Source organism: Zalophus californianus, chromosome 16, assembly GCF_009762305.2.
Source record: "Zalophus californianus isolate mZalCal1 chromosome 16, mZalCal1.pri.v2, whole genome shotgun sequence".
Lineage (NCBI taxonomy): Eukaryota > Metazoa > Chordata > Mammalia > Carnivora > Otariidae > Zalophus > Zalophus californianus.
The window spans coordinates 39,403,662-39,664,923 of NC_045610.1; the positions used below are offsets into that span (position 1 = coordinate 39,403,662).

General features: G+C 48.4%; 9 protein-coding genes, 1 long non-coding RNA gene and 1 pseudogene across 24 annotated transcripts; 7 read left to right on the plus strand and 4 right to left on the minus strand.

Moving 5' to 3' along the window:
• The first annotated feature begins 4,625 nt into the window (after positions 1–4,625).
• On the plus strand, positions 4,626–16,969 carry MSL1 (MSL complex subunit 1). 2 transcript variants are annotated; one of them, XM_027626255.2, is made up of 9 exons: positions 4,626–5,745; positions 8,176–8,399; positions 9,442–9,824; positions 11,737–11,784; positions 12,242–12,306; positions 13,147–13,214; positions 13,644–13,768; positions 13,937–14,009; positions 14,399–16,969. In XM_027626255.2, the coding sequence occupies exons 1-9, from the start codon at positions 4,978–4,980 to the stop codon at positions 14,487–14,489; spliced, it is 1,845 nt and encodes a 614-aa protein (XP_027482056.1). In that variant the 5' UTR covers positions 4,626–4,977; the 3' UTR covers positions 14,490–16,969. The 2 variants fall into 2 exon arrangements, with proteins under 2 accessions (XP_027482056.1, XP_027482057.1); XM_027626256.2 differs by lacking the exon at positions 11,737–11,784.
• A 1,903-nt stretch (positions 16,970–18,872) lies between these two features.
• On the plus strand, positions 18,873–37,244 carry CASC3 (CASC3 exon junction complex subunit). The gene is made up of 14 exons (XM_027567615.1): positions 18,873–19,171; positions 19,538–19,565; positions 19,903–19,940; positions 28,585–28,743; positions 28,834–28,985; positions 29,490–29,666; positions 29,852–30,537; positions 31,860–31,924; positions 32,631–32,745; positions 33,177–33,275; positions 33,529–33,743; positions 34,530–34,652; positions 35,009–35,069; positions 35,558–37,244. Exons 1-13 carry the CDS (start codon positions 18,941–18,943, stop codon positions 35,030–35,032), a joined length of 2,112 nt encoding a protein of 703 aa, XP_027423416.1. The 5' UTR covers positions 18,873–18,940; the 3' UTR covers positions 35,033–35,069; positions 35,558–37,244.
• A 1,358-nt stretch (positions 37,245–38,602) lies between these two features.
• Positions 38,603–38,699, minus strand: LOC113908436 (annotated as a pseudogene).
• A 1,832-nt stretch (positions 38,700–40,531) lies between these two features.
• Positions 40,532–54,054, plus strand: RAPGEFL1 (Rap guanine nucleotide exchange factor like 1). Of its 2 annotated transcripts, none has more exons than XM_027626172.2 (15): positions 40,532–41,427; positions 44,301–44,379; positions 45,302–45,437; positions 45,669–45,766; positions 47,412–47,524; positions 47,781–47,948; positions 48,678–48,775; positions 48,888–49,010; positions 49,549–49,727; positions 49,815–49,905; positions 50,470–50,520; positions 50,861–50,948; positions 51,135–51,199; positions 51,564–51,642; positions 51,889–54,054. In XM_027626172.2, the coding sequence occupies exons 1-15, from the start codon at positions 40,908–40,910 to the stop codon at positions 52,011–52,013; spliced, it is 2,013 nt and encodes a 670-aa protein (XP_027481973.1). In that variant the 5' UTR covers positions 40,532–40,907; the 3' UTR covers positions 52,014–54,054. The 2 variants fall into 2 exon arrangements, with proteins under 2 accessions (XP_027481973.1, XP_027481974.1); XM_027626173.2 differs by having other exon boundaries at positions 51,588–51,642.
• A 10,416-nt stretch (positions 54,055–64,470) lies between these two features.
• Positions 64,471–114,885, plus strand: WIPF2 (WAS/WASL interacting protein family member 2). 2 transcript variants are annotated; one of them, XM_027626151.2, is made up of 8 exons: positions 64,471–65,057; positions 91,549–91,680; positions 98,421–98,553; positions 99,322–99,438; positions 99,796–100,452; positions 108,129–108,338; positions 109,647–109,748; positions 109,987–114,885. In XM_027626151.2, exons 2-8 carry the CDS (start codon positions 91,618–91,620, stop codon positions 110,025–110,027), a joined length of 1,323 nt encoding a protein of 440 aa, XP_027481952.1. In that variant the 5' UTR covers positions 64,471–65,057; positions 91,549–91,617; the 3' UTR covers positions 110,028–114,885. The 2 variants fall into 2 exon arrangements, with proteins under 2 accessions (XP_027481952.1, XP_027481953.1); XM_027626152.2 differs by lacking the exon at positions 64,471–65,057 and adding an exon at positions 65,151–65,357.
• Positions 114,886–117,431: 2,546 nt separating this feature from the next.
• CDC6 (cell division cycle 6) lies at positions 117,432–129,454 on the plus strand. 4 transcript variants are annotated; one of them, XM_027625530.1, is made up of 13 exons: positions 117,432–117,456; positions 117,814–117,873; positions 118,770–118,957; positions 120,168–120,449; positions 120,574–120,773; positions 121,024–121,199; positions 121,607–121,713; positions 122,171–122,310; positions 123,514–123,614; positions 124,746–124,810; positions 127,346–127,548; positions 128,202–128,342; positions 128,651–129,454. In XM_027625530.1, the coding sequence occupies exons 3-13, from the start codon at positions 118,783–118,785 to the stop codon at positions 128,738–128,740; spliced, it is 1,680 nt and encodes a 559-aa protein (XP_027481331.1). In that variant the 5' UTR covers positions 117,432–117,456; positions 117,814–117,873; positions 118,770–118,782; the 3' UTR covers positions 128,741–129,454. The 4 variants fall into 4 exon arrangements, 3 of the variants coding, with proteins under 3 accessions (XP_027481331.1, XP_027481330.1, XP_027481333.1); XR_003525235.2 differs by lacking the exons at positions 117,432–117,456; positions 117,814–117,873 and adding an exon at positions 117,891–118,029 and having other exon boundaries at positions 128,651–128,833; positions 129,131–129,454; XM_027625529.2 differs by lacking the exons at positions 117,432–117,456; positions 117,814–117,873 and adding an exon at positions 117,891–118,029.
• A 5,220-nt stretch (positions 129,455–134,674) lies between these two features.
• On the plus strand, positions 134,675–179,429 carry RARA (retinoic acid receptor alpha). Of its 8 annotated transcripts, none has more exons than XM_027625534.2 (9): positions 134,675–134,821; positions 156,141–156,682; positions 170,593–170,741; positions 172,010–172,151; positions 174,131–174,291; positions 174,532–174,708; positions 176,054–176,258; positions 177,090–177,248; positions 177,852–179,429. In XM_027625534.2, the coding sequence occupies exons 2-9, from the start codon at positions 156,505–156,507 to the stop codon at positions 178,067–178,069; spliced, it is 1,389 nt and encodes a 462-aa protein (XP_027481335.1). In that variant the 5' UTR covers positions 134,675–134,821; positions 156,141–156,504; the 3' UTR covers positions 178,070–179,429. The 8 variants fall into 8 exon arrangements, with proteins under 8 accessions (XP_027481335.1, XP_027481336.1, XP_027481334.1 ...); XM_027625535.2 differs by lacking the exon at positions 134,675–134,821 and adding an exon at positions 136,980–137,139; XM_027625533.2 differs by lacking the exon at positions 134,675–134,821 and adding an exon at positions 143,867–144,069 and having other exon boundaries at positions 177,852–178,617.
• A 5,918-nt stretch (positions 179,430–185,347) lies between these two features.
• On the minus strand, positions 185,348–187,746 carry GJD3 (gap junction protein delta 3). The gene is made up of 2 exons (XM_027567556.1): positions 187,071–187,746; positions 185,348–186,188 (listed from the first exon to the last, which is right to left on the minus strand). The coding sequence occupies exon 2, from the start codon at positions 186,182–186,184 to the stop codon at positions 185,348–185,350; it is 837 nt and encodes a 278-aa protein (XP_027423357.1). The 5' UTR covers positions 186,185–186,188; positions 187,071–187,746.
• Positions 187,747–194,933: 7,187 nt separating this feature from the next.
• On the minus strand, positions 194,934–223,839 carry TOP2A (DNA topoisomerase II alpha). Of its 2 annotated transcripts, none has more exons than XM_027568403.1 (35): positions 223,706–223,839; positions 222,707–222,862; positions 222,399–222,489; positions 222,066–222,129; positions 220,298–220,443; positions 220,051–220,148; positions 219,614–219,826; positions 219,093–219,266; positions 218,804–218,905; positions 218,564–218,701; positions 216,162–216,300; positions 214,381–214,538; positions 213,972–214,097; positions 213,563–213,673; positions 213,319–213,424; positions 213,118–213,227; positions 212,782–212,874; positions 212,141–212,255; positions 211,917–212,038; positions 210,389–210,537; positions 208,471–208,702; positions 208,141–208,275; positions 207,811–208,011; positions 207,435–207,630; positions 204,729–204,820; positions 204,461–204,625; positions 204,250–204,333; positions 202,674–202,856; positions 202,251–202,341; positions 198,610–198,762; positions 198,251–198,377; positions 198,085–198,128; positions 197,544–197,684; positions 196,900–197,099; positions 194,934–196,029 (listed from the first exon to the last, which is right to left on the minus strand). In XM_027568403.1, the coding sequence occupies exons 1-35, from the start codon at positions 223,724–223,726 to the stop codon at positions 195,901–195,903; spliced, it is 4,605 nt and encodes a 1,534-aa protein (XP_027424204.1). In that variant the 5' UTR covers positions 223,727–223,839; the 3' UTR covers positions 194,934–195,900. The 2 variants fall into 2 exon arrangements, with proteins under 2 accessions (XP_027424204.1, XP_035580696.1); XM_035724803.1 differs by lacking the exon at positions 223,706–223,839 and adding an exon at positions 223,524–223,676.
• A 15,649-nt stretch (positions 223,840–239,488) lies between these two features.
• LOC118356363 lies at positions 239,489–245,498 on the minus strand. The gene is made up of 3 exons (XR_004819676.1): positions 244,118–245,498; positions 240,456–242,745; positions 239,489–239,644 (listed from the first exon to the last, which is right to left on the minus strand). It is a non-coding gene; the product is annotated as an uncharacterized LOC118356363 (long non-coding RNA).
• On the plus strand, positions 242,741–254,881 carry IGFBP4 (insulin like growth factor binding protein 4). Its single transcript, XM_027624794.2, has 4 exons — positions 242,741–243,545; positions 250,808–250,965; positions 251,748–251,882; positions 253,645–254,881. The coding sequence occupies exons 1-4, from the start codon at positions 243,197–243,199 to the stop codon at positions 253,777–253,779; spliced, it is 777 nt and encodes a 258-aa protein (XP_027480595.1). The 5' UTR covers positions 242,741–243,196; the 3' UTR covers positions 253,780–254,881.
• Positions 254,882–261,262: the final 6,381 nt, after the last annotated feature.

A 261,262-nucleotide genomic window follows, 5' to 3' on the forward strand; every position in this document is an offset into this window, starting at 1 on the left:
AAGCATATAATCTCAGAATAAATAAATATTCTAAGCCACACCCTGTATTGATTTACATGGGTACCATATAGTGTTCTTTGTTGTTGTTGTAGATTGGTTCTAGTTTGATCTATTGGTCAGACCAGTGGGAGTAGCGAACTGCAGCCTGAGTGCCAAATCCAGCCCAATGCCTCTTTTTGTATTTGCCACAAGCTAAGAATAAGCTAAATTTAAAAAAAAAAAAAAAATTCTTTTTTTATCTTTTTAAGTAAGCTCTATGTCCAAGGCGGGGTTTGAACTCATGACCCCGAGATCAAGAGTCACACGCTCTACTGACTGAGCCGGCCAGGTGCCCCTAAACTAAGAATATTTAAATAGTTGAAAAATGTAGGGGTGCCTGGGTGGCTCAGCCATTGAGCGTCTGCCTTTGGCTCAGGTCATGGTCCCAGAGTCCCGGGATCGAGCCCCACATCGGGCTCCCTGCTCGGGAGGAAGCCTGCTTCTTCCTCTCCCACTCCCCCTGCTTGTGTTCCCTCTCTCGCTGTGTCTCTCTCTGTCAAATAAATAAATAAAATCTTAAAAAAATAGTTGAAAAATCTAAAACATATCATGACACATGAAAATTTTATGAAATTCAAATTTCAGTATCTCTAAATAAAATTCTATGGAATGGTGGAACTATGATTGCTGCTTGCAATCTCATGCTAGAGCCCTTGTTTCGAACCATTGTGTCTCCGTCTTTCCCTCTAGATCTCCACAGCCCTGGCACCTTAGATTAACACTCATCAAGGAACACCTGGGTGGCTCAGTCAGTTAAGCGTCTCTTGCTCTCAGCTCAGGTCTTGATCTCAGAGTCGTGAGTTCAAGCCCCAAGTTGGGCTCCACGCTGGGTATGGAGCCTACTTAAAAAACAAAACAAAACACTCATCATAAGCCACTTTCATTTATATATTGTCTTTTTTTTACCTTTTTTAAAAAGATTTTATTTATTTGAGAGAGAGAGTGGGAGAGGGAGAGCACATGAGGGGGGGAGGGTCAGAGGGAGAAGCAGAGTCCCCGCCGAGCAGGGAGCCCGATGCGGGACTTGATCCTGGGACTCCAGGATCATGACCTGAGCCGAAGGCAGTCGCCTAACTGACTGAGCCACCCAGGCGCCCCTATTTATATATTGTCTTGCACTACAATAGCAGCGTTTAATAATGCAAGAGACACAATGGCTGTCAAAGCCTAAAATATTTACTGTCTGGCCCTTTAAGAATAGATTGGCCAAAGGGCACCTGGCTGGCCCAGGAGATGGAGCAAGGAACTCTGGACTTCTCAGGGTTGTGAGTTCAAGTCCCATGTTGGGTGTAGAGATTACTTAAAATAAAAATCAAGGGGCACTTGGATGGCACAGTTGGTTTGAGTGTCCCAACTCTTCGTTTTGGCTCATGTCGTGATCTTGCGGTTGTGAAATGGAGCCCCATGTTGGGCTCCATGCTCAGCATGGAAGTATGCTTGAGATTCTCTCTCCCTCTGCCCCCCCCCATAAATAAATGAATCTTTAAAAAAAAAAAAGTCTAAAAAAATAGGTTGGCCAACTCTGGAAACTTTTCAAACTCAGCGGTATCAGAATCACCTGGAGGGCTTGTTAAAACACAGACTGCTGGGGCACCTGGGTGGCTCAGTCGGTTAAGTGTCTGCCTTTGGCTCAGGTCATGTTCCCGGGGTCCTGGGATCAAGCCCTGCATTAGGCTCCCTGCTGAGCAGGTGCACCAATAAATCAAAATCTTTAAAAAAAAAAAAGATGATATTCAGTAAAGAACTGAATTATCAGGGGCACCTGGGTGGCTCAGTCATTAAGCGTCTGCCTTTGGCCCGGGTCATGATCTCAGAGTTCTGTGATGGAGCCCCGCATTGGGCTCCCCGCTCAGTGGGAAGCCTGCTTCTCCCTCTCCTACTCCGCCTGCTTGTGTTCCCTCTCTTGCTGTCTCTCTCTGTCAAATAAATAAAATCTTTAAAAGAAAGAACTGAATATCACTAGAGAGGAGGGCATGTGAATATTGCAAAGAGTGATCCAAGTAAAGGGAATAGCAAGTGAAAGGACCTGAGCAGACACACACCAGGTGTGTTTGAAGGACAGCAAAGAGGCAAGTGCGGCAGGAGGGTAGTGAATAAGGGGGAGAATAGCAAAGTCAGAGAGCAGTACCAGGGGGCCAGATCCTATAGGCTATAATGATGATTTTGTTTTTCCTCCAGGTAAGATGGGAAGCCAGGAGAGGGTTTTGAGCAGATAAAGAACATGATCTCACTCATATCTTATCAGTATCACCAAGGCTGCTATGTTGAGAACAGACTTAAGTGGGGGAAGGCAAAGGTTGAAACTGAGAGACTAATTACAAGGTTACAGCAATAAAAAAGTGCAATAGGACTATATGACTTAGACCAAGGTGGAAGTTGTGGAGGTGTGTGAAGGTGTGGGATTCTGGATATATAATTTGAAGGGCAATGGGATTGGAAATTGACTGGATATGGGGTGGGGGGGGAGGCTGTAGAAGTAGAATTTGGGTGAGGGAAATTCAGGAGTGCAATTTTAAAGATTTATTTATTTGAGAGAGCGAGAATGAGAGAGAGTACATGAGAGGGGGCAGGGTCAGCGGGAGAAGCAGGCTCCTTGCTGAGCAAGGAGCCCGATGTGGGACTCGATCCCGGGACTCCAGGATCATGACCTGAGCCGAAGGCAGTCGCTTAACCAACTGAGCCACCCAGGTGCCCCACAGGAGTGCAATTTTAGATCTAAGTTTGAAATACCGATTAGACATCCAGGTGGTATGTCTCCTAGGCAAGTGGCTATACAATTTTGGAATTAGGGGATGACTCCAGGAAGAAAATGTAAATTTGGAAGTTGTCAGTGTAGAGATGGTATTGAAAGTCTTGACACTGAAAGAGACCACCATATTCCATGTGCCTCCCACTTCCCCATTTTATTGGTATCCCTAACCCCAATACTTCCCTTGCAGATCTTAGGCCATACAGTCTGGTAGAAGAGGGCTGGGGTACTCTTGGCTTCTTAACACATTCACACCCACTAGTTTAAAATTTCCAGGGGGCTATGCTTTGGGCCCACAAGGCCAAGACACAGTTTTAGTCAGAGGTTTTCACATTAGGCCAAAGAATGTTAGTCATCTCCATCTTCATATGGATTGAAAAAAATACACTTCAACAGAAAAGAAAAACAATTAAAACTTTAAAAGTTTTTCCAGGAGGAACTGAGGACTTGTTGGCTGAAGTTGCATGGAAATCGAGACACACACACACATACAATGAACATTGAGAGATTGGAAGAAGTGCTCCGCATAAGAGAATACCCCAAAGTATTCCTATTCCCAATAAAGATAAAAATCTCTGGGGCGCCTGGCTGAATATGGCAGAGGCGCAGGTGACTCTTGATCTCGGGGTCGTGAGTTCGAGCCCCACGGTGGATGTAGATTATTAAAAACTAAATAAACTTTTTAAATAAATGATAAAAATCTCTTCCGAGGTTTTCTTTTTGCTGCGACCCTTCCTGAACCTCCAGGAGATGCTAGAAGTGACTTAAGAAGGCTGGGGAGATAGCCGTTGGGAAATAACTGTTGGTAGTTGGCAATACTTCATTCCAGGGAGGTTGTGGCAAGAACTCCCTAGGCAGCAGACATCATGGATTTTCCTCCCTCTGGGAACCAGAGGTCCCTCCGTTTCTGGTCTGGATCCCTCAGAGACAAAGAACTTCATTCTCTCCCAGACCAGAGTGGGGCTGCTGGGGAGGGGAGCGGGTGGAGGGGTTAGAATTCTACCCCCAGGAAACACCCACAGGCTCAGACAGGAGCCCGAATCCTGACTCTGGTCCAGGAGGCTTGCGGGGCTGCGGGGGCAGCGGGGCCCCTCCGGCGAGGGCCGGGCGGGCTGCCAAGGTGCCGGGGGAAGGGGCCGCCCAGCGCAGGCCGGGTACGTGGAGCGCTCGGTCCACTGCCCCGAAGGGAGCGTCTGCCTCCTGAAGCCCCCGGTCCTCCTCTCCGCTCCATTCTCTCGCGCTCCTTTTTCCCGGCGAGCCTCCGCATTCCCCATCTGCCCGTCGCCGCCCTCGCCCTTTCTTCCCTCCTCCTGACCCTCCCCCGGCTCGCCCCTCCCTCGGCAGCCCACCTTCGCCCCGCTCCTCCGCGGGCTTCTCGGTCCTTGCCCCTCATCCCCGGCCTCCCCTCGCCGGCCCCCAGTGCCCAGGGCCCCCCGCGGCCCCCTCCCTGCCCCCCTCGAGGCGGCGGCGGCCCCTTTCACAATAGCGCGGCCCGCCTCCCTCCTCTCGGCTCCCGGTTCGCTCCCGCCCGCTCCCCGCCCGGCGCATGCGCCCTCCGGTCAGCGGCGGCTGCGGCGGTGGCGGCTGCGAGCGGCTCCGTTTTTTTAAAGGGAAACGCTGAGGCGCCGGGGGTGACTGTGGGGGAGGGGGACCCCGAGCCGCGGAGACCCCCAGGGGAGGCGACAGACCCCCCTCCCGGAGTAGGAGGGCTTTGGGCGGACCCATCCCTCCCACCCCCTCCTGAGGAGGAGCGGGGGGAAAATGGAGGCTCGGGGCGGCTGAGGCGAGCTCCGGGGCGGGGGGCCGGGGCGGGGAAGGGGGGGTGTGGGGTGGGGAGACGAGGCGGGCCCGGCCGGGCCAGGGGGGGCCGAAGCGAGCTCCGGGGATGAGCTCGGGGGCGGCTGGGTGCGAGCTCCTGCCTCTGAGGCGAAGGCGGCGGCGGCGGCAGCAGAGGCGGCGGCGAGGCCCCCATGGGCCGGCGGCGGGCCTCAGCCGCGGCCTCCACTTCTCCGCACGCCGGCGGGATGGCGCCCGGGCCCCGGAGGAGCCGCGCTAGCCGAGGCCTGCTGCCGCGCTGCTGAGGCGAGCCCGCCAAACTCCCCTCCCCCTCCTCCGTCCTCGACCCCCCACACCTCGCCCCTTCCCCACCCCCTCCTCCGTCTCGGTCCCCGGCGCTGCTCCGGACCACTATGACCATGAGATCCGCAGTGTTCAAGGCGGCCGCGGCCCCTGCCGGCGGCAACCCTGAGCAGCGACTGGACTACGAGCGGGCTGCGGCGCTGGGCGGGCCCGAGGACGAGCCCGGGGCGGCCGAAGCCCACTTCCTCCCCCGGCACCGTAAGCTCAAGGAGCCGGGGCCCCCGCTGGCCTCCTCCCAGGGCGGGAGCCCCGCGCCCTCCCCGGCCGGCTGTGGCGGCAAGGGCCGGGGCTTGTTACTCCCGGCCGGGGCGGCCCCCGGGCAGCAGGAAGAGAGCTGGGGCGGCTCGGTGCCCTTGCCCTGTCCGCCCCCGGCCACCAAACAAGCCGGCATTGGGGGGGAGCCAGCGGCCGCGGGAGCCGGCTGCAGTCCCCGACCCAAGTATCAGGCGGTGCTGCCCATTCAGACGGGCTCTCTCGTGGCGGCGGCCAAAGAGCCTACGCCCTGGGCTGGGGACAAGGGTGGGGCGGCTCCCCCAGCTGCCACCGCCTCGGACCCGGCGGGACCCCCACCACTACCTCTGCCGGGGCCGCCACCCCTCGCGCCCACCGCCGCCGCCGGGACCCTGGCGGCCAGCGAGGGCAGATGGAAGAGTATGAGGAAGAGCCCTCTCGGGGGTGGCGGCGGCTCGGGAGCCTCCAGTCAGGCCGCCTGCCTCAAACAGATCCTTCTGCTGCAATTGGACCTCATCGAACAGCAGCAGCAGCAGCTGCAGGCCAAGGAAAAGGAGATCGAGGAGCTGAAGTCAGAGAGAGACACGGTACGGGAGGGGTTAATCTGCGTTCGGGACGACGAGCGAGTTGTGCGCATGCTCGGGGGAAGGGGGCTGTAGGAGGTTAAGGTATCCCTTGGTTAGGGGTAAGGAGGTTGGCCACCAGCGAAGGAGTATCTTAAGTGTCGGGTCCTTGGGAACCAGGCTCACAGACACGTTGGGTCGGAGGGAAGGGTTAAAGGGCAACCTCCCAGTGGGAGGGGGAGGGGAGGCTTCAGGTGCCAAAGGGTTAATTTAAAATGACAGCCTCAGACTTGTGGGAAAGACGTGGAGAGTGGGAAAAGACCTCATTTGTGAAGGGTTGAAAATGCAAAGGTGGGATGCATATGTGGTGGCTTTCTGGAAGGGGTTAAATGAAGGAGATTGTGCGTTAGAAATGCATTCTTAGAGGAGAGGGACAGAGCAGCTGTTGCACTGCTGTAGCATCTTTAGATGGGAGGGCAGTAGGCCTTTTAATTGGCAGAGAGGTAGAGGTGATTCACAGTGGGATCCTGTTTTAGTTTTCTTAAATGATATGAAGAGAATCACTGCCTTTGATTTCAGACAGTTTTGAATAAGAATCTTAGTTATAAAACATGACCCACTGACCAGCTCCCTTGCATAAGCATAGTGTGGAGGGGCTGGTAGATTTTAAGGCGTCAGGGGAAAGGAAGTTTGTTAAATGTATTAAGTAGACCCCCTCCCCAGAAAATCCCAATTTTTAGAATCTTAAGATAGTAGGGCAGTAATTTATTATTTATTTTTACTCCTGAGGAGCGTGACTATATAGGCTTGTTTTCACTGCAGCAGTAGTCAAGAGCACCTTATGCGTTAAAACATATTCTTTCAGATATCAGGAAAGCTGTATGTGTGTGTGGTGGGGGGGGGTATTACTGTGCTAGCATACCTTACAGCTGCCTAAAAATAAACATGGTTTCTACAATTGTGTTCAGGCTGCAGCAGCCTCTCTCTCTCTCTGGCGTTGTGTGCGCCAAGGGCTGAGCAAGGGAGCAGAGGGCTATTCATTTTGTTTGCTTTACAAATGAATCGCATCAGGCATCGGCTGTTTTATTGGAGAATGCATTCTGCAAGGTGGAATGGGAGCTGGGGCAGGTCTCATCAGAATATCTCATGGTGTTGATTTGTGGAAGTTACTCAACATGGAGGTGGCACTGCTCAGCTACTGTACTGCAGTCTAGGGGTGTGATGGTACTGTAATTACAACACATCATATCCTTACATGGCGGGAGGGCGGGAAGAGAAGGACCAGTGAAGGAGAAGAAATCAAGGAAATGTCACCCACAAACCATGGTTAAGTAATGTTAAGGCTGTGAATCAAAACAGAAGATGAGAGTATGGCTGACAGGGGGGCTCTCTGCTGATTTGGAGGTTTCTGCTCATTTCCTGAGGTAATGGCCCCTTTGCAGACTTTCCTAGGCAGGAAAAGTGGGGTGAGTTAAGGATAGAGTATCAGTCTGAACTTGGCATTCACTGTTTTTGTTGTGTATTGCAGTCTTAGCATTGCTTAAGCTTGTTTCTCTTATTCCAGTTTGGCCTCTACTGAAATCTCTGCGGCTAAGTAGATATACTAAAGACAACATTAATATTGCTGTCTACCCAAATAAAGTTCTTACTATAGTGTTTTAAGTAGCATAGTTGGCACCTTTTTTCAGACCATTCTAATGTGAAGTTTTCAATGATAATAGACGTCCATTTTTTGTTTGATTATGTAGTTCTCCTTTAATTAAAGTTAAAAGACTTTGGTTTAATTAATATTTAGATAAATGGGTAGATTTTTTTCCCTGTAATCTCAAATGCAAAGAAATGTGCATATTTCATGATCAGTGGGATTATGGGTACTGGTTACTATTAAAATTCTTCCAGATTGAGTGTTCATTGTTTAAATGCCCTGCACACCCCTTTCAAATAACACTGCAATCCCTCGTGGCACTGTGACTGTGAGCGTTTAATTCCTTCTCAATATACCGTTTGGACTTTGCCCTTGTGTATAGCATTTTGGAGTGAAAGTAGAGAGAACAGGATTTGGAGAAACTTAGGGCCTCCTAAAAGAACCTAAGGTTAATTCTGGAAACTCCCAAACTGACTTGGAGCCACATGGTTAGCAGTAGAGAGACCATGCCATTTGAAAGGCATGCTGTGGCCCCTCCCAGAGAAGAGGATCTTCTTTCAAAAGAATGGACTACAAATTCCCCCATACCCCTCCTCAACTAGGTTAGCCCTAAAATTAAGCAGAGTACCTTGTCTTCTCTATTGCATTTAAGGAAAACTATTCCAATTCATGCCTATCTATTAAAAATAAGTTGAATTGCTATGACCCATGGAAAGAGGCAGAAGACCATACTGATGCCTAAAGGGGGCTTAGTACCTGGGTGTAATTTTTTGTGTTTTAAGTCTGCATTTTGGCACTCTCTCTTTTAGCTCCTTGCTCGGATTGAACGTATGGAAAGGCGGATGCAGCTGGTAAAGAAGGATAACGAGAAAGAAAGGCACAAGCTGTTTCAGGGCTATGAAACTGAAGAGAGAGAGGAAACGGAGCTATCCGAGAAAATTAAACTGGAGTGCCAGCCGGAGCTTTCCGAGACATCCCAGACTCTGCCTCCCAAGCCTTTCTCTTGTGGGCGGAGTGGAAAGGGACACAAAAGGTGTGCTGATAACTTTGTTACACTGTCTGGACATGATGAGGATATGTGTTTCCAGTGACTGAGAGTAGGGGATTGGGATTTATGAATTGGTTTTAATACAACCATATCCTGAATTATGAGGTCTTCCATGCTGAGAAACTATCTTGAAACATTCTTGCAGGCTATAAAAATCTGTTAGGAACATTTTGGTCACAGTAGTAATTACAGAATGTGGAGTACATCATAAAGAGAATGGGCAACAAATGTGACAGCTGAGTTTCTTAAAACTATAGCAGTTCACTTCAAGTTAGGAAGTGTTAAATTCCTTCATTGCGTTAGGTAGTAGTGGACAAAGAAGTAAGGTCTGACTATCCTTGGACCCAAAGAGATGTCAGTCTAGCTGTGAAGGTGGCATACATTTTGCAAACTTGGAATTCAGTGGCAATAAAATATGAGGGTAGACAACAGTGATATAAACTAAATTTTGTAAGATTCAGAGACATTAAAGATTATTCTGAGGTAGAATAGTGAAACTTTAAGGAGGAGATGGATCTTGAAAAAGAAGTATAGAATTTAGGTTGGTAAAACGGAAGAGAAGTGGCATTCTAGGAATAGTGGGGGGGGGGGGGAGGAGATTGGTGGGAGAAAGCCAGCAGATAGCAAGAAAAAAGAAATAGAGATTGTAATTAACATGGTATAGTATTGGGGGAAAAAATAAGAGACTGGTCTCTGGTTGACAGGAATGAAATAGGCCACAGATTGGCACCTAATGTTGGCTAAAGGGTCTTGAATAAAATAGGAACCTTTTTAGATTTAGTGGGCAATAAGATGCAATTAGAGGTTCTTAAGCATGGAAACTCATTTGTTCAACAAACACTTACCTGAGGGCCTGTTCTAAATACTGGTAAGCATGAGGCTGTTCCTGCTCATGACTGCCAACTGAATCAGATGTTTAGATCTTTAGATCCCTGAACTTGTTTGTTCTCTTGCCCCCAAATGTAATCAAATCAGATTTTATTCAAGAGTCAATACATTTTATAATGTTTTCTTCCCTATCTAATAGGAAATCCCCATTTGGAAGTACAGAAAGAAAGATTCCTGTTAAAAAGCTGGCTCCTGAATTTTCAAAAGTCAAAACAAAAACTCCTAAGCACTCTCCCATTAAAGAGGAACCCTGTGGTTCCTTATCTGAAACTGTTTGTAAACGTGAATTGAGGAGCCAAGAAACTCCAGAAAAGCCCCGGTCTTCAGTGGACACCCCGCCAAGACTCTCCACTCCCCAGAAGGGACCCAGCACCCATCCCAAGGAGAAAGCCTTCTCAAGTGAGATAGAAGATTTGCCGTACCTTTCCACCACAGAAATGTATTTGTGTCGTTGGCACCAGCCTCCCCCATCACCGTTACCATTACGGGAATCCTCTCCAAAGAAGGAGGAGACTGTAGCAAGTAAGGCATAGAGAACACTTGCTCTTATACCCTAGTGGTGGCGGTCAAGCTAACAAGTGTGAAAATGCCTTTGGCATTTTTAAAAAAGTGCAATCAATAAAGCAGAGTTCTGTCAAGAATGAGTAAGTTAACAGCCAGAGACAGACACTGTGCAGGCATTGCAAATAGATGGAATTACAGCAAAATGTGCTCAATGTATTTGCCTGCTTACAACACTGGGAGATGTGTTTGCCAGTAAGTTGCTCATCACAAGAGCACCAGACTCGGGGGTGTAATCTCCGGCAACTTGCATGCCCTCTGAAAGAAGGGTTTTCTGTGCTGTGAAATGCATAGAACTTATACTTTGCCATGCACGACTGTTCCTGCAATTGATATTGTGTGAAACCTGGGAGGGTGGTCTTTGGGTGTTCTCAGGGGCCAATGGTAATTTTTGGGTTGGGGAGCCAGCTTGGGGTGGGGAATTTCACCTGGGCCTCCGCTCTTTAACTATATAAACATTTATCTGTATCTCTATGTCCCGGTCTGGGGGGCAGGAGGAATCTGCCAAAGACCAACAGTCTTACTTTATCTTACTATACTTCACAAAGGTTCTAAATGTGAAGAGTTTACTTGGATTGCAGTAGCCCATTGGTTGTTCATATATTTAAATAAAATGGTCTACAAACTATTTTTCAAACAATAAGGACTATCTTGGGATATCTGAGCTGCTTGGGGAGGGTGTGGGGTGCGGGACCTTGGTCTTCATTCCCTTTTTTTTCTTTATGGCTTCCACACAGAAATGCTACCCTATCTCCTACATCAACCAGTAACTGCAATGTGCCTTCAATTGTGTAATGTTAGTCTGTGACAGTCACTGCGGGCGCTCCGGGGTGATGGTGGGGGAAGTCTTCTTGAAGAGAGCCACAGCCCCAAGTTTCTACCACTGTGTCTTGCTGTAGCAGGGATGGGGATGGGAATCCATTCCAATAAGACAAGAGCATTCTCCAGGCTTTGTTTGGCTGTTCTGGTGACAAAATTAAGTGGGGAAGATAGATTACTCTTCTTAACTATCTAAAATTCATTAGGCCTCACACTTGAGTACATGAGCTAGACCAGGATCCTGATCTAGGTTCAGGTTTTTTTGTTGGTTCAGTCAGTTGAACAGGTTCATCCTTAATGGTTAACCTTCTTGCTGCCATGGCAATGCTGTGTAACAACTTAAGAGAAACTGTGAAGCAACTTCCCATCCGGGATTGGGAAATGGCTTGGTCCAGAGCTGTTCTGTTTGACTGGCTGTTTTGAAAACCCTCTCTACCCTAGTACAGAAAATTCCAAACACCTCTGAGATTGTGGGCATAGCAGTACAGAAAGAGTCCGACTGGGGGGAATCCCAGCCCTTTGAGGAGCCTGAGTTGTGAATAAACGTGTGAATCCTTATTCTTGATGCCCCTATCTCAAGAGGAAGCTCAATGGCTTGTTCTAAGGAAGCCAAAGTCTTTGTGCATGTTGTTCAGGCTGGACCAGCAAGGTAGTTTGTTTGGAGGGAGGAGGGAGCTGTTTTAAGAAGACTACATATGTAAGTTTTGAGAACACTGATCTTTTATTTGAAAAATAGGGTCAACTTTTACTCACCTGCCATGTTCTGAGTTTAAGGTTTGATATCCTTGGCCATCAACTGTTGCAGGGAAACCACCCTAAATAATGAAGAAAAGAAGTCGTCTCAGTGTAAAAAAAAAAGTGGTGGGCTTATTTTCTTTTCTTTTGTCTGTTGTTCCCTCTTCCCCTCCCCCAGAGAGAAATTCTCAAAAGAACAACTCAAAAAAACCAAAATGGCTTCCTAGTGAGAACTTCAGTGATGATCCTTTCCTCCATTTTGGGTATGGGCTTTTTTTCTTTTTACACTGAGATGATTCTTCTTTCCTGCATTATTTAGGGTGTCTGATGCCATCAAGTGTTGCAGGAGAAACTTCAGTCTTGGCTGGTGAGTAGAATAGGAATTGTGCTGGCTGGGCCTGGGGTGGGGGGTCGGTGGGATGGTGGATGGTTGGGGAGCTACATTCCCCATCAGCTGGATGTGGGAGAGTGAGATTCCTTGGTGTATGATTACACTATAGACTTCAAAATGACTACACATTTCAGTTGTTTTTCAGGAACTGCAATAGCATCAATTATATGAATTGTCAGGTATTGGCTTAGGGTTTTTTGTGATCCTGTGTTTGGCAGACTGCAATGGCATTTTAGGTTCTTTTATACCATAGCGAGGACACTGAATATGGCTTCAGGTGAGGCCATAGAATGGATTCCTATCACTTGGTAACTTTGTCCTATCTGGGGAGAGACCTCTTGTCCTAGTGAATAGTAGGAGGGTTGTGTGACTTTGGATTTAAGGGTGGTTCCACCCCTCCTCCCTTTCTTTTTCTTTCTTTTTTTTTTTTCAGTTCCTTCTTGGAGGGACCACTCAGTAGAGCCTCTAAGGGACCCAAATCCTTCAGACCTTTTGGAGGTAGGTACCCAAGACCTGTCAGCAGAGGGGAGTGGAGGTTTAACTTCAATGTGTCCTAGTAACAGGATGGATAGGTTAAGTAACCCTTAAAGCCAGAAGGAAACTTTTTTTTTTAAAGATTTTATTTATTTATTTGAGAGAGAGAGAGAGAGAATGAGAGATAGAGAGCACGAGAGGGAAGAGGGTCAGAGGGAGAAGCAGACTCCCTGCTGAGCAGGGAGCCCGACGCGGGACTCGATCCCGGGACCCCAGGATCATGACCCGAGCCGAAGGCCGTCGCTTAACCGACTGAGCCACCCAGGCGCCCCAAGCCAGAAGGAAACTTGAGCAATTCTCTAGCCCAGCTCTTTTGTTTATATAGAAGAGAAGACTGAGGTTCAGAGTGACTAAATGGTTTATTAAAAAATAAATAGCTAGGGAGTGTTCGAAACAAAATGAAATTTCATGCTAAGTAGAAAAGTTAGAATGTGCCACTCAGCAACAAAATTACATATTCCAAACTTATTTGACTCTTAAAACTCAGACCCTTGCAAAGCATGGAGGGTAGTAGGGAGGGTTTATGGCGGTCTCAAGGGTTGTTTCAGTTTGACATGATTTTCACCTTGGAAAGTTGAGGAAATAATTTCAAAGTTTGTACAGTCTACAAGGGTGGGTGTGGGGAGAAGAATATGTGTTTTGTTGATTCTGTTACTGGGAGGTTCCCATGACATCCATAGAACTCACAGACTCAGGTGGGACCTGCAGGGAAAAGATTTCACATTCCTGGAAGCTGGAAATGAGTTCGCATATACATGTGTCACGTGGTGATAAATAGTTTATCAGCTGCTGTTCTTTACACAGAACCTGGATGACAGTGTGTTTTCAAAGCGGCATGCAAAACTGGAGCTCGATGAGAAGAGAAGGAAAAGGTGAGGCGAGAGATACACATCCTGGAACAGCTGAGCCCTAGGACCCTAACCTCTCTCATTCATGCTGTGAAAAGCTCTGGAGTCCTTAACACTCTTAAATTACTGCCATCCCAATTGGTTGAGTATCTTAGTTTGAAGTGGTAGTTGTTATAAGTAAAGATGTTTGGCTTCTTTTTCTTTGTGTATGCCTTTCCTCAGTTCCACTCTCTGTGGAACATCAACACGTGATTTGGACTGCTAGACCTAAAGAGCTCTTTCCTGACCAGGCAGACAGTTCACTTTACCACCCCCCACCCTCCCCACCCCATTAAGAAGAGTCAGCACAGGTCTCCCTAGTGTCTGGACTGTGTTAGCTGCTTTTATAGAGCAGGTTTTCAGTAATATTGGGTTTGTTTCTTTGTTTTGTTTTGTCTGGTTTGTTTTTCCCAGATGGGATATTCAGAGGATCAGGGAACAAAGAATTTTACAACGATTGCAGCTCAGAATGTATAAAAAGAAAGGAATTCAGGAATCTGAGCCTGAGGTTACCTCATTTTTCCCTGAGCCAGATGACGGTAAGTTTTGTCTATCTAAGAAAGTAGATTTTTCAAAGAAGGAAAAGGGTGCAAGGCTCCAGGGTACAACTTGCTCTGAATGAATGAACAGCATTTTGGAGCAGGTGTAGTTGCTAGACATTTCTCCTCTATGTCACTAACAAGGTCCCATTTGGCTTTCTCCCATAGTTGAAAGTTTGATGATTACCCCCTTCTTGCCTGTTGTAGCATTTGGACGACCATTACCCAAATTAACTCCACAGTAAGTATAAAGGTTCCCCCCGCCCCCTTCTCAGGTAGCCTGCACTTTACCTCCTTTTTAGACTTCATGAAGGCCTAGATAATAAGGTGGAACAGGTGGCTTAGGGATAGCCATGGCTTTTTGACAGAAGTGAGGCTATCTGGGCAACTAGCATTGGAGTGATAAAATAATTAGAAGGATTGCTTTTTGAGTTAGAAAGAGATTATTTAGTCACTTTAATAGCACACTGTTTCTCTGGCTTTGAGACAGGAAAGACATTCTAAATTTGGAACTTGAGAATCAGGGTTAGGAGTGGTGAGGGGCATAGTATCTCTTTTAGAGTTAATCTTTTGTCCACACTGAATCCCTTCTAGTCTTCCAAGTTGATTTCCTTACCTTTTTTTTGCCAGGAATTTTGAGCTGCCCTGGTTGGATGAGCGTAGCCGATGCAGGTTGGAGATCCAGAAGAAGCAAACACCTCACCGGACGTGTAGGAAATAGCTGAGCTGGCAAGAACCTTCTGTCTTCAGATAGTTGTAGCACGCCATTTTCCAGAGAATGGCAGAGACCTGTATGTGTGACCTATGTCCTCATGTATGTTATCATTCGCTGATAATGCCCTTCCATACTCCCTTGATCTTGTTTTGTTTTCATCACTCTGATTTCGCAAAAACTCTCATTGGCCTAATTGTGAATTATGGAGGGTGGTTGGGATTTCTTTTCCCTTTTTGGGGAAATGAGCTCTCAAGCTAAATCTATAGGATGGCAGATCCAGAAGCCTCAGGGGTCTGCTTCTCTACATTTGCCTACGTTAAAGGGGTAAAAGGGCTCTCTTCGTTAGACTTGTGGAAGATGAAGCAACCCCTGCCTGTAGAACCGTGCCTGCATGGCACGCTTCTCGCCCTGGTATACCCTTTCCTTAGAGTTTGAGTATAGTGGCGTTTACCCTAAAACAAAACAAACAAAAAAACCTCACCATGAGCTTAAGGACCAGATGAGGAATAAAAAGTGAAGTGATGAAGCAAGTCATCTTCACAGGGTAGAAAAGAGATTGAAAAGTTGGCAGATAAATGTCTGAAAAGACAGTTGTTCTCTTAAAACTATTCTGTGATACAGCCATGTGGGAAGGAATTTGTGCTGTGATTATTTTCTTAGTTAATGGATAACTGAATTTCTTCCTCCATTCCTCAAGAAATAAAATCCTTAGAAAAGAGAATGGGGATGGTTAGTTTTGGACGAGTTATGACTCTAAACAAAAGCAATTGACATTTGAGAATGGCATGCCAGAACCTGTATAGATGTCCTTGTGTCACATCACTTCTCAAGTATTCCTTAGTTGGGCTTTATTCTTTTAGCTGAGCTCTCGGTGGTGGGATAGGTTTAGGGAGGGTGGGGGGTATATGTGGAAATATGTGCTTCCTTTGGTTGGCAAATGTCTACATCTTGAAACAAACAGGTGTACCTAATGAGCTTCTCCATTCACTTTGTAAAAAATAGATTTGTATGTGTATCATCTTGGTCCCCCTTTCCCCCCATTTTGTTAAAAAATTTCAGGACAGCACTCCAGGCCACTTTGGTCTCAGTGTAAGATCCCTGTAACTATCTGGAAGGAAAATAGAGCCAAGACCTCTGGTCTTAAATATATAGGAATTGCCTTTCTTTAGTCTTCATGACTATTGTGTGAAAACAAGTAGGGGTCTAATCTCCTAGAAGGTAGGGGCTTTTATCCTTGAAGAGAATATGTCCCCAGATTATTAGCACTTTTAGAGGAGAAGCCAAGGTATGTAGGGTGTGTGGCCGGCCCATCAATGGAGCATGAGAGAATGGGGATACATCCATTGTGGGAAGAAAAGAAAAGTTCCTCAGGGGCCTCCCACTGCTAAAGATTTTTGTGACATGTTGATCTGTGCTCCCTGGGTTTGACTTTTAAAGGAATTATTCCGGCAGCACATGTAGTATTCTTGGATGATCTTGCTGCTTTTATTTCTCCGTGTGTGTGTGTGTGTGTGTGTGTGTGTGTGTGTGTGTGTGTGTGGCTATGGGTTTTCATTTGTAACTCCCATCTGCTTAGGAGAGTGGGCTCTCCACAAGGGAACCTGCTGTGAACTTCATTGCAGCAAGAGTGTAGAGAGAAATAGGACTTATTCCACTAGGGGCTCTCATCTCACACCTTAAGGGGAGGAAGGAGATTTCTAGAAAAACTGGGCCAGATTTTCTTTGTTCTCCATCATTTTAATATGACAAGCTGTTTGGCTTTCCTACTCTGACCTGTGTTATGTTCCTTTATAATGTGCCCAAGAAGAAAAAAGACCGATCAGTGTCTTTTTACGTTGTTCCTTGATTCCTCTGTTTCTTTTTGATTTTCAGCATTTGTCGGATTCCTAATTTGGATATGGGTTAGCAAATATAACCTCTGTGTTTGTGCCCTGCCCAGGGGACTCCCCAGATTCTGAACTTGAGCTAGACTAAGAGGAATCCATGAGGTGCTATCTGGCCAGACTTTAAGTGGATTCTATTTCCTTGGTTCTCCCTCTTACCTAGGACTGCTCATTTTATTGTCCCGTCTTCTAGATCAGTTCTCCTTTGATTTGGATGTGTTGAGGTTTGTTGAGGAGGTTGGAGAGTAGATTAGCAAAATTCCAAGAGCGAAATTACAGTGTGTTAGAGTGTGGGGGGAAAATTAAGTCTTATTTTTTCCCTACATGGGATACAACACTGTGAAATTCAATCTTCAACAAAGGCCCTGCAATTCTCCTAAAACATAGTTCTTTGTTTCTTTCTTTAACAAAGTTTAAGCTAGTGTTAATAAATTAAAAAGAGAAATTGCTTGTCTGTCCACTTCAGCTTTGTTTTATGCCCATTTCATATTGTTGTCTGTGTTGTAATTCATACTTTTGATACCATTTCTGATGTGTAAAATTGGTTGTCTTGTAAATATCTTATAAAGAGTTCAATTGTAAATAAACTATTGTGGCTGTTAATTTTTGAACTTCTGCTTCAATTTATTAGACTTATTGGGAAGCATGAAACAGTTCTGCTGTAGATGTTAAAAGATTAGAAAAAGAAATCCATTTTCACAAAATAGAGAAATATACCATTTTCTCAATTTTGTGTATGAGCACAACGTATGTTTTTCATCCCTCTTTGTTCTGTGTTCTCCCTTACACATGAGGTAAGTGGCAACTTTAAAAACAAAATCCTAGGATAGGATACTTGGTGCCTGCTGTCTAGATGAGTAAAACCTCATAGCTGAAAAGACCTTAGAGGTCATCTGGTCTGACCCCTAATACATGATTTCCCCTTGACAACATTCCAGACAAATGAAGTCCAGCTTCTGCTTCAACGCTTCATTTTTTTCTATGCATTTTCCCCTAAATGTTAGAAAATCCTTCTTCACTGATAAAATCTAACTTCTTGTAACTCCAACCCATTGGTTCTTGGTTTGCCTTCCCGGGTGATGAAAAAAGATCAAGTCTTCCTGTTTCTCACTGTCTCTTGAATAGTTAGATTGCTGTGGCTATCTCAAATCTTCTCTTCATGGTAAACATTCAGAGAGCTTACACTTGTTCCTCAAAAGCGAGGATTTTGAGTTTTTCAGTTCCTTCCGAGTGAACAAGTTGCTCACGTTCATTTAAAAATTGAACCCAGACCAAACAGCTGAAAGGTAGAGTGGCAGATTATCACTTTCCTTATTTAGACACTTAAGTTGGCAGCTTCATTTGCATCAATTTACCTTCTGATAGAAAAGATCCTCCAGATCTTTCTAACACTTATTAAATCATACATCCTCCATTTTGAACTCAGGCATCTGGATTTTGGAAATGGATTTACCAAAGTTGTCAAATTTGGCCACTTGTTTAACCAGGTGAGATCTTTTTGGATCCTGAATCTATCTATGAAGGCATTCAGAATGCCTTCTAGTTTCGTGTTGTCTATAAATTTGGTCAACATCAGATCTTTAGCCATATAACTTGTAAAAATACTACACAGGACAGAATCCTGTGCAATCCTGTCCTGTGCCATGCAATAGTGCCCTTTCTCTGTTTGATATATATTATTAATGTGCACTCCTGTGGGTACACTAAAAGCTTATGCATTTTGAATGTACATATTATGGTCCAAAGAGAATATACTTTTTTTTTAATAGCTGACAAGGCTTTTGACAAAGTCTTGCCAAAATCAAAGCATTCCCCTAATCTACCTGTCTGGTAACCCTTAAGAAGGAAATCATGGTCAGGCTATTGAACCGCTAGTTCCTATGATCATCTTTTTTAAAATCGGTTCCAAAATCTTGGTTAAGTCTATAGCTTCATACCACCCTGCGCTTTGGGAGAAGTGATAGCTGGAGTGGGAAGATACAAGAAGAGGACATGAGAAAACAGAAAACATGGTAGTGCTGCAACACTTAAGTCCTCGAGCTTCACTGCAGACAACTGATTGCTCCTTCATCTTTAGTTTCAAATGGGCTGCTGTGGCAAATCTGATGCAGCACAACAGCTTTAGAGGTTTACCTTGACTCGTGATTTTACCAAGCAAACGAACGCAGTAAAATGATCGGCTTCAAACGTAGGTAGAAACGGAAATAGAAAACTATGAAACAGCCCCAATGCCGCAGTGAAGCTGTGACAGGTGGGCGCCTTCCACTCGGAAGGCCCAAGATGGCTGGGCGAGGAACCGGAGGCGGCAGCCTGAGCTCAGCTCCCCTCGCCGGGGGCCCACCCCAGGGAAGACAGGGGTCGCGGCACGCCCCCCGCACGTCACCGATTACGTAATCCCGCTCGCCGGCAGACGTGCCGCAGGGCGGCCGCCCCACCCCTAACCCCTCCCCCTGAAAAGCGCGGCGGCCAGTGTCGCACGTGAAGCATGCTGGGACTAGCTCTCGAGACTCCCGGCAGCCCCTGCGACGGGCGCGGTACGTAAGGAGCTGGCCGTTGGCGGCCGTTCTCCGTAAGATGGCGGATCGGCGGCGGCAGCGCGCTTCGCAGGACACGGAGGACGAAGAGTCTGGTGCTTCGGGCTCAGACAGCGGCGGCTCCCCGGCGCGGGGCGGCGGGAGCTGCAGCGGTAGCGCTGGAGGCGGTGGCAGTGGCTCTCTGCCTTCCCAGCGCGGAGGCCGAGCTGGGGCCCTTCATCTGCGGCGGGTGGAGAGCGGGGGGGCTAAGAGCGCTGAGGAGTCGGAATGTGTGAGTGCGCGCGGGTGGGGCGGGCCCGGGGGCGGGGTGTAGGTGGTGAGGGGAGGCTGGGAGTTGATGGTAGCTGCTGGGGCATAGCGTGTTAGAGAAGAGAGCCATCACGGTGCAGTGTGCATCCGGAACGCCAAGGGAGGAGGAGGTGTTAGGGGTTTCTGGGAGAAGGGCAGAGGCGCTGCACGTGAAAAGCGGATGTTTATTCAGAAATTGGGGCTGGAAGTGAAGAGACCGGACCTCCCTTGGTCACTACTTGTTAAAGATGTACCTTTCCTCATCTTCCTGTTCACCCATTTCGTGTTGAGTCTTTAACTCCCCGCCCTTTGGAAATCACGGAACTAACCCATGTCCTCTTTCCTTCAGGAGAGTGAAGATGGCATCGAGGGCGATGGTGAGTAGCATCGTGACAAGTTTTTTGACTGTAAACTCAGATCACCTATTTCCACCAATTGACATTCTCTCAGACTGTTCAGGATTTGGGAGAGGGTGCCACAAAGTGGCTCTTTGTAGCAGAGTGCCTACAAGCTTACGTTTTAGCAGTATGATCTTGGGCAGATCACTCTTTGATCCTGTTTCTCATTTGTAAATGCGGACTATAATTTTACCTCTCTGATAGGTTGATGTCAGAATTGAATGAGAGTCTTAGTTTGACTTAAAAAGCAATCAGGAAATATATTTATAATAATTTATGTTGATTTTTTTCTTTACATATTTCTGTTTTCTTTCAGCTGTTCTGTCGGATTATGAAAGTGCAGAAGACTCTGAAGTGAGTGTGATAGGTTCTTTTTTTCTATGGCTATAGGTTGGAAATTTTTAAATGTATTTTAAAAACATGGACACACCTGTGGTTCAAAAGTACTATGACCTCCTTGTTATTTCTCTTGTGCATTCTTCATTTATGCTTTTCAGAAACTGTTATAAAAGGTCTTGTTTACTTAGAGTGAGGGAAGTTTGGTGCATGCCTTTTCAGGTTTCATATGTTAACGCGGTTAGTAGTTGGCTTTTCACCCTGTCCGAAGAAAATAAGGTTCTAAATAGGAGAATGAGAACATCCTGAAGCCCTTCACAGGATGACAGTTCTTTTCATGCTGCCTAGGGAATGAAACCAGCTAGTTGGATATTTTTTTCAAGTGTATTTGAAAACCTTAAAAAGGCAGGATTTCGAGTGGTTTATATCAGAAACATCCCTCAGTTTATAGGAAGTTTTCTCCCTCTTAAATTCAGGAGAAAATTTGCATAAGCCAAGCTTTTGTGACCTTACTTGTTTTGATTGGATGAACTACTAGAGATGCTGTGTGAATGGCTGTTTGTTTCCTGGGGTTGTTGAATATTAAGTCCTGAGTTCTGGAATTTGGGTCATGGGGTTATGGACAGGAGGAATTGGATTATGGATCAAAGGTTCATTCTATAAATTTTATAGAACTGTTGCTACATAATTAGATTTCTATTAAGTCCTAGAGATGTAATAGCGAACACTACTAAAATTTCTGTTTTTAGGAATGATTTAGGAAGTCAGATAAACATGCAGACAGTCATAGGACATGGTGACAACTGCTAGGGATAGGGTTAAGTAGGATATTAATGGCTGAGTACTAAATCCATCCTAGGCAATCAGGAAAGAATAAGTTGGTGTTAGGCCATGTTTTAGGCAGAGGGAACAACTGCTGCGAAAGTCCAGACACAGGAGAGAAGACTGATTATTTGGAAACTTGCAAGTAGTTTGGTGTGGCTGGAACATTGTTGGGACAGGATGGGTATCAGAAATAAAGGCAAATCGGGGCGCCTGGGTGGCTCAATTGGTTAAGCAACTGCCTTCGGCTCAGGTCATGATCCTGGAGTCCCAGGATCGAGTCCCACATCGGGCTCCCTGCTCGGCAAGGAGTCTGCTTCTCCCTCTGACCCTCTTCCCTCTTGTGCTCTCTATCTCTCATTCTCTCTCTCTCAAATAAATAAATAAAATCTTTAAAAAAAAAAAAAAAAGAAAGAAAGAAAGGCAAATCAATGAACAGGGGCCAGATCATGAAGGGCTTTACTTGTTCCTTGTCTTCATTATGTACCTGCTGTGTGCCAGGAGTTGTACTAGGCACTGGAATAAAAGACAGACATGGTTCTGCCCTCCTGGAATTTACATTTTGGGGGAAAACAGACAAGTAATTACGGTACTGTTTGGTAAGTGTCACACTATCAGAAGCATAGGGTGTTTCGGGAGCACATGGCAGGGGCAGCCAACTAACTGTTTGGAAATGCTTAGAGGATGAGATGTTAAAATAGAGACTTCAAGGGTGAGTGGGAGTGAGCCAGGCAGAGTATTCTAAGCAGAGGAAACACTGTCTGGGAAGAAGGTCTTGAAGGGATGGACTGTATGACAGGTTGGAGGATATGAAAAGTTTAGTGTGACTCTTGCTAAGTGATGAGTCTGAGTCCAAATCTTAAAATACCTTGTGAACCCTATTAAAATGCATTTGGATTTTATTCTAAGAAAGTGAGAAAGCGTAACAGGGTTTTAAACAAGTGTATGATATGGATTAGACTTAAATTTTAAAGATTTGTCAGATCCAAAGAACACCTGCATCAGAAAATCCATTTGGCCAGTTCTGTTGAAATAAGATCTTGCAGAGGGAGGGAAGACTCAGACATTTATATGTTAACAAGATCCCAGATTGATGTTTATGCACAGTAAAATTTGAGAATTATTATTTTATAACAGTTACTTTGTCTGCAATGATAGTTGATCTGAGGGGAGCAAGACTGGAGGCAGGAAAGCTAGTTAAAGCTATTATGGAAGCCGAGGCAAGCAGTAAGTGTGGCCTGGAGTGGAGTAGTAGCAGTGAAAGTAGAAGTGGACAAAATTGAAAGTTATTTAGGTTATGGAATTCACAGAATGTGGTGATTAATGAGATGCCTTATTTTCTCTGAAGTCAGTGATGAACTTATCTACAAAAAGCAAAAGGGAGGTAAGTTGGGGGGTGAGGAATGTTTGCAGTCGTCACTAGAGAATGGAAACCCTGGAAAGACTGTCAGGCAGTATGGAGTGTTCAGTGAGGTTTGGTGATTGTGAATTTATACTAAGATGCTTCTGTATATAAATGAATTTGGATGTTATCCTAATAACGAAAGAAGGCTACTGAAGGCTTAAGTATGGAAGATGAAGCAAGACTTGGGACAGGGAGAGCTGTTAAGAGGTTGTTAGGATAAGCCAAGGAACATGATGGTGTCCTAAAGAAGAGACCCGGCAGTGGGACTCTGATTTGAGAGATGTTTAGGTGGTACTACCAGAACTTCTTGATTGATTGAATCTGGAATGTGAATTAAGGAGTCAAAAGGATGCCCAAGTTGATGAATGATGTTATTCACCAAGAACGGGACACAGGAGATTTCAGGAAGGACACTGGTGGGTTAAGTTTTGGTTGTTTTGAAATTGAGGGACTTGTGGGACTTTGAAATGGCAATATATAGTATATATTGTCTGAAAATTAAGAAGGTCTGGTTCTGCTCTGTCCAATACAGTGGTCATCAGCTAGATGTGGCTATTTAGTTAAACTTAAAACTTGAGTTCTTTCAATTGCAAAGCCACATTTTAAGTACTCAGTAGCCATGTTTGGCTAGTGGTTGCTGTATGGGACAGCAGTAGTCCAGATTAGAGAAAAAGGCCTGATGTCCTGACTTTCATAGTAATGCATTACTTGCTTGCATTTTTCTTGGTTACTAACTATATACCTATACACTACAGTTCAGTCTTGCCTGTTAAAATTTGATCTGTCTCTTAGTCTGCAGGTTAGTGTTTTATCCCTTTCTTTTCCATACAGTTTATCTTTTGAAAAGATTTTGATGATTGCTCGCTCACTCATGGTACAACTCAACCTGCTCCCTCTGTCCTTTGTATTTCCTGCAAATAATTGGTATTTCCAGATCCATGGAAAGACAACATGAACCAAAGATTTTACCTTGAACAAAACTGATAATCACTTAGTTTCTTTCCCTTTTGGTCACTTGCTGTTTTTGTCTAGATATTCCCAGTATATATTTTTTTAGGTCCAGGGGAGGAAACTGCTGTTCTCTTTTTCATTTTGTTTTCCTTATGAAATAGGAGGAAAGACACTGAGTAGGGAGGTTAGTGGAGGGAGGATCAGGGGAGGAATTGTCAGACTAAAGGAGGTTTAAGTAGTTGAGGTTGGAGGTGGCACCAATGCGTGAAGTTGTGTGATTTTTTTTTTTTTTTAAACCCCTTCATTGATGATTAATAGTCTGGTTGTACACCTAGAAAAAGCAGACATTTGAGTTGATCTAGTCCTGGGCACAGGGGAGTGGCAAGGGACTTGGTGATTGGAATCTAGTAGTGATCGAAATAATGGGCCATGGAGACTAAAGAGAGGAAAGTCTGGAAAAAGACTGATAGGGAGAAGGTGAAGGGTCAAAGCAGTGGATATCTTAAGTTGGAGATGAGAGGAGGAGAGGGTAAGTGAATAAGTAAGAATAGGAGTAAAAGGCAGGGGTTTTTTTGTTTTGTTTTTTTGTCTGTTTTAAAGTAAACTCTAGGGGCGCGCCTGGGTGGCTCAGGTCATGATCCCAGGGTCCTGGGATCGAGTTCTGCATCAGGCCCCCTGCTTCTTGGGAGGCTGCTTTTCCCTCTGCCTCTATCTCTGTCTCTCATGAATAAATAAATAAAATCTTTAAAAAAAAAAATACTTTAAAGTAAACTCTAGGGACACCTGGTGGTTCAGTTGGTTAAACGTCTGCCTGTGGCTCAGGTCATGATCTCTGGGCTCCTGAGTTGGTCCCTGCTCAGTAGGGAGCCTGCTTCTCCCTCTCCCTCTGCTCCTCCCCCTACTTGTGCTCTCTTGCTCTCTCTTTGTCAAATAAATAAATGAAATCTTTGAAAAATAATAAAAAAATAAATTCTACTCTCCCAATGTGGGCCTCAGACTCAGTGACCCCAAGATCAGTCAAGAGTCGCATGCTCTACGGGCTGAGGCAGCCAGGTGCCCCTAGGTAGGTTTTTTATTTTTTTTTATTTTTATTTTTTTAATATTTTATTTATTTATTTATTTGAGAGAGAGAATGAGATAGAGAGAGCACATGAGAGGGGGGAGGGTCAGAGGGAGAAGCAGACTCCCTGCCGAGCAGGGAACCCGATGCGGGACTCGATCCCGGGACTCCAGGATCACGACCGGAGCCGAAGGCAGTCGCCCAACCAACTGAGCCACCCAGGCGCCCTAGGTAGGTTTTTTAGAAAACAGCTTTATTGAGGGGGCACCTGGGTGGCTCAGTCATTAAGCGTCTGCCTTCGGCTCAAGTCATGATCCCAGGGTCCTGGGATTGAGCCCCGCATTGGGCTCCCTGCTCAGCCGGGAGCCTGCTTCTCCCTCTCTCACTCCCCCTGCTTGTGCTCTCTCTCTCTCGCTGTGTCTCTCTTTGTCAAATAAATAAAAATCTTAAAAAAAAAACAAAAAACAGCTTTTTTGAGACATGATTTACAAACCATACAATTTATTTAGAATGTACAATTCTGTGGTTTTTGCAACTATTACCACGATTAGTTTCAGAACATTTTCATCACCTTGAAAAGAAACCTTGTACCCTTTAGCTGTTACTCCCCCTGCCCCCCAGTTCCTCCATTCTTATACCCTGGTCCCTAAGCAATCACACATCTACTTTTTGTGTCTAAGAATTTTCCTATCCTGGCCTTTCATATGAATGGAATCATATATGGACTTTTGTGACTGGCTTCTTTCACTTAGCATTACGTTTCCACAGTTTTCATCCCTGTTGTACCATGTATCAGTACTTGATTCCTTTTTATGGCTGAGTAACATTCCATTATATGGGTATACCACATTTTGTTTATCTGTTCATTCACTGATGGATATTTGGGTTTCTGTTTTTTGTATTATGAATAATGTTACTATAAACATTAGTGTACAACTTTTTGTGTGGATGTATGTTTTCGTTTCTCTTGGCTGTGTACCTAGGAATGGAGTTGCTAAGTCATATGGTAACTGTGTTTTTTTCTTCTTAATCTTTTTTTCCCCCCAAAGATTACTTTTTATTTATTTATTTGGGAGAGTGAGCGAGCAAGCATGAGCAGGGGAGGGGCAGAGGGAGAAGGACAAGCAGACTTCCCACCAAGCGGGGAGCCTGAAGTGGGACCTGATCCCAGGATCACTATCTGAGCTGAAGTGGGATGCCTAATCCACTGCGCTACCCAGGTGCCCCATGGTAACTATGTTTAATCCTCTGAGGAACTGCCCAACTGTTTTCCAAAGCAGCTGCACCATTTTACATTCCCAACAGCAATATATGGAATTTCTTTATGTACTTGCCAGCATGTAATTGTCTTGCCTTGACTTTTTGATTCTAGCCATCCTAGTAGGTGTGAAATGGTGCCTCATTTTGAATTTGCATTTCCCTGACGGCTAATGATGTTGAGCATTTTTCCTTGTACTTTTTGGCCATTTGTGTATCTTCCTTGGAAAAAATGCCTAGTCAGATACTTTGTCCATTTTTTAATTGGGTTGTCTTTTTATTGAGTTGTAAGAATTCTTTATAAAATATTGAAGATACAAGTTCCTTATCGGATATGATTTGCAAATCTTTTTTTCCCCATTCTGTGGGTTTTCTTTTTACTTTCTTGATGGTGTCAGGTTTCAATTTTGATAAAGTCCAGTATATCTGGTTTTTCTTTTTGCTCCTGCTTTTGATATCCTATCTAAGAAGGCTTTGCTGAGTGTGTGCCAAAACCAGAGTCTTGAAGATTAACTCCTGTGTTTTCTTACAAGAGTTCTATAGTTTTCGGGTGCCTGGGTAGCTCAGTTGGTTAAGTGGTTAAGTGGCAGGGCCCTGGGATCGAGCCCCGTGTCGGGGAGCCTGCTTCTCCCTCTCCCTCCGCCTGCTGCTCCCCCTGCTTGTGCTCTCTGTCAGGTAAATAAATAAAGTCTTTAAAAAAGAGAGAGTCCTATAGTTTTAACTCTTGAATTTAGGTTTTTGATCCATTTTGAGTTAAAAAAATTTTTTAAGAATTTATTCATTTGAGGGGCGCCTGGGTGGCTCAGTCGTTAAGCATCTGCCTTCAGCTCAGGTCATGATCCCAGGGTCCTGGGATGGAGCCCTGCATCAGGCTCCCTGCTCAGTGGGAAGCCTACTTCTCCCCCTCCCCCTGCCCCTCATCCCTGCTTGTGTTCTCTCTCTTGCTCGCTCTCCTCTCTTTTAAATAAATAAATAAAATCTTAAAAAAAAAAAAAAAAGGCTATGGGTAAAGGCTTAATCCTTACAGTGTGGGTGTGGTCTCCCTCAAATTGAAAGTTTCACAACAGTATTGCCTCTCCGGGAATCCTCACCCAGAACACAGAGGCTGAAACACCTGGATGCTGAGCAGGGAAGAGGAGTTAATTGGCTTGTCTGGGCGGGTTGGGTAGACCTCACTCTGTTTGAAGAAAGGACAGAAACTTAGAGCTCAGGAGCTTCTTGTTGCATCAGGAATCTCACAGTGGGACTCTTTGATCACATTCCTGACATTAGCCTGGGGCTGGAGTTATGAGAGGTCAAGTGTCAGACTCAGGAGAATAAGACCAGTGTGCACAGTATCTACCAGGTGGCAGAGGGGTATCGGCACCCTGACCTGTTAACCCGACAATGGGAACTAACCCAACTTTCTTTGAACCCATTTCTTGGTCTTCAGGTGTCTGAACCTACTACCCTCCCCTAGCCTATAGCTCTGCCCCCTGAGGTCCAAATCCTGAGAGAATTGTGAGAGAATATTCTAAAGCCAGCCCAGCATGAGCTTTAGTTACTCCTTTTCCCTGCCTAGAACTAGCCACACTTCTGTTACCTGACCCTTTCTGGTGGCCCCTACTCAGAAGATAGCCTAAGGACGGTCCTCTGTAAGAATAGACCCAGCAGTTTGTCACAAGCAGGATTATCTAATCTTGATGCGGCCGAGAGGGAAGACATAGTAGAGAGGCAAGAGAGCACGTGGGCTTGGTTTTCATTTCTTTTTTTTTTGAAGATTTTATTTATTTGACAGAGACACAGCGAGAGCAGGAACACAAGCAGGGGGAGTGGGAGAGGGAGAAGCAGGCTTCCCGCGAAGCAGGGAGCCCGATGCGGGGCTCGATCCCAGGGCCCTGGGATCATGACCCGAGCTGAAGGCAGACGCCCAACGACTGAGCCACCCAGGTGCCCCTTGGTTTTCATTTCTAAATTATATAATTCTGGAAAGAGTTGTTGGCTAAGGGGATCTCATGCTACAGAAAATTGAGTATTTGTATCATAGATATAAAAGATGTAAGCCACTACTTCCCAGTTTGAGGGTTGAGAAATCATAGTGTTGGGGTGCCCGGGTGGCTCAGTCATTAAGCGTCTGCCTTCGGCTCAGGTCATGATCCCAGGGTCCTGGGATCGAGCCCCACATCGGGCTCTCTGCTCAGCCTGCTTCTCCCTCTCCCACTCCCCCTGCTTATGTTCCCTCTCTCTCTGTGTCTCTCTCTCTGTCAAATAAATAAATAAAATCTTAAAAAAAAGTGTTATTACAAAGAGTTTGCAAGTTCGCTAGTTCAGCTCTTATTATTTATGAACTAAATCTACATCTCCCATCTTTATGCAGTACTGTTTTTGAAAATAAAAATTAATACAATGTAAATTCATTTTGAAGTATTATTGAACATATAGTAGTTGTTGGTCATACATTTTTTTTAAGATTTTATTTATTTGAGAGAGAGAGAATGAGAGATAGCACGAGAGGGAAGAGGGTCAGAGGGAGAAACAGACTCCCTGCTGAGCAGGGAGCCCGATGTGAGACTCGATCCCGGGACTCCAGGATCATGACCTGAGCCGAAGGCAGTCGCTTAACCAACTGAGCCACCCAGGCGCCCGGTCATACATTTTTTCAGTCAGTGGATATTATACTGAGCTGTTGTCTAATGGAGATCCATGAAAATTTTAGAGCCTAAAAGAGATCCACATAATTAATCTAAAAAGTTAAAAATCTGCTCTAAGCCATTTTGAGATGAGAGAATTCATAACTTGAGTTAGAGTGTAGTTTTTAGGCCCTGCATGTTTAGGAAACAATCCATGAAGATGGAGAGAAATTATCAACAAAGATTAGTCGTTTTCTGTATGCTAGGCAGTTTCAAGCCTCCCTTTCATATCTCCTGGGCTCCTTCCCTAGAGGCTACCACCGTTAACATTTCCTTGCATGTCTTCCTGGAAAACTTACATGGATCTATATAAATGTATGTATGTATATTTGTTTTATTATGGGTTTTTTTAAGTGCCCCATCCTCTAGAGATTTTAATAAGAGTATTGATATGTTTGCTTTTAATTCTTACATTATAGTAAAAGTTCATTAGAAAATGTTTACCTAAAGAATGGGAAAAAATGCACCATTTCCAACTGATAGAGTAACTTTTTTCAGGGTGAGGAAGGGGAATACAGTGAAGAGGAAAACTCCAAAGTAGAGCTGAAATCAGAAGCCAATGATGCTGCTAATTCTTCAGCAAAAGAAGAGAAGGGAGAAGAAAAGCCTGACACCAAAGGCACTGTGACTGGAGAGAGGCAGAGTGGAGATGGACAGGTCAGTGTCCACCAAAGGCCTCCATTTTGGGGGTCAGATTAAGGGCTCTTAACCTTGGAGAGAATAAGGAGCCTTTTATCTGTCCTCTAGGAGAGCACAGAACCTGTGGAGAACAAAGTGGGGAAAAAGGGCCCTAAGCATTTGGATGATGATGAAGATCGGAAGAACCCAGCCTACATACCCCGGAAAGGGCTCTTCTTTGAGCATGATCTTCGAGGGCAGACACAGGAGGAGGAAGTCAGGTAACAGCCTCTTGTTGCTGCTATTTAGAACGTATTTAGTGCTTACTAAAGGCTAGGAGCTTTGCTGATTTACTGCTCACAGTACTTTAAGGTTATTATGATTATCCCTTTTGTACAAATGAGGAAAGTGAAGCTTAGAATATTTGGTAACTCTTGGTGGAGGAGCTGGGATTCGGACGCATACTTCCATTGCCTTCCTTAGTCTGAGGCTCAAGCCTCTGGGACATGAAGTACTTGTGTAAACTGCCTTACAGGCGAGAGATGTTTCCAAGGTGCCGGGTAGTTTGAAGTAAAGTCTTTTCCTCATTTCTGTGCCTGTTCTGTTTGAGCCCAGCAGGCCCTGAGATGCTGTGATTCACTCTTGGTTTTGTATGATCTGTCTGGGAAGATGGGGAGACCAGTGAAGTTCCTACTGTTTCTCTGCCCATCCCTCTTTTTTTTTCGTGAACATCTTTACTTGGCAGAGTCTTCCAATCTAAGACACTTTTCCCTGGTTTTATCCAGACCCAAGGGGCGTCAGCGAAAGCTATGGAAGGATGAGGGTCGCTGGGAGCATGACAAGTTCCGGGAAGATGAACAAGCTCCAAAGTCCCGACAGGAGCTCATTGCTCTTTATGGCTATGACATCCGCTCAGCTCACAATCCTGATGACATCAAACCCCGAAGAATCCGGAAACCCAGGTGAGAAAATTTTGGAGTTGACACTGTTATATTTGTAGAAAGAACTCTGCTTTTTAAAAATGCCATTCCAGCCTGTAATTCAGTGGATGAGGTATATGGGAAGTCTCCCTGACCCTCAGTTTATATCTCTAGTGGTCTCCTTTGTTATTTCTTTTCTTAAGACTTTTGCCATTCCATTTATTCAGGTTTGGGAGTCCTCCACAAAGAGATCCAAACTGGATTATTGAGCGGCCAAACAAGTCCCATCGCCACCAGGGTCCTGGGGGCACCGTACCACCACGGACATTTATCAACAGGAATGCTGCAGGGACTGGCCGAATGTCTGCTCCCAGGAATTATTCTCGATCTGGGGGCTTCAAGGAAGGTCGTGCTGGTTTTAGGCCTGTGGAGGCTGGTGGGCAGCACGGTGGCCGTTGTGGTGAGACTGTTAAACATGAAAGCAGTTACCGATCACGGCGCCTAGAGCAGACTCCTGTGAGGGACCCATCTCCAGAAGCTGATGCTCAAGTGCTCGGCAGTCCTGAGAAGGAGGAGGCGGCCTCAGAGATACCAGCTGCTGCTCCCGACACTGCACCACCGGCCCCTGACAGGCCTGTTGAGAAGAAATCCTACTCCCGGGCAAGAAGAACCAGAATCAAAGCTGGAGATGCAGTCAAGGTTGCAGAGGAGGTGCCCCCTCCACCTGAAGGGCTGAACCCAGCACCTCAAGTCCCAGAAACGACCCCTCCTCCACCTGCTAAGACTGGAAACTGGGAGGCTCCAGTGGATTCTACTACAAGTGGACTTGAGCAAGATGTGGCACAACTAAATATAGCAGAACAGAATTGGAGTCCAGGGCAGCCTTCGTTCCTGCAACCACGTGAGCTTCGGGGTAGGTACCTTAGGGTTAGTGACTAGCTTTTTTCCCTGTGCATCATTGGGTTTGTGGGCATGGGATTTAGGTCTCAGGGATATGGGATGTGACAAATATCTTTGTTTTCATTAACTGAAAGAAGTGGATGGATTCATAGGTATATTCATCCGGAGACCTCAGAGAAGTTTTATGTTACCCAAGACTACCCCTACTACTTTGCCTACTATTACCTGACTAGTCATCAGTATGGAGCTCCTGCATGCATAATCTTTTACCCATTCTCTGTAGGAAAAGTTGAAAGCAGGTGGGCAGTGTTCTTATTATATGAGCTAATGGTTAAATGTTTGAAGGCGGAAACTTACTCACTTGAATTTGGATGAGAATTGTCTAGTCTATTTGAAAGGAAAGCCTAATTTCCTTAATGTGGAGGTAGGCTGCCCAGTAGAACTTTCTATAGTATAAGCTTTTGAATACTTGTAATGTGGCCAGAGTGACTGAGGGACTGAACTTTTAATTTTAATTAATTGAAATTTAAATAACCACTTGTGGCTACTGGATATCATGTTGGACAGCATAGTTCTAGAAACTAGGACCTGTCTACCACCGCTCTTGCCCATCTGTCTTTGTCTCCCTCCAGTTAGGTAAATCAAAGGATCTTTTCCTTAGTTTCCGAAATCTGTTTTGAACTTAAAGATTGGAAATCCTCATTTGGACTGGGAGTTTCAGCATCCTTCTTTGGTGTGCATGATTTTTGAATACCAAAAACCAGTGTAGCCTAAACTGGACTTGGAGTTGATCTTTGGATGGAGGAGTATACCCTTCTACTGGTATCTTATTACCATTGGAAGACAGTCTCTAAAATATCCTTTTTTTTTTTTTTTTTTTTTTGTCCTGAGACATTTTCAGCCAGAGGGGAGTATCTTCCCAAACTTCAGCCTAGAACTCTGTGGCCAGGAATAATCAGGCAGATTCACAGAATGTCCAGTTGTCCAGAAACTTTAAGGCTGAGATTTTTCAGTATGTTTTATAATGCTGATTATAACCTCCCATGGATTCTGTACAGAAAGTATTTGGCGGGAAAATTGCATTTTCTCATTGAAGTCTTTTTTTTTTTCTTCATATTCAAAGACTTTTGTGTTAAGGTTGCAGAAAATGGGGGCAAATTTCCAAATGCTGGTATTGACAGGAAACAGAGATAGTTTAAAAGGAATTTTGTCAGTTTAAAAGAAGGCGGCAATTTCCTGTGTTGGATTCTTAAACTTGTCATTTTCTTGATGTTCTCTTTAGTCCCACTCATATCTATCTGCTATGTAGCCGTGACTTTTTTTGCTGTATCACAGGTATGCCCAACCACATACACATGGGAGCAGGACCTCCACCTCAGTTTAACCGGATGGAAGAAATGGTACAGAAAGGGAAAGGGAGTAGTGGGGGAGGGGCCTGCATGCAACAGCTGTTCATTGCTTAAACTAAGATAAGGTCTTGGGAGTCAGTGTTCCATTGATTTACCCATATTTCTTTTAATTTCGCTCTCCAGAAAGGGTAGCAAGGCCTAGGTTCAGATCTTGATGTTTCTCATTGGTTTTTCTAATTCATTTTGCAAATACTCTTTTCTTTCTTTCTTTTTCTTTTCTTTTTTCTTTTCTTTCTTTCTTTCTTTCTGTTTGTCTTTCTGTCTGTCTTTGAGAAAGAGTGCAGGGCAGGGAGGGCAGTGGCTCAGAGGGGGAGGGAGAAAGAGAACCTAAGCAGTTCTCCACGCTCAGCTCAGCGGGGAGCCGGACACGGGACTCTAATCTCATGACCTTGAGATCATGACCTGAGCCAAAATCAAGAGTTGGATGCTTAACTGAGTCCAGGCGCCCCTACTCTTTTTTTTTTTCCTCACTTTTTTTTAAGTAATCTCTACACCCATGTGGGGCTCAAACTCACAACCCCAAGATGAAGAGTTGCATGCTTTTATGACTGAGCCAGTCAGGCACCCCTCATTTTGCAAATACTGTTTAACATGTGCCATGTACCAAGTGTGTGTTTTGCAGCACCTAAAGTAGGGTGGGACTTGATATGAGAGTCAGCCCTCTGGCAGTCTTTTTGCTCAGACCTCTTTATTTCAGGGTGTCCAGGGTGGGCGAGCCAAACGCTATTCATCTCAGCGGCAAAGACCTGTGCCAGAGCCCCCTGCTCCTCCTGTGCACATCAGTATCATGGAGGGACATTACTATGATCCACGTGAGTTTTCTCTTATTATTGGGGCACCTTTCTCGGCAGCGTGAAGTGAACTAAGAGACCAGCCTCTTGCCTCCTGGATTTCCCTTCCTACTTCTCACAGTGGTTATCAAACATTGTCTGGTTGCTGTTTTCTTCACATGGAAAATTGAGAGCATCTTTTTTTTTTTTTTTTTAAGATTTTATTTATTTATTTGACAGAGACACAGCGAGAGCAGGAACACAGGCAGGGGGAGTGGGGGAGGGAGAAGCAGGCCTCCCGCTGAGCAGGGAGCCCGATGCGGGGCTCGACCCCAGGACCCTGGGATCATGACCTGAGCCGAAGGCAGACGCTTAGCGACTGAGCTACCCAGGCGCCCCGAGAGCATCTTTTAAAGGGTTTGGGGGACAATAAGAGTGAGGGTTTATGAGAGTCCCAATGTGATATCTTACAGTGCAGTTCCAGGGACCAATCTATACCCATGGTGACAGCCCTGCCCCACTGCCTCCTCAGGGCATGATTGTGCAGCCAGAAATGCACCTTCCCCACCCAGGTAAGCCTTGCACCTCTGCTTATATGCTTCCAGTACGTGATGATATGTGTTGGGGGCTTCACAGACTCCATCCTCCTGAGCTCTGTGCTGCTTGCTCACAAGGCTAGCCACTCTGGCAGCTTGGGCAACAAACTCCTCTTGGGTCCATCCTGAGGACTTCCATCTTGAGTCTGTGCTGAGCAGGGCAGCCAGGCCATCCCATGGAAATGGTGCCATCCTCTATTTCAGTTTTTGTTTTCCTCTTCCTGTCCAGGTTTACATCCCCACCAGACACCGGCACCTCTGCCCAATCCGGGCCTCTATCCCCCACCAGTGTCCATGTCTCCAGGCCAGCCACCACCTCAGCAGTTGCTTGCCCCTACTTACTTTTCTGCTCCAGGCGTCATGAACTTTGGTAATCCCAGTTACCCTTATGCTCCAGGGGCACTGCCTCCCCCACCGCCGCCTCATCTGTATCCTAATACGCAGGTGAGATGGCTAATGAGCAGATTTTTCTAGGTACGCATCCTTTAAATCAGACAAGGATGTGGTATGGGGAGAATGCTTAAGGAATTTGAGAGAACATTTCAATGCCACTGATTTTGCATGTGGCACCAGGATGCCTCTTGGTGGTCAGGAGCTGGAAATGCAGCTTATGTAATGCCCATCATCTATTTATTCTCTTCTGTTTCTTTTTTCTTTTTTAAAGATTTTATTTATTTGAGGGAGAGAGAGAGCGTGCAAGTGTAAGCAGGGGGGAGGGGCAGAGGGAGAAGCAGGCTCACAGGACTTGATCCCAGGCCCCCGGGATCATGACCTGAGCCAAAAGCACATGCTTAACAGACTGAGCCATTCAGGCGCCCTCTTCTGTTTCCTTAATGATGTTTCATTCGGGTGTTTTGGTATGTCTTAGGGGGCAGTCTCTGCCGTTGGTTCAGTTGAATAAAGAAGCTGTATTATCCTTACCCCTCCCTGTACTGCTTAACTCCCAACAGGTTGAAACTATCTTGTATGTGAAGTGTCACCACTGAGCTCAGCCTCTTTCATTTTTCAGTTGATGGTAGGAATTAAAGCTAAGTAGTACTTTGAAGAAGTAGAAACCAGAACATAATCAGGATATAGTAAGGCAGAAATGAATAATCACTTATTTTAAAGGGGGGCAGCTTAGAGATTTATAAAATTCCTCACTACTTTTATTTTTGTGCCCGAATAATGTTCATCATAGTTTAGGTGAATGTATCCCTAACTTTTTCTTCTGCCTTATTGGGGTCCCAGGCCCCATCACAGGTATATGGAGGAGTGACCTACTATAACCCCGCCCAGCAGCAGGTGCAGCCAAAGCCCTCCCCACCCCGGAGGACTCCCCAGCCAGTCACCATCAAGCCCCCACCACCTGAGGTATGAGAGCTGCTTCCAACATCACTGGGCTTTCCTTTCCCCTAGAAGATTTCTCTCCTTTTCTGGGTGTGTCTCCATGGTTGGTTGGTTGGTTGGTTGTTTTTGTTTTTGTTTTAAATATTTTTTATTTATTTATTTGAGAGAGAGAGAATGAGACAGAGAGCATGAGAGGGAGGAGGGTCAGAGGGAGAAGCAGACTCCCTGCTGAGCAGGGAGCCCGATGCGGGACTCGATCCTGGAACTCCAGGATCATGACCTGAGCCGAAGGCAGTCTCTTAACCAACTGAGCCACCCAGGTGCCCCTGTTGGTTGGTTGTTTTAATGACTGGTAACAAATTCTAACTTTGTTATTTCAGGTTGTAAGCAGGGGTTCCAGTTAATAGGAGTTTCTAAAAAATTTAAATCAAACATATAAAAGTAAGTATATAATGTACTACGATTCTTATAAATTCTTAAAACTAATGCTCATGCTTACTTGCTTAACAATCCCCTAATTAGTGCTTTAAGCTGTAATCATGAGGTATCTTATGGAGAGGCTTACAGGAGTCTCAAAATTTGCCAGATGCTTTGTTTTGGGAATGCACTGAGCAGGGTTGAAGCAGAAACCATTGTTAACTTGGCAGAATTTCATTTGGGAAGCTGCAAGGAAAAAATGCAGGACGGTCTTGTTTTTGTTTTGTTTTGTTTTGTTTTTAAGGAAAGGAGAAATCTAAATTTGAGGTATTTGCAGCAGAGCCAATTTTAAAGGTCATGGACAAAGACCATGGGGGTTTTGTTGTTGTTTTGTTAGGGACTTTATTTTAAAACACATTATTTAGAAATGTGGCTTTTTGAAAACAGCTTGTAAATGCCCAGAAGGTCCACTAATGCTTTGCTGATTCTTCCCTTTTCCCCACCACTGTCAGAGAACCCAGGAAAGAAGAGAAATACAACTGGCTGTTTACTACCAGGAAGGCTTCAAAGATACAGGGTGGCTCCTACCGGCAAGCAGCTGAATGAGAAGGACCCCTGCCTTCCTCTGAGGACAGGCTCTGTTGGAGAAAGGGACAAACAAGTGGACTCCTCCCATCTCCACTCTTTACTTGAGTTGGCTTTGCTCAGAAGAGCAGAGATCCAGTCAGCTCAGGCTTCTGGGTCTGCATCCAGAAGCCCCTGTCTTTTACTCTTCTTCACTTTTTCCTGGGAAATTCAAATGTCTTCTCCCAGGGAAGCTCCTTCCTGTTTGTTTTGTTTCCTAAGATGTTCGTTTTTAAAGCCTGGCTTGCTATTCTTAAATTAATATTCTTTTAGTTTCTTTCTTTGTCTAGGCAGAGAGAGAAATCATTCTTCTGATTTTCTAGCTCCTCTGGTTTCCCTTGTGGATTTTCCCTGCATCCCAGATAATTGAAATTTTACCAGCCAGTTTTCCCCCACCAAGCCTGCAAAGAGGTGGCCTTTCATTTTTGGCTGGCCTTTGTTATTATATACTTGGATTCTCTTAATTCCTCTAACCCTGTGGAAGCAGAGCTGTCCACAGAGTGTCTCATTGCGGAGAAAAACTCAAAGTGTGTGGTAGGAGCCCTTCTTGACTTCGGTTTTCAGGAATCTGAGCCTCCATCAGTCCCTGTACTGTGGTAGGCATCAGTCCTCTACTTGAGGGCAAAGTCTTTTACAGTGGGGAGAGGTGGCAAACCAGATGCTTTTGTGAGAAAGGGAAAGTGGAGTAAGCCTTTGCACCTTAGGGGTCTGTATTCACATAGTCCTCAGGGCTCAGTCTTTGAGGTAAGTGGAATTAGAGGGCCCTGCTTATCTGCTTTCCATCCTCCCTACCACGCCCCCTTCCCAGTTGCTGTGGACCAATGCATCTCTCTAGAGGCAGATACTGTCCAGCAAGCGGTCTGTCTTGTACTTTGCAGTTGCTCTTCTCCATGTCTTTCCTGCTACAAGTGTTTTAGATGTTACTATCCGATTTTCCCCAAGTTCTGCTCCTGTCCCTGCAAACTGAAGAAACCACATCTGGGCTTCTGGCCTAAGGAAATCAGTCACTTTCGGGGCAAGGGCTCCTCCCTCTTTTCCTCCCTATCCACAGCGCTGAACCACTCCCCTGCTGCCTCTGCAGAAGAGATTCCTATTGCTGCAGCACTTGTGTCTGCCAGGAGTAACTTGGCCACTGTCCCTGTCCTACAGAACCTAAGGGAGATGGTGGTGGCTGTGTCTCCCCAAATAATGTCACTGTTTCCTACCTTCTCTCTAGCAGCTGATCTAACCACTCTTGAGTCACAGGTGTAGGGTGGGGAGTGGGGAGAGGCACTCAAGCTGTAAACTCCAAGGAGGAAATAACTAAGAGATTCTTCCAGGGGTGGCTGGTGGTTGTGCCTTTGTAGGCTGTCCCCTTTGCCTTAAACCTGAAGATGTCTCCTCAAGCCTGTGGGCAGCATGCCCAGATTCCCAGACCTTAAGACACTGTGACAGTTGTCTCTGTTGGTCCACTGTGTTTCTTTGCAAGAATTTCTCCATGTGTGTTGTTGTTGTTGTTTGTTACTATTTTAAAGGGTGCACATTTGTGATCAGCATTGTGACTTGGAGATAATAAAATTTAGGCTGTAAACTTGGCTCCTTTGCCAGTGTTTTGCATGAGTCTTGATTGGGTGGGATAGGAGAGGACTTGCTCATTCCCCAGAGCCACAGTCACAACTCAAGCCAACTCAAGACTTGTGAAATGGAAGCCCTGAGAGGTGAGGAGCCCACAGGTGTGTGTGTGTACTCCCCATTGGTTATCTCATCCTAATGCCATTGCCACATAGACCCAGGATACCATGCAGTCCCTTGGATTGGAAGTGTCAGGGACAGAAAAACTAATGAAATGGAGCTATCCTTGTCGCCTTTGTTAGTGTTTGGCAAGTGAGTTTTCCAGTGTAATGTGCCCCATGTCAGTACAACTGTACCAGGTCCTAGAAGAGGGGGAGGCACAGGTGGTTAGCTTTCTTCTTGAAAAGTAAAGACACGCTGGCACTAAAGTACCGAGAACACAGCCTAAGAGGAAGGCTTCTCTCAATCTTCGTCAAGGTTAAGAGGAGCAATTGAGACCATCAGCTGTGGCTTATGCTGCCAGTTACCAAGGCCACTGGGCCCTTGATGTGCACAGGTCATTTCCTAGCTTTGTTTTCTTCCAGATCCTGAGTGGGGTGGAAGTTTACTACAGAGGTTGATCTGGTGTGGGGGAACAATTGAACTGAATGTGGAGCTGGTGGCATCTGTTCTTGGGTACCACAAATCCTTGTATACTGGGGGCATGGACATCTTAGTATACCTTAAAATAGTTGGGACTCCCCCTACATCCCTTGCTGCGGCTTGAGCTTGCAGACCATGACTCTTTTAACCCCTATCCCTAATTCCTCTTCATGTCCATTTGCTTTCCTCCTCCCCCACAGGGTGATGGGTAACTATGAGCCTGATCTCCTGGGGTCATGCAAAGAATGCCAGCCAGTCTTGGGGGTAGGTTACTGGCAGGAGGAATGGCTGTTAAGATGCTTCCCCCTTACCCCTGCCTCTTGCTTCCCTGGTCCTGCAGTTAGATCCCATTGCTCTCTGTTGCCCTGGTAACGAGCTCTGCAAGAAGAAACTCAAGCTCAGCAAAGCTCCCAGGTTGTCTGCCCTACCAGTCCACCTCTTGGTGGGCAGAAAGGGAGTACAAAGGGCAGACAGATCAGCCTTAGGTAGCCTTGCCCCATCCCCTTCTAGGGGCTGGGCTCAAAGTTGTTTTACCACCATCTCACAGTTGTTACTGATACCACTCTTGATAATTCTTACATGCCGCCCCTCCTCCTCTGTGGGGTCAATGCACAGGCCTACTACCTTGTGGGTGATCCAGAACAGTAAGAACTTCAAATCCTGAAGTTGTCTGCCAGCATTGGCAGCCCACTTGGGTTGGGTTGTCCCTCTGGGGCAGTGATCTCAACCCTGGCTATTTGAATCACTTGGGGACCTTTTACGTGTCATCCTTGTGCAGGGACCAAGCTAATCTCTATATAGTTCCAATTTTAGTATATGTGCTGCTGAAGTGAGCACCACTTGGGGATCTTTTAAAAAATACCAGAAACCTTGGCCTTGCCTCCAAAGATTTAATTGGTTTAGAGTATGGCCTAGGCATCAGTATTTTTGAGAAGTTCCCCTGGATTCCAGTGTGCACTTGGGGCAAGAACCACTGTTCTAGGAGGGCCATGACTCAGTGCTAGCTTTCCTTCCTGATTCAAGTCCTTGAACTTAGTCTCTGTCCAGTATCCTTGAGTAGTTGCAGGGGTGCTGGGGTCTTACTCCCCAGGTTTTCAGTTTCCAGAAGTGTCCCTGCCTCTTTTATTTCCAGCCCCCACACCCTCCACACTCCCCAGTTCTTCCCCCTTCGTAACCGTAACCGACAATCCCAAATCCTGCCCAGAGAGGAGGTTACCAAGGCAACCAGCTTAATCTGGTAACTGTGGCATGTGCTGGGAGTGGAGCCCTCTCCTCTTATTTGGTTCACAAAATGCCTGGGGAGCTCCTAGCCACTCCAGCCAGTTTCTCCTCTTAACCCCAGGAATAGTGGGGTGTCCAATAAAGGGAGCCCAGCAAGCTGATACTTGGATCTCTATTCCAGCTTCTTAGCCAAAACTCTCTCCCTTTTACTGTTCCCTTTCCAAATCCACAGATGGGTGTGCAAAGCTTTATTTCTGTGAACACATGCTCTAGCACACAGGACCAGATATGCACACACAGTGACGTGTGTAGTACACACCCTGTTCAATTCAACCACTACTCCCAGCCTTTAGCATTCTTGTCCCTGCCTGGTCCCTGCACAGTAAACAGGGGTGGGGCATTGTCCAAGGAGCTTCAATCCCTCTGGGACCTGGTGGCACTCCCCCACCTTGTTACTTTAACCTTGATGTGTTTACACTGAGTGTGTCTCTACACCCACCTCCTCCTTCTGGGGCAGTGTATCCTTAGGGACAGAATGCAAATTGGCACCACTTTCCCTACTTCATGGCCATGTCAGCTCCGGAGGAGCTCTCCATGCTTAATGATGTTGGATGGCAGTTCTAGAGCTTGTTACTCATCTCCGTGGCCCTGCTGTCTCCTGCTGCCAGCTGGGCTCAGGTGCCCTTATACTCCTCATCTCCACCCCCCCCCCCCCCCGGGCCTCCTCTCTCTTCTCCTCACCCCAGCTAGACCTGCCACAACCTGCTGCTCCCTGCCTGGATCCTACCTGCCTGCCGGTACCTGCCTCTCACAAGCCAGGCCCTTACCACCTATTGTGCCCTACCAGAAAGGGCAGATGGGCACCGCCCCCAGTGCCAATGCCAATCCACCCCAGGCCTTTCCAGCTTTTCTTATGGAAGGAAAGTAAAGGCCACAAATATGGCAACAGACCATACTGTCGGGGTTGAGAATAATGGACACCCAATCAGCAATCTTTGTAGGCCTCACCTGAGTACAGGTAAGCCCAAGTTGTGCAGGCCACACACCTGCTCTACTTCTTTGAAATGACACTTAAGAGCCCCCAAACCAGGAATCACTCTCCATTGGTAAATCAGCCCATCACCTTTGCCCTTAATTTCTGCATCTGCCCTGACGCCAATCCCATTCAGCCGCTTACTATTCTCCCCTCCCCAGGCCAGCCCCAGCGCCCAAGTTCAAGCCTCGCGCGGCCCAGGGGGCGTGTCCAGAAAGGGCAGGGGCGGGGACTGGGCGGAGACTGGAGGAGGGGGCGCGGTCTCAGTTCTGCCACCTTCCCCCGGGCCAGGAGCGCCGCCGCCGCCGCCGCCGCCGCCGCCGCCGCCGCCGCCGCCGCCGCCGCCGCCGCCGCCGCCGCCGCCGCCGCCGCCGCCGCCGCCGCCGCCGCCGCGTCCTCTCTCAGCCTTGCGCTCCGCCCGCTGTCTCTGCCGCCGCGTCCTCTCTCAGCCTTGCGCTCCGCCCGCTGTCTCTGCCGCCGCAGCCCGGCCCAGGAGCGCAGAGCCCGGGGCACTGGCCCCGCAGCCTACCCGCCCTCCGGGCCGCGTGCCGGCTGCAGCCGACATGGGGGGTCACTAAGAGCGAGCACTCTTTCCCTCTGGCACCTCCCCAGGCCACTGGCCACTGGACTCCGGCCAGCGAGCCTCGGGCACCTCTGGCCCCCAGTCGGGCGCCTGGCACAGCCCTCCGCTCTGCCTCTCAGGCTCTGAGCATCGTGTCCCCGCCCCCCCCGCCCGCGCCTGGGACACCTGGGTCCCCCGGCGGCCCCGAGGAGAGGGGCGGGGGGGGGGCATGAAGCCGTTGGAGAAATTTTTGAAGAAGCAGACGTCGCAGCTGGCGGGGCGAACGGTGGCGGGAGGTCCCGGCGGGGGTCCGGGAAGCTGCGGCGGGCCTGGCGGGGGCGGGGGACCTGGCGGGGGCGGCGGTCCAACCGGAGGACTGCGGCCGCTGCAGCGGCGTCAGAGCGTGTCTCGCCTGCTGCTCCCCGCTTTCCTCCGGGAGCCCCCCGCCGAGCCGGGGCTGGAGCCACCCCCTGAAGAGGAAGGGGGAGAGCCGGCGGGGGTCGCGGAGGAGCTCGGCAGCGGGGGGCCCTGTTGGCTACAGCTCGAGGAGGTGCCGGGGCCCGGGCCGCTCGGGGGAGGGGGACCCCTGCGCTCCCCTTCCTCGTACTCCTCTGACGAGCTGTCCCCGGGCGAGCCCCTGACCTCCCCGCCCTGGGCCCCCCTGGGCGCCCCCGAGCGGCCGGAGCATCTTCTGAACCGGGTGCTGGAGCGGCTCGCCGGAGGGGCCACCAGGGACAGCGCCGCCTCAGGTATGGCTCATCCATCCCGGAGTAGGGGGTTGCTACCTGGTTCCTCTTCCTTGCCCTTGGACAGTGGGGGTGGCGCTATGCCGGGAGCCTCCGTGTGGGGTTGAGCGGTCAGCTGAAGTGGGGCAGCGGCCTAGGAGAGGAACAGACCCTTATGCGGAAGGGAAGCGGCAGTGCCACCTTCCTCCCTGTAGCAGCCTCACCCACAGAGAAGCCGAACCTCTTTCCTTAAGCCACCCTTCCTTTCTCCTGGACATTTTACCCACAGATTCTCATGGGTCCCTGATGTTGACTACCTCCTTCTGTGGCCCCAAATTAAGGCCTGACACACTAAGATGCGCTCCACCCCCCACCCCCACCCCAAGAGGTGCTTTCTAAGACCTGAAAGACCTTCTAGGAGTCCCTGATTCTGTCTAGAAGCCCCACAGCACAGGGCTGGCTGGCCCACTCAGTGGGGCAGTGCCAGACAGGCTCAGGGCCCAAGCTGCCTTTTGGGCTCAGGCAAAGGGATGCATTGTCCTTAGCAGCTTGGGGGGAAGGAGGTGTCCTAATTGGGGGTTGGCTCAGAAGGTGTTTGTTGGGGGAGAGGTGGCTGGGCAGACAGACATCAGGACCCTGCAGCATCCTGGGGGGGGGTGGTTCTGAGCCTCTCCGACTCCTGCCCTTCCCAAGACAGGCCTCAACACACGGTCTCTTTAAAAAATAATAGCCACACCCTGAGAAGCTTATTCCCTAAATGATGATGCTATTTCACCACTCCCCACCAGCACCCCTACTAAGAGGACTTTGAGGAAACTGAGGCCCCAAACTGCTGGTTGGTGGTGGAGGTAGAAGACCGATGGGTCTTTAGGTCTGCCTCTCAGCATTTCACTAAGCCCAGCAGGGTCTGAGGATGGGAGCCCTGGCTGAGGGTCTAAAGATGAGGGTTTCACACTTTGCTCTTAGACCTCTGCGGGGAGCCTGGACCTAGGCTTGTGGAATAGGACACTGCTCCACTAGATTTTTCTCAAGACCTGGGTCCTCTCCTTGGCTCAGTTGTCGTTGCCCTGGGGAGCTGACACCTTTTGGATTTAATTAGAAAAATATCAGACACACACAGCTCTCCTAACCATAACTTCCCGCCTACACCACACACCCTGTGTCTCTATGACACATTCCCTGGGGAGGCTGTGCATTGGACCAGAGCCTGGTTTGGAAGAGACAGACGCCAAACTGTAGCCCCCATAGCAGCATCTCCCCCACTCTGCCCCATGTTCCTCTTCCTTTGCTCTGGCTTGGCTCTCCCATGAGATAGATAGGAAGAACGTTGGGCATCCCTATTCCTTGTCGCCATCTTTGGAGCCAGGGGTCACGGTTGGGGTTCTCAGACTCACTTTATGAACATAGCAGGGTAGAGAGGCAAAGAGGAAAAGGGAGAATCTGTCTTTCCCCTTCCACAGGGACCTGGTGCCACACACTCTGCCTGGTCTCTCGTGGGGAAGGACTCTTAAATTTGTTGTCACCCTAGTACCTGGGCTGACAAGCTAGATGTCCAGAGTAACTGCTTTGGGGAACCTCAAACTAGTCCCAGGGTAAATGAGAATCACCTTAACCTGCCACTCTGATATTCTCCAACATAACCAATGTTCTCAAGCCATCTTGGCTTCCTCCCACAGTGTGTAGGAGGGGGACTTACAGAAGTTATCCTCAAACCAGTCAAAGGCTCGCAAACACCTAAGCAGCCCTATCTAACCTCTGTGCTCAACCCTGACACGCAGCTTGCCTCAGGCATATTGAGAAAAGAACAAAGACTCAGCAGTCTGGGTTTCTACTCCAGCTCCAGGCAAGTCCCTCCTGACTCTGGGCCTCAGTTTCTCATTTGTGAAATGCAACAGTTGAAGTAGAGGATCTGGTGTTGGTTCTCCTCCTCTACCTTCATGACTAGAAACAGAGGCTAGGGGATGGTGAGCCAAGGGACGTCAGAAGCCTTGGTTTTGTCCTGGGGCAGTGCCTGGGGACCTGGCCCTAACCTGTCCTGGTGAGGACACCTGGCTCCCTCCCTGCGCCCTGCCTGTCTCTGTGTGCCAGGCTGCCCTGCCCCACCCCAGGGCTGGCTGCAAGTCAGGGCGACCTTGTACCTGGCTGACTGGCTGAGCCAGGCCCAGATGGGGGAGTGGAGGGGAAAAGGGTGGTGAGAGCCACTCCCCTCCACCCTTCCCTCATTAACCCTTCCATCTCTGGGCATCCAGAGGACACAGGGCTTCTATTTAAAGGCTTTTGGGATCAAAGAGATGGTAGTCACTCCCTCTCCTTTTTAATGGGGCTGGTTCTCACCTGCCCAGTTGGAACTCAGAGCTGTTAGGTAGGGAGTAGGGAGGGGAGGAGGGATACAGAGACAGACAGACAGACACACACACACACACACACACACACACACACACACACACACACACACCACTGACCCTAACCTTTGTGTTTACAAGTTCTTTGTCTAGAGACACTTCTGTGGTTGACCTCTTTTTTGGGGCAGATCTCAAGCTTGGTGTATTATCTGACCAGCTTCCCACATGCATTGAAGAGTAGTGGGCGTGGCCATCAAAGGGCGCCCCCTCCTTCCCTCCAGCTGCTTTGGCAGCTGCCAACCCCACCCCCGCAGCGGCTGCCCAGAACCTTCACACGTGTGTGTGTGTGTGTGTGTGTGTGTGTGTGTGTGTGTGTGTGTGCGCGCGCGCGCGCGCACGCGCGTGCTGCTGTGCAAGCATGACGGGGCAGGTGGCTGGGGCTCCAGCCTGGCTAAGGAAAACTCACTCTAGGAGGCAAGGGCGGGTGGTAGTGAGTGTCCAGTCGGGTCCTGGGAGTGCCCGCCTGACATCAGTGGCGCCAATTGATCTCTACAGATATCCTGCTGGATGACATCGTCCTCACCCATTCTCTCTTCCTCCCCACGGAGAAATTTCTGCAGGAGCTACACCAGTAATATCCTTTTATGGAGCTTGCAATAGGGGAGGTCAGGAGGAGGCCACTCCCCCTACCCCACATGTGATATCAGGGCCTGGGCGCTTCCCTAGGAAACACACCTGGGTTTCAATTCCAGGGGTTTTACTCACCAGCTGTGTGACCTTGGGCAGACCACCTAACCTCCTGGGGCCTCAGTTTCCTCTTCTGTAAAAAGGGGGTAAATATCACCTGCGCTGCCTACCTATGGGGCTGCTGTGGAGATCCATCTGATAGTTGATGGGGAAGTGCTCTGGAGACTGCAGAGCCCTGTACAAATGTAAGGTGTTATTATTCTATTAAGAGAGCCTCTCTCCCCACTGAATTGTTGCTCTAAACATCTGGTTGCCCAGTGGGTTATTATAGGGTCTGATGTAAACATCAGGTCACGGCTCTGCTTCGGTGGGGTCTGCTAGAGACAGGCCACTGGCCGGGCTATTCGTAGGGTCTCATGTAAGCAGAGGGCCTCACACTGAGTTATTTTAGGATCTAATTGTACATGTCAGGCCACTGAGTAGAATACCGTAGGCTCTCTTAGAAACACCAGGCCTTACACTGAGGTATGGTCAGGTTTGTGGTAAGCATCATTGGCCTTTATCAGCTCCAGGTTATGAGCTGGTCAGAGGTCGGGTGGGTCCAGGCAGGCTCTCTCCAGGTGAAATTCAAACAGGCAGGATGTGGTCAGATGGACGTGGTCAAGTGGGTGCCATCCCTACCTACTCTGAGCAAAAGCCCAGGCTGGGGCATGAAGGGGTCTTGGCTCCAGGGACCCCTCGACCTCTCTTCTCCCTGGCCCCAGACCTAGAGAATATTTGGGAGGGTTTAGCTACCCACTGCTTCTCATCTCCCTTCCCAGTTTCCTCAGGTCTGCCCGCCCAGGGCTTTTTCTTAACTAAGGGGTCAGTTTTGTTTGGGCAGGAGGCATGGAGGGCCCTGAGGGGCTGGGCCGGAAGCAGGCCTGTCTAGCCATGCTCCTTCATTTCCTGGACACCTACCAGGGGCTGCTGCAGGAGGAAGAGGGGGCCGGCCACATCATCAAGGTGGGCCTGGGAAGAGAAGGCGGGTGAGCAGGCTATTAGCTCTGGAAGGGGGCTCCTTTGAAGGAGCCATACTCCTCAAGCTGGGTACCTGCAAGAGAAGATGCCAGTGGACCTCTCAGTTTATATGGTTCCTCTATGTTCAAAGACACGGAGACCCTGCCCCAGCCCTTGCCGATAGCAAAGTTTGGGATGAGACCCCTGCCTTTATCTTCTCTCTCCTCTGCTCCCCAGGATCTGTACCTGCTGATCATGAAGGATGAGTCCCTTTACCAGGACCTCCGAGAGGACACATTGAGGCTGCACCAGCTTGTGGAAACAGTGGAGCTAAAGTGAGGGGAATGGGCTGGGGGAAGGATGGACAGAAGTCCCCCGTGTTCCTCTATCACGGGAACTGCCTCTGGCCTTTTGACTCCAATGTGGTTTTATTTCAGCCCCGTCCTCTTGCTAGAGGGTAGCACAGAGCATGGCCTCCAGTCACTTTCTTGTCCATTCTCTCATCCATTTCTTTGTTAATCCAGTGGTGTACTGGTACATATTTAACAACCAGCATTTTGGGGGGAAAAAGAAAAGCCCCTATTTGTAGCTTTTGCTGATTCCCATGGTGTGAATTCTCTCACTGGCTGATTTCCAGCTACCGACATGACATCACTGAATGTGAAGTTGCGAAGAAATGTGCAGTAGCAGGCCATTATGTAGTATTTTCACCCCACAAATCCAAGAGAGGTAAATAACATCAAGAGCATAGATAATAGCAAAATATGGTAAAACAGGATACTACCTTTTGTGGTAATAATTTGGCTAGAAGTTTATAAAACATTTTTTTTTATTAATGGCTGTATAAAAACCCATAGGCAGAATCGCACCAAATTTCACAATCTGCTCTCATGAGCCAATGTGAGCCAGCTTCAGGACTCCACTGCATCTGTCCATCCGTCCATCCATCCCTCTGACCATTTCAGTCTCTCTCCACTCCATTCCCACCACACGACCCTCGTTTAGGCCTCATTAGCTCTCACCTGGATTATTGCCACAGCCTCCTGCCCAGGGCTTCAGCTCATGGTCTTGCGTCCTCTCCCTTCTTATGCTGACACCAGAGAGATCTTTCCAGTTTGACGACATCATGCTCCCATTTCAAAAACATCCAGGGCTCCTTACTGCCCACAAGACAAAATTGTAACACCCTTGCACAGCATTCAGTGCCCCTGCCTTTCTGCTGATGCTTCCCGCCTCATCTCCCACATCCCCCAGCCCCCACGACACTCCCTATACACCCCACCATTCCCTGAACTCCTGGGCATTCCCAACCCCAAATTCCTGCCGTCCTTTACATGGTTCACCCAAGAGGGACCACTCTGTACCGCTTCTCTTTCTGTTGTCCTTCAGTGCTCCAGTCAAATACCATCTTCCCAATGAAAGATCCCCCTCCCTCATGCCAACAGAACTCTCCTTGTACCTTTGTTAGATCACCTAACACCTCCTGTCTCGTGTTAGAAGTAGCTGTATACACGTCTTTCTCCCTCCCAGGCTGTGAAGTCCTTGTTGGCAAAATTAAGGAAACAGCGGATGACCTACACCTACCATGTGCCAAGTAGTGTGCTAGGTCTGGAGGGTGGAAAAAAAAATCCAGGAAGAACTAAGCCTAGCCCTCAAAAGCTCTCAGTCTTGCAGAAGAGATAAGATATGCACATAAACAAATATTAGGCCGGTGTCCTACAGCAGTTGATGCCCAAAAGTGACCTTTCCTGGTGTGTGGGGTGGATCAGAGAATTCATGGAAGATGTAGCATATGATCTGGGTCACTCGAACAGTTGTCCCATGCTGGTCATTGTCTCCCTTCTGACCTCCTTCACCACTTTCTGAACCTGGTGCTGGTGCATCCTTGACTCGGTTCTGATAATCCCTTGCTTGATGTTGCCTGCTTGGCACTCCATATGCATGACAGAACTTCCTGACGCCCAGCTCTGTCCATGCCAGGATCCCAGAGGAAAGCCAGCCACCCAGCAAGCAAGTGAAGCCACTCTTCCGTCACTTCCGCCGCATCGACTCCTGTCTGCAGACCCGAGTGGCCTTCCGGGGCTCTGATGAGAGTGAGTATGGGCATCAAGATGGGCAGAGCTTCCAGAGCGGCTCAGAGGGCCCTTGGGGGCCTCTGGGTTTTAGGGCACCTTAGGTGGAGTCTCCTGGTGTAGTAGAACCTGTCCTTTCGACAGCCTGTTTCTCAGAAGCCAGCCGATTGAAGGTTAGGGGTGAGATGGGCTGGGAAACAGACGTGAGCTGGAGGGGTCTGTGTCAGTGCTGTCATTCTGCCTTCTAATTCAAAGCCACCTTCCTGTCTCTGCCCAGTCTTCTGCCGGGTCTACATGCCTGACCACTCTTACGTGACCATCCGCAGCCGCCTCTCGGCGTCTGTGCAGGACATCCTGGGCTCTGTGACAGAGAAATTGCAGTACTCGGAGGAGCCTGCAGGGCGTGAGGACTCCCTCATCCTGGTAGCTGTGGCTTCCTCCGGAGGTGAGGCTCGGGAAGAGCTGGGCAGGGGGGTGGGCAGGAGAGGAGAAACTCACAAGCCCAGTGCTCTGGAGCAGGGGTAAAGACGAATTGTAGGCCCCGGCTACCCGAAGTGTGGTCCTGGGACCAGCCACATGAGCATCACCTACCTGGGAGCTTATTAAAACTGCAGTACCTCACACCCTACTCCAGACCCACCGATTCAGAATGAGCATTTTAACAAGATTCCCAGGCAATTCTTATGCATATTAAAGTTTGGAAAGCACTGGTCCAAGACACTTGGATTCGGATCCAGGTGATTGTCTCTTCCTTACCTTGGGATCTGGTTCTTTAACCTCCCAGAGCATCTGAGGATGCTACGTTTTTGAGGCTAAAAAAACACAGGGTGGGCCTCCAACCCCTGTGGGAAGGCAGAAATCCTGCCATGTGGCCAGAGCTCTATCTTCCTCTGAGGCAAGAAAAAAAGTTCCAGTGCCATCGGGATGATAGAATGAGAGAAGAGCTGTGGAAGAATGTTGGGGGTAAAAAGGAGGTTATGAATGCAAGAAAAATCGTGATCTGAAAAATTTCAGATAAATATGGCATAAATTGGTGATAACATAACACAAGTCCCATTAGTCTAGAACATGTCTGTGCAGGGGTAGGAGTTTCCAGACGGGATGGCGACAGTGGCTGGGGGTTGTGAGGGTGCAGGTGGCTGGGGCTGAGGCAGAGCAGCTCATTCTCCTGCAGAGAAGGTCCTTCTCCAGCCCACTGAAGACTGTGTCTTCACCACGCTGGGCATCAACAGCCACCTGTTTGCCTGCACGCGGGACAGCTTAGAGGCCCTGGTAAGAACCCCGTGGCAAGGCCTTGGCTGGGAGCCAGGGCCCAGAGGGGTTGTGGGCAGAACCTGACAATCCCAGAGTGGAGTCCAGCCCCTATGCCCCTGCCTGCCACCAGATGCCCCTCCCTGAGGAGATCCAGGTCTCCCCTGGAGACACAGAGATCCACCGAGTGGAGCCCGAGGACGTTGCCAACCACCTTACTGCCTTCCACTGGGAGCTCTTCCGATGTGTGCACGAGGTGGGGATTGTGGCTGGTGCTGGGCCGGGGGCCTGGAGGGAGAATTGTGCCAACGTGGGGGGCCTGGAGACGGGCACCGCATGCAGCTGAACTTGGGGTTAGAAGGCTGGCTGGCAGGGTGCCCTTGGGCAATTCCCTAACTCACCCCAGACCCTCTGAGCCTTAGGTCCCCCATCTGAAAAAAAAAAAGAGCAAAGAGAGAGACCCCCTTAGTAAGGTGGGTCTTACATAGGACCTGATTCATGGTTAGTACTTTCAAACCATTCTCTATTAAAGAAAGAAAATAAGGCAGTCACAATAATGTCTATCAGGTGGTTCAAGGACCTGGCACCTAGTAAGTGCTCTGTAAATAGTAGAGTATGATTAATGTTGCTCCCCTCCCCCCAATCTCTGTTGCAACCTGTCTTGGCCCCGTTTTTTTCCTATTTGCCCCTCCTCCCGCGCCCGCCCTCCGGCCCTTCCCTCCACCGCTGGCGCCGCCACCTACCCACCTCTGATGTCCCCACGCGCCCGCGCCGCCACGCCACCGTGGGTGCAGCTGGAATTCGTGGACTACGTGTTCCACGGGGAGCGCGGCCGCCGGGAGACGGCCAACCTGGAGCTGCTGCTGCAGCGGTGCAGCGAGGTCACGCACTGGGTGGCCACCGAGGTGCTGCTCTGCGAGGCCCCGGGCAAGCGCGCGCAGCTGCTCAAGAAGTTCCTCAAGATCGCGGCCATGTGAGTGCGGCCGGGCGGCGAAGGGGGAGTGCGGAGCCTCCCCCCCATCCCCGGGCGCTCACTGACCCTACCTCGCACCCCCCGCAGCTGCAAGCAGAACCAAGACCTGCTGTCCTTCTACGCCGTGGTCATGGGGCTGGACAACGCCGCCGTCAGCCGCCTGCGCCTCACCTGGGAGGTGATGACACGGCTGCCCTTTCCTCTCCTCCCGCCTGTGCTGGCCCGGCTGTGGAGCGCGGGGCGGGGGTCTTGGCCTCCCGGGTGCACCCCAGTGCGGTCTCCGGCGGCCGCTGCGGGCCGGTCGGCCACCTTTGTGCCGGGCGGAAGGAGGCGCCCTCTTCTGGCAGATCCAGCCCCCGGGGCACGCAGCTTGGCTAATGGACCCTGTGTCTGTGCAAAATCGTAAAGAGCCTGAATCCCCGCTGGAGTGGGGGCAGGCAGCCCAGACCAGGTCGCAGACTTGGATACTGGATTTCAGCCAGCACTCAGTGAGGCCCCTCGTGCATGGCGTAAGCCTAAGCAGAAGCTCGAATTCCCCAGAATAATTCGTTCCCCTGGGCTGCTTCCAGCTCCCCAGACCGCACCAAGGGCTGACTCTATTTCCCCACCCACCAGCTTGCCAGCCCCCTGCAAGACAGTCAGGCCCCTTCCCCCTCTGACACGTGGGGATTAGCCAGAGCTGCCGTGAAACCCAAGGAGCTCCACTTTGACATTCCTTCTCCTTCCTTCAAACTCTCTGCAGAAGCTGCCAGGGAAATTCAAGAACTTGTTCCGCAAATTTGAGAACCTGACAGTGAGTGGGTTCAGCTCTTTATCTGCCCCTGGACTTGTACCCCAGAGGCCCTCTGTTCCCATTAGCCTGCTTCCTCAAGCTTCCCTGCAAGGTTTTTAGTGCCTGAGACTGTCCCCAGCCCATGCTGGGAGGGGAGGGGTGGGAGGATTGTTGCCCTCTTTTTCCTTGGAGAAGGGAGAACAGTCAAGCCCCTCCCCACCTCACCCCCAGCCGGACACCCATACATGTCCCTCTCTGATCAGAGATGGATCTCGGGCAGGGGGATGAGGGAAGAGTAGGGGACATCTTTAAGGTGCACTGGGACTATCTGCCCCTTTACCTCTCTTCCGTGGAATGCCAGGACCCCTGCAGGAACCACAAAAGCTACCGAGAAGTGATCTCCAAGATGAAACCTCCTGTGATTCCCTTCGTGCCTCTGATCCTCAAAGGTGAGAGTCACTCCTGTGCCCTTCTAACCACACTCTCTGTGTCGCAGTTCTGGCTCTCAACCCCTGGCACTCAGCTCTGAGTGCCCACCTGGACAGGAGCCCCCTAGTGAGGGGCTGTGGGGGAGGGGAAGGGCCCATTGGACCTCCTCTCTTCTTCCTCACATGGGCTTCTCCTCTATCCCCTAGACTTGACTTTCCTGCACGAGGGGAGTAAGACCCTTGTCGATGGTTTGGTGAACATTGAGAAGCTGGTGAGTACCACTGCCGACCCTGGCCTGGGCACGGGGGCTGGCATTCTTCCCCTCTCCTGGCAGTGCCCTAAAGACAGCAGCCTTCCTCCTTGGTGCCCAGCTTGCCTGACAGACTCCTGACTGCCCCTGGTGGCATTGCTGTGGCAACCCGCCCACGGAGAGGCAAAGCTGACAGGCAGCTGGGGGGGGGGGGGGCGGCGGGGGGCACAACTCCACCTCTCCTCATGCCCATTACACCCCTCCTTTGGTTCTTCAGACACCCTCCAGAATTAGACCCTGGAGGGAGCAGGGTCAAACCAGCAGAGTTGGAGAACGGAGCAAGGGGAGCATTAGAGGGGGGAGCATCTTTCTGTACCCTTTTTAGGGCTCATTCCTTGTCATCTCCCAGCATTCAGTGGCTGAAAAAGTGAGGACAATCCGCAAATACCGGAGCCGGCCCCTTTGTGAGTACCCGGGATTCTGAGAGTTTCACAGGTAGAACTCTGCCTGAGTGAGAGGCTTCTGGGAGGAGTCCCTGCTCGGTTCTTCGTTTTCTTAAACTTGTCAGCTCTCCACCCTCTCCTTGGCCTCCCCGGGGGCCCTCCTGCCCAGCACCTGTCCCAATCCACACCCCTCTCCTCTGGCTGGTATGCACGGTAGAGCGAGAAGGGATGCTGGGAGCCTGAATGCTTCTCTCGTCACACCCCCAGGCCTGGATATGGAGGCATCCCCCCATCACCTGCAGACCAAGGCCTATGTGCGCCAGTTCCAGGTCATCGACAACCAGAACCTCCTCTTTGAGCTCTCCTACAAGCTGGAGGCTAATAGTCAGTGAGAACAGAGGTTCTGGTCAGTGCCCCACCACGGTCCTCGGGCACCTGGCACTCAAGCACTTTGCACGATGTCCCAACTCACCCCTGACATCTTTCCGCTGGAGCAACTTCCTGCCCCTCAGGAAAGAGTCAGATGGACTTACCCCTGGACCCATAAGCCTGTTCATCCTGCTGAAGTCCTGTCCGCCTTGCTCTTTCCAGCCGAAACCGTACTCTGCTGGTTCCTGCCCTTGCAGGGAAGGGGGGCAGAATGCTCCTTCCTCTGTCCCCTCCTATCAAGGTCCAGTCCAGAGATGGAGTTTCCAACCTCCTCCCGAGCAGGCAGGAAAGCTGCCCACCCTCCTGTCTCACAGAGCGGAATCGTGGGAGGGATTGGCGGCCTTCCTTTCCGCCCCTGTCCAGCCTCTCCCTGGTCAGGGCTGGGACCCCTGGATGTACTGCCCTGGAACATTATATCGCCCCTGTGTCTGTGTGCGTGTGTGTGCACCTGTCCCCTTCAAGAAGCAGGAGTGCATCCGGTAATTGAGGGAGGGTGTTTTGTGTAGAGGGGTCCATCTGTTTGGTGCTACCCCGGTCTACTCTGCCCTGCGGTGGTGTGGAGTGCTTTCACCACCCCCATCACTCCCTGCTCAGCTCCTTTTGCTGCCCTGCATGCCCAAGCCTGTGGGTGAAGCTCTTCGTGGGGCAGGGGGCAACCTATCAGCCCTTGGGAGCCCCCACGCAGGCCTCCCCAAGGTCTCTGGGTGGGCTCCAATGAGAGGGTAAAAGATGCTCAGGGAAACACAGGCCTAAGCTCCCTACAGGACGCTCCCTCTGCGTTGCGGGGTGGGATGTGGCGGTACCAGGAGTTGGAGGTGTCTGGGGCCCACCCTCCTGCTTTGGGGGTGTCTCCTGCTAGGAATGGAGCTGTCATCCCCCTTCTGGCTCCTCTGTGGGACACCAACCACATGGTCTCTAGCCTTCCCGCCTGTCTTGACTGCCCCTCGGTCCTCCCCATCAGAGCTGGGGTGGGGCGGATCCCTGTACCCAGAAGTGAGAGGGGAGGCAATGGCCAAACCTGTCAAGGCGGAACTGGACGGTGGTGATGCCTTTAATACCTCTCTGTCTCCCCACCGTCTCCCACACGGGCCTCCAGGGTCGAGGGGCGCAGGGCTCCTGGCAGCTACCGGGTGAGGTTTCCTGGCACAGCCTCACCCACCTTTCTGGCACCCCCTCTTTCCCTTCTGAAGAGGAAGCGGCGGCAACAGTGAAAGCCCCTGCTGTTCCTGTTCCGAGGGTGTACATATTTTTTACCAAAAGCTCTGGAATTGTACATTTATTTTTTAAAACTCCAAGAGGGGAAGAGCCTTGTATCATATGTAAACATTGTATCATAGGTTATGTTGTACAGTCCCTTTTCTACAGTGGTCCTTCTGGTTCCTGCCACAGAAAAGATGTGTATGGGCTCCCCACCCCCAGCCGCACATACACAGGCACCATGTCGCCTCCTCCATCCCCCCTACAGACAGTGACCAGAGCCCGCGCCCCTCCCCCCGCCCCTCTTCCTCCCTGCCCCGGCCCACGTGCACTCCTCTCCCTGTGGCCACCCTTCCTCCCTCCCCGCTCAGCAGCCTGCTCACGCAGCTCCCACAGCCCTTCTCAAGCCCTGGGGTCCGCCGCCGCCCGCCCCTAGCCTTGATGCCGGCCCCGCCGCTCCCCAGCTTTGCCAGAGTGAACCGCGTGTCCCGGACAGGCTCGGGTGTCTGCAGAAACCCCTGGGGGTGAGAAAAAGCTGATAAAGTCTATGAATCAAGCTGCTTGCTGTTCTCCATTCTGTTCCTCTGAGGTTGGGGGCAGGGGGTGAGGGAGGGAAGAGGGGACCCCCCCTCAGTGCACTGGGCCCCTCAGCAGGGCTGTTCTGGAATAACTGAGAATGTGGATGAGAGGGAAAGGTGCCAACCTCATGAGACTTGTCACACAGTGTCTGGCCTGGGTGGCTCAGTCGGTTAAGTGTCTGCCTTCAGCTCAGGTCATGATCCCAGGGTCCTGGGATTGAGCCCCGCATTGGGCTCCCTGCTCAGCAGGAAGCCGGCTTCTCCCTCTGCCCCTCCCCCCACTCTTGCTCTCTGTCTCTCTGTCTCTCTCTCTCTGACAAATAAGTAAATAAAATCTTTTTTAAAAAATAAAAAAATAAAAACAGTGGCAATACCAGTATCAGTGAGGAAGTGAAGCAACTGGAACCTTTATATGCCATTGGCGGGAGCATACATTGGTACAGCCACTTTGGAAACCTGCTTGGCAGTGTCTACCAAAACTAAATGTACACCTGACCTATGACCCAGAATTTCCATTCCCAAGAGTAATCAGTGCTGTGTCTACTGAAAGACATGGACAGCAGTGATCACAACAGTTTCATTAACGACAATGAACTGGAGAAAGCTCAGCTGTCCTTCAACAGGTGAATGGATAAATCAAGTGTGCTATCTTCTTGTAATGGAATACTACATAGCAAAAACAAAGAACAAACAACTACCCGCACGAATGAATCTCAGACATAATATTGAGTAAAAAAAACCACAAAAAACAAAAACCCAGACACACAAAGACTACAAATTGTAGGATTCTGTTTAAGAGAAGTTCAAGAGCAGGCAAAATTAATCTATGGGGATAAAGTAAAAATAGGGGTTTCTTGATGGGCAGGGGAGAGTATTGACTGGGAAGGGGCATGAAGAAGCCCTCTGTAGTGATAAAAATGTTCTATATCTTGACCTGAGTGTGTGTGTGTGTGTGTGTGTGTGTGTGTGTGTGTGTGTGTGTGTGGTGTGCTCACTGAATTGTGAGATTATACATTTCACTGTAGGTATATCTCAACTAGAACAATTCAGATCATAACACTTCTGTTTCCAATAACACATTAAAAATCAAAGTCCTCCCTCTCTGACCCCCTCTCCTACCCCATCTCCTCTCACTCACCCCTCCAACAGTCACATTGACTGCTTTACCGTTCCCAAACTCCTCTAACACCCATTCCTGTCTCAGGGAATCACCTTTGCTCTCTCCTGAGCCTTCCCTGACCACGCTGACCCCATCTCACCCACCCCTCCCTCTCTGTCCCCTACCCCCCTGTATTGTCTTCAAGGTACTCATCACCCCCGACATCATATATACTTCTCTGTTTTTTCTTCGTGCCTCTGTTCCTACAAGAATGTTAGGTCTCAGCTCCATGGATGTCTTGTTCTCTATCCAGAGCCTAGAACAGTACCTGGCACAGAGAAGGCATTCAATACATACTTGCTGAATGAATAAATTAGGTTGGTTGAAATAGGAGCTGTAAGTCCAGACAAGACACAAGCTGACAAGCCCTCTAGGAATTGAGCCAAAGAGATTCACTACTGGTCTGGGGATAGGAGGTGGGGGACAGTAAAAGAAAGCTTCTTGAAAGAGATGACCCAGGACTTAAAGCAGGTTTGATGGCCAAAGTGTGGAAGTGGGAAGTCAGGGATGAGGCACTGGGAGACACTGCTCAGCACTGGGAGCCGCCCCTGCCCTGTGGACTGTTCATGAGGGGAGCCAGATGTGGGGGGGCTGGACAGGTTCTGCCCTCCTCAAAGGGTGCTGGTCCCACTCTGGAGGACTCCATGCCCTGGGGCAGGATCATAGCGGTCGTTCCTTTCTGTCCCTGCTCCTCTACCCCTGGGAGGGCAGGGAAAGTGGTATGGGTTATTCCCCTTAGCCCCATCTTGGCCATCTTCAGACCCATCAGTCCTCTGCTCCCTTTCAGGGGTGATGATGAGAATTGACATTTGGAAGGGTGTCCTTTACCACCCACTATGCTTGGCTTTACGTGCGTTCTCTCGTTTAGTCCTCTCAACAAAGAGGTTGACTCTATCAGTCTCACTTTCCAGATGAGAACTGAGGTCACGAGGAATTTCTCATCAGATGCACAGAGAGGCCAAGTCTCATAGCTAGCAAGAATTTGAACCCAGTTATTCTGACTTAAACCCAGTTTAAGGTCTGCACAATCCCCACAAGCTTGAATAACTAAGAAATGTCCAGCTTGCACTCACCAGACTGCAGTGGTCACCTGACTATAGTTGGGGGGGCGTGGGGAGACTATCCTTTCTTGTCCCTTCCTGCATTCCGCCTGAGTTCTGCCTCCCTGTGTGGAGAGTGGCCAAGACATGAGACGTGGTCAAAGGCTCTGTGGGCTGTGTGGGGAGAGGACGAACTTACTTGGTACCATTGCACATCCTAGGCTGCTCTAGCAATGAACAAAAGGGTGCAAATGATTTGGAGTGGTCAGAGGACAAGCATAGTAAAATGCCCTCCTGATAAGGCGGATAGAGAGCAGAGGGGAGAATTTAAGCAGTGCCCTTTGAATCCACTAGGTGTCACCACTAAGATTACTTGCTTTCTCTTCACACTTGGGGATAGAGGAGGGTAGAGTATTTCTTGGGGGAATACTGAATCTCTCTTATTGAATCCCCACGGCATGAGTCAGAAGGTTGACCATCCCTGACTTGCCATTTGTATCTTTCACTCTCCTCTTTCTTTTTTTTTAATTTTATTTATTTATTTGACACGGAGAGAGAGTGCACAAGTAGGCAGAGCCATAGACAGAGGGCGAGGGAGGAAGCTCCCCAGCTGAGCAGGGAGCCCGATGCGGGGCTCCATCCCAGGACTCCGAGATCATGACCTGAGCCGAAGGCAGACGCTTAACGACTGAGCCACCCAGGCGCCCCTCAACTCCCCATTTTAAAAAAACACTTTCCTTGATCCTACATGCCTGTTCCAGCTACTGTCCCCTCTCTCACTTCCAGTTCAGGGCCAACTTCTGGATTGTCTCCACGTCGTCTCCCATTCATTCTTTTTTTATTTTGTCTTGTTTCCCCAACTTTTTCATCATAAATCAACTCAAACACAGAAAAATTTAAAGATTAGTACAGTGAATATCCTTAAAGCCTTCTAGATTCTATAATTACCATTTTGCTAAATTTGGTTTTGTTGACTCTTTCCCTCTTTTACTCCCCTTTCTCTCTTTACACACACACACACTTTTTCTTTTGTTAAGCTATTCGAAAGTAAGTTGCAAACTATCATTTCACTCCTAAAAACCTCAGCGAGAATATCCTAAGAGTAAGAACAATTTCCTGCATATCCACCACAGCATTATCACACCTAAGAAAGCCAGTAATAATTCTACAATATCACGTCTCTATTTGATTTTCCCAGGTTGTCTCAAAAATATCTTTTTATTTATTTTTTAAAGATTTTATTTATTTGACAGAGAGAGACACAGCCAGAGAGGGAACACAAGCAGGGGGAGTCGGGGAGGGAGAAGCAGGCTGCCGAGCAGGGAGCCCGATGTGGGGCTCGATCCCAGGACCCTGGGATCATGACCCAAGCCTAAGGCAGATGCTTAACGACTGAGCCACCCAGGTGCCCCTCAAAAATATCTTTTTTAAAACTTAAAAGAAGAGGGGCACCTGGCTGGCTTAGTCAGTAGAGCATATGACTCTTGCTCTTGATCTTGAGGTCTTGAGTTCAAGCCCTACATCGGGGCTAGAGATTACTTTTAAAAAATTACACCTTAAAAAAGAAAGAAAGAAAGAAAAGAAATCCTGATCCAATCAGGGCCTATGCACTACATTGGGTTCTTCTATCTCTTTTGTCTCTTTTAATCTAGAATAGCTCCTTTGCTTTTCTTTTTTTCCAACAACATTGACTTATCGAAGTCTAGGAGAAATGTCTTGTAAAATTGTCCCAAATTCTTGACTTGTCTGATTGTTTCCCCATGTTCTTGTTCACTTGTACTTTCATCCCCTCAAATGTAATTTACATTTTTCTAATAGTCACACTTAAAAAGCAAGAAGAAACAGACGAATTAATTTCAATAATACATTCTATTTAACTCAACATATACAAAACAATATTATTTCAACATATAATCGATAATAAAAACACTAATGAGATCTTTTACTTTTTTTGTGGTAAGTCTGAAACCTGGCGTTCATTTTATACTTGCAGCAGATGTCAATTTGGACTAGTCACATTGTAATTGTTCAATAGCTACATGTGGTTAGTGGCTCCCTAATTGGACCGCATAGTTCATCCTAAGGGTTTTCTGGACCTTAAATATTTTAGAGGAGAATATAGGTGATGCTGTTAATAACATTATACCAGGCTGTAAATAATGCCAGTTTGGATCACATTAGTTATGGCTGAGTTTGTCAAGGAGGGATTAACAGATCTCACCATGAACAAGATACATTTTTTTTTCTCTCTTTGTTGTTAGTATGTGGTGATTTTTGCATGTTGCAAATATCCTGTTTATTCCAATCATTCATTCCTGTATTTTAAATGTATGTGTAACTTCTCAATCGTGCAAAAAATTTAAAGACTAATATAATGAACACCCATATCTCCACCATCTAGCTTAAGAGATAAAGCCGTACCCTGCCGCTGAGGCCCCTGATGCCTGTCCCCAATCACATCCCCTTCCTTTCTCCCCAGAGACAACCGCTTTCCTGAGTGTGGTATCATTTCCATGTGTTTCCATAAACGTTTACTGTGTACATAGACATCTCAAAACAATATAGTTTTTGCGTTCTGGGGAGTCACAATTTTATTGAGAGATACTTCATAAACACTATTTAAAGTGTACAGTTCAATGGCTTTGAGCATAACCACAGAGTTGTGTGACCATCGCCACAGTCAAATTTAGAACATGTTCATCACCTCAAAAAGAAATTGTACAAGAGTGTTCATAGCAGCATTATTTGTAATAGCCAAAAAGAGGAAACAACTCAGTGTCCACCAACTGATGACTGGATAAACTGGAATGTGGTATATCCATAAAATGAAGTGTTATTTGGCCAGAAAAAAGGAATGAAGTGCTGATCCATGCTCCAACATGGACGCACCTTGAAAACATTATGCTAAGTAGAAGAAGACAGGCACAAAGGTCCACATGTTGTATGAGTCCTATTTATAGGAAATGTCCAGCATGGGCAAAGCCACAGAGATGGACAGTGGATTAGTGGTTGCAAGGGGACAGAGAGTGGATTAGTGATTACCAGGAGATGGGAGGAAGACAGAATTGGGAGAGGCTATTAATGGGTATAGGGTTTCTTTTTGGGGTGATGAAAATGTGCTGGAATTAGTGGTGATGGTTGCACAAAACACTAAAACCTGCTCAACTGTCCACTTTAAAGTGAGTAACATGGTTTCCAGTTATGTGAACTTTATCTGCTTGACTTGTACACACATCCTTGCGATCTCTGCCTCTGTCTTCACATGGTGTTCTCCCCTGTGTGTGTCTGAGTCCTCTCCTCTACTTGTAAGGACACCAGTCATTGGATTTAGGGCCCACCCTAATCCACTTCACCTCATTTTGATCCACTTGATTTCAATTTAACTAATTTTATCTGCAAAGACCTATTTCCAAATAAGGTCAACTTCTGAGGCTCCAGGTGAGCGTGAATTTGTTGGGGGCGGGGGGACACTGTTCAATCCACTTCAAGATCCTTTACCCATGGCTTAATTGGGTTATTTGTCTTTTTATTATTGAGTTTTAAGAGTTTTTAATAATCACATGTTTTAAAACTTTATATAAATACTGTCCTCCCAGGTATAATGTTCAGCAACTTTCCCCTTTCAACATTATGCCTGTGAGATTCACCCAGGTCAATAGGTGTAGTTCTCTCTTTTTAAAAAATATTTTATTATTTATTTATTTATTTATTTATTTATTTATTTATTTATTTATTTATTTAAGAGAGACAGAGATAGCCAGAGAGAGCACGAGTGGGAAGGAGGGGGAGAAGCAGACTCCCCACTGAGCAGGGAGCCCGATGCGGGGCTTGATCCCAGGGCCCTGGAATCATGACCTGAGCCAAAGGCAGACGCTTAACGGACTGAGCCACCCAAGTGCCCCCAATAGGCGTAATTCTGAAAAAACAAAAACCAAAACCGTAACTCCAGTCTGTTTGGTTTTGTTGCTTTTTCATTCTTCAACCAACTGCATCTGGTGTCCGCCCTCAGGACTCACTGAAACTGTTCTTGTCAAGGTCACTGATTCCCATGTTACCATACTTATCTAACTGTTCTTTCGCTGGCATTTGACATTTTTGACCACTCTTCCTTCCCGAGCACTTATCACCACTTCCAAGACACCATGCTCTCAGGATTTCCCTCCGTCCTGTTTATCTCCGTCTCCCTTGTAAGCCTTCTCCCTCAGCTTGGTCCTTGCATGTGGGGTGCCTTGGCTCTTCTCTTCTCACTCTACAACTGGGCTTAGAGTTCATCCATTTCATTCTGTTTAGGGAACTACCGCTGCCTAACCAACTATTCTAAACTTAGTGGCTTATAACTTCTCATGATCCTCCAGGTTGATGGGGGCTCGGCTGGACAGTTCTGCTGTCTTACTTGGGGTGTCTCATGTGGCTGCAGTCAGAAGGTCACCGGAGCTGGAACATCCAAGATGGCTGGTTTGCTTGTCTCACACTCTGGTGGCAATGACTGGAATGCTGGGATGGCTAGACCTCTCTTTCTCCATGTCAAAGTTTCTCTCTCCAGATGATATCTGCAGCAGAGTAGCTGATTTCTCACATGAGAGATTAGGGGGTCCCAAAAGCAAGAGTAGAAGCTGCTGCATCTTCTTAAAGCTTAGTCCTGGACCTGGTACAGCATGACTTCTGCTGCATTAGAGGTTGTCACAGGTCAGCCCAGATTCAATGAATACAAGGAGTCCTGGGTTGGTAGGGGCCATCTTTGGAGAGGAGCTACCACAGTTTAGGAGTCCTAAATTGCTAGGATTGCTCTTCTAAGTTCCAGACCCAAACATGTGGTGACCTACTGGACCTCTCCTTCCTCCCTCCTCACCAGCCTCCTCAGGCTCATTCACAGCCCTGGCCTCTCTAAGCTAAGCAGCTAAGTGTTAGTACCACATGCACACAGGAGTTTAGCCAGAAACTTGGGAGTCATCTTTGGCTCCTCCCTGTCCTTGGCCCTCACATTCCATTTCTTAAATATCTCTGGAATTACTTCTCTCCATCTCTACTGCTCAGACCTAATAATGATCATGACTAAGATTCGTGGGTGCTTTCCAAGTGTGTACACACTTTGGGCACATTCCATCCAGTCTTCTCTCCATTTCATAGATGAGAAGCCTGAGGGTGATAGAGGTTGCATAACTTGCTCAAAGTCTGACCCATTTTGTAGTGGGGAGAACTGAAACTTGAGCCTTTTGGCTCTGGAGACAGGCAGCCTTGCCTCCAAAGCCTTTGTGTCCAGCTGGTGCCCAGCTGCCACTCAGCACAGGCAACCATCATCTTTCACTTAGGTGTCCACAGCAGCCCCCCAACAGGTGTTTCTGCCTTAAGTCTGGCCCCATCTAATCTATCCTCCATCCTGCAGTCAGAAGGATTTTTCTAGAAGGCAAAAGGTGTCATGGCACTTCTCTGCTTCAACCTTTCAATGATTTCCCTCTCACCCAGAAGATAAAATCTAACTTTTCACAACAGATAATAAAGTGCTTCATAAATTGGCTCCTGTCAACTTGATAGTGTGCCTTGGGGCAGTGATTTTCCACAGGGGCATTTTGGAAATTTGTGGAGGCTTTTTTGTTTATCACGATAAGGATGTGCTATAGGTATTTGGTAAGCAGGGGTCAGGGATGTTAGAGTGCTGCAATGCAAGGAACGGATCCACACAACCAAGAATTATCTGGGGTTCCACGTGGCTTTCAATGTCCGATTGGACATTCCATGTGAAAAATCCATGTATTAAAAAAACCTATCTAATGGGGCGCCTGGGTGGCTCAGTCATTAAGCCTCTGCCTTTGGCTCAGGTCATGATCCTGGGGTCCTGGGATCGAGCCCTGCATCGGGCTCCCTGCTCAGCGGGAAGCCTGCTTCTCCCTCTCCCACTCCCCCTGCTTATGTTCCTGCTCTCGCTGAGTCTCTCTCTGTCAAATAAATAAAATCTTATTTTAAAAAACCTATCTAAGCCTATAATCTATTTCTCCATTAACCCTATACCCAAGGGAGGAGGAGACAGGCTTATTTCTGGTTCACCCTTACCAGAAATAGACCCTTGTATTTCTTTGGGGGGTCCCATCTTTATGAAGGAGAATCTTTTGTTAAAATTCCCCTGTTGAGGAGGATCTGAGGTGTTTCCTTTTCCATGAGACACTGACAAAAGCTCAGGTTCACCTAGTCAGGCAAATGTCCTCGGAGCAAAAACCTGCCTCAGTGTTCTACTCACCTCTTTCTAGAAACCCTGCCTTTGTTTACTTCGTTTTGCCAATATTCCTCACTTTTTCATCATTATTCTTTTGTTGTTTTTTGGGAGGTCTCCCAGGTACTTGGCCTGTCATATTATCAAGAAGGGAAAGTACAAGCATGGAATATTTTTGCACAAACTTAATATAACATCTCTTTTTTATGACTACACTACTGTGTTGTTTTGTGTTGTTCAGAACTTTACCAAGAGTCTTTCACCATTTTGGGAAATCACATCACAAATGACAATGCAGGATCACTTGGTATGGGCATTAACAGCAGACTCTGGAGACAGGTCTGCTATTTTACAGGTATGTGATTTTGGGCAGGATGGTTAACCATACTGTGTCTCAATTTCTTCATTTGTAAAATGGGGGTATTAAAGCTACCTCAGAAAGTCATTGTGAAGATTAAATGAGTTATGACATGTGAAGTTATGCCAATGTTACATGGTAACATGATGTTAATTAAATGTCAGATGTTATGATGACTTCTTTGACCTAATTTCTCATAAGTTTGCCTTTCTCATAAGCTCTAGCTCGAGCTCCAGCACATCAAAATGCTTTCAGTTTTTGGAATGTGCCATGATTCTTCTTGTTTTGCACATACCTTCCCTCTACTCTGGAATGCTTTTCTTTCTCTTCTGCCCCTGCCCAATTCTTATTATCCCATCAGGCCTCACTTAGATGTCACTTTCTTCATGAAGCCCACACCTAGTTCTCCAGGTGAGATGTCCCTGTATTCCACCCCAGTGGCTGCTTTTATCATAGAGTGATGTTACAGAGAATGGGGGAAGCTTACGTTAGCTACAGTGGGCAGGGAATGCCTCTGAGGAGGGACATTTGAATGAAGACTTGAAAAATGAGGAAGGGGCAGAGTAGAGCCAGTACAAAGGCCTTGAGGAGCCACTTGGTGCACTGTAGTGATAGAAAGCAGATCCACACAGTATATGGTGAGCAAGGAGGAGACAGAATGGACATGAAGTTGAAGAACTGGGAGTTTGGGTCTACCATCTCCCTGACCCAATCACCCCACCTTTAGACATGCAGAACTACATACCTGAAAATCTTTACCTTTGCACCCACTGATCCCTATGCCTGGAATGTGTTCCCTGCCTTCTCTGATCGGTAATAAAATTCTACTCATCCCTCAAGTTCAAAACCACTTACAAAACCTTCTCCCATTCTTCAGCAGGAGTTAATCACTCCCTGTCTGACCTCTCACAGCACATATGTCCCCATGGCCCTAATTACATGGTGACTTGTATCTCAGCTAGCTGTTTACATGCCAGTCTGCCCACCACACAGTGAGTGCCCTGAGAAGGGAGGCTCTTAGTCACCTCTGTAACCATCTGATGGTGCCTAGCCCTCAGCAAATTCTCAATGAACGCTGTGACACTGACTAGTGGGTGCTGCCCAGCACTATTCATGGCAGAACAGAAGGAAAACAAAAATTAAACAACTTATGGTTTATCGCGTATTCCCATTCGTTGATTTGAGCCCTCCAACAACCCTATGAAACAGTCGAGACAGGCACTATTAGCCCCATTTTACAGATAGGGTAGCTGAAACCCAAGGGCACACAGCTAGTGAGTAGTGAGAACTAAATCCCAATCCTGTCCCCTTACTTTGGATTCAACTCAAGGAAGGGTGAAAGACGCAAAGAGCATTTTGAGGATATAGGCAATGGGATTAGCTATAGTGGAAAAGAACTCTTTTGAGTGGACTAGGGAGAGATCCTTACTCAGCTGGGAAGGAGTCAATAGCAGCCCCACCAGGGAGGGCACAGGATTCCTCTCCCGAACCCAAGCAGCTGGAGGAATCCGTAGCACCATCCTCCAGCCTTGGAAACTAGGGAACCCCCACGGCCCGCGAAAGAGACGGGTGTTTGGGTCAGGTAGCTAAGATGATGTTAAGAATGACATGTTAGCAAGGGCCTGCCTCTCTGTTGCCATGACAACAGGAGCTTGACTACTGGGCCTTGCAAGGTTGACTGAGGCATGTCCTTCGCTGACTCGAAATTAGAGAAGGACATTTATAGGGTGGATGTGTGCGCGCGCGCGGCAAAATGAAGACGGAAAAGGTATATTCAAGACTCTAGCTCAATCATTTTCCGCCTCGGCAACACGTTATGTACACCTGCGCAATTTTATTTTTTTTTAAAGATTTTATTCATTTATTTGACAGAGAGAGTGGGAGAACACAAGCAGGAGGAGCGGCAGAGGGAGAGGGAGAAGCAGGCTCCCCGCTGAGCAGGGAGCCCGACGCGGGGCGAAGGCAGACGCTTAACGACTGAGCCCCTCAGGTGCCCCTCACCGGCGCAATTTTAAAAGCCTCGATGCCTAGGCCATACCCCAGACCAATTAAATCAGAATCTCTAGGCTTCGCTATCTACTTAAGTCTTCGCGGACGACTCCAATTGCAGCCAAAGTTGCAAACCCTGCTTTCAAAGGAAGGCGGAAGTCTCGCGACCTTCCCAAGATGGCAGCTACCCTACGGCTTCCGCCTTTATGTGCGCCGGCAGGGGGCGGGCTTTCCAGGAGCGCATGCGTGTAGTTCTCTTCGCTCCCTGTTCCCTCCTCCTCTTTCCCCCGCCTCCATTTTGTTCGCGGACGCTGGGGACGGTGGGAGCAGATCCATTTCCGGGTTGGCAAAAGGGGCGGCGGCGGCGAGAAAGGGCGCTTGCCGGGGAGCGAGCAGGACGGGACGAAGCCAGAGCGGAGGTGGGGGAGGATTCGCTCCCGGGGCTGCTGCGGCCAGGTCGGAAAGAGGCAGAAGAGGCTGGGTACGTCGCTGAGATGATCTGCAGACCTGAGTGGGAGAGCCGGGGGAGGGGGGAATTGGGGCGGGGCTTGAAGAGAGAGAGGGGGGATATGGGGGGAGGGGCCTGAGGGAGAGAGGGGTCCTGGGGGCGGGGTTTGGGGGGGAATGGAACGGGGGCTGGATCTGAAGAGCCTGGAGTGGGGCGATGGGAATCTAAGTGGGGAGGAGTGGTCGGGAATTGGTGTAGGGCGAGCACTGACTGAAAATGGGAAGGAAGGTTATTGAGAGACAGGAAATAAGGGATCCTGAAGGGTTGGGTAAGGTGAGTAAGACGGTAACTCGGAGTGAGGGACAAGTAACCGTGCGCAAAAAGGGAGGTGGGGAGGGAGGACCTGTTGTGAACAGGTAATTAACAGGATGCTCTGAGTGAGGAGGCCACTGTTGACGTTTTGGGGATTGAGTTGAGTGAAAACCAATGGCTCAGAGGATGATTCGGGAAATTGCTTACACTTGAGGGAATCAGAATTGAGGTGCTCATGGGAGCAACCTAGAGTTGAGGGTTCAGTTTGGAGTGGTGTAAAGTGAGGGAAGATGGAAATCTTAAAGTCGTAGACGTGGGCAGTGTGTGGTGTTGAGTTACTGATCAAGAAAGAAAATTCTTGGCCACCTGGGTGGCTCAGTTGGTCAAGCGACTGCCTTCAGCTCCGGTCATGATCCTGGAGTCCCGGGATCGAGTCCCACATCGGGGTCCCTGCTCAGCAGGGAGTCTGCTTCTCCCTCTGACCCTACCCTCTTTCATGCTCTCTCTCTCTCTCATTCTCTCTCTCTCTCTCTCAAATAAATAAATAAAAATCTTAAAAAAGAAAAAATTCTTAGAACACTGGGTGAGGAGCTGGAAGAAGCTGGTGTGTACTGGAATTCATATTTTTAAAGGGATTTGAATAATCTGCTTTGGACTCCCCCCCCCTCCCCAGGATCCACCTCCTTTTTCATGGTGTTTTTGCCTTACTCTTTTCTCGATGACTTCCTGAATGTTTTTACTGACTTTTTTCTCCTCTTACAAACCAAAAGAGAACCTCAGGGAATAAGGACTCTTCTAGCATACCTATGGATTTACTAAGTAACTTTGAGGCAAGTCATTAAAGTGTCTCATTTTTTTTTTTCCCCTTTGAAGGACAGGTTTGGTTCCTCTCTGCTTCTAAAAGATTGTGTTAACTAAATGGGACCTTTAAAGTGGTTGCAAAGAAGCCATCTCTGAGAACATGATTGAGGTATTGATATTTAGAAGATGTGTGTTTCTTAGTTTCTTCTCAGTCTTGCTGCATATGTTCTGCCAGGGAATAGTTGATTTTGATTTGATACATGTCCAGTTTTTTAACTTTTCTCAAAGCCAACTTTTAGTAGCCCCAAATTTCATATTATTGTGTTACATTGTATTGACTACCATCCAGATGGAGATAGGGAAGTTAGAGCTGGGGCTGAATGAGGTTGATTGATGAAGAATGTGAGAGAATTCACTGTTATTTTACTTTTGACAAACACTGACTTTCCTCATGAGCTCTGAGAATTCGCTGAAAAATAGTATGCTAGACAGTTGAGTCTTTTGCTTTGGCCCAGGCACGTTGGCCTCATTGCCAGGTGGTGGGGAAGCAGTGTGCTTGTGGACAGTTTTAGTTGCTTTATTGTTAATATATTGAAATCTTGACTATTCCAACTTTTTCTTTGGGCATAATATTCTAAACACTTTGCCCATAGGTGAACTTACTTAATTTAGCTTAGAAGAAGTGTTCCTGAAAGTTTTGGCATTTCTCAGTTCTGACGTGGATTTGCTTAGGAGGGGGCAGTTTCCAATTCTGCCTCATACTTGATATCAGAATAGTGTTTACTTCAGTTGGTACTGATTAGTTATGTGATGTCAGCACAAAGGTGAAATGCAGGGGAAGGTGGAAGGTGGTAAGAACAGTGGAATTTTCAGGTTTCATTAATGGCTTTTAAGAAGGGAAGAGTGAAGTCCTGTTCCTATGGAGAAATTTGTCAGATGTTCTTTCTTGACCTCTTTGGGAGCATAACCTAGTGTACTTGAGTCTGTTTTTCTGTTGCTCTGAAGTGATTCTGAAAATCATGGGCCGCTGGTTCAGGCTGTTTCAACACACCCTAGTCTTCCTCCTAGCCCCAGTAAGAGCAGGAGGAGCTTCAGGCTATAAAGTATATACCATACACTTACTTGGGCATAAAAACCTGCGTAATATTTTGCTGTTATTTCAATCACAGGATCTCTTTTTGGTTTGTTTTTCAGAGGGTTTGGAAATAAGTTATGGGGGCTCAGAGGTCTGGGCAGGCTTTTGGTATAGCCTGCTTTAACATATGATTTTCCATTTTTCCTATCCTGTCACGTTTTTCCAGTGCTTTATTTGAGCCAGTCCTAGGTGGAAAATGGCAAATTACACATTTCCCCCTCCTTTTTAGTCTCTGGTGGACCTGTTGTCTGTGTCACAGTTTGATATCCCCAGAGTGAAAGGATTCTTTACTGCTTCAAATGGGGAGGGTGACAGAAGCTGAGCCGCGTTTTCTGGGCCAGAGAATGGATTCTGTCAGAGCAAAGAATAGTTGCAGAGACACAAACTGGGACCTTAAGCTGTGACTAACATTTTGGCAACATGCTTCCCTTTGCCAAATAACTTCTTTTCTTCTCGAGTGTGATTGTTGATCTCCTTCCCAAAGTAGGCTCTTGTTGCTACTGTTCTCCACACAACTCCCGAGCAGAAGTTGGCAGAGTTCCGGTTGATGGACTGTCTCTTGAGGGATATGCCCCGGATTAGAGTAAATGGGGTGTTCCATGTCAAAATGAGGTTCATTGGCAGATCCTGAGAGCTGCTCTGCAAGGAAATAGAGGCAGTACTCTTTTCTGAATGTTCTTGCACTCCTTTATGCTTTTTCTAAATTCAAACCTGTTTCTTATTCATCTGCTGATTAAATGCAGAATCATTGCCTCTGCCTAGCTTTCAAAGTCCAGGGCACTGAGGAAAAGAGAGAGAAAGAATTTCCCACATTTTTTTGTTCCACTCTCACTCCCAAGTCTTTTAGCCTAGGGAGCCACAGGCTAAACTCACGAGCACTTCTTGGTATTATTATAGAGGGGTATTTTATTTTATTTTTTATTTTTAGAGTGCACGAGTGGGGAGGGGCAGAGGGAGAGAGAATGTTAAACAGCCTCCACACTGAGCACCGAGCCCGATGTGGGGGGCTCAATCTCATAACCTTGAGATTATGACCTGAGCCAAAATCAAGAGTCGAACACTTAACTGGCTGAGCCGTCCAGGTGCCCTATAGAGAGTGGTATTTTAAAATGCTGAATAGAACTTACGGAGAGGGGTGCCTGGGTGGCTCAGTGGGGTTGAGTGTCCAACTCTTGATCTCAGGGTTGTGAGTTTGAGCCTTGCGTTGGGGTCTGCGCTGGGTGTGGAGCCTACTTTAAAAAAAAACTTTATGGAGAAAAACAGTACTAGTAGGGAAAACAGGTGATTAATTTGCTAGGGTCTGTGTCAGTCTTAGATCTCTTAAGATTTTGGCTTAACATGCAGAAAGAGCATTTGGAGGCAAGTAAGTTATCAAGTTTGAGAGCCAGGAATTGGCTTCTAACTTGCCGTATAACATGGCAAAGTTATAACAATTTAGAATGGCTATACTGAGTACTTGGTTCTACTTAGTAAGTGCCTTTTCAGTGTGTTCTACTTAGTAAATACCCTTTTGTTTTTTAGGGGATACTTGGTTGAAGATAACTTTGTCTCCAGTAGGTCTTGGGATGGATTATGAAGATCATTTCTTGCAGTCAATGGCAGTGGCCCTTGTAACATTGGAGATAACTCCAAAACAAATTGTCTGTCTCGTGGCCCTGGATATAGCTTCTTCCTGCCATCGTTAGCCCACACTATTCTGTTCCCCATATGCAGGTTTGGGAAACTAACAGGTTCAGATTTAGAGGTTTTGACTCTGATCCAGGGCTTTGATTGTGGTAACAAACAGGATTATTTGGAGTTGTGTTTAATCTTGTCTCAGATATTTCTTTACTGAAGAATGTCTTGAAGTTTGGCAGATCTGTATATCTAAGGAATGTATATTGATTTCCGTGTCACCTTTCTTATTGGTTTTCAAAAAAATTTTTTCGTTTTTTGAACTTTGTGGATTCAGATTAAGCTCCATTTAGATTTTGAGGCTCTCTGGTGAAAATAATTTGTTCTTAGTCAGTATTTATAATATTTCTTCAGTACAAATTCGTTGACCTACTTTCTAAGCATATAAAAATGCTGAATTCAGTAATCTCTTTTTTCTCCCAATAATCACTTCTTTTTTTTAAGATTTTACTTATTTGACAGAGAGACACAGTGAGAGAAGGAACACAAGCAGGGGGAGTGGGAGAGGGAGAAGCAGCCTTCCCGCTGAGCAGGGAGCCTGATGCAGGGCTCAATCCCAGGACCCTGGGATCATGACCCGAGCCGAAGGCAGATGCTGAACGACTGAGCCCCCCAGATGCCCCCCCCAATAATCCCTTCTGACCATGAAAACATTCTCCATATGTCCAAATTGGGACCGTTAGTTGCAAAAAAAGGTGGAAATTTTCTTCTAAAGAAGTATAATCTAGTATGGGACAGGCTATCTGAGATTTGTGGATAAGTGAGTTTTCCTTCCGTCCACTTCTGCCTCCCAGTGCTCAGCTAGCAGTCAGGATCACAAAGTCGTTTAACCTCCATCACTGTCTTAGAAATAAGGATAGGACTGTCTTTAGCAAAATTTATTTCTTTATTTATTGTTTAAGAAGCTTAATCTTATTTTTAGTAATCTCTACACCCAACGTGGGCTCGAACTCACAACCCTGCGATCAAGAGTTGCACACCCTTCCAACTGAGCAGCCAAGTGCCCCTGGCAAATTTTATTTTTTAAGTAGATAATACATTCCCATGGTTCAAAATTTGAAAATTAAAGAAGAATGTACACTGAATAGTCTGTCTTTTCTGCTTGTGTATTCATCAGTCCAGTTTATCCTCCCAGGGGCAGCTGATGTGTTCAGTTTCTTAAGATCCTTTCCAGAGATGACATAAACATATAAAGTGTGTGTGTGTGTGTGTGTGTGTCTGTGTATGTATCTTGCTTTTTCTTGTAAACAAATGTAGCACGCTGTTAGTACTATCAGGGGGAGTGGGAGAGGTGAGAAGCAGGCTTCCCGCTGAGCAGGGAGCCCGATGCAGGGCTCGATCCCAGGACCCCAGGATCATGACCTGAGCCGAAGGCAGATGCTTAACTACTGAGCCACCCAGGCGCCCCAGTACTATCTGCATTTTTAAAAACTTATTTTGGCAGTCATTCCATATAAGCAGTAAGGAGATTTTGGCACCTGCCTTATACTGGTAGACATTTTAAATATTTCCAGTCTTATGCTATTACCAATTATGCTCCAGTGAATAACCATATAAATTTGGCTCTTAGCATGCGTGACTGTATCTGTAGGGTAAATTATAAGTAGAATTGCCAAAGCTGATGTGTTTTTAGCCCTGTTGCTCATTTATTTGCCAAGAACTTTTGAGCTCCTACTGTGTGACAAGCACTGTGCTTCATCAGTGAACAGAACTGACTCAGCTCTTGCACTCATGCAGCTGTATGGTCTGGTGGGTAAGACATCCGTTAAACAATAATAAATTACTGCTGCTGTAAATCCTGTGGAAACAGCTAATGGGAAGCCTAACCAGGTTGATTGAGAAACAGTGCAAAGAGGGAATGTCCTTAAGGAATTGACTTTTAAGGCTGAAACCTAAAGGATGAGGGGCAGACCAAAGAGTGTTGCAGATGGAGAGAATGGCGTAGGTGAAGGTCCTGAGGAGGGAAAGAACATGGCTGTTTTGAAGAATTGAAGGAAGTAAGTTCCAGTGTGTCTGGAGCTTGAGGAGTGAGAAGCAGAGAGGTAGGAGGTAAGGCTTCAGGGATGGGAGGTCTCCAAAAAAAACCACATAAGTAACAGTGGATTTTGAGCCCAGTCTTTACAGGAGAGATTTTTTTAAAATTAACATATAATGTAGTATTGGTTTCAGGGGTACAGGCCTGTGGTTCATCAGTCTTAACACATAGCACTCACCACAACATCCCCTCCCCAATGTCCATCACCCAGCCACTCCATCCCCCCACTCCCCTCCCCTCCCCTCCAGCAGCCCTCAGTTTGTTTCCTGAAATTAAGAATCTCTTATGGTTTGTAGGAGAGATTTTTTTTTTTGTCAGTTTTTTTCACAGATATTAATTTACTAGTGTTGATGCTGAAATCATCTGTGTCGTAAAGAAATCTGATGCTTGTACAATGGAACATGTTTTCTGTAAGAACCTTTTTGGGGTGGCTGAGTGATGGACACTGGGAGGCGCATGTGCTATGGTGAGCGCTGTGAATTGTGTAAGACTGGTGAATCACAGACCTGTACCCCTGAAACAATGTATGTTAATTTTTAAAAAATGGAGAAAAAAAAACTTTTTTGGATAAAGGCTTTTCTTTTAGTCTTGATTTCTCTTAGGTCCAGCAAGCACCCAGTCTTGTCAGATTATGGGGGATGATGAGATGGTTAGTTTCCCACACCTGCTATTTAGGAACAGAAAACCTATTTACTTCTTGAGAATATTGACTGTTTTTTGTAAGCCTCATAGGGCCAGAGAGAGAGCACAGATGTTCACATTATGAACTGGTGAATATAATACTCTGTCGTACCCATTATCTAGGCCGTATGTCTTAACATGATGCATAACTCTTGTTGGACGTACAAATGAATCAGTAGCCCAAGGGGTCATTATAACTCTGAATATATGAAAGCATTTTTAACTGCAAGTGTATTGACTTCTGTTCAGAAATCACAGTACTCTTGCTCAAAGCCCAGATGGTCCTGTTTGATTTAGTACCTTTCCTGTGTAATTGGATGAGCTTGCCCTGTTTTCATAACTTAAAGTAGAATCTTGGTTTAGCAGCCCAACACTAGCGAGCAAGGAATGAAAATGTGCAAATTTTTCTAGCATTTCAGCAAGAAGCGTCTGTGTATCTGATGGCTTAAGGGCATTAGAGCGGGAGAAGAGACTCCTCAACAATGAAAGTGACAGCTTTGTTATTAGATTATCTGTGGTGAGTTGGGACTTAATATATTATCTTTGAAATGAGGCGTGACACCTCTCTCCATGTGAAGTCTGGATCGACATTTTATGGAGCATCTGTTTAAGTTTTCTTTCAGGCCTTTTCTAGTGGAGACTGTCATCACTGGATTTGCCTTCTGACTGTTCTCTGTATAGGCTTTTTCACTTGTCTGTCTGGGGCGTGTGGAATGAAGGCTGGCACATGGAAGCTGAGGCCTGGTCACATGAGACATGGCTACCCTACAGTGAGAAGAGCCGTTTTTTGTCATCAGTGACTAGGTTTCAGCCTCCCTTGTAAGCAGCCTTTTAATCTAATTAAGTTTCTTTAAAACAGTTTCTTGGAACTTCTAGAGATATTTTGACCACAGATGTTGGTTGTTTTTGTTTTTCAGTTAATTGTGTTAAATCGAAAACAAAACCTAAAAAAGGAGCTAAGGTAATTGATTTTAAGATCTGTCCTTCTGTTTTTGTGCCTACTTTTGAAATTAATTTTGGTCATGATTTCTTTTTTTAAGATTTTTATTTATTATTTGACAAAGAGAGGCACAGCGAGAAAGGGAACACAAGCAAAGGGAGTGGGAGAGGGAGAAGCAGGCCTCCTGCAGAGCAGGGAGCCCGATGCGGGGCTGGATCCCAGGACCCTTGGGATCATGACCTGAGCCGAAGGCAGACGCTTAATGACTGAGCCACCCAGGTGCCCCTTGGTCATGATTTCTTATAGTGGCCTGGAAGTTCCTCACATATCTGACATGTGGTAAACTCTGCGGTGGTGAACATTTTTAGGTGACAACCAGGCTGTGGCAGAGATTGAGGTCACATTAGGCAGCCTGCTTTCATTAGAGTTGAATCTGAGATGCAGGTTCTAGAATTAAGCATAATGGCCTTTTAATTATTTTGGTTGGTTTGGGATTTTCTGCTGTTCTTAATTACATTGGTAACAGATCCATTACAGACCTTATGTTTTGAAATTTTGGTCAGTCTGAAGTTTGGTTTTGCTTATACAATGTTAGGATTTTTTGGTTTTTAGTAATTAAATGTTTGGATTTTTTAATTTTCATAGTAAGAATACATAATTTAAACATTCAATAGTACTAGAAGACTTACAATTAAAAGAACAGCTGCTCCATCTTTCCTTAACTGTCCTCAGTCACTTTTAATACTTCAGTGGTTTTTTTCCTGATGCATATTATTTCCATATTTTTACATAGTATGCTTATAGTATGCTTATACAGTATGCTTATACTGTTATTTCTTGTTTTTTCCAGTCTTAGATATTATCTGTTGAATTTCTGCTATGGAAGATGATTTTGCATTTTTTTGAAGATTTTTTTAAAAGATCACGTATTTATTTTATATATAGCAAGAAAGTGTGCACACACATGTGCAAGCGGAGTGGGGTGGGGGGAAGGGCAGAGGGACAGTGGGAGAAGCAGACTACCCACCGAGCGTGGAGCTCAACACAGGGCTTGATCCCACGACCCCTGAAATCATGACCCAAACTGAAATCAAGAGTGGGATGCCTGACTGAGCCACCCAGGTGCCCCAAAGATTTTTTTTTATTTTTATTTTTAAGTAATCTCTACACCCAATGTGAGGCTCAGACTTAACCCTGAGTTCGAGAGTCACATGCTCTACCAACTGAGCCAGCCAGGTGCCTCTGATTTTGCATTCTTATACTGCTAGCTACCCTCAACCCTTCCTGCTATCCTTTTTTTTTAAGATTTATTTATTTATTTTGAGAGAGTGAGAATGAGAGAGAGAGAGAGCACATGAGAGGGGGGAGGGTTAGAGGGAGAAGCAGACTCCCCGCCGAGCAGGGAGCCCGATGCGGGACTCGATCCCGGGACTCCAGGATCATGACCTGAGCCGAAGGCAGTCGCTTAACCAACTGAGCCACCCAGGCGCCCCCCTTCCTGCTATCCTAATACAGTTTTGATTAAATCAATATTTTGTATGTTTTTATATGTCAGGGTTCAATCAGAAAAACAAACCATTCTTGATATTTCAAAGAGGATATTAGATGCTTACAAAATCAGTGGAAGGTCATGGGAATGCCACCTTGCAGGGATTCCAAAGAAACTGCTACTATTAATAATCTTTGCTATCTTAAACACCAAAGCAGGCAATTTGTAGAATATTGGAAACTTGCAAAACCACATGACTGGGGCGTCTGGGTGGCTCAGTTGGTTAAGCGACTGCCTTCGGCTCAGGTCATGATCCTGGAGTCCCGGGATCGAGTCCCACATCAGGCTCCCTGCTCGGCGGGGAGTCTGCTTCTCCCTCTGACCCTCTGCCCTCTCGTGCTCTCTCTCTCTCATTCTCTCTCTCTCAAATAAATAAAATCTTTAAAAAAAACCAAAACAAACCACATGTCTGTCATCTGTTAGAGGCCACACACCTGCTTATTGCTATTAGAAGAGCAATAATGGCACATACCTTCCTTACATCTTCTAGGTCTTGAATGAATGACTCTGTACTGATGGAAGTTAAACCACAAGCCCGGGGCGCCTGGGTGGCTCAGTCGTTAAGCATCTGCCTTCGGCTCAGGTCATGATCCCAGGGTCCTGGAATCGAGCCCCGCATAGGGCACCCCGCTCGGCGGGAAGCCTGCTTCTCCCTCTCCCATTCCCCCTGCTTATGTTCCCTCTCTCGCTGTGTCTCTCTCTGTCAAATAAATAAATAAAATCTTTAAAAAAACAAAACAAAACAAAACCACAACCCCATTGAAAGAGCATTCTGGGCAATGTAGTTCCCAGGTTTTCAGTCTCCCCTTCTGTCCACCATGAGCCAGAAAGAGGGTAGAGGTAAATATAGCCTAAAGAAGAAAAATTGACGTCCAATATAATGACTGTCTGTACTGTGATTATACTGTATTTCCTTACACATTTTCCCTTTAAATATAATAATCACCATTCTTTTTCTTTTTTTCTTCCTTCCTTCTGCTTGATTTATTGAGTATCAATCGCTGATTCATCCCTAAACTCTGGCAAAGTATAAATCTCTCTTCAGTACAAATACTTTAGTGGACCCTCTTTTGGAGTCTTTATGAAAAAGGGTTCCATTGGAGGGGGTGCATTTTGGGGGGCCTTGCATGTTTCTGCCCACACCCTGGTTGGAAGTTTGACTAGATATAAAATGTTATATTGGAGATGGCATTTCTTTGGAAATTTTAAGCCTCATTTTGTGGTCTAACTTAATAGTAGTATTGTGAAGTTTGATGTTACTCTGATTCTGGATTCTTGTATGGAATTTGTTGTTGTTGTTTTTTTAAGATTTTATTTATTTGACAGAGACACAGCAAGAGAGGGAACACAAACAGGGGGACTGGGAGAGGGAGAAGCAGGCTTCCTGCCGAACAGGGAGCCTGATGCGGGGCTCTATCCCAGGATCATGACCTCAGCCGAAGGCAGATGCTTAACGACTGAGCCACCCAGGCACCCCTGGAATTTATTTTTTCTTTGAAAGATTTTAAGGTGTTGTCTTTACCCCAGGTATTCTGAAATACAATGATATGTGACTGTGTACCTTTGTGTGACTATTCTAAAATTCATCATGTTTGGCATTCAGTGAGCCTTTTCAGTCTGAAGTGTATTTCGATCTGTCCTGGGAAATTTTCTTTTATTATATTTTTGATAATGTATTCTTTGATAGTTCTTTCCTTTGTCTTTCTGGGAACCCCTGTTATCCAGATGGTGAAATTCCTACACTGGTCCTCTTAATTTTTTTTTTCCTCGTGATTTTGTCTTTTTGTTTTCTCATTCAGTTTTCAGATATTCTGAGTTTTTTCTTCCAGCTCTTCTATTGTACTTTTAGTATTTGCTATTGATGTTCTAAATTTCCAGGAGCTCTTTTTGTTCTCAGAATTTATATATAAGTATTTTTACACGTTGTTAGGAATTCGGTTTTGTTTACTTTGATTCCTGTCTTTTCTGTTAGAGATTTTCTTCAAATATCTGGTAATTTTTGGCTGTCTGTTTACTTTTGAGAATGAGGCACTTACAAGCTCTGAGTGTGGAGCCCTGGCTCATTAAGTGGTAGGCATTCACCGTAGATTGTATTGGCAGCTGGTCATTTTCCTTGGAGAGGACTCCTGTAGTCTCCTGCTAGAGAAAGACAAGCCCAGCAGCAGGTGTTTTGGAGCCAAGTGGGGGAACAGAGCTGGGGAAGGAAAGAGGTCTCATCGTTGAGTAGATAGAGGTTCACTTATCTCCCTATTTTCAGTATGGTACTCCTGCCCTAGGCTGTAACTGCTTACTTGGTTCAGAGGCCCTCTGCCTGGCAGCACGGGCAAGGGAAAGAGGGGATCTCTTTCTTACATAGACTTTCAATCAGTTCTGCTGTTCTAGCCCCTCTGACCCCCCGTTGTTCAGAGGTGCCTTCAGTTTCTGAGCTTTTTCTGAGTTTTCTGTGGTGGGAATTTACTTTCTGCTGCAAGCGTTTAACTTTTTCCTTTCTGCAAGGTTACTTGTCACTAGTGCATGTGCCTTCCAGCTTCCAAAATTTTGTTGACATCTTTCTGCTGTTGCATCGTTTTCCATTTACTTTGTTTTTTAAGGCTTATGCCTTTAAAAACATCCCTTTGCTGTCATTTTAATGGCGTTTCATGAGGGAACACTGATAAATGCCCTCCACACATTTATGTTTAACCAGCATATTCATCAGCTTTTCCTTGCTGCTCTCCATTCAGTCACAATAGTGTTGGTGTAATTGAGTACTAATACTCCTTCAGAACACTGTTTTTCAGACTTCCCTAAGACCGAGAATTACTTAAGGTGCTTGTTGAATATATAGATCTCTTTGCTGGAAGATTTCTGATTTTTTTTTTTTAAGATTTTATTTATTTATTTGACAGAGACACAGCGAGAGAGGGAGCACAAGCAGGGGGAGTGGGAGAGGGAGAAGCAGGCTTCCCGCTGAGCAGGGAGCCCGATGCGGGGCTCGAGCCCAGGACCCTGGGATCATGACCTGAGCCGAAGACAGACGCTTAACGATTGAGTCACCCAGCACCCCAGATTGCTGATTTTAGTAGGTCTAGATTAGGACCCAGGCATGCATGCGTGTGTGTGTGTGTGTGTGTGTGTGTGTGTGTGTTTAAGATTTTATTTATTTATTTGACAGAGACACAGTGAGAGAGGGAACACAAGCAGGGGGAGTGGGAGAGGGAGAAGCAGGTTTCCCGCCGAGCAGGGAGCCCGATGCGGGGCTCAATCCCAGGACCCTGGGATCATGACGCGAGCTGAAGGCAGACGCTTAACGATTGAGCCACCCAGGCGCCCCATGCGTGTGTGTTTTAAACAGATACCCTAAGATGGGTTTTATCTTCAGGCAAGTTTGGAAACTGTTTTAGAAGGGTCTTCTAAACCTTTATTACTCCCAAGTCTCTGAGGCAAACTCCTCCGGCTCCACCTAATACTGCTTTTGTATTCAGACTGTGTTTTAGTCTGTCCGGCATTGGTCTGGATTTCTAAATTAGAGTGTGTGTCCTTCATCTGGTTAACTCCTCTCTTCTCTGGTGAAAAGCTGACTGATGTTAATAACTTTGGCCTTGTGTGACTCCCATTTTTTTTTAGCCAGCACTTCTAGACTCATTGCTTGGTTGCTTGGTTCCTGGCCTGTGTGGGTGGGGAGGAAGTATTAGTTATGAACATTGAGCTACTCTCTGCATCATTTCACTGTCTAAATCCAAGAATCTGTTAAATTTTTTTTGAAGTGTAAAATTGACTCAGGCTTTGAAAACAGATGTACTAATTATCTGCCTTGGATTTATGCAGCATCATTTTTGGAGATATTAAAAGCTGTGATTTGAAGTTTGTTTTTAACTTTGATAATATGAAAAGGCACATTCTCTTCTCCTTCTTGTATTATGGATCCCTAAGGCCCAGAAAAGAAAAATGGCTGTACCTTTTACTACCAGTCTGTAAGGCATCTGGAAATGAGGTGTTTGCAGCTGCTCCTTGGTTGCTGTGAATTGCTTGGCAGTCATGAACCAAATAGTGCATGTCTTACAGTGTTGTAGAGGCCAAGTGTAGGATCCTAGTTCTTAGTTCTTGGAAATCTTGTGGCTGTTACTAGCCAAAAAATCCCCAAGGAAGTCATGCTGGCTCTGACATGGAGCTGATTTACATTCTAAGATGAACAGCTCCATAGAAACAGCAAGTTCCTGTGAAACAGTTTTGGTGAGTGAAGTCACGAAAACAGTGTGAAATCTAAAGTATTACTGTCTCACAGATTATTGATCACTGGCTGTGTTATGAAGCACTACTTTGAACTGTTACTGATTCTGAAACTGATTTACTGCAGTTGACTATTTCTGTACACCTTCCCCCACTTTTCCAATACTTTAGTGTTTTCACGTTAACAGGATTTTCTCTTTGCTTTGAGGGGTGTAGTAGGGGCCGATGATGTTTGGTGAGGCCACTCCCTAATCTCTGTTTAGGATGATTTTCAGACATTTAATTTACAGTTTCTCTTGCATTAATTAATCTCTAGCCATCTTTTTTTATGAAGCCATTCTTTGCAGCTGTGGTTATTTATTTGAACATAAGAATAGACTTCTCATTGATTTGTCATCATTTTAGATAAGAGGACTTGGCTCCTGAGTATGTGGGAATAACCCATGGTATCTAATATTTACTACATCAAGTAGTCTGTGACTAAGTAGACTTCTGAGTTTATGTTTTTAGGGCTTTATTTAATTAATTTATTTGTTTATTTTTAATTTATTTATTTGACAGAGACAGAGAGCACAAGCAGGGGGAGCAGCAGAGGGAGAGGGAGAAGCAGGCATCCTGCTGAGCAGGGAGCCCGATTCGAGGGTGGATCCCAGGACGCTGGGATAATGACCTGAGCCAAAGGCACACACTTAACCGACTGAGCCACCCAGGCACCCTATTTATTTATTTTAAAGATTTTATTTATTTACTTGAGAAAGAGAGCACAGAGGGAGAAGGAGAAGCAGACCCCCACTGAGCAGGGAGCCCAATGTGGGGCTTGATCCCAGGATTCTGGGATCATGACCTGAGCCAAAGGCAGACACTTAACTAACTGAGCCACCCAGGTGTCCCTGTTTCTAGGGATTTTAAACAAATCTAGGAAAAGAGGAGTGTCACAGGAGGAAAAGCTGCATCGTTGGGATGTATACTTAACGTTTCTTATTAGAGAAATTATATTGAAAGGATTTCATCATACAGTTACATATCTTTATTCTACGTCTTTCCTTTTCTCTTTCAGGCTTGTGTGCTGCTTGTAACAGTGAAAGATCATTGATGTGGAGAGTAAAACATTCAGGTTTAGTTGTAGAAGTTGTAGGATTTTCAGTTTAAATATTCATGGTGCATATGTGATTTTTTTTTTTATTACTTGTTTTGGATCAATCAGATTTGCTGCATAGTTGAATTTCCATGATGGAAAATGCCTGCAGTTGGAAAAATGATTTTTTTCCCCTTCGTGGAGTAACCTTGGAGTTTTAATTAATTCCGTCTCTGTGCATGACAGAAATATGTTTCACCAGAGGTTTGACTGAATTGAATTTCAAGGGGAAGGTAGCACGTTCTGCATTGAGAGAAGAGGGCTGTGGATTATTTTTAAAACTATATAAAGCTGTTTTTGCATGGGTTGGGGGAAGGGTGATAAGGTATCTGTAACATGAAAGTTATTCTAGTCTGTTTCTTTTTATTTAGAGAAACCAAAATGCTTTAGTGGAAGCCCTCCACCATATTCTGTCCTAGAACACATAAAGGCGTGTTCATAAGTCTGTGTTGACATCAGTTCCCACGTAATTATAGGAACCTGTTTGGCTCCTGCTGTTTGTCAGTCTCCTGGAGCGGCACGTGAATACTCTTAGGTAGCTCCTGGCACTTGTCCCATGTTGGGGTTCTTCGGTTTGGGAACTGGATGCCATTGTGTTTACCGTGGTAGTGAACTCCTACCTTGCCATGCTGTACTGCTTTTCAGGAGCAAAACTGAAGGGCAGGTGGACAGGCAGACATTATCATCAGGTGATTTTTAACCCTGGAAGGCTTCCAGTTAGTATCTGGGTCCCTAGCTGTGCTTAAACCAAGCGGTCAAGTACAGTCTGTGGGGTTAATGAGATAACTGATTGAACTTGTTTACTTTGGGTGTGGAACTGTTAGTTGGTTTAAACTCCTTTGGTACAGACATATTGGACAGAGAAGGATACTACTTTTAAGGGGTTTGGAGAATGGCCTGTAAGGTCTCCCACTCTTGTCTGTAATCTGTTCTAGCTACCCTGGCTTTCTCACTCGTTCTCTCACCAGGTCATGCTCCTTCCCATCTCGGGCTTTTGACTTGCTGTTTTTTAATTCTTCTTGGAGTGCTCTTCCCCCAGATGTTCATAGGGGTTGCTCTGCTCATGGAGAGACTTCTTTGTGGAGAGCCAGCCCCGCTCCCTGCAACCCTATCTAAGAGAACATTCCTCCATACTCCTACTTTCACCCTTCATGATTTTTTTTTCATTCTTTTTATCAGTAACTGAGATAGGAGATTTTATTTGTTTTCTTGTTTATCTCTTCCACTAGAATGTAAGCCCCAGGATTGTAGAAACTTGTTCAGCCTCTAGAACTGGGTTTATCAACCTCAGCATTATTGACATTTTGGACTAGATAATTCTTTGTTGCGGGGGAGCTGTCCTAGGAATTATAGAATGTTTTCTATCCACTAGAGGCCAGTAACACCCCCTAGTCATGATAATCAAAAATGTCTCTAGACATTGCCGAATGTCTCCTGGGAGACAGAATCATTCCCCTCAGGACCATTGTTACACAACAATGCTTTGGCACCTAGTGGGTGCTTAAGAAATATTTATTGAATGGATTAAGTGATGGGTGCTCAATAAATATTCACTGGATGATAAATTCATGAATGAATGAATTCAGCAAGTTAAAAACGTTTGGAGCACTAAACCAAGCACATATCCTCCTTGTTTCTTCCTTTTCTTTTTCTTTTTTTAGATTTTATTTATTTGTCAGAGAGAACACATGCTTGCACAAGCAGGGGGAGCAGCAGGCAGAGGGAGAGGGAGAAGCAGGCTTCCCCGTTGAGCAAAGAACCTGATGTGGGGATTGATCCCAGGACGCTGGGATCATGACCTGAGCCTAAGGCAGACACTTAACCGACTGAGCCATCCAGGCGCCCCTCATTTTGAACTTGTTTGATGTGAATGTTTCTAGGGTTTGTTGTGTGGTTATGAACATTTGATTCATTAATGGGTTTTAATGTCTGTGCTTGGAAAGTCTTGCCACCCCACCTACTTGGATTATTGAACCCACATTAGGCAAGGCTGTGGTTCCTTCTGGCTGGGATTAAAGTACATCAAACACAAACCCCATTTTGCATGGTGACTTTCTTTGTTCCAAAGCAACTGATTTTCTCTTTCTGCCAAACATTTATGTTCCATCTCTGATACTATTAGATTTATTTTGATTTGAACTGTTGAATCAGAATTCCATTGAGGGGTATGTCTAGAATCTTTCCTCTTGAAGACACAACTCTTTTCTTTAGATTATCTGGAGACAAGAGTAGGCAGAGTTATTGGTCTTTCAGAGAGGATCTTGAAATGTCTCTTTCATCTGTCTCTCTGTTTCTTTAAATTTATTTATTTATTTGAGAGAGGGAGCGCACCAGTGGGGGAGAAGGGGGGAGAGGGAGAAGCAGACTGGAGAGGGAGAAGCAGATTCCTCACTGAGTGGGGAGCCCGATGTGGGCCTCCATCCCAGGACCCTGGAATCACAACCTGAGCCAAAGGCAGACATTTAACTAACTGAGCCAGCCAGGTGCCCCTTCTCTGTTTCTATATATTGGGGAGAGGTTTAATAGGATATTAAAGACTTGAACATGGGGGCACCTGGCTGGCTTAGCTGGTGGAGCCCGCAACTCTTGATCTCGGGGTTGTGAGTTCGAGCCCCACATTGGGTGTAGAGATTACTTAAAAATAAAATCTTAAAAAATAAAAAATTGAACATGTATTTAAGAAAGGAGAGAGGGGTGCCTGGGTGGCTCAGTCAGTTAAGCATCTGTTTTCCGCTCAGGTCATGATCCCAGTGTCTTTTGATTGAGCCCCACATTGGGCTCTCTGCTCAGCAGGGAGTTTCCTTCTCCCTTTCCCCCTCCCCCGACTCATGCTTGCTCTCTCTCCTTTCCTGAAATAAGTAAATAAAATCTTTAAGAAGAAAAAGAGGGGGTGCCTAGCTGGCTCAGTCGGTAGAGCATGTGACTCGATCTCTGGGTCATGAGTTTGAGCCCCATGTTGGGCATAGAGAGTACTTAAAAAAAAAAAGAAAAGAATTTTCTTGACATCCCAAATTCATATTCATATAACTGATTCCTGTAAGGTAAAACTAAGGCCCTTGAGACTTTGCTGAGGGAGGAAGCCTACTTTTTAAGGTCAGTTTTTTTTTTTCTCCCCTATGGGATTTTTTTGGGTACTTCAGTACAAAAACTGTAATTTACTTGGTAATCAAAGCTGAGATAAAAGGAAAATGCTGTTACCTAAGGTCTCTTAGCATGAAAGTAGATAGCATTTAGATTTAGAATTAAAATTTTTTTTCTTTTAAAAATAACTTGCAATTGAAACTTGAGTTTTATAATAGCAGAATGCCATTTGAATAAAGGCCCCAAATGGTAGTGGTAACTAGAATACTTTTGAGATAATTTTAAATATATGAGAAAAGCAGCAACTAAATTGAATTCTTCATTTATCAAATGTGAAAGGTCAGCGTCTTTGTACTTGGGAAGTCTCCTGCTCTTAAAATGTAGGAATACATATTTGGAATGAAATGTTAGGAAATTGAATGGAAAAATAGGTTTTGTCTTTTGAGGAATAGAAGAGACTGCTTTTTAAAAGTGCGTTGCTTGAGTTTCATGAAGACTTATCTCTGAATTCTTTGATAAATTTGACATCAGGAAATTTGAAATAATGCTCTCTGATCTTGATTTCAAAGAAACTGACTCCTGAGGATGTGAAAAGCTTATTCTATCATGGTTTCTAAGGTAGAAGGGCTTAAGAAGGGAATGAGAATTGGTGTGTTGCTAAGCTGGAGGCAGCCTCACAATATTTCTGAAAATCAAGGACTCTGAAGAACACAGATGGTGAGGTTCGTAGTTCTAATTTAAAAGATCAGAAAGGAAAGACTTAAAATTCTGTAAAGAACCCTTTTTTTTCTTCTTAGGTTTAATCTCAGGAATGTTACTTTTTTTTTTAAGAGATTTTATTTATTTATTTGACAGAGAGGGAACACAAGCAGGGGGAGTGGAAGAGGGAGAAGCAGGCTTCCTGCCGACGTGGGGCTCGATCCCAGGACCCCGGGATCACGACCTGAGCCGAAGGCAGGATCATGGGAGAGGGAGAAGCAGGCTTCCTGCTGAGGTGGGGCTCGATCCCAGGACCCCGGGATCACAACCTGAGCCGAAGGCAGACGCCTAATGACTGAGCCAAAGGCAGACGCCTAATGACTGAGCCACCCAGGAGCCCCAGGAATGTTACTTTTTAAAAAATTGCAGTACACAGTACTTCCAGAAGGACTGAACTTGTCCTTTGATTAAAAGTAGTTGGTCCAGGGGCACCTGGGTGGCTCAGATGGTTAAGCGTCTGCCTTAGGCTCAGGTCATGATCTCAGGGTCCTAGGATCGAGCCCCACATTGGGCTCCCTGCTTGGCGGGGACCCTGCTTCTCCCTCTCCCTCTACTGTTCTCCCTGCTTGTGCTCTCTCACTCTCTCTGTCAAATAAATAAATAAAATAAAAAAAAAAAAAAGTAGTTGGTCGGGGCACCTGGGTGGCTCAGTCACTGGGGCGTCTGCCTTTGGCTCAGGTCATGATCTCCAGGTCCTGGGATCAAGTCCCACATCGGGCTCCCTGCTCAGTGGGGAGTCTGCTTCTCCCTTTCCGTCTGCCTCTCCCCTCCACTTGTGCTCTCTCTCTCAAATGAATAATGAATAAATACAATCTTTTTTTTTTTTAATTTTATTTATTTGACAGAGAGGGAACACAAGCAGGGGGAGTGGAGGAGGGAGAAGCAGGCTTCCCGCTGAGCAGGGAGCCCGATGCAGGGCTTGATCCCAGGACCCTGGGACCATGACCTGAGCCGAAGGCAGACACTTACGACTGAGCCACCCAGGCTCCCCTAAATAAAATCTTTTTATAAAAATAAATAAAAGTAGTTGGTCACTAAAATTTGTCATTCTGTGGGGCACCTGGGTGGCTCAGTTGGTTATGTGTCTGACTCTTGATAGCCAGCTAAGGTCTTGATCTCAGGGTTGTGAGTTCAAGCCCTGCATTGGGCTCCATGCAGGGCATGGAGCCTACTTAAAAAAAATTGTCATTCTGTTATAAAACTTTATGAAGGGTTTTTGGTTCACTTGTTTTTAACTAAAAGTAGTTCTCAGAATAGACCCTCTGCTTCGGTTTAGTGATTGTATCAATATTAAATTAGTTTGAATAAAGCTTTTGGGGGTTTTCAGGGGAAGGAATGTTGTATTAACATAAATTTACTTAAGTTAGGCTGCTCTTGGGAAACATAGAGCTGTTTGTATTTTATTAATAAAATAGAAATTTGGGGTGGGTTGAATTTTCATTTGGGGAAAATAGTAGGAAATTGCTACACCAAACCAGTTTCCATCGCAAATGTTTTTTGGGGTGATTAGTGAAATAGCAGGGGATCAGAAGATCTAGATTTGAGTCCTAAATCTGCAGTTTACTCTAGAATGATCTTGGGCAGTTGCCCTTAGAGCAGTTGCCCTTAGATCAGTCTTTTCTCTCTAGTGTGCATGCATGCGATTGCACCCACTCCTGGAGCTTGAATGTCCTCGCCTGTAGAATGGGAAGCAGTGATATTCGACCATAGTGTATCATTGCATACTCAGTGTCAATAATAGGAGCACGTCACTCATGCAGTCTTTGTGGAGGCAGAAGAAAGGTTGAGAAGCACTGCTGATTGTCAGCACAAAAGCCTGTCTCTTGATGAAGGTGATTTTTTTTTTTTTTTTTTTTTTTTTTAGTGGATCTATTTTGAAATTGGAGTTTGAATTGAGCCTATTTTAAGAAGGCATCTGTGGGCGCCTGGGTGGCTCAGATGGTTAAGCATCTGCCTTCGGCTCAGGTCATGATCCCGGGGTCCTGGGATCGAGTCCCGCATCGGGCTCCCTGCTCAGCGGGAAGCCTGCTTCTCCCTCTGCCTCTCTTTCTCTCTCTCTGTCTCTGTCTCTCATGAATAAATAAATTTAAAAAAATTCTTAAAAAAAAAAAGGCATCTGTAACTGTGTATTATATTAGTGGTCTTTTCCAGTGGATTGCTTTAAAAAAAAGATGTGCCTTGCTAGAGAATTACTGTTTTGCCTTATAAACGGTGCTCACTGTTAGGCATAAGGTTGTTCCTTTAAGTGATTCTTACTTTGTAGCATGTAGGTTGGATTACCCGTGGATATGAAAAGAATTAGGGACTTGTCTTAGTCTCTTTTCCCGATCATTCTAGGAGACCGTTTTGGCAATGGCAAAGGTAGGTAGAACTGGAAACTCAGGAAAGGCAGGAACTGAGGTGACTGGAATCAGTTGAAAATGTTTGTTTCTGAATAGATTATTATTATTTCCTATTGTTTTCTGCTAGCTTTTTATTTTTTATTTATTTTTAAAGATTTTATTTGAGGGGTGCCTGAGTGGCTCAGTCATTAAGCATCTGCCTTCAGCTCCAGTCGTGATCCCAGGGTCCTGGGAGCTCCCTGCTCCACGGGAAGCCTGCTTCTCCCTCTCCCGCTCCCTCTGTTTGTGTTCCCACTTCCGCTGTGTCTCTCTCTGTCAAATAAATAAAATAAAATAAAAATATTTTATTTGGGAGAGAGAGGGAGCTCATGAGTAGTGGAGAAGGGGGAGAGGGAGAGGGACAAGCAGACTCCCCACTGAGTGTGGAACCCGACGCAGGTCTCGATCCCAGGACCCTGAGATCATGACCGGAGCCGAAGTCAGATGCTTGATCCACTGAGCTACCCAGGTGCCCCTCTGCTAGCTTTTTAAAAAAATGCTTTGGGGGGAACTGTCAGAGCAAACCCAGAGAATTCAAACAGAAGAAAGTATTTTTCTCTATATCTTCCTTTTATTTTAAATTTGCATGTCCCCTCCATTATAGATGGATCATGAGGATTTACTGTTTTGATCAATTTTTATTTATTTTTTAAGATTTTATTTATTTGAGGGGCGCCTGGGTGGCTCAGTCATTAAGCATCTGCCTTCGGCTCAGGTCATGATCCCAGGGTCCTGGGATCGAGCCCTGCATCAGGCTTCCTGATCAGCGGGAGGCCTGCTTCTCCCTCTCCCACTCCCCCTGCTTGTGTTCCCTCTCTCTCTGTGTCTCTCTCTGTCAAATAAATAAAATCTTAAAAAAAAAAAAGATTTTATTTATTTGAGAGAGAGAGAGAAAGACCATGAGGTGTGGGGCAACAGGAGAGGGAGAAGCAGGGCTCAGTCCCAGGACCCTGAGATCATGACCTGAGTTGAAGGCAGATGCTTAACCAACTGAGCCACCCACGTGCCCCAATTTTGATCAGTTTTTAAAGTCTGGTATGTTAGATCCCTGGCAAAGAAGAACTAGACTTAGCTTTGAAACCAGACATCAGAAGGTGTTTTCCCTTGAAGGATGGTCAGCTGCTCAATTCTTTTTTTTTTTCTTAAAGATTTTATTTATTTATTTGAGAGAGAGAGAATGAGAGACAGAGAGCACGAGAGGGAAGAGGGTCAGAGGGAGAAGCAGACTCCCTGCCGAGCAGGGAGCCCGATGTGGGACTCGATCCCGGGACTCCAGGATCATGACCTGAGCTGAAGGCAGTCGCTTAACCAACTGAGCCACCCAGGTGCCCTGGCTGCTCAATTCTTGAAGTGAGTTCAGACACCATTCCCCATGGGAACCATCTAGCCTAAGTCTAGTTGTCCAAAGTCTACTGTCCAGTTCTTTGTGATTGGAGCAAAAAGCTCTGTTGGGCATCCAGCCTGTAGTGGCATTGTTGGAAGGGTTAAGATTATGAAGACCTTCACAGTCATGTTTCTGATCAAATTCTACCCGCCTCTAAAGGTTCTTGGTTTTTAGAACCTTTGGAATATTTGCTCTTTTCTTTCATCATTGAGAAAGTGTTTAAATGGTTTTGAGAGCATTGAGGGAAATGTTTAAGTGGTTACTCCTTTAATCACAGAGAAATTTTGATCACCTGTGTAAAGAGTTCAGAACCAAACTTCCTCAGTGGATTGCTATGCTGGTTTGGTCTTTTAGGCTTGGCTTGGTACACATGGTCTCTCATCTGTGCTAGGGGCTACCTGTGAGATTTCCTGTGTCCTAATCTCATTAATCACCCTGCTTGGAAGCAGTTCTTCCCTGGATTAATTTTTGAAGTTGATTACCCTGTCTTGAACCTTTCTTGTCATCTGTAAGTTGTACTCCCAGTGATAATGTTATTTTCACTTTGATTTGGCGGGGGAACAAGAAGTGGGATTTCCTTGGAACAGCTTTTTTGGGTGAATTATTGTTCTTGAGTTTTAGTTTTACTTTTGCCCCCCCCCCCCCACTTTAATGTCTTAGGGCAAGACAGTTCCCTGGTTTGTCTCATTTGTAAAGTGCAGATCACTTACAGACTGTAACAGGAGGACAGCTGTATAGTTTTTTTTTGTGACCTGATAAGTAGCTAAATTCTCACATGGTATTTATGCTCTGATCAGATTCCAAGGATGTGACTATACTGGGAGTCGGTAAACTATGGCCCACAAATCAGATCTGGTCCATAGTCTGTTTTAATAATGCCCATGAACAAAAACTAATGATGTAATGTATGGTGATTAACATAACAATAAAAATTTAAAGAAATAAAAAAGAAAGCCCCCCCCAAATAATGTCCATGAACCATGAATGGTTTTTACATTTTTAAAACGTAAAAATGTAGGGTTTTGTTTTTTTTTTAATTTTTATTTATCTGACAGAGAGAGACACAGCGAGAGAGGGAACACAAGCAGGGGGAGTGAGAGAGGGAGAAGCAGCCTTCCCGCAGAGCAGGGAGCCCGACGTGGGGCTCAATCCCAGGACCCTGGGATCGTGACCCGAGCCGAAGGCAGACGCTTAATGACTGAGCCACCCAGGCACCCCTAAAAATGTAGTTTGAAAATGTAAAAATCAAGAGGATGAGAAGACAGGCCACACACTGGGAGAAAATATTTGCAAAAGACACATCTGATAAAGGACTGTTATCCAAAACAGACAAAGAATTCTTAAAACTCAACAATCAGAAAACAACCATATTGAAAACTGTGCAAAAGACCTAAACAGACACCTCACTGAAGAAAATATACAAATGGGAAGTAAGCACATGAAAAGAAGTTCAACTTCATATGTCATCAGAGAATTGAAAAATTAAAACAGTGAGATTGCACTACTACAGACCTATTAGAATGGCCAAAATCTAAAACACTGAAAGCACCAAATGCTGACAAAGATGTGCAGCAGCAGGAACTCTCCTTCATTGCTGGTGGGAATGCAAAATGGTACAACCACTCTGAAGACAGTTTGGCAGTTTATTATACAATGTAACTCTTTACCATAGGATCTGGCAATCACAGTCATGGTATTTACTCAAATGAGCCAAAATTTATGTCCCCACAAAAACCTGCACAAGAATATTTATAACCGCTTTATTTATAATTAGTTAAACTTGGAAGCAACCAAGATGTCTTTCAGTAGGTGAATGGATAAACAAACTGTTGTACATCCAAACAATGGAATATTATTCAGCACTAAAAAGAAAAGAGCTATATCAAGTCATGAAAAGACATGGAGGAAACTTAATGAGTATTACTAATTGAAAGAAGCCAATCTGAAAAAGACTACATATTATATGATTCCAACTGTATGACATTCTGGAAAAGACAAAACTATGGAAGCAGTAAAAAGGACCAGTGGTTGGGGGAAAGGAGGGATAAATAGGCAGACACAGATTTTTAGGGCAGTGAAACTATTCTGTATGATGCTACAATGTGTGTAGTTGTCATTATATATTTGTCCAAATATATAAAATACAGGTTGCCAATATCTAATCAACTTTATTTTAAAGGAGATATTTCAAAAATATAAAGGTTATCAAAAAGTTGAATATTTATAGTTACATCATGGGCTGTTATTAACAGTATAGAGCATAGAATATGTAAGACTTTGAATAGGAACTCTACGAAGTATAATAAACAGCAAGGCTACATGTCACTGTTTTGCCACTCTACAACGGCAACTGTACAATGTCTGTGACCTGGAGAGTCTTTCTTTTTTCTGTATCCAGAAACCACCAGGGGTAGCAACTTGGCCTCCTGCACAGGCCACTCACTGCTCCACCTCTGTTCACAGGTACTGGGTACAGTCTGAGATTTTTTTAGTTGAGCGAAGTTTAATCTTTCTGAACACATAGGACATGGGCTTTCAGATTTATTTCAATGATCTTAAATTCTGGGTGCCTGGGTGGCTCAGTTGTTAAGCGTCTGCCTTCAGCGCAAGTCATGATCCCAGCGTCCTGGGATTCAGCCCCGCATCAGGATCCCTGCTTGGCGGGAAGCCTGCTACTCCCTCTCCCACTCCCCCTGCTTGTGTTCCCTCTCTGGCTGTGTCTCTCTCTGTCAAGTAAATAAAACCTTCAAAAAAAAAAATCTTAAATTCTGAGTATAGAGCAGGGAAGTCGCAATGTGGACACAGTTCAATCATCCTTCAACATGTGTTGACCTGTTGCAATGCAATATGGGATGTTATTTTTGCATCCAGGACAGAGGACTTCACACTCTGGGAGAAGAAATTCACAGAATGGACACAGGGTTGTGGCCTCTTCTGTCTCGGATGTATCAGGTCTCCTGACCATGGCCTTGATCTTTTTGTATTTGGCATCTATTTTGTTGTGGTACTCAGGCCTCATCAACATGGCTGCAAAGCTGAAAGCAGAGTTCTTGAGGCCTGCTCGGTGTCACTCGATCACCATGAACGTCAGGATTGGCACAATGTGTGACGGAAACTTGCTGATGTTGTTGGCCACCGGAATAAGCATACGTGCCCCTTTCATATGATCTCCATTTTTAACATGAATCTTCACTAGTATAGAAGATGCTGAATCATATGTGCAGAATCATGAGGTTGGTGGCCATCTTAGAGGGAATTTTGATCTTCTGGGATTTAAGTTCTGCATACATGCTAAAGAGAAGGTCGTGAGCATTCTGATAGTTTACGGCAGACTGCTGTTCTCTGGCAATGATGATGGCGGTCCGGGCAGTCTCTCGGTATTGCTTCAGGGCCATGTACAAGTGGAACAGGTACTTGGCATCCTTAGGCATGCCATCACTCTCTCCCATCAGGTGGTCTATCGGCAGACTGGTCAGCAGTTCATCTTTTGCCTGACCAACAGTTTCAGTTGCCATTTCTATTGCCGCATTATCTTCTGCACTCGGACATTTGAGGAAATGTTTAAGTGCTTGTGAATATTGGCCACACAGCAAGAAGAATTTTCCAGCCTGAAAATGTCTTTTTTCTCCTTTAAAATATAAGGTGATGCTTTGATAGTCTTCATTAGTAGTATCTTCAGAACCAATAATGTCTGCATAGATTTCCATTTTGCTGTGCTGCTGAGCCAGTGTGAAAGCTTATTACATATGGACATAACAAGAAACTGGATGGCAGACCCGTAGTCACCCAACCTGTAGAAAAAACCTGGCTGCCATTCTGTCGCCATCCAGAGACTGGGTCTCTCTGACTTTGGGTGGTAATGAGGTATCGATAGTATCAAATGTCCAACTGCAGGATGTAGATAGTGGGGGAGGCTGTGTGTGTGTGGGGGGGTGTGGGTGGAGGAGAAACAGGAGTATATGGGTACTCTACTTTTCTGCTCAGTGTTGCTGTGAACCTGAAACTGCTCTAAAAAATAAAGCTTATTTAAAAAATGTCAAAATAAAACAAAGAATAAAATGTGACAGAGACCGTATGTGGCCTGTAAAGCCTAAAATATTAATTAATTTTTTTTTTAGGGGAAGGGAGAGGGGCAGAGGGAAAGAACCTTAAGCAGGCTCCACACCCAGCGCAGAGCCTAATGCAGGGCTCGATCTCATGACCCTGAGATCATGACCTGAGCCAAAATCCAGAGTCAGACTGAGCCCCCCAGGTGCCCCAGTATTAATATTTATTATCTGGCCTTTTACAAAAAAAGTTTACCAAGCCCTGGACTCTATCACAGAGGAACTAGGGGATGAGGTGCTTAGTTTCTCTCTCATGTCATGCCCAGTCCCCTAATTCTCCTGGGTACTCAGTGTCTCTGATGGCAGAGTTGTTGTTCTCATTGAATTTCCATTTCATTGCAGGTATATGAGTGACCTAAAGCTGCAAATTAAAACGGAGAGAAAGCAGTGCCAACTGCAAGCAGGGCAAGGATGCCAATTCCTCCACCCCCTCCACCGCCCCCTGGTCCTCCTCCACCGCCCACTTCTAATCAGGTAGGTAATCTTTCCACCTGGGTCTCTCAGAACCTTCACGGATACTTAGGGCTTCCTGGTGTAAGGCATACTCTACTCAAAGATATGTGGTGTAGAAGGATAGAGAGTAGCTAAGTGAAGTCTGCCTTCATTAACTAGTTCTGATTTCTGAGCGATCCTCTTAGCACTATAATGGCTTATCTTGTTTTCTTTTCCTGGTTCAGTCTAAATGGAGATTTGGACAGGTCACATCACAGTAGGAACTTGTCTTTTGCCCTTAAAACCATTTGTTCTATAAAGGTCAGTACAGCCTTTCTCTGGCATCATTGAGGAAGGGGATGGCAACTCCTAGTGGTTGTTTCTTGCTACTATTCTTCTCCTCCTCTTCTACTCCAAACAGTTCATCCTAAAGCCCAAGTCCATCAAGTCTGTCAGCCCATCAAAAAAGAAAATTTCTGGAAAATACTATTAAGAAGACTTAAAGGTTTGATAACGGGAGGACAAAAAGCAGTGTGGTTTCTGAAGCAAGTAGGCAACCGCTTTTACTATATGTGGATTGTGATACCTGGTGTCACATGAGAAAGAAGCAACCTGGGTGCTCTGTCTCGTTTTTTTTAAGTTTTTATTTTTATTTTATTTTATTGTTAAATTTTTAAACGGTATTTATTTATTTATTTATTTTGAGAGAGAGAGAGTAGGGAGGGGGCAGAAGGAGAGAGAGAGAATCTCAAGCAGACTCCACGGTGAGCACAGAGCCCGACACGGGGCTCGATCTCACGACCCTGAAGATCATGTCCTGAGCCAAACTCAAGAGTTGGACAGTTAACTGACTGAGCCACCCAGGTGCCCCTTAAGATTTTATTTTTAAGTAATCTCTACATCGAACTCATAGGCCTGAGATCAAGAGTTGCATGCTCTACTGACTGAGCCAGCCAGGCGCCCTGCTTTATTCAATTTTGTGAAATTTAGAAGCAAAAGGAACTTAGGGAATGAATACCTTGGGGGGGGGTGGTTGTTATATAACAGATGAGAAATAGTGCCCTAAAGTGTCGGTGTATGTGTGTGTTAGGTATTTAACAGAAGAGAAGTACTGCCTTAAAGAGGAAAAGTGATTTGCGTAGCTAATTTATTTTAGAACTAGGACTAGAGTTAGGTCTGCCAACTTGGTTTTTTCCGTAAGTTCTTGTTTTTAGACATTTTGTTTGAGGATATGTATGAACCCCCTTTCTGGATGAAATTTTACATGGAACTCTAATAAGTGAAGTAGATAAAAGCAGAGCTGCTCTGGTTATAGTGAGATGCAAGGACCCAGAATATATCCTTGGATCTCTATAACCTCTTGGATTACTGCCCTGCATCGTGCTTAGTCATTTACTCAATAACCTTTTGTTGGGGGTTTACTGAGTTTCAGAGATTGGCTAGGCATACGACTTAGAAAATCCAGGTAATTTTACTTTATGCTTCTGTATTGCTTGAGTCTTTCCCAACAAGCTGTATTTATATAATTAAAAGAAAGAGAGGGAAAACATGCAGGTAAGAAAAAGAAGCAAATAAAAATAATCTGTAATATCATCAACCAGAAATGAGACAACTTCTGCCTTCGAAGGCTCCCAGCACAATGGGCGAGATAGACAAGTCAACAGGGAAATTCCACGCTTTGCAGAGATAAATGCGGCCACAAAGAAGCATGCCTCACATACTGGCTGGAAGGAGTGGAGGCAGTCAGAGAAAGCTTCTAGCCAGGAGGTGATACTTGAGCAGAGTTTTAAAAGATGAGTAGTGTTTAGCCAGAAAGAGAAGAGGGAGGGCAGGCACTTGGTATCGAGGAAGTAGAATGAAAGGGTGCTGATTTGTGGGAAAGCATACCCAGGATTGGATCATGGCTTGAGGGGCCTGGTGGGAGATGAAGCCAGAGGCAAAGGCAGAGGGTTTTGGCTTTTTCTCCGGGCAGTGATGGGGAGGTAGTGTATTGTCAGCAGCAGGAGTCACCTGACTGGGCCTGTGTCAGAAAGGTCATCCTTCATAGTGTGGACAGTGGCTTGGGGTTGAGACTGGAGACAGGGAAGTCAAGACTTGGAGATAGAAGCCTATTACAGTTGAAAATCTTAGAGTTTGCACTAAAGCCATAAGGATGGAAGACGACGAGAGACACTTAGTAAAATCTTACTGAGTTGGTGACTGATGCAAGGAAGAGGAAGGAGGTTGGAACAACTCTAGTTTGGGGGATTGAATGATGGTGCCATTTACAAAGCGAGGTTTGTGGAGGAGGATGTGAACTCAATTTTAGATATGTTGAGTAATGTTTTAATAATTTTCTCTTTACAAAAGTAATACATTCAAGAAATTTATGAACCATGGGTGGGGCGCCTGGCTGGCTCATTTGGTAGAGCATGGAACTTTTGATCTCAGAGTTGTGAGTTTGAGTCCCAGGGCGTAGAATTTACTTAAAAAAAAAAAAAGATTTATGAACTGTGGGTAAGGATAAAGGAGCAATTATCTGTAATCCAGCCATTCATAATAGTTTTGTGTACGTCCTTTCCCTCCTTCCTTCCTTTTATCTCCTACTTTTTCTTTTTAAAGATTTTATTTATTTATTTGAGAGAGAGAGAATGAGAGATAGCACGAGAGGGAAGAGGGTCAGAGGGAGAAGCAGACTCCCTGCTGAGCAGGGAGCCCGATGTGGGACTCGATCCCGGGACTCCAGGATCATGACCTGAGCCGAAGGCAGTCGCTTAACCAACCGAGCCACCCAGGCGCCCCTATCTCCTACTTTTTTAAAGGAGGCTGTGCTGTATGTACCTAGTGATTTTTTTCCTTTTTCTCCCTCCCCCACGCTGCTATGCGTACTGAGTTCTAATCTGCTCTTACTCATTAATACATGGTGAATGGCTTTTTACATCATTAAATGGTTAGGGATATCAGTAAAACATTTTTTTACTGTACTAAAAATGTGGCAAAAATTAGAGAATGCCAATAAAAATAGAAAATATTAAGCTGTTAATAATTAATCTTTGTTAACATTTTATATGTTTTACATATTTATTATAGAAAAACTAGAAAATTCAAATAAATATAAAGAATTATTACCCCAAATTAACTTTTGTTGATATTAGTGTATATATCCTTCTGGAAATATTCGGTATGTATGTGCCTTTTTTTCTTTCAATACAACTACTTATTGAGCACCAGGCACTGTGCTTAGCCCTTGAGAAGTGTTATTCTTTCATTTAATTTTCAAAACTACCCTGTGAGATAGGTTCTACTGTTATTCCTATTCTGTAGAAGAGAATATTAATCTTGTTAAGTGTTTTGTTTTATAATATTCTTTACTTGATTGTGTCAAACATTTGCTGTCTAAAGATACCTCCAACATCTTTAAGAGCTTAACTGGCATTCCCTTCTATGCTTATGCCATCAGTGTTCCTTTTGATTGAACTTTTAGATTATTTTCAGTTTTATGCTATTAATAACATCTTTATGTACTTCTCTAGTTGTTTTCTTAAAGTTAATTTATAGGTAGAATTCTTGTGTAGACTATTTTTTTGTTTTTTTTAAGGTTTTTTTTTTTTTTTAAGATTTTATTTATTTATTTGACAGAGAGAGACACAGTAATAGAGGGAACAGAAGCAGGGGGAGTGGGAGAGGGAGAAGCAGGCTTCGCGCCTGAGCAGGGAGCTCGATGTGGGGCTCGATCCCAGGACCCTGGGATCCTGACCTGAGCCGAAGGCAGACACTGAACAACTGAGCCACCCAGGCGCCCCTTGTGTAGACTTTTTAAAGGTGTTTAATACAAGGGGTGCTTGGGTGGATCAGTCGGTTAAGTGTCTGTCTCTTGATTTCGGCTCAGGTCATGATCTCAGGGTGGTGAGATCCAGCGCTCTGTCGGGCTCTGCATTTGGTGTGGAGCCTGCTTAAGATTCTTTCTCTCCCTATCTCTTTGCCCCTCCCCACCGTCTCTCAAAAAGAAAGAAGAAAAAAGGTAGGGGGGAAAAAGGTGTTTGATACATAAACTGGAAAGATCATACTAATTTACCTTCCTCTGGATAATACAAATGAGTACCTATTCCTCTCAATCCTTATGACCACCATAAGACAGTTACGTTTTCTACGCATTTTTTTGAGCATCCTCCGTGTGCCAGGCACTGTACGACAGTGAGCAGTAGACCCTGCCTTCATGAAGCTAGCAGTCTCCTGTTAAAATTTTAACTTCTACCAGTTTCATTGGTAAATAATGATACTGTGTTTTAGCCTGCATTTAAAATTTTTTTTCCATATTTGCTGGCTCCAGGATTTCTTTTACACAGTGTTTATATCCTTTGCTTATTATCCTGTTGATTTATAAGTCATCTTTATGTTAATGTTGCATAGAGTTAGGATACTACCTTTGTGTGTCACAGATGATTTTTTTCCTTCCATTCTATCATCTCCTTATTATATTCCTAAGTAAATAATTTATAATAAACAAGTCTTCTAGTCTTTCCTTGTATTTTAGTTGTCATGTCCTTCCCCTTACCTATTTTTTTCATATAGTACTCTGTTTTTTTTTTTTACATTTACATTTTATAACTCAACTAGAATTTGTCTGAGTAAGCTATAAGGTAGGGATTTAACTTGATTGTTTTTTTCTCCAAACTTAACCAGTTATTATTAGTAGCTTATATTTAATAATCTGTGCTTTCTGCACTGCTGAAATACACTTTTATTATTTCTTTTCCTTCTTTTTAAGATTTTTTATTCATTTAAAAGAGAGAGGAAGAGAACTAGTGAGAGCATGGGCAGAGGGGAGGGTCGGAGGGAGAGGGAGGAGCAGACTCCCCGCCGAGCAGGGAGCCTGACATGGGGCTCGATCCCAGGACCCTGGGATCGTGACCTGAGCCAAAGGCAGATACTTAACTGACTGAGCCACCCAGGCGCCCCCACTTTTATTATTTCTTATATAGACGTAGATTTGTTTATGGACTTTCCTGTTTTGTTCCATTTATCTGGCTGTCTGTCCCTGTGCTCCGCGTCCTAGCTTTTGGTGGTACTAGTCCCATTTTCTTAGTTTTTTTCCTATACTTAATCTTCCAGATGGGATTTTAGAATAATTTTTTAATGGTTTCCAAAAAATTCCACTGTGTGGTTAATTTAAAAAGCTCTACATTTAAAAATTGTGTAAGGAACATGGTATGATGTGTTGCATTTTAGGTGTATGTGGGATATTCATTTGAAGATGTCCTGTGGACATTGGCACATATGGGTGTGAAGCTCAGGGCCAGGAGTGGTGATGAGATACAAAGATTTGAGATACTTGGGCTTTTCAGTGGTATTCAGACCCTGTGACCAGGTGAGCTTGCTCAGGGAGATTCAGATGGAGGCTGAGGACTCTGAAATGGCATTTAAGAGGTAGGTGGAGGGTGAAGAACTCAAAAAGAAATAGGATGTTGGAAGAGACCATAAGGTAAGTGGGAAAGGCATGGGCTTTGACATAATCAGACCAGCTCTGCATTTACTAACCATGTGACATTAACTTTTCTAAACCTTCATTTCCTCATCCTTGGAAAGGGAATAATATGGTCTATTTTATTTTATGTTACTTTATTTTTAAAAGATTTTATTGACTCATTTATTTGAGAGAGAGAGTTTGTGCACGTGAGCAGGGGGAAGAGCAGAGGGAGAGGGACAAGCAGACTCTGCACTGAGCATGGAGCATGCCACGGGGCTTGATCTCATGACCCCAAGATCATGACCTGAGCTGGAACCGAGACTCGGACATCTAAGCAACTGAGCCACCCAGGTGCCCCAATATGGTCTATTTTATAACATTGTTTAGAATATAAAGTGATAAGGGGGCGCCTGGATGGCTCAGTCGTTAAGCGTCTGCCTTCGGCTCAGGTCATGATCCCAGGGTCCTGGGATCGAGCCCCGCATCGGGCTCCCTGCTCTGCGGGAAGCCTGCTTCTCCCTCTCCCACTCCCCCTGCTTGTGTTTCTGCTGTCGCTGTCTCTCTGTCAAATAAATAAATAATCTTAAAAAAAAAAAAAAGAATATAAAGTAATAGGGACGCAACAAGATCTGTTAGTTGAGGTACGATACGCATTTTAGAATCAACTGTCTGGGTTGGGATCCTTGCTTTACTATTTATTTGGGTGCATAGCCTCAGGAAACTATTCAACTATTCGCACTTTCCAAATGGGTTATGATAATAATATTTATTTCCATAAAAATATTTCAAGATTTAAATGAGATAATGGAAGTAACATGCTTAGCCTGAGGCATAGCAGGGACGCAGTCAGTGTTTGCCTTTATACATGTAAAGCTTCTAACACACAAGCCCAGCACACAGGTACTCAGTATTACTTAAGGCCTTTTTTTTTTTAAGGAGACAGAGAGTGGGGGGTGTTGGGGGGAGGGAGAGAGAAAAATCACAAGCAGGCTCTACGCGCAGGGCCTGACGCAGGGCTTGATCTCATGACCCCAAGATCATGACCTGAGCTGAAATCAGAAGTTGGACACTTAACTGACTGAGCCACCCAGACACCCCAGATAAGGCCTCCTTTTGGGAGCTTCTGAATAGGAGGGGGAGCTGCACCCTTCACAAAAGGCACAACAGAAGAAGGACTAAAGAATGAGAGCGCACATTGGTACGGATATTTGGTGCAGGATCTGATTAGGCTAGAGGGGCATTAATGAAATCCAGCTTGGCTTAAGGTATTTATCCCAAGCTCCTGGTAAAGGGAAATATTTAGGATGGATAGTTATATTTTCCCCTCCTCCTCTAGGCACATACAGAGCAGCCCAAGCTGAGTAGAGATGAGCAGCGGAATCGAGGTGCCCTCTTACAGGACATCTGCAAAGGGACCAAACTGAAGAAGGTGACCAACATTAATGATCGGAGTGCTCCCATCCTTGAGAGTGAGTCTAATCTTCATTTCCTAGTGAGCCACCAGGATCCCAGGATTGACTTGGAGACTTGGCTGTTGTTTTTATTGTTGGGAAAATTTTGTCCTTTAGGAGAGTTTTCTTTGAATTGAGTGGGAAAATTTTGAGTGGGAAAATTTTGTCCTTTAGGAGAGTTTTCTTTGAATGTTCTTTGGCTGTCTTCACGTCTTTTTATTTGAATACCTTAGAAGTTTCTTTTTGACCTTTGGGAATTATTCTCTGGGGAAAGACTCTCATCTCCTACGGTAACTAATGCTCTCTTTAGGGCACATCCTTGGCTGTTCTCTGAGGAGACCGTCATGTCACTAAAAACCGCTAAGCTGAAGCTAGTGAAGATTTTATAATTGCCACAAGTGTCCATTCTGATAGGCTTCTGGAGAGTTTGCTCACACCTGGATCCCTAAGTCCCTGGCCCCCTTACCATATGGGACTTGGAGAAGAGAGCCCAGAGAACTCTGCTGAAAGTGTCTTGATCCTGGTTTTCTCTTTGACTTTCCTAAGTAAGGGAAGTTTGGCTTCTTGTTCCTTTTGTTCTTTCTCTTTCATCACAGTGAAGAGTTTCATCTCTACCTGAAGGTGTGGAGGTGAGAGGCCTAGCCTTTTTTTTTTTTTTTAAATGCAAAAGCAGGGTCACTTTGTTTGCAAATTAAAGCCCAAATAGAGGAGGGGTTTCTCCTCAGGATTGACTTGCTCACCAGCTCCCAGCATGTGAAGTGAAAACCCTAATGGTATGCTTTCCAGAACCGAAAGGAAGCAGTGGTGCTTATGGCTCTGGAGCAGCTGCCCTGCAGCCCAAGGGAGGTCTCTTCCAAGGGGGAGTGCCGAAGCTCCGACCTGTGGGCGCCAAGGACGTTTCAGGTACCTGAGCAGTACTTTCTTAGGATATTTCCCAAGTGCATTAATTTCTGACTAGTCCCAAGTGGGTCATCTAGGGTTCAGGTGTGTGGTAGAGGTGGGAGGAAAGAGAAGTGGGAGCAGGGGAGGAGTTACAGAGCAGAATAAAGCCAAAGCAGAGGGATTAAGTAAAAATGTGTTCAACTTGTATCAGCAGTATTTATCAGTGGGCCCTGAGCCTGAAACCAGATTAAAATCCAGAACTATACAGGCATTTAACCTGCTACCATGCAGGTTACACTAAGGAGGCTGGGGGAAGTAGAGATACTGACTAACATGTATCTAGCTCTGTTGATCGAATGCTACCTGGTGTATTTGTAGAGAACCTAGCTGGTAAGCCAGCCCTACAAGTCCCCAGTTCTCGAGCTGCTGCCCCAAGGCCACCGGTGTCTACAGCCAGTGGGCGCCCTCAAGATGATACAGACAGCAGCCGAGCCTCACTCCCAGAACTGCCCCGGATGCAGAGACCCTCGCTACCGGACCTCTCTCGGCCTAACACCACCAGCAGTACAGGCATGAAGCACAGCTCCTCTGCCCCTCCTCCGCCACCCCCAGGGCGGCGTGCCAACGCACCCCCTGCACCTCTGCCTATGCACAGCAGCAAAGCCCCTGCCTACAACAGAGAGAAACCCTTGCCGCCCACACCTGGACAAAGGCTGCACCCTGGTCGGGAGGGACCTCCTGCTCCACCCCCAGTGAAACCACCTCCTTCCCCTGGGAATATCAGAACGGGACCAAGTGGCCAGTCTCTGGCTCCTCCTCCTCCGCCTTACCGCCAGCCTCCTGGGGTCCCCAATGGACCCTCCAGTCCCACTAATGAGTCAGCCCCTGAGCTGCCACAGAGACACAATTCTTTGCATAGGAAGACATCGGGGCCTGTCAGAGGCCTAGCGCCTCCTCCACCCACCTCAGCCTCCCCGTCGCTACAGAGTAATAGACCACCTCCCCCAGCCCGGGACCCTCCCAGTCGGGGAGCAGGTAAGTGCCTGGAAGCACCTTTCCTTCTATCAGATGGAGAATTGAGTTTCTCTTCTCACCCTTTTCTCCAAAGCTCTCCTTCGGCGATTGAAGAGAAAAAGAATTCACTTACTCATTCAGCAGGTTTACTGAGTGCTTTTTTATGTGTAAGGCTCTGTTTTTAGCGAAACAACAATCAATAGAAAAGAGAAGATTCCTGTTCTCTGTGGACGGTCACACAAATAAATTAGTAAAAAAAAAAATTTAAAAAAATATATACATACATATATACATATAAAGATAGTATGTAGATGCTTTAGAGAAATACAAAGCAGAGAAGGGGAATAGGATATACTGAGGGGGAGGGTGGTGGTGATACTTTTTATTGCAGAGGTGGGGTGAGTGTAGGGTTAGGGAAGGCCTTACAGATAAAGTAACAGTCTGGCAAAGACCTGAAGAGAGTGATGGCGTAAGCTAAGCAGTTACCTGGGAGAACAGCTATTGCAGGCATTGGGAACAGGAAATACAAAGGCCCTGAGACTGGGGACAGCAGGGAGGCCATTGTGGCAGGACTGGAATGAGTGAGGGGGGAAGAGTGGCAGGACGTGGAGGTCAGGAAGCTAGATTTCCCCAGGAGAACGCTGTAGGACTTTGTCAAGACTGGGATTTACTCGGTGAAATGCTGAGAGCCCCTGGAGGGCATTGGAACAGAGGAGAAACGTTGCTTTAGCTTTTATTTTTTATTATTTATTTTTTAAAGATTATCTATTTATTTGACAGCGAGAAAGGGAACATAAGCAGGGGGAGTGGGAGAGGGAGAAGCAGGCCTCCCCCTGAGCAGGGAGCCGGATGTGGGGCTCGATCCCAGGACCCTGAGATCATGAGGGATCATGACCTGAGCCAAAGGCAGATGCCCAATGACTGAGCCACCCAGGCGCCCCTGCTTTAGCTTTTAAAAGGATGACAAACTCGGGGTGCCTGGGTGGCTCAGTTGGTTAAGCTTCTGCCTTCGGCTCGGGTCATGATCCAAGGGTCCTGGGATCGAGCCCCGCATCGGGCTCCCTGCTTCTCCCTCTCCTTCTGCTGCTCCCCCTGCTTGTACTCTCTCTGTCAAATAAATAAAATCTTAAAGTAAAATAAAATGAATGACAAACTCCTGTGTTGAAAACAGACTGCAGGGGACAGAGGTGGCAAGGGAGACCACTTAGGAGGCTGTTGCAGTAAACCAGTCAGGTAGGTAGGACCGCAGCAGGTTTGGGGGAAGAAGACAGGTGTTCACTTTTAAACAAGTCAAGTTTGACATGCCTATTAGCCAAACACCAGTTCATTGTTGTTTTCTCTTGGATGTCTGTCAGACTCTGAAGTTGAGGGGAAAGATCTGGGTTAGAGAAATTTGAATGATACTGAGAACCACATGCTGGGTGAGCTTACCCTAGGGAGTCAGTCTAGATAGAGAAGAGGTTGAGGCCTTTATAGTAGAGGTCAGAGAGATGGGGAGTAGCAAGCTGAGGAAGCTAAGAAAGAGCCCCCAGTGAGGAAGAAAACGAGGATGCCGGAAGGATGCCAAGATGGAATGATTAGCGGTGTCCAGGACTAAAAACTGAGAATGACATTGGTCTTAGCAACATGGAGTCCTTTGGGGGGACTCCCAAACAACATAATATCCTTTTGGTAGTTTCAGTGGAGTGGTGGAGGATGAGGGTGAAAGTCTAAGACGTGTTTGGGAACTTGGGGATAGGAGGAGAGGAACTGGAGATAGCAATGTAGAAATCTCTCAGTCTGCTTAAAGGGGAGTGGGGGTGGGGGTGCAGATAAATGGAATGGTTGCTGGAGGAGAATGTGAGATTGAGGGTTGGGACCCTTCCTCTCCAGGATGAGAGATATTTCAGCATCTGTTTGTAGACTGATGAAATGAAACAGTAGAAAGGGGGGAAATTGCCTGAGTAATGTTCCCTAGAAGGCTAAAAGGAATGGAATCTGATCCATAGGTAAGGGGTTGACCTTAGATAAGAACACAGTTCTTCCATGGTAACAGGAGGGAAGGTGGAGTGCATAGTCATAGATGTAAGTGGGTAGCATGTACAAAGTTTCTTCTTCTTTATTTAAGATTTTATTCATCTGAGAGAGAGAAAGAACAAGTAGGGGGAAGGGCAGAGGGAGAAGCAGGCTCCCTGCTCAGCAGGGAGCCAGGACACGGGATCCCAGGACTCTGGGATCATCACCTGAACCAAAGGCACATGCTTAACCGACTGAGCCACCCAGGTGCCCCTTCTGGTTTGTTTCTTATTGGTGAAATAGAAAGCAAGGACATCTGCTGTGAATGAGGGGAGGGAAGGAGAGAGAGGGGCATGAAGTGGTCCTCTGGGACCGTGGGAGAGTGAAGGGGGTGGGGAAGTGTGCTGGGCTAAGCAGCAGCAGGAAAGGCCAACTCAGGATTAGGAGCCACACACTCAAAGTGAGGTTGGCACAGTGTGTGTTCAGCTGTGTGTTTGCACGTGCTGAGTAGTGGCAGCATGGTGTTTAACCAAGGGTAGCTTTTTCAGGCATGTGGGGCACTAAGGGAGAGTGGGGCAGGGAAGCTTAAGGGTGTAGGTCCGGGAGTGATTTTAACAGTGGACCATGAGCCTAAACTGGATGAAGAGGGGATTAAGGAGCTCTAGAAAAAGAAGAAGAGGTTGTGTAGTCCTTTTACAAAATAGCATGACTGAAAGTAGTTAGGGAGACCATGAAGCTCTCTGGGACCTTCTTAGACCCAGGAATTTTGGCTCCGGTGTCCTCTTTCATCATTGGACTTTGAGCCACATTCTCCACAAGTGGCTTTTGAGCTTTTAAACAGTCCTTGCAGGTTTGGGTCATTGATTAAGAAATTAAGTCATCAGGAAGCACGTATTGAAAGCCCTGTAACCTGTGCTGCTGCTTGGTGATGTACGTAGAGATCTGTATTCTGGGAGCTGGCAGTCCCCATACGGCAGTCGTACGGTAACCTGGTACATTCCTGACCCCGTGTCTCCCTGGCTTTAGCCATAAGAATCCTAGTCCTAAGGTGGCCTTTGATTTTACAAAGTTAAGGTTAAAAATTATTTTTTAACTTAGGGATTTTTTTTTTTAAGATTTTATTTATTCATTTGTCAGAGAGAGAGAGCGGCAGGCAGAGGGAGAAGCAGGCTCCCTGCTGAGGAAGGAGCCCGATGCCAGACTTGATCCCAGGACCCCGGGATCATGACCTGAACTGAAGGCAGATGCTTTTTTTTTTTTTTTTTTTTAAAGATTTTTATTTATTTGTTTGACAGAGACACAGCGAGAACAGGAACACAAGCGGGGGTAGTGGGAGAGGGAGAAACAGGCTTCCCGCCGAGCAGGGAGCCCGATGTGGGGCTTGATCCCAGGACCCCGGGATCATGACCCAAGCTGAAGGCAGACGCTCAACCAACTGAGCCACCCAGGCGTCCCAGGGATTTTTTTTTTTTTTAAAGACTCTTTAGCAAAGCAGAGCCCATATCTTTCTAATCCTCTCCAGGAATAGAAGCGGGGAAAAATATAATTTCTGTGGGTTTAACTGAGTAGTTTTATTTTTTTTAATTTAATTTATTTTTTTGAACTGAACTGTAGGCCTAATGTGGGTCTTGAACTCAAGACCCCGAGATCAAGAGTCACATGCTCTACCGACATAAGCCAGCCATGCATCCTGAATTGAGTAGTTTTAAATGTCTGCAGACTTCTTACTTCCCACTTCGCTGTTCTTTCTTTGTGGTTTCTTCAGAAAAATGTGTTATGAGCCTTGTTCTTCTGTCCCTTAGCTATCACCAACTTTGAGACCTGATGGAGGCCTTGGCCAGCTTTCCATCTCTAACCAGAGCAGCAGTTCTTAGAGTGATAACACAGAGAAAATTGAGCTATTTTAGTCAGAGATCTTGTGAGTATTGGCTCTCTTTGTTGTGTGACATTGGGCAGATAGCTCTGATTCTGAGTTGTTGTTTTTTTAAGATTTTGTTTATTTTTTCAAAAAGAGCGAGAAAGGGAACACAAGCAGGGGGAGTGGGAGAGGGAGAAGCAGGCTTCCCGCCGAGCAGGGAGCCCGATGTGGGGCTCGATCCCAGGACCCTGGGATCATGACCCGAGCCGAAGGCAGACACTTAACGACTGAGCCACGCAGGCGCCCTTGATTCTGAGTTTGTTTCCTCACGTGTTCATAGTACCTTCAGGGTTGGTTGTAAATAAAAGTATATATGAAAGTTCTTTGTAAACTGTAGTATGCTGATAACTGTTAATGGTTTTATGCAAGGGTTTCTAGGTAGTTCATGGATTTATCTCTGTTATTAAATCATAAGACAATATTACCTGATAATATACTTTTGTTTCTATATGAATTATTTACATTTGAAAAAGTATGGAGTCTTTTGTCTTCCCAGGGTGCTCAGGGACCAATTTTATTGGTCCGTAGGGTTTCTGAATTTTTTCTTTGCAGAGTAAAAAACACTATTTTTAAGGGAATTTTTAAATTTTGTTCATTTGTTTATTTTTTGCTTTCCTCAAAATTGGGTTTTTCTAGGTTTACAAAAGGGGATCTCCCACCCCAAAGTTTCTTCTACAAATGGCTTCTTTCTTACGGTCCTTGGGTTCCAGCTCTGTCACTTGAAAGGGTCCTAAAATTGTATGTGACAAAGAGCCCAGAAACTACTGGAGATGGCAGAACCTGGTTGGGATGACCGTCCCTGAGGGAGGGCAGGCTGCTCTTGGTCCTGCTCTGTTTGGCCAGTCTGGGTCGGCTCTAATCACTACCACCTGCCCGATGTCTGGCTGGGGTCCTTTTGAGCCTAGCTAACCCTGCCTGTCTTACACTCTCTGACCCTCCCCTGGAGTAGATGCAGACTCTTAGGGCCCTCAGAAATCTGGGTTTTAGGGAAATATTTTGAAGGTGACCTGAAAGAGCTTTGGTTTGGGCAGATTTGGGATGAAATCAAGGTTCAGACATCTGCTAGGTGGTGTTAAGGAGGCTTCTCTTTAGTTATTGCTTCGAGTAGCCCCTGTCCATACTTAAATCTTGAAAAGAGTGAAGGAGACATTCAGAGTGCATCTTAGGGGAAGCAAAAACTAACATTTACTGGGCCTGCAGTGCTGGACCCCTTGTCTACATAAATCATCCCATTACTGCTTCTTTCTTAACTGCAGTCACTCTACAGAAATTCCAACAGTAATTCAGGAGGAATAAGAAGATAATACTCTTGGGCGCCTGGCTGGCTCAATCGGTAGGAGCATGTGACTCTTGATCTCAGGGTCATGCATTCAAGCCCCTCGATGGGTGTAGAGTGTACTTAAAAAGATGATGATGATACACCCTTTAATCACTAAACCAGTGTTGTCTGTTAAGCTGAGTAGTCTCTCCACGTATTTAGGAAACACCTATTTATTGGACATGGCGTTGGTACCAGAAGATAAACTTCCATCTCAGTGGGTTATACATTTTGGGGGTAGTTAATAAAGTACTTGGGGTAGTTAAGTAAAGCAGTGTGGGCATAGTGGAAAGAGCAGATGTGTGCTGAGTCTATTAAATTTGTGACCTCGGACAAACAGCCTGAGTCCCAATTTCCTCATTGTGAAATGGGGATAATACCACATACTTTGCAGGAGTGGTGGAAGAATTTTTAAAGTGTAATGCCTATAAAGTACCTGGGACAGTGCCTGGAATATAACAGAAGCCAAATAAATGGTAGCTGCTCTTTTTGTTAGTTAATGAAAAGAATAGAACAACATAATACAAACACCTTACTTAGAACCTATTCCAGTGATGTTGCCATGTCTTCAGATGTGTTTTTGATGTTATCTTCTACTTGGTGTCACTTTTTTTTTTTTTTTAAGATTTCATTTTATTTGAGAGAGTGAGTGAGCTAGAGAGAGAGCGCACAAGCAGGGGCAGAGGGAGAGGGAGCAGCAGACTCCCCACTGAGCAGGGAGCCCGATGCAGGGCTCGATCCCAGGACTCTGGGATCATAAGCTGAACCGAAGGCAGACACTTAACCAACTGAGCCACCCAGGCACCCCACATTTTTGTCTTTTAAGAGTGAATTTGATTTTTGAAAAGAGACGTAGGTATGAATATTTTTATTGATGGTTGTGGAACCTCAGAAATGAGATACGAGGGACACCTGGGTGGCTCAGTCAGTTGACCATCTGATTCTTGGTTTCGCTCAGGTCATGATCTTGGAGTCGTGAGATCAAGCCCCACGTTGGGCTCCGCGCTCAGCACAGAGTCTGCTTGTCCCTCTCCCTCTGCTCCTCCCCTAAGCTTGCACACATGCGTGCATGCACTCTTTGTAAAATAGAGAGATAAAATCGTTTTAAAAAAATGAGATACGAATATCATATAATATTTACAGATCTGCTTGGTTAGAAACTGGGTTTGGAGACAATTCCCAAAGAGGCATTCCCAGTTTTTCTGAGCAAGGAGCCTATCATTGGAGATATGCAACTTGTGCAGATGAACCTACTATACATATTTTGAGAATCACTCATTCTAGTCTGTACTACAAAGTGCTAGAGTAAGTGACACAGCCTATAAATGCTATGGGAGAACAAAGAAGAAGAGGATTCAAATAGAGTGCATTGCTTTGGGAAAGCCTGTAGAAGATGGGGCTTGAGTTGAATCTTAGAGGTAGGGTTTGGTAGTAAGGGAAGATGGATCGTGTTTCTGCGTCTTTTGGGGGAGTCACATGAGCAAAGCATATGTGGTTTGGTTTAGTCAGCACATGTTGATTGCATACCTACTGTGTGCTGTACATTTGGCTGAGCTTGGGAACTCAGATGAACGGACACTACCCTGACTTAGTGTGCTGGGGAAGAGCACATAAAATGAAAAATTACAATACAAGATGTAGTAGAGAAATACAGAGGCGACAGTGGGAGTCTCAGCCTAGAAATCAAGCAAGGAAGGAGGAGAAGGTGAAATCAGGCTGCCTGGCCTGGTAAGTTGCTTGGTAAGAAAGAAGGCGCCTGGGTGGCTCAGTCGTTAGGTGTCTGCCTTTGGCTCGGGTCGTGGTCCTGGGGTCCTGGGATCGAGCCCTGTCTCAGGCTCCCTGCTCCGCGGGAAGCCTGCTTCTCCCTCTCCCACTCCCCCTGCTTGTGTTCCCTCTCTCACTTTGTCTCTGTCAAATAAATAAATAGAATCTTTAAAAAAAAAAAGGATGATGGGGTGAGACCCAGTTGGGGTTGAAGCTAAGGATTTGAAACTTCATGATAGAGGAAATGCAAAGCCCTTGGAAAAGTTTGAGCAAGTATTTTGGAGGCGATTAGTGAGTTGGTATGCAGAATGGATTGGAATGGTAAGAGATGAGAAGCAAGGAGAACGTTTGGGAAGCTTTTTGCAGTAGAACAGGCTAAATATGAGAAAGCCTTGAATTAGGATTGTGGAGGAAGTCATGGAAAGGCAGGGAAAAGATCATCAAAAGTAGGCAGAGTTCTTGACTGACTGACTTGTCACAGGAAATGAAAAGGGTCACACATTTATTCCGGACTTTGAGATCTGAAAGAATGGTCCCGCTTTTAAATAGAGGTTGAATCTGATACCCAACATGCTGCCTGGAGGCTCCCAGAGCCTGGCTCTTTGGGAAGGCACCAAGGCATTCTTAGAGCTCGTCTCTCAAATTCCCCCACCCCTCACTGTCTCTGTATCCCAACCTAACTGCTTTGGATTTTGCTTGCAGCTCCTCCACCCCCACCACCCATGATCCGAAATGGTGCCAGGGATGCTCCCCCTCCCCCCCCACCGTACCGAATGCATGGGTCAGAACCCCTGAGCCGAGGAAAGCCCCCACCTCCGCCCTCAAGGACGCCAGCTGGACCACCCCCTCCTCCTCCACCACCCCTGAGGAATGGCCACAGAGATTCTATTACCACTGTCCGATCTTTCTTGGGTGAGTAACTAGGTGTTTTAGTCTCATAGTTCCTGTGGTGACTTCACTAATTCCAGTGGCCACTCTAGAGCGGGAATGGTCACTGGGTATCCTTTGTTCACAACAGTTCTTCTCCTGACTTTCCCTCAGATTTCTGGGCCCCCTCCATTGACATCCCTTGTGTTATATGAATTCTAGGTATGATTGCTTTAGAAGAGATTGAAGTAAAGTCAGGTGTTGTGCTAATAACTCCAAAGCTATACTCTCTTGCTCCCCAGGGATCCTTTGTAGTTAGCTTTTAGGTCAGAGACTTTATCCTTTTCAGGATTATTCAGACAGGAATGATGTATCTTCCTAGGAAGGAGAGGGCCTTTTCTGGACCTTTAAAAAACAACAACAAAAACAACCCATGGTACACAACATTAATAAGACAGAGCCACTACCTAGCTGTGTTACTTTGAGGAAGTTACTTCACTTCTCTGGGACTCACTTCCCTCATCTGTGAAATGAGGAGGTTGATGAGATCAGAAGTGTATCAGATTTAACTTTTTCAAGGTTATAAATGAGTCTTAGGCCCCACCTAAGAGATTCTGATTCGTTGGGCCTAGGATGGAGCCCCAAGCAAAGGTTGTCTGTAGGGTTTCCTCAGACCCTCTGTTAAGGACCCTGGAAAGATCTGTACAGTCTCCTTCAACCCTAACATTCTAGGTTCTTGAATGGTTGCCTCTTCTCTGCACCCAGTCTAGTCTGTTCCTTACTGGGGGACCAGGGTTTTTGGAATGTGTTTGAGCCACACCGATCGAAAATCTGAGCCAGCTAGAGGGGCCCACAGAAAGTGGGAGCGGAGGCCAAGAGATGGCTGTCCTGACTCTATTGTATAGAGTTAAATGAGGGTAACCTGGGCCAGAGGGGAATTATCTAGTCAGATCTCTCACTAGCTGGTGACAGAAATTCCCATTTTAGGTTAATGTCTACCAATCTGTGGATTCAGTTCAGTTGGTTTCCCATGGTGACAGTCTCTAAGATGACTGTGAACTGAAACAGAACTGTATTTCCTTCTCCCATGCAAACAGCTAAGATTTGAAGAACTAATTCAAAGACTCATTCCTTAATGTAAAGAGCCTCTGAGCGTATCCTCTGTGTGTGCAAGGTACATAGAAAAATGCTGTTGCTGGCCTCAGGAACCTTGGTTTAGTGGGCCAGGCAGGCCCTAGTGGTCCATCAGAATTCGAGGGAGATTAGCAAGGGGGTGGGGGGCTCAGAAGTGCTACAGAATATGTGGGAGCACAAGGAAGGGTGATATGACTTAATATTCTGTTCCTTTCCCAGATGATTTTGAGTCAAAGTATTCTTTCCATCCAGTAGAAGACTTTCCTGCTCCAGAAGAATATAAACACTTTCAGAGAATATATCCCAGCAAAACAAACCGAGGTGAGAAGAGTAGTCAATGAAAGTTTTTCCATAATTCCATTGAAAGTAGAATTGGTGTGTTTTTCTTAGATTAAAATTTGCTTCTCATCTGCATTTTCTAATAAAACAAGGAAACAACAAAACCAGTCCCTAAATTTTGAAGGTTAGCTTAAACAGCCTGTCATTTCAGGAAGGTTTGGGTTACTTAGTGTTTGGTGCTTGACCTTATGTATGTGGTTTTTATTTTTATATTTTTCAGCTGCCCGTGGAGCTCCACCTCTGCCACCCATTCTCAGGTGAAGCCTGGCTTGGTCCTGTTCCTCAGGAAAAGGATGGACCCTCTCTTCTGCTCAGATGGTCCCTTCCACTCCCCTGAAACCTGCATGAGAGCTCCTGATGTGTTTCTCCAGTGCAACCCATCTCTAGACACCAAGCGTCCTCCCGACTCACCTCCATCTATGCATCTCGTCTCTAGACTTGGTGATTGGACTCTTTATATTGACAGTAGGGTCTCAAACCCTGAATCCATGCCTCCTCTCGCAAGCCCTGCTAGCCAGATGAGGAAAAAGTTTCCATGTCTCCTGCTTTCCTCTTGGGGAAAGGTGCCTTGTTGTGATGAATGAACTCATTGTTGGGGCAGGGTGGAGAATTGTACTCCTACTTTCTCCTACCCACTGTGGGGGAAGCGTGGCGGGTATATTATGTTTCCTCATTTAGGAGACTGGCATGGCCAGGACTTCTGAGGGGTGGGCATTTTTAGTGAAACAGGAAAGGAATTTGCAGAGAAGTGATCTGTTTTAAAGGTCAAGTTTGAAGAAAGGGCAAAGAAATGGGTCTGCTTTCTTTTTAAGGGTATTTTGTTTTTGCTCTCACCCCACCCCATGCCACCACCCCAGGGAGAAGTTGGATATTATAAATACTAAATACTAATCAGTTGAACTAAACATCTAATAAAAAGAGAGGGTGAAATAAACGGGATCCTTTTAGAGCTAGTCAGTTTCTCTGCAGCAAAGGGACCAGGAGCCATTTGTGTCCTCTGGGATTCCCTGCCCATTTGCCTGTTTCCTCAGGGTGCTGAGGCTGAGGGCTGTTATTCCTCTCTGCACTGCCCATCCCCTCAAAAGAAAAGTCACTTTGATTCATTACAGATTCACGAACTCCAAAACCCTGCAGTGGGAGATGGAAAGATTGGGCATTGGCCTTGACACCTCTGAAGTCTTTTCTAACTGGCCCTGACGGCCTTCTCAGAGACTTTAGCCCCTGATGGGTGCCCAGGATGACAAGGGAAGGGTGAAGCACCTTGTGGAAGGGATCAACTCTGTGGGCTTTGAAGGACTTTAAGGCCTGTTTGTTCCAAAGTTCACAGCCCATCTGACTGAGCAGGTACTTCCATTCCTTTCTCCACTACTCTTGCCTTCACAAGACTGCAGGGGTTAACACAGAATAGAGAAGGGTGAAGAAGCTTATGGGGACGGTCAAAGATTCCTCTGTGCCAGGAAGCACAAAGACTTTGGTGAGGTGTGCCTCAGTTCAGTTGATCTTCCTTGGCAGCCAGCAATATGTTTCTTCGTCTTCCAGGTCCTAGTTCAAGGGCACAGAGGAAATAGAGGGTCCTAGTCTAGGTAGGAACTGAGCTTGGATGGTGGGACGGGACTTCACCATTCTCCAACAGCAGGATGGAGCTCCTGGGCTCTACACGTGGGATGGTTTGGTTTGCTACAACTCTTGCCAAGTGCAGAGACTGCTCAAGGTTTGGAATGAGAGCAGGGAAGGAGCCAAGGCTATTCCTTGAAATGGATGGGGAAAGTAAAAAATTTTCACCAGGTACATCACAGGCTTAAATCACCTCCGGGACCTCTCCAATCTGTTGGATCACAGACTCAGGATCTGTGTATGGTGCCCAGAGAAACCCAAGTCTTCCCGTGCCAGATGGGAGAGCTCTCGGCTTGGGTTCTTTGTACAGGGTCTGCTATCCTTTGCCATCCCCTGGACTGTATCAACTCTTGGGACAAACTATGATGAGGTCTGTCACCATACCTTTTCTAATCATTCTCTTTATCGTTTTTATTTTCAAATCTGTTAGCAGTTATCTCTCAGCAGTATCCCCAGCATTCTGAAACCCATAGTGCTGAGACAGGGCACGCACGAGTGGAGGGAAAAAGAGAGAATACAAGAGTTAACCCTGCAGCAGAGTTCCAGGGGAGATGCTGACCAGTTACTGAACTTGGACTGTGAAGTCTTCCCATTTGTTTTTGAAATGGGAGTTGATGCCTTTTGTACAATGTTATCAAAGTGTATTCTTCCCCCCCCTTTTATGCAAACATAAAGCATCAAAATAAGAATCACAAGTAAAAGCCAAACCCTAGCTTTTCATTGGGGCTGATATCTTCCTCTTCTGTGACCTGCTGCCCCTCATATTCCCCAGCATTTGGACTGTGTCACATGGGTATTGATTGTATTGTCATTTTCTTGGCCTCATGAGAAAAGGCCTGGGCCTGGATCTAATCAGACGGATTTTCTTCTTGAGAGCATGGTGATGGCACAGTACCTATTTAAATGTCTTTGCCTTATACATTATTTGGTCCCTCTGTTAATAACAGATTTATTATCATGTATATTTACTATTGAAGAATGGGAATGTGATCCTCATAGTTATTGATCTATTTTGTATGTTGTAAAAAGCTTGTAATATAGATTTAAGGTGGGCTGGCTGCAAGAGCACTAAAACTTCTCACCTTTTAAACTGCTCTTTTTATCTGCTTGTGGGAATGTCGTCTCCAGTGGAAGATTGGGTGGTCTCATGTTGAGACTCTTGCCCAGTCCCATTAACCCCCTTATTCCCTCCCAGAAGGAAGAGACATTGCCCAACTAAGCATCAGGAAGCTGTGTTATAAGCCCTTGTGTGGGTTTGGTTTTATGATGTTTTTCTCTAGTGGGAAAAACTTAATTGTTTCTTTCCACCCTTTCTGGGAAGCAGAGCAGTGGCTTCCAGATTTTTAAATGAGCTAGATGCCCCTCTTCCCCCCTCTTCTTTGGTCACCAAACTTGGATCAAATCACTTTGATATTCCAGGTGTGGTTTTTCTGTTGTGAGGATTTCCTTCAGCTGCGGAGCCCCATCATCCTCACAGTCGGGCTCCCAGAGGAGGGCGCTTAGGGCTACCCAGCCTGATGGATGTGAGGCTGCTTGTCTCCAGAAATGCATCCCAGCCCTCCCAACTGGCCAAGGCAAGGAGACTAGCCACTGGCCATTGCACTGGGGGCATCCCCTCACCTCACAGCTTCCCAACTTGAAATCCAGATTTACCTCCAGGGAGAGGTGAGAAAAAATTGTAAATAGACTTGCTACAGAGCAACTCAGGGTTGGGGTGTGTTTTAATTCTCCTGATCACTTGAAATAATCTGTAGGCTGAGTGCTTATGGGAGTGGGGGAAAAATGTGACTCCAGGGTCCTTTCCTTCTGCAAAGCTCTGGGGGTGGAGTATAGGGCATCTGAGGCCCTTTGATGGCACTACACTGAGCTGTCTGTCCTTCTGGAAACCCAACCTAAAATCAACTGTAAATCCAATTCTTCACATTCCAGTTGTAGCTTTTCTTTCCCTACTGAATCTCAGTCCCTGGTAATGTGGTCAAAGTGGCTTTCTGTAAGCCACCCTAATTTAGGGAATGGAAGGCATTACAACTCTGCCTTCAAGACTCATCTCTTAAAAGCAAAATGAAACAAAACTACAGCCACCTTCAAAACACATACAAAAAGAAGGATAACTTGTAACTGAAGGAAGGATTTGGTTCCATTCAACTCCACGGTCATTGTGCCTTTACTTGTGTTAGATTTCTGTGCTTTCTTCCTCTCTCTCTTTGAAGCAATTAAAATCTTCCTTGATAACTGTTTCCTTCTTTCTACTCTTGTTTCTAACAACTTAGTGGGTTTCCTCTCTAATTGTCTTAAATCTCATTCCACTGGTGGCAGAGGGGCCAAGCCTTCTTTTCTTATGTCTAACCTTTGTCCTTTCCCACGGACCAGCATGGAAGTCCTAGTCAACACTGAATAAAAGACTAGAGTGACGTGTGCAGAGAGAGAGAGAGAGAGAGAGAGAGTGTGTGTGTGTGTGTGTGTGTGTGTGTGTGTGTGGTGTGTGTGTGTCCATCTTTGCATGTGGATCAGTTTATTTTCTTTTAAAAATAATTTATTGTATGATTTATTTTGGAGTTATATTCCAATTGCAGTGCTCCCTCCCAATAAGCAGTGATTCCTCTCCCCCCCCCCCCCCACAATGTATAATCTGGTCTCAGGTTGGATTCTTTGGTACATTTCTTTCTTCTGGATGCCGTGCAGTTTAATTAAACCTTGCTTAAAAAGAAAAACCAAAACCTGACAACTGTGTACTCTTGTCTGGAACACCGCCTCCAGTGGTGGCATAGGGAGGGGAGAATATCTGTTGCTTCTGGTGAGTGTAGTGGTTTGACTCTAGAACCTCTAAGAAGGTAGCTACACTGACTTGGGCAGAAGCATCTGCAGCTTCCCAGGGGTCTTCCCTCCTCCCTTCCGGCTGTGTTTTGAATATCATAGTTCTCATTAACCATGCTCACCTGGGTGACTCTGGTAGTTTTGGTCATTTATGTTTGCCACCTACCTTCCCGATGCCCATGATTTCAGGGGACCCAGGAGACGCTCTGGCCTTGTGTCCTCTCCTCACATCTCTTAGGATTCTTTTCTACCTGTGTTGCATGGCAGATTGTCCCACTGAGGTATGGGAGAAAAGGTGGGGGCAGCGCAGACAGACTGTGTTTATTTTTATTGTGGGTGTTGGCTTTTTTTCTTTTCCGCTTTTTAAGTTGCAATCTTGGCTGGCTTTCTTGAACTTTGACTTGGGGTGTAAAAACTGAGCCAGACATTCTCTGCTTACTGTGGTCAGCTGACATAATCATAACTAAGATTTAATGAGCTCACCTTGCACTTTCATCACTAGGAAAGGTCTTGAAATTATTTCCCATACTGATTCATAATGGGTGTGTGTATGAATCACTTTCACATAATTTAGATATAAAAACCTATGAGAGGGAGGGGGAAAGGCCTCCTTTCATTTCATCCATACTTGCCAGACTGGCTGAATCCCTGATTATTGTTATTAATCTGATTAATAAACTACCTATTTATTGATTTAATTGTTCCTCCTGTGACTTTAGCCCTCAAATGGAGCTTGCCTGAATGACCCTCAACTTCCTAAACCTGTAAGGTTTCTCTTTCCTATTGGGGTGCTATTGCTAGTTTGTGTGTGTGTGCGTGCGTGCATGCGCACACACAAGAGGGATATTGGAACAGGTCCTTCCAGGGTGATTTGATTCCTTCCCTCATGATACTGTGTATCAGTTAGCAGGTGATAAGGACACTACTCTCATTATTACTGAGACACAGCTGCTTACTGTGTTCCTGTTTTAAGTATTTCCTGCCCCAGCACAACCACAAACTGACTCTGAAGCTGCAAGGATGCTGCCTGTCTCTGACTTCCTATTACTCCGCAGACAGAGGTAAGACAACCAAAATGTCAACCTCAGGATCCTGACCACCCCAGAGGATAACTACAGAGAAACGCTTCACATCTGACATCACTGGAGCCCAGTCTGGATTGCTTTTACACGTAATTGAATTCATTTTCCACTCCTAGGTTTAGGGGTATGAGATCTAAAGGACTATGTGCTCTCCAGCCACAAAATGTTCATGAAAAATGTGGAAATTCATTTGGCAGGGATGTCCTCTCCATTCTTGCAGCAGGCATTTATTGCATCCTTTACTCTGTGCCAGGCACCTGCAATATGAAGATGAATAGGACTGGTCTTTGCCTCCAAGGAGCTCAGAGTCTAGTAGAACACTTCAGGGCGGCTACCAAGAGAAACCTATGTAGGTTATTAGAAGGCTTTATGGCAGTTAGCCTGGGAAGGCGGATGGTGTGTGGCCTTCCAGACAGAGGAGAGAGCAAGGACAGAGGCCCAGAAGCAAGACACAGTCTGGTGGCATGTGCAGTGTGTTCCTGTAGTATCAGAAAGGGAGAGCATCATGTAGGTAACCTGATAGAAACCTTTCAATCCGGACCTTCTGTGATTCTCTGCCTGCTTCCACAGTGGTCGTCTAATCTTGTGGGCTTACCCTGGACCAGTGCTTTTCTTCCTGGTGAGTGTTTTCATAGGCTCCAGGATGAATACTAAGTACTCATTGCTTCCTGGGCTCCCTCTAGCCCACTGTAACCGAGGGAGGTTTTCACCACTATCCCTTAAAGCTGGCTGGACACACGTTACCACTTCAAGTTATGAAGGATGTTTTTTAGGTGCCCAGATTATCAAAATACATGAACAGTGAAGATTGCTTCCTGGGTTCTGTTGCTCTATTAAGAGATCAGAAATGCCATTTGGTTGAAAAGCCTCCATTCTATGGGAACACTTTTCCCATTCACAGCAGCTAATCTCTGTTGTAGTTTTCAGCTCCTAGAGAGCCTTCCCAAAATGTGCTCCCTCACCGTCTTCCTATTTATTTTTAAAACTTTATCTAAGTGATCTCTATACCCTGCATGAGGCTTGAACTCACAACCCTGAAATCAAGAGTCACATGCTCTTCTGACTGAGCCAGCCGGGAGCCCCCATCTCTTCCTATATAGAAGTGTACAGAAGGCTTCCTATTTAGGACCTGCATCTAATATTTCCTCCTCCTATGTTTAAGTGGTCAAGTGTTGGAGCTCCTGTCAGACTTCCTGAGTTCAAATGCCAGTTCTTCCACTTACTGGTTGTGTGACCTGGGGCAAATTTAACCCCCCTATTTCAGTTTCCTCATTTGCAAAATGAAAATACCAACTTCATGCAGTGCTTGTGAGAATTAATAAGGTGGTATAGGTAAAATACTTGAGCTCAGTGCCTGGCATTACTTGAACACTCAGTATTTGCTCTTACCTCCTGTATGAACTAACCACAATTAACTGGCAATTGTAATAGTGTTATTTTCCTATTTCTCAGCTTCATTGTTCTATTTCATTTGAAACTGGCAGATGAAAGTTAAATGCTTGCCATCACCTAGAATTGGGTTTTGGCCTTCAAGGGAACCTGAGGCTTGGCTAGGTTATTAGCTTTGGAGGCTGGCCTGTAAATTACTGCTCTAATTTATATTTTTCATTAAAAGCTCAGCTTGCCTCTTCTTCTATAGTGGTCTTCCCTGGCCCTGAAACCCTAGTGTTTAGCCATAAAACAAGGTTTTAAAATTAAGAGGCCATAATTCTCTCAACTCCCCACAATGTGTGGATTAATGGAATTAATGATAAGAAGGTGCACAGAATATTATTTTTAACAAAAGCAAAGACCTGACCCTATTACCTTTGAAACACAAATCAGGGAGATACTGTGATGAAGTGTAGTGTATTTCTTTATGTATGTGTAGAACTTGACAAAAAAACACTGGGTGTCAGGAAATCTGGGTCCTAGGCTCTTCACTGCCACCAAGATGCTATGACCTCTAATTAACCCTCCACACGTTGGCTTTGTGAGTTTTGCAGGGTTGAACATGAGGTAAATAAGTGCCTAGTATTCTGCCTGGCACCCAGAACCGCCCCCCAAATGATAGATGTTACGTAGTAGCTCACTGAACATGTATCCCATTAGGGTAATGAAAATGGATACATTTGGCCGCCAGAAGGGGCAACCACATCTCTGCACCTCCCGTGGAAAGAAGGGCGTGGAAACAGAGTCGCGTGAGCTAAGACTACAACTCCCGCTGCCCTTTGCGGCAAGCCTGGTTCGCCTTACCCAGAATCGCTCCCTCCGCAACCTTGCGTCTTTCCGCGGAGGCCCCGGATGTAGAAGCCCTCTTAGTTCAGTGGGCGTGGCTTTACAATGGCTCGGAGACCTGGGGCTCTCTTATTGGTTGTGGTTCTTCCGACCGGATTGGACGCGAAGGAGGGGGCGTTGGCCAAGGCGCGCGGTGCTCTAGCGACAGCCAATCAGAAACCTGGTCGGCCTTTGGCGGGAGGCGGTAAAGCAGAGGCTTTGCAGATTTGGCGCGAGCGCGGCTGGGCTTTACTGACGCTGGTGTGTGGTTTATTCGGTAGCTTGACCTGAAGAATCCCTGAAGCCGTGTGCGAGACACGTGAGGAAGAGCCGGTACTGAGGTGAGTCAGCCTTGTGAGGTGGAGAGCAGAGGCTTGCCCTGGGTCTGGGAGGCTGCGGAGTTGGGAGAAAGGCTATGGCAAGGGCCGCTGCCTCCCTTGGGGCCCGAGGTGAAGTGAGGGGAGAAGAGCTCAGATCGCCGGAGGTCTGAGGTCGGGGTAAGGGCAAGGAGTAGGCTGGCAGTCGTGCGTGGAATAAAGGGGCTGAATGTTGTAGGAGGGAGATGTTCCGGGGTGGGGTTGAGAGGGTGTGGGGTGGGGACCGAGTGCCGGGCGGAGGGAAGACTAAACGTGGCAGGCTGCTGGGCCAAGCTAGTGATAAAGACACCCCGTGCCTGGAGTGAGGGAATTAGCAGTACTGTAGAAATCTGTTAAGATAAACTTACTGCATCACTCAAGTGGTTAAGAACTTGAGTTCTGGAGCCAGAATGCCTGGTTTGCTATGACTTTGGGCCTCTGTACCTCTGAGTTTTCTCATCTGTAAAATAAGGATAATAAGAGTGCTGACCTCCAGGGTAGTTGTAAAACTTAAATGAGTCAGTGCCTAAGGGGCGCCGGGGCTGGCTCAGTCGGTAGAGCGTGCCACTCATGAACTGGGGTGGGGGTGGGGGTGGGGGTGTCGTGAGTTCGAGCCCCAGGTAGGGTGTAGAGATTCCTTAAAAAAAAAAAAAGAATAACATAAAAGTAAAATGCTTATAACAACAGTCTTACACATAGTAGGTAGACAATAAGTGTTTGTTATTATTGCTCAGATTTGGCTGTGAAGCAGAACTGAATGCTAAAATATTGTTATAATTTACTTATGAAATGTTGATCATTGGTATAAATTCCATGTTAGCTATTTTTACTTCATTCTTAGCTATTGACTGGCTGTCCTGTTCTTTTTTTTTTGCACCCAGCCGTGTTGCCATCATGCCTCAAACCCGATCCCAGTCACAGGCTACAATCAGTTTTCCAAAAAAGAAGCTGTCTCGGACATTGGACAAAGCTAAAAACTCTGCTGACACCAAACTAGAACTGACCTGTGTCCAGGCCACCCACCGTTCTAATGTAAAAATTCTGCCTCTCAGCCCCAGAAAACGTCTGGGTAAGCTATCCATTGAATATAAGTACAACTTTTTGGCTGGTAGCTGTTGACCTCTCTTTTCTCAATAATAAGATGCCTAGTCCTTTGAAGAAGCTTCCTAAGTTCAGTTAAAACCACTTTGTTCACTTTGGTTATTTTCAGAATGATTGCTGTGTTCATTTACTGAACTTCAGAGTTAAGCCACTTGTTGAGATCACTTTCTGAACTGCTTCACAGTTCTGGTGTTCAATTCCTTAATTTTGAACTTAGTTCTGTCAGTATTGTAAGTGACTTTGCAGTTAGCTACCTAGTATTTTGAAGCTTTCACCTCATTAGTGGTGAAATTAAGAGAAGCAGGTGATATTCTTGTTTTAGAACACTGGTTTTAGATCATTTGTTTTTGTTTTTAAAGATTTTATTTATTTATTGTTATCAGAGAGAGAGAGAGAGAGAACAAGCACAAGCAGGGGTGAGGGGCAGAGGGAGAAGCAGACTCTGGGAGCCCAATGGGGACTCAGTCCCAGGACCCTGGGATCATGACCTGAGCTGAAGGCAGATGCTTAACCAACTGAGCCACCCAGGCGCCCAGATCATTTGCTTTTAATGAAGGGTGATGTGGCAGTATCTGAAGACATTTTTGATTGTCACAACTGAGGGAGTGCTACTGGCATAGTGGATAAAGGCCAGGGATCCTGCTGAACATTTTACAATGCACAGGACAGCCCCCAATAAGAATTATTTGGTCCAAGATTTCAATGATGCCAAGATTGAGAAACACGGTTTTAGAACAATCTTAGAATTTTCATCTCACTAGACCATTTTGCTTTCTACCAAATAGTTGTAAGATTCAGTGGTGCCATCTGGTGGCCAATATTTGCTTCTTGATGAGAGGCATTCTATTTTGGTGGTTTTGACTATAGAAATTTGCCTCTTGGGGGACCTGGGTGGCTCAGTCGCTTAAGAGTCTGTCTTAGGCTCCAGTCATTATCCTGGGGTCCTGGGATCAAGCCCCACGTGGGGCTCCCTGCTCAGCTGGGAGCCTGCTTCTCCCTCTTTCTCTGCCTCACCCCCTTGTTTATGTTCTTTCTCTCAAATAAATAAATAAAATCTTAAAAAAAAAAAAGAAAGAAAGAAAGAAATTTGCCTCTTTCTGGGAAAAGCAGAGATCTTTGCAAGTCCTTTTACTGTCCACTACTACGAATGACCATGTTTTGATTTTAATATATTTCAGGTGATGACAATCTGTGTAACACTCCCCATTTACCACCCTGTTCTCCACCAAAGCAAGGCAAGAAAGAGAATGGCCCCCCTTGCTCACGTTCACGTAAGGGGCGCAGATTGGTATTTGACAATCAGCTGACAATTAAGTCTCCTAGCCAAAGAGAACAAGCCAGAGCTCCCCAAAACAAAATCCATTCCTCAGTTCGAAAAGGTCAAGAGATCACAACAAATTCTGAGCAGAGATGTCCACTGGAGAAAGAATCTGCATGTGTGAGACTGTTCAAGCAAGAAGGTTCGTTCTTACATGGCAACCGTTAATGTAGCCTTGAAAACAAGGCTGGTGACTCCAAATGAAACCCAGTGGATCTTCTCAGTCACCTCTGTTGTATCTAATTGTCCTTTCACATCTGACACAGGCACTTGCTACCAGCAAGCAAAGCTGGTCCTGAATACAGCTGTCCCGGATCGGCTGCCTGCCAGGGAAAAGGAGATGAATGTCATCAGGAATTTCCTGAGGGAGCACATCTGTGGGAAAAAAGCTGGAAGCCTTTATCTTTCTGGTGCTCCTGGAACTGGAAAAACAGCCTGCTTAAGCCGAATTCTGCAAGACCTCAAGGTACACTAAGAGTCTGAAATATGATGCTCTTGCTAAAATGACACTTGGTTATTAAGGGTTAAGAAAGGTAGACTTGCTTAGGGGATTGAAGTCTCCCCTCAAATAAGATGTTTTTAGTTTCATTGTCTAAATCTTTCCAAATGAAAGTAGAGCTTATTCTCTTATATGCTCTTAATTACCCAAAGACACTTCAGGTTCCATCAAACCTTTATCTGAGGGCAAAATATCTCTCATGTTTGCATTTTTCTAGAAGGAACTGAAAGGCTTTAAAACTATCATGCTGAACTGCATGTCCTTGAGGAGTGCCCAGGCTGTATTCCCAGCTATTGCTCAGGAGATTTGTCAGGAAGAAGTATCCAGGCCAGCTGGGAAGGACATGATGAAGAAACTGGAAAACCATATGACTGCAGAGAAGGGCCCCATGATGTAAGTACTGCTCTGCTGCATGTTGTTCCGTGAAAATCTGCAAGGTCTGCTGCCCACAAACTCACATTCTTGTCTCTTGAATTTATCAGTTTGTACAAGAAAAGAACATTTCCTATATTTGCTGTACAAGAGATAGTTACATATGCTTAAAGGGAAAGAAGAGAGGAAAAATACACCTTCTAATTTTAAATTGGAAAAAATGTTCTTAAACTAATTGATTGAAAAACCTTTATGTTACTTTTGTGTGATGGTAGGGGTATCAGTGTAACAGTGACTGGAGAGAGGACAGATTATGACCTTGAAACTGGTGGCAGCTGTAGGAATGTGACCTGGAGTCAGTCCAGATCTAACAGATGGGAAAGTTAAGAAGGTGAACATGGATACTAATTGTTTCTCTTTATACGTAGTGTGTTGGTGCTGGACGAGGTGGATCAGTTGGACAGCAAAGGGCAGGATGTATTGTACACACTGTTCGAATGGCCATGGCTAAGCAATTCTCGATTGGTGCTGATTGGTTAGTGCTCAGTTGCTAATGTTACAGGATGGGTCTAAAGAATTCTTTTTTTAATCATCTGTTCATCTTACTTATCCCCTATTTTATCTTAAGCCAGCTTTCTGCTTTTTTATCAAAATGAACAAATTACTATAAAGTAATAGTAGTTTTAATCTAAAATCAACTTTGTTAAGTCTGAATAGAAATGACATAATACTTCATTTCAGAGACAGTTGATTTTTGGAGTATCTGGTCTTGCTTATCAGTGAACAATTCTAAACCTAACTTGAAAAGAGCATTCTAAAATGACTTTGTACATCTTACCTAATAAATGTGGGGGTGGGGCTGGGATGGCAAGTAGGAAGCAAGAGTTAGAATGCTGGATTATAACTGGAAATTGTATTCAGCTTTCAGAGGGTTTAGTTTACTTTTGAGATGATTTGACTGTGATGATTGGTAGTATTTATCTGCTCCTCAGGTATTGCTAATACCCTGGATCTCACGGACAGAGTTCTACCGAGGCTTCAAGCTAGAGAAAAATGTAAGCCTCAGCTGTTGAACTTCCCACCTTATACCAAAAATCAGATAGCCACTATCTTGCAGGATCGGCTTGATCTGGTAAGTGCCACCCATTGTACCACATTATGTGTCCCTTGGATCACCTCTGGTGGGGAAACCTAACAGTCCTTCTAAAATATTTTTGCTTAGAGGGGTGCCTGGGTGTCTCAGTCAGTTGAACATCTGACTCTTTTTTTTTTTTTTTTAAGATTTTATTTATTTGAGAGAGAGAGAGCGAGCCCAAGAGGGGGTAGGGTCAGAGGGAGAAGCAGACTCCCTGCCGAGTAGTAGGGAGCCAGATGCTGAACTCGATCCTGGGACTCTGGGATCATGACCTGAGCCGAAGGCAGTTGCTTAACCAACTGAGCCACCCAGGCACCCGAGCATCTGCCTCTTGATCTCAGCTCAGGTCTTGATTTTAGGGTTCTGAGTTCATGCACCACTTTGGGCTTCACACTGGGCATAGAGACTACTTTTTTAAAAAATTATTTATTTATTTATTTATTTTTTGCTTAGATTGCTTTCCTCAGCAGGGAGTTCTTGTGGGCCATCGTGAGAGCATTTTTATATGAACTTCCACCCAAGGCTCCATTTATTGGATGCCTCAGTGTTGGAATAAAAATAAGAGAGGAGGGGCACCTGGGTGGCTCAGTCACTTAAGCATCCCACTCGATTTCAGCTCAGGTCTTGATCTCAGAGTTATGAGTTCAAGCCCCACAGTGGGCTCCACGATGGGCAGAGAGCCTACTGTTAAAAGGGGAGGGGTGGCACCTGGGTGGCTCAGTCAGTTAAGCCTCTGACTCTTGATTTCGGCTCAGGTCACCATCTCAGGTTCTTTTCTTTAAGTTTATTTTTAGTAATCTTTACACCCAATTTGGGGCTCAAGCTCACAACCCCAGGATCAAGAATCGCATGGTCTTCCGACTGCACCAGCCAGGCACCCCTCAATACTATTATAATGGCCTATAAAAATAGGGCCTGTGAAAAAACTTTCTTTTGAAAATAACCAAAGAAATTTTATTTTAGTTTAGCTTTGCTAATTTCTGATTGCCTTTTTCCCCCATTCATGAGCCTCTACCACATGCCTACAAAATATTTAAATGTGTGAAATTTCCATTTATTTATGAGCAGAAAAGGCATCTCTTGGACCCTAAGGGGAGGCCAAATTTAAACTTAATGTGAAAATATTTATGTCTGGGACCTAAATTACAGAGAGGGAGAATCTTATAGTTCATGCTGTCGTCTCCTATGTCTTGTCCAAAGGTATCTAGAGCTCAGGTTCTGGACAATGCTGCAATTCAGTTCTGTGCCCGAAAAGTCTCTGCTCTTTCAGGAGATGTTCGAAAAGCGCTAGATGTTTGCAGGTGAGTTATGGCACTGTTGGCTGCTTTTATTAAAAAAAGAAATGCATGTAACTCAAGTGAATGTGGCTTAAGAGGCTGTATTCTGCCACTTTTTACACTTGGAAAGGGGGACTTGTTTCTCAGTGGGGAGCTCTGCATTTCCACCGTGTTAATGTCTGAAACATTATCAGTCCATTACCTACAGAGGGAGGAACAAATGAGATGTTGCTGGCACTCCCTGTGGTGATTATAGATTGGTTAATTACATTTGTATTAAAAAAGACTCCAGTTTACTTTTCCATTAGCTGGTCTCAAGCAGGTTTATTTATGGACCTGAACCATCTTTGCCTTTAGACTTTTTTTCCTTCCTTTGCTTTTGTGAGCACCCCTTCCTCCGGTTGGTGGTCTCCCACACTTGTACTCCAGACCTCTCTCTCCCTTCCCATCCTCTGCCCCTCCTGCTGGGGAAAGCCTCTGTGCTGACTGATGAAATTTCTTCCTTCCCAGTAGGGACACTGGGTCCATTAAAATGATACTTGCTGTGCTGGCCCTCTGGTCCAACCTCCCCCTACTGACATGCAAAAGATCCAGGTCTGGCTTATGGCCTCCTGTGGGCAAAGTGCTTTGGAGACAGCAGTGGGAGAGTAAGCTCTTCCTATTGCTAGATGGCATCCTGGATTTGAAAGTTTCCCCTAGTCAGCAAACTACTTGAGTAAAGACTGCAGCTATGAGCAATAGTCATGTAGGCTGGTGTGGTTTAGCCTACACATAACATATGTATATAGAACTGAGGACTCCCCTTTTAGGTCCAGTGTGTATGGGTGGTACTGGCTCTCTGTAGGCAGTCACCCACCCACATAGCCTCTCTGCTATCCATGACATTTTTTCCTCCTTCAAAATGTTATTATTGGCTTAATGTATGATGACCTACTTGGCATCTATAAGAGGAAACCATATCGTGTTGAAAGTTTCTCAGATTCCCTGGCCCATGAATTATTTCAAGCTAACTAAATCCCCTTTAGCTGAGACATAACCCAGTTTTGTTTGGGGTCTTTAAAATTATAAAACATGTGTCTGTTTTTGAGCTTGGTGGTTTGGTGTGGTGTTTGGTTTGGCTCAGCCTAAATTAATTTTAGAAATTTTTTTTTATAGGAGAGCTATTGAAATTGTAGAGTCGGATGTCAAAAGCCAGACTGTCCTCAAACCGCTGTCTGAATGTAAGTAGTTTATCTCTTTCCTGTCTTCCTTTATAACTGGAAGCTTAACTTTTCTGAGGAAAGAGGTAGAAAGATGAAATGAGCATAGTTAAATCCATACTTACCCTTTTCTGTATGTCTGTGTTTTTTGTCAATTTCATCTACTTTACTTCAATCTGGCCTGTCTGTGCTATAGTCCATGCATTGCTGGAAACAACTTCCCCAGGGTGTTAGTTACATAAAAGGCTGGATCATAGTAAGTTTTCTTTCTAAGCTCTAGAAATGAAAATAGTGGATGGTAAGGCTTGATCAGCTTCTCTCTGGGTTCTTCTGTGGAGTTAACTTTAGGTCTTGATATAGGTGAGAGGAAAGTAAATAAGAGTCAGACAGTGAAAGAATCCAGTTCAACTTGGGATATCTCAAGCCTTTAGACAAATCTAGGAGGGTGGAGGTACAAAGATGATATTGCTACAGTAGGCTGTTAGAAAAATGACAAAATTATTTTCCTTTCCGTTAGCCTTGTTCTCTTAGTCATGGCAGATGTAAAATGGCCATGAACTACATATCTTGTCAGTATTTAATATCCAGTGTTAATCTTTAGAAACAGGACACTCTGATTTGATTGTTTCTTTCCTCTTTCACTCCTGCACTGGTTGAGATTATCAAAATTGTTTCTAGCGCTACAGTTCCACAGAAAACAGTTCCTTCCTTCCTTCCTTCCTTCCTTCCTTCCTTCCTTCCTTCCTTCCTTCCTTCCTTCCTTCCTTCCTTCCTTCCTTCCTCCTTCCTTCCTTCCTCCTTCCTTCCTTCCTTCCTTCCCTCTCTATCAATTTGTTGAAAGAAAATTAATAAAAATATTTCAGAAGTAGGGGTGCCTGGGTGGCTCAGTCGTTAAGCGTCTACCTTCGGCTCAGGTCATGGTCCCAGGGTCCTGGGATCAAGCCCCACATCGGGCCCCCTGCTCGGTGGGAAGCCTGCTTCTCCCTCTCCCACTCCCCCTGCTAGTGTTCCTTCTCTCGCTGTGTCTCTCTCTGTCAAATAAATAAATAAAATCTTTAAAAAAAAAAATCATGTAAAAATATTTCAGAAGTAGCCAAACTGCTTAGGCTGACAGTAGGTCATATATACCAATGCATAGATTAGATACTGGTTTCTCTTTAACTTTTCAGATTATTCCTTTTTCTCCTACCAATGACATTTAGGTTTGTCAGTGTCCCTGTGAGCACCTCTGGCACACACATAGCTAAAGGAGTTTGTAAGTTTCTGGCATAAGTTATTAGACTAACCTAATTCCTGTCTTTTGACCTCTGGTATGTGTGATTAGTTTTTGATGGTTCTGGAAAGCTATATGGAGGCTGACTTCAATTAAATATAAGAAGGCACTTTTTTTTTTTTTTTTTAAGAGAAGGGGAGAGAGGGAGTCCTTAAGTGGGGAGGGGCAGAGGAAGAGAGAGAGAGAGAGAAAAGCTCAAGCAGGCTCCACACTGCAGGGCTCAATCTCACGACCCTGAGCCAAAATCAAGAGTCAACACTTAACTGACTGAGCCCCCACCAGGCACCCCAGGATGGCACTTTCTAATAAATAGCACTAACTGGGCTTCTATAACACATAGGTGGGTTCATTAGCTTTGAAGATGTTCAAACAAAAGCTGGATAGATGATCACTAGTTGGGATTGTTTTGGGTAGGGAGCAAGAAGAGAACTCCCAAATTCCTTCCAACTTTAAGATTCTACTACTCGATCAGTGATGTCTAGTTTTCCCGCTACCGTTAGTTCTTTGCAGCATCCTGGTTATGGTCATAAAATAGAAGCAGATTGCTTTGGGGCAACTGCACATGGTCTAAGGAAGTAATTTAGGCAAAGGTGGTTACAGAGCAAATCCCTCCTCTGTCTTGCAATTCATGCATCTCCAAACAGTGAGGCCATAGTCCTAGGCATCTTGTTGGCAGTTCCCCAACCTCCGGCCTCTGAGATGGTGCTATCTGCTAAAATATCCAATTACATTTTCTCAAGTGTTGCTCTATTGTGGATGACTTAGGCAAGTGAACCTAACCTCAAGGGTCATTTGGGGAAGCTATCTAGAGGACTTATGTAGGATTCACTTTACTGTCCACATTTAGCCACTCATTTGAAAGTATTAGGTAATTCTTACAACTTTTTTTCCTTTCTTAATTACCAGGCACAATCATCTTTGCTTCATGGTTCTGTACTTTTTCATCTTCAAGATACTGAGAATTTCCAAGGCAGAATACAGTAGTCCTCTGTCTAGTCCTTATTCTTTCATGAGGTGGATTTTGTCTCTCTGACATTAAATTGCATTCTACATGACATAATAGCCCACCATTCTGCACAGAAAAAGGATAACCCTATTTTCCAAGTCATCACCTTTCTGAAGGTAGCACCATCTCTCATCCTTTGGCTTCTAGTTACAGTTGGAACCTGCTTTGCCACCACATGACTGCACTTGAATTTCCTTCAGCTAAAACTTAGTATCCTCTGTCTCAATATACACAATATTTAAAAAATCTAATGAAGCCTGATTTATTTACTTTTTAGGCAAATCACCCTCTGAGTCACTGGTTCCCAAGCGGGTTGGTCTTATTCACATATCCCAAGTCATCTCAGAAGTTGATGGTAACAGAATGACTTTGAGCAAAGAAGGAGCACAAGATTTCTTCCCTCTTCAGCAGAAGATCTTGGTCTGCTCTTTGCTGCTCTTGACCCGGCAGCTGAAAATCAAAGAGGTCACTCTGGGGAAGGTGAGTTGAGAATCTCAGCAGATGGAACTGTGGTGGAGATGAGACTGCTTTGCAGAGCAGATACTGTCCAAAGGGCCTGTTATTATGCTCCAGCTGATAGGAATTAAAAGTGGGTTTTTATTTATTTATTTAAAGATTTTATTTACTTATTTGACAGAGAGAGACAGCGAGAGAGGGAACACAGCAGGGGGAGTGGGAGAGGGAGAAGCAGGCTTCCCGCCGAGCAGGGAGCCTGATGCGGGGCTCGATCCCAGACCCTGGGATCATGACCTGAGCCAAAGGCAGATGCTTAACAACTGAGCCACCCAGGTGCCCCTAAAAGTGGGTTTTTAACAGTAAGAATAAATACTGGTCCCATATAAAAGGCAACTGATTTTATTTCCCTTAGGTTGTGGTTGGGAATTTCCCATTCATCTCCTCCCCTTCGTTTCTCCCTCTCCCTAAGAAATATATAAAGCTCCTCTCCTGCCTTACAGTAGAGGTTTTGACAATATCTACAGAATGCCTGTTCAAGGATTTTATTGAAAAGAGGGAAAATTGTGGTATTTAGATAACTTTTACAAATGCAAAAATTCACATTTTTAAAAAAGACTATAAGGTGACAAGAGATAGAACTTTTAAACAACTTTTGTGTTCTCCCTTGTTCCTCCCAGTTATACGAAGCCTATAGTAACGTCTGTCGCAAACAGCAGGTGGCAGCTGTGGACCAGTCAGAGTGTTTGTCACTTTCAGGGCTCCTGGAGGCCAGGGGCATTTTAGGATTAAAGAAAAACAAGGAAACCCGTTTCACAAAGGTACAATTAACTGTTTCTTTGTGATAATGCTTTTAATTGTCCTGTTTTGGAGAGCTTATCTTTTCTTGCTAAAGTAAAGATTTAAATATGACCACAGTTAGGTAAACAATTTGTTTTTTGTTAGGTAGAGTTTAAGATCTGTGAGGATGGGACTGTGGTATGAATGAGGTATTTTCTGCAGGCCATTGAAAAAGCAGTGTTTAACTTGCTTGCCTCTTGGGACAGAAGTTCAACATGGTAGAAGTTTGTAATAAAAACTTGGCTTTTGTGAGTTCTCCACATGAAAAGTCCTTTTCTCTTCTTTCCAGGTGTCTTTGAAGATTGAAGAGAAGGAAGTAGAGCATGCTCTAAAAGACAAAGCTTTAATTGGAAATATCTTAGCTACTGGATTGCCTTAAATTCTTTTCTTTTATACTAATATGCTACCCGAAAGTATCCAGCTGGCGTTTAGAGAGCTCTGGAGTCTTCATTTTAGTACTTTATCCATTCAGGTCTGAAAACAAATATGACTTTTTTTTTTTTTTTTTTAATTTTATCTTAAGTAATCTACACCCAACATGGGGCTCGAACAAAAGTTGCATGCTCTTCTGACTGAGCCAGCCAGGTGCCCCTAAATATGACCTTTTTTAATGTGAAACTGATAAATTTTAATCTATAGATTGATGAATATTAACACAATAATAATTTTGGGTCTTATTTTTATGCATTAAAAATCACCAAGTAGACTATTTTAATTATATCCACTACTTCCACCTCTTGTGTCTCTAACCAGTATGCTTGTATTACAGTATACAGGATTTATATGGTGGAATGTGCCTGTATTTACCTCTTAGTTTCTTCAAATATTGGTGTATTTTAAAGAACTTTGGGGCTAGAGTAAGAAGAATGAAAAACGATGTTCCAGGAAAATAAGCACGTCTACGTGGAGATCTGGAGACACTTTGATCAAAGAATTTCTTTCTTTTGGGGGTATACTGTGTTCACTTTGCACATACTTCCACATTGTGACATTTTAAAGACTCATTAAGTTTCTTGGGCACTCCCAAGGTTGTGGGGGTGGTAAAAGGAATGTAACCGTACGGATTGTGAATATATTTATTTCCTAGTTGCATTCTTTGTCTTTTTAAGCACGCACATTTCAAGAGAGCTCAAACTTTCAGCAAACAATGTGAATATTTCACCCCAAACTGTCCCACAGTCTTAGCTGCCCGCAGATGAAGCCACTTGTTTCCAGATGCCTTCATTTGGGGTTGGATTTTCATCTAAAACCTCAGATTTTTCCAGTCTTATTAGATAAATTAACCCATATGGCTACTCAAGTCTCCCCTTTTCTGGGTTTGGTTTCCAGTGGCATTCAGTGGTAATTTGTGGCGGGGACACCAGAGGGCACCATTATAACACTGACTGCCTTGAAAATTCAGGCCGTGGGGCTGGGGTAGTTTTGAGGGAAGGGGGAGAAAACTTAAGTTTGATCCTTTGGGGAGATGGCTTTACTTATATAACTCAGGCAGATGCTTGGAATGCAAACCATGTGCGATAGGAATGGTCTGAGAGCCAGTGACCAAGTCTGTGCTGCTCCCTGAGCTCTTTGGCCTCTCTGACATGACTTGAGTTTAGGAACTTGATATTGTACAAATGATCTGTCGGCCGCTGTTTCATTCATGCTGCCCACTGTATCCTTGCAATGTGATCTGGGCCGCAGCAGATGGTATGGCCTAGAAGGACACACACAGAGAGAGAGCCCTCTGAAATGAACACCACCCGCCAGTGGGTGTGGCAGAGCAGTCTGCAGAGGAGTCTGAGTCTGAATGTCATTCTTGCCCTCTCACCTTGACTAGAGCACTCACTCCCTCTGAGGGTCACTTGTGAGTGGAAAACACAGTTCCATACCTAGGAGCCCGAGAGTGTCTGGGGCTACAAGGGTTAACAAGCATAATTGCAAAGACTGTCCGAAGGCTGATGGAAAGCAGAGACTGAATGGGATTGAGAACAGATGCGGGGCTTGATTTAAATTACATTTTATTGGATGCTGCAGCCTTAAGAGACGTGACTGCTTTACAGTTTGTTTCCACTGTGGGCAGCTGCTGTCTCTTCTGTGTCCACAGTAGGATCCTGCCCAGAAAGGAGCGGCCTCCCCACCTCATTGTGTTTGAGGCTTGGCGCCTTCCTCTTAACTGTAGGGCTTGAGTCAGGAACATGGCTTAACTCGCAGTGGGGCTGCTATGTATCCTCCGTGGCTCGGAGCCAAGATCGCATTTGCAGATTCAAAAGGGCCAAATTTCTTTCCCCTCTACCTCTTTTCTCCCCCTTTCCCCTGGTATTTGGAAATAGGGTTTTCTCTGTACTGGGTTGTTAGTTCCCTTTCCTTCAGTTCTCCCCCACTGTCAATTTCTAGGTCATTTCTGCTCTTAAGACTTCAGCAATTGGAGCAGGGTTGGTTCTGTCAGTGATGCGTGAAGCAGACTTAGAGTCCCTGCTTGGCTTCCGCTGCCCTTGTGGGAGCAAAAGCTGATGTATGTTTGTCAGTGAAGTCTTAAGTGTAATTCAGATACCCAGGGAGCAGACTGAGAAGAGGAAGAAAAGTCCTTTTCTTGCTGGCTTTTCTCACTGAAGCTCAGAGCTATGGGAAGGTAGTGGGATTTTTAGAGGGATGGGCTGGGCTTGTGGTTACTAGTTTCTGCCAGGATCGTAGCCTGTTTCACATGGAGTAGAGGCGAAGATGCTGACCCACATTCTTCCTCTTGAAGGTGGTAGGGTGTGTGTCTATATCCTGATCTATTTTTCTTCAAAGAAGCAGATGAAGCTTCCATAGAATGTTGGTACTGCCATGGAAAGAACATAGACCAATAAAATTTTGGTGTGAATTTCAACCCCAGAGCTGCCACTGACATTTCTGGCTCAGTGAAGACTTGCCTGTGGCTAGATAACTAACTGGGAAGAGTGTGTGAGGTCCAGGCTTCCCAGAGATCAAAAATGTTGGCAGAGCTCTGTTTGCCACCCCCCACCCCACCCATTCCATTGCTCCCTGCCTTTATTAAGTGCCTTTTAAGATCTACCAATGAGGGGCGCCTGGGTGGCTCAGTCGTTTGGCGTCTGCCTTCGGCTCAGGTCATGATCCCAGGGTGCCGGGATCGAGCCCTGCATCGGGCTCCCTGCTCCGTGGGAAGCCTGCTTCTCCCTCTCCCACTCCCCCTGCTTGTGTTCCCTCTCCCTGTGTCTCTCTGTCAAATAAATAAAATCTTAAAAAAAAAAAATCTACCAATGAGACCTGGAAGGGAGGATGGAGGAGATATATCTTGGGGATTTTCAAAAATATCTATTGAGAGGTGTTGCCTTGACTACCGACGGAGACTGAAAGAAAGAGCCAAGTTTGAGATGTTACTTACATTTGTGTCTGTCCCCAGCACTTAGGACAGTGTCCGGTACCTGGTAGGTATTCAGTAAACGATTGTTGAATGAACGGACAAATGAACCGAGGAAGGTGCTGCTTTCCCCTCCATCTCCAGGCCAGTTCTCTTCGGGAGGTACACGTTGCTGGTGTTTCCGCACGGAGGTGGAGTGGGCCCCTGTAAAGGAAGGGTGCTCCATCCTACAAGATGTGTCTTGACACATTTTGGAGCGTTTATTGGCCTCACAGATGCGTACCCATCGCTCCTTCTGATGTAGTGGCATTTTGCTTGAGGCAACTTCCGTGTTGCTCCCAGGCAGCCTTGGGTTTGGGGACAGAGTCCTAGTCCTACCTCTGGGCTGGGAAGATGGGGGCCTGTCTGGAGGTTCCTAGTGTCCCTAGAGATTGGCCAGAAGCTGTACCTCTCAGAAAGGGATCGGGGAGGAACACACCTTTGGTGTCCCACTTTTTAACTCTTGAGGAAAGTTGTGATCTCGGGTTCCTCCTGAAAATGTAAGGTGCCTTCTAATACATTCTCTTGTAAAGCTGCAAACAGCACAGGTCTCCCTCTTCTCGGAAGTGCATTCTGTAGGGGGAGAAGGTGTGCCCTCTGGCCTCCCTTGATTTTCAACCCCAGCCCCAAGGCACTGGCAGTAGAAGCTAATTGGGTGCAAGGGGCCTGGGTAGAGGCTGTCTGAAGACTGGCGAAAGGAGAGAGCCAGCTCCTTTTTAAAAAAGCTCTAATTGAGTTCTGAATCAGCCTCCGTCTCTTTGATCCCTCCTCTGTTTCCCACACTGCCTGAAAGAGCTAGATCAGCACTTTATAACAAGGGTGCGCCTGCTCCCCGCACCGCCCCCCTCTCCCGACGCTCCGCTGCCGCCATCCACTGCTTGTCTCCTTCAGTTAAGATAATGAAGATGCTGAGAGATAAAATGTGTATTTAATAAGGGTGGGGGTAGGGAGGCGGAAAGGGGCAGCCAGGGCCTTCCCTAGTTTGGGGCCTAGCCAAGACTCAGGCTGAAAGCAAAGCTGGAGTAAGACTTGGCCCCAGGGTGTGGGGGTTTCTGGGCCTCAATCCAGCTGACTTCACTGCCTGCTGTTTGCCCTAAATTCCCCCACCTCCACCCTCTCACCCCCACACTCCTTCCTTTCCTCTCTCCTTGCTCCCGATGGGGAAAGGGAATCTTGCTTCTACTTTATTTTCAGCTGGTGACTTGGCCTTTGGTGCGGTGCCCCCCACCCCCACCCCCGAGTCAGCTGCAAGGTCGGGCTAGGGCAGCCCCCTCTAGCCTAGGCCTGTAGAAGCCATGGGTTCACGGTGGGGGGTGAAAAAAAAGCTAGAGTTAATGAAGACCAGCTGCTAGTCTGGGTTCTGCCTGCAGTTAGCTGGAGGCCAGCCTTTGGTGGTGGTTGGAGGTACTGGGGTGCGTGACCTCCATCCCTGGGCACCAGGATATCCTGTGGCAGCTGAGGCTTGTGCTCCTCTCTGAGCTCGGTTTTATCCTTAGTTTGTAAGAGAGTAGTCTGTTTCCCTGTTGCCCTACTCCTCCCCTCTCCAAATAACACTCGGCCCTTATTGGGCTTTATAACTGTAGTGGCGGCCCAGCTGAGATCTGAGGCTCTCCAAGTTCTTTTGTAAACACTCATTAACTGCCTGGGAAGAACCAAGAGCCCTGGTTAACAGCTGGGAGGGAACTGAGGCAAGTTAGGGAGAAAGGCTTGACCTGAGCTCACCCCATGGACTCCACCCTGGGGCCTCCATCCTTCTATCTGGCTCCTTTCCTCAGTTCTTCCTGAAAGACAGAGAAAGGGGTAGATGCAACACGGCTGCCCTCTCCCCTTCTAGAAAGAGGTAGATGCAACACCACTGCCCTCTCCCCTTCTAGGCCATGCTTTCTTCCTGCCCTCAAATCAGTCTCTGACTTCTCCCGGCCCTTCACCCCATGACACTTTCCCTGCTCTGCTGCTGGAGATCTGTGCAACTCTCCTTGCAAAATATTCTCACTACAGCCCTCTGCAGACCTCCCATCCATCTTTCCCTGGCTCACCAGACCCAAACCCCAGTGCCTCCTTTTGAGCTGCTGAGAAGATCGTCTATCCTAAACTGGGTCTGTAACCTTGAAGTTGATCTAATTGCGCTAAGAGGCCCCTCCACCCCCTGTATTTATCCCAAATGGTACCTGGGAAAACATTCTCTTTCTTTACCGTATTCATTCTGGTAAAGTTTCAGGATCCTATTCAGGACTGGGTAGCCGCACTAGGGCCCTGGGTTCTACATCTCGTTCTTCCACTGACAATTGCCCTTTCTGGTGATGGGTGTAACTCAAAGTCCCCCAGCTCCACCTGCTCACACTCTCATCTGTTTGTGCATGTCTGCCCGTTTCCGAGACACTCTCAGGCCCCCGCCAGGGTATGAAACTATACAAGTATCCAACTGCCATCCATGTCTCACCGCCCTATTACCATGTTATTTGCTGGAGGTGGGGGGGGGGGGGATCGCCGCCTTCCTCCCCTGAGTGACCTCCTAGGTATTTAGGAATAGTGAGGAGGGATCTGGAGACTGTGCTATGTCTATGAGGGGGAGGATAGGAGTGAGCATCTGTCCAAAACGAATGCCTCTATCCCCAAGTTCTCAATGGCCAGGTGGCTTAGCCGGAGTGATAAGGAAGGAAATCTTAAGCCCCATCTTCAGCACCAAAGCCCAAATCATCCGCTGGGGACGGGCAGGAAGAAATGTCCTTTTCCTCAGGTCGAATATTATCCTATCCTCGGCTAAAGTCATCTCTGTGCTGTGTATTTGAGACTGAGGACTGTTCCGGTCCCCAGCCCATGACTCAGACCTCCGGCTTTCTCCCAGTGAGTTCCTTCTGCCCCATCAGTCAGCTCTGTACCCGCTGACCCAGTCAGGGATGGTGGAAGAGGGCGGGGAGAGCCTACTCCTAGGAGAGTGGGCTTTAGGACCCAACGGGAACCCGTGCCTCTTGCAGCAGCCTAACCCAGAAGCTGGGGGAAATCCTGAATCGAGCTGAGAGGGCTTCCCCGGTTCTCCTGGGAACCCCATCGCCCCCCTGCCAGCACGCACCTGAGCAGGTAGGACCGCGCACACCCCTCCCCAATTCCCCCTCGGCCGCCTTCCGCCGGGCTTCCCCGCAGCTGATCTGGTCGTTTCCCTCTCGCCAGTTCAGGCTTTCCCCATCCCTCCTCCCCCACCGCTCACTGTGGTCCTGGGAGGTGGGGGCCTGGGAACAGTGGGGTGTCTGAGAGCTCCGAGCCCCCGTGCCCCACAGCGCCCTTCCTGCACTCCCCCCAGGCACTGCCGGATCTCAGGCTAAGAATGGAAAGTGGGGGGAAGGTCTGCCCAGGCCCCACGCCCTTGCACCCTCCCTTGCAGTATTGCTTAATGCCCCTTCCCCCACCTCCCCTCGGCGGGTGGAATTGGCAGTGCGGGCCGAAAGCGGAGCGAGCGGGAGAGGGACCCGAGCCTCCCTGGGGGATTTCTCTCGGGCTTCCTCCCGGCCTCCCAGCCCCAAGAGCTTGGGACTTCTGCAGCCCCCCAGCTCCCTACTCACCTTGTAGGGGACCTAATACCCCTTTCCAGGCTCCTCTCACACTTGGGTGGCTAAAGGCTTTGCCGGAGGGCAGTGGAGGTTGTGAGTGGTTTTTGGTGACCTGTTCCTCTAGGGAAAGTTCTTTCAGCTTAGAGCCCCCATCCCTGCCAAGACCTCAGCACCTATTGCAAAGACCCGCCCCCCCCCGCGCGCGCGCGCGCGTGTGTGTGTGTGTGTGTGTGTGTGGTGTGGACCATGTGGTTTTAAGATCTATAAGCTTTGGATAAAGGTGGCTGTGTGCATTGAAGGGGAGAGGTCCCAGAGTGTGGCCCAGGCCAGAACAGGCTCAGCCCAGATGGCTGGGGAAGGGGGTGTGGACCAGATCTGGGAGGCCACCCAGCCATGCCAGCTCCCTGGGTTCCTTGGCTTTCAGAGCCTCAGACTCCTGGTGTTGTCCCTGAAGCTTCTGCCCTCCTGCAGGCTCTCTGGGAAAAGGCTGAACAGTACCTACTGTTTACAGTGGCTGATTTTTCCTTCCAGTTGGGGGCTGAAAAAGCCTGCTCTCTGAAGATCTAGGGCATCTCATTCTGGTTTAGTGGGTTTGCAGGAGGGGAGTAGGGCTTGTCTGAGTAACTGTGTGAATGTGTGTATTGCCTCTGAGCGTAACTGGGGAAGAGAGTGATAGGAAAGACTGGTCATGCTTTTGGGGAACCCCTCTAGCTCTCTGTGTGGTGGAGTGGGCGGCATGTCCCCATCTGGTAACTGTCGAGGTGTGGGGTGTGCTTTGCATCGCTCCATGACTCCCCAGGTCCCCTAAGGGTTGGTTTTGCAGGAAAGGGTGGATAATGGAGCGACTTCAGACTTAATTCTGCTCTTGACCCAGGAAGCAGAGATTCTGAGTGTGAGTGGTTATGTGCATTTATACTGAAGGCTCAGTCTTTCTTTTCTTTTTCTTTTTCGCTTTTCTTTCTTTCTTTCTTTTTCTTTCTTTCTTTCTTTCTTTCTTTCTTTCTTTCTTTCTTTCTTTCTTTCTTTCTTTCTCTTTCTTTTCTTTTTCTTTCTTTCCTTCCTTCTTTCTTTCTTCATTGTTGTTTTGGTGAGACAGGAAAATAATTTATTTCAGTGAGGCCAACAACCAGGAAGACAGCAGACTTAGTTTCTTCATTTGTAAAAATGGCTATCAGTAGCAATCCCCACTTGCCTGATAGGGACACCTCCATAAAGACCCCATAAGACAATGTATCAGACAGACCAGTGCAAATGGTAGTTATGCTGGGGGGGGGAGGAGTAGGGGTTCTAGGACGGGATTCTCTTCCTAAATCTAGGTCAGTCTCTCTGCCTTGGCTTTCCTTCCCCCCATCCTTGCCCATCTGTGGGATGGCAGAACCAGGCAGGCCATTGTCCCCAGGGCTGCGGAATTACCCTAATGCCGGTGGTAGCTGTCGCCAGAGAGCCTGTGGTCAGAGGACAGACCTCTCCACCAGGCTTTTCTTCCTCTGGGGCTCCACACCTTCTCCCACTGAGCCCTGTCTCCCCCGTCCTTCTGCCCAGTGGCCTCCTTGTCCGGCTCACTGGGCAGGGGCCCTAATCGGATTGGACAGCTGAGATCTGTGTGACGGCTGAGAGCAGGCGGGAGGGAAGCCAGTGGGAGGACGGTATGAGGGCTGCCCCTGGCACTGTCCAGGCCTCCCAGGCACCACCTTGGGCCCGCGGACTCCAGGTTTGGCTTGGCCCCAGGGAAGGGGTGCCAGAGGACGCAAGGAATGAAGATTAGGGGAGGGGGAAACCCCAGGACCTCTTTGATCTTTGGTGGCCTTAATGTCGCTATCTCTGACTGTGACCTGGAGGAGAGGACAGCAGGTGAGAACCAGGCTTGCCCTGCCCCCTCCCCCGTCCCCATGGCCCCACTTTCTTCTCTCTTCTTGTTGGGAGATGGGTTCACTTTCCCCATCCAGCCCCTTTGGCCAGTTCCCCCCTTACGGGTCACATCTGGCAGCTGCTGGGGGCACCGTGTGCCTGCTTCACTGTGGGCTGTTTCCTCCCCTCCAAGGTATTTCTCTCACTCACTGTCTGGGCTGGGCGCCAGGACTCCTGGGTTTCCCGCCTGCCTCCTGGTGCAGGGCTGCCCTGCAGGCCTCCAGAGAGTCGCTAAGCTGGTTTCCTTCCTTCTGTGGGGGAGGGCCTTCTCCCTGGGCTGGGAGGCGTCAAGAATCCCAGGTGGGATAGAGGTGGGGGCGCCACAGCCCCTGGCACCACAGCGCCCCGGCTCCTCCCTCCTCGCCTCTGACTCAGCTTGGGGGCAGCACACGTCCTGCCTGGGAGGCATGGCCTGTTCTCGCCTCCAGGCTTCCATCTCTACATATGGACAGACAAGATCTTCTGCTCTTCTTTTTAGCTTTTTTTCCCCATGGTATCTGGGGGTGGCCATTGAAACCCCTGTGTCTGTACCCACACATTTTGGGGAACAGGGGATTAGCCTCATTGAGGCTGGGGCACTATTTTGTCTTCTCTCCAGCTGGGCCAGGATGAAGGAAACCAGCACAAACTTCCCCATGCCAATTCCTTCTGCCCTCAAAAGACCAGTCAGTGGAGCCAGGCCCTGCCCTCTCAGTGCCCACAATGTGGTTGGCACTGATTTGTCAGAAATTGGGAAGGTTTCCCTCTAGACTGCTTGCCTCCTCTCTCCTCCTCTCGGAGGGCAAGGACAGCTCTAGGATTGTAGGCACTTATGGGCAGGCCTCCCCCTAGGGAAGGGGTGTGGGATGCCCCTGAGATGGCCAAGTTGGCAGGAGCCCCAGGCTGGAGTGCTGGACTTGGTTTGGAGCTGGGAGTTTGTGGGGGAGAGCAGGACACGGGCCTCCCTGCCCCCCTCATTTCCTGCTCTTTGGGCAGCTGTGGGCGAGAAAGGCTGCAGGGACTATTTTTAGTTGGTCTGTCCCCTGGCAGGAGGGACGTGCAGAAAAGCACGGGGCAGCAGAGGGACTGGCCAAGGTGAGGGTGAGCAGGCAGGCGGAGGAGTGAGGAAGAGCCAGAGGGGCAGCAGACCAGGCAGAGAGGCTTGCTGGGCTGGGGCAGGGCCTTGCAGAGATGGTCCTGACCCAGGTAGATGGGCCAGGCCAGGCGGAGGAATCCTGGGGAGCCCTCAGGGCTCTCTGTCCTACTAGACTTAGAACCGGAAGGGGCTTTAGAGACCTCCTCGACAGTCCCTCCCCATTACAGAGGGGCAAACAGGCCTAGAGAGGGGGATGTCTCTTGCCCTAGGACACTCAACCAGTCTTCGGGCTGCACTGGGCCCCAGCCCAGACCCCTTGCGCCGATTTTCTCCTGTAGGTGTCCCTCACGGCACCTGGTTATGCCTCCCTCCCCTACTGGTCTGTTTCCCTCTCTGCCTGTTTATGCAGGGTCTCTGGTAAACCCCAGCTTGGTTTGTTTATAATCTCCACCGTGTGGAGAGAGCCTGTGTCCGGCTGGAAGGAGGTCAAGGGTTGGGGTTTGTTTCAGTGGCCTGTGGCCACTGGTGTGAATTGAGGCGCTGGGCATCTTTCAACAGGCTCACAGGCTGATGAGCCTGGGCTTGGAGACACCTTAGGGAAGGGGCATCCGGTCTTCTTCCATCTTAGAGACCCAGAGAGGGCCTGGATTTGTCCACAGTCCTGGGGTGAGTTGAGGACAGACCAAGCACTAGGATGTAGTTTTGCAGGCTCTCCAGAGCCCCCATCCTGCCCTGCCTGGGCCCTTCTGGTTGTTTGCCAGTGCCCCCAACGAAGGAGGGGAGCAGGCCGAAGAGTGGGTAAACTACCACAGGCTTCCAGTCAGAAGTCAGAAGTGAAGCCTCCTCCGAGGCTTGGGGGCAGGGGCGGCTGGTTGAACTTCAGGAGGAGAAAGTTCAGTGGAGAATTATGGTCCCTCAGAATTAGTGTCCTGCCTCGGCCTCATCGCCAGGGCCGCCATGTTGCACACTGACTATGCTGGGAGTGGCGCCCCCTGGAGTTGTTCAGGGCCCTGCTTATGGAGCCGGAGGTGGTGCTTCTGTCCCCCACCTTCTTTCTTCCAATCAGCTGCAGATGCAGCTGGAAGGAGGTGTTCCAGGTAGGCTTGGGCCCAACATGCCCCCACCACCTCCTGCCACTCGGGCGTCTCCCAGTCCTCTGTTGCCCACACCCTCCCCACCAAGCCCAGCGCAGTGGGCCACAGATTGCGGTGCAGGAGCCCCTCCCCCCCTCCACACGGTCTCTGTCCCTGGGGGGCTGATTTATCATGCCCCCCCTCCATCAGGCCTGCTGCACTGTGTGAGAAATCAATAGCACAAATGGATTGAGGTTGTTCAGCCTGTCGACTCCCCTTGGGCCCCCCCCCACCTCTCCCGGGACTTGGCGAGTTACTCAGTCCCTTTCCAGCTCCACGTACACGGAGATCTACACACCTAGTGGTTGTGGGTTGTGGCTGGGGCACCGAGTGCAGGAATGACTCTTTCTGTCCATCTCTCTCTCTGTCCCTCTCATTCTCTCTTTCTCTCCTAGACTGGGCTGCCTTAGCATGACAAATACTCTTGAACATTTATTTTCTAGCTTGGGTGGAGTGGGGGTGGAGGGGCTTAAAGGGCAGTAGGCTGCCAGCCAGAGGTGGGGGGAAGCAGGTGGGTGAGGGGTGAGGGAGACTGTGCCCAGGGAGGACTAGCTGGGGAGGGATTGGGTGACAGCCCACCCCATCAGCCTCTGGTAACCTAATCCCCGCACCCCCCCCATTCCCCTCCGGTTCAACAGCTTCAGCAGCTGCTGGCTGAAGCAGGGCTGGCAGAAATGTGTGTGAGTGTGCATGTGTGTGCGCTGGGGGTGGAGAAGGGCTGTGGGGGCAGGAGGTGCTGCCAGGACATGTTAAAGGAGCCGCACAGCCTGGGTACAACTTGGGTGGCGGGAGGAGGTGGGGCTGGTGGGAGAGTGGGTGGTGAATGATGGGCAGGGGGCAGGCCGCAGGGGGGCAGGGCAGCCTAGGGGTCTCACAAAACTTGTCTGCACTGGAACAGGGCCTGGTGAGCTGGGGGTGGGCCGTGATGGGGGGGAGGGCAGGGGCGGGCACAGCCACGGCTTGCCCTGGGACACCTGTTCTTCGCCAGGGGGCGCGTGTAACCATGGAGGATGCAGCCTGCCCCTGTCCCCAATCCCTGGGCTGTGCCTGCTGGGCATCACAGTCTTGGTGACTAAGTCACTTCTGTCCTGGGGCTGGCAAGGTGCCAGGCTCAGCTCTTCTCGGTAGGTGAGTCACTGCCCTGGCATCTCCCCCGGATGCAGCTGAGTCACCCGGCCATGCCTGCTGGGCAGGTGGGCACCATGCTTGGGGTGGGGTTGGGGGGGGCATGTGTGTAGCCCCCGGTGTCTTCTCTGATCTGTCTCTGGCATGTCCTGGTGCCGCCCACAACCCTGCAGTGCTCGCACAAGGATGGTGTTTGTCCCATGTGCTCTCTGGAGGGGGTGAAGGACGACACAGGAGGCAGCAGGGTACTGTGTGGAGATGTTTGATTCGGAGCCGAGTGGGGGCGGTTGAGGAGAGGACTGTGGGTCAGAATCTTAGCTCTGCCACTGGCAAGCTGGTGACCTTGGGCAAGGCAATTTCCTTTCTGCACCTCAGTCTCCTCATCTGCACAATGGCAGCAGGATCCCTGCCCCAGATGACCCTTCAGGACTGTGTTAATCAGATGGAGTGGGGCAGGAGTGTGCTTGCGGGAGGAGCTCCCCTTGGGATGAGGGGGCTGGAGGGCAGCCAGGGAGGGAAAGAAGAGTCAGTGGCTGGGCAGGTTCCAGCAGACATCTCCCACCCCACCTGCATCCAGGTGGTCATGCTTTCCATCCTCTCCTCACACTACCAGGGGTGCTCTTCTTTAGGAGTTCCTCAGAGGCTGTGAGAGGGAGGCCTTGTTTTGCTGGAAGTGTGCTGGAAGTGTGGGCCTTCCTGGGGGGCGGTCTCAGGGCTATTTTGTATCTCCTTTGGCTGCTGGGCGCTCTCTAGGGTTTCCTCTAGTTTGGAGAGGCAGCTCTGTCTTGGGAAAAACAGTGGCTAGGTCTCCTTCCCCAGCCCATTGCCCCCTGTGTGCGGGAGGGGTAGGGCAGGCCCCAAGAAGGAGTGTCTTTCTTAGAGAGTGAGGAGCCCCTGGGCCTGCGTTCTCGGTCTGTTCGCCTCCTGCTGCCTCCTGCACTTTTCCCCCCTTCTGTGTGAGGGTCCCTGCAGGTTGGGGGTGGGGACCCTGCTGTGGGAGTTCAGCTGCTGCAGACTGAAGACTCCTGGCCTCCCACCTGGGGACCTCTCCTGTTTCCTGGAGTCAAGCCTGGGTAGGGCTAGACACTGGACAGGCAGGACTGGGTGCCCTGAGCCGTGGCGGGGGGTGGGGGGGGGTGGGAGGGGGAGGTGCCCCAAAGGCCTGTGGGCTGTGTGCTTATTCTTATGGGTGTCTGAGTGTATGGCCCCCTGTGGGGAATGGATATGTGGGTGCATGAATTTCTTCCTTCATCTGCACATGGGCCTATTGCTATGTCTGTTCAGGAGTGTGCCCCACACTCTGCCCCGTGACCTTGGTGGTGCACAAATGCATCTTATATGAGCTTGTTCGGTTCTACTCAAGAATGTGGATACACGTGTGCCCTGCGTGTGCATGTGGGGGTGCACACATGTGTGCTCTGAAGGTGCACATGGGTGTGCATATATGGGTGTCCTGCGTGTGCGTTTACACCTCTGAATCTCGGTGTGCACGGGTGTACGTGACTCTGTGCGCTGGTGGGTATATGTGAAGGCCGCCCTTCACGGGAGGCAGTGTACCTGTGTTTATGCATACTTGCGTTTTTGTGTTCATGGTCCTTCCCCTCTAGTCTTAGCTGGAAGGGATACTGGTAGAATCTGGGGCAGGAAGAGCCTGCGCGGGCTAGGGGTGGCTGGCGCTGAGCCCCCTCCCAGGCTGGTCTCCCCCCCCCCCCCCGGTGACGCCCCCTGCTGCTGGTTAGGCTCAGGCTGGAAGGCTTGGGGGGGGCGCTGGGGGGGAAGGGGTTAAGCGTCGGCGTCCACATCTGGGAGCCATTGGCGCATTCCTGCCCGCTGAGCGCATGTTTGCGGATGGATCTGGACGGGACAGGACGGGAGGGGCTGGGCGGGCGGTTCGCACCGGTGGACGGAAATCCAGACGGGAGCGAGAGACAGCCGGGCCTGGAGGGCGGGCAGGGGCTTGGAGAAGCGCTGCCCGGGCACCCTTCCCCGGTGCCGGACCTCAGAGCAGAGCGTCCCGTCGACCCGGCGTGTCCTCCCTTACCAAGGCTGGGGGGACTAAAGCTGGAGGCAGGCAATCAGATACCTCAGTTCTCCCCCAAGCCATGCAGCCAGTGCGATGGCGAACAGAACCCCGAGTCCGCTCCGGATCTCCGACCTCCGGTTCCTAGTCTGTACAGTGGGGGCCCTGTCAGGCCGGTGGCTTTGAGAGCTCTGCCAGCCGGGTCAGCCTGAGAGTCTCCTCACTGGGGTGGAGGCCTGGGAGTGTGACACTTCCCCTTCCAGTGGGAAGTCCTGTGGGGGCACTTGTGGCCACTTCTCTGACCGTGGAAGGGGGAGTTGTCCCTTCGTGATTCTTTCATCCCCCAGTAGGCTGCTAGAGGTGGGGACGTGATCCCTCCAAACGGAGCGGCAAGCTGGGAGGCTGCCTGTGGCTGTGTTGGGGACTGGGGTCTCTGCAGATGGAGAGTGATTCAGATCCTGCCCCCCCCCCCCCCCAACCAGAACGTGAACTTTCTTGGCTCCTCCAGCCTGGGCCAGAAGAGAGAGAAGCTGGAGCCAGAGTCCTCTGATATGGAGGGGTGCTCCTGAGCGCCCCCTGCTAGCCTCTTGGAAGCTCCAAGGGCCACTGCCCTTTCGGGGGAAGGGTACTTGGCGGGGAGATGCTTGGGGATTGGGTTGGGACCGAGTTCCTGCGACAGCTGGAGAAGTGTTTGGGGAAAGAGGAGAGCAGTTATTACTCGAGGGAGGTCTACCTACTCTTGCACTTCCTTTTTTGCAGATGAGAAAATTAAGATTCACAGAAAGGAAGCGACTTATTCAAGGTCGCACAGCTCTCAGTTCCAATCGATCCCTGGAGGATTATAACTATGGGAGTCAGGGTCTTGATAGCCGGGGCCAGAGTCACTGTATTCAGTTCCATATTATGCCCTCTTCCCGGTTTAGGTGTGGGGCGTGTGTGTGCTGTGTGTTGTGTGTGTGTGATCCGTGCCCCTGCGAGGGTGGGTGTGTGTGGTTGGGGGCAAGGGATTACGACACCACACACTGCTGTACTTTCTGTACGGAGCCCTCTTTCCGTTCTTTCTGCAGAACTTCTCCTTGCTCTGAATCTCTCCTTTTGGGGCAGAGGGAGGGAATTCTCCCAGATTCCCACGGTCCAGCCTTCTGCTAGGCACGTCTCCTTTAAGACTCGCCCTTCCCTGGGCCTGTTACGGAGGGGGGGGGTGGGCGTGATCCTGTGGGCCCGCCCCTGGCTGGTGATAGGTCAGTGGGCGGGCGGAGGCGGGCCTGGGGGGGAGAGGGCCTCCCCTCCTGCTCCGTACCCTCCGCCCCCGCCCCCCCCCAGTCTGGGGCTCCGGGTAAAGTTTCAGCCTCCGCACGTGACTCGCCATGGCCGCTGCCTTCGCCCCGCGCCCCTGAGCCGCGGCCCCCCAGACGGCTCCTCTCCCGGGACCCCGTACCCCTGACGCTTAGCAGCACCGTCGTCAGGGCAGACGCCGAGCCCGCGGGCGCCCTGGACGGATTGCTTCCTCCCGCTGTGAGGTAACCTCTGCCCCGGGGATTTTGGAGAGCCCCCTGTTCCCGCGGGCTTCGGAGCCCTGTGGCCTGCCCCTGATAGGAGCTGCGGGCGGGGGACCCGGTGCCGGGCGGGTTCCGACGGGAACCTGGGGTTTCCTGGGCTTCCTACCCCGCTGCCGCCGAGCTCAGGGTGGGGGAGCCCGGTCTGTGTGTCTGTCTGCGCCCGAGTGTTCGCGCGCAGCCGTGGGGCATCTGGGGCCGTCTGCCGCGCGTGTCCCCGGCGCCCGAGCTGTGGCAGAACCGCCGCTGGGAACTCCCACTCCCTCTCGCTTTTCTCTTCAAAAACAAACAAAACAAAAAGACTTTCAAACCCGTTTGGGGAGAGATCGGATGCCCAACGGACTAGCCCCCTCCTTTCGCTCCTGTTATCTGAGCTGCCCTGTGGTTTGGGGGGAATCAGCCCGGAGGCCCACCCCCACCGGAGCAGCCGGCTGGGGGGCGGGGCCCGCTCAGCTGGTGTCCCCCGTGGAGTGAGGGGAGCCGACTGAATTGGGTGCGGGAGTCAGTGCAGTCAGGGGAGGCAGGTCTCTGGGTCTGGTGCTACCATGGGGTTGTGCAAGCTTTTGGGGATGAGGGGAGGGCGGAATGGACTGGTTGTCTTTGCTCTGCTGAGGGTGTCTGGGACCTGGTGCCACCCACGAGGAGGGGAAGCTGCTAGCCAGATGTGTATGTGGAAGGGGGGGCGCTGGAAAAATCAGCTTGGCTGTGCCCCCCCCTCTTCTCTGGGCACTGCCCTATTGTCAGGTTGCTCAGTGGGAAGGGGGGCAGGCCACCAGTGTGCTAGGCTGGGGATGGGGACCAACTCCTATGGAAATCAGACAGGAAAAGCCCGGCAGCCTTGGGAGAGATTTCTCTGCCTCTGTCCATTCTCTCTTGGATAGGATGCCCATGTGCTGGCATGGTGGGGCACCCTCCACACTCACCTGGTGCCATCTCCCTCCTCTTTAACCAGATTGCCTTCTGTCTGCGGGCTATGTGCACTTGTATGTATTTATATGTTCTTAGAGGGACTTGTTCCTGAGAACACTCCCCCACTCCCCCACCCTCTGCTGCTAACTCCCCCTCACTTTTGCTCCTGACCACCATCCCTCCTCCACTTCCCTGGGTGGGAGATTCAGGGATGTCTCTTGTCCCCTTCCCTGGCTGCAGTGGTCATAGGGCAGGGTCGTTCTAGGGAAGTTATTCAGTAAGGATGCCAGGTCTTGCTACAAAAGTGGGCTCAAGCCCCAAACTCTCCTCCAGGGCCTTGTGCTTGATGGGGAGGCTGGGACGGGGAAGCCCCAGATTGGAGTGGAGGTGGCTTGGCACCCTGGGGCTTCCCCCCGTGGGGGGTGGAGATGAGTCTGGGGGAAGAACAAGAAAAAGAGTATTTGGAGCTGGAGGAAGTTGGGGAGGGGGGTCAGTGAGTTTGTGGCTATGAAAGATTTTAGTGCACTGGGAGGGGCTAGGACGTCAGTTCGCTTGGGAGTCTGGGCCATGTTGGTCCTGAGATGGAGTGGTCGCTAGGGTCAGACTGCAGTAGGCCCTTGGGAACTGAGGATCTTAGCTTTGGACTTTGAGGGTGTGAGCGAACATGCATGCAATGGTCAAGGCAGGAATTTCCCCACCGGACTGGCGAGGGCAGTGCAGATGAAGTAGCAGTTTTGAGAAGACCCTGGGCTTAGAATGGCTTAATCAAGGCCATTTCCTTCTGTAACCCCTAAATCTCCATCCTTTGACCCTAAATGCCCCTGCTACCATTCTGGGACACTTCTCTGGTCCACCTCCTACTCCCAACCATGTGGCAGCCTGGCAGGAAGCTAGCTGTGGGCAGCCCCATCCTGATCACCCCTGTGCCTCCCCCGCTGGGCACAGTCACCCACATGTGCCATGACGTGGTTCCTGCCACCCCCGTCTGGTGTGGGGGGAGAGGACACCGTCTGAGTGGCCCTTCAAGTCTGTTTTCAGGGCATTGACCCAGACCTTAATTAATTAGCTCCCCTTCCCTAAATCCTTTGGTCTTAGAAGCTGGCTCTGCTCTTTGGAACCTTTCCCCCCAACCCACTTCTTGCTCAGACTCTAGGTTTTTTAGTGGGGTAGTTCTCAGAACTGTGCGACATGAGGGTGGAGCCTGCTCCAAAGTGTAGAACCTCAGTGCCCAGTTCCCTGTCCTTTGGGCAGCACGGGCTGCGGCAGGGCAGGGCCGGACCTGGGCTGGGCTGAGGGGTAGGTGTGTTTGGGCCTTTCTGGAGGTCTGTTTAGGAGTGGTGTCTGAGATGTAGGGTGGTGGGCATTTGGGGAAGGTAATCCTATCCCTGTGACGAATGAACGTGGTAATCTCCACTTTCCCAGTGCCCCACGCCCCTTTCTGGTGGCAGTGGTTCTGGGAGTGTGGGAAGCTGGCAGGGTCCCTGGCAAGACGACCAGGGTTGTCTTGACTTACTGGGTTTTGGGAAATGAGTGTGGCAGCTGATACCCCAGCTCCCAGGGCTTTGGCTGCGCATCCCCTCTGCTGCTGCTGTCTTTCTTCCCTCTGTTCCCCTCTCCAGGCTCGCTGCTGTCTAGAGCCCACACGGTTTGTAGGGGGATGGAGGGTGGGGGCGAGTGCCTGGATCTCCGTGTGTGTCCAGGGAGTGTTCTGGGGATTGGCAGGATTGCCTGAGAGTGTCTGGGTGTCCCTGCAGGGTGGGCGGTGTGCGGGGACCAGGCCCAGAGTGTGAGAATGTGTCAGCGTCGGTGTGTCTGTCCCCCGTCTGGCTCGGGTGTGGGTGTCTCTTGCTCGTCTGGATCATGCCTCCGCTCCAGTCCCCCCCCCCCCCCCCCCCAGCTGGGACCGCCTGCTTGCTCTCCTTCTCTTTCTGCAACTGGAGCCTCCCTTGCCTGTTCCTGGAATTTGGAGAGGAGGAAAAGCAGGCAGACAGACCTCCCACACTCTAGCCCGCCCGCCTGGCATCATGGGGAGATGAACTAGGTGCTGGAGAACGCAGGTTTCCCTGCCTTCTCCAGACCCACTGAGCCAGGTCATACAGAAGGGCCTTGAGCTGTCTGTCCCTACCTCCACCTGCCGGGCAGTGATGCCTCCTTCTTCTACCCAGCATCCTGCCTGCCTGGCCCCTGCTGGGACCTCCAGGCACCACTGTCAGCCCTGGGGAGCCGGTGGGGGATTAGACTGCTGCCAGCCTGGCCAGCACCTGTTGCCAGCCCCCAGCCCTGTAACTGGAGCCGGCCATGGAGGGGGCTACAAATGACAGGTGGAATTTCTGCAACCAGGCAACCCCCCCCACCAACCCTCTGGATATGCTTTTCCCTTCCGGCCGGCCGGAATAAGGAAAGCCTGCTCCCCAAGTGTCAACCTGATCTAATGGATGATATCCCAATCCTGCCTGTGGGGGCAGGGCCAGAGAGATGGGCAAAGGAATGAGTTTATTGCTGTTTGCCCAGTGACCCCCCCCCCCCCCCTTCACTGGCTGCAGAGCTGGGCTGGCCTTGTTTAACTTAACTGAGCTCTGCTGCTCTGGGAGGGCTGGGGGGCATGGGGGTTGTGGATGGGGGTGGTTCTCTGTTAATGTTTTAATTGCATAAAAACTGGGAGCTCAGCTCCCGACCAGTGAGGAGTCTGGGTCTGGCTGGCCGCCTGGTTTGGGCTAAATATAGTCTGGGACATCTGCAGAGAAGGGGAGGGGGGTGGAGGGAGGTTCCATTCCCCCCACCTTCCACCAAGGTGCCCTCGTCTGGGCGGGCACCTTGGAGCAGGGAGGGGGGATTCCTCAGCACAAAAGGCAGGGGAGAGGCGGCGGGGGCTGGGTACAGTTGGGATCTTGCCTGTCTGGCCGCCAGTAGCTGCCTGAGATGAACCCGGAGGCTCAGGACAGGGCTGGAGTGGGGCACACGGGCTGGATCCAGTGGCTCTGCTCCCCTCCCCCCAGAGCTGCTTGAGGTCAGGCAGTCTCTGCGTGTCACTGCACCCGGCCCGTGTGTCACTGTGACCCACTCGCTGTGTGCTTCTGTGTACACACCTACCTAGGAGTGGCTCCCTCCTGGCCCCTCCCCCCGGAGCCTCTGTCCCCTGGGTCCTACCGCAGATCCCCAGCCCTCCTTCCTTCTGTCCCTCGGCCCACGGTGAAACCTCCAGCCCAGGAATCGAGACTTGAGAAGGGGAAGCTGCGGTGGGGAGTTCTCTGATCTCTAGTCACGGCAGGAAGTGGAGGGGAGGGGGAGCCAGGGGGAGAACCGTGAGTGGCAGGCTGGGAGGGAGGGCACGTCAGCCCTGCAACCCACCTCGCACACTGCACACTGCGGTAGGGGGTGGCCTCCCTCCCGGCTGGCCCCCTCCCCTCCAGCTCCGTGTGGGGGAAGCTTAGGGGACAGCTGATTCTCCAGGGGCTGCTAACAATCATTATCAACCCCCCCCACTGAAAAAAATGGCTTCCTGTCACGTGCCTGTCACTTCCTGTCCCACTGTGGTTCCTGGGATGTTTGTTGTTGGTTGCCATGGAGATGGCTGCCCTGGGCACTACCCTGGTTCTTGGGAGGGAGCTGCTCCTCCCCCCAGACCCACAGTTGTGGGGGGGACTTGAGGGGCCTGCCTTGGGGGCTATTTCAGGCTGAGTGTGTGTGGTCTCTGATGCCCCAGATCCCCCAGGGCCCCCCAGACTTCTGTCTGTGGGAGGGAGTCATAGCCACCTACTTAGACCGAATGTTGGGGAGAGTGTGACCGCGTCTGGCTGTGCTTGACTGTGGCTGGCTGTGAGTCCGACTGATTGTGCACATGCTGTCCCCTCCAGCCTGGGTCGTGCTGCCTTAAAGATGGATCACAGAGGTTCGAGGAACCTCTCTCTGCTCCCTATCTCCGTTTACCTTTGGAACCTTCTCCCATCTTGTGTTCTCATGGAAACTGCCTTCCTCAGGGAGTTTCTGTGATTTCTTGGGGTACAGGCTGGAGGGGGAAGGGGCTCTGGGCAGGTTGTGTGTGTGTTTTCAGGGGTGGGGAGATGGCGGTCTGCAGACCATCCTCACCCCTGCACATGGCCTGTACTAGCTTCTCTCTGGGCGTGCGGGCCGTGTGCTTTAAGGGGAAGGCCGTAAGACTTTGTGACCCATTCTTCCCACCCCCTCGTGGGCTTCCCTCTTCAGCCAGGGATGGAGAGGAGAAGAGATTCCCCCTAGTTCTAACCCCCAACTGGTAGGCTGGTGTAGAGGAGGAAATTCCTGGGGGGGGGTCGCTGGGTGGGGGGTATGTGGGGCGGGGTACAGTCTGACTCAAGGCCTGGTCTGGGGTCAGAGCCAAAAGGATATCCTGAGGCAGGACGGGGGGGCGCGTTTCCAGCTTCCCTGCAGTCTGGGTCCCCAGGGAGGGGTGTTGGGAGGGGACTGGTAGTACCCTGTCCTGCTGACTGTCGTGGGATTCAGAATCTGGCAGTCTCGGCTGTTGGGCAGAGCTGAGGGGATGGGCGGGGGGATTGCAGACACACGCACACACGCACGCACACGCACACGCACACCCACACCCTTGCTCTGTGCTCCCTGCATGGCGGATGGGCAGACAAGTGGTGAGGGGGCAGTTGCCAAGGTGAGGGTGGGGAAAGCCCCGTGCCAGGCTGGGTCTAAGGACGGTGGTTTCCAAGCTGGGGGGGTCCCCTCTGTCTGTGCCCCTTTGGTTCCCCCCCAGACAGAGGTGCCTTTGTTTGGTCCACACACTCCTGTGGTCTGGCTGTGGCTTCAGCAGGCTCATCTCTTCCTCTTCCTGTTTTCTTCCTTCCCGGTAGGTTGCTCCCTCTCCTTGAGGCCTGGGTTGCCCCCTGCCCTTTCACCTACTCTCTGCTCTGAAAGAAGACCCAGTGGGTTCTGGGTGGCCCCTCAGCCACCCTGAGCCTCGGAGTTCCTGAGCACGGCTCCCAGGGAGCTCTGGGATGCAGTCCCTGGGGACGCGGAGTTGGAGGCACCACCATGCCCTCAGAGACTAGCATTTCCTCCCCCCAGAACCTGTTCTGTCCCGGGCTTGGGCTTTTCCAGTTGCCTTTTCTGCTTGGTATTCAGTTGCTGCTGAGCCGGTGGCATGTGCAGGTCAGGTGGCCCTGTGTAGCTGGGGCAGAACCTTGGGCCAGGCAGGGCGCTGAGTGAGGAGACATCAGACGCACTCTTCTGGGGCTGAGTGCTGCATCTGGAGGCAGTTGGGCAGTGGCAGCATCCCGAGGAAGATGCTGGACTTGAGCCTTCCCCAAACCCCGTCTGAGGATGTGCTCAAGGCCTGCACAGGTTTGGGGCAGGTTTTCAAACAAGTCCTAGTTCCAGTGAGGCAGGCCTGGGGTCCCAAGGGTCTGGTGGAGAAGAGGTGCCCTGCACCTGTTCTAGCAGAGTCCAGGTGATCCTACTCAGGCCCTCTTGGGCTGCTGATCTCTTTCCAAGTGGGGCTGGCCTTGCTGGCCCCCTGCAGCTGGGACCCTGGTGAGCAAAAGGTAAACAGAGGACCAGAGTGGCCAGATTGTGGGCTTTTGGGGGACGAGAGGGCTCAAAGCCTTGGCCAGAGGAACCTTTGGAAAAGGGAAAGAGGGAATAGTGGTCATCACTGCTCCCCAAACCTTGCTGAAGATCTGAAGAACTTGGAGGAGGGGAGAACGGTGGCTGTGTGTGTGTGTGTGTGTGTGTGTGTGTGTGTGTGTGTGTGTGTGTGTGTGTGTGTGTGTGTGTGTGTGTGTGTGTGTGTGTGTGTGTGTGTGTGTGTGTGTGTTTTCCTGGAAAGTTTATAAATAGTTCCAGCCCACTGTTCTGGTTTGAAATCTGCCCCGTCCCGCCCTGCCCTGCCCTGCCAGCTACTGGTAGGGTGGGGGGTCCAAAGGGGTAGGTCTTTGTTTTCAACCAGGGCTCACGTTCTGTGTCCCCTTGCCCCCCACCCAAGTTGAGCTGAGCTTTGGGTGTCATTGCCTATGATTCATTGACTTTCTAGAATGCTTAGGAAAGCCCCTGTTTCCCCTTCTTTGAAGCACCCCAGTCCTGATCGCCGTGTGTCAGCCCCTCCGGGACTGCCTGACTTCTGTTCCTTGGGAGCCATGGTTGGAGGGGAAGCCTGGAGAGCTGAGAGGAAGGAGTGAATGAAGGAGGGAGGCTGGGCCAGCGGGATCTGGGGACCCCTGGCTCCTCTTCTCTGGGGATAGGAAAGGAAATAGTCTTTCTCTTCCCCTCCTCCCCTCCCCAAATCCAAAGGTTTCCCTTTTTTGGTTTGTGAAATGAAAGAAGGGAATTTAGGAAAGGGTTGTGGTTGGGCCTCCACCCACACCCGAATATCCCTCACCCACATCCCTCTCCTCAGTCTGGGGGGAAGCAGACCCTGGAAAATGGGTAATTCTCTATCCGGGGCCTGTCCACAGATGCTAGCCCTGGCTGGGGAGCGGGAAGGGAGAGCAGACACGTGGCCCCGGGAGGCACGGGCGGGGGGAGGGGCGTGGGGACAGGGGCCCAGTTGCCCAGCACCTCCTGTGTGCCCAGCGCTGTGCTACGGTGCTTTCCAGACTTGTCTGTCTGAAATCACACCCCCAGTTGTTGCGGGGGGCAGCTCACAAGTGAGTAAACAGATGCTTCGAGAGGTTAAGTGACATGTGTAAGGTCACCCAGAGTGGCAGAGCTGAGATTTGACCCTTCAAACCTCTTGTTCTTTCTACCACCTTCATGGCTCAGCCAGCTCTTATCTTCTTCTCTGGGGGTGTGAGTCTGGGGAGGTAAGGACTGGGCAGGTGGGGACGCCTGACAGCAGGGAAGGTATCCTGGCACCTTTTGGGAGTGAGGGATGCCGCCGTGGGCAGGGTGTGTGGCTGGTGGCCGGCACTCCAGCCCCCACCCCCTTCTACTGCGCCCAGGCGAGGCTCAGCGTATTGGAGGCGTGGGCCTGTGGTTTTCTCTCCCTCGAGGGAGGGTACCCATGGGCAGTGAAGCTGGCGGGCACGGGGTGGAGGTTGGATGTGGGTAGTTTGTTTTCCTTTTCTTTGGTGCTGGTTTTGATTCTCTGACCATTCTTCTCTCCCCTGGGTGCAGGGAAATGGGCCCCAGGTGCCTCCCCAAGGGTCATGGCTCCAGAGGGATGAGGCAGGGCCTGTGTTCTTTGCCCCTGCCCCATCATCCCTGCCCTCGCCCATCCCTGTTCCCTGACCAGCTTGGCTCTTGGCCCATTTCTGTGACCTTTACCTCCTCCCATGGCTCAAGGCCCTCCCCGGGGAGCTGAGTAACTCTGCACCAGAGTTTGCAGGCTGACCTGGGTTAGGGATAGTGAGGCTCTGATGGGGTTGGGGAGGCCTTTCAGTCTCTCCCTGGCATGTGGATTTGGTGGTGGTGGTGGAGGGTTTGAATCTTGGTCCAATGCCTAACTCCTCACGGGCAGAGTTGAGGCATTAAGGTGGCTATATTTCTCTCTCCTCTGGGGGCAAGGGTGGGAGGCAGAGGGACTGACTGAATCCACCTTCCACCCCTAAAAGCTGGGTCAGGATGCCTGGGGCCTGGAGTGAATGGCTTTCTGGGCCTCAGCCTCCTGGGCCTTTCCTCAGGGAGGCAGGCCCCTGTATGGACGTGAACCCACCTGAGTATTTGTCAGCGGGTGCACCTGAGTGTGTGGGTTGGGGGCTGGGCCCCCAGGGAGGCAGGTACAAAGGCCAGCCTGGCTGTGGGAGGGCCAGGGAATGTACGGTTTGGGAAACTGTGGGGCCGTGGTTGTGTGTCTGCGGGGAGCTGTGTCCTGGGGCCGTGCACACAAGCCCCAGGACATATTCATTTTGTGAGCCCAGGTGTGGAGCGATGGTATCTCCAGGTTCCCTCTCCTCACGTGCGTGCCCGCACACACACAGGCTGGGGCACACAAGCATGCTCTTGCCCACCCGGACGCGCTTTCCATAGACCTACGTGTGTGAGTCTCTGCGAGAGAGAGAGAGAGAGAGAGAGAGAGAGAGAGAGAGAGAGAGAGAGAGAGAGAGAGAGAGAGAGTCTGTGTATGTGTGTGTGTGTGTGTGTGTCTGTCTGTCAGCGCTGATGAGGCTCAGCCAACCCCTCCTTCCCTTGCCTGGCTCCCTCAGCTCGAGAGTTCCCGTTGTGTGGGGCCCCACAGGGGTGTGGGGGGCTGGGGTGGCAGCTGGCCCAATGGGTGGGGCCCCTGTTCCTCTGACGTCAGCCTTCTCAGCCTGGGAGGGAATCAGCAGGGGCCTGGGGAGGGAAGGGGGCACCTCATTCAGGAGTAAGGAGAGAGGCCTTATGGTTGTCATAATTAGTACCAGTAAAAATCATGGTCATTAACAAGGTCCAGATTTCACTCCTGGGGGAGCTGCCCCCTCCCTAGCAAGTACCTGTCCCCACCTCCCCCTCCCTCAGCCTGGCCCAGCTGGGCGCAAAAGTCCTGGCCTTGTCCACAGTGGCCCTGGCCTTGTCCACAGTGGCCTTGGCAGGAACTCCTCCACCCCAGGCATGGTGCCTGGCCAAATGCTGGCTGTATGCATATACCCTGGACTCTAGGTTGGAGCCTGGAGCCTGGTGCTTAGGACCTGGTACGGCCTGAGCTGGGGAGGGGGAGGGGAAGGATTAGGGGTTGGACATGGAGGCAGTGCTTAGTTTGGGTCTTCAGGGCCCTGTTTTTTCCTTTTTTCTCTTTCCTTTTCCCTTCCTTTCTTCTTTTTTTATATTTATTTTTTATTTTTAAGTAAACTCTACCCCCAACATGGGGCTGAAACTCACGACCCTGACATCAAGAGCTACATGCTCTACTGATGGAGCCAGCCAGGCATCCATCCCTCCTTTCTTCTTCTTCTTCTTCTTTTTTTAATTTATTTATTCATGAGAGAGAGAGAGAGAGGCAGAGGCAGAGGGAGAAGCAGGCTCCCCGCCGAGCAGGGAGCCCGATGCGGGACTCGATCCCAGGATCCTGGGATCGTGACCTGAGCCGAGGGCAGACGCTTAACCATCTGAGCCACCTAGGTGCCCCTCTCCTTTCTTCTTTTTAACAGCTTTATTGAGATGTAATTCAAATACCATAAAATTCACTCATTAAAGTGTACAATTCAGTGGTTTTCGTATACTCCCAGCCTGTGTGGTTGTCCCCACAATCCATTTTAGAAAATTGTCAGCACCCCAAAAAGAGCCCCCATAGCTATCAGCAGTCACCTCCCATTTCCCTCAGACCCACCTCCTAGCCCCTGGTAACCGCAGCCTACTCTCTGTCTTTATAGATTTGCCTACTCTGGACATTTCATATAAATGGAATCATCAGTATGTGGCCTTCTAGAACTAGCATAAGGTTTTTAGGGTGTACCCATGCTGTAGTCATATATATCAGTACTTCATTCCTTTCTATGACAGAATAAGCTTCCATACGGCTGCACAACATTCTGTTTATCCATTAGTTGATCGACATTTGGGTTGGTTCTACTTGTTGGCCATTATGAGTAAAAACTGGTGTGAACATTCGTGTACAAGCTTTTGTGTGAACTTGTTTTCATATCTCGTGGGTACTAGGAAGGGAACAGGCTGGATCATAGGGTAACTGTTTAACTTTTTGAGGAACTGCCACACTGTTGCCCAAAACAGTTGGCCTGTTTTATATTCCCTCTAGCCATGGACGAGGGTTCCAATTTCTCCACATCCTCACCAACACTTGTTAGTAGTCTTTTGGATTACAGCCACCTTAGTGGATATGAATTGGTATCTCATTGTGGTTTTAAATGGCTGTGTTTCTTTTTGTCTGTCTCTTTGTTTTGGTCTTTCATATAGGTTTTTCACATATATATAATACCGTATATATGTCATGTATATGTGATTATGTATTCATATATAAATATATCCATGCACTTGTATTTGTGTATGGATATCCTATACCCCAAGTGGATTTGATTTGAAGCGTTCTCTTGTGGATGCTTCTCTTTCTCTCTCTCTCTCTTTGCTTCACTGCTGCCTGTCTCACTGTGTCCTGGGATCTCTGGGTTCATCTCTGTCTCTCTCTGCCCCATGGTGTTATCAGTACATGTCCTCTGGTCCCAGCTGTTCAAACAGAGTATGGATCTGTGTTCACACTATTGGAGGGGGGGCATCTGGTCCTTCATCTTGTGCCCATCTCCCACCCCATCCAGGGATGTGGCTTCTGCAGACAGAGGGTGTGGGTGAACTTCTTTTTTCTTTTTAAAGATTTTTATTTATTTATTTGAGAGAGAGAGAGAGACAGAGAGAGCACAAGCAGGGGAAGGGGCAGAGGAAGAAGCAGGCTCCCCGATGAGCAGGGAGCCTGACGTGGGGCTCGATCCCAGGACCCTGAGATCATGACCTGAGCCCAAGGCAGACGCTTAACCGACTGAGCCCCCCAGGCGCCCCTGTGTGGGTGAACTTTGAGTTCATCAGTCCCCCCTACCCCTTTATTCCCTGGGGGTAAGGGGCTTCCACCCTGGGCAGTCCCTGCCCTCCTGACGCCCTGCCCACCGGTGGCCCATCATGCTAATAAGCATCGGAGGTGACACCCAGGAGTCCTGGGTTCCCATTTCCCCATTTGTGTGTATGGCAGCGGGCCTCCTCCCTGGGCCTGTGGGACAAACCCATCTGGGGTGCTTGGGCTTGGATTTTGGGGGGAAGTGGTGTAAGAAGGGCCCCCTGGCCTAGGAGTCATTTTTCTGAGAAGTGCCAATGCTTTAGGGAAGCGGCTTTTCCTCCCCCTCCCTTCTCCTCCCCTCAAGCACACGGTTCTTTGCATCTTGACCTCAGGTAACCCACACTGTGGGGAGGAGGGCCAGCGGCCTGCCTCTGCTACAAGGATCCTCTGGGGTGGCAGACCCTGACCTTTCCCCTCAGGACTATGGGTGAGAGGCCCTTTGTGGCTCTGGGCCCTCTCCTTGTCTCCCCAGCCGGGCTGTGCTAGCCTGCCACCCCCAGCAGTGTCTGGGCCCTGCTCCCAGGCTGTCTCTGCCAGCCAGGCACAGTGCCAGCTGTCTGCTCAGCCGGGTGCCACGGGAAAATCTCCGGCCGCCCAGGTTGGGGAGCTCCACGGGGAATGCCCGTGTACCCGCTCCTTGGTGACCACTCACCTGTCTTTTCTTTTTCTGCAGTGCCACAGGACATGGCCCCCCCAGCCGCCTAGCCAGGGCCCATCTAGGAGAGGCATCCTCTTCGGTGTCCTGAAGGCCAGCTCTGGACCTGCCCAGAAAAGTGACAGATTACAGAACTGCTTGACCAAAGGACCAGCTCTTGGGACGTCCCCCAACCCACCCGGCCCCCAGCTAGAGTGGGGGATCCAGGAGTGTGAGATTAGCCTGTGGCCTTGGACAGCAGCTCCGGGACAGAAGGGGGGGTGGGCTGACCACCCAAACCCCCTCTGGGCCCAGGCCCCATGCCCCGGGGAGGGGCAGCCTGAAGCCCACCAGAGCCTCCTGCCAGACTGCCTGCTTACCCTTCTGACTGTGGCTGCTTGGCATGGCCAGCAACAGCAGCTCCTGCCCAACACCTGGGGGAGGGCACCTCAATGGGTACCCGGTGCCCCCCTATGCCTTCTTCTTCCCGCCTATGCTGGGTGGACTCTCACCGCCGGGCGCTCTGACCACTCTTCAGCACCAGCTTCCAGTTAGCGGCTATAGCACGCCATCCCCAGCCAGTAAGTGGGGTGGCGGGAGGCTCAGTGGGAGGGGACCGTGGAGGGCGGCAGGCCTCGGGGCGTGGCCTCTGGGCACATCTGTTCCTCTGCAGGCCACATCTTCTCCAGATGAGGAGGACCATCGTGTGTGTGTGTGTGTGTGTGTGTGTGTGTGTTGGGGGGGTGTCAAGGATGTCAAGGGCTTGTAGTCTGATCACAGTGGTCACGTTTGACGTCGGGGGCGGCAGAGGGAGAGCTGTTCCTCAGGGCTCCTGGTGTCCTGCGCTGTGCTGTGGAGGGCCTTATAAATAGCTCCAAGGGCTGGACACAGAGGCCGGAGGCCGGTAAACAAACCTCTCAACATTTGGTGGAAATGGCAACTCTAGTGAGGGTGGCACCCGACCTCTGCCCCACCCCAACCAGTGCCTCTGAGGGAAAGGGCTTGAAGGAGCAGCCTGCCAGGCTGGCTGGAGACCCCCGCTCCCCTCCCCCTGCCAACTCCTCCCACAGTTGCCTGGTGGCTGGGGCCGGTGGCCCAGGAGGGGGCGCTGGGCCTGGACTCCGGCTGTGTGCGCCTGCATGCTCTTGGCAGGGCCCGTGTTTTCTCTGGGACTCCACCCTCTGCCACGGGGGTCGCCTGTTGGCTGGATGGGGGTCTCAGTACCCTTCCCTGGCTGGCCGAGCCAGGTAGTGGGAGGCGGCAGCAGCTATGGCCAGCTGGCAGAGTCCAGGCCTCGGGCCTGCCAGGCCGCTTACAGTAACTCTGGCCCCCAGGGCCCAGCTGGGCACCAGGCCAGGGCTGGGGGGGGGGGTGGTGCGCAGGGGAGGAGGGAGCCGGGGCCTGGCCTGGGGCGGGAGGGGCTGGAAGCCGCAGAATGGGCCACGGCCGGCCGGCTGGCCGGTCAGCTGCTGACCTGGGAAACGTGGCCCACCTCTCCTGGCAGGCAGGGATGAACGCCCTGCCCCGGGCACCCACTGCCCCTCCCACGGCCGCTGGCTGGCTGCCTGGCACCACTGCCCTGAGCGCCCAGCCGGGCTGGGTCAGTGTCCCCTTCCCGGTGTGGGGGCAGCACTCTCTCCCCGGAGCCAGGGAGTCTCTTTGTCCCTGGGGCAGGCCCTGGCTGGGCGCCTCGCTGCCCACACTGGCCGTCCGCCCACCACCACCCCCGCTTCCTGGACCTCCTCCTCTGGCTCCGCCACGGCCCCTCCCTCCCACCGGCTGCTGGGGGGCTCGGCGTCTGTGCTCCTGTAGGCTCCCCCTCTCTATGGCCTGGGACCGGGGGCAGGCAGGTACCGCGTTTCCACTGCCATGCCATCCACACTCCATCTTCTGTTTCCTCACACAGCAGTGGCAGATAGTGCAGTGACCAGGGAGTCAGGGCCCTCCGATTCTGGCCTAGTCTTCCAGTCTGTGCTAGGTGACCAGGGAGGCCAGGCGCTGGGTTCAGAGTTGCTGGGGAATGGGTGGGCATGTCTGTGGTTCCTTGTGTCTACAGGGACTGGAATTCGTATTCTTGGTGGGGGCCGGGGGGGGGGGCGGTCACTGGAGCATCTACTTCCTGCCAGGGTGGGATTTTTAGGGAAGGAGAAGTCGGGGGCTTATAACCTGGTACCTGTGGATAAGTTGTCCTTCCCCAGGTGATGGGAACAGAGCCCCCGGCACTGCTCAGAGTTGGAGGGGCCCAGGGCCTGGCCTGGGTTCTTGCCCACCCCGTGTCAGACGAGCAAATGCCATGCCCTCCTCTAAATGTTGCAAGCTTCTTCCTCTTTCTTAGAGGTGGGGAGGGTTTCCGGGTCCCCCACTTCCCACCCTGGTAACCTTTTCTCCCCAGGGTGGGGTGCCCACATTTCGGGCAAGTGGAGTCTTCTCTGGCTTTCCCCACCCAGGTTAGGCAATGCCCCTTTCCTGCCCTCTCCCTCTGTGAGCATGTGGGTTTCCCTACCCCTCCCCTCCTCCTAGTAAACAACTTCTCTTCCTACCCAGACCCCCAGCTTCTGAGCTTCTCCCTGACCTTCTTCTCCGTGACCAGAGGTGTAGCCATGGGCCTCAGGGAGCCAGGCATCTCCTTCCTCGTGCAGGGCTGGGTGGCCTGGTGACCCAAGCTCCTCAGTCCCGGGTAACAAAGCATGACAGATCAAAATTCACATGTGTTAGAGATGGAGGCAGCCTCATTACCCTGCTCTCCCTGCCTTGGGGCTGGTGCCAGGGGTCAGGCAGTTCCTAGGAGAGGGAGACCTTGGTGGCTCCCATTCCTGCAAGGAGCAATGGTTACCCTCTTTGTAGGAAACCTCCCAGATGAGGCTCTTTCCTCCCACTTCCCACCAACAGAGGTGTTTGGATAATCCCCCGTCCCTTTCCCCTCCCTCTTCCCACGTGAGGAGGAGGCTGGACCTTGCGTGTCCCTTTCAGAGATGTGGGTGGCCTGTGGAATGACAGGTCCAGGTCACCGTGGGGAGGGGTGGGTATTTGTCCTACTCCAGTCAGGGAGCCAGAGTGGGAAGTCCGAGGGATGGTACAGGATTCCCTCCCCACCTCCCCACAGCCCCTGGGGCTTGATCTCTGAGGACTGGTATTTACTATGGAGGGTTGGGATTCTGTGTACGTTGTGAGGAGGGTCAGGGTTGTGTGTGTTTTAGGGTTGTGGGGGGGTCAAGGCTGAGTGTGTGTTGGGAATGGGGTTAATGGTTTGTATGTATGGGGTGAGAAGGTCAGAGGGTTGAGTGTGTTTTGGGAGAATCAAATCCAAAGCCAGGAGGGGGTGTCCAGTTTGTCTGTTGCTGGAGGGGGCGGTGACTTAGGGCATAGAGTCTTTAAAGGGGAGAGGACTGTGGATTGTGCTATGTGTTTGGGGAGGTCAGGGTCTCTCTCTCTTATCGCTAGTCTAGGCTAGAGGGGAAACTGCCCTGCCTTTTTGGTTGCTTACTCCCGGAATTCCAAGCAGGCTGTGTAGGAGGCCGGGGTAGCTGGAGTTCGGGCTTTGCCACTTACTTCATAGGATGACCTCTCTGAGCGCGTTTCCTGGTCTCTCAAACAGGGATATTACCAGAACCTCCCTCAAAGGCTGAGATTAGGCAAGATCACCGACGTATCACCGACCTAATGCCCTCAGCTCTGCCCCTTGCTTGTTGCATCCTTCCTGTCTCGTGTGGTACCCCTTCCCACAGTGAAAAGGGACCAGGGCCCCTTCTAGGTAGGAGTGGGAGAGAACGGGATGCTAACATCTGTGGAGCACCTACTGTGTGCCCCGACTTTATCTCTGTTTTACAGACCTTAATCCCTAAGATGCTGGGAGAGGGTCAGTATCCCTGTTGCACATGAGACAACAGGGTGGGCGGAGGTGAAGCTCACTGGGTTAAGTGAACGGTAAAGCGGACCTGTTTTCCACCATCCAGATAGGCAGCTGCAGGAGGGTATTGTGGGGGGCACTCCTGGGTGGGGAGAGCTTTGGGGGTTGCAGTGCCAATGTTGAAACCCCCTCCCCCATAGCTGAGGCCCACTCCTGCCCGAGGACCTCCTGCCTTCTCCCAGTAGGGGGCGCGGGGGAAGGCGGCCAAGCCACGCCCCCTCCTCTGTGTTTTGGATCCTGGAGGCTGGAGGGAAAGAGCGCTGAGAGGCCTGGGCCAGATCTCCATCCTGCCCTGGAAATTGCGGATACAATCTGTTCACACCCATCCCCACCCACGAATCAGCCCGCTGCAGCCCACAGGAGTTTGTAGAGCTCAGGAGCCCTCCCCCCCACCCAGACACTATAGGAACAGAGTGTAAAAGCCACAGTTCTTATTATTTTGTTTCAATATGTAGGGTGGGGGCAGGGAAGTTGGAAGCAATCAGTAGATGTGACGGAGATGGGAGCCCCTTTCTGTCCACATATCAGTGGCGTGTGTGCCTGGAGCTTGGGGAGACCCTCCCTTCCTCTCCTCTGCCACTCTCTTCCCTTCATCTCTGTCCTCCATCCCTCCCTTCTCTTCACTCTTTCCCTGGACAATAAGAGGGACAACTCCGGGAGAGAGGGTACTGCCAGCAGTGCCTTTCCTGGGGTCTAAAGATGCAGAGTCATCCAAGCTACTGCTGGATGGGATTTTGAGTGAAGATGGAGCCCCTCACCTTTTATCTGGTAGCACTGATGATGCCGGCTTCCCTCGGGCAGGACTCAGGGAAGGAAGCCTGTCCTCTTGGCTGAGACTTGGGTCCACCCCATGCCACAGCCCGTGTGCCCGTGGGGATGTGTCAGTGCAGGCCAGGACTACCCTTTAGGGGGTAGCATCTGTGGAAAGAGGAAGTGTTTCCCTTCTCCAAATCACTCTGGGGCGGTGCCCACACTACCTCTTTCCTCCTCCTCCTCCATGGAGTCAGGCACAGCCAGTGGAGCTGGGTCTCCCAGGGTAGACTGGCTAGATCAGCCTTGGCTAGGTCAGCAATAGAGGCCCTCCCCTCCCCAGTTTGATTTCTGGGTTGCCGGGAACCTCTCTCCGCCCACAGACCAAGGCACCACGGGCAGAAGTCCTAAAAAAGGACAGCTGTTCCTGTGCAGCCTTGGGCAGGTCACCCGTCCTCCCTCTGAGTCTGTATCCTCCCCTTTAAAGCAAGACTGTTATTGTGTTCCCGGCTGGATGAGTTGCTCTGAGGCCACGGTGACCTGCTGGCTGATGATCAGAGCCTGAATGAGCTTCAAGTGCCCTGCAAGAGCAGTGATGACGAGGCGGGTGGAGCCGGGCATCCTTGTCTTGTGGGATGGCCATGCTGTACTGGGACCCAATGTCTGTCTGGCTCCGGGCCTCCTGATTTCCTGTTTGTCATGCCCTCCAGATGGGGTTGGGGACGGGAGGGGGCCTGGCACAAGTGGGGGCCAGTTCAGTTCAGCCCACACCTGCCGAGGGCCTGCAAAGCACACAGCCCTGGAGGAGCCGTGGGGAATGTGACAAAGGAGCAGCAGAGGAGGACGGGGCCTCGGGCCTGCAGGCAGCTGCCCCTGGAGTTCTCCCTCAGCCCACAGAGCCTTCCTTTCCCCCCCCTCTTCTCTCACTGCCCCGGGACACTGCTGTTGCCCAGAACAGGTATCTGCCCCTTCTCCAGCTCCAGAAATCCTATCCACCCTTTCAGGAACATCCTGAATGCCGCCTCTTCTCAGAAACCTTCACAGCCGTTCCCCCTTCCTCACGACACCCTTGCACCTTTGAATGCCTGCGGGTCCTTATTTTTTTTTTTTTCTTCCAACACTCATCTCTCTACCACGAAGTGACTTCTTCCCACCTAGCTCCTGCCGTGAGCTGTAATCATTTGGGAGATCTTTTCCGCAGTTACCGGGTCTTTGATGGAGACTCCCTTAGTACCTTGCAGCAGTGAACACAGAGCCTCGCACGTACCTGGTACCCAGGCGCTAGGTCATTTAGGAGGAAAGATACCAAGGGCTGTGGCAGCAGGCTGCCCTCTTCCCTGGCACTCACCCGCTGCCAGGGCTTGCATATATGTGCTCCAGACCCCAGCGTTCTGTCTGCAGCCCAGACTACACTCAGGGGAGACCTCCCGTGGGAGTCCCACAGCCACCTGTCCACCAGGCCAGTAGACGTCAGTGCTTTGCAGTCTTGGGAACTTTGCTTCTGCACAAGCCACACGCCGGAGTCCTCTTTGCTGCCTCCCCCAGCCCTGTGTACTGCCTGGACCATTGCGGCAGCTACTCACTGGTCTCTCTTGCCCTCCTACAAGCCATTCTTCACACAGCTGCTCCAAAGATCTTATACCACTGTAAATCAGATCTTGCTTCTCCTCCACTTGGAAGCTTTCTGTGGCTTCTCCTTGCATTGAAGATAAAATCCCAAAGTCAATTGAGGCCAACAAGCCCACCTGGTCTGGCCTGAGCCTGCCTCTCTAGCCTGGTCTTGTGTCTGTTTGCCTCTTGAATTTTAAGCTCCCACTAACCTAGTCTTCTGTCAGTACCTTGAATGAACCCCCCCCCCCATCTCTAACCCCAGGACCTTTGCACAGGTTCTTTCCTTTACTGGGACCACATTCCTTCCTACTTTTTGCCTGACTTATCTAAACTTCTACTCTTTCTTTAGGTCTCTGCCTTGAGGTCCTCCCTGACTCTTCAACCTAAAATAGGTACCTACACCAATTCTCCTTCAAAGCATATTATAGTTGTTTCATAATACCAGTTACCTCAGTTTGCAATTACATTTCTATATATATTTACGATGATATGCTTAATGGCTGTTGCTCCATAAGGTCTGCAAGAACAGGCTTACCAAGGTATCCACATAGGAGGTACTCAGAAAATACTTTTTCTTGTCAGCCTGGCATGGTGGGAATATGCGCTTGGCAGCAGAAAGTTCAAATACTCACTCTACCCCTTATTAGCAATGTGAACTTGGGACAACCCACCTAGCTTTGCAGAGACCTCAGTTTCTTTATCTGTAAGTAGGAATAATGCCCACTTATCTCTTGGGAGTTGCTCGAGGATTAACTGACAACATAGGTTAAGAACCTGGCTTCTAGAGGAATATACTTGGGAAGCATGTCAATTTCTATCCCCTTTTAGAGTGAGGGAGCTCTGCTGCAGGGTCAGTGGGAGTAACAGGATACCCTGTCCTCTAGGGACATCCCCCTCTTTCATGGGCCTTCCCACCCTAGGCCTTTCCTCCACTGAAACAGGCATCCCGAGGGCTTCCGGGAGGAAGTGGTCCGCTGGAAGGCACCAGCCCCTCCTCTTAGCTCTCCCGGGCGGGACTGCCTGGTGGGGGGCCGATCCTGGTTGCGCGGCTGGGAGACACCCTGGGCGGGGCTTTGCTCGCCGGAAGCACGCAGAGCTTGGGGAGGAGAGCCCCCTCTGCACGCGTTTGTGCCAAAGCATATCCGCGCTGCGGCGTCGGGTTCGGGCGGGCGGGCGGCCGGAGACACACATGATGTCACAGACAATGACACAAGCCGGGTGTTTCATCCTCAGCGCCTGAGCTGCACAATGTCACACCCTGGACGCCCGGCACGCCGCGTTCGTGGCGCAAACACTTGGCCCCGCGCACCCTGGCCCTTCGCCTCCTGCGGCCACTCTCCGCGTCTCCCGGGGTGCTCGCCCCGCCGGGGAGGGCCGGGGGCCGGCGGGCGAGCCCCGTGGGCGGGCTGGCGAGCGGGTGATGTCACGGGCATTGGTGGGTGGGTCACCCGGAGGTGAGGCGCCGCCAGGCGAGTTCAGCGAGAGTTCAGCCGCATTGCATTAGGCAAATGAGGCCCGGGCCGGGTGGGGGGTGTGTTGGGGGAGGACACCGGGACCACCTCCTCCTCCCCGCCCCATCACCTCCTCCACCAGCGCCGGGCCGGGGACTGACCAAACCAAGGGGGAGGCTGGGAGCCGGAACTGGGATGGGGGAGACGCCCGCCCCTCTTCCGTCCCTGCCTCCGAGCGCAGCCTCCACCTCTCCGCGTACTCCTCCTCTGGAGCCTTTCCCCCGTGCGTCCCCCCTTCTCTTCTCCCCCTTCCCAGGCTCCCCCCACTCGCCCGCCACAGCCCGCCTCTCTCTATCAGTTCTCTGCGTTTCGCCCGCCGCAGCCGGAGCCGCCGGGCAAGGGTTAAGTCAGGGGCGGTGCCTGGACTGGACGGGGCGGAGGGAAGGGGGTGGAGCCGCCGGGGAGGGGGCGCGCAGGCTTGGGGCCGGGCGGGGGGGCAGCGGCGCGCACCTCGGAGACCGAGTGTCTGCCGGACGCCCTGGGCCTGGCGGAGGCGGAGCCGCGCGGGGTCCCCATCCCCACCCGGAATCCTCTTTCGGGAGAAGCCCGGGAGCCCCGGCGGGGAGGAGGAAGTGCTCGGCGCGCCCCCCCACCCCCCCGCCCCGCGCCGATCCCGCCCCCGGCTGGCGCACTTGGGGAGCCGCGGGACTCTGCCTCGGACAGCATGCGACTCGAGACGGGAGCCCCCTCGAGGTGGAGCCGCTGAGTTCCCGGGCCTCGGCCGGGCGTTCCCGGGGGGGCGGGAACCGAGGGACCCCCCCCGCCCCCCCACAACCTCCCCGCTGTTCACCTGGGACTGGTGGAGCGGCCGGCCGACTTTGACACGGGACTTCGGGCGACGGGCGGCCCCCGGCTCGGGTTGCCAGTCGCGGCTGGGCGGGTGGGGGGGGACGTGCCCCTCGCCCCCAGCTGCTCCCCGCGGATGGCGCCGCCGGCTGAGTGAGGGAGGCGGCGCGTAGGACTTCCCCGCCCGGACCTCTTGTCTTCGCGGGGAAGATGTACGAGAGTGTGGAAGTGGGGGGCCTCACCCCCACCCCCAATCCCTTCCTTGTGGTGGATTTTTATAACCAGAACCGGGCCTGTTTGCTCCCGGAGAAGGTGCTCCCCGCCCCTGGTCCCTACTCCACCCCGCTCCGGACTCCGCTTTGGAATGGCTCAAACCACTGTAGGTACCGGCCTCCCCTCTCCCGTTGTAGGAGCTGGGGCTGGGGGTGGGCGGTAGGGCTTCCACTCCCACGGGGGATGCGGGCCTGGGGCGTGGGGGGGGGGCTTGTCTCTACTCTTCGCTTTCCCGTCTCTCTTGCTGAAACTCGGGTGCCTTTGCTGGACAATTGGGCTCTTCCCGAGTAGCCCTGGACGCTCTTTCTCTTACATCAGGGCTGAGGAACTTTGGGGGTTTCTCCCTTCAGGAAACGTTTGTTCAGCTGTCCTGCTACTTCCGCAGGGCAAGTGAAGCCCCTTGCCCCGTTTATATTTTCTTGCTTGGAATCCAGGCGCTTCACAGCAGAGTGGTCCTTTCTCCCACCCTGGAGGGTGGGGTAAAGATCTTATCTGTGGGCTTATCTGCTCTGAGGAGGAGGGGCCTCCTTCCCAGATCCCACCCGTCAAAGCCTGGGGGAGAGCCCCCTCCTGTGCAGCAGCTGCTGCCCCCGCTTTGCCCTTGTGTCATTAGAGTCAGTGTCAGGGGACCACTCGGTGTCTTTAGTGTTGGCAGTGGGGTGTGGCAGGAAGGGGCAACTTCATCTGACAGCCGTCTGCCATCCTAACCATCCCTTACATATTGGGGAGGGGCACCTGTCCACAGGAGGGTTGTTCTGGCCCTGGACACTTGGCTGGCATCTTTGAGGTTTCTGTCCCAGGAATGGGGGGTGGGGGGAAGAGGCTGCCCTGGTGGGAAGAATATCCCTCCTCCTGATCCTAATCTGGTTGTTCTCTGGGGCATGAGTTGTTTTTTTTTGTTTTTTTTTTTTGTGGGTCTGGGGCTGCTCTGGAAATGAGGGATGCATCCCCTGCCAATCCAGCTGTGTCCTTTTGTTACCCTGTTTACACTTAGGGATAGGGGCAGGCACTGGGTTGTCCCTAAGAGGGGCACTGATGAGAACCCTGAAGTCCTGGCAGCCTGCTCACCTTCCTGCTCTCCTGCATCTGGGTTCGGGCTCCTCTGGAGGGGCTCTGTGCACCCGCGGGAGCTGTGGGCGCCTGGGGTGCACACCTGGGCATGTTCGAACCCAGCTGTGAGATAGTGTACCTGGCTGGGAGGGAGCCGGTGCTAGGGGGCTATTGTTACCTGGTCGGGTTTCTTCCCTTTCCCTGCTGGGACTCCACTCTTCCCTGGAGCTTCGCCCTCCCCACCGGCTGCCTCCCTCCTGCCTGCCAGGGAGGAGGGGGCGGAATGGGTCCCTGGAGGCCTGGCAGATTGGAGAAGGTTGAAGGGCAACCCCCAGCCCCTTTGCTCTAGGAAGAGGGAGACCTGAAGTGGAAAGACACCCCACCTCTGCCCCTACCAGAGCCACCTCACCCCCAGCCTTTCCTATTCTCCTGCCCCCTGACCTTTGCCTCTGGAGCGAAGCGGAGGGTGGGAGGCAAGGGGGTGGGGGTGTGAGTGTCAGCTGACTTTAGCCAAACGGGAGAGGTAAGAGGTGTGATACTGGGACCCTTCTTCCCACCTTCCAGACCTGGAGGAAGGTGTTTCTCCCCAGTGGGATCATTGGGGCACAGCTGCCATGGTCACCCCTGTCACCATGTTGGCCGCCTTTGCCAGAGGACTGGGGGGAATCTGGGATCAGAGGCCTTGGGCTCCAACCCCATCTCTTCCTTCATTCTATGGGGGCAGCTCAGCTTTCCCTGGCCCCAAACTGGTCAGGGAGGAGGAGCATGCAGTCCAACAGGCCTTGGGTTTGGTGAGGCTGGTGATGGGGAAGTGGAAGCCTGTTTCCCACACTGTCTCTGGGCTTGGCCAGAGCTAGAAATCTGGGCTCCCCTGCTCCCCTAGTCGCTGTGTAGGTGTGTGTATATGTCACTGGGTGCCAGTGGGCTCAGCCCCAAAACTGTGGGCTGGGAGTGGTGGGTGTGGGAGTTGTTCTGAGGGACAGGAAAGACCTGGAGGCTGCTGGGGGGTGGGGATGACTTGACCCTGTCTAGTACAGGGGGTCACCACCACTGCCTTGGGAGGAACCCCCTGGTGTATGTGGAGGTCCTGTGGTGACAGGAGGCCTCCAGCCCCCTCACCGGAATCCTCCTCTGTGCCCCCCCCCCCCCCCCCCCCCCCCCGCCGCACCAAAGATGGGAAGAGACTGCAGGCTGGCCCGGGAAGGAGACGCTTTCTATCCTGCAGGGCCCTGGGAACCTTGCCTCCTTCCCCAGAGCCCCCGTTGGGGGGCACTGGAGGACAGGGGGTACACAGGATGTGGCTCCCCATCTGTCCCCCACCAGTCTCACTGCTCACGCCTCCACCCGCTCCCAGACGTCCAAGAATGTGAAGCACGTGGATGCCCGTGGTGGGGGGGAGGGGGAGAGATGCTTATCGGGGCGCTGGGCTAGGGGCCTCCTTCCGCCGCTACACCCAGAGCTACCCCACCTTCCCCCCTGGGCGGGGTGTGGGGGGAGGAAGGGGTGGGACGGGGGACCCTGCACCCCCTCCCCAGCCCTCCCCGGGGGCTGCGAGGGGAGCTGCGGAGGAGTGCGCGCGCGCGCGCCAGCTGGATTGGGAGGGGAGCCGCTGGCCGGGGGCCCGGCTGATTTCCTGCTGATCTCCTCCAGGAAACCGGCCCCTTGTGCGAGGCTGCGAACGGCTCTGGGGCGTGGGGAAACCGGAGCGCTGTGCCCCCTAACCCCCTGCCCGCCAGAGGGCCGGGGGAGGGGAGCCTGGCAGCGCTGGCGGGAGGGGACGCCTGGCTTCCTGGGCTGGTTCCAGCCCTCGGCGGGGCGCTGGGACTGGGAGTCGATTAGGTGTGGTGCTTCTGCAGCCGCCTCCTTCTGCAGGAAGAGGAGAGATTTGTGGGCTGGGGCCTCTCTGGGAGGGAGGTGAGCGGGGAGGGGCTGGGCCCTGACAGTCCTAACCCCCCAGAGGTTGGGTGTGCAGAGTTAAGGCTGAGTGCCAGCTCCTGCAGAGGCCACAGGGGTCCCCGAGTGCCCTGGGCTTCCGAAGCCCAGGCTGCTGGCTGGAGGCCTGGGGAGGTGGGGACTGGGCCAGGGCTCTGGGTTCAAAGGGCACAGTGCAAAACCTTTGGGCTGTTACCTGGGTGACAGGTGGGGATGTGCTGGGGGTAGGGGAGTAGGGCTTACTAGAGCCTCAGAGGCAGCCAGCTGCAGTGGGGTGGGCCCAAAATGTAGCTCCCACCTCAGCTCATCTCCCCCATCCTGCTGCAAAACAATTTTAAAAAGCACATTCTTTAAGTTTTATAAACACTCTCTGGACTTTGCCTTAGCTCCAAATTTCTTTCTTTCTTTCTTTTTTTTATTGATCCCATTGTATTTCTTTTAAAGATTTTATTTATTTGTTTGACAGTGAGAGAGGGAACACAAGCAGGGGGAGTGGGAGAGGGAGAAGCAGGTGGGGCTCCATCCCAGCACCTGAGCTTAAGGGGGACTCAACGACTGAGCCCCCCAGGCGCCCCTTAGCTCCAAAGTTCTATGGGTTATTGCCCCTTTAGTCAGTGTCTGGCCTTAGAGCTGTCTGTCCCTGGTCCTGGTAATCCTGTGTGTCTCCCCATGCCCTCCCCTCCCTCTGCCCCATGCTGTACCCCAAAGCTCCCGCTGTCCCATTTTAGAGGTGGGGCGGGCATTGGAGGGGTGGGCCCAGGGCAAAGGGCGGATGGGGAGGGGAGGGGAGGTCAGTGCCTTCATCCTGTGCTTATTGGATTCTAGGCCGTGGTCCCCCCACACCCCCTTGTCCTTGACCCCCCCCCCCCCAGCAGTCTGGATTGTCTATTGTTACTCCTTTTACGTCTTGGAAAAAGTTAGCACAACAAAGGGCTCCTTTGTGGCTCACCCCTCTGCCTCCTGGCCTCACCCAGGCCCCCCAACCCCAACCCCCCCCCAGCAGCTGTTCTCAGGCCTCTCGCCTGTCCGATTTGCTTGTCTGGCCTCAGGGAGGGTGAGGTGGGGGGGGGGGGGAAGCCAGGCCAGGGCAGTTTAGAGTTGGGGTGAGAAGCAGAGGGCCAGGGGAGGTCAGTGAAGAGGCTGTAGACTGGTGGGGGTCCGGGTATCCAGTATTCCTTTGCTGCAGGCTGGTCTCTGGGCAGGGACAGGGGCACAGGGCCACAGCGGTGCTGGTCAGCCAGGCTGACCAGGGAAGTGGTGCTCGGGCCCCACTGAGAGCCAGGAAGGCCCTGCCAAGGTTGTTGGCCTGGTTCCCTGTCATCACTGCCTGGCAATTCCTGTGTGTCTGCAGGTAAGGGGGAGGGGGGTCATATGCAGCCAGCCCCCCATGTCCAGCTGCTTTTCTCTGTGCCTGCACTTGGGGGCCATATGATTCATGGCTTATGAGGTGCTTGGACCAGGAGCTCTGGGACTCTCTGAATTCCAGAACCTTGTGTGCTGGAGTTTGGGGTGAGAATAGGTAGGATTCTGGGGTAGGGGAGGAGGCTGGGATCTTCCTACCCAGGGAGACATCCTTGCCCCTCCTTGGCCCTGGACAAGTAGACTTTGGCAAAGGCCTCTGGAGGATGCCGGGTGGTACCTTGGGAATTTGGGATTGCCTCGGCCATAGTTCTCATCCAGCATGATACACCCCCAGCGGCCCAGGCTTTGGGCACAGACAGCCCCCACCCAACCCAGCTCTGTTCTGCCTGGGGTGATGGGCAGTGGGCCAGGCAGTGGGGAGGATTTGGCCAGTGGGGGCTGCCCCTGTTGGCTGGGTCACCACCCCCCCCCCCCCGCCCTCTTGGAGCTGAATAACAGGAGGGGAGGGGGGTAGTAACCCGGACATAGTATTGAGGGCAGACAGACAGAGCATTGATAGGAACAGACCCCCCTTTGTCATGCTGCTTCCCCCCCAGACAGGGGGCACCCAGAGCAGTGGGCTTCCGGGGCTCAGAGGGACTCTTCTCCCTGTCTCCCCGGGTCCCCCTGCTTATCTCGGGGGAATCCCCACCTGCTCTGCTCCAACGTTTGCGCGCCCTGCCTTGGGTCCCTAGCCAGGGGATTGTTTAGGTGGAGGAGGGGCTGTGGCTACTGGTGGGGTGGGTGAAGGAGGGAGCGGAAGCAGAGGGGGTGGGGGAGTGGCCGCTTTGAATATCCTGTTGACCCCAGTTTCCTCTGCCCCCAGCCTGTGTCCTCTTCTCTCCCTCCTTACCAGGCCTTAACTCCTTCCTAACTTGGGGGAGATGGGGCCAGGCTGCCCTGTGGGGCCAGGGCTTGAGAGCCAGGCTGACTCTTGCCCCCACCCCCCAAGGATAGTCCTGTCCACAATGCAAATCTGATGGTTTATCCTCTGATCTTTCTGGTTTTGAAGGTGGGGTCCTGGGGGAGTAGGCAGGAGTGATGGGGTGCTGGAAGCTTCATGGGCAGCTCATTGTCCAAGTCTGGCTGAGGAGTCCCAGCTTTCCTGAGACTGTCCCTGCCCCAGACTGAGAGTCCTGGTAGCAGTGGTGAGGCTGGGAGAGGCTGGGCGGGGGGGGGGGGTTGGGGGGGAGTTCTTGAAGCAGGGTGGGCACGGGATTAGGGATGGCAACCTGGGTCTCTAACCGCCCCTCCCCTCTTCTCTCTCTAGCCATTGAGACCCAGAGCAGCAGTTCCGAAGAGATAGTGCCCAGTCCTCCCTCGCCACCCCCCCTCCCCCGCATCTACAAGCCTTGCTTTGTCTGTCAAGACAAATCCTCAGGCTACCACTATGGGGTCAGCGCCTGTGAGGGCTGCAAGGTGAGTTGAGGGTTCACTGGGAAGGACAGCCCTGATTAGATAAATGGGGTGCCCCCCCTGCCTCGTCCTGGAGTATGCCATTGGTGGGGGGGGTGTCTCGGAAACTGCCGCTCTTGCTTCCTTCCCCACAGAAGGTGGCAGAGCCTTGGAGGAGAGGAAGCCTGCAGTAGATGATCAGGGACCCCCAAACTGGAGGTCCCCCTCCCGCCTGAGCCCCTCTCCCCATCTCCATCCTCTAGCAGGCAGGGCATACCCCCCCCCCCGCCCCCGCTCGGCTCCTGCTTGCCGCCCATGCTGTCACAGTGAGCTGGCTGCCAACTGGCTCTTGGCCAGGGACCCAGGAGGCCTGCCCCCGATGGCCCTGCCTCAGCCTCACCACAGCAGCCTGGCAGAGGCAGTGAGGAGCCGGCGCCCTGCCTTGGCCTCTCCTTCAGGCGCCCAGGCTGTGGGATCCCCAGGGTCTGACTGGCTTTCCCCGTGCCCGTGTTAGGCTTCAGGGGACAGATGTGGCTGCCACCTTCCCAGCAGCTGTGGGCCTGCCTTCTTCCCTTCTCCCAGTGCCCGAGCCTCTGTATAGGTGTCTTCCCCAGGGATTGGGGCGCAGAAGCTGCTCGGCTTTGAGGCTTGAGGCACCGGGCTGCCCCTCAGCATGGAGTGGCTCTCCCCAGGTGTGGGGCAGAGAGCAAGGCAAAGCACAAGGCTTTGGGCTCGGTGTGTCTGTCTGTCCTGTCTGGTGGTTCCCAGTTTGTTTGGTTTGCTTGTCTCTGTGTGTAGACCCTGACCAGCCCGGATCGGCTGGTGATCATGCACCTCTGCCGGGGTGGTGAGCATGTGTCTTGCCGCCTTGCTCCTGACCGTGTGTGCATCTCCACCTCCCTGGCCAGCCTGTGTATGGCCTTCTCTGGCCTCTTCTTCCTGTGCCCCAAGCCCAGGGCTGTGGGTTCCAGAGCCCTGCCTCTCCCATCGAGTCCTGTCTGCCCCTTTTCCTGACTCACTTAGCAGCCCTGAGGTCCTTTTTGCCGGGAGGGAGGAAGCCAGAACTGTGGGGATAGCTTGTGGGAAGACCACCGCCCACCTGCCGTGTTGAGGCAGGCCCTGGGATTCTTCTGGGGCGGGGGGGGGGGGGTATCCTTGTAGGTGGACTGTTTTCTTCACCTTGTCAGGCCCGCCCAGGTAGGTGATGGCCAAAGGCTTGGGGCAGCGGCTGGCCTGGCCCTCTGTCCTCACCACGGGTGTGGCTGAGCCGACTCCTTTTCCTCCATACCCAGGGCTTCTTCCGGCGCAGCATCCAGAAGAACATGGTGTACACGTGTCACCGGGACAAGAACTGCATCATCAACAAGGTGACCCGGAACCGTTGCCAGTACTGCCGGCTGCAGAAGTGCTTCGAAGTGGGCATGTCCAAGGAGTGTGAGTGCGCCGGGCCGGGCCCCTACGCGCTCCCCAAAGGCCAGGGGCGTGGGCACGTGTGCGCGGTGCGCCTGGCTGGGAGCGTGCGTGCCCACCGCATGGTGTGCGTGCTTGTAGCTAAGGATGGTTTGTGTACAGCTGCGAGGACCTGTCTGTCTGTCCCCGCGGCTAGCCAGCTGTGCGTCCGTGTGTGGGCCGCCGTTCGTGTTGGCAAGTGGTTGGCCGTGTGTGTCTGCTTCCAGGCCCTGCTTGGCTTTGGGGCGGGGCTCAGGGCCTACCTGAGGGCCTCCGGGTTGTGCCTCTTAGTGGAGGGTTTGCGCTGGGGGTGCTGGTTGGTTTTTGTGTGTGTGTGGGGGGGCGGCCGGTTGGTATTTGTGTGGGGGGGGCGGGGTGTGTGGCAGGCACAGGGATCTAAAAGCCATTGTCTGGTGAAGCCAGGGCCCTAGAGTTGGAAGGGAGAATTGGGACTTCTCAGATCCCAGAGGAACTGGGGGTTTCCAGTTTGGGCTCAGCTGAGGCCCGACGGACGGAGGGAGGGAGGGCAGGCTGCACAGGGAGACCCTCTTGTGTTGAATCATGGGTGTTGCTGTGGTGACCGGTGATTGATGATGTCAGAGATAAATGACGCTGACAGACGCCTCCTTGTCTGCGTGGCCGTTGCCATGGAGCCTGAGCCTTGGGGGATGGGGTGGGGGAGGGGGGCTGCAGGACCCCCTAGCCCTTTGTGGGGAGGACAGTGGAAGAGGGTAGTGGGGAGGGGATGTGGGGGGGCACGTGGAGCCCCACATGGGAGCAGAGGGGCCCTGCAGCAAGCAACTCGCCACCTCCTGCCACAGGAGGTGGAGGACGTGGGGTCTGGTGCCCAGGAAGTGCTGTTGAGTGGGTGACAACTTGGGACCCTTCCCTTCAGGGCCCAGCACCGCTCCTCCTGCGGCTTCTGCCACCTTCCACCCCCAGAGCGTTTCAGTGCCGAGGACCAGGGTGGGGACCCCCCTCCCCCCCTACCAACTCCCCCTTTCCCTCCCTCCTCCTCTCCGGCTGCTCAGTGCCCCGAGCTGAGCAGCTGCCAGTTCAATAGAATTAAAGCTTCCGAATGATAAACGTCTTGTCACAGCTGCAATTTTCTCTTCCCAAATTATCCCCCCCACTCTCCCTCTCCCTCTCCCTCCTCTCCCTTGCACTTTATTGAATTTGCAGAATCGACATGAGTGATCTCCAAATTATGCCAGTTCCCCCCCCCAGCCGCTGCCCCCTCCCTGGCCCCCCCCCCCCCCCTTCCTCCAGCTTCAGCAGCCGCCACCGCTGGTCTTGTGAGTGATTGCGTGTCTGGGATAATCGGCTGGTAACGACCCCATCGCTTCTTTAAAGCTGAGTGGTGTGTGCGGCTCAGCGCCCCTGGTGATTTGTCAGCTCCCCCAGCTAATGGGCCGAGAGATTCTGCCTCCCGGGCCCCCCACTTTCAGGCTGGGGAGCTGCTCGGAGCCAGTCCCAGGGACCCCCAGGGAGGCTGCTGCCCAGGAGGGCTGGGGGCCAGTGGAGGCAGGAGCCGGCCGAGGGAATGGGGGCAGGGGAGGCAGAGCACAGGGGTGGGACCCTCTGCACACTTGCTTTCAGCCCTGGACCCCCCCCCCCGGGTACGCCTGGAGTGTGGGCCCGCAAAGACGCGTGGGGTACAGGGGCCACGGGCCGGCCAAGGGGTGTGTGTGTGTGTGCGATGGTCACGTGCCGGGGCCGGACTTGGCATGGGGTTCAGGTGGGCATGGATGGGTGGGCCGTGCGTGGACACCTTACCTGCCTGTGCACTCGTATGTGCGCATTCACACGTGCGCTCCCGCGTGCGCATCGCTGTGTGTGTGCGTGAGGCCCGGCCGGGTGACTTCCTTGGCAGCCGCAGCAGCGGCTCTGTCTGGTGGGAGGAACTCGGGCAGGGATGGGCCGCTGCCCGCACCTGCTGTAACCCTGGCCTCTGCCCTCCACAGCTGTGAGGAATGACAGAAACAAGAAGAAGAAGGAGGCGCCCAAGCCCGAGTGCTCCGAGAGCTACACGCTGACGCCCGAGGTGGGGGAGCTCATCGAGAAGGTGCGCAAAGCGCACCAGGAAACCTTCCCTGCCCTCTGTCAGCTGGGCAAATACACTACGGTATGGTTTCCCCCAGCCTGGCAGGGCGGGGTGCCCCCAGTGCCACGGGGCCCATCCTGCCCCCCCTCACCCCTGCCCGGGCTTCTGTGTCCTTTCCCCTCTTCTCCCTCCTCCTCCTGCTTCCTGATCGCGGAGCTCTCAGGAAGTGAAGCGGGTGGAGGGCAGGCCCGTGGGGGCGGCAGAGCCAGGCCGAGAAGGGGCACACGAGGAGAGGGCCCTCACTCTCCCCCATCCTCCCAGAACAACAGCTCAGAGCAACGTGTCTCTCTGGACATTGACCTCTGGGACAAGTTCAGTGAACTCTCCACCAAGTGCATCATTAAGACTGTGGAGTTCGCCAAGCAACTGCCCGGCTTCACCACCCTCACCATTGCTGACCAGATCACCCTCCTCAAGGCTGCCTGCCTGGACATCCTGGTGAGGGTCTGCACCCTGCCCACCCGGGCACTGCCCCTGAGTCCTTGGAGGAGGTCCTGCTATTCAGATAGCCACCTTCCCCAGACACACATCTGGAATCGATCTGTTCAAATGCCCCCCACCCAAGTGCCCACCCTTCCCTTCCCCCACGTGACCACCTGTTCCCATAGCCCCTCAGCATCTGGATGTCCACTGCTTCACCCGTTCACCCACACATGCGTCCATCCATGCTCACCCCATCTTTCCCTTGAAACTTCCACCCTACCACCCATCTGCCCATCTCTTCCATCTAATAAAGATTCACCCAGGACCCTGTGTGGCCAGGCCTTGAGCTGGGTGTCAGGAAACAGAGGTGAACACGACACCAGCCCCTCTCTTGAGAACCTTCTGTGTGTGGAGGCAGCAGATATGTAAACAGAGGTTACCAAACCTTGCTGAGTGCTGGCTGGAGATGGGGATGGGCTGTCCCTTCTCTGCAGGAGAGAGCCACAGCTGCGGGCCCCCAGGGCAGGCGTCCCAGAGGAGGGAGCACCCCGGGTTGTATAGAAGGGGCACGTGAGAGGGCCCTAACTTGGGGACAGGGTGTGACAGGCCCAAGGGTGTGAGACCAGCTGGATTCAGGGGACTGCCGGGCATTTGGTGGAGCAGAGGGTGGCCAGGCTAGAGGCAGGATGTGCGTGCTGGGAACTGTCAAAGTCAAGGCTGGGAGGACTCTGCTCCTTGACTTCCCTAATGGGCTCAGCCCACCTGTCCCTTCTTGGCCACTTCCAGGGTGGGGAACCTGAGAGGTGACAAGGCTGCAGCTTCCTGGTAGGGGTGGGGCGGGAGGAGCAGGGTGTGGCATTTCTGGGTAGTCCCCTGTTCCCATGCCCCAGATGCAAGAGTTTCAGCCCTGGATCAGGGTTTGAAATGGTTGGAGCTGATACACATTCATGGAGTTCTGCTGTGTACCCAGTCCTGGGGACTGGAGACCCAAATCCGCTCTGGTCCTTGCCTTCTGCAAATTCTAGTTTCCCCTTAGATTCTCTTCGTGGAGACCGGATGATCTAGATCTGCACTGTACGGTAGTGGCTTGTTGTGTGTGGCCCTTCAAATTTAAATGAATTAAGATTAAATTTAGTTCAGTTCCTCAGCTGCACTAACCACATTTCAGGGGCCCAGTGGCTACGTTGGCTGGTGGCTACTATTTGCGTGGGGGCAGACCTAGAACATTTCCATCATTGCAGAAGGTTCTATCAGACAGCACTGGTTTGGCCGCCTGCCCAGTGGTCCTGTGGGGATGCTGGTACTGGAAGTGCTGGGGAGATGGGTCCAGTCCCTGAACTCGTGCATCCTCTGCTCCCAGATCCTGCGGATCTGCACGCGGTACACGCCCGAGCAGGACACAATGACCTTCTCCGATGGGCTCACCCTCAACCGGACCCAGATGCACAATGCCGGCTTCGGCCCCCTCACGGACCTGGTCTTTGCCTTCGCCAACCAGCTGCTGCCCCTGGAGATGGATGACGCTGAGACTGGTCTTCTCAGTGCCATCTGTCTCATCTGTGGAGGTGGGCAGGGGGCCTGGGGCTGGGGAGCCAGGCCCAGGGTGGTGGGGCGGCCCCCGGAGTCTCTTCCAGGGAGAAGCCCAGGGTCAGATCAGAAGGGGGCCTCTGTGTCACGCCCCCTCAGAGGGGTGAACGGAGAACGCAGAGGGGCGGGGTCTGGTCTGTGGCCGCACAGCAAGGGAGAAGGGGCGGACGCCTGATGTCTGCTTCCCTGTTGATGGGTTGTGCCCCTTCCGGGGGGCTTAAGAGTGAGGGCTTGAGGGTCAGACCACCCAGGTTCAAATCCTGGCCAGCTTGTGACCTCTTGAGCAGGTTGTTGAACTTCATTGAGTCCCTGTTTTCTTTAAAATGGGGCAGTAAGGGTCTCCACCTCATAAAGTTGATGGGGGGGATTAAGAGGTAATAAAGAAGGCACAGTTTGCCTACAGTAAGGCCCAGTAGATGTTGGCCGCTGTTGTTATTTGATGAAGAGTTTCGATATATTGTGCTCGTGTCTATAGTAACGGGCGGGAGTGAGACCTACCTGGGCATCCTCCCTTTGCCTGAGGATGGCACTGCCTGTGTTCACGGGCCCCATCCCTATGAATTGGGCTGTCAGAGAGGGCCCCGGACGACCCCACCCCAGTTCCTCTCTGCTCACATTTAAGAGCCTCTTAGGGTCTTTCTCAACAGCCCACAGACCGCAAGCCCTGCCCTGTATGGGGAGGTCCCAGGAGCAGAGACGCTCAGCCTGTGGCCTGGGCCAGCGCGCCCCCCAGTGACTGAGGCTGGGAGCGCGGCTGTGTTCCTTGCTAGCCCTGGGCGGAGCTGCTCAGGGGGCATCTGCTTCCTCAGACCGGCAGGACCTGGAGCAGCCAGACAGGGTGGACATGCTTCAGGAGCCGCTGCTGGAGGCGCTGAAGGTCTATGTGCGGAAACGGAGACCCAGCCGCCCTCACATGTTCCCCAAGATGCTGATGAAGATCACAGACCTGCGAAGCATCAGTGCTAAGGGTGAGGCTCGTGCCCTGTGTGTATGCCAGAGCCGGACCCCAACACCTGGCCCAGGACCCCCTGCCCGTGCCCAGAGTCAGGCCCCCCACGTGGGAGTCAGCACCCCACCCCACATCTTCGTGCCCAAGACGATGCCCCACTCATCTGGACTTCCCCGTGCCCAGGTGACCTCCTGCGTGGGAGCTCTGAGGGGGCATTGTCACCTTTGCGTGCTAGTTGAGGGCATGGCTCTGTAGCCAGACCGTGTGGGTGTGTGTTGAGCAGCGCTGCGCCTCAGTTTCCCACCTGAGGAACGGGGATCATGATGGTGTTTACAGAGCTGTGTTTGCGGCGTCAGGAGGAGAATCTGTAACACACGGCACGTAGGAAGGGCCCCGGGTCCACCCCAGGCAGTCTGACCCCCGAGCCTGGGTTTGCAACCACTGCTGCCCCTAGACTTGGGGGCCTAAGAGAGCTGGCTTATGTCAGAGAACTGCGCCCCGAGTTCGGTCCGTGGTGGATGCCGATACGGGTAGAACTGGTCCTTCCAACCTGCACCCTCCCTCCTGGAGCTTTGTGAGGCTGGGGGCCCATGTGTTGATCTCTGCTATTCCTTTCCGGCAGGGGCTGAGCGGGTGATCACGCTGAAGATGGAGATCCCGGGCTCCATGCCACCTCTCATCCAGGAAATGCTGGAGAACTCCGAGGGCCTGGACACTCTGAGCGGACAGCCAGGGGGCGGGGGGCGGGATGGGGGCGGCCTGGCCCCCCCACCCGGCAGCTGCAGCCCCAGCCTCAGCCCCAGCTCAAACAGAAGCAGCCCGGCCACCCACTCCCCGTGACTGCCCGTGCCCCGTGGACACAACCCTCACCCCACGCCCTGGCTTTTCTCTGCCTTTCTACCAACCATGCGACCCCCACCAGCCCTGCCCCCCCCACCTGTCCTCCCTTTCCTCGGAGACAGGAGGGAGGAGGCGGCGACTCTTCAGAGGGAGGCCCGGGCAGCATGGACTGCCTGCTCCTGCAGCCTGGGCTGACGTCAGGGGCAAGGTCGTGAACTGAGTGAGGACCCCTGGTCCTGGGCCTCAGGATGGAGCCTGGGGGCCTTGCGTTCATCAAGACAGCCCTCTGCCCCCCTCGCCACATCTTCATCACCAGCAAATGCCAGGACCTGGCTCCCCCGTACTCAGAACCCGCAAGCCATTGCCCCCCGGTCGGGAAACCCCCCTGCCTCGGTTGGTGACAGAGGGGGTGGGCCAGGGGTGGGGGGGTTCCCCCTGTACATACCCTGCCGTACCAACCCCCAGGTATTAATTCTCGCTGGTTTTGTTTTTATTTTAAATTTTTTTTGGTTTTGATTTTTTTAATAAGAATTTTCATTTTAAGCACATTTATACTGAAGGAATCTGTGCTGTGTATTGGGGGGAGCTGGATCCAGAGCTGGAGGGGGGTGGGTCTTGGGGGAGGGGAGCGGCTCACAAGGGGCTCCCGCACTCTCCATGTCCCTGCACCCCCTAGCCCTGCTCCCCAGCCTTTTTCTCCTCAGTTTTCTCTTTAAAACTGTGAAGTACTAACTTTCCGAGGTCTGTCCTCCCCTTCTCCCTCTGCCTAACCACTGGGCATGGACAGTTTCAGGCAGCCCCCAGGAGGAGGGGGCCCACCATGAAAGGGCAGGGGGCAAAGCAAGGGGGGAGCCCTCAGAACATATTCGTGTGTATTTCTCAGCCCTGTGGACTTGGCAGAGCTGCCTCTCCCATCATCTAAGCCCTCCAGCCCCCACTGTGAAGGGGCTGGCCAAGGAGTTCAAGCTGCCCCTGTCCCCCAGCCTCACAGCCACCAGCACTGCCCACAGGGCCCCCAGACACACACGCACGCGCACACACACACGCGCGCGCGCGCACACACACACACACACACACACACACACACAGCGGACCGATGGGCCAACAGACACACTTGGCCTGAGTTCCTCTGTTTCCCTGGCCTGCCCCCCGCTCCCCACCACATCCCCATGCCCCCTCCTTGCCCCGCAGGACGGGCCTACAGGGGGTTCCCTCCCCTCATCCCCTGCACCCCCAGGCTGGGGGAGCTGGTTCTGCCCTGCCCTCCTTGCCCCGGGGTTGGGGTCTCATCCCCCCAGAGCCCGCTGGTGCACCTGTTACTGTTGGACTTTCCACTGAGATCTACTGGATAAAGAATAAAGTTCTATTTATTCTACACATGCCTCAGAGCCTCACTGCCTCGCTGCCTTCTCCCACCGTGTGGGCAGGGAGCTGGAGATGGGGGAGCGGCTAGGAGCAGCTAGGAGCACCGGGACTGTGCTGCCTTCGGGGCCTGCCTTGCGGGCGCTGGGGTCTTTGGTGGAACAAGATAGGCCTGCCCTTGGGAGGCCCTCTGTCTAGGGGTCTACATAGCCCGTGTCAGGGAGCTCCAGGCTGGAGGTGGGGAGGGGAGAGGAGAAACTGTTCCCACCTTCGGGGAGTCCCCAGTCTGAGGGAGGAAGCCAGCCCCAGCTCTCTGGGAATCTTGGTCTGAGGGGGGAAGCCTGCCTCTGCCTTCAGAGAGTCCTGAGCCCTTGGAAGCCAGAGCTTGGGTCTGGGGGTCACTAAGTGGCAGAGGAGTTCTATTCCGGACTTGACCTTCAGGAGTGGCAGTTGGCATGCGTACCCAGGTCAGGAGCCCTTGGCAACCTAACAAGAACGTAGCATTGGGATGGCCTTAGAAAGCCAGCCCATCCGTCCCTGTGCGTCCAAGAAGGACTGTCTTGCCCTCCCCTGCCAAGCCCTAAAGTCACTCTGTGGGCAGGAGGCAGAGAAGACAGCTTGCAAGGGAACTTGGTTGCTCCTGGTTGAGAGGATCAAGTGTGGCAGGCCTGTAGTGGCATCAAAGACCAATTCTCTCCACTCTTCACACTACACATCAAGGCCCAGAGAGGGCAGTGCCCTTGCCCAGGGGCACACAGCAAATTCATTGCAGATGGGGGCCCAGTACTCAGGGTTCCCACCTCTCAGCCAGAGGTCTTTCCTGGAACCCTGATGCCCCCAAAGAAGCGTCAAGCACTGAGGTGTGAGGGCTCCAGGGAGATGGCAGTGAAGGCTGTGTCTGGGGTGGGTTCTCAGGGCGCCTGGGCGGGAAGAGATTTCCCAGGCAGGAAGAGCTCCTTCCGCAGGGGCCTGCCTGCCATTTCTATTTCAGCCACCAGGTGGCGGCAGCTCCTCACTTATCTCGCCGTCTGGGCGGCCAGAGTGTGCGCGGGGACAGAGGTTCTCGTCCTCCAGCAATTTTTTTCTAACATTTTCTTTATGTATCTGACAGAAATTTAACATAACACACCTACCCACGTGCTTTACAAAAATCACTCTTCTATCACACTGTGGCGTAGCTGTAGCTGATGGGAAAGGTCTATGAATTTCAGTGTGTTAAGGCAGATAGGATATCGTCCTAATATATTGGCATTTAAAAGAAGTAAGGTTGAGGGGCGCCTCGGTGGCTCAGTTGGTTGAGCGACTGCCTTCGGCTCAGGTCATGATCCTGGAGTCCTGGGATCGAGTCCCACAGCTGACCCTCCCCCCTCTCATGCTCTCTCTCCCTCTCATTCTCTTTCTCAAATAAATAAATAAAATCTTTAAAAAAAAAAAAAGAAGTAAGGTTGGAAGCCATTCTCTACAAGAAGCCCAGGAAACTTAAGGAATATGGGTGAATGTTGAAATAAAAGCTGACAATGTATAATAAAACCATGTCCTCCCCCCCAAAAAAATCCACAAACCTCTAATATTTCACATGTAGAACAGAATCAGGTATTTTTTTTAAGATTTTTTTTTAATTTATTCATTCGAGACACAGAGATACAGAGAGAGAGAACATGAGCAGGGGGAGAAGCAGAGGGAGGGGGAGAAGCAGGCTCCCCGCTAAGCAGGGAACATGATGCAGGGCTTGCTCGATCCCAGGACCCTGGCTGGTATCATGACCTGAGCCGAAGGCAGACGCTTAACCATCTGAGCCACCCAGGCGCCCCCCCACCCGCTTTTTTAAAATAAGCTCTGCAACCATCTTGGAGCTCGAACTCACGACCCCAAGATCAAGAGTCACATGCTCCTCCGACTGAGCCACGGGCGCCCCCACGCGTGATAATTCTGTATTGCAAGAGGGCATCTTGGCATTTCTAGCTTCTACCTACCAAATGCCAAGAGGGTCAACCTCATTGTGGCAACTAGAGCAGTCGCCCCGAATTTACAGAGTGCCCCCTCACCCCAGGGTAGTACCCTTGACCCTGGGGCTTGAGGTTGCCCTCTGAGGCTCACAGTTCATTGTTGATGAGCAGTTTCTTAGCCACAGCACAACTGACATTTTGGGCCCAGGGATTCTTTGTTGGGGTTGGGGGGGGCTGTCCTGTGCATTGTAGGGTGTTTAGCAGCATCCCTGGTCTCTGCCCACTGGATGCTAGTTGCACCTTCCCCCCAGCTATGACAACGTGATATGTCTGCAGACATTGCCAAGTGTCCCTGGAGGGCAGAACTGCCCAGTTGAGAACCCCGCTGTGGAGTCTGATCACTGAGGTCTGACATGTGTTTTGCAAAGGGTCCGGTCCCCTCCTCCAGAGGAGAAACTGACCCAAGGACGGTGACTGGGGTACAAGCTGGGGAAGGCAGTGACTAAGTCTTGGGTCTATGGGAGCACAGGGCATTTAACCAGGCCTGGGGCAAGTTTCAGAAGGCTTCCTGGAAGAGGTGCTCCCTCCCAGCTGAAGGTCTAAGGGAAAGAGTTAGCCAGACGTGATAAACAGAGGTGATAAATAGCTTCATGTGATCAGAAACTGTCACCAGCTCTGTGCTTTAACCATTTTGGTTGGAATGCTGGAAGAAGTAAGTTGGAGAGGCTGGGATAGGCTCAGGCCAGGGCTGGTTCAGGAGCTGGACTTGACCCTGAGGGCAACGGGAGTGAAGGATTTCAAGCCAGCCAGTGAGCTGTTCAGACTGGAATTGTAGGGAGCAGAGCAGAAGCTGTGGGAGCACTCGAGGCCACCGGGGACAGGGCTGACCCTGGGCAGCCCCCAAAGGGTGAGAGCGGATAAGGGGAGGAAATGCTTAGGTGGCAAAATGGGAGGACCAGGTGATTGACAGGACATGGGAGGCGGGCAGAAGAGAGGCTTTGGCAGTAGAGGGTGGGGGTGGCCTGGATGGATGGAGACAGCAGCACGGAGATGGGAAACTAAGGCAGTTGGGGTTGCATTTGAGGTGCTGGTGACCCTCCCTCCTATCCCTTCCTCCACTCCAGCCACACGGGCCTCCTTGCTGGCCTCAAACAACCCTCAACGTATTCCTGCCTCAGGGCCTTTGCACTTGTCATTCCCATCACCCAGAATGCTCTTCCTGGAGCCAGCTTCATAGCTAGCTCTTTGCTACTCTCTGTTCCAGTGTCACTCCCCACGGATAGTAACTGTCTTGCCTTACTTTGAGCGATACCTGGCAGTATATTCTATTGCCTGCTTTCCCACCAGAATGTAAGCTTTATGAAGGCAGGTTTTATTCACCACTGGAGCCCAACATCTGGATCTGCTCTGTTCAATACAGCAGTCACTAGCCACATGTGGTGACTGAGTCTTAAAAATGTGGCTGGTTCTGGGCGCTGGGTGGCTCAGTAGGTTGAGCATCTGCCTTTGGCTCAGGTCATGATCCCAGGGTTCTGGGATCGAGTCCCATGGCGGGCTCCCTGCTTAGTGGGGAGCCTGCTTCTCCCTCTCCTCCCTGCGCATGCTCTCTGTCACTCTCTCTATCTCAATATCTCAAATAGGTAAACAAAATCATTAAAAAAAGTGGGTGATCCAAATTGAGATGTGCTCTAAGCATAAAATACACACCAGATTTTTTTAATATATATTTTTCAAGATTTTGTTTATTTATTTGACAAGAGAGACACAACGAGAGAGGGAACACAAGCAGGGGAAGCGGGAGAGGGAGAAGCAGTCTTCCCGCAGAACAGGGAAGGCGCCCCAACACACACCAGATTTCAAATACTTAGTACAAAGACAAAATAAGTATCTCCTTAATACTTTTTTTTTTTTAATATCGATGATGTGTTGAAATAACATTTTGGATACGATGGGTTAAAGAAAATGTTATTAAAATTAATTTCATCTGTTTCCTTTTACTTTTTTTTTTAAAGATCTTTATTTATTTATTTGACACAGGGAGAGAGACAGCGAGAGAGGGAACACAAGCAGGGGGATTGGGAGAGGGAGAAGCAGGCTTCCCGCCTGAGCAGGGAGCCTGATGCGGGGCTCAATCCCAGGACCCTGGGATCATGACCTGAGCTGAAGGCAGACGCCCAACGACTGAGCCACCCAGGCATCCCTGTTTCCTTTTATTTTTTAATGTGGTTACTGGAAAATTTAAAATTACACATGTGGCTCACATCCTATTTCTATTGAACAGCGCTGATCTTGAACATTGCCTGGCATATAGTATGTGCTCAACAAATATTCCTTGAATGAATACATCTGGAAAACAGCTGGATATCCACTTCTGAGTTTGTTGGAGGCCCAGGCTTTGCACACATAGCTGACCATCATCAGAGAAATGTTGCACACCACGAGTGTGGATAAGCCCTTATCACCTCCTCTGCGCCAGTGTGGAGGGGCGAGCAATGCCATCCAGCAGGCAAGCTATGCCTGGGGAGGCATGGGTGCCACGGGGCGTCTAGTTCCGCCTTGGGGGTGGGTGCTGTGAGGGACGGCATCTATTTCTTCCCAAATGAGACCAAAAGGTAGGTAGGTATTAGCTAGGGTGGGGAGGGGGTGCTGCAGAGAGGCAGGCTCCTCCAGGCCAAGAAACAGCATGTTCAAACATCTGGAAGGAGATGGGGCACTGTGCCTGGCAGGAAAAGAAAACTCAGTATGGTTTGGAGCACAGAAACCGTAGGAAGCCCAGGCCATGGGGCTGCGGCAGGACTGGCCAGGGCGGGACTTCAGAAGCCTCATTCGGGTGCTGGACTTACCCCTATGACAGGGAGCCCCAGAGGGCATAAGCGGGAGGACTAGGAGAAAATCAGGCAGGGTGGGTGGTGGTGGCCTGCTCAGCAGGGTTGGATAAAGCCCAGGGCAGCGTCAGATGGTGGCCCCTGGATGTCACTTAGGTCCTGGGTGATCTTCGGGAGAGCAGCCCCACTGGGGTGGCAAGGGAAGAAGACAGATAGGGGCGGAGAAGGGGCAGGAAGGGGACAAGAGGAAGCCACGTAGGTTGCTCTTTGTTTGCCCCCAGGAGGGAAGATGGCTGCAAGGAAATGCAGGGCTGGGGGCACGTTTTGGGGCAGATTTCTTTCAAGGATGGAAGGAACTTGGCCGTGTGTATGGACTTGGGGAACAGCCGCAGGGTGAGGGAGCGAAGCTAGGACAGAGTCCTGCCTTCTGACCCTACTGCCCACCCCCACTCTACTTCCAACAAAAGGGACCGCTTGGCCACCCTGCCCAGGCCACACAGTCGAGGGTGTGGATGGTGCCCACAAGCCCTTCCACACGGAGTCCTGCCCAGGGTGAAGGGGCACCTCTCTCCTCCCTGTGTGGGCTCCATTAAGCGGGGAGAGCTTCCTACAATACCCCTGCAGGTAAGGGGGGAGCCATTGCGCCTGTTGCTGGCACCTTATCAGATCTCTCTCTCTCTCTCTCCCCCATGCAGTCACCCAGGGCATACAGATGCATGCACATACAGAACCCACACAGGGCATACGCATGCACATACAGCGAGCCCACATAGGATGCACCTGCGCGTACACACATGCACACACACAGCTCACACTATACATACGTGTACATGTGTGCACACACATAGGGAGCCCGCACCCGGGCCACACCTCAGTCTGAACGAGGAGAGGCCCGCGCGCGGGAAGCTGGTATCGCGATGACTTTTTTCTGAGCACCACCCGAACCTCCACTTTCCTCTCCGCTAGGCCCTCCTGTGCCCTTTCTCTCAGTCCCGGGCCTCCTTCCCCGCCACCTGGATCGGGGAGGGCATCCGGACCCGCCTCCGTTCATCCCCCGGCCCCTCACCAGCTCAACCGAGAGCACCCGGGAAGTGCTCGGGCAGGCTCGTGGGGCCAGTTCTCGCGGAAGCACCCTCCGCCCGCCTCTAGATGGCCAGGTCCTGGCGGACGGTGGCCAGGGACGCCTTGCTGCGGCCGCTGCCGCCCTCGCTGTCGCCGGCGGGGGCCGCGTGCGCGTAGGCGGGCGGGCCGCAGGGGTCCGGGCGCGGGGGCCGCGAGGGCGGGACCGGGGGCGGCGGGCGCAGCTGCCGCGCCTCCTCGCGCGCGCGGTGGCGGCGGCCGTCGCGCTCGGCCCCCTGGCGACAGCGCCGGGCGCGCGGGCGGCCCTTCCAGAGCAGGTGGCCCAGCTCGGCCACGCTGAGCAGCGCCGAGAGCAGCCCCACGGCGAAGTAGAAGAGCACGAAGACGGTCTTCTCGGTGGGCCGGCTCACGAAGCAGTCCACGGTGTGCGGGCACGGCGGGCCGGCGCACGCGAAGTGCGGGGCCACGCGGAAGCCGTAGAGCAGCGCCTGGCCCGCCAGGAAGGCCAGCTCGGCCAGCAGGCGCAGCGCCACGCTCAGCAGGTAGCAGCGCCGGCGCGGGGGCGGCCCGGGCCCGGCGTCCGCGCCGCCCGCCTCCTTGCCGGCCCGGTGCACCGAGTAGATGACGAAGAGCACGGGGGGCGCCGAGAGCAGCAGGATGTGGAAGAGCCAGAAGCGGTAGTGGGAGACGGGGAAGGCGCGGTCGTAGCAGGTCTGGCGGCAGCCCGGCTGCAGCGTGTTGCACACGAACTCCTCCTGCTCGTCCTCGAACACGGCGCCGCCCACCGTGGCCAGCACCAGGATGCGGAAGATCAGCATGACCACCAGCCACAGGCGGCCCACGAGCGGCGACTGCAGCTGCACGGCGTCCAGCAGCGAGCCCAGGAACGCCCACTCGCCCATGGCGCTGCGGACGCGGGGGCGTCAGAGGCCGACCCCATCAGCGTCCCCCCACTCCCCCCCCCCCGCCGCCCCAGCCCATGGGATGAGGTCAGCTGGCCCTCCTCTAACTTTGGGGCGAGGCAGGGGCTCAGTGAGGCCTGGGTTTAGCTGGGATTTTGTGGGAACTCGGGAGTCGGGGGTGAGGTGGGGGTCAGGAGGGGTTAGGAGATTCTCCACTGTGGGTGCCCTTCTCCTTGGGACCGACAGGTGCGGGGGAGGAGCCCCACCGTCGTGCTCTAGCTCTAGACCCCCATGGGCCTGCTTGGTTGGACCGCTGGCTCCTCCAGAGTCCAGATCTGTAAGGAGTGAACTTGGACATCAGGAGGGGCAGCCGCCCCCCGCATTGTAGAAGCAGAAACCCAGGGGTGCCCTTATGTGCTCCAGGATGCTTTCCATGGGCAACCATGGTGCCTCCAACCCAGGACTCCAGACCCAACTTGGTACCCCTGGGAGAGCTGGGAGCCAGTAGACCGAGAGGGACCTCACCTCCTTCTTTCTCTGCCCACCATTTCTCTTGCCCTTCTTATTGCAGTGAACTCCTCTCAGAATTGGGGGGTGGACGCAAAAGTAGTCCCACTTCCTTAACTCTCTCCTTTGTTCCAGGTGTCCGCTGCCATCCCACCGCAGAGTGGTGGGAATACGGGCCCAGCCCTCTCCCATCTCCTCCCTGGTGTCCCTCAGCTTCCAGGCTCCCACATCGCCTGAGAACCTCCCCCAACACACACACACACACACACACACACACACACACACACACACACACACACACACACACACACACACACACGGGTCCCACGGGTCCCACAGCCCCCTGGCGCCCCCCAGACCCTCACCTGACCCCACTCACCCTGGAGCTGGAGCTGAGGTGTTAGAGCCGAGGGAGGGATCCTGGGAGATGGCTGGGACTTGTTCCTCCTAGACCGGCTTTCATGTTCCCTTTTGGATTTGGCCAGGACAGATGACAGGACAGAATCGCTGAGAGGGGCTTGCTCTCCCCCTTCTCTTAAAGGGACAGGGTGGCCCTGTCGGCTGGCTCCACCCTTGGGAACAGACACAGGGCCATGCCCCTTGCTGGGCTTTGCCAGCCCTCCCTTTCTCCCTAACCCACTCCTACCCCCATCCCACTGCGGTGTCTCCTTTTGGGAATGGGGGAGGGGGTTAACCAGAACCAACCGCTTTTGAGGGGGGAGGTTATGGAAGCCCATGGAACAGATTCCCTCAAACTGGAAGGCCTAGATCCACTATCAACTGACTGCCACCTTTGAGGCTGGAGAGAGGTTTGGGGCTGAGTTGGGGGCAGCAGCTCTGTCACTAATCGCCTTGGACAAGTCACTGAGCAATTCTGGGCCAGTCTCCTGGCTTGTCAACTGAGGATGCTGAGCCATCTGACCCCCAAGTTTCCTTCCAGCTCTATGTCTTAAAGCAAAGATCCCAGTCATATTACGGAGAACAAAGAAAACCTGTGCCCAGAAAAGAAAAATCCCATATGGAAACCATTAAGGCATCAAGAGTGGTCAGCATTGGTGGTTAAATAAAAGCTTTTTCTTTCTTTCTGCTTTTCTATAATTTCCAGATTTATTATAATAAGCATGTTATTTTATAATGGGAAAAATAGACTTCTAGGAGGCTCTGAATCACATCCTATGACTCTAGGTGGCAGGAGAAGCTGTCCCTTAGGGGAAGAGTTAGGATGACTCATGATGACCTGAGTGGCCAGGGAGGGGACACCCCCAGGTTGAGACATTTTGTTCATCCCCTCTAGGCCTTTCTAGGAATCCACCCAACACACACACCATTCCCCTCCACCTGTGCACCTGCTCTCTACCAGGCCTGGCGCTGAGCCCGTCACACAAATTAGCACATTTAATCCTCTTGATGACCCTGGCAGGAGGGAAGATGAAACTCGGAGGGTCTCAGCCACTTGCCTACAGTCACACAGCATGTAAATAGCTGGTCCCTGTCTCATGCCTGGCTTGACTGGCTGGGAGCCCACGCACTTGAGCCCATCATGGAACTGCTCTCTCTCTAGCCTGCTTGGGTTTCCCAGGGCCTGACAATTCCCAGGGCTTTTGTTGGGTCTGGTGGGCCAGACACTGGAAGTGGACCATGCCTGCCCGGCTCTGAGTGGGGAGGCCAAAACTCTCCTCCTCCACGACATTTCCTCTTCCCTTCAGCCAGGGGGCCTGTATAATTTTCCATGTGTTGACAGGGACCCCCTGACCTGATTTCAGGAAGGGGTGGGAAACGAGCCCTTCACCCATACTGGCTCAGGGGCCCAGCCCAGCCTGGAAAAACCCTAGGTTAATGATGGTTGTGCCGGGGAACCCTGCCCACCGTCATGCAGAGTTCCCTTGGGAGTGGGCCTGGGTGGGGAGACACTGCCTTGGACAAAGTCCAAAGGAAAGCATGTGCTGGGGCCCCACATTCCAAAAACAGGATATGGGGTGGGGGCATGGCTGACTTTCCCAACCCTGACCTCTGCCTGCTCCTGGCAAAGTTGCTCCCTGACCCCCGAACCCCAGCCCCAGCTATGGGGGCTCAGGGACACACCTCATCTCCCCTGACTGTCCAGGATTGGTCCCTGCCCTGTCCTCACGGCCCCTGCTGGGTCAGGCCACCGGCCTAGCTTGGAAAAACCCCATCAGACTGCCTGTTGGGAGTGGAAAATGGCAGAGGTGGTGGGCTCGGGTGGGGCAGGAGCATGGTCTCGCTGTGCTGTCCCCAGCCCCTGATGCCACAGGGCCAGACACAGGAGACCGTACAATCTCTGGGAGCTAACCTCCTTCCCAGATAGCGCTGTCCAGCCTGAGAGGAGGTGTCACTGATGCTGCCCAGGGCTGGTGACACATGGCCCCATTCTTGGCCATACTTAAGATCTGGAGCTGGGCTGAAAGGCGCATCCTACACAGGGTCACGGTCAATCTCTGCCCCAGACACTTCACCCTAGCCGGTGGGACTGTGGAGCCAATTCCCATTCTGTCACACATGGACACACACACGCCGCTGCTGCATGGTTGTACCCAGTAAGTGACATCATCAAGACACGATTGTATTTTCTCTTCCCTGTGCCCCTCTAACAATTTTTAGTCTTTATAGAAATGTTGCCTTTTAGTGAGGCCTTCCCTAGCAGCCCTCACTGGAATTAACCCCCTACTTCCCATCCCCTTTCTCAGCTTTGTTTCCTTTGCACTGATCACTACATAACATACTCGGTATTTTTTTATTTTGATTTTTTATCCTGTGTGGCACCCGTCTCCTCCATTAGCATGTCGGCTCCATGAGGGCAGGGCCTCTGGTGCTCTGTTCACTGTCCTGGGTCACCACCTACAACAGTTCCTGGCACCTGGTCTATGCTCAGAAAGTATTTGTCAGGTGGATGAATGAAGTGGGGTGGGAGGGCTGCAGAGGGTGCGGATCAGCTGTGCCCCAAGACCATGAGAACGCTGGTGGGTCGCCTGCCTCAGTTGCTCGCTCTGATCTCGTCTAAAGCTTGTGATCACTTAAGTGGCGGATTTGGTCCGAGATCAGTAATCAGAATGTCTAGTCCTGGGTAGAAATGAAAACCCCAAAACGGGTTAATGGTATAATTCCTCCCTCACCTTTCTTCCCCCTCAGCCTGGGTGGGAACGGTGCAGGCCTCCGAGGGTGGGTGCGTTGGATTCCGGTTACCCTGCCGCACCTCTCTACCACCCCCCACCCCTTCTGCTGCATAGTGTCTGACCCTTCAAACCCTTTCCGGGCCTGAAAATCCTCCGGACAGGCGACCTTCTGTTCACAAGTGGTCCCCGCTCCTCTCTTCTCCCCCGGCCTTCAGTCTGCGGCTCCGAATACACCCCTCCGGCTCTGCCTCCTCACCCACGGGGACCCGCTAACACGCTACCTCCTCCCTTGGCTCTATAATTATTTAAGATTAGGTTCGGCTGTAACAGCAAAAGAGCAAGAACAGTGGCTTAAACAAGAGAGAAGCTTGTTTCCCTCTCATTTGAAAGCAGGAGGCCGGTGGGCTGTTCAGCGGTGGCGGGGCAGCTCTACGCTCCAAAGTCCTTAGGGGTGCAGGCTTCTCCCCACCCCTCCCTGGGTGTGGCCCACGTTCTCCGCGATCCTGTCCGCCGCACTCCAGGCAGCGCATGGATGGAAGGGATGAAGGCGGGAGAAATTAAGTGCAGGGATGTCTCTCAGAAAGTCCCGGAAGCTGCCACGTGACCGACTGCTCACATATCATTGGCCAGGATGACCTTCCGCAAGGAAGGCTGGGAAATGTAGTCTTTTTAAAAAAAAACCCCAGGTGGCCTTGCACGCAAGAAAGGGGAATTTCACCCTCACGGTCACAGATCTGCTTCTGTTATTAGCCCTCTCCGCTGAGGTGGGGATTCAGAGAAACTCGGTTCCCTCAAGTCTGCCCCCGCCAGCTAAATAGTTCTATTCAGGTTCTCAGCGGTTTGGATGATGCCCACCCACGTAGGTGGTGATCTTTACTCAGTCTACTGATTCAAATGCTAATTTCTTCTGGAGACGACACCCCAGGAGACATCCCTAAGAGACACCCCTATTTGGACATCCCTTAATGAAGTCAAGTTGATACATACAATTAACCTTCACAAGTTCCTCAGATTTGCAATGGTGCTGCACCTGAGTGAAAGACACCTGAGACTCATTCCTGGAGTGGTTCAAGTTCAGCGTCATATCAGAACTGGAACCCACATATTACTTTTATAACCTGGAAAAATTATGGTTCTTTTCATTTGGAAGGTAGACATGTAACATTTACTATTTTTGTAAACTACAGGAAGATGCAAAAAAGAAAAAAAATCACCCAAATCTCATTCTCCAAAGAAAAGCAGATGACATTTTGCAGCAACTTACAGTTGGCCTTTCAGTTTTTTTTTTTTTTTTAAGATTTTGTTTATTTATTTGACAGACACAGCCTCTTTTGGAGAGGCTTTTTTTTTATTATTATTCTGATGTTGCTTTTATTTTTAAAATCTGGTTAAGAATATATATATTTTTAAAGATTTTATTTATTTTGAGAGAGAGAGAGAATGAGAGAGAGCACATGAGAGGGGGGAAGGTCAGAGGAAGAAGCAGACTTCCTGCCGAGCAGGGAGCCTGATGCGGGACTCGATCCAGGGACTCCAGGATCACGACCTGAGCTGAAGGCAGTCGCTCAACCAACTGAGCCACCCAGGCGCCCAAGAATATATTTTTAACATTTTTACATTGAGAACATTATAAGTGTCTGACAGTTCAGCCTGAGCTGGGCGGTTTTTAAGGCTCTAGCTTCGTGGTGCCCTTGAGCGTTGAAGCACCTTTGTTTCTGCCTGGACTCATGGCCTGCAGGGCCGGGTCCCCCAGGTCAAGGGTAGCTGGAGCCAGCTCACTTTAGTTTCTTTTCTTTTTTTTTTTTTAAGATTTTATTCATTTATTCATGAGAGACAGAGAGAAGAGAGAGAGGCAGAGGGAGAAGCAGGCTCCCAAGGAGCAGGGAACCCGATGCGGGACTCGATTCCAGGACCCTGGGATCACGACCTGAGCTGAAGGCAGACGCTCAACCATCTGACCCACCCAGGCGCCCTCACTTTAGTTTCTGACGGACCACACAAGACCATGCAGCTTAGGTTTAACAACAAACTAATTTAAACAAACTAATTTAAATAAACATTCTAGGAGTTTTGAAGACCCTAATCGCCTTTCCACTCCCTCAGCACTGTATCTGTAGTTCAGCAAGATCCTTAATGGATTTGTAAGTACAAGTTTGAAAATTCCTGGTTTACATTTGAGCCTCACAGTCTAAAAGTTAACTTTTTAAAATTTATTATTTTTAGAGATTTTATTTATTTGAGAGTGAGCAAGGTAGAGAGCACAAGCAGGGGGAGGAGCAGAGGGAGAGGGAGAAGCAGACTCCCCACTGAGCAGAGAGCCTGATGCCAGGCTAGATCCCAGGACCCAGGCATCATGACCTGAGCTGAAGGCAGATGCTTAACAGACGGAGCCACCCAGGCGCCCCTAAAAGTTAGCTTTTTATTGCAGTATTTATACACAATAAACTGCACCATTTTATAATATAATTCAATGAGTTTTGATACATTATACAGGATAATTTTTGTATCTTTTTCTCCCTGCTACCCAACAGGACTTCCCTGTTGTTAAATGTTCTGGGAAAATATGACTTTTAATGGCTCTGTAATACATGGTAAGGGTGTACCAGTTTAACCAGTTCTTCCACTGTAGGACACTTATTCTGTTCCCAGTTTTTCACCAGTGTGAATAATGCTACAATGAATGCTTTTGGACACAAACTTTTTGTTTTTTGGACTTCAGAATAATTTTCCAAAAGTGGAATTACTGAAGAAAGAGACACTGGGCAGGTCAGAACAGATATCCATCATTCTAGGAGCCAAAGTTAATTAAAAAATTTTTGTCTTTGGGTTTTAGGAAAAAATGGCCAGAAATCACTTAAAAAAATTCCCTTTCAGGAGGAACAGTGGGCTGCAATGTGTTTTAAAAGAAAAGCCTGAGTATGCTTATTGTATTATCAATGGATGTGTTTTGAATTCCTTATTTTCTCGATAACTATTCTTTTGTAACTCTAATTGGTGTAATACGTATTTATCTAAGCAATGTTTCATGTGTAGGAAATAACTATTCTATAAAGGGTCTAAATGTACATAACCGGGTTTATTAGCACTAGAATTTTTATCTTCTAGAATGTTAATTGGTTTAAGGAATGAAGTCAAGAGATGTATTCATTTGGAGTCTTAGTTAGCAAGTGCTTTACTGATCAGGAGCAAACTTCTATTTTTTTTTTAAAGATTTTATTTATTTGACAGAGAGAGACACAGTGAGAGAGAGAGCACAAGCAGGGGGAGTGGGAGAGGGAGAAGCAGGCTTCCCGCCGAGCAGGGAGCCCGATGTGGGGCTCGATCCCAGGACCCTGGGATCATGACCTGAGCGGAAGGCAGACGCTTAAGCACTGAGCCACCCAGGCGCCCCAAACTTCTACTTTTAAAAGATAAATGTTTTGGAGTTTTTTCTTTCTAAAGAGGGTTTATATGCTTTCCTTCGATCAACAAATGAGTACTCACCAGACAGGGACTTCACCTCTGATTTGTAACCTTCTTTCATGTCAGTCAATAATGTATATGATCATTCTTAAGGAGTACCTTGTATTCCTCATTGTACCAAATTTGTTTAAACTGTTTTATCCGAGGTCTCTTGTTGTTGGACATTTAGGTTATTTTCAATTTTATTAGAGGCTTCAATAAGCATCTTTGCATGTGGCTTTTCTTGAGATAATTGTAGATTTTTTAAAAAAAGATTTTATTTATTTATTTGACAGAGAGAGAGAGAGGGACAGCGAGAGAGGGAACACAAGCAGGGGGAGTGGGAGAGGGAGAAGCAGGCTTCCCGCTGAGCAGGGAGCCCCATGTGGGGCTCGATCCCAGGACCCTGGGATCATGACCTGAGCTGAAGGCAGTCGCCTAACCAACTGAGCCACCCAGGCGCCCCTGAGATAATTGTAGATTTACATGTAATTTTTTTCCAAGATTTTATTTGAGAGAGAGAGAGACAGAGAGAGAGAGAGAGAAAGAGCATGAGCTGGGGAGAGGCAGATGGAGAGGAAGAGGCAGACTCCCCACCAAGCATTGGAGCCCCACGAGGGGCTTGATCCCAGGACTGTGGGATCACGATCTGAGCCAGGAAGGCAGACGCTCAACCGAGCCACCCAGGCACCCCTTACGTGTAGTTTTGAGAAACAAGAGATCCCTTGTATACTTTGCCCCACTCTCCCCTAATGGTAGCATTTTGCAAAATTATGTGAATAGGATATTGAGATTTCCTGTTTCTGTGCGTTTATGTGACTTTTTATACATGTCCCAATTCTTACCTTTAAAATTTTTTTGAGAGAGAGGGAGAGAATGTGGGGGTGCAGAGAGAGAGAATCTTAAGCAGGCTCCACACCCAGTGCAGAGTCTGACGTGGGGCTCAATCTCAGGACCTGAGGTAAAATTAAGAGTCAGTCGCTTAACCAGCTGAACCACCCAGGCACCTCATGTCCCAATTTTTCTCTTGAACTACATTTCTTAAAGTGAGAATTGCTAGGACAGAGTTTGACCTTTTGGCCCAGATTCTGATTCAAGGACTCATTTTTCCAGATCTTTGTCAACCCCTGGGGCTAGGTTTAGGATATCCCTCTGAAACTCAAATTACTTTTCTTTTGGTACATTTTTAAATGGTTTTGTTTTTGACATTTAAATAAAGTCTGTTTGAACTTAAACTTTGGTATAAGATGTGAGGAAGGGATTGGATTTATCTAACATTTCTAAATGATTGGCCAGTTGCCCTAACGTCATTTACTGAGATCATCAAGTAGTTGTCCTGATTATCAAAATAGTCATTAAAGGGATCATTAAAAAACCAAAACAAAACCACGCATATTTGAAACTACTTGCTCATGGGGGGGCAAGGCCTTCTCAGTGTGAAGGAGATGAATAACTTTGTACCCATGTATAAAAACCCAGGGAAAAACCTGATTGGCCTTGATTAGGTCAGGATGCTTATCTCTTAGACCTATTACTATGGCCAGGGGCTGTTAGGTAGGTACATCAGCAAATGATCAGAATTTCCCTTCCCTCAAAGGGAAGTAAAAATGGATATATTTTAGAGTAAGGAAAAGGGTATACTGCAAGGGGGAAAAAGGGTAATCAATGGGTTGCAATGTTTAGAACATTTTATTAAAGTAAAAAATTGTTGAAATTAAGTGAAATAGAAAAACATAGTAAATATTTACAAAAACACTGAAAACACCACTCAACTCACACACATGTAAAAATGCAGAAATATCTTAAAAAGTTTGTAAGTTGAATATTATGGAGATTTCTCAAAATGGATATAACCGCTCACTGCTGAGTATGGATGGCATTGATATAAGATCTTTGAGTGAATGTTGTCCCTGACTTTTTTTGCAATCCAATCCTCCCTAGAAATTTGATCTTTGGGAGATTCGAACTTGGAGACAGCCCGAGGGGACAAGTCAAGAATTGAGATAGTCACAACACTAATTTCCTTCACCCTATTGACTGTGTTGAGGTTATACAGAGACAGCCACGCTATTTTTCTTCAGCCTCTGCTAATATTCAGAAGGATATGGAGAATATGAGCAATTTCTCATTGCTTGAGCAAAAATTCAGCACATAAAAGGCTGAGTGGGGAGTATTTGTACTAGAACTATAAAGTTCTATCTGATGGAAAATTACCTATAAAACTAAGGTAAAACAGAATTAATCATGCTCTATCTCTTATTTACTGAAAGTATGAAAAGAGGCAGAGTAGACATTTCTAACAATTTTAGCTTAATGAGTGGTCAAGAAACTATGTTATGCTGAAGTGACCACACAACTATCTCCAGAGTCCAGAAGAACTTAAAATCAGATTCTAAAGACAAAAGAAAAGACACTCCAAACATGGACAAAGCAGAGAAGAAAACAATGCCCACAGTGGTCACTACTTAGACAGTATTATAAAACGGTAATAGATACTTCTGCTCTACACACTTTGATGGTTCTGGATTAAAACTACCTTCCCCAAACAAAATTCAGAGGGGAGGATATTAAGGGACTCAGGTAACTCTAAAACCAGTCTTAGGCTCAATAAGACCATTACTTAAAAATTATCACATTTTAGAACAGATCATCTTCATCCGATTCTTCGAGGTACTTTATAGGTTTCTTTGCCCGTCCAGATTTGGCCCGAGGAGCCACAGCTGAGTCTAAGTCCAGATGGAAGTCCTCACTCTCCCCCTTGGATTTCTACAAAAGGAAGTCCAAGTAATTTGCACAATGTTAGTCTGACAGCAACATTTCACTGTAAAAAATATATCAACAGACTACAATTCAATGAGTTTCCCTCCTTCTAATAAGTAGTAAGAAATAGATCTAAGGCAATTCTCATTGACTAAGTGGCATATATATATATATATATATAGGACTCCATCCCAGGACCCTGGGATCATGACCTGAGCTGAAGGCAGACACTTAACTGACTGAGCCACCCAGGCGTCTCATAAGTGGCATGTTTTTATTTCTTTTTAATTTTATTTATTTGTTTACTTTTAAAAGATTTTATTTATTTATTTGACAGAGACAGCGAGAGAGGGAACACAAGCAGGGGGGAGTACGAGAGGGAGAAGCAGGTTTCCCACTGAGCAGGGAGCCCGATGCGGGGCTCGATCCCAGGACCCTGGGATCATGACCTGAGCTGAAGGCAGATGCTTAACTGACGACTGAGCCACCCAGGCATCCCAAGTGGCATGTCTTTACATATAACTTTGTTACAACTAGTAAAAGCTAAATGGATTATGAGATTTACATTTCTTTCCTTTTTTTTTCTTTTTTTAAAGATTTTATTTATTTGAGAGAAAAAGAGAAAGAGAGCATGAGACAGGGTGGGAAGGGAGGGGCAGAGGGAGAAGCAGACTCCCCAACGAGCAGGGAGTCTGACGCAGGGCTCGATCCCAGGACCCTGAGATCAGGACCTGACCTGAAGGCAGACATTTAACCATCTGAGCCACCCAGATGTCCCCACATTTATTTTCTTAAAAATGTGTCAGATTATTAAGAGCAAATCTTGGTTATGTATTTTAAAACACCTACAGCAAAAGGACTGGCTAGGATAAATACCTTGTTTGTGACTGTTTTAGAAATCATTTTCTCAAAATTAGAGTCGGAATCATCAGAAGTGGATGGCTTCCTTTTGCGGCGAATTTTGGTTTTGGGGGGATCAGGCTTTTGAGGTACATCAGAATTCAAGCCTGGATCCTTTTTGGTTCCTTTTGGTGGAGCCCTTTTTTTGGCACCTGTACTGGAGGTGGAAGACTGACCTGCAAGTCAACACAGGGATTCATCATGTGTCCACTCTTAGATGAATTTTTCTCATTGTGAACTTTCTTTAGCAAGCTGTTGATTGCTTCTATTTAATACAGGAAAAAATCTAATAGAGCTGAAAATACATTAGAGAATCAAAGTATTCTTAAGCATCTAACTTTTTTATAGGTTTATGTTTTACATTAAACTTTTGTACTGTTTATAAACCCTGTCCCTGTCATAGAAATGAGCTAGATAATGCCTTGCATTTTGAGAAATATGCTGATTTTAAACCTTTTGACCACCAATTTTGATTATAAAGATCAAAATATTTGCTTCCGTTTGGAAAAGGCTTAATTCCACTATTAATAGTAACTTTTGAGAGTTAAAAAATTGAAATTGACTTGTGGCAGCCAGCTACTTAATCCTAGTATTAACCCATCTCAAAGATTGAAGCTCACTTTTTGCTGCTGTCTTCTTCACTGCCACCTTCTTTTTAGGAACAGGGTTTAGGATTTCAGTGTCAGCTGAGAAGTCAGCAGCAGGAGAACCTGTAGGAAGTGGTACACTGTCCTTGGCATCATCAGCATCAAGGTCCATTACTTCAAATGGGAAGGAAAAGAGTACATATAAACAACACATAAAAATCTGTTTCCTGCTCTAAATCCCCATTTAAACACCAAGTCCGTGACTCTTCTAGAATATTTAAAACATACTCTTATAACTTTGATCAAATTTCTGGATTCTTCATCAGCAGTTAATTTTTTGTACCTCTAGTACCCAGCACAGTAAACAGCAAGCACATGATGACTTTCAGTATATTAAGTGTAGAACCCCTTTCTGTGCAAAACTAACTCTAATTAACAACAGCAATGTAATGCTAATAAGAACTCACATTTATCTTCCAAAGCAAGACTTAGATAAGGTAGTCAGATTAGAACCCAGCTGGACCCGATTGTCCCAGTAAAGCAGACATCTCACTACTTTTACTTGAATACATACCTGACGTGGCACTTTTCTGCAGCTTCAGTTCTTTGGTAGTATGTCTAGAATAAAAAAACCAAAAAACACCCTGACAACCAATTCTAAATGTGTCAAGTAACAAAGACTGTATCATTGACTACTGGCAACAATCATGATTAAAATCCACATTAGAGAAGATACTTACTTTGGGGAAACTTTGGTCTTAAGTGGACTAACATCTGATGATGGGACAAAATCCTCATCTTGAGTTTTTTCATCAAAATCTGAGAAATCATCATCTGAATCCAAATCCACTGTGAATTTGGTTTTTGCTATAAAAAACATACATAGACAAAGAATAAAAGAGGGTAACAGAAATATTTAATCCACAGATTGATATAACATTTCAGGAAGATTTAAGCTTTAGTTTAATCTCCTAAAAGATGCTTTTGTTTTTTCAAAAACTTAATAATAACTGCTCTAAGATATAACAATTTCCGGGATTAATGCCTTGAAATACACTGGTCACTCAGATCTTCCAACACATTCGGCACTTTTCCTTACTTGCTGCTCTCCGTGGCTCTATCTCTCGTGGAGGGATATCAAAGTTACTTTCGTTACTGCTCATATCTGATTCTGAATCAGACCAGGGGTTTCTCTTCTTTCCTTTTTTGATTGGTTTAAATGGCAATGTAGTTTGCTTCTTTGTCTTGGTACCTAGAAGCGAGATAGGAATTAACCACCTTTACATGTTCTTTGACTCACTTTTCTCCATCTATCATCCATCTGTCTTTCAAATATTTATTGAGCTCTGTGCTAGTATTGAGAATACAGTGGTGAACAGAAACAAACAGTCCCTCTTCCTGTGGAGTTTATAGCTTGGTCATCTAATCCCATAAATAAGTTGTTGTCGCCTCTACAATGTACATGCACCCACACTGATCTCACCCTTCAGTCCCTACAATGGCTAGTATATACTGCTTTAATTTCTGTTCTTTTTAAATTTTTATTTATTTATTTATTTATTTATTTATTTATTTATTTATTTATTTGACAGAGAGAAAGCACAAGCAGGGGGAGCGGGAGAGGGAGAAGCAGGCTCCCCACTGAGCAGGGAGCCCGATGCGGCACCTGATCCCAGGACCCTGGGATCATGACCTGAGCCGAAGGCAGACGCTTCACCGACTGAGCCACCCAGGCACCCTTAATTTCTGTTCTTCATAAACCTCTTGAAGGTAAAATGCCATGCTCTCTCACTTCTTGTGCCCACACATTATTTGAGAGTAATCAAACTCATGGGAACATGAAGGCTCAAAATACTCAACTGATTCACTGGTTTTATATGCTAAAAGATCACTAGCTAGGTTTAAAGTTAAAGGTGTGGTGCATTAGAAGGTCAATCTATAATTTTGCACAGTATGGCATACTTTTATTATTTCTTTATTTAATACTAAGATGCTTCTATTTATTTTATTCATCTTTGTATCCCCCACAGAACTGAGCACACATTATCTATTAAAAGTAGATACTCAAGGTTAGACTTATAGATCAATCAATGGAATATAGTGGAGAATCCATAAATAAACTCATATTTATGGCCAATTGATTTTTGACAAGGGTGAAGACAATGTAATAGGGAAAGAAGGTTTTCAATATGGTGCTGGGACAACAGGATATCCACATGGAAAAGAATGAAGTTGGACTCCTTCCTTATGCCACACACAAAAATTAATTCAAAATGGATCACAGATCTATAAGAGCTAAAACTAAAACTCTTAAAGAAAACATAGGGTAAATCTTCATGACCTTGGATTTGGAAAAAGATTAGACATGATACCAAAAGCACAAGCAACAAAAGGAAAAAAAAAAGATAAATTAGACTTCATCACAATTAAAAACTTGTGGTTCAGGGGCGCCTGGGTGGCTCAGTCATTAAGCGTCTGCCTTTGGCTCAGGTCATGATCTCAGGGTCCTGGGATCGAGCCCTGATGCCCTGCATCGGGCTCCCTGCTCGGCGGGAGGCCTGCCTCTCCCTCTCGCACTCCCCCTGCTTGTGTTCCCTCTGTTGCTGTGTCTCTGTCAAATAAATAAATAAAATCTTTAAAAAAAGAAACAAGGGGTCCTTAGGTGGCTCAGTCGTTAAGCGTCTGCCTTCGTCTCAGGTCATGATCCCAGGGTCCTGGGATCGGGCCCCGCATCGGGTTCCCCACTCCACGGGAAGCCTGCTTCTCTCCCTCTCCCTCTGCCCCAACTTGTGTTCCTGCTCCCATTGTCTCTCTGTCAAGTAAATAAAATCTTAAAAATAAAATTAAATTAAATTAAAAAACCCCAAAACAAAACAAACTTGTGGTTCAAAGGACACTATCAAGAAAATAAAGAGATAATCTATAGGAGAAGATATTTGAGAATCATATATCTGATAAGGGACTGGCATCGCGAATACATAAAGAAATCTGGGGCACCTGGGTGGCTCAGTTGGTGAAGCCTTCAACTCTTGGTTTTGGCTCAGGTCATGATCCCAAGGTCATGAGACTGAGCCCTGTGTGGGGCTCTGCGCTCAAGGTGGAGACTACTTCAGATTCTCTCTTTCCTTTTCCCTCTGTTCCTCTCCCACTTACGTACCTGTGCTCTCTCTCTCTAAATAAAATAAAAATCTAAAAAAAAAAAAAAAAGAATACATAAAGAAATCTTACAACTAACTCAACAACAAAAGATAAATAACCTAATTAAAAAAATGGGCAAAGGGTCTGAATAGACATTTTTCCAAAGAAATATAAATGGCCAATAAGCACATGAGAAGATACTCAACATCATTAGCCAATAGGGAAATGCAAACCAAAACCACGAGATACCACTTCATATCCACTAGGATGGCTAGAAAGAAAAAAAGTGACAAGGAATTAACTGTGCTGGTGAGGATATGGAGAATTGGAACCCTCACACATTGAGTGTAAAATGGGGCAGCTGCTCTGAAAAACAGTGTGGCAGTTCCTCAAAAGGCTAAACATAGAAAAAAATCCTATGACCCAGCACAATTCCACTCCTAGGTATCTACCCAAAAGAAATAAAAACATTAAGTCCATATAAAAACTTGTATACAAATATTTATAGCAGTGTTTACAAAAGCCAAAAAGTGGAAACAAGCCAAATACCTATCAACTGATAAACAAATAAATAAAATGTGGTATATCCATACTATGAAAAACTATTTGGCAATAAAAAAGAATGAACTATTGATACATGTCACTACATAGATGACCCTTGAAAACATTATGCTAAGCGAAAAATACCAGGGACATAAGACCAGATATATGATTTCATTCATATGAAATGTCCAGAATAAGTAAATCTAGAGACAGAAAGTAGATTAATGGTTGCCTAGGAGGAGGGGAAATTGGTAGGAAATGGGGAGTGACCATCAAGGGGCAGAGTATTTGTTTTGGGGGCAAAAAATGGTTTTAAAACTGTTGAGTATATTAAAATGATTGAATGGTACAATTTATTTATTTAAAAAATATTTTATTTACTTATTTGAGAGAGAAAGAGAGAGAGAACAAGCAGGGGGAGTTGCAGAGAGGGAGAAGCAGGCTCCCCGCTGAGCAGGGAACCCGACATGGGGCTTGATCCCAGGACCCGACCCTGGGATCATGACCTGAGCCAAAGGCAGACGCTTAATTTACTGAGCCACCCAGGTGCCAATGGTATACTTTAAATTAATGAACTTGGTATGTGAATATCTTATTAAAAAAAGTAGATACTCAGTAAGGGTATAATCAAGTGGTTAGTAGAATTCTTAATTCTATTTAATTTATTGAGTGCTACTTATATCCCAGGCATAGTGTTCAACTTTAAGGATAATACAAACATGACTAAGATGTGCTCACTATTCTCAAATAGCTTTATATATTAATATATATATTAGAGTCTTATAATTGGCTAGAAAGTGGAATTTAATAAACTGAGTGTGTTTTCTTTAGATCCCACTAAGGAATTCAAATTGCCATATTAACAAACTATTTCAAAATGATCTCTTCTAAAATAAATCATATCCAAGGACTGTATCAGGGAGGTTCAAGTAAACTTTAGACATAGCCTCCCATCATGTTACTCACTAAGGACTTACTAAACATCTATGCGGAATGTACTAGGTAACAGACACAATTTAATCTCAACTCTATACCATTTTACTTAAAATATTTTAATACCTGGTTCTCTTTTCTGTTTTTTCTCCAACCTTTGTTTCAGACCTTCTAGTTCGATACTGTCTTCTGGAGGGCTCCCTTCAGTGTTTTCATTCTAAAAGACAGCAAGACAAAGATGGTCAAGTTCTGCTAACTTATTATCTGGAATAATGTAAGGTCAAATATACAAATATATATCTGGTCAAAGAGTGATTTTTTTCTTTAAATTTTGGTTAAGAGCTCTGAATAAAGGTATGGGTATGACTTTTTCAAGATACTTAAACATTAAAAAAAAATATCAGGCTCACAGGAAAGCAAAGTTATGATTAGATATAGGATTCTCTAACCCTAACTGCAAACTATGGGATTAGAAATTTTATATCATTTGTTCAATTTTAAGCCAAAATAAGTTTTAAGTATTTATGTATAACTTTTCAAGAGTAGTACCTTAATTTTCTTTTTAATTTTCTTTTCTGCCTCTGCTTTCATCTCTACGGTCACTCGGGGGATGACTCTTTTCCCGCACGGAGAAGGCAAAACTTCAGCCATTTGTGTTTTTTTCCCCTTTGCTTTCCCCCCTTTCCCAGGAAGTCCTATTTGTTCTTCTTGTTTTTCCTTTGTTTCAACAGCCTACAAAAGGGGTAAAAGAAAGCAAGTTTATAAGTCAATAAAGACTACAAAATCTAGGCTACTTTATAGGAAAAGAATAAAAAGCCAGTTAAACTGATTTCAATTTGTTACATCTTAAGATAAATTATTTTTCTTTGATTTATGTATGTATGTAATCTCTACACCCAGTGTGGGGTTTGAACTCATGACCTTGAGAGATCAAGAGTTACATGCTCTTCTTACTGAGCCAGCCAGGCACCCCACATCTTAAAATAAATTTGTGATAAAGTGTGCCAAAACTAAGTATGCCATCAGTAATAGTGAAGATATAATTAAGGCCCACTTTGACAAGTGTGGACACCAAAGATTGGGTTCTACTCTTGATTCTACCATTTAAGCTTTCTGAAGATAAAAAGGGGAAACTGTGTTAGGGATAAAATACTTAGATACATATACACATATTTGTAAACTCAAACAAGAAGTGAAAGGATGGGATTCCACTTGTACATCCATACCGAAGTATAATAATATAAAACTGCATGTTAAGCATTTTAGCTTAATTTATAAAATGCTTTTTCTTATCTTAAAATAGTGTTGGAAAACAAAGCATATTAGTGAGATTTAGGTAACAAAGTATCTTCTGAAACTACTGATTAGCTAGCCCTGAAGGTAAACATCTTTGTCCTTTTATTTATTTATTTATTTTTAAAGATTTTATTTATTTATTTGAGAGAAAGAATGAGAGAGAGAAAGCACATGAGTGGGGGGAGGGTCAGAGGGAGAAGCAGACTCCCTGCTGAGCAGGGAGCCCGATGCGGGACTCAATCCCGGGACTCCAGGATCATGACCTGAGCCGAAGGCAGTGGCTTAACCAACTGAGCCACCCAGGCGCCCCCATCTTTGTCCTTTTAGATTAACTTGGGAAACTGTGTTGGTCTTTTTCCATATTTAAGTAAGTATTCTTATTCCATACTTATTCCCACTAAGTCAGGAATCAACTCCTACCCTTTCCTCTCTTTGTCCAAAAACTTCTAGGCAGTATGCTTCTGGCCATCATTTACTTTATTCTAACAATCTGTTCTTTCATGTGTTATTTCGGAATGTTTCCTTATGCCTCTTGTATTCTTTCTATTGCTAATTGTGAAATTTCTTTTTTTAAAGATTTTATTTGAGAGCGAGAAAGAGAATGAGCACTAGTGGGGGAGGGGCAAGCAGACTCCCCGCTGGGCAGGGAGCCGGACCCGGGGGTTGATCCCAGGACCCTGGGATCACAACCTGAGCTGAAGGCGAATGCTTAACTGACTGCGCTACCCAGGTGCCCCCAATTGTGAAATTTCTTGACAAAGAGGTATATTGCTAGAGTGTACTATTTCATTAATAAAAACTCTAACATTGGCAATTATAAACTACACACCTCCAGCTCTTCAATAAAAGCAGCCAAGTCTTCTTTCCACAAATCTGATGGACTCTTTTTCTTTAATGTTTCTAGCTCTTGCTCCTTTATAAGATAGTCAGAAAATTAAGAGTTAATTTACAGGCATAAATAGCACACAATTTTCATGAAGCAGTTTTTCTTTCACCATCTGAATAACTGAGTAATATGTTACCCTCCACCAACAACTCACTTTTTCATTTCTCAGCTTGCACAGTTCATCCTTCTTCTCCTTGGTGAGATACCAAAGAGGCATATCAAGAAGGTAGTTGAAGGTTGGTCCAGAATCTCTTACAGAGTCACTCTTTTCAGCTTCATTTTCATTGTCACTCTCTTCATTCTCTTCTTCATCTGGTACCTAGAGGAGAAATTAAAATGTAGCTTTAACAGGAAATATGAAACAGAGACATTAGATTATACATAGTCTTTAATAACATAGAAAATGCTAACTGAGAAATTACCTTTAGCTGGGCTTCTTTCCAAGCCTTCACGGGATCTGAATCATATCCCCTCTGAATCAGAACTTTAATTAATTCTTTCTTAGGCTTGTTTTCTATTAAAAAATGTAAACAGAGATAATGGTTTTGAGCAATATTTTAGGAAAGGAATAGGTTTTACCATATTAATTCAAAAGATCAAAACTAAAAATTAGGGGCGCCTGGGTGGCTCAGTTGTTGGGCGTCTGCCTTCGGCTCAGGTCATGATCCCAGGGTCCTGGGATCGCCCCCCAAGTCGGGCTCCCTGCTCCATGGGAAGCCTGCTTCTCCCTCTCCCACTCTCCCTGCTTGTGTTCCTGCTCTCGCTATCTCTCTCTCTGTCAAATAAATACATAAAAAATCTTAAAAAAAAATAAACAAACTAAAAATTAAACTGTTTTTGTCTTGCATAAATCTGTACATCCTGGTTTAGAGAGAAGTCTTTTTCCTAAACCACTGATAAATGTAAATTACCACAAGTGGGACAGTCAAATCACATTATGAAATTATTGACCTAATTACAATCTTAAAAGAACAGAAGACAATCAAACCTTTATTTCTGATAAGTCTCTACCTCAATTATACTCTTTTTAGAATTTTAACATTTGATTGGCAAGATTTCAGTGCCACCAACCCAACCATTGATTGGGTTGCAACATGCAGATGTTGCACCCATTCCCTTTTTCTTTTTTCTTTTTTTTTTAAAGATTTTATTTATTTATTTGAGAGAGAGAGAATGAGAGATAGCACGAGAGGGAAGAGGGTCAGAGGGAGAAGCAGACTCCCTGCTGAGCAGGGAGCCCGATGTGGGACTCGATCCCGGGACTCCAGGATCATGACCTGAGCCGAAGGCAGTCGCTTAACCAACTGAGCCACCCAGGCGCCCCCATTCCCTTTTTCTACAGTACCTTTCTTCCAATGACTACTGCAGTCAATTTATTACACTTTGAGGGATATTGAGTTATTAGCTACAAGATATTTCAGAATGAATTTCTGAGTACCATCTTTTATCAATTAACTTGATACAGATTACATGTTTAGGCCCTCTACATTTTATACTCAAGAAGACTGCATAGTGCCATTATTCCTTAAATTCCTGTCAACAAGACACAACTTTTACTTTCTGTTCTTTGAAGCATGTCCATTATCACTCATTTTAGCTTTGCCTTAAGCAATAATTCTATGAAATTAAGGGGCGGCCATGCTAGTGTCATTAGTTTTAAAAATATTCACAAAATTGAACATGTAACTATTAAGTTAAACATTTTTGTGTACGACCAGAAAATTATTCTGTGATCACCCGGAACTCGTGTTGCCATGTTTTGGGATTTGCTACTATAATCCATAAGTTAGTTGCCTAGCTTTCCTAGTTAGCTCTGGCCAGGGTTGAGCTATTTTTTTTTTTTTTTTTTAACTTCCTTACAACCCAGCTTTTATCAAAAATGTTTCCTTTCTGGTCACTTAAACCCTGACTTAGTTGCTTCTAGAATGTCTTAAAAAAAATTCCGAGACATGACTCTTTCAGTCTTCAGTACACAATTTAGTTGTAATATAAGCCATTTATAATCTTCCTTCTCGCTTTTTTCTCCCCTCTCAGACTTAACATCTCTTCTCTTGATCACTTTACACAGGTTACCTTTCTATCTCTGTTCTCTGTCTAAATGTCAACTAAATCTTGATTTATCAAGATGTTCAATCTAAGAAAAGCTATCTTTTCCAAACTGTAAATGACTAGGTATTTAAAAAAAATTCTTGTGGGACGCCTGGGTGGCTCAGTTGGTTGGGCGACTGCCTTCGGCTCGGGTCGTGATCCTGGAGTCCCGGGATCGAGTCCCGCATCGGGCTCCCTGCTCGGCAGGGAGTCTGCTTCTCCCTCTGACCCTCCCCCCTCTCATGTACTCTCTCTCTCTCTCTCATTCTCTCTCTCAAATAAATAAATAAAATCTTAAAAAAAAAAAAATTCTTGTAAGCCATCAAAAGGAATGAGATCTTGCCATTTGCAACGACGTGGATGGAACTGGAGGGTGTTATGCTGAGTGAAATAAGTCAGTCAGAGAAAGACATGTATCATATGACCTCACTGATATGAGGAATTCTTAATCTCAGGAAACAAACTGAGGGTTGCTGGAGTGGTGGGGGGTGGGAGGGATGGGGTGGCTGGGTGATAGACACTGGGGAGGGTATGTGCTATGGCGAGTGCTGTGAATTGTGCAAGACTGTTGAATCACAGATCTGTACCTCTGAAACAAATAATGCAATATATGTTAAGGAAAAAAAAAAGAAGAAGATAGCAGGAGGGGAAGAATGAAGGGGGGGAAATCGGAGGGGGAGATGAACCATGAGAGACGATGGACTCTGAAAAACAAACTGAGGGTTCTAGAGGGGAGGGGGTGGGGGGATGCGTTGGCCTGGTGATGGGTATTAAAGAGGGCACATTCTGCGTGGAGCACTGGGTGTTATGCACAAACAATGAATCATGGAACACTACATCCAAAACTAATGATGTAATGTATGGTGATTAACATAACAATACAAATTAAAAAAAATAAAAAATAAAAGAAATGCTTGTATAAGTGACCAGCTGAACTAAATGAGTTTGCCCTCCCTCCCCACCATTACTCTCTTCCAAAATGTTTAAAGTTTGGCATAACTGTAGTTTTAGTACAGACAGTTATTAATCCAAAAACATACCAATGATTATTTTGCCATCTATTTTCTCTAAGATAAAGCGAGCCTGATTGTTCAGTTTAGCAGATTCAGCACCAAGCATTCCTAGAAGCCATTCTTTTCTTAATCCATAGTATTTAAGCCTGAGTTCAAAGAAGTCTCTTAGAATATCCAACACTGTGTCGTATTTCTTTAAACATCCTACGTGGTCAAAAAGCACCTAGGAAAGAAAAACAAGATTATAAAGCCAAGAACAGATAAATTGGCTAAACTTTAATGGTTTTAGAGAAAAGACTTTATTCTTCAAAAATGTAAAAGTATTCTAGGATTTCCTTTTAAAATTGATATTAAACTTTAATATAAATTGAAACATGGGTACCTCTCATAAAATAAGACATACCATGGAGTTGCATGTGAGACTAGTTTGGAGTTTGAATACTTTGTGTAGTCCCACTCTCTCTGCCTCTGCCAGTTTCTCTTCAGTCATTTTCACAACAAACTTCACAGTAGTGTCTGTATGGTATTCCCTATAATCTGTTATGAGAGGTGGTGTCTTCTCAGTTCCGTTCAACATAGGTTCTAGAACCTGTTCTTTATATGTCTAAAGAAAGATATAATCCTTTTGTAAGTGTCTAAAATACAGGCTTAGGAGTAGTCAACAAGTAGTAGTAGTACAAACAAAGTGTTTCCCCGATCACAAAAATCAAAGAAGAAATCCACAATTACTTACTTGGGTCCATGTTCTGATAGGAAGCTCTGAGATTTCAATGGTTGTGGAATTAAGAATAGCCACTTCACCACTAATCACATATTGATTTGGAGCCAGCTCTTCAATAGTACCCCTGAAGTTCTTGTAACTTGGAAGCTAAATTGGTATTTTAAAGAAGAATAGGTTTTCTAAATGTGACACTAAAAAATAGAAATCCCAACAGCATTAAACAATAAATCTAATGAACATTAAAGTATGAAATAAATTTTATATGTGTCCTCTTTAACTATATAGTCTACTGAATTGAAACCGGAGAAAAATAAAGGATCCTTATATACACAGAATAGTTACCATCGGCAAAGGTTCTTCTCCATCCATCAAACGCCTGATATTATTTACAACTTCACGAATATCAAAGTTGGGGATTTTGCAGGACCACCCAGTACCGATTCCTTCAGCACCATTTATCAGCACCATGGGTATAATAGGAATGTACCATTCAGGTTCAACACGTTGATTGTCATCATATAAAAACTTCAGTGTGTGATCATCTTTTGGTGGAAATAACAACCGAGCCAAAGGGCTAAAGAAAACAATCAAAGAAACATTATTTTACAAAAATACTGACTTTGATACTTAACTTGTGAAAGGACATGTGTTATCTCATATCTATGCATGAAAATTACTTTGGCTTTACTTGCTGACTAATAGTATTTATTTAACAGTATTTAGCACTTTGTATGTGCCAGGTACTGCAGACATAAAGTCTCTAAGGACCTCACATTCTACTACAGGGAGACAGACAATGCACATACATTTTGTCAGGTGTGGGGTAAATGCTAAGAAAGAATAGGTAAAAGTGATTGAATGATTGAAGATGCTAAGGAATGGTAACACTTTCTGAAAGGATGACATTAGAGTGAAGAAATTGAGAATGAGCCACCATGTGGTTATCTGGAGAAAGAGTATTGTAAGCAGAGGGACCAGTAAGTAAAAAGCCCTGAAGAGAGAGTATGCTTCGCGTCTTTGAATATAGGCAGAGGCCAGGTGTTTCTGAAAGAGAGACAGTATGAGATGGAGTCAAAAGATATGGGGAGTGGGCACATAGATCATCTAGGTCCTTTAGATTTTACTCTAAATGAAAAATTTGGAAGGTTCTGAACCAGACTGATCTATTTAAAAAAAATTAGTTGGCTGCCATAAGAAAGCAGGATGGTAGACTATATTATAGTACTTTAGATAAATGGGGTGCCTCAGTAAATATTGAGAGGGTAGTCAGCTATGAGATTCAGGGTTGGAGCTGTTGAAACTAGATGGATGGGTAATCATCTATGGATGGGAAGTGAGTGTGGCTAGTGGAAAGAGAACTAACAAAGGAGCTTTGGGGCAGGCCAGTAGTTAGAGGCTGGAACGATGAGAAGGACCCAGTATAGACGACAAATAAGGAAGAAAGCCAACAGTCTGGTATCCTGGAGGACAAATAAAGAAGAGTTTCAAGGAGGATGAAGTGATTAGCTAATGCTGCTGAAAGGTTGAATAAAATGACAGTAGAAAATTGACGATTCATAATGTACTTTCCATAGACTTATAAAGAGTAAAATTTCAACTGTGGTATTTATGAAGAATTAAGCTCTTCTTTACTCTGACCCCAAGTCTACAGCAGGGTTTCTCAACCGGGGCATTATTGATATTTTGGGTCGGATAATCCTTTGTTATGAGGACTATCCCATGCATTGTAGGGTATTTAGCAGTAGCTCTGGTTGCTGCCCACTAGATGTAGCACAGCTCCCCTAGTCATGACAATCAAAAATGTTTCCAGACATTACTACATCTCCTGGGAGATGGGGTGGTGGTGCAAAATCTACCCTGGTTGAGAACCACTGCTCTGTACGATGAAAGTGAAGAAAATATAAGAAATGGAAGTAAAAACATTTAGTTCGGCAAGGAAACAATACTTCTAAGAAATTCAGGCACAGCTATCAAACTAAAATAGAATTTAGACTTTCTGCTTATTGTAAGGAGTACCAAAATTAAACTTAAGTGAGCTAGTTTTTAAAAAATACTGTAAGCATCTACATCAAAAGTACATTTTCTGATTAACTGATATATTTTTTGTCAACTAAATGTCACATTATTTCAAAATTGGAAATGGCAATTCACTAGAAACTTTTTTAAAAAATTGAATATTTTTTTTATTATGTTCAGTTAGCCAGCATATAGTACATCATTAGTTTTTGATGAACTCACTAGAAATTGAAGTTATACCCACCTGAGCATTGTGAAGATGTATCGAGGACTAGCAGAATCCTTGCCACCATGCAGCCTAGTACCAAACTGACCAATGGGCTGCAAGAGGTTCAGATTATTGCTCCCCACAAAATTCTGAGCCAAATTGATAATGGTCATCATTAGTGACATCTGGGGGTGGAAAAAGATTCATTAATCTGATCTGTAGGCTTCTAATAATATATGTCCATTATTATGACCAAGCCTCACTATAATCCTACAAGGTTTTATGAGATATAGATGTTTATTGACTCTTCCCTGATAATTACATGGCAGATGTACCTAAACTCAAGACTTCTGGCTCCAAGTTCAGGGGTCTTGCCTTCCAATAATTTCATCAAGTCCTATTCAACCTTGAAGGCATAGCTCATTTCTTTCTTTTTTTTTTTTAAGATTATTTATTTATTTGTCAGAGAGAGAGAGAGAGAGAGAGAGTGCTAGAGAGCACACAAGCAGGCGGGAGCATCAGGCAGAGGGAGAAGCAGGCTCCCTGCTGAGCAAGGAGTCCCATGAGGGACTCAATCCCAGGATACTGGGATCATGAGCTGAAGGCAGACGCTTAACCGACTAAACAACCCAGGCATCCCGACACTTTGCTCATTTCTATTCTAGCATGCATCACTTTATTCTATAATGTGTGTGTGTGTGTGTGTGTGTGTGTGTGTGTGTGTGTGTGTGTGTGTGTGTGTGTGTGTGTGTTGGCTGGTTAAATTGTGAGTATACCTTGAAGTAAGGAAAATACTTGTTTTTATACACCTGGTGCATGGTAAGCATTCGACAAATGTTTGTTGTGTGAACATTTACTAAATGCCTACTATGTTTTGATTGAAAGCAACAAGCAAGACAATCATTACATTTAAAGCTCTAGAAATCTATAGGCAACCTAGTTCTTTAAAATAAAATGAATGCAAAAAAGCAATTTAATCACAAAATAAAAAAGGAATATATGTTTGTATAAAATCAAACAACTCAGAAATACAAAAAATTGGCAAGTTGTCCTTTTTAATTGACAGATTTAACTAAAGTTAAATCAACAACCTAGAGCATACCCTTCTAGGTATTTTGCTTTAAGTACTGGTCTGGCTCTTTTTCTCCCCACTGACAATGGACTATGGATATTCTTAATGTTGGTATACACAGATTTACTTCAGTTGTATAACTGATTCCAGGCATAGATGTGTCACAATCAACAACAATTTTCCAGTTGATGGACATTTTTAATGTCTAAATTTTAGCATCACAAAGGTATATTAAACATCACTAAATATCTTCAAACATAGATCCTTACAGACTTATGAATCTCCTTACCAGAATATTATTTTTAGAAAGATTTGTTACGTTAAAGGGTAAGCACATTTATAGTTTGACAGATTTTACCACACTTCACCAAATTGCCTCTACTATGGATGAACAAGTGTTCATCTCACCAAGTACTCTAAGTGTTTGGAAAATAATTTTGCAGGTATCATTGCTATAATGCTTTCTGGAAACATTATGGATTGTGTGTTTACCTCACCGTGATGATAAGAGGACATCTCAGCCACTGACCCAGCTAACTGGGCAACTTTCACCTCTCGCTTGTCATTCCGTTTGAAACAGGTAAACAAAACCTTTCTTTGACCTGGTTTCAAGCCTTCAAAATGAAAGAAGTACAGATATTAGTATACTCAACCTAACCATTTATGGACATAGATTTCTGTGTACGATAAAAACAGGCTAACATATTGGAACTTACCATCCACCATAGATGGGATAGATCTCTCGTTATCAGAATTTGAGAACAGGATAAGTTCCTTATTTATGAAGTCATTGTATGTCAGATATGTGGTAGTTTGTCCATACAAGTAATCCTGAGGGACCAAAGACAGTTATTACATGATCTAGTTTAAAAAAGATCATTGATCTTAACAATGCTTAACACCAAAAAGAAAGAAATCTTTCAGCATCAATTCTATGATAATTCTTAAGTCCCTCAAAGATAAAGAATTATGTAGAAGTATTTTACAGGTTTTAAAGATAAAGCAAATTTAATTGCTGCACAATTAGGAAAAACTGCATTGCCTTTTTAATTTTTCAGTCCCCATACATTTATGCAGCAGTCTAGATAAGCACATTCATATATAATTATCTATTATTAAATTTTTTACTGAAGCAATTAGTCATTGTGTTATAAGATATATAAGACTTTTTTTTTTTAGATTGAGAGAGTGAGCGAGCAAGCACGTGAGTGGGGGTGGGGAGAATCCCACGCAGGCTCCCAGCACAGAGCCCCATGTGGGGCTCGATTTCACGACCCTGAGATCACAACCTGAGCCAAAATCAAGAGTTGGACATGCCCGACTGAGCCACCCAGGTGCCCAGATATAAGATTTTTACCTCAGGAAGGCCAAGTAACTTCCGTTGCCTTCTATCCTCCATGAAATGAGTTAACCATTCTTTTCGATCATCTATCTGTTTCTTGCTAAAGGCCTACATATTAGAGATAAAAAAGATGTCACTGGTACGAACAATCTCCCAAAATCTCTTGTATAAAAACTAAACAAAAATAAACTCAGTTTCCTAAAACATATGGTGCCTTTCTCTAGGACATGCTTACTAAAAACATTCAATACTCTATAAAACATTCTTTATATAAAACTTTGTATGTTTCAATTGACTAAAGTAGTGACTTACAAAACTAGAATGTATGTATGAAACAGAACTCAAACTGACCAGGCTGATGGCAGCATCATCTTCAGGACCAGAATATTTGAATTGAATACGATGTCTTTTCATATCTGCAAAGTATTCTTTAGCTTCTTTTGATGTGCTGGTGCCCAAACCTACACAACCAAGAATATCAAGTTACTCCGTATAATCTTGTACAATGGTATATAACAAAACGAGAAGTTCTATATGGGTTTCCTTACAAACCTTTGTAGTACTTGACTTTCCATTTTTTATGATTTGGAGTAGAACTCTTCCATTCTTCAAATTCAGGAAGGCTATAGAATGCCATTTCTTGTTTGTTTTTAGACACCTGTGTAAAGAATATGTTGCTGTGATTTTGCACACTGCTGAGTCCCCTGTATACCATATAACACTGGGGTTATATGTGTATAAAGCATTGAGTAAGGGCCTTAAAATATCCATTATGGTAATTTAGAAATTAATATACCTTTACAATGGGAGTGATAAATTCTTCCAGAAAACGATGCCGTAGAAGAGAGGGCCAGTTGTGATGGATAAAATTAATCAGCAGGCCTTTGATATGGGAACCATCTTGGTCCTAGAAATATGTGGAAAGCCAAAACACAAAAGAATTATTTTGAAAATAAAAAAAAAAAAAAAAAAAAAAAAAAAAAAAAAATTATGATTGACCTACTGGTAATTTCTCTAAAATTTTTCTATGGGGATTAAAAAAAATAAAAAGGCTATTTCAATCCATTCACTTAACCTGTATATGTAACACACATGTGATGAATAAAGCTCCAAGTTAAGTAATTTCCTTCCACAGCAGGAAATGCAACAATTAAGACATGTTTAATTTAGTGTAACAATCTAAAATATTTGAAAGCAAATCTGACCTGATCTGTCATAATCATTATCTTTCCATAACGAAGAGTCTTCAATGAATCTTCATCTTCATAGTTTTTCTTGTACTGAAGACCCACAATCTTGATGATATTGTTAATTTCGGCATTTTCCATGATCTGAAATGGACATATACCAAAAAAGGTAATGTTTTGTTTATAAATTTGAAAAGAAATAGGAGAGTATATGTTGTTTGGGCTTTCTTGAGCTCCATTATTTTCAGGTATTATTAGCCTATATTTTAGTCAGAAAGATCTGTTAAGATATGCTACAATGTACCCAATTTCTTAAAATAAGAACAATAAACTAAAACTTATTTCATAATGCCCAGTAAAGGGAATGAAATACAAGCATGAAGTCCTGCATTATAAAACTGGATTTAGATTTTAAAGATGGTTCTACCTGTTTATGAGAAGCTTCTCGAACATTGAGTATCTTTCCTCTAAGTGGGAAAACCCCGTATTTGTCTCTCCCAACTACACCAAGGCCTGAAACAGCCAAAGTTTTAGCTGAGTCTCCCTCAGTCAGGATAAGTGTACACTCATTGGAGTTTCGACCCCCTAAAATAAAAATACACAAATTAATACTGGCACATTTAGTTCAACCTCAAATGTACTCAGACGTGCTATCAATAGTTTTGTGCTAAAAACACTGATATTAGAACTAATGTTCATAGTTAAAAAAAAAAAAAATCCTAGTTTCTTAGACTATTTTTTTTAAAAGACTCTATTTTTAAGTAATCTCCACACCCAACATGGGGCCTGAACTCACAACCCTGAGACCAAGAGTCACATATTCCAATGACTAAGCCAGCCAGGCACCTCTCTTATGCTAATTTCTTTTGACATTTATACTATTGCTGAACATTCATTTGATCATATTATGTTAAAAATATTTGTTAGTGGGTGCCTGGGTGGCTCAGTCGGTTAAGTATTTGCCTTCAGCTCAGGTCATGATCCCAGGGTCCTGGGATTGAGTCCCGCTTTGGGCTCCCTTCCTCCTCTACCCTTTGCCCCTGCTCGTGATAGCTCTCTTTCAAATAAATAAATAAAATCTTAAAAAAAAAATTTGTTAGTGATGGGGTTTAGAACACACTACCCCAAAACAGGGCACTTGGCATATTGAATATTTTAAGCTGAAGGAGTTTGAGAAAATGCTAGAAGCAAGTTCTCTCTGACCTCATTCCCCAACTTTCTACCCTGAAGCAGGTCACGAGACCCTCATGTGAGAAGTGCCCTCCATATACCACAGAGGAAGGGAACATTCTTATCTCTCAGAGTGACACTGAAAATGTGAATGAACAGGCCTCACTGAGCTTCCCCCAGTTTACTATACTTAGTTCATACTCTGCCCTTATATCTTTCTACTCTTCCTCAAACCTGACAAAAACGCTCAGGTTTAACCATTTCTTTGGGTCTTCATTTCCCTATGAAAGCTCCTGTGTCAAGTAAAGTTTATATTAAATAAATTTGTATGTTTTTCATCATTTAACCTGTCTTTGTTAGTTTCATTTTCAGACCCAGACAGGAACTAAGAGGGTTAAGGAAATTTTTTCCTCCCCTACATTAGGTAATAGATCACTACATATTCTTTTTTTTTATTTTTTTAAAGATTTTATTTATTTATTTATTTGAGAGAGAGAGAGAGAGAGAGAGAGAGAGAAACAGCATGAGAGGGGAGAGGGTCAGAGGGAGAAGCAGGGTCCCCGCTGAGCTGGGAGCCTGATGTGGGACTCAATCCCAGGACTCCGGGATCATGATCTGAGCCGAAGGCAGTTGCTTAACCAACTGAGCCACCCAGGTGCCCTCTTTTTTTCTTTTTTTTAAGGTAGGCTCCACACCCAGCATGGAGCCCAATGCAAGGCCTGAACTCACGACTCAAGATCAAGACCTGAGGTGAGATCATGAGTTAGACGTTTAACCGACTGAGTCACCCAGGCACCCTAGATCACTACAAATTCTTATTTTATACTCTTAATAGTCATCTCAATGTTACCGTAACAGCCAAAAATTAGAAATGATCTAAATATTCAATAACAGGGAATTGGTTGATTCTTAACCATGTAAAAACATTCTGTTGAATATTACATGTTGAGGGGGAAGTATCCACAGTCTGCTGTTAATGAATAAAACAAATACCTGAACCACAAGATTTAAAGTTTAGAAGCATTATTAAATGTGTACCTGCATCATTGGCATCATCGAGTTTGGGAATTCCCTTGATTCTGTTATGTTTTACAGCTGAACACTTCTTGTTTAATTGGACTTGGGCCTTAAACTTCACCCAGTTTAGTATGCTTTCCACAATACCACAGCCAGTTGCCTGAAAATGAGAAGATTCATGTTAGGGAAGAAGAACCTAGAATACAAATGAGCTCCTATAAAAATAATTCAAAGTTTTAAAGGAGGTAAAAAAAAACAATAATTTTCAGACTGAGAGTATGAGGATGACATGTCTTCCCGTCTTAGGTTATCATAACTGAGGGAACTTGTTCCCTTGAGCTCATTCATTCAGTAAATATTCACTAACTACATATTTACATTGAGCTAGGCACTGAGATCCATGTTGGAGATTTAGTGGTTAAAATCCATGTTGGAGATTTAGTGGTTAAAACAAATTGGTCATGGTCCTTGTCCTCATGGACTTTAAGATAACAATAAGGAAGATGGAAATAAAATGAGAAATTCCAAGTGTGATGAGTGTTATGGATAAACGTATGCTACATCTAATAACATATGTCCAGGGAGAAGGGTAGAAAGTAAAGGCTTTCCTGAGGAAATGACATTGAAGATCTAAAGCAGCTAGCTAAGTGAGAAGCATTTCAGGCAGAAGGATTACCAAGTGGAAAAGCTCTAAGGAGGGGGAAGAGTACTAATGCTTGTGAGTAATTTGAAGGCAGTAGGACTGAAGCTTAGACAACACAGGAAAAAGTGGTGCTGAGATGAGGTTGGAGATGGCAGGGTCTTGTAGGCCACATTAAAGAATATGGACTTAAAAACATTTTTCTTTTTTTTAAAGATTTTATTTATTTATTTGGCAGAGAGTGAGAGAGCACAAGCAGGGGAAACAGCAGAGGCAGAAGGAGAAGCAGGCTCCCCACTGAGCAAGGAGCCCTATGTGGGACCCAGTCCCAGGACCCTGGGATCATGACCTGAACTGAAGGCAGATGCTTAACTGCCTGAGCCACCAAGGCACCCAAAACATTTTTTTTTTTTTTAATTTTTAAAGATTTATTTGAGAGAGACAAAGAAAGAGTGTGTACAGTGGGGAGAGGGGCAAAGGGAGAGGGAGAGAATCCTAAGCAGACTCCCCCATGAGCACAGAGCCCAACATGCAGCTCCAGTGCAGCTCCATCTCACAACCCATGAGATCATGACCTAAGACAAAAATCACAAGTTAGATGCTTAACCACCTGAGCCACCTAGGCGCCCCTGAGTCATTTATTTTTTTTAAAGATTTATTTTTAAGTAATCTCTATACCCAACATGGGGCTCAAACTTACAACCCTGAAATCCACCAACTGAGTCAGCCAGGCGCCCCTGGACTTTTTCCTAGAGTGGAAGTTACCAAAAGACTTCAAAAGAGAATGAAGACAAAAATGTGTGCTTTAAGACAAAAAGATCACTCAAGAGCATTGCAAAGAAAGGACTGAAATGTTATGAACGTTAAGAATTGTTACAGTAATATAGAAGAGATGACTGTGAGAGGCTACTGAGGTATCCAAAAGATGAGTCTTACTGATTGGATTAGAGGAGGCATGGGGGTAAAGAGAAGGCTCCCAGGTTTGTTTATGCAACCTAGTGGTTGGTTGGGGCCTTTTACTAAGACAGGAGATAGTTTTGTTTTTGCGGAGTGGGGAAGCTCCTTGTGTAGAGGTGAGTATGGAGAGAACTAATTCAGTTTTGGATGTGTCGACTGGGAGCCAACTTTAGGCAATGTTAAGTAAGCAGTGAAATGGGCTGAATGGTGATAAGGTAATGGGGAAATACAGGCATATGGATGGTAATTAAGGCTGTAGTAAGTCCAGTGAGGTGAAAGCTATTTCTTTTTTTTTTTTTTCAAAGATTTTATTTATTTGAGAGAGAGAGAGAGAGCATGAGAGAGAGAGATCACGAGCAGTGGGGAAGAGTAGAGGGAGAAGCAGATTCCCTGCTGAGCAGGGAGCCCGATGCGGAACTTGATCCCAGGACCCTGGGATCATGACCTGAGCTGAAGGCAGACTCTTAACCTCCTGAGCCACCCAGGTGCCCCTCATGAAAGCTATTTATTTCCTTTTCAGAGGCAGAAGACATGTAGGATGGATCTTGTTTTTTGCAGAGCAGAGAAGGGCGATAGACAATAAAGCAAGGTGCTTCTATTTATTTCCCTGTAAGTATTTACAACTTTTTTTTTTAAAGATTTTATTTATTTATTTGAGAGAGTGAGCAAGCGAGAGAGAGTGAGTGAGCATGAGCAGGGGAAGAGTAGAGGGAGTGGGAGAAGCAGACCCTCTGCTGAGGGGCTCAATCCCGGGACTCTGGGATCCTGACCTGAGCCGGAGTCAGACGCCCAACCGACTGAACTACCCAGGTGCCCCAGTACTCACAGCTTTGATGAATTTTTCACTTAATTGGCATGTTGATCCAAAGCTCTTGACTTGTAAAGTCATGTTTTCTTTTGTCTGAGAGTCAAAGGTTGGGTTTTCAATTAAGGCATTCACAAAAATCCACATGTGATTTTTCACCTGCAGGAAAAGTTGATATTACATAGCTAAAAACTTATGCTTTATTTATAGCCTTTCTCTTCTTCCTTGACTTTAGAAGAAAACTGTGCTAAAATACCATACCTGATGTGCTTTTACTGCAACACCACCCTTGTTCTTCTTCTTCACAACATCAACAAGTTTAGTCACAATCTGATCAGCTACATAATCAACATGTCTGCCACCCTAATGGGGAAAAATAAATTGTAAAGCTCAGGATCTTCAAAATTATAATAATGATCAAATACAAAAAAAAAAGTAATTTAGCTTTCTTTATGCCAGGGCAGCCAAATATTCAAGTTCATTGTATTTATGAAAAACAGTAACACTTCTATGTAAAGATAAATCATGATTAATACAAAAATAAAATTACCTTGGAAGTAGCAATGCTGTTGACAAAGCTAATTTGCTGAAAGCCTTTTTCACTCATTGTTAAGCATACTTCCCACCTGGGGTTTACTTGTTCGTGGATAATTTTCAATGGATTGCCAGTTTCATCTACCTTATCCTTCAAATACATATCTACATAGCTACGGAATCCTTTTACCTGTACAGGAATTAAAAGTTATGGTATTAGAAAAAAGTTATAAAAAGTATTCAATGATAGACCATGAGGATTTTTCAAAACTAATGAAATGATGTTCACTGATGGGCATAAGAGAATGGTCATTAAAGGGCACAAAAGGATTCATTTAGGAGATTGTTTGAGAAAGACATTTTTTTAGTGAGTTTAAGAGAGCTAAGTAAAAAATGTGGCATACTGTTTTCTTTTCAGGAACGTATCTGAGAAGTGGTTAAAAAAAAAATATAAGGGAGGAACAAAAACTCAATTTTGCCTCTGACAATGATCATATCAAGTCCCTCATTGCCCTTAACACCCCGGAAAATGCTTACTGGCAGCTTATTTCCATTGAGAAAGACTTTGACATCTTTCGTGGATCCAGCAATATCATATGCTCTTCTAACCATTAGTGCAACAATATCTTTATCTAGGCTTTGCATTTTAAACTTGGACAAGTCAGGCTGGAAGGTAATACATGTATAATCTTCCCCATTAAAGGGTTTGAGTTCCATCTCACCAGCTCTCCCCATGTTATCCATCCATGTCTGTGGAAGTAAAAAATAGGAAGATAAAAAATTCAAGTCTTTTCACAACAAACTAGAACTAAACACAAATTTATAAGTCCTAAAAAATAACCTAATTGTTCATGAATAGTTTTCCATGATTTAATAGCCTGTAAATTACGTTAAATTAAACCAACCACTAATGCTGTTATAAATTGCTAAAGTACAATTTATAATTGAGGCATAAGATACTTATTTATACTTGCCTGCTTGAACATTTTCTTGTATTCTCTACTGGCTGTTTCCACAGTAAATTTGGTACTGAATATGTTACACAATTTGGCCCCATAGCCATTTCGACCGCCTAAGCAAATAAATTTAAAATACTTTGTTATCACTGGAAATGCTGATCAATTATAGAGATTTATTCCAATATTTTTAACTTTTATGCCACAGTCATTTAAAAGATGTGTTTTTTCAGCAACAAATATGTTATTTCCCTCCATACTCTACCTGTTACTTTCTTTTCATCATCATCATAGTTACTAGAAGTTAGGAGCTGTCCAAAGATGAGAGCTGGGACATACATCTTCTCAACTTTGTGTTCAACAACAGGAATACCTTTCCCATTATTCCATATACTAATTAAATTGTTCTCCCTAAGAAAAGAAGAATGAAACTTTTATTGTTAAAACAGAGGGTAAACTAGTGCTTGATATTTTTTATACTTAAATATCATTATTCTTAAAATACAGAAATTCACAAGTCTCAATTTCTTTGACTGTTTTTCATACATATCTTCTGAAATTCAGCATCAACAACCTTTCCCACCATGCTTAGTTCCTGACATTCCTGAAATAGGAGCCAAGAGGAAAAAAAAAAAAAAAATCCTTTTCCAACACCTGGGCAGACACTGATAATGTTGAAAAAATATGAAATTTTAAAATGTTAGGATAAACAAAGGGAAATGATTTATGCCCAATGGAAAGGAAAAATTTGGAAATTATTATTTATACCACTTTCTTTTTTGGTTTTTTTTTAAGATCTATTTATTTATTTGAGTGCGAGTGAGTGAACACGTGCACATGAGTGGGATGAGGGGGCGCAGAGGGAGAAGGAAAGAGAATCCTCAAGCAGACTCCTTGGAGGGAGGAGCCCTACTTGGGGCTCGATCCTAGGACCCTGAGATCATGACCTGAGCTGAAATCAAGAGTCTGACACTTAACCAACTGAGCCCCCCAGGTGCCCCTATTATACCATTTTTCAGAGTATCATCTATCTGCACTGTCCTAGCTCCCTTAGCTTTCTCACCCAACAAAGCACATTGCAAAATAAACATGAAAGGGAAAAACTACCAATTGTAAACTTCCCTGCTCGCCAAAAAAATGCTAAAAATTTATTTGGACTTATTTCTTAGTTATTTTAAGTTAATTCTCATAAGATAGTACAGTTTAGTTATAACCAGACAAACACTATGGATCTTATTCCAAGTAGTGCTCAGTTTTATCTACAAAAAAGACTAAAACTAGCTCAACATTTCTTTAGACTATGGTATCAAGCCCTTAGGAGCATTCAAGTACATCATTAACACACTTCCCCCAGAGAACCTAAAGCATAGTTTATGTCATAATTGATCAGGCTAATAAAAAGGTGAAACAAGCACCCTGAATATCCACAAACGGACACCCAGCATTTATAACCAGAAATGTTGGATCCAATTATTCTCTATCACCACCTGCTGGTTTACTATTTGAATAGCATCCTGAGAAAAAGTAAAAGCTCTAGACTCCAGAATACTTAGACTGAACAATTATTGGAGATGCTTACTGAAAAATTTAGGGATGAAGGGTCATAATGTCTGTAATTTATTTTGAAATGACTCAAAAAATATAGATGGAGCAAATATGGCAAAGCATTGATGGATCTAGGTGGTAGGTATCATATTGTTCATTTTAGCATTCTGCTTTTCTGTGCTTTTGCAGAATTTCATTTACTAAAAAGGCCAACGTTAGTATAAATCAAAGTAAATGTAGGGCGCCTGGGTGGCTCAGTTGGTTAAGCGACCGCCTTCAGCTCAGGTCATGATCCTGGAGTCCCGGGATCGAGTCCTGCAAAGGGCTCCCTGCTCAGTGGGAAGTCTGCTTCTCCCTCTGACCCTCCCCCCTCTCATGTTCTCTCTCTCAAATAAATAAATAAATAAATAAATCTTTAAAAAAAAATCAAAGTAAGTGTAACTAACAGTAACAATGAACTAAAACAAAAGACCATGCAAGAGACTTACGGGTCAATTGTGACTCTAATACAAGACATTTTTGGGTCCCTTTGTTTGTTGTCTGCAGCATTGACTGAAAGAAAATACATATTATTAAGAAATTAAATTAAAAAAAATTAAGATATAGAAAGAAAAAAGTTGTATTAACAAGGCGTGAATTTAACATTTATTCACAGTACTATTTCTAGGAAAAAATTCAACTTGTTAGACTCCAGTAAACTGCCTCACCTTGCCAGCTATTGTTTGAAATGATAGGAGCTCCGGTTATAGAGGGTTTGCTAGAAATGATACTTCTTAGGAAGGATTTGACCAGCAGATCTTTATGTGAAAGAATTTACTCACCTAGGATCTCATCAAAGATTTTGTACAACCCAGGGACAAAGGTGACTTCCCTATAGTTAATGCCAATATCTTCATCGTAAACCCACATTTGCTAGAAATAAGGCAAAGAAATATAGTTACTTTTACCCTATATTTATTCTGTTTTATCATCATTACTGTAAAGTCTTCTGGATTAAATACTACAATATACATATGATAGCTTAGGCCAGTTCCAGTGACATTCAGAGTACATGGAATATATAGAAAATTCACCTGGAAAAGTATACATTTTAACTACTTCGTAACTGCATTTAATTATTTGGTTTTACCTGGGTCACTAATTCCACAGAGCCAATGTAGGTGTCTGGGCGGAGCAAAATATGTTCCAGTTGGGTTTTCTTTTGATAGATTCTTTCAATAGAGAGTCTTTTCTTAGCATCTTCATTTTTCTTTGTTTTGCTGACTTGCATATTTTCATTTACAGGCTAGCAATTTTAGAAAATTGTAGAAAAGGGATATTTAATTGGAGATTTATTAAAAACTATAAACAAAACACCCACCGTAATGATTTACGCATTATGTGTCATCACAATCTTTTACCAGGTATTGGTGGAGTTTACATCATTTTGTACCAACACGGCAATTTAAATTAACTGCAGCTAAGTTCCCAGGTGTCAGTTTGAATAAACATATATTATCTCATGCAAGTGCATGTGGCATGGAACTATTTTTCCTTGAATGTTTTAGATGTCATCAATAAAATACACCCACTTCTTTCAGACATTCCACAAATATTTACTGAGTGCCTGCTATGTCCCAGGTACATAACTGATTCTGGTCAGCAGCAGTTTGGGAGCCCATCGATTCAATCCTTTGAATCGTTTTGAACACAGGAAGGACATATTTTGAGCAAGTCGGGCCTGCCGGCTCTTCACTGGGAACATCGTGCCACGCTCTGCACCTTCCAAGGTCAGGGGCATTCAATCCCATTTTCCACCGGATGTAGGAAAGTATCTGACTGTGCTGCTTGAAATCACACGCGGGCCATAATAAAACAGGCCAGTGGAATACTGGCCCTAGAGACAGTAAAACAGAATCCAACAGCCCAAAAGCCAGCCATTGTAGCCAATATTTCACTACTACCACCATAAAGGGGGGCTATCCTCTTCACGATCACTCCGAGCCCAGGAGACCGGGGACGACACGGAACACCGGCTCCCAGCCGGCGGCGATCGTACCACAGCCCAGGAGCCTAACCCTTCGCGGGCAGCCAGAGAGATGCGGGGCAGCGCTGAGCCTCCGCGACCCGCCCCTTCCGCGAGCTGTACCTGCAATGGTGACACCTCCATAGTGACGGTCGTGAAGGGGCTCGAGAACCCTGCAAGCGACTAAACCGGCGGGACCCTCGAGACCACCGCGGAGCAAGCCGCTTCTCCACAGACGCTCGTCGGTTAGAAGACCTCCTCCAGTCGCAATTGAACCTTCCTGTAGCCCGCCCAAACCAGATAAGCCAATCTCTGACTCGCTCTCACCGGCTCCGTCCCGAGGAGCCAATCGTAGCTGGCTTTTTATATTCACCAATGAACGTCTGAGTTGTCCGGGGGCCTGTTTGAACAAACCAATTACGCAAAAGAAGGCGGGACTAGAGGGGTTTCAAAAGGCACCATTCGGAGTCGCCGCGGACAGACTGACAGGAAACCTGGCCAATGAGGAGGGGCTTATTTGTTCTCTCGGTGCCGACAACTTTGAAGAGACTCGCGAAGGCAGCGGGAGGGGGTTTTCTGAGGTGCAGGCTGGGGCAAAAGGAGGGAGGAGAATTCCTCAGGAGCTGCTAACTTAGTTCAGATTCTTGAAATCTATAAACCGTTTTCCGTCCTGAGGCTTTTTAGCGAGAGGAACGGGAGTCCTGGCTTCATTTTCCTGAGGAAATTTTGAGCGCCGGCTTTCTGGATTGGCAGCCTGGCGATTTGGTGTAGTGAACAGATTCTGGCGTCTGCCTCAACCTCCCCTCCCAAGAATTTATTTTCGAAGAAACGGAAGTGCTACATTTGGGATATAATGGTAGGGCGTGGAGAGGCCACGCAAAATAGAGAGCAGTATTCAAGTCCCCCAGTAGAGCGGCGTTGCGCGGCAAGCAGGTCAATCGAAAGGAATAGTTTGTAGTTAGCGCCTCAGGAACGGAGGATGGGGTTTAGGGGCCATTCTAGGACAGACACTTTTTCCTCAGAAAGCCAGTAGGATGCTTGTTACTTTTCTTTCCTCTGTTAAATTCCCTGAATTCTGTTGTCCAGAAAAGTTGTTCACATTTGACGAGAACATGCCAAAGACCGGTTTTTTTTTAAATTTTTTTTAATTCTGCCGTGTAAATGTTTGAGTGCGTTTATTCTGTCCTTGTCAATCCACAATGTTAAAATGACAAAAGAATGCGTTTCCCCCCACCTCTTTACAAGATGCTTGAAAAAAGAACTGCACGATTTGAATGACTGCTAATTCTGTCATCTGAACCATGTCCTTCCAGTCATTATTACCTGAGTTTCTATCCCTGCTGGGCAGTTTGCCAGTCGTGCGGTCTTGATGGAGGCAGGCTTTTGGTGCTTTTGTTTTCTCTGCTGAAAAAAGAATAAAAATAACAGTAGTACCTCAGGGGTGCCTGGGTGGTTCAGTGGGTTTAAGCGTCTGCTTTGGCTCAGGTCATGATCCCGGGGTCCCGCCTCCTCTGGCTTCCTGCTCAGCAAGCAGTCTGCTTCTCCCTCTCCCTCTGCCCTTCCCCCCGCCCCTCTTGTGCTTGCTCTCTCTCTCAAATAAATAAATACAATCTTAAACAAACAAACAAACCAAAAAAACCCACAAAAAACCAGCAGCACTACCCAAGAGTTGGGTGAGGATTACCCGAGATAAATGTAAGGTGTTTAGAATAGTAGGCTAACAGTATCAGAATCAGGAAGCAGGAATCTTCCTTAGGCTGGCATGACAATTTGTGGCTTTAATGCTTTTTTCCCTCCCTTCTAAAAGAAACCAGAGGTCAACCAATTGTTAAATCACCCCAGCATATCCAATGCCTACTCTGCTAGCCAAGCCCCAAAGAGGGCCAGTGTGGAGGTTGGGGGTGGGGTGATGAGGGGTGGGGTGCTGCTGGTGGTGTGACAGGAAGTCGAGCATGGAGGTAGCCTATGGGCTAGGGTGACTTTTTTTTTTCACCTGGCCTCCAGTAATTCCAGGTATTTCATTCCACTCTCCTCACTGCATGTGTTGATACAGATAGGCAACCTCCAATGCACAGGATCACCCAGGGTCTCAGAGCAGTTGTAGGGAAGCCCACCCAAATCAGGAGCTTCTGCCCATGCAAAAGGCTGACCAGGCCTGAGCTCTAGGGCAGCTGCTCATCCTCTGCACTCTCCCCAGAACAGAAGATGACTCTGACAGAGACCAGCCATTCTACTTTTTGCCTCCTGGAACACAGAGACCCCACACGGTAGTGGTAGGTGGGCATGCTTCCTCAAGGATGGCAGCCCAGCCTCTGCCTTTCTTGGTCTCTACCTTGTAGCTCATCCTAGCCTGCGGTACCTTGTAAAGACCTATCTGGGGATGAGGCAACAGGAATTTAATAAGCAGCTCCAGTCCTATTTTCTGGGACCCTGCTGTTGAGCTGGACCCTGATTATGTGAGGCTCTGTTCCAAAAACCCAGAAACAGAACTGTGGAGTCAAAAGGACTCTGGAGTCACTCATGCTTGAGTTAAGTAAAGCAAAACAAAACAACAACAACAACAAACCTCCCTGAGCCTCGGTTTCCCCATGTCATCATCCTTTATTAAAAGTACAGAGGGCTAAATGAGATATGGAAGCACTTAGGACAATCTTCCAGCCCTCTAGCAGGATGGTCTTGGGGGTGGGGGTGGGGGTGGGGCTTCTCTTTTGGACACAAGCTGTTTATCAACCCCTCTCCTTTCCAGAGCCTATCACAGAGTGTTCTACAGGACTTGTTGGGAGCCACGGAGGGAAGTCTGAGATGGGTGGGCCTGGGAGGCATTGTCCACAAAGAGGGAATTTCAGGTGCCTGCTAGCCACTACTCCTGGGAGGCAAGAAGGGGTTGGGAGTCAGTTCCAGGGGCTTTGGTGGACTGAGGGGGCAGCTCCCATATCCTCATTACCTACCCCCAACTTTACTAGCTACTTGTACCTTGCCCCCATCCCTACCCCTACCTGGGGGCAATATTAAGCACTAGAGTCAGACTCCTGGCCACAGTACTTGGCTGGGTGTATTACCTTGGCAAGTCACTCAGTCTTACTGTGTCTCCATTACTTTACCTAAAATGGGGATAATGAGAGTACCTCCACATAGGGGAGATAACACATGTGTAAAGTTCTTAGTGCATTGCTTGGTAAATAATAGATGCTCAAAATATGTTAGCAGTTATTACCTCTACTCCTTTTCAAGACCTTCCCCCCTTCCCTTTTCTATTCTCCCAAGTCCTCTCCTCCAAAACCAATTCAAAATTCCCCTTGTTCAGGGAGTCTTCTTAGATCTTTTTTCAGCCTTCCTTCAGTTGTTTGGAATACATTTGCAAATGCGGATGAGTTCCTTTGATAAATATTTTTTGGTTTTCTTATGGGTATTTGTGTTTTCTGTCTCTCCACTCAGCAGCAGGGGGAGGGGGTCCTAAAGGAGCTGTGTCTCCATCCTCCACCTGGAAGTTCCTCTTGAAAGTGAATTATTTCTTCCCTCTAGCTGGCTGAGTGAATGGGGCTGCGCTGAAAATGTGGCTCTGGATTTGGGGGTTGGAGCTGGTTAGGCTAGAGCTAACTGGGAATTCCTGAATGAAGCTGGGCTGGCCCAGGGTCTGGGGGTGGTTAGGTCTGGGCCAACAGACCCTGTTTACCTTGAGGTTAATGACTGCAGGTGCCAATCAGTACTTTTTACCAGGGATACTAGCTTTGGGTTGGAGGAGGCCAGGAAAGCCCAAAATGTCCCATAGAGCTCAGCCTCTCCCTGCTGGTGGCACTGCAGGTCTGTTTCTTGGAACATTAATGGTCCCAGGCAAAGGGACAGTGAGGACCACCAAACAGAGCTGGGGGGAGAGCAAGGGAGGCTAAAGTAGGGAGGAACTCAAGACCAGAGATTAGTCCCCAATAAGTCCACTCAGGGGTTTCCCTCAGCAGTCTGGCAGTCCAGTATCTAGCCAAATTTAAAAGTATACACACCTTTTGATTCAGTAATCTAACTTCTAGGAATACCTAACACACTCCTACAATTGTGTGTGTATATAAAATTATTGCAATATTGTTTTTGTTGGAAAAGAACTGGCAGCATGGAATGGAATGATATTGTGAAAATTAGTAAAGGGCATCTGACTCTTGGTTTGGGCTCAGGTCATGATCTCATGTGTCATGAAATCAAGCCCTGCATCAGGCTCCACGTGGGTTCAGTGGGGAGTCTGTGTGAAGATTCTTTTCTGCTCCTCCCCAACTTGCACTCATGCTCTCTCTCAAAAATAAATAAACAAATCTTTAAAAAAATAGACACAGAGATCAATGGAACAGAACAGAGAGCCCAGGAATAAACCCACAATTATATGGTCAATTAATCTATGACAAAGGAGACAAGAATATGCAATGGTGGGGCACCTGGGTGGCTCAGTCGTTAAGTGTCTGCTTTCGGCTCAGGTCATGATCCCAGGGTCCTGGGATTGAGTCCCACATCGGGCTCCCTGCTCTGCAGGAAGCCTGCTTCGCCCTCTCCCACTCCCCCTGCTTGTGTTCCCTCTCTCACTGTGTCTCTGTCAAATAAATAAATAAAATCTTTAAAAAAAAAAAGAATATGCAATGGTGTTGGGAAAACTGGAACAGCAACATGCAAAAGAATGAAACCAGACCATTTTTTTTACACCATATACAAAAGTAAACAAAATGGATTAAAGACCTAAATATGAGACCTGAAGTATAAAAATCCTAGAAGAGAGCACAGGCAGTAATTTTCTGACATTTGCCATAGCAATATTTTTCTAGATATGTCTCCTAAGGAAAGGGAAACAAAAGCGAAAATAAACTATTGGGACTACATAAAAAAAAATTTCTGCACAGCAAAGGAAACAATAAAAAAAAAAAACCCACAAAAAGACAACCTACTGAATGGGAGAAGATATTTGCAAATGATATATCTGATATGGGGTTAGTATCTAAAACATATAAAGAACTTATATAACTAAACACCAAAACCCCCAAGTAATCCAATTAAAAAATGGGCAAAAGATATGAACAGATATTTCTCCAAAAAAGACATACAGATGGCCAACAGACACATGGAAAGATGCTCAACATCATTAATCATCAGGGAAATGAAAATCAAAACCACAATGAGATATCATCTCACACCTGTCAGAATGGCTAAAATCAAAAACACAAGAAACAACAAGTGTTGGCGAGGATGTGAAGAAAAAGGAACCCTCATGCACTGTTGTTAGGAATGCAAACTGGTGCAGCCACTGTGGAAAACAGTGTGGAGGTTCCTCAAAAAATTGAAAATAAAGTTACCATATGATTCAGTAATTCCATTACTGGGTATTGACCCAAAGAATACAAAAACACTAATTTGAAAAGATAGATGTACCCTATATTTATTGCAGCATTATTTACAATAGCCAAAATATGGAAGCAACCCAAGTGTTCTATCTATTGAAGAATGGATAAAGAAGATGTGGTACACACACACACACACACACACACACACACACACACACACCGGAATATCAGCCACAAAAAAGAATGAAATCTTACATAATTTACAACATGGATGGACCTAGAGAGTATAATGCTAAGTGAAATAAGTCAGTCAGAGAAAGAAATACCTTATGATTTCATTAATATGTGGCATTTAAGAAACAAACAATCAAAGAAAAAAAAGAGACACAAAAAACCAGACTCTCAACTATAGAGAACAAGCTGGTGGTTACCAGGGGGGAGGTGAGTGGGGGCATGGGTGAAATAGGTGAAGGGGATTAAGAGTACACTTATTGTGATGAGCACTGAGTAATGTATAGAATTACTGAATCACTATATTGTACATTTGAAACTAATATAACACTGTACATTAATTATACTGGAATTAAAAAAATTTAAAAATTTAAAAACAAAGAATTTTGACCTGATAAATACACATTTAGACAAGTAAGGAAGTATTCTATTCAAGGATGGGAAAAATCCAGGATAAGATTTGTCTTTGATAAGTAAAAAGGAACAATTTACAGGAGAGGTGCTGATGTAAGAAAGTACCATGTAAAGAAAAAGTTTCCAATTAAAGCTGTTCAAGAATGGACATTCTTAGGACATAGGGACTTCTACCACTGGAATGTTGAAGAGTCTAGATGACCATTTTCTAGGTATGTTGTAAGAGCGATCTCTCAAGAGTGAGGGTTGAACTCAATGAGCTATAAGATCCCTTCTGACTTTAAGATGTTATGGTGATTTTACTTAGGAGTTTGTTTCCATAAATTGTGCTCTAAATTGTTTATCATGTTCAAACATAGTCTTATTTAACACTAATATATTACTAGTTTAACAAAGAGTGATTTTTCAGAAAGCATAACCAAGCAGAAAAATGTAATATAGTCCCTGTCTGGAGTAGCCTCTGCTTGGAATGACCTCTGTTAATGGTTAATTTTCTATGTCGACTTGGTTAGGTTATGGGATCCAGTAGTTTGGTCAAACAGTAATCTAGATGTTGCAGTGAAGGTATTTTTTAGATGTAATTAGCACTTAAAATCAGCTGACTCTAAGAAAAAGGCTTGTAATGCCTCTATAACGCTCCTGTAATGCAGGTGGGCCTCATCCAATCAGTTGAAGGCCTTAGGAAGGAAAAATGGAGGTTTCTCAGAAAAGAAAGAATTCTGCCTCAGGACTGAACAGAAATCCCACAAGAGTCTCCAGCTGCCAGTCTGCCTACATATTGCAGACCTGCCAGACCCCACTGTCAGAGCCAATTCCTAAAAATAAATCCTATTACATATAAGTTTTGAGTGCCAATTATATACTAGACACAATAATAAGCACTCTGCATAATTTTCCCCCTAATCTTTATACCAACCCTTTATACTGAGGAAACTGAGGATTAGAGGAGTTAGGTAATTTCCTCAAGACTGTTAAATTCTACTTATCTTTCAAGACACAGATCCAACATCACTTCCCTTTGAAGTTCTCCCTAACCACACACTCTGGGCTCCTCTCTGCTTTCTTGGCATCCAGTACTTTTCTCTCTGTTACATAACACTGATCATGTTGTGTTTACCTGTGGTCTCCCTCTTCAGACCACAAGCTCTTCTGAAGGCAGGGATTTGCCTGCTCCTTTGGAACCCTCAGCACCCGTACAATGCCCACTCCCCAGGAGACTCTCTGTGAATGCTATCAGTACTATCGTTGTCCACCTGGGGGCAGCACAAGCATCAGCAGGCCCCCTTATGCAGGGAGTGCACAACTCTGGAGGGAGCCCAGTAAAGTCAAACCCCAAAGTGAAAGGAAAGGTCCACACATGCCTCTGTTTACTAGCCCCTGGAAGCTGGGACCCACTGTACCAACAGTTTGCTCCCTCCCCTTGGGATTCACTTGACTGAGTACCCATTGCTGACATTGGCTGGGCTGCCCTTTGGGACGCTGGGACTGTCCCAGGGCTTTTGCACCTTGAACTCAAAGACTCAGTGAGGGAGCTGATGGAATGAAAACCCAGAAGGGGCAGAAGGGGTCAGCTGCAAGAGTTCTACTCGAGGAGACTTTTCCGGAATAAGGCTCTATCCGCATGAGGTGAAAGGGGAGAAGGAGAATTCTGCACTAGGGTGAATGAACCCTGCTCCTAACTGGAGTGGGTAAAGAGAAAGGCCAAGCAACCTCATTCACAAGCCCCTTACCTCCAACCCTTCTCTTAGATGTTCTGCTCTTCCCATATCACTTCTAAGGATAGGGTGAGCTGGGGGTGTGGACAGGTGAGGTGCTCCTACATCAGTGTGCCTCACCTGAGCTCAGCAGAGAGGTTGTAGATCAAGTCTCTGTCTGAAGTACAGACAGGGCAGTCACAGGGGGTCTCTGTAGATACTCTCCTACTTCTCTTACTTGGGGCTACCAGGAGGCAGAAGGTATGTCTTGGGGGGTGGTGAGGGTGGTGCTGGGGGCAGCAGGGAAGACGGGGGGAGAGCATCCATTCATGCCAGAGCACTTTGAGAGAGGTGGAACAGGTGAAGAAATGAGGGAAAGGCAGGGTATTGCCGATGACTTAAATTTTGAGCAAACAGATGAGGGAAGAACAGGTAAGGGAGGCATCTGGAATCATTTATCCAGAGAAAATAAAAATATTTTCATAGGCTTCACTGACATGTAAGAAGTGACATGTCCAAGATCACATACAATTCTCAGTGTTTTGACGATACACACTACCTCTTCAAAGCTAAAGGAATTAATGATGGAAGGTGAGATTTAATAGGCATATGAGGATATTCCTTTAGGAAGGAAGAGGAGGTAGAAGAGAAAGAGGGAGAACGGCCATGAAGGAAGGGGTGCTCTGGCCTAGTCTCTCAGAGAGAGCCATCTAAGCATACGTCATCTTTCCATTTGGACCTGGGGCTCCAGGAGGCCCCTGCAAGCCTCTTTCTCCAGGCGAAACTGGGCCACTTACTGAGCCTCTCTCTCCCTTTTGGCTCTGTACTGGGAAGGGGGGAAGGGCACAGGATGAAACAAATGATTCAGCCCCAGGGGAAGACCCCCAAGGGGAGAGAGATACCAGCAGAGGCAGGGTAGAGGGTCAGTGAATTAACAAGTGTTACTGAATATATATTATGTGCCAGTCCCAGACCACAAAGGATGTGTGGAGACTGTGTCTTATACTTGAGCACATTTATTGTAGGACAGGGTGTAGAGAAGAATGGGGGATGGGTTGCTAAAGAAAGGGAGGGAGGGAGTGAAGAAATAAAGGGAAGAAGAGGAAAGAAAAGCACAATTGTTGATGTCTAGTAACTCACATTCTAGTTATAGCAATAGGACAACTGGCTAAAAAGCTCAGTGAGAAGTGAGCAGTCCCCAGAAAGAAGTTAAAAAGAGTGTTGATGGAAGTTGCAGGAAGGCCTAGAATAGAGGAGTTGGGCTAGGGTGCGTATCTTCCTCTTCTCCTTCCCCTTTTCCTTCTTCTTTTTACTTTTTATAAAGGAGAGGGGATTCTAAGGTGGATGAATTTTAATTTTTTTTTTTTTAAGTAGGCTCCACACCCAGTGTGGGGCTTGAACTCACAACCCTGAGATCAACAGTCACATGCTCTACTGACTGAGCCAGCCAGGTGCCCCTAGGGTGGACCTTCTTCTCACCTGTGGACCAGGCTGGCTTGGCTGGCCTGGAGGAGATTCATTTTTTTTTTTTTTCTTTTTTTTGAGAGAGAGAGAGAGAGAAAATGAGAGTGTGCGTGCATGCATGTGTGAGATGGAGATGGGGGGAGGGGCAGAGGGAGAGGGAGAGAGAGAATCCCAAGCAGGCTCCACTTCCAGTGAGGAGCCTGACTCGGGGCTCAATCCCACGACCCTGAGATCATGACCTGAGCTGAAATCAAGAGTCAGATGCCTAACTGATTGAACTGCCCGGGTGCCCCCTGGAAGAGACTCCTGCCCAGGTGGCCTCACCGGTCCCTGAGCTCCATGGGAACCCATCTGGGCCTGGCAGCCTTGAAGAGCCAGGGTAGCCCTGGGTCCAGGAAGGCCTGGTGTTCCCAGGGTTCCTGGGAGCCCATCAGTCCCAGTCCCTAGGTATCTAGGGTGGTCCTGGGAATCTTCATGGCTAGGATAGCCCTGAGGTCCTGGGGGTTCTGGAAACCCTTGGCAACCAGGGGGACCAGGAGGGCCAATTCCATCCTGCACCTGGAATGAGAGGCAGGAGGGGTGGAGGTGAACCACAGAGCTGGCAGTGTATATTTTGGGGGTGAGGGACTCTTGTAGGAAAGGCAATGGGGCCAAGCCAGAAGCTATGATAGGAGTAGAATGTGTACATGGGAAAGTGCCCTTGGCCCTGAGATTATTTAGGGAATTTTGAGATGCCCTGCGGGTGGGACATTAATTGAGTCACCTATAGAATCATTAATTCTGGGTTCAAGGCCCTATTATTGTACTGGGCACACATAGAGAGATTGTCTCAGGAGGAACCTGGGTTCTCAGTTTTAGGTTCCTGTTGCTAACTTTACCCCAGCCCCTGATTCAAAGGACCCTCAACCAGCCTTCTACCCAAAGAACACTATCATTTCTTATCCATCTCCCACTTACCCATTACCCACTACACCCACCTACCATCCACCCAGCCCCATCCACCACTTACCCTCCCATGCACTCACCATCTACCCATTTTTCCACCCACCATCTACTTACCACTCACCTCCCACAACCCATATGCCATCCACCCCTTACCTCTGGTCTGACTTCTCCCTTCAAAGGTGAGGCTGATCTGGGGCTACAGGATGTGCTGAGAGGCCAGGGATTGCTGGGGGCCCTGGAGGATTAGGGGGCCCTGGGCTCCCTATAGGGCCCCTCTCACCAGGAAAGCCAGGAGTCCAGTCATGGGGTACTCCTTCCCCTTGCTCTCCCTGTTGGGGCAGAAGGGCTGGTAGTAGAGGTAGAAGTGGGGATGGGAGAGTGAGTTTTCTCTCTCACTCCAGCTCCTCAATCTTCCTTCTGTTCCCCTATCCCAACCCCACTGCCATCCCAGAAGATCCCACAGTTCCTGACATTTCTACCCAGACAGGCACTTACCTGACATTCAGGGGGCCCAACAGGCCAGACACACCTAGAAGATGTGACAGGAGCAGGGTTGGATCTCCTTGGAAGAGAGATTAAAACTGGCTCTTAGATTACCAAATTCAACGTCCTCATTGTACAGATGGGGAAACTGAGGCCCAGAGAGAGATATAACCATAGGTGACAGCAATGGGGCAGCAAGATGGCCTGGAGGATGGGGTGAGAAAGCCAGTATGTCTCCTAATGTGGGGAATGGGGTCACCTGGATCTGTCACTTTCTTTTTTTTTTTTTTTTTAAGATTTTTAAATTTATTCATTTGAGAGAGAGAGAACGAGCATGAGCAGGAGGGGAGGGTGAGAGGGAGAGGGAGAAGGAGACTCCCTGCTGAGTAGGGAGCCAGAAGTGGAGCTGGATCCCAGGACCCCCAGGATCATGACCAAAGCCAAAGGCAGATGCTTAACCCACTGAGCCACCCAGGCGCCCCTGGACCTGTTATCTTTTACCCAGTTCTGAAATTGGCAGAAATCCCAGAAAATGTCCTTGGGAGGTGTGGTGTTGTGATAAGAAAAATATGTTTGGTCTTTCTTTGATCCTGGCGCAGAGCTAAAACCCTTGGAATTTCCTAAGTGATCAGAGCCATAAAGGTGCCTTTTGTTATGTTAATGAGGTGACTTTCAGAAAGCCCCTAGGTAACCTGAGGATGGGGGCTGGTTGCCAGGGAGCCACCCCTGTGATCAGAGAGTGGGAACTGTTCCAACCCCTTACCTCCAAGGAGGGGAGAGGTGCTGGAGATTGAGTTCAGTCACCAATGGCCAATGACGTAATTAATCATGCCTCTGTAATGAAGGCTCCATAAAGGATGGCGCTCCTCCTCTCTCTCTGGGCCCCACCCTAATGTCTTCTAGGATTCGGACGCCAATTCTGATGTGTGGGTTTTCCAACACCATCAAACAACTAGCTCTCTGAACCCTGTCCTTTGGGGTCCCTGTCCCATTCCTTAATGAGAGTCAGGGTGGGAGAAGGGGGAGAAGACAGGCATTCCTCGGAGCTAGCTGCTTCCCTACCTCTGACTTTGGCTTATGAGCCCAGGGGTCTGACCTGAGGAAAAGGTTACTTGGAGCTGCAGAGACGCCCTCCCGCCGCCCACCTTCCAGTCGAGTGACCTCTGAGAGCTCTTGGGTGCTGCTGGGAGAAAGCCTCTGGCTAGATGTAGGCTCTGACACCCTGTCCAGCTTGGCAGCTACTGCTTTATTCCTTCATCTGAAGAATGAATGAGTGAATGAATGAATGAATGACTGGAGAGAGGGAGTCTGGACCGGGATGTTTGGTTTCCTATCTATCTATAAATCTCTCCCATCTCTCCAAGTTCTTCATTTCATCGCATCTATTCATCTTTCTCTGCCTTCCATCGCTGTGCCCTACTCTTTATCCAATCCCTCCCTCTCTTGGCCTTCCCCTTGTCAGCACCCTCTCCCCTTCTTTCTCTCCTTCCACCTCAAAGCATCATAGAATCTTAGACTCAAAAAAGGTCACAATAATGACACCACTCATTGGTAACCTGCTTTCAGTGATATATGTCCTTACACTTACATAGGTAGCCTCACCTGATCCTCCTTAACAGCCTTTTGGAGTGAAGTAGGGACTGACATTCCTATTTTACAGATGAAAAAGTTGAGGATCATCATGGTGAAGAGACAAGCTCACGGTAGGTACATGGCTCATCAGGACAGAGCCGGGATTTGAACCTCTAGCTTTGACTGCAAGACTAGCGCTCTCTGCCTCGCCGCTTGTGTACTCTAACCTGAGGGCAAAATTCTCCATTGCAGGCTGTCTGCCTTTCCCCTGGCTTGGGGCCCAACTTCTCCTGCTTTTTAGATCAACAAGACTGGGTGGGGGTGAGGAACAGACTGCACAGATCTTGAGGATTACTAGCTCCAAACATCAAGCCTCTGGAAACAGTGAGGACTGAGGGGGTGAGGGTGGGAGGAATCCAGGTTTCAGTAGAGGAGAAGGTGGGGGCTATGTGAGTTAGGGGCTCCAGGCAGGATGGCCCTTCTTTCTGGGCTCGCTCAGCCTTGTCCCTTTGACCTCAAGTTCTCTCCAGCCCTCACCAGCCATCTTTAGGACTATCCCTACCTCTCTCAGGACAAGGAAACTCAAAGACTGCAGCAAAAAGGCCCCTGGAATGGAAGGCCTCGTGGGCAATGTGGCTTCTCTCTGAGACCCTCTCTTCCCACAGCTGGGGCTAGATCTGGGTTCTGGGCTGCATCCCCAGCACCCCAACTGAGGGTACCAGAATTATCAGATTGGTGCTAGAGCTGGGCAGGCAGGGAAGGCACAACAGCCTCTGGACACACAGAACCCTGACAACTGGGGCTAGGAAGACAAGAGCTTCAGCTGCAGCAGGGCAGTCCTGCAGGAGCAAGAGGGGCTATTTGGGTTTTGGCAAAACTCTTCAAGGCTAGGGTGCCTCTGGAGGTGGTGTGGGGGAGCCAGTTGGAGCCTGGGCTCCATCATCACACAAATGGGTTTAAATCACATTTAGTTGCATGTGACCTTAAGGAGGTCTTTTTACTACCTGGAGCACCATCTATACAATGGGTTTATAGGGTTACCATGGTGATAATAATAATAATGGCTGGCATGGTTTAGTCTTACTCTGTGGCAGGCCCTGTGCTAAGGGCCTCTCTGCATTGTTTCTGTAAGTTCTTATATAGCCCGATCAGGCTGGGCTACCATTAACCCTCCTTTACAACCAAGGGTATTTAAGGATAAGAGGGAGGATGTCACTTGGCCAAAGTCATAGAGCTAGTAAATGGCAAATCCACAATTTAGTGCAGGCATTTTGGCTCCAGGCTCTTAATCTCACTCACTTGGCTGGTCATGGTTAATGACCAACACTCCCCGGGCACTTACTATGTAGCAGGCACCATTGTAAGTGTTTTATACAGATTCATTCATTTAATCATTATAGCCACTCTATGGAATAGTCACTTAACGTGAAAGCTGAGGACACTGAGGCATTGAGAGGTGTGCTGACTTATCCTAAACATACTGCCAAGAATCCAGTCCAGGCAGGCTACTTGAGAGCCAGCATTCTTTAAAAAAATAAACAAAAAAGTTTTTTCTTAAAAAAATTAAAGGGCACCTGGGTAGCTCAGTTGATTAAGTGTTTGCCTTCAGCTCAGGTCATAATCTCTGGAGTCCTGGGATGGAGCCCCGCTGCATGGGCTCTCTCTGCTCAGCGGGGAGCCTGCTTCTCCCTCTCCCTCTGCCAGTCCTCCTGCTTGTGCTAGACTGGCAGAGAGAGAGGAAGAAGCAGGAATTTTTTTCTAAAAAATAAGTAAATTACAAAAAAAACCCTCATACAAATAAGTAAGTAAGTAAATAAATAAATAAAATCTTAAAAAATTTAAAGTAGAAAAATGAAAGTACATACAGAATGGTGCAGAAATAAGAAAAGTTTGGCTCAATGAACGTTCATATGGTGAATACACTATGTAATTAAATAATAAACATCACCTGGTGCCCTGAGGCCCTTTCTAGTAACTACTTCCATTCTCCCCAGAAGTAACCCTATCCTGATTTCTAAACCATAGGTTAGTTTTGTCTGTTTTTGAATTCGATAGAAATAGAATCCTACAGTACTAATCTTTTGCTCACTTTGTGAGCATGGCTCAGGGCACTAAGTCTGTAGCAGGTAGTAAATATATTTGGCTTAAGTCTTGGCTCTATTAATTACTAGCTGTATGCCCTTAAGTGAACCGCATCACCTTTCTGGGCAGTGACGGAACTCTCAAAGGACCCAACATCATCCCCTTGGCTTGTCTCCTACACAGGCTTTGGCTAATGAGACAGTGATTCCAAGAGTGCCAATTGGCTTGGAAATAGTGCAAACTCTGGAGTGTTGGGAGCCATGCCGGTGTGGGACCTAGGACCATGCAAAAAGACTCCAGAGGTTCTAGATTTCTAGACTGCCTGAGCTGGAAGGGGGTTCCCAATTCAGTGAGTTCTCCTCCCCCATTTTACAGATGGAAAACTGAAGCTGAGGAAGGGGAAGTGGCCACAAAGCTGGCAAGTAGCAGAGCTGGTTGGACTGGAAATACGAAACTGAATCCTGACTAGTCCAACTACAGATGGGCTCTCCTCTCCCCTCTGCATCCTCTGTCTGGGCGTTCATTTCTGGAGCCACATGACCTGAGGGAAGGACCCAGGCTCTAGCCTCTGAACCAGACTTCCTCCTGCATTGTAGGGTCTCTATGGAGATCCTAGCTCTCTTGATCTGTTCTCTCCAAGTATGGGGTCCTGGTGCACAAGAAGGCAGCTGTACTGACGCGCCAGTGCTCAGCCCACACCTGGAGTGACTGTGGAGGATGCTTTCCCTGGGGTCTGGATCAGCAGACACAGAGGGAAGTTGAGCTCCCTACTCAGTGTGGGCACTGTGGGAAGTCCAGGGCAGCCCGGGAGGGGCTGGGAAGCCAAATTTATGAGGAGGCCTGGGGCCTATTTCCATGCCACTGCCTCCTTCACTCTGCCCCCTCCCACCAATCTTGCACTCTGTACCATAGTCTTTTGCCCTTGGCATTTGTTTAGAATACTTCTGACGGCTATTTTGAAAGGCTATAAAACATAAAACATATAAACTCTGGAGCCAGACTGCCTGGGTTCAGTCCCTTGTTCTTCTACTTACTTGTGTGACTTAAGTAAGTTCCATACCTTTCTGTGCCTTAGTTCCCCTATCTTAAAAAGGGGATAATGATAGCCCCTACTTCATGAGATTGTTGGGAAGTGCACCCGTGAAGCACTTAGAACCATGTTCAGCACATGGCCCATGCTCGTTAAGTGTTAATTTTCATTATTATGTATACTTGCCTACTCCATCAGACAAGATAGTCTCTAGGGCAAGCCCATGAGATTGGGGGTTCCCTGAGGGCAGGACTATCAATTCTCTAAGAAGCCCAGCCTGAACCCAGTAGAGGTTTGAAACCAAACCAACAAGGGAGCTAATTAGACTCTAAACAACAAGCCATCGAGGTTGTGGGCTGGAAGAAGTGGGTGGGGATTGGGGATTTTTCTCACTTCTCCATCAGGAGCATCTTCCTGGCGCCCTGAGTGCCCAGGAGCTTAGGGACGGACAGACAAGGATGTGAGAGGAAGGCAGAGCTTCTTTTTCATTTTTTTTTTTTTTTTGAGATTTTATTTATTTATTTGACAGAGAGAGCGAGCACAAGCAAGGGGAGTGGCAGGCAGAGGGAGAGGGAGAAGCAGGCTCCCCACTGAGCAGGGAGCCCGATGTGGGACTCGATCCTAGGACTCTGGGATCATGACCTGAGCCAAAGGCAGTTGCTTAACTAACTGAGCCACCCAGGTGCCGTCTTTTTTCTTTTTTTAAAGTTTATTTTATTTTTCAGTAATCCAGCATGGGACTGGAACTCACAACTCTGAGGTCAAGAGTCGCATGCTCTTCCAACTGAGCCAGCCTGGTGCCCCACAGAGGTTCCTTTTCCGGTAAAGCCTTGGGCTGGAAAAGATGACAGGGAAGGAAGGCCATGTTTCTATCTCTGGGGGCTCCAGGAGGTGCTCTTAGGCCTCAAGGAGGCAGCAATCAGGTGGAGAAAACCAATGAGCAGCATCTGTACCCCATTTCTTGGGTTCCAGAATGCTTTCTTATCCATTATCTCATTTTCTCTTGCAATCATCCTGTGGGGTAAGCCCAATTATCTCTCTTGCTCTTTCTTTTTTTATTTTTTATTTTTATTATACGTTTTTAGGGTTAATTTATTTTTAGTTATATCTTTGTTTCAAGAGCATGTAAAAAACACTGGAGAACTGAACTCAGATTTTTTTTTCTCTTTTTAAAATGGATGAAATGACCCTTCAAGACATTAAGTGGGTATCCAAGGTCACACAGCTCTTAAGTGACTATGCTGCAACTTGAACCCCAGGTCCTCTCACTCCAAATCCTGTGCCCTTTATGTAGCCTATCCCCAGACACCAGCAAGCCTAGGGGGGGACACTAAACCCAGTCCTCTGAGAGCCTCCAGTCTGCTGAGGGAAACACAGGTCCTGCCACCGGGGGCTCACCAAGGGCCCCGTGGAGAATTATAGTTTCCAGCAGGGTGGGATTGGAAGGAACACTCAGTGCCCCCTGTAGGCTGGGCAATTTGCACAAGCCACTCTTTCTCTCTCTCCCCTCCTCACCCTTCTTTCTTTATCACAAAGCCCCATTTTCGAGGTAAGGACAGTGAATCTCAGAGTAACTTGTTTCAGGTTCCCCAGTGAGTCTAGTGGCAAAGCTGGGATTAGAATCCAGGTCGGCCTGATGTTAATACCTGTGCTTTTTCCTCCAGCATGGAAGATGGTTGGCTCATGAGTCACCTTCTCCGTGAAGCTCTTCCATGCCTTGGATGTAGAACTGACCACTTGTGTATCTGGGTCCCCACAGTGCCCCATATGGATGTCTCCCGGGGCACCTGCACAATTCTTAGGCTCATTTTATTTATATGCCTGTCTCCCCTCACTAGGCAGTGAGCTCCTTGAGGGCAGAGAGTGATCTTGGCCATCTCTGTGTCCTCGGTATGTAGCACAAAGCCCGCGCACAATCAGCGTCCAGTAAACAGGTGTTGCGTGAATGATGGGGAGGTGCTTGGATGGCCTACTTGTATCTATTTTCCTGCTTCCTTGGAATTATCCCAGACAGTGATGTTGGGGGCTGGGTGGGCACCAGCAAATAAATGGGGGATGCTGGGGTAGAGGTCTGGGCACCTGCCTCACCTAGAAACCTTTCTGGATTTCCCACACCTGCACTCATGCTTCACCTCCAGGTACTTTTTTGCTTTCAGTCCAGCCTCTCCTGCACTCCTTCCTCCACGTCCCAGGGCCTTTCCCTCTCCCAGGTTTGCTGTCTACGGGGCAAGTCTGGCATTGGTATCAAAACCATCCTTTCTGGTCCCATTTTACTCTCATAAGAGCTTAAGAGGCAGGATTGGTGGAGATGACCTACCTCTATTTTAGAGTTAGGGACATTCAAGCTCTAAGGAGTGGTGTCCAACTTCATACAATAAGTTGGTGGCAGAACCGGGTTCAAGATGATGGAGGGGGATAGGGCTGGGGGAAGTTTTCTGAATCAGGGACAGGCTGGGCTTCCCCCAGGGACGTGAGGAACCTGGCTCTGTTTTCCCTGTTCCAAGAAAGAAGAGACTCCAGTATGTCCGTGAGACAGATGGCAGGGAGAGAATCCCAGAATCTTGTCCCCCCCCCCCCCCCCCCAGAACTCTTCAGACCTTCTGCAGTCTTGATGATTGCCAGTAGGTGCCGTCAGTTTGCAACTTTTGGGTTCTGTCCCTACACGTTCAGCTTCTAGCCCCTCTCTTCCTCCTATCACCTGGACAGTCTACACTTGGAGAAGGTAGGAGAGGGCCTAATTGCTGTGAGACTGAAATGAAAAACTGCTGCCCCGGGAAAGGAAGCAGGAAGCGGGAAGCAGGAAAACGGTCTCTGATCTGCACTTTGGCTTGGCTGCCTCGCTGCTTTCTACGCTAAGCCAAGCTAAGCCAAGCCAAGCCAAGCCAAGCCAAAAATAAATAAATAATAAATAAATAAATAAAATAAGATTAAAAAAAAAATCCACACTGGGCCACCGATTGTGCCCTGACAGGTACTCTTACCCTGAAACCAGCTCTAGGACGGCAGAAGCCTTTGTGGGCGAGGATGGGTGAGTACTGGGAGACCAGAGAGAGAATCTAGGAGGCGGGTCTCTGCTCAAATATTACTCTAGGGTCTCTCCGGATCCCAGCAGGACTGAGGCAAGGGTCGGGGAAACAGGCACCAATAGGATCTCACAGAGGGCCTAGTCGGCCCCACGCACTAGCCAAATAGCAACACTAGCTGAATTAGGAGAAGGCAACCCTCCCTCAAAATGCTTGACTGCCATCTGCTGGAAAACTGTCATAACAACTACACAAACCTACAATGACCACAAGAGAAATGGTGCCCCCTGGAGTTGTGCGATGCACAATTTGCACACTGAGAGTGGCAATCTCCCTAGCCAATCCTCCTCTGGGGAGGGAGTCGGGCAGTAGAAGTAAACATCCAGGAAGGAAGAAGAGGCTGGGCACCTCCTTCTCCGGGAGTTCGGTGGATTCAGTTCTCAGGACGGCAGAGTGGACCAGGACCCAGATGAGCCCTGGGGAGATAGGGCGCGCGCGGGGGGCGGGGGGGGGGGGAGTTGGAAGAGCGAGTGGAAGAGAGCCTACTAACTTCTTAGGGCCATCAGGCCCTTCTGGGTCTCTCGTTGGGTGCTTGCTTCCTTTTTCCCACTTCACCCGACTTGGTCTCCAGTGGCTGGGACTGGAAGCACTAGGGTGGGGTGGAAAGGACTCTGGCCCAGGAGACTGAATCCGCGGAGTCGGGAGTCCGGGCTAGATGGTCGTGTTCTTGGAGGGTGGGGGGTGGGGTGGGGCTGCAGCCGCCTCGGCGGGGTAGGGGAGGAATCCTCCAAGGTCGAGGGAGGGGGCCAAAGAGCAGCCCCTTGGCGTCTCCTCTTCTTTCTCTCCCCTCCCAGGCTCCGGTTCAGAGGCGCTCTCGGCGCCTGCCACGGCTTCCAAACTGCTCCGCTTCCTTCTGCGGCAGAAAAGGACTTTCAGATGTTGTAGCTGCGGCGGCGGCGGCGGCGGCGACTCAGGACAGCGCCCCCTCCCCCTAACGGCCGCCTCCCCCTCCCCCCCCTCCGGCGCCCCCGCTCCCCCACCTCTGGGAAGGCGCTGGGGGTGTGGCCAGGGGCCGGTATAAAGTCCAGGGGAGCCGGTCCCGGGCAGCCGTTCAGCCCCCTGCCCCCCCCAACCCCGCCGCCCGCCGCCTGGGCCGGGCCGAGGATGCGGCGCAGCGCCTCGGCGGCCAGGCTCGCTCCCCTCCAGCCCGCTTGCTAACTTCCCTGGCTCCGTCCCTGTCCGCCCGCGGGGCTGCCCCGTCTCCCAGCGCCCTCCGGGTCGGGTCCTCCAGGCGCGCCTGGGCGCTGTCGCCGTGTGTCCCCGCTGCCAGTGTGCGCGCGCGTTCGCCCCGTCCTAGCTCGGTCATGCCGCCCCTCTGCCTCGTGGCCGCGCTGCTGCTGGCCGCCGGGCCCGGGCCGAGCCTGGGCGACGAAGCCATCCACTGCCCGCCCTGCTCGGAGGAGAAGCTGGCGCGCTGCCGCCCCCCCGTGGGCTGCGAGGAGCTGGTGCGGGAGCCGGGCTGCGGCTGTTGCGCCACTTGTGCCCTGGGCAAAGGGATGCCCTGCGGGGTGTATACCCCTCGCTGCGGCTCCGGCTTGCGCTGCTACCCGCCCCGGGGGGTGGAGAAGCCGCTGCACACGCTGATGCACGGGCAAGGCGTGTGCATGGAGCTGGCGGAGATCGAGGCCATCCAGGAAAGCCTGCAGCCCTCTGGTAAGGTGCCCCTGTCCTTGCATGCCCTACCTGGTGTTCTCCCCTCCTAGAAGCCCCTTCCCCATTCAGGCTGGCCTGGAAAGCTTTTGGAAATCTGTGAGTTAACGAGGAGGCAGGTACCTGGCAGGACTGGACTGGTATGGGACAGGCTCACCCAAGGAAACTGCTGTTGAATCCCTAGCAGCCTGTTGCCACCAGCAAGGAAGACTCTGTCCCAGCCCTCCATCTCAAACCTCCCAAGGGTGTCTGTTTGGGAAGAGAGGTCTCAATGGTAGTCCTGGCTGCTGGTGCAAGAGTGGAGCATAACCTGACCTGGTCCAGCCAGCAGCCTGCAAGTGAGCGGCCTGGGGCCAGATAACTAGAGGATGGAGATTGCAGTGGTGGTGGCTTTCTGTTCCTGATCCTGGAACTTCTCTCATCCTGGCCACACGTGAAACCCCTGGGGTCTAAGAAGCCAGGGCTTGGCCTTTTGACATTGAGGTACGGTTGAGTGGGACATGCAAATTAGAGGGGCTTTGGTGGTGGGGGGCATCAGAGTTGCCCCTCCCCAAAGCCCCCCCCAGGCAGCTCACCTTGCTGTTTGAGAGGTATTGGGAAGACAGAGGTCTCTCTGCCAGGCCTGGGCACCTCATCCTGCACTGGTATAGGCACCCTGCTCCTGTCTCCTGGCAGGTGTCATCTGAGGTGGCAGAAGAGAAGCAAGTCTTGGCTCCCAGCCCAGAGCTGTAGAAACCTAACGGTGTGGAATAGGGAGTAGAGAAAGGAGAGAGAGAGGGAGAGGGGGAGGGGGAGAGCAAGAGCGGGGAGAGAGGGAGAGGGAGAGGTTTAGAAGGCCCTTACACTTTCTCTTTTTCCATTTTTCAGTGAACCTCTCAGTTTCTCCTTATAATCTTTCTCAGTCTTTCGTTCTTTCTTACTCTTTTGTTATTTCCTGCTACGTCTCTCAATCTCTAGTTTCACTACCAACATTCCTGAGTTCTCCTTTCCTCAATGTCTTCCGCCTGTTACCAGTTTCTCTTTCTCTATCTTGTTCCCTTTCTGTTGTCCTGTTTCTCTCACTTTCTCCTCAGCACCTTTCTGTTGCTCTTTCTCTCCGTGTCTCTGTCACTGTTTCTCTTTCTGTCTTTGTTCCTGTCTTTCTCTGTTACTTTGGCAATCTCTCTCTCTGCTTTTCTGTATCTCTGCCTGTTTCTTGTTCCCTCTCTGACTCTGTTTTCCTCTCCCTGTGCCTCTGTCTGTGTCTGTCTCTTTTCCTGGTGCTTGAAGCTTCCATTGTTGCAGTCCGGATGCTGGGACTCCGGCCCCAAGCTTCCTGCCCTGGGTCCCAGACCGTTCCACTTCCTCAATCTTCTGCAGCTTGTTAGCGGAGGAAAGCAGGATGCAGGGAAAACAGGAAGGAGGTGGACCCCAGGGGTCTGGGCCTCAGGCCTCTCTGCCCTTCCTGTCCCTAGGCAGTGGGAGATAGGTCAGCAGAAAACATTCTAGGAGAAATGCCAGCCTGGCACCCAGCACATCTGGGAAGCAGGAGGGTGGGGGGAGGGTCCTGAGGGAGTGAAGCACTGATCCTGGGGCACAGATGCTGGTGCCAGTGGGAGAGGAGGGGTACTGGTACCAGACCAGACTGGGAGTGAGGGCTGAGCCCTTGGGCTCCCTGAGTATAACGGGACCTCTTTCCCTTCATGTCTCCATCCTCCACTGTACAGTGCGTATGTATCTGGCACCAGATTAGAATAGGTGCTAACCTTCTCTCTCACTGACTTGAATTCGGGGCAGAAGAGCCCTCAGAGGGTCTTGAGCACCCCCTCCTCCCTGGCTGGGTAGGAGTACCCCATCCAATAGTGGAGGAAAATCTAATCCCCTAGGGGCTTTGGGGGAAATGGTATGAAGTTTGTGATTATCCTGTGGACATCCTGCAAATTGGCCTTTATGTCCCCTTGGGATTACAGGGTCCAGGTCTCTAACATCCGCCTCCTCCCTCCTTGCCTGGCCTCCACCCATGCAGGGTACGCAAAGATCTGGAGAGGGAAAGGGCAAGCCTGGAGAACCCTGGGGAAACTAGATGCCTACTCTGCAAGCTGTGTCCATGCCTTCTCACCTCCTAGTTATCACAGAAGCACCCCCTGCCCCATGTGAAAGGTGCCCCCTAGAGTTGTGCAACAGCCCTGCAGGGTCTCTGGTGAGACAAGACAATATCCCCGCTATTCTCTCTAGCCTTTCACTGTCAATAGGCCACTGTTCCTCCTAGGTCCCAAGGCTTGGACCCTCTTGCCTTGGGAATAGTTTGGCAGAGGGTATCAAGGCTCCTCTTTCTGCCTTTTCCTCTTGGAGCTAGGCTTCAGCAGATGACTGGGGGAGGACAACCACTTGGCATGCCCCCCTTCCCTTGGCCTGCTATGTCCAGCGGTCTACTCTTTGCCCCGGGAGCGGGTTTCCTCCTTCCATCTTAAGCCTCTGCCCCCTAAGCTCCCTATAGCCCTCCTGTCCCAGCTTTCTGAGCCAGAGAAGGTTGTGGATTAACACTGCTCAGGCCCCCAGAGGTGGGGGTGGCATGGGACATGTGCGTCAGAAGTCCACAATTCTGCATCAGTGGACTGACCCTTGACTCATGGAATCTGGGGGAGTGGACAGTGGGAAGGTCAGTGTTTGGACTGGGGAGCTCCTAAACTGTGCTCTTGGGTCTCTCTGGGACAGGGTTAGGGAACAGACAGCCTGGGTTAATTTTTAGTCAACGCAGCAAATATTGTCCCCCCTACTTCAGTACTGGGAATCCAGTCGTGTCATGGGAACAGGGCCTTCCCAGAAATTCTGTGCCTTGGGGGAGGTAGGGGGAGGAGCATGGCTGCTTAACATTTTTTCTTTAGTATTGGCAAAGCCAGAATTATTGGTGCCTCGGGTATCAGGAGTCTTTTCCATTTAAAGACATAGGAGCTGCAGGGATAAGTCTGTCTTTCTTCCCCTCCAACCAGTCTACTGCATTTCCTCATCTGTGAAATGGAGATGACAATGGGACCTGCCTCACAGGCTTGGGGTGTCTGGCATGGAGTAAGAGCTCCATCAGTTAGAGCCATGATGAAGATGGTGCTGAAGAAGAAGCTGAGAAGATTTCGGTTGAAACTTAAATTCTCCTCTGATGCTGGGACTTTGAGGGACAGTAGGGCAATTGAGCAAAGTAGGGGGGACATTCAGAGGAGTTGAGAGGGGTAAGGAGGAACTTGGTGCTTTTTGCTGCTGTAAACATGGGAAGGACCGGCCAGCTTTCCTTCAGTCTGAGGAGGGCAGCATGGCACAATGGTGAGGGGGATGCCCTGTGAGCCAGACCTCGAAGAAAGGGCTGGATACCTTTCGTGGGTGATCTTGGTTTCTCTAGGCTGAGTCCAGGGGAAGAAAGAAAAGCCTTTCTTGCAGGGTACAGGGATGAGCTGAAATGCCTGTGTCTGGGTGGCTGGGCCCACCCACCTCACAGCCTCACCCTGGGTGTCTTGAAGGGGACCGGGCCTGGAGTTGAGGAGGAATCATGGGGTTGAAATCAGGCTGCCAGAAAGAGGAAATCCTCTAGCTTTGACCATGAACTTTTCAGCCAGTGGTGTCAAAGCTGTGAAGTCTTTTCTCTCTCTGGGTGCCTTACCCTTGGTTGCTAGAGCAAAGACCAAGGTTTGCGCTGTGGTTGCACGTTGTTGGCCTAGCTCCAAGCAGGGGCTAGAAGAGATGACCTGGCCTACCTTGGAAGTCCCACCCCCTAAATAAGCCTTTTGGAGGTCAGGTCTGACTCTGGGGGGATGGACCCACAGGGATTGGGGTCTTTCCAGAGGGCCTCACCTGAGTGAGCAGTACCAGGTACTGAGTAAGCAGGGAAGTAGTAAGTATTTAGCCAGCTTTGGAGAGTGGAAGGTTAACGTTTTTCAGAGGCCCAAGGCTACAACCCTCACCCTCCCAAACCCAGTGTCTAGGGGTGGATCGTGGGGTGGATCCTCAGGCTGCCTGTTAAGCAAGGCTGGGCAAGGAAAAGTTACAGATTAAATGGAAAGTCAACAAGCTATGGGGCAGGCAGAGTGCCCTGTCCCGGGTCTGTGTCTCTGCTCAGGGCAGGGTCAGAGTGCCTGAGTGCATGTGGGTGTGCATGTGTGGACCAGTGTGTGCCTGGACACGTGATTGTTTGTATATGTTTGTGGTTCTTGAGTCCTGGCCTGTCTGTGTCTGAGTGGGCAGATATGGATATACTCTGTGTACCTGTGTCCCTATGAGAGTAAGTAAGCAGCTACTCTCTCTATCTGGTGTATTCTTCTCTAAGCTTAGACACAAGGTAGGGACAGACTGGGACCAGATCTGGAGAGTGGCAGAACAGCTGGAAGTTGGCATGCTTGGTGTTAATCAAGGATTGATTTCCTCTGTGGAGTGCCCTTTTGGTGGGGTGAAACAGTCTGGCTTTGGGCGAGAAGGGTCCAAGTATGGCATTGATGAGTATCTGGACTCAAGTATGTGTGTTTTGGAGGCTTGTAGGATTCTTCAGTTCTTCAAAAAATAAAAAAGGAAACTTGCCTAGCAACAACAAAAAAGTGGGGAAACAAGGAGGGGGAGGCCAGACACACTGCCTGCTTAACTTTCCCCAGATAATCCCCTTGGTGTGACATGGGGCCTTACCCACACAAGAGCATCAGCTATGCTTCCAACCTTGCCCTATGGCCCATGCAGCTCCAGGTTCCAGTGAGTGGACCCAGTTGTCCTCCCCGCGCCCTTTTTTAAGATTTTATTTATTTATTTACGAGAGAGAGAGTGAGAGTGGGCGCAAACTGGGGGAGGGGCAGAGGGAGAGGGAGAGAGAGAAAACCCCAAGCAGACTATGGGCTGAGTGCCACCGAGTCCTACCCCTACTCGGGGCTTGATCTCACAACCCCGAGATCATGACCTGAGCCAAAACCAAGAGCCAGATGCTCAACTGCTCAACCAACTGAGCCACCCGGGTGCCCCCTACATTGTCCTCCTTAATAATGCCTCCTAAGTTAAGGGATAAATATTCCATATATCCATTAATAACCCCCCAACAGTTAATCATTTGTGAACTTCAACTCGTAGAAACTCAACATTGGAAAGCCTCGTTGCAGTTACATTTCTGCTCTAGATCTCTCTAGGTTCTTGAGGTCTTTACCACCCTGATGCGCCATACTTCCAGGATGGGAGGCTCTCAACCTCCATTTGTTAAGAAACTCTTGCTTATTTCTCGAACCTGGGAACATTCTGCCTGCTTACCAAGAGAAACAAGTGTCACTGCACAAAGTAGTGCTTCCCTTTATGGCCATGAAAAGAAAGCAAACTCAAAGGAAAGACCAAAACCTTTTCCAGGTTCCAAGGGTACCCCTCAAATTAGCATCATGGACTGTGGCAAATGAGTCCTTTTGATCCCTTCCAGCCTTTTCCGGGTAAAATGGTGGACTTTTGTTCATGTCTCAGTCAGCCTCTGTGGTTTTAAGATTTGGCTCTAATTCTTTTAGGTCTTCCATTTCCTTTTCCTCTCCATTATCCACCTCCAGCCTACACCCCTGAAACATTGTGCCCTCTTCCAAAAGTCTATGCTTTTGTGCAAGGTGGATGCAGGGGTAGGGATCACTGGCGAGTCTGGGCCTTTTGGCCAGAAAGTTTCCTTGGGAGGGTCTTCAGGGAAGAGCCTGGGTCCCAGATCTTTTCTCTGGTTCTGACTGAGGGTTTGGGGTCCATCTTTTTATGGCCCCCTTGACAATCCTGGTCTTCTGAAATTTACCCTCATCTTTTGCTGCCCACGTCACTGGGAAGTCTTGCTATAGTGGATTCTCCTTGATTGACCCTTAAGAACTTGATGTTGTCTCTGAGACTGGAGTCCCCTCCAGACTGTCCTTCTTGGGATGTTAAATATGCAGAAGGATAGATTATATCTATCTGCTCCATTTATTCCTTACCTTTGATTCTTCTTTCTAAACCCACCCTCCACCCATGACAAAAACCTTCCCATCCTTGGTGACTCAATTTTATAAATAACCTTTGGTATGGAATCTTGACAAAGACTTTCTGAAAGTCTAGATTCCTCCTTGCCTGGTTTCCCTTTATCTACTTGCTTCCCCCTACACCACCAGAACTAGGAGAATAAAAAGAGAACTAACCCCCCAACTAAATTTGGCTAGACGGAAAAATACCATTTGACCCAGAGGCAGCTCTGGGACTGCTGCCATGCATGGAGGAACCTGCTAACTCCTCAGGAAAAAAAATCCTGACGCAAACCAGATGTAACCTTCTGTCTGGCTGCCAACATCTGGAATGCAGCGAGCTGCCAAGCCCACGCATTTTAGAGGTGACTCTGATCTGCAACCTCTTTCTCCAGCTCAGCCCTGAATTCCGGTTTTGGCTGCCTGGAGGTTGGAGTAGTGGTTATGATTCTGGGACTTCTGGGTCGGGTTATTTTCGAGTTCAGATAGAGTCTTCAGGGGATCCCAGGGAGAGTGTGCAGGTCCAGCCTCACCGCCCGCATCTCCACATCCCCAGTGCCCTGGCTCTGGGCAATAGACATGGACTTCGGATGGCATCTAAAGTCCAAGGATGGGAGATGTGGGGGTGGGGTGAACTGAAGGGAGATGTGAGGGTGTTTTTGGTCCTGCGGCCACACATTGTGTGTCACACACACACACGGACTCACACTTTCACATGTAGGCATACACACCTACTCCCGCTTCTTCTCTCCTGTTCAGCCAATGGGGAGAGCCTTTTGGGCCAGATTTCTCAACACTCATGAAAATTCTGATTTTGGCCTTGTGGGAAAGGGTAGCAGAGCCAACAGATCTGAGGATCCCCTGGTTGGCTCAGCCAGATGCTGAAAGAGCAGGAAAGGAGACAGGAAGAGAGAGCAGATGGAGTGGGGGATGGTAGCAGGAGCTGAATGGGGGTGTGTGTGAAATCTGGTGGGGAGGCCCCTGCCTGCCTTAGACCTCCCTGCAGGGCCCAGGGGACCCTCCTGCTGTCTGTGCAGCTGCAGCTGGTGACTCATCTGAGGGCTGGACTGGGTGGGGTGAGGGACAAGTCAAGGACTTTAAGAGGAATAGTCTCCTGAGGAAATCCCAGGAGAGTGGGGAGGAGACGAGGGTGTTGCTTTTATTCTCCCCCACCCCAACCCCAAGGTCCCCTATTCTTTCCCAGAGCCAGGCTGGAGAATCTCCAAGAAGAAAGCAAGGTGGGAGGCTGGGTTGGTGTGCTGCCCTGTCCTTTCCCGGTGCTGACCTCTCCCCATCTCGGCCTGACTGCAGACAAGGATGAGGGTGACCACCCCAACAACAGCTTCAGTCCCTGCAGTGCCCATGACCGTAGGTGCCTGCAGAAGCACTTCGCCAAAATTCGAGACCGCAGCACCAGCGGGGGCAAGATGAAAGTCATCGGGGTGCCCCGGGAGGAAGCTCGGCCTGTGGTGAGGACCTCTGACTTACAAATGCACATGTGCACCGCCACCCACCACTAGATCTGGACTATGTTTATTCAGCAAACATTCACTGGATGCCTACTGTGTGCAAGAGGCACCCAGTATGCATCATCAGGACCCAGAGAATCCTCATTCCTTTCCTTGAATTCCTTTCCTTTCCCTGTTCATCAGTTTTATATATATATATATAGATATATATATGTATATATCTATATATATATATAGATGCAGTTGAAGTAATTGTTAAGTACTGAAATACTTCTGTATTGGTTTGTAAATAGTGGTTGCCCCAAGCCGCCTGGCGTTTCTTAGCTCTTCTCTTGGATTCTCCATGCAGACTTTTTCAGTAACTAAGGGGTTAACGCTGGCCACAGCAGGGGGCCTGGAGACCCTGCCCCAGGGTCTGTTGGATGGTTCTGATGGATCCTGGCCTGGGTCTTCTTACCAAGTTGTTAATTGTATGATGTCAGCTATCCCTCCCGCTCAGAAATCATTCCCTTCCCAACCATCTCCATAGATTTCCACAACCCCTTTCCCCCACAAGGTCCCTTCCATTCACACCCTTCCTTTTTAGAAGATCTTTGGCTCAGAATCCTCTGTTCAGTATCCTTCTGCTCTGTCCACCAGGGTCCCCTGAACCCACTGGGCCCTGCCCAGCCTCTGGGCCTTGAGCCTCCTTTCTGGGCCTTGAGTCCTGATCTGACCCCCAGCTTTGGGGTATTCCTGCCTCTCTCCCTTCTGCTAAGCAGTTTCATTTTCCCTTCCTCCAGCCCCAGGGCTCCTGCCAGAGTGAGTTGCACCGGGCCCTGGAGCGGCTGGCCGCCTCACAGAGCCGCACCCACGAGGACTTCTACATCATCCCCATCCCCAACTGCGACCGAAATGGCAACTTCCACCCGAAGCAGGTGGGTCTTCATCCCTGCTGGCTCTGTCCTGGCCTCAGCTCTTGGGGCTTTCCTGGTCTCTCCACAAGATGGTGCAGGATGGAGATCTCGGGAAGGGGGGGACCTTCCCACCCAAACCTAACCCCTTGGATCCTCCCCCAGTCTTAGAGCCTCAGCTTATTTTCCCCACCACACTCATTTTGGAGATGAGGAAACTGAGGCCCAAAGTCACAGAGTGAGTTAATGGCAGATCAGCTGTCCTGCCTCCCCATCCAGGGCTATTTCCATCACGTCTGGATTCACCACTTAGCACTCCTGCCAACCTCTACCTCCCAGCACTCTTTCATTCCCTGTACTGTACTCTGTCCTATGAGTAGTTCTCCTTTGCCATAGAATGTCTCAGGTTTCATTTGGGGATGGAGGGGCTCAGTCATGAAGGGTTAAGGAGGAAACTCAGCCTGCCCCTTCCCCCAAGCTGAGTAACCAAACCACCTGGGGTACAGCCAGGATGGAGGTGAAGCCAGATCTCACAGCTGGGAATGGGAGCTTTGGATGGAAGCAGGGGGGCAGGAGAGAAAACATGAATGCAGGAACCTCCATACTCCCTCATGCCCTTGGAACATGGGTTCCTCTCATAAGCCCCCAGGAGGCTAGGATGTTCAGCAAGGTTGGCCCACCTCAGCCCCATCTCTGATCCATGAGGGGTGGGCTTACTTGGAAGGGTGGCATATCTGGGCAGAGCCTTATGCTGGGTGTGGCCTGGGGAGTCCTGGCCTGGGTCTTTCTCCAGCTCTTTGTGGGCATAGACACATACATTCTCCCACTCTGTGCTCTATAGATAGATCCACAAAGTGGGCTGCTACTTGGCCAACAGAGGCCTAGATAGGAGGAGAAGGGCTGCCCTCAGGTTGGCAAATCCCAGGATGACATGAGGAGGTTATGGGGTGGTATGTAATGAGTGCATTGCACTCATCGCCTATGACCAGAAAGGGCCCCTCAAACCAGTGCCAAACCTACCCGCAAGCTTTATCCCAACACCAATTTTATCCTTGTCCCATTTTTTAGAAGATTTTATCTATTTATTAGAGAGACAGAGAGAGAGAGTGTGTGAGCAAGCGCAGGGGGAGAGGCAGAGCGACAAGGAGAGAGAGAGAGAGAATCTCAAGTAGACTCCCTGCTGAGTGGGAGCCCCACACGGGGCTCCATCTCAAAACCCTGAGATCATGACCTGAGACGAAACCAAGAGTTGGATGCTCAGCCGACTGAGCCACCCAGGCGCCCCATCCTTGTCGAATTTTTAAAAACTTTTCCCCCCTCATTAAAAAAATTAATAGATTTTATTTTCTAGAGCAGTTTTAGGTTACAGAAAAATTGAGCAGAAAGTACAGGGTTCCCATCTACTCCCTCACCCCCAGTTTTCCCTGTTAACATCTTGGTTTAGTATGGTACAGATGCTACCACAAATTAAGGAACTAATATTTGGTCCATAATTTATATTAGGGTTCACTCTTTGTGTTGTACAGTTCTATGTGTTTTCTTCCCCCAATTTTTATCCCACTGAAAGTTCTGACACTTGAGCCCTTTATCCCTAGACCAGTGCTGACCTCTGAGACAACCTTCACTTCTTGGCCAAGATCTCTCTACTCCATGAGCTCAGATGGTCTGTGCTTGTGAAAGAGCCTCTGCCCTCAGAGGCCATCTTGGATCAACTGTCTGATTTGGGCTGGGCTGGGATTGGGGCAGGCTGCCTGGGAACTGACCTCTCACACCCTTGTCTTGGCAGTGTCATCCGGCCTTAGATGGGCAGCGCGGCAAGTGCTGGTGTGTGGACCGGAAGACAGGAGTGAAGCTTCCGGGGGGCCTGGAGCCAAAAGGGGAGCTGGACTGCCACCAGTTGGCTGACAGCTTCCGCGAGTGAGCCCTGCCAGGAGGCAGGGGGCTCAGTGCCCCCTGCCACCCCCATCCCCTAGAGGCTACAGAGCTGACCTGGAGCCTGGGTCTGAGTCCTGGCTCTGTCTCTGGCCCAGAAGTTTCCCTTCCTGTGTGTGTGTTTGTATGTATGTGTATATGTGTGTGTGTTTGTGTGTATGTGTGTATGTGTGGGTGTGCCCTTGGGGTGAGCCAAAGCCTAGGGGTGTCTTTGGGCTTAGATAGTCTGAGAGGTCTGAGAGTGGCAATGGGGAGCCCTGGTATGTCTCCAAATTGATCCTGGATTCATTCATTCAGCCATCTAAAAACATTTATTGACCACATACTACATGCCAGCTCTAGATTTTTAGCCCTTGGGGCTCTTATTTTGACTTTGTTTGATTTGGGCATGTGGGGCCATTTCCTGTAAACTGAGCACAAGCTTATGGGGGAAGAGAAGTCCCATTTCCAGAATCAGAGAAAGAAAGTAGACATGTACCTTGACTTTTGTACCTTGTAGCATCGTCCTTCCCCTCAATTTAGTCAGAGGGTGGAGGCTGTAGGGAAAGTGTGGGGTGGCAGATGATTCAATGGTCAGGAGTCCCAGGCCCACTCTCAAAGGTCAAGCCTGCCAGGCTCCCTTTCCTCTCTTCCCCAGGCCCCTCTAAGGGGAAGGACCTATAGAGACAAGCCCACCTTTGGGTATGGTGTGCCACCTGCTTGTTTGCCTGGCCGCCCAGACCCTGCTGTGGAGGAGGGAAGAAGGTCGGAAGAAGTCATACAGGACAGCGGGCTGGGGAGGTGGGGCCCATCTCTGAATAGTCAGGGTGGGAGGAAAGAATGCACAATGGGACTACATGGGCCTGATGGAACAGAAGACACACATGCTGGGGGGTGAAGGACTTGCCTGGGGTCCTACTTCCTCCCCTGTTTGTGGTCACAGTCACAAAGTCACCAGGATGACTCCATCCTTCCAGTGGCTCACCGCCTGTGGCTTTGCCTCCCTCCCCATACCTCCCTGCCCTCCAGGCATTTCTGGCTTGACTGGATGGAAGGAGACTTAGGGACCTACCAGTTGGCCATGATGTCTTGTCTTTTTTTTTTTTTTTTTTTTAACAAAACAAAACAAAAATCTAGAGAATTGTGTTTGGTTGATTTATTTATAATTAGAGAGAGGGATGCACCAGGGGTGGGAAGGGGGGTCATAGTGTGGTCCCCAGACCTGTCCTATATGGTAAGAGGACTGCAAAGCGTCAACCAATTCACCCACCTCTTCCCTGCAGCCTCTTCCTAGGAAGCTTCCTTATCCCCAAAGTCATGCTGTCTGTGTTCAGATTCCTGGTGGGCAAATAATGGCTTCTGGAAGGAAGGCAAGCAAGGACAGCCCTGCTGGGCCAGAGCTATTTCTGGGATCATGTGGTGTGTGAAGCTGGGGTATGTCCTAGGGCATCAGGCAGATTGGATGTGCATCTGGATTTGATGTTTTAATTTAGTGGGGGAGGCACTTCCCTGAAGTTGGGGAAAGGGGGTAAACTCCAATACATTCCACAGCTCTGGCTGCCTAGATTCCTTAATGGGGTAGTTGTGTTGAGATTTGGTTCTGAGAGGTTGAGAGTAGGGGCATCTTTGATTTTGCTCTCTTGAGCTCAGCAGGCTGTGGGCTCTTGGTGCCAAGCCCCGAATTTGTGCCCATGTGGTATGACTGGATTTCTGGTCATCTCCCACTGCCCCTCTCCCCCATCCCTGTGCTCTGTGTGTGTGTACACTGATCTGGGTGGGGGCCCCTTCTCAGGAGGTCACAGGCAGCCTGAGGACTCTGTGCACCAAGTCTTCTGCACTCTGGGGTGGGGGTTCCCTCCTGTTGGGTTGCCTTCTGGATTCCTAGCCCTTCCCCAGTTCCAGAGGCACACCCAGGCCTTTTAACTCACTGGCTCCTGATGAGTTTGCCCCTGTGCTATCTGCATCTTAAATTCGGGCCTGCCATCCTCATCTCTCTAGCTCTGCCTCAGTGACAGTATCCCATAGCCATCTGGTCTCCCTGAGACACCACAAGCCACTGCCTGCAGTAGGAGATTAAAGAACAAAGTGACCTTGGCCCCCTAACCCCCCTTCATGGAGCCCCCTACTTCTTGGGCTGAGGTAGGTGCAGGCTGACAATTAAGTTTTAGGTCCTTAGACCAAATAAATGTGGACAGAGTATCTCTTTAAATTCCCCTTTTATCTCCAGCCCCCCTTCCAATGCTCTACCCTGGTACCGTTGGTAGTGGTTACTAAGAGGTCCTTTTCCTCTCCTGGGCCTCCAAAAAAAGCTGGATCTGTTTGGGAAGTAGCTGCATATATGGCCTGGGATGTGCCTTTGTTATATCTGCATATTTGTGGTATGTCTGTTTTGTGGGTGTGGGTTTGAGTGTATGTGCATGTGTATCAATATAGCAAAGTGATACTTTGGAATATACGAAGAGAATATACAAGGTGAGATGTGAACGCATGTGTACCGGGTGTGGGTGTGTGTAGAGGAGACGCTAATTTGAGGGGTGTGTCTAATTTGTGGGCTGTGTGAATCTGTGAATGTATGTGATGTGAGGTGGAAGGGAATGGAGAAATTCACAGAATATGTATGTACTTCCCTCCCCGCTATGAATGAGTGGCCTTCACTCATTAGGTGTCCCCATTGCAGGATTTGTGGGGAGCCTAAGCACCAAAGAATAGAGGATATGCACTCTGGGAGACAGAATTACACATCCCACGGGAACACGGCCCCCTGCGCCACCCTCCCTCCCCCCACCGCCCCGCCGCCAGTGCTTGCCTCCATGATCTGGGAGTCAGGTCCTAGGTGTCCAAAAAGAAGAAATAAAAGCAGCTCTGTGTCAATGTGGACACCCTCTACCACTCCCAGGCTAGAGGAAGTACACTGTCCTGGGCAGTGTCACAGTGGGGAGAACCAGGCTCCAGAGAGGAATTGCCGGTCTAGTTTGCACCTAGCCCCACCCCCTCCCTGCCCAGCCATGGCCTCCAAATCCCCTTGGAGGGTCACTCTCGTAGCCACAGGGCATCAGCATGTCTGGCAGAGGTGGAAGGGAGGAGGTGGCAAGGACTAAACTCTTGTGTCCTGTTGGGACTTACCCAGACAAATTTATAACTGAAGTCCTTGAGTGCTCTGCTCTGCCTCCCCAGAAATGTTAATCCTCTCCACTGTGGCTTGGAGCAGGCGGGTGGGAGGCACCCCACCAGGATCCCTTAGCCCATTGGTGCCAATCTACTTCAGGCATTTGGTTTCCATTTCCCAGCTCATTAGTGGAGATCAAGCCCTGCTGTCGCTGAGGGTTGGGGGCTGGGTTTTCCACTGGCAAGCCAGCAGGGTAGGAGTAGGGAGTAAAAAGGGGAGACTTGGACTGACTCCAGTATTGGATTCAGGCTGGGGCATCTCTGGTGAGTTGGCCAAACTTCCTGGCTCCTCCTCCTACGAAGGCCTCTAGGTTCCAGCTACTGCAATCACTTCAGCTCCTTCCAGGAAAAGGCTGCTTGTCCCAACTCCTCTGCCCTCTGGGCCAGATTCAACTATACCAAGCTGCTCCAGGAATGTTATGAGGCATGAAGGACTTGGGGTGCTTGCTTGGCCCCCCTTCCTGGGGGGATATGACTGTGTTGTAAATGACCCTGAAACATTCCCAGATAGAGAAACCCCTCTGCATTCCAGACCCCTATGGCAATGTCACCTCTGACCCAGAAGGAGAAAGTCAAGATGATGTGGGAGGCAGGCAGGCAGCTGCGACTGTTAGGTCAGTTGTTGGGTCCCGGGGTTGTCTTAGGGAAGAGGGGAGGAAAGGGGTGGTTTGTGAGTCAGGGGAGAGGGTCAATGGGGAGGAAGCATATTCATGGGGGAGGAGAGAGTTAATGAGAACAATAAGTGGAAGAGAGACAATGGGGCAGACCTTTGCGCATACCCATAGGGGAGTGGACACCACTTTAGCCAGCCAAGAGTCTAATTAGATCTTCACTGTCAGAGTGATCTGTCCCCTCTATGTCTGAGGCCCTAGGGGCTGGGGAGAGTTAGGGTCAGGGAGCAGAAGTGGGGGTGCCGAGGATAATTAGAAACATGCTCTACTGAGTGAGCAGGCGCCACCAGGACCATTTCTCTCCTCACCCCCCTTCCTCTCTTCCCAGGTCCCCCAACCCCCTTCTCCATGACCTGGACTATTCCAGCCAGACTAGGGAGGGGCTGGTGGAGCCTGGGAGTAGAAACCCGGTGGGATTGGCTTCCCGGGCCCTTACACAGTCTCTAAAGTGCAAACAACATATTTTCGCCATGCAATGGTATTTAATTACACATAAAAACAGAGCCATTAAACTGAAATTAAACCCTTGTTGGAATCACTTAATTCAGGGCATGACAAATTGCTTTCAGTGGAGGCAGCAGTGAAGTCCCCCCAGGGAGAGATGGAGATTAGCAGCTTCCATGGCTGGCTGGGTCCCCTCTTTCTCTTTAGAGCTGGCTTCCTTACCAGCTCTAAATTCTGAAATTGGGATGACCTTCCTCCTAAAGACTACCTAAGCCGAGGGAAACCTCTGGGTTTGTTTAGGATGATAGAAATTGAGGGAATCGCAGAATCACTGTCCAACCCAGTTTTAGACAATACTGGCCCATTTTATCAATGGGGAAGTTGAGCCCCGAGTGCCAAAGTCATCCAGGGCCAGGATTAGGACGCTGGCACCAAGGCATGACCAGGAAGCCTGGTTTTTTTTTCAGGCTTGTATCCTTTCATCCTGCGCCTGGAGACAGAAGTTGGGACTGGGCAGGTGAGGGTTGGGGAACCTCCCTAGCTGGGGAGGGTAGATTTTCCAGAACTGGGCTCCCATCTGATCCAAGTCTAGAGATGTCAGGGAAGGCAAAATGGTGGCCCTGGTTGCTTACCACCTGGGTGAGGTTGGGCAGGTGGGACCTTCTATTCCTATGAGCCACAGTTTTCCTGTCTGTTGAAGGTGGGATCATAATTCCTGGTAAGACTGGTGGGTGGAATGCACAAACAGGGCTTGGGGCCAAGTTTAGTAAGTGGTTCTATTGGACTTCCTTCTCAGGACCCCTGGTTCCCCATTTGTGATAAGATCCAGTTGGGACCTGGTGGTTTCCAGGACCTTCGCTTGCTCTGACTCTGTTTGCAGCCCTTTCTCCTCCTGCCAGGCCCCTCTTTCCTTCAGTTTCCCACTCTCCTCTGTAGTCTGTTTTTCTAACATGGACAGAGGTCTGGGGTCTATATTGTTGCCCCCTAAGATTTGCCTGCCTCACCTAGTCTTCCAGTGGCTGTGTGAGACCCACCTGGGAGGTGAAAGGAGCTCTCATAGGACAGGGGCTGCACTCTGGAGAGGGGATGGAGTTGGGGGGTTTTGTGCACAGCCTCCCTCCCCCATGTGTCCTCTATGATCTGGAAACCTGCTCTGATTGGAACAAATGGGTTTGCTGTGGCTGGAGGCATCTCAGAAGTCCATTCACTCAATGCAACCTCCCCCTCACCCAAGGAGGGGAGGTGGGTGTAGATTAGAGGAAGTGGGGACCTGGGGGTTCTCTGTGCTGGGGCTAGGAGAGAGAGTCCTTTCCCTCTTTCCTACTCTACCCACTAGTGGCCTGGGCACTTTTCTATTAGCCCAGGAAGGGCAGCAGTGGGGTGCTGGCCAGCTGAGGACACATCTGTCACTGAGGCTTGGGTGGGCAGTCCCTGACCATCTGACAGCCTCCTCTGGGAGCAGCACCCCCTCCCCCACCCCTGCAGTGAAGCTCAGCTGCAGGTTACCAAGTAAGGGCTGACCAGGTCTGTACACTGTCTCCTGCAGTGGTCTCAAGGTCATTCCCCTTCCCCTTGGCCTCCTAGGCCTTGGTAGGCAGAGAGGTTCCTGTGTTGGGGGTTGCGGTGGAAGGGCTAGGGCCCAGGGTTCCCGTCATTGCAGGCCTGGCAGCTACCCGGCTGCAGATGGCTCCCCCGCCAGCCTGGCGGCCAGCACAAATGCTTTGCAGCTGTACTTCTATTGGCTTGCCCCGAAGAGACTGGAAACAGAGGCAGGAAGCTGGGGGGACACAGAGGGGCACACATGGATTGCTGGGGTAGGTCTGGGACAGGCCAGGACAGATGCCCAGCAAACCCAGGTTGCTGGGAAAGTGAAAATGGAAATGAACACTGGGGCCTTGAGACTGGGGGGATTGGGCAGGGGGGAAGCTTCCTTACGCGCCGGGGCTGGAAGGGGGGCTTCCTGGGAAAAGATTGTGGGGTGGGGGAGGGGCGTGCTGCCTGGAAGGGCCAGGGCTCAGGGTCCCTGCCTCCCTCCTGGGTCCTGGTGTCTGAGCAGAGCCAGAACTTCTAAATTGGAACAGTAGGGAGGGAAGCCCAGTCTTGTCCCCACCCAGGGGAAATTGGACCAGACTGCTCAGGAAATAAATTCAATTTTCCAGCATCATGGAAGGTTAGTCGGACAATAGAGGTTTTTTCCCCCAAAAAACATAAGTAAAAAAAAAAGTCCAATTGCCTTTGGCTGAGCTGTTTCCCAACTTCATTTCTCAGCCTCAGTTCAAGGCTTCCCATTCAAAGTGACATGTGACTGCTCAGTGACCCTGGCCTGATCGCTGGCTCTGTGAGGGGTCAGGCCAGGCCAGCCCGGAACTGTGACCACCCCCACTTCCAAAAGCCCTGGGCAGTCCTTGCCCCATGCAACGAGGGAGGGGTTGTGGTAAAAACAAAAACCCTCCCCAAAAGAGATTTTGAATTTAGGGGTGGGTGAGTCCTAAATCCCAGGCAGCAGGCCCAGAGGGGTTTATGTAAGAAATGTAAACTGGGACCTTAAAAGTTTTGAAAAGTTTTCTTTTTTGGGAGAGGGGTGGGGAAGTTAGCCTTTAAGTTTGCAAAGGGATTTTGTAAATCCCTGCAGTGGGGATATTCTTGGGGCTCTAATGAGGGGAGCTGGCTCACAGGCTGGGGAAGGGCTAGCCTCCCTTTGTGCTCTCTGCAAATGGTGGCCTTGTAGGGGACTCTGGACCCTGGCAGAGGAAGGGAGGGTCAGCACAATCCAAAGTAGAGGGTAGCTCTGGAGTGGGGGGAGAGCAGAGGCTACCCACAGGCAGATCCCATAGTTCTAGGGTGGGAGGTAGTGGTGGGGAAGACCACACAGGAAGCTTTGGGGAGAGCTGGGCAGTGTCTCATTGGAGAGGGGTGCATGTGAGGGGAGAGAGGATGGCTCTAGACTGGTGGCTGAGAAAGGTCAAAATCAAGAAGACCAGGGCTGGGAGCAGCCTTTAAGCTCTTCTCCAGCTCACCCATTACACAGATGGGAAACGGAGACCTACTGGGGTCTGTGACTTGCTTGTCTGAGGCATAAAGGAGCTGGTGGCAGAAGTGGATTAGAACTCACCATCTCCCAGTGAGTGCAGGGGGGATGTTTGGGTACCTACCCTTTCCATAGGAAAGGCCTCTTCAGGCACCAGAAAGGGGAAGCTAAAGTAAGGGCTCTAA

Excerpts from the sequence above, each read along its gene's own strand:
- WIPF2 (XM_027626151.2), top strand. The coding sequence starts at position 91,618 with ATGCCAATTCCTCCACCCCCTCCACCGCCCCCTGGTCCTCCTCCACCG. Across the intron at positions 98,554-99,321 it reads GAGTGCTCCCATCCTTGAGA|AACCGAAAGGAAGCAGTGGT; the intron begins GTGAGTCTAATC and ends TATGCTTTCCAG. Across the intron at positions 109,749-109,986 it reads TCCCAGCAAAACAAACCGAG|CTGCCCGTGGAGCTCCACCT; the intron begins GTGAGAAGAGTA and ends TATATTTTTCAG.
- IGFBP4 (XM_027624794.2), top strand. The coding sequence starts at position 243,197 with ATGCCGCCCCTCTGCCTCGTGGCCGCGCTGCTGCTGGCCGCCGGGCCC. Across the intron at positions 250,966-251,747 it reads GGGAGGAAGCTCGGCCTGTG|CCCCAGGGCTCCTGCCAGAG; the intron begins GTGAGGACCTCT and ends CCCTTCCTCCAG. Across the intron at positions 251,883-253,644 it reads GCAACTTCCACCCGAAGCAG|TGTCATCCGGCCTTAGATGG; the intron begins GTGGGTCTTCAT and ends TTGTCTTGGCAG.
- MSL1 (XM_027626255.2), top strand. The coding sequence starts at position 4,978 with ATGACCATGAGATCCGCAGTGTTCAAGGCGGCCGCGGCCCCTGCCGGC. Across the intron at positions 9,825-11,736 it reads GAAGGAGGAGACTGTAGCAA|GGTGTCTGATGCCATCAAGT; the intron begins GTAAGGCATAGA and ends TGCATTATTTAG. Across the intron at positions 14,010-14,398 it reads TTACCCAAATTAACTCCACA|GAATTTTGAGCTGCCCTGGT; the intron begins GTAAGTATAAAG and ends TTTTTTTGCCAG.
- CASC3 (XM_027567615.1), top strand. The coding sequence starts at position 18,941 with ATGGCGGATCGGCGGCGGCAGCGCGCTTCGCAGGACACGGAGGACGAA. Across the intron at positions 19,566-19,902 it reads AGATGGCATCGAGGGCGATG|CTGTTCTGTCGGATTATGAA; the intron begins GTGAGTAGCATC and ends GTTTTCTTTCAG. Across the intron at positions 28,986-29,489 it reads ACACAGGAGGAGGAAGTCAG|ACCCAAGGGGCGTCAGCGAA; the intron begins GTAACAGCCTCT and ends GGTTTTATCCAG.
- GJD3 (XM_027567556.1), bottom strand. The coding sequence starts at position 186,184 with ATGGGCGAGTGGGCGTTCCTGGGCTCGCTGCTGGACGCCGTGCAGCTG.
- RARA (XM_027625534.2), top strand. The coding sequence starts at position 156,505 with ATGGCCAGCAACAGCAGCTCCTGCCCAACACCTGGGGGAGGGCACCTC. Across the intron at positions 170,742-172,009 it reads GCGCCTGTGAGGGCTGCAAG|GGCTTCTTCCGGCGCAGCAT; the intron begins GTGAGTTGAGGG and ends CTCCATACCCAG. Across the intron at positions 177,249-177,851 it reads GCGAAGCATCAGTGCTAAGG|GGGCTGAGCGGGTGATCACG; the intron begins GTGAGGCTCGTG and ends CCTTTCCGGCAG.
- TOP2A (XM_027568403.1), bottom strand. The coding sequence starts at position 223,726 with ATGGAGGTGTCACCATTGCAG. Across the intron at positions 222,863-223,705 it reads TGGAGGTGTCACCATTGCAG|CCTGTAAATGAAAATATGCA; the intron begins GTACAGCTCGCG and ends TAAAATTGCTAG. Across the intron at positions 214,539-216,161 it reads CGATGATGCCAATGATGCAG|GGGGTCGAAACTCCAATGAG; the intron begins GTACACATTTAA and ends TTTTTATTTTAG.
- RAPGEFL1 (XM_027626172.2), top strand. The coding sequence starts at position 40,908 with ATGAAGCCGTTGGAGAAATTTTTGAAGAAGCAGACGTCGCAGCTGGCG. Across the intron at positions 44,380-45,301 it reads CTGCAGGAGCTACACCAGTA|TTTTGTTTGGGCAGGAGGCA; the intron begins ATATCCTTTTAT and ends CTAAGGGGTCAG. Across the intron at positions 48,776-48,887 it reads GGGACAGCTTAGAGGCCCTG|ATGCCCCTCCCTGAGGAGAT; the intron begins GTAAGAACCCCG and ends GCCTGCCACCAG.
- CDC6 (XM_027625530.1), top strand. The coding sequence starts at position 118,783 with ATGCCTCAAACCCGATCCCAGTCACAGGCTACAATCAGTTTTCCAAAA. Across the intron at positions 122,311-123,513 it reads TGCAGGATCGGCTTGATCTG|GTATCTAGAGCTCAGGTTCT; the intron begins GTAAGTGCCACC and ends TCTTGTCCAAAG. Across the intron at positions 124,811-127,345 it reads CCTCAAACCGCTGTCTGAAT|GCAAATCACCCTCTGAGTCA; the intron begins GTAAGTAGTTTA and ends TTTACTTTTTAG.